General features: G+C 52.6%; 10 protein-coding genes across 13 annotated transcripts; 5 read left to right on the top strand and 5 right to left on the bottom strand.

Moving 5' to 3' along the window:
- Positions 1-24,035: 24,035 nt before the first annotated feature.
- IRAK1 (interleukin 1 receptor associated kinase 1) lies at positions 24,036-32,539 on the bottom strand. 2 transcript variants are annotated; one of them, XM_060292746.1, is made up of 14 exons: positions 32,404-32,539; positions 32,153-32,320; positions 31,880-32,011; positions 31,657-31,760; positions 31,320-31,505; positions 31,105-31,169; positions 30,786-30,900; positions 29,989-30,107; positions 29,305-29,512; positions 28,919-28,984; positions 27,543-27,779; positions 26,592-27,027; positions 25,953-26,096; positions 24,036-25,564 (listed from the first exon to the last, which is right to left on the bottom strand). In XM_060292746.1, exons 1-14 carry the CDS (start codon positions 32,537-32,539, stop codon positions 25,503-25,505), a joined length of 2,178 nt encoding a protein of 725 aa, XP_060148729.1. In that variant the 3' UTR covers positions 24,036-25,502. The 2 variants fall into 2 exon arrangements, with proteins under 2 accessions (XP_060148729.1, XP_060148727.1); XM_060292744.1 differs by having other exon boundaries at positions 31,105-31,505.
- A 2,460-nt stretch (positions 32,540-34,999) lies between these two features.
- MECP2 (methyl-CpG binding protein 2) lies at positions 35,000-96,952 on the bottom strand. 2 transcript variants are annotated; one of them, XM_030850401.2, is made up of 3 exons: positions 96,825-96,952; positions 46,246-46,596; positions 35,000-44,968 (listed from the first exon to the last, which is right to left on the bottom strand). In XM_030850401.2, the coding sequence occupies exons 1-3, from the start codon at positions 96,884-96,886 to the stop codon at positions 43,885-43,887; spliced, it is 1,497 nt and encodes a 498-aa protein (XP_030706261.1). In that variant the 5' UTR covers positions 96,887-96,952; the 3' UTR covers positions 35,000-43,884. The 2 variants fall into 2 exon arrangements, with proteins under 2 accessions (XP_030706261.1, XP_060147915.1); XM_060291932.1 differs by lacking the exon at positions 96,825-96,952 and having other exon boundaries at positions 35,000-44,804; positions 44,914-44,968; positions 46,246-46,329.
- A 31,826-nt stretch (positions 96,953-128,778) lies between these two features.
- On the top strand, positions 128,779-139,208 carry LOC115849319 (long-wave-sensitive opsin 1). Its single transcript, XM_060292311.1, has 6 exons — positions 128,779-128,890; positions 131,716-132,012; positions 133,889-134,057; positions 135,194-135,359; positions 136,663-136,902; positions 139,098-139,208. Exons 1-6 carry the CDS (start codon positions 128,779-128,781, stop codon positions 139,206-139,208), a joined length of 1,095 nt encoding a protein of 364 aa, XP_060148294.1.
- A 184-nt stretch (positions 139,209-139,392) lies between these two features.
- Positions 139,393-184,988, bottom strand: TEX28 (testis expressed 28). The gene is given in 7 exon segments (XM_060292310.1): positions 139,393-139,718; positions 139,721-139,863; positions 139,866-139,980; positions 140,255-140,390; positions 178,942-179,230; positions 179,233-179,674; positions 184,977-184,988. Coding segments are annotated over 7 exon segments (1,233 nt in total). The 3' UTR covers positions 139,393-139,622.
- Positions 153,346-156,123, top strand: LOC132594426 (paraneoplastic antigen Ma6E-like). The gene is made up of 4 exons (XM_060291822.1): positions 153,346-153,859; positions 153,950-154,147; positions 154,436-154,597; positions 154,724-156,123. The coding sequence occupies exons 1-4, from the start codon at positions 153,346-153,348 to the stop codon at positions 156,121-156,123; spliced, it is 2,274 nt and encodes a 757-aa protein (XP_060147805.1).
- On the bottom strand, positions 166,037-166,810 carry LOC132594497 (melanoma-associated antigen 8-like). Its single transcript, XM_060292208.1, has one exon. The coding sequence runs from the start codon at positions 166,808-166,810 to the stop codon at positions 166,037-166,039; it is 774 nt and encodes a 257-aa protein (XP_060148191.1).
- LOC115849298 (paraneoplastic antigen Ma6E-like) lies at positions 173,288-176,029 on the top strand. The gene is made up of 4 exons (XM_060291821.1): positions 173,288-173,819; positions 173,892-174,071; positions 174,360-174,485; positions 174,594-176,029. Exons 1-4 carry the CDS (start codon positions 173,288-173,290, stop codon positions 176,027-176,029), a joined length of 2,274 nt encoding a protein of 757 aa, XP_060147804.1.
- A 3,618-nt stretch (positions 184,989-188,606) lies between the features above and the next one.
- On the top strand, positions 188,607-215,480 carry TKTL1 (transketolase like 1). Its single transcript, XM_030851898.2, has 13 exons — positions 188,607-188,740; positions 193,408-193,525; positions 197,069-197,166; positions 198,784-198,975; positions 199,057-199,184; positions 200,404-200,597; positions 203,698-203,859; positions 207,826-207,982; positions 209,503-209,633; positions 211,341-211,424; positions 213,679-213,778; positions 213,908-214,027; positions 215,308-215,480. The coding sequence occupies exons 1-13, from the start codon at positions 188,607-188,609 to the stop codon at positions 215,478-215,480; spliced, it is 1,791 nt and encodes a 596-aa protein (XP_030707758.1).
- Positions 215,481-230,140: 14,660 nt separating this feature from the next.
- On the bottom strand, positions 230,141-255,343 carry FLNA (filamin A). 2 transcript variants are annotated; one of them, XM_030851887.3, is made up of 48 exons: positions 255,248-255,343; positions 251,739-252,226; positions 248,418-248,666; positions 248,217-248,314; positions 247,950-248,097; positions 247,446-247,564; positions 247,275-247,352; positions 247,021-247,183; positions 246,720-246,920; positions 246,057-246,194; positions 245,844-245,967; positions 245,592-245,728; positions 245,298-245,491; positions 245,049-245,162; positions 244,815-244,958; positions 244,100-244,223; positions 243,853-244,013; positions 243,676-243,766; positions 243,419-243,588; positions 243,049-243,166; positions 242,688-242,950; positions 241,865-242,462; positions 241,602-241,775; positions 241,354-241,516; positions 241,116-241,276; positions 240,852-241,022; positions 240,329-240,452; positions 240,083-240,239; positions 239,245-239,434; positions 239,067-239,090; positions 236,545-236,792; positions 236,366-236,461; positions 236,094-236,196; positions 235,866-236,006; positions 235,629-235,757; positions 235,260-235,433; positions 235,002-235,163; positions 234,705-234,908; positions 234,476-234,628; positions 234,239-234,361; positions 233,854-234,120; positions 233,580-233,717; positions 233,266-233,381; positions 232,607-232,739; positions 231,656-231,832; positions 231,275-231,493; positions 230,987-231,190; positions 230,141-230,620 (listed from the first exon to the last, which is right to left on the bottom strand). In XM_030851887.3, exons 2-48 carry the CDS (start codon positions 252,109-252,111, stop codon positions 230,433-230,435), a joined length of 7,944 nt encoding a protein of 2,647 aa, XP_030707747.1. In that variant the 5' UTR covers positions 252,112-252,226; positions 255,248-255,343; the 3' UTR covers positions 230,141-230,432. The 2 variants fall into 2 exon arrangements, with proteins under 2 accessions (XP_030707747.1, XP_030707749.1); XM_030851889.3 differs by lacking the exon at positions 239,067-239,090.
- A 4,898-nt stretch (positions 255,344-260,241) lies between these two features.
- Positions 260,242-262,592, top strand: EMD (emerin). Its single transcript, XM_030851886.3, has 6 exons — positions 260,242-260,462; positions 260,586-260,693; positions 260,851-260,928; positions 261,128-261,261; positions 261,732-261,778; positions 261,861-262,592. The coding sequence occupies exons 1-6, from the start codon at positions 260,381-260,383 to the stop codon at positions 262,159-262,161; spliced, it is 750 nt and encodes a 249-aa protein (XP_030707746.1). The 5' UTR covers positions 260,242-260,380; the 3' UTR covers positions 262,162-262,592.
- Positions 262,593-263,520: the final 928 nt, after the last annotated feature.

Below are 263,520 nucleotides of genomic sequence, written 5' to 3'. Positions count from 1 at the left end.
AGCTGACAGCAGGTCAAATGGGAGTCACATCACCTCAGATCCTCTGTGGAGCAACACCCGCAAATGTCAAGAGGTGAGTCCTCAACAGAGTGTTGCTTGCCGGGTCTTCCCTCAGAGCCAGGGTATAGCTTAGGTGCCCTCAGCAGCTAGGGTTACTGCAGTGTCAAGTGTCTGTCACCCACGGAGAAACCTGGGTCCTTCGGAACCATGATCCCCTGATGGCATCCCAGCGTAGGGCCATGGAGTTGGCATCTTTCAACCCCAAAGCGTGCTTCTCATGCAGATGATGATGTTTGAACAAGAGAGCCCCCCTGGGTGGGGGAACACTGAGGCCCAAGAGACGCTGAGGAGTCTGCCTTTGGGATGCCTGCTTGTTAACGTGTTCTTTAGACACCTGTTTCATGCCCCGTCACGGGAAAGGCATCTGGTCTTTGAAGACAAAGGCAAGGGCAGAAGGGAGAGGATGTCCTGTCCCTGCCGAATGGCGTCTCAGGACGGGCAGCCCACAGGCATCTGTTCAGTGTCCCCTGAGGCCCCTCTCCCTGGAGCCTCGAGGGTTGGCATGTGGACCGTTGCCATGACTACCAAGGTGCTTTTGAAACTGGGTACCTGGGCAGGATGTTCTGTTCTGGGCACATCTCCAGTGGGTGGCGGGTCTCAACCAGGCTGTTGCCTGAAGAATCCTGTCGGTGATCATTGCCTCTGCCCCTCCCCTGAGGACTGGGGCCCGCGGCGGGGCCTGCCGGCTTTGAAGAGCACGGCCAGCATTTGCTTCGGGAAGCAGCTTTGTTCCACTACAGTTATCTCGAAGGCTTTGTGTGTCCTAGAAGAGGAAAAAGGCTATGGGCATCTCCTCGAAGAGGCCAGAGGGAGGGAGGGGAAAGGCATGATTTCTCGGGTGGCTCAGTTAGAGACGGAGGCGGCAGTGTGGAGGAATGGGGGAGGACCAGGGTCTGATGTGGGGTGGGCTCTGATTCCCCCCTGCTTGGCAGAGTGGATCCCCTGAGAATTGGGGCTTTGCATAGCCTCGTTCATTCCATACCTTTGAGCCGCAAGCCCTCATAACTTATTTTGTTGTTTTTATTTTATTTTATTTTTACCAATACCTATTAAATAAATAACCCTGGGAACCTTCTGGGTTTCATTCCACTCGTGTGTCAGGCTGGGTCCCCACAGGAAACAGATGTCACGCCGAGATCAGGGTGATTCAGGACTGTTTCATGAAGAACTACGAACACCACTGTGCCACGGGGAGGGAGGAAAGGGGGGAACCGCAGGGGGTCTTTTCCACTCTGGGGCCTGGGGAGAGACTCGTGTGGAAGGGACACCTCGGATGGGGCGGAAACCTCCAGAAGCCCAAGGTGGTCAGATGAAATGCAGGACATCAAATAATGTTTTAGTACCAGTGCGTCCCCAATGTCTCATGAGATGTGCTTATACTAAAAAAGTGTTCATTGTTTATCTGAAATTCAGGTTTCACTGCGTGTTCTGTCGTTATTTGCTAAATCAGACGACCCTATATTGAACCCATCCAACCAAAGCCAGAGGCCTGGAACCTTCTCTCTCTGCCCCCTGTTTTTGATCAGCGTTTCTCAAAGTGTGGCCAGCCTTAGCCACGCAGCTTCCTGCGTCCCCTGCAGCCCTGGTGAGTCCTGGCTTCCGGGGCCGGGGCCTCAGCCAGCCTCAGCCCTGCCCCAGGCTGCGAGGGCGCCCGCGATGTCTGAGGTGCCAGAGGACGGAGGCTGGCGGCCGGGCCCCCTCTGGGCTCTGCTCTTTCCTCTGCAACTTGCCCCCGGAAAGCAGAGAAGCCAATGGTTACCAGATGGGCCCTCCCCCTGCGTCTGGCCTAACGGCTTAGAGGCTCCGAAGCTGGGAGGGATCTCAGAAACCATGTGCGCGGCGCCCTCATTTCGCAGAAACTGAAACTATACATGTGCAACTTTGCTGAAGGTTTCAACACTGAGCATCCGAAAGGCAGGCGGCGGCCTCCAGGCCCTTCTGCTGTGATGCCCCACCTCTCCCGGGAAGCAGTGACAGTGGCGGCACCACCTGGCCTCTTCCTCACTTCCCCACACGTGGCCTGGGGATCTGCTCCCCCTGAAAGTGGTGGCATTGGTTTTGCTCTGATCGTGCAGGTATACAGGCTCACGGTGGGGACGACGAGCCGCCTGAGAGCGCCATCAGGGTTGCGGTGGCCCCAGCATGGGACACACCCCCCTGCACCTGTCTTTCCCGCTCACGGTGCTAGGCCCAGATGCCGCCCCTGGCCCCGCGCTGCTGCAGTGGCGTCTATACCGGCCACCCTCACCCCGACATCCTGTGCCTGCCCCTTCGCCCCAGAGCTCGCCTTCCTCTGGGTCAGGATCAGGGGCACCCGGGTTGCCTTTCCCACTGACATTATGGTTCAGTTTCTAACGGCGATGAGAGAGGCTGGGCAAGGCGTCAGGGGGCTTTTCCATTTTGTGCCAATCTGATGGGGGCAAAGCAAGACCTCGTTGTGACTTTAACTCGTGCCCCTCCACACACACGTATGCACACTTGTGCACAACTGGTGCTTGTGCACCTGTCTGTTGGAAGCTAGGATTTATTCTTCTGTAGGTTGTTGATTTCCATCCTTTCCTCATTATTGGATTTTTCTTCCAAAAGTTTGCAGGAACTTGTTTTACATTATAAACGTTAACCATTCATCTGTCATACAGATGATACGTACGTTTTGTTAATCTCATTTGTCTTTTGCCTTTGTGGGCATCTTAAAGGAACGTGGTTGAAGGTTTCCCCAGTCATGGATGTCTAAACGTCTGTCTTTTTCTTTGTAGCCTTTGGGTTTCTTGTCTATACATCAGGTAGCTTTGTCGAATCTTAACATCTCCTATAGCTGCTTCAGGTAGTTTTCATTATAAAAAGTTAATTGTAAAATTGAGACTAATACTCACAAAATAGTTGCAAGTTACATTCAGAAACAAAGCAGTGCAGCTGTCATCACTGTTAACAGGACAGTTCAGCAAACTGTACTTGCCGGAGCCCTTCACAATCGTGTTCCATGGCGGAGAGGAAATGCCCAGACCCCGAGGATCATGTTTCATCGCAGCCTGGGGGACAAAGGAGATTTTGTTTCTCGGCACTTAAAACTGGGCACGTCCCACAGGTAAACATTTCCCTCTCACCTCCGAAAGCCTCCAGGAGTAGAAATCTTTGGGTAAATATAAACTAGGCAATTTCTGTTCCCGAGCGAGCCCCCAAATAGCTATGAAATTCGAGAGCGCCTCTTCCCCTTCTACGCGGGTCTTGCTTTCCCGGTGCTTTCAGCTGCCAGGTGCCCCTCTGCTAAGCGCTGAATTCTGGGGCCTGGCGCCCGCAGGCCGGGAAAGCTCCTTACAGCCCGCGCCCTGCTAGCCCAGCAGGCCCTTCTAACCGTTTTCATGTGTTTCTAGTCTTTTCTTCCGTTTCCTGCTTTTCACTTGGATCTTCAGAACCGCTGACTTGTGGTTTTACTTCTGCCTCTCCTTTCTCATGCAGCCTAACAGATCACACAGGGGCCTGACCCTACTCTCCTGCCCCAGAGGAAACCACCGTCCGGAGTTGGGTGGAGTCCACTCCCCAACACGTTCCGAGACCTTTCCCACAGGGGAGCGGGGGGAGATGACCAGCGGTGTGCACTGCCGTCTCGCACGTGCTGTAACCTTCCCTAGGTGCACCACGTGGCCCTGATCCGTCTCCCACCGGCTTCGGGACCGGATCTGTGGGTGTTTTTCCCCAGGTCTCCTGGCTGCCCATCAGGGTACTTCCTCCTTTGGTGCTGCTGTCTGGGCCTCTCTGCCTACGTGTGAGCACGTCGCCAGGGGATCTGCCTGTGCACAGCACATCTGCACTTCAGCTGAACTACAAGTTGCCAAATCCCTCGCCACGGTGCTTGCTGAAATGACTGCCCAGCAGAGTTCCCGTTGCTCCGTGGCCTCACCAGCACGTAGTACTGGGAGAGGAGTTACTGTCTGCTGCTCTGATGGCAGTGAACTAGAATTTCATTTCCTTATGGTTTGCCTTTCCCGGCTTAAAATTGAGGTTGCCTGGAAAAATCAAACATAGGATCCAGCAATTCCACTTCTGGGTATCTCCCCAACAGAAGAGAAAGCAGAAAACCAGAAATATAGATCAATGGAACAGGAGAGAAAGCCCAGAGATAAACCCACGCACCTATGCTCAACGAATCTATGACAAAGGAGGCAAGGGTATACAATGGAGAAAAGACAGTCTCTCCAGTAAGTGGTGCTGGGAAAACTGGACAGCTCCATGTAAAAGAATGAAATTAGAACACTCCCTAACACCATACACAACAACAAACTCCAAATGGATTAAAGACCTAAATGTAAGACCGGACACTATCAAACTCTTAGAGGAAAACACGGGCAGAACACTCTATGACATAAATCACAGCAAGATCCTTTTTGACCCACCTCCTAGAGAAATGGAAATAAAAACAAAAATAAACAAATGGGACCTAATGAAATTTAAAAGCTTTTGCAAAGCAAAGGAAACTACAAACAAGATGAAAAGACAACCCTCAGAATGGGAGAAAATATTTGCAAACGAATCAACGGACAAAGGATTAATCTCCAAAATATAAAAACAGCTCACGCAGCTCCATATTAAAAAAACAAACAACCGAATCCAAACATGGGCAGAAGACGTAAATAGACATTTCTCCAAAGAAGACATACAGATGGCCAGGAAGCACATGAAAAGCTGCTCAACATCACTAATCATTAGAGAAATGCAAATCAAAACTACAATGAGGTATCGCCTCACACCAGTTAGAATGGGCATCATCAGAAAATCTACAAACAACAAATGCTGGAGAGGGTGTGGAGAAAAGGGAACCCTCTTGCACTCTTGGTGGGAATGTGAATTGATACAGCCACTATGGAGAACAGTATGGAGTTTCCTCAAAAAGCTAAAAATAGAACTACCATATGACCCAGCAATCCCACTACTGGGCATATACCCAGAGAAAACCATAATTCCAAAAGACACATGCACCCCAGTGTTCATTGCAGCACTGTTTACAATAGCCAGGTCATGGAAGCAACCTAAATGCCCATCGACAGACAAATGGATAAAGAAGATGTGGTACATAGATACAATGGAATATTACTCAGCCGTACAAAGGAACGAAATTGGGTCATTTGTAGAGACGTGGATGAATCTAGAGACTGTCATACAGAGTGAAGTAAGTCAGAAAGAGGAAAACAAATATCGTATATTAACGCATATATGTGGAACCTAGAAAAATGGTACAGATGAACCGGTTTGCAGGGCAGAAATCCAGACACAGATGTAGAGCACAAACGTATGGACACCAAGGGGGGAAAGCAGTGGGGGGGGGGGGTGCGGGGGGGGTGTGATGAATTGGGCGATTGGGATTGACATACGTACACTAATATGTATAAAATGGATAACTAATAAGAACCTGCTGTATAAAAAACATAAAATAAAATTCAAAAAAAAAGAAAAAGGAAGGGAAAGCAGGGTCTTGAAGAAATACTTGTACACCTGTGTTCACAGCAGCATTATTCACAATAACTAAAACATGAAAGCAACCCAAGTGTCCATCAATGGATGAATGGACAAACAAGATGTGGTCCATCCAATCAGTGGAATGTTGTTCAGCCTTAAAAAGGAAGGTCGCTCTGACACCTGCTACAACATGGCTGGACCTACAAGGCATCATGGTCAGGGAAATCAGCCAGACACAAAGGACGGATACTGTATGACTCCACTTGTATGAGCTGCTTAGAGCCGTCAGATTCCTAGGGACAGAAAGTAGGATGGGGGCGGGGCACGGGCTGGGGGAGGGGGAGGGGGGCTAGTGTCTAATGGGGACAGGGTTTCCCTTGGGGAAGATGAACGGTTCTAGAGATGGATGGTGGGGATGGCTGCACACCAACCTGAATGTACTTAATGCCGCCCAGCTGGGCGCTGAAAAATGGTTAACGTGGTAAACTTGATGTTATCTGCATTCAACTACACTTTAAAAATCGACATTGATCTCTGCAGTTCACTAGCTGAGACACCTTGAATACGTTTTGTCAGCCCTCTGTGCCTCAGTTTCCCCTCTCATACGGCATGGCTGGTTGTGAGTACTGGTCGAGGTGACCCGTAAAAGCAGTTCAGGACAAAGTGTCTGCTCAGAACCAGCTGTGGGTCCTGGCCGCTCTCCCCAGCCCGGGGCTGCGTCTCTTGGGCTGCACTGTAGACGAGGAAACACGAATCATACTGGGAGTAGCTAATGGTTACTGAGGGCTTACTGTCGAGGAAAGTAAGTTTAGAGAAGTTGAATAGCCTTCAAGTTTGTGGAGGTAGGAAGTGGCCAAGGTGGGGTTGGCCCTGGGGCTTCAGAATACCCTCCCTGCTCTCGGCTGCTACGTTGTTATTTGTAAATAGAGTCCTTGCCACCATGGCTTGGGAGCCAAATTTCATTTTGAAAATACGTTTAAAGATTGAGGGACTTCCCTGGTGGCGCAGTGAGTAAGACTCTGCGCTCCCAATGCAGGGAGCCTGGGTTCGATCCCTGGTCGGGGAACTAGATCCCGCATGCATGCTGCAACTAAACGATCTCGCATGCCGCAGCTAAGACTCGGTGCAGGCTAAATAAATAAATAAATAATTGAGATAGGAATCACATACCACACAATTCACGTTTCTAAAGTGTACGTTCGGGCTTCCCTGGTGGCGCAGCGGTTGAGAGTCTGCCTGCCGATGCAGGGGACGCGGGTTCGTGCCCCGGTCCGGGAAGATCCCACATGCTGCGGAGCGGCTGGGCCCGTGAGCCGTGGCCGCTGGGCCTGCGCGTCCGGAGCCTGTGCTCCGCAACAGGAGAGGCCACAGCAGTGAGAGGCCCGCGTACCGCAAAATAAATAAATAAATAGAAAAGTAAAGTGTACGTTCCAGTGTTGTTTAGTATATTCTGTGCGACCATCACCGTGAATTCCAGAACACTGTTGTCAGCCCAGAAGAAACCGCAGGCCTGCTAGCAGTCTTCCCACGCTGCCTCCCAGTCCCTGGCAGCCGCTCAGCTGCTTTCCGCCGCTCTGGCTTTGCCTCTTCCGGGCCTTTCGTATAAACGGACTGATACACCATGTGGCCTTTTGTGTCTGGCTGCTTTCACCCAGCATCACGTTTCCGAGCTTCATCCATGTTGCAGCATCTATCAGTACTGCATTCCCTTCGACGGCCGTATAGTCCTCCACGGTGTGGTTAGACCACCTTTTGCTTATCCAGTCATCAGGTGGACATTCGGGTTGTTTGTACCTTTGGCTCTTATGAGTAATGCTGCTCTGCACACTTGTGCCTAAGTTTCTGTGCGGACAGGGTGTTTTCCTTTCTCTTGGGTCGGTAGCTGGGAGTGGCCATGCTGGGACGGGGGCTGATTCCATGCGGTCCGGGAGCGGCCGGACCGTTCCCACCGCAGCACACAAAGCTTGTTACTGATTTTTGATTATAAGCATCCTCGTGGGCGTGACGTGGGATCTCATTATGCTTTGAAAATATATTCTTAATTTTCAAAACCCTCTCATCGGCACTGCACGGGCACACGCACCTGGCTGTGTCATGGGGCATCTCAGCTTCCCCAGAGAGTGCCCTGCCCTTGCCGGGCAGCCATTCGGAAACGTGTTCCATTTGAAACTATTTGTCCTTGCCACTCAGATGGGCTTTCTTTCCAGACTGTTCTTTATAGTGTACAACCCAAACAGGTGGTGGAGCTGAGCCTGTGACACCCACAAGGAGCTGAGCCAGCCCCACTAGCGGGGCTTCTGGGGTGGCTGACACAATAAACAACAGATGCCACCTCTGAGAGGACTTCAGATCGGGGAACTGTCAGAGATTACAGAGATTGTCACGCTGCATCAAAACCACAACCTCCAGGCATATGCTGTTTACTAGACACTCACCTAAAACATATGTCTGCGGAAAGATCACACGTGAAAGAAGGAGAAAAAAGATATACTCGGCACCTCCTAACCAAGAGGGAGCTGGCGTGGTTATATTAATATCAGACAAAACAAGAACATGTTAGGAATAATGTTAAAATAGCTTCAAAATATATAAAGCGAAAATTGACAGAACTCCAGGGAGAAATAGACAAATCCAGCACCGTAGAGGGAGGTTTCCATGGGCTTTCCTCGAAGGTATTTAGGTCAAGCAGACAACAGTTCTGCGAAGATTCAGAAAACGTGAAGGAGCGAGTGACTAAGGGCACCCTGACTGCCCCCGTGGCCGCAAGTGGTGTCTGAAGACGATGGCAAGTTGGAAGCTTGGTGTCAGACCACTGTATTTGAAGACAGTGTGATTAGGTTGGAAGTCGGTGCACGCATGTGCACACACACAGACAGACACACAATTGCCACACATTGTGAAGTTAAAAAAAAAAGGTAACGAGAATTTTAAAATACTTAGAACTACAGTAATAAAAAGAACGAAATAATAGAAGTGGTGGGTGATACTGAAAATGTTATTTAAAGTAAAATTTACAGCTTTAGGGGCTCACGTATCTGCATTATTTTTACTGACCCCAAACATATTAAGTGTAATCACTTGGACTTTCCATACACACAGCGGAGGCGCCATCACACCAAGCCCCAAACTAAACGTTACTGTGACCTCTAGCACTCCCGATTGGTTGTGCACGTTCTAGAAGTTCATATAAACGGAAGCTTACAGCGTGGGACAGTCATACACGTATCAGCACATTGATTCCTTTTTATTACTGAGTAGTGTGCGCGATATGGATATCCGACAGCTCTGTTGATCTGTTAGCCTGTTGATTGGCATCTAGCTGGGGGCTCATATAAAGAAAGCTGCTGTGGACATGCAGGTACAAGTCTTTGTATGGACGTGCTCATTCATTTCTTTTTGGTACACACCTAGAGCGGAATGGCTTCCTGGGGGTAGGTGAAGTTCAAGTTCATAAGAAACCGGCCAGCTGGCCCACTTTGCACCGCGGCTGGCTCCACTCCCTTGACGACACTTGGTATGACCAGTCTTTTTAGTGTTAGTCATCCTGGTGTGTGTGCACAGCCCTGTCACTGCGGTTTTCTCTTGCGTTTCCCCGCGACTGACGACTGACGAGGCTGTGCAGGAGGCGGGGGCGGGGCTGTTGGAGGAGGGGGGAGGGCGGGGGAGTGGGCAGGGCGCCGCAGGGGGGAGCTGGGGCCTCCGCAGGGCCAGCTCCTCATTCCTGAACCGCTAGACCCCGAGGCCAGCTGCCTTCTGGTTCCGAGCTGTGGCCTCGCCTCGCCCAGCTTCTCTGCGGCTTGGCAGCTGGGAGGCGGGGAAACCGACGTCGCCGACCTTGACCCCAGAAAGTAAAGACAAGCTTCCAAGTGTGTTTAATGAAACCGAAGGAACCTTCTCCCAGAAGCGCAAGAGCAGCACACAGGCAGACTCCCTGTGGCTCCCTGTCCGGGCTCCATTCCGGAGGTCCAGGCTGGTGTCTGGTGCCCAGTGGGCGCTTCTGGTCTGAGTAACTGTATGATCTGGTTTCCAGACTTGACAAAGATAACACACACACACACACACACACACACACACACACACAGAGCACAAAGGAAACTGCAGATCCTTTTCACTGAAATGTCGATGCACATTTCAAAAATTAAAAATTAGCTCAGACAGTCCGAAAGCAGATTAAGAAATGAATACACCATAACCAAGTGGAGTTCATTCCAAGAGTGCAGAGATGATCCAATTAGGAATGATGTTACTATGATTAGGAATATTAATACGTCCAAGGAGGAAAACGTGACATCAATAGTTGTCAAAAGGTATTTAAAGCAACCCCACTTGTGGGTATCCACCCAAAAGAATTGAAAGCAGGCATTGGGACAGATATTTGTACACCATTGTTCACAGCAGCATTACAATAGCCAAAAGGTGGAAGCAACCCAACTGTCCATCAACTGATGAATGGACAAAGCGTGGTAGAGACACACAGTGGAATGTCATTCAGCCTTAAAAAGGAAGGAAGTTCTGATGCATGTTTCAACATATGGACAAACCTTGAAAACATTGTGCTGAGTGAAATAAAACAAGACACAATTGGACAGAGCGTATGATTCCATTCTATCGGGTGCCTAGAGTAGCCCAGCTCGTAGAGACAGAAAGTAGGATGCTGGGTGTCAGGGCCTGAGGGATGGGAGGGGGAATTGTTGTTTAACGGGGAAGATGAAGAGTTCTGCGGATGGATGGTGGTGACGGCTGCACGCCAGTGTGAAGCATCTGAACTTAAGTGCCACTGAACTCACAGTTAAAAGTGGTCAAAATGGTAAATTTTAGACATATTTTTACCACAATAAAAAATGAAGGGAGGGCTTCCCTGGCGGCGCAGTGGTTGGGGGTCCGCCTGCCAATGCAGGGGACACGGGTTCGTGCCCCGGTCCGGGAGGATCCCACGTGCCGCGGAGCGGCTGGGCCCGTGAGCCATGGCCACTGAGCCTGCGCGTCCGGAGCCTTGTGCTCCGCAACGGGAGAGGCGGCGGCGGTGAGGGGCCCGCATACCGCAAGAAAGAAAAAGAAAAAAAAGGGAAAAAGGTATTTGGTAAAATTCAATTCACTTAATAAGAGAGGAATTGGAATAGATGACATTCCAGTTCACTACGGCTGCACAAGAAACTACCCCAAAACGGTGGCTTAAGGCACTTCTCTGGCGGTCCAGTGGTTAAGACTCCGTGCTTCCAATGCAGGGGGCGCGGGTTCGATCCCTGGTTGGGGAACTAGGATCCCACATGCCACGCGGTGCGGCCCAAAAATAAAAAAGCAAAACAAAACAAAAAAACGGTGGCTTGAAACAACGCCAAGTGCCCATTTTGCTGGTGGGTCTGCAGCGTGGGCAGGGCTCATCTCTGCTCTATGTGGTGTCGGCCGGGGCCAGCCCACCAAGAGCAAGTGGGTGCTGGATGGCAGCTGGGCGCTCAGCTGGGGTGACAGAGGCACTGATTCCTTTGCACACATGACCTCCGCGTCACCTTCCTCACCGCTCGACACCTGGTTCCAAGGGTGGTGAGCCTCTCGAGAGACGGACCTAGCCTTGGATGTCACGAGTCCCTTCTGCCAGACTCCATGGTCAAGGGGACTCTACTTCTTGATGGGGGAGTGGAAACGTTCTGGAAGAACAAGTGGGATGGGAAGTATTACTCCACCCAACTTTGGACAGTGAAGTCCGTAAACAGATGCTAGTAGCTTCAGAAGCTGATGTGTATGTCTCTCAAGCCAAAAGGCCACGCTATGCTTTGCGGTGAAAGACGACATCCCACGATCGATCAGCATTATTATTTCACATTGGAAAAGATACAAGGAATATGTGTTGGAAACGACAAAGTTCTCATTATTTGTAAATAAGATGATTGTACAACTGAAAGGTCCAAGATAATCAACTGAAAAAAGAATTCTAAAACATAAGGAAACGCAGTCAGTTGGCTGGTTAGAAAATTAACACCGCACCAAAAAAGGGGCGGGTTTCTACGAAAACAGAAGTTAGGAAACGTTGCGGGGTATCCCGTTCCACACCAAGAACGGGAAAACTTGACAGTCTCGAGTCTCCTTTGCTGGGGGGTCACTGCTCCTTTCGGCAACTGGGCCCCGCGTCACTCAGGGAGGTGTGTTTCTGATCCGGGCTAATGAGACGGCACGTGAGGCGGGCCTCGCCAGCCCGGATTCTGGCGTTCTGTGCTGGGTCTGATCTGAGACCGGGCATGGTTTTCTCTTTGGGCTTGTCTGGCTTTAGGATCGGGCTTCATGCCTTTAATCAGCCTTCACAGGTGGTCTCAACCCCTTGGAAGCATATGCATGAAAATGGTTTTATTTTGGCCAGTAATTGCCCCCTCCATTGGGCTGTAGGAAATCCCCCTTAAGAAATGGGAGGCCGAGTCCGTCACTTTTCATTGTAGTCAGTCTCATTCTGGGGCTTAAATCCAACGGTGCTCGTTTCCAAACGTCCCCCTTGTACCCGATTCACATCTCTCCCCTGCCCAGGAGTCCGTCCGCCTCGGGCTCGCCTTCTCCCTCGCCTCTCAACCCTGCCCACCCCACGGCTCTTGCTGCTGGGGGGTCCCTCAGCAGGACATCCTTGTGGGTGGAAGTCAGCGAGACAGCCCACTTGAAACGCACCATCTCCTCACTATGCCAGACGGTGGCGGGGCAGGCCGCCCGCGGCCGGGCCCCCCAGCACCAGGAGCTCCGCCACTTCCAGATGAGATGGGGATGACTCGAGCACCTCTGGTCTCCAGGGTTGGTTCTCTGGGGGCACCCCTCCCTGGGCTTTGCAGAGGGCAAGCCGCCCATGCGTTCCCCTCCAATACTACAGCACCGCCACCGGTGGCCCTCGTTGCCTGGTCGTGGGAGGGCCGGTTGTGCTGGAAGGTGCCTCTCAGCCAGCCCCAGGGAGAGGTGGCTTCCCCCACCACCAGGGCAGCTTCTGACCTGCTCGGGTGAGAACTGAAACCACGATCGCCCAGCCCTTAGCTCCTGGTGCCTGTACTGTGCCCGGAAATTCTTGTCTAGGACATGGAAGTTGCAAATAACTCTATTGTTGATTTCAGGAGCTTCCTCAAAATCCATTTATCCAAACATTAGATTATTCAACCGGCCCTCATCAGGGTAACAGCCTCCAGCCAAGAACCACAGCAGGCTCAGCGGGGCTTTTCAGAGGGCCCTTTATTCTTCCAGTTACCTTCAAAGCCTTCGCTTGGCAGGATCCGCCAGTCCTGAGCTGGGTTTGCTCCATCCCGATCAGACCCCCTGGTTGAAAGACCTGCCTTACACCAGACTGGAAAAACCTAATGAAAAACACCTCATCCTTGACCTCGCCCCTCCAAGAAGCCTCTAAGGCTCTGTCAAGGTCGTGGTCTCTCTTACTGCAGCTGCAATGATCTTGGCCTTTTTTGACCAACAAGTCATCTTGGTGGCCTCCCAGGGGAGCGAGTGGGGGCCGACAGTGGCCGAGGGGGTCTTACTTGTGAAATCTGACACCAGTACCCTCTCCTAGTGCTGTGTTAAGCTGCACTGGGAACAAACAGGCCACCCTGTCCCCACGACGAACAATTCTGGGACTGGGCATCCTTTCCCATTGCCTTGTCAAACTGGGAACGGAGCAGAGGACACTAGCGTTTGGCTTCGGGACGGACTTGCCCTAGGAAGGTAAGACTGTAACCCAACCCTGGGTGGAGCCCCGCCCCTAGGCTGTGTCCGCCAATCCAAAGCCCTGTCCCCAGGTTCCCACCTGGAAACCACTGCACGGCTCTAAGGCTCTGCGCCTTTTTTCTAGGTTCCTCTGTCGAGGCGGGTGTTCTTCCTCATTGCCTTGGCAGTGAGTCCAGTAAACTCAGCTTTGCCAGGTCAACAGGTTTTTCTGGTGGTCATTTTGGGGACTCTGCCCCCTTGGTCACCTCTAGTGGCTCTGGTGGCTGCACACAGGTAGCAAGGGACCACGCACACATCCTCAGCATAGGCGGTGTTAGGTTCCCAGGTTAATTAGCCAAAGATGCAGAATGGTCCGAAGCCAGACGGCCACACGGGGTATGGGGAAGGGGTGCAGACGCGGCCTCAGCCCCCAACAGGCCTCAGCTGGGGAGGGTCCCCGAGTCTCATTTCTGCTTACACTCGGGGATCCCTGGGCTTGTCCCACCGTGGGAATGCCTCTGTGAAAGGTGAGAACAATTTGCTGAACACGGGCCCTTTTCATATGATTCCATATCATATGTGATTTTTGTTGTACTCAGTTTTTCTACTTTTTGAGACAATTTTGGAGATTTTTATTTTTCAAAGAAAATCATTCATTTAATCTAGAATTTCAAATGTACCGCCAGCATAGGGACTTCCCTGGTGGTCCAGTGGGTAAGACTCTGCACTCCCAATGCAGGGGGCCCAGGTTCGATCCTTGCTTGGGGAACTGGATTCAACAAGCCGCAACTAAGAGTCCTCATGCTGTAGCTAAAGATCCCATATGCCGCAACGAAGAGCCCGTGTGCCGCAACGAAGACCCAGTGCAGCCAAAATAAATAAATGTTAAAAAAATAAGCTATTATTCCCAATGTACTGGCATAAGGTTACATTTGGTATTTAGTATTTTAAAAGATTTAAATTTCCTCCTTAACCCATGAGTAGTATTCCGCTGTATACATATACCGCATCTTTTTTTATCCATTCATCTGTTGGACACTTAGGTAGCTTCCTTATCTTGCCCATTGCAAATGATGCTGCTACGAACATTGGGCTGTATGAAACTTTTCAAATTAGTGTTTTCGTTTTCTTTGGATACGTACCCAGGAATGGAATTGCTGGATCACATGGTAGCTCTATTTTTAGTTTTTAGAGAAACCTCCATACTGTTTTCCGTAGTGGCTGCACGAATTTACATTCCCACCAACAGTGCACGAGGGTTCCCCTTTCTCCACACCCTTGCCAACATTTGTTATTTGTGGTCTTTTTGATGATGGCCGTTCTGACAGGTGAAGATTAGTACATTTTTGAATGGAAAGTACCAGGAACAAAGTTAAAGACACATCACAAATGAGGATAGAATACTTGTAACACGTATGATCTCGATTATGGAAAGAACTCTCCGTACCAATAAGAAAAAGACCCACAGCCCAGTGGAATCTAACCACGAATACGACTAGATAGCTCACGTGAAAAGAAATTCCAAAGGCCAATGCAGGCAAACCAGTGAAGAACGTCCAACCTCACTTATACTGAAACGAAAATAAAAAGCAAGATATGCCTTCTCACCGATTAGATTTGCAAAGGTGGGGAGTTCCCTGGGGGTCCAGTGGGTAAGACTCCACACTCCCGGTGCAGGGGGCCCAGGTTCGATCCCTGGTTGGGGAACTAGATCCCACACACATGCCGCAACTAAGAAGCCCACATACTGCAACTAAGGGTCCGCATACAGCAACGAAGATCCCGCACGCGGCAGGGAAGATCCCACGTGCCGCAACTAAGACCCGGCACTGGCTAAATAAATAAATAAACATTAAAAAACCCAAAAAGCTTGCAAAGGTGAAACCTTTGCCAATACCTGGTGCTTTGGAGGCCAGGTGGGCTACACGTACCAAAATGACCTAGCGATCCAGCTCCTGAGGGCCTCGCCTAAGTGTGTAAAAATACACCTGCGAGGCTGCAGGATTGTTTATGGTGGCAAAAGCACAAACAGAAGAAAGAACTAGAAACAACCCGACTCTCCGCAGAGGACCACTTACGTCACTTGATAGTATATCCAGACAGCGTGCGCACCAGGGCACAGCCTTTGGGGGCCCAGCTGGGTGCAGGGGGGCGAGCGTGGTCTGGGTCTCAGGATGTGGACCACTGAGGCTTGCGCGGCTGCCCTCTGCTCTCGGGGAGGAGATGCAGGCGGGGAAAGTGAGAAGGGGTTTGTCTTCCTTTGTACACTACACTCATGTACCGTTTGGGATTCCTCATAAAAAGCAGGTATTTTTAAAAGGCAGTGTTCTGGCTAGGAAAACATGACCGCATGGTGGCCAGGAATGGGACTCCTGATCCCAGGCTGGCTTTGCTCCCAGCCTGCTCACTGGTTGCCTTAGAAACCGGCTAAGAGAGGGGGAGCCAGTTATCTTGGGGAGCCATTAAGGCAGTGACTCAGCAGAAAACCCAACCCAGGAGGGAGGTCTCCATTCACTGTTTGTGCCTGCTGACTTTCTCTTCTAGAAAAACAACAGCGAGGGAGTATTTCTGATGTCACATTTGCAACCTGGTGAGATGATAAAAAATGAAGGTGATAGGACAAGTCGACCGTCTCTTCTAATTTGTCACTAGCTGAGCGGTGTCTCTCTGCTCTCCTGTCCCTAGGAGACCACGGGTCCCCTGCCCTCTGCCAGCTTGGACCCTCCCGCTGACGGTGCAAAGAAAGCTTCCTTTCGCAAGTGTTTACTCCAGGTTGCCACAGCAACTGATGGCCCGTAGAGCACAAGCAAACCAAAAAAACCACCCAGCATTAGCGGTGGAACTTAGTACAGTTCGTACCTTCAACAGAGAGAAAAGTGAAGGGACATAGGTTTGCTTGGACTTTGCTCTGGCTTGCCTGGGCACAGACCTGTCTTGACTGACAGCACAGTTTAACCTCTGAGTTTTGTGAAGAGACCCGACTGGTAGGAGAGAAGGCTGGAGGGCCAGGCAGGGGCAGGGTCCCCGCAGCAGGGGACAGCTGCAGCCAGCCGTGACAGAGCTGACGGCGGTTTGGTCAAGGCGGGGCTATGGAGATGGAACGAGGCAGAAGGGAGAAATCGACAGTGTGCAAGGAGATAAGACGTGCTGGCGACTTCTTCTGATTCTGGCCACGACTGATAGAGTATATCAGACTGTCACTGCAAACAGCTAGAGAAGCTGGACAAAATGTATATTTTTAAAGAACCATTTGAAGGCACCAGAGAACAAGCAGGCAGCAGAGGCCTGACTTGAGGGGCTACAATCCTTGAGATGAGGGTGCACTGGCTGGTTCTCAAGCAGCAGAGGAAAGAGGACAGAAGCAATGTATTTGAAGAGATGGTGGCCGGGGATTTTCCAAAAGTGACAGAAAGACACCAAACCCCAGGTTCAAGGAGGTTACAAACATTAAGCAACACAGACACCAAGAAAATCACAGCTAGGCACGAAGCACGTCACAAAGTCAGACCGTTGAACATCCAAGACAGAGAAGAAGTACTGAAAGCACCTAGAGGGAAACAACACATCGACTGCGGAGGCACTGTAAGAAGACTGATGATGGCTTTTCAACGGAAATAATGAAAGGTGATGGGATAATATAGTTAAAAGTGCTGAAAGAGAAAAACTGCCAACCTGGAGTTCTATACCGAGCAAAATAGCCTTTAAAGGTGAAGGCAAAATAAATACATTTCGGGCAAACGTTGGGGCAACTCAACGCCAGCCTACCTGTCCTGTAAGAAATATTGCAGGTAGTTCTTCAGGCTGAAGGAAAACGATCCTGCCCGTGAAAGGACGTTAAACGTCGTTAGTCACTAAGGAAGTAGAAACCCAAGCTTCAATACACTTCACACTTACTAGGGCGGCTATCACTGAAAGGACAGACGATCACGTGGCGCTGCTGACGACGTGGACCACAGGTTGCCGGTGTGGCTGTAAAATGGTGCAGCAACTCCACTCCCAGAGAAATGAAACACAGCCACAGGAAAACTTATACACAAACGTTCATAGCAGCCCCAAAGTGGGAACAACCCACATTTCCATCTATGGAAGAATGGATAAACAAAGTGTGGTCTCGGGACTTTGCTGGTGGCGCAGCGGTTAAGAATCCGCCTGCCAGTGCCGGGGACACGGGTTCGAGCCCTGGTCCGGGAAGATCCCACAGGCCGCGGAGCCACTAAGCCCGCGCGCCACAACTACTGAGCCTGCGCTCTAGAGCCCGCGAGCCACAACTACTGAAGCCCGTGCGCCTAGAGCCCGTGCTCCGCAACAAGAGAAGCCACCACAACGAGAAGCCCGCGCACCGCAATGAAGAGTAGCCCCCGCTCGCTGTAACTAGAGAAAGCCCGCGCGCTGCAACAATGACCCAATGCGGCCAAAAATAAATAAAAGAAATACATTTATAAAAAAATTTTAAAAATGAAGTGTTATTCCAAAAGTACTGACGTCTAGGCCATGGGATCCATAGAGGGGTTTTGGTGGTTTGCAGTAGTCGAGGTCAGAAAACATCTGAGGATGGGTCATGCTCGTTAATGCCTCCTATGGTGATGTTATCCTCCGGTTATTTTCTTGACCTTATTTTCGGTCAAGAAATGAAATCATCTGAGAAAGAAAGCAAGGGAGGGAAGGAGGGATCCAGGGTGGAAGACCAGAGCTGCGGGAAGGCATGCAGAGCGTTAGAAGGGGACTCTACGAGGTAAACACAGCATAAGTCAAACCACGCCGATGTGAAGACAGCAGCACCAAGGCAAGGGGGACCCAAGAAGGATGACACAAGTGACACTGAAAGAAGGTGAGAAAGGAAAAAGGAAGGAACAAAGAGCAGATGGGACAACACGGCCATCTCAGGAGGGAGAATGGGGCGTCACTGGTTAGTGGGCACAGGGTTTATGTTGGAGATGATGAAAAAGTTTGGGGGTTTCGCTAGTGGTGATGGTTACGCAACACTGTGAATGTATCCAGCGCAACTGAATCGGATCCAAATGGTTCACACGATAAATACTATGTCATGTGTATTTTACCACAACAAATACACACACAACCATATGGACAATTACATCAAAATGCCAATGACTAAACAATGATTGCCAGGCTGGATTAAATGGAAAACCACCCCCCCCCCGACAATATGTTGCTTAAAAGAGTCACGTTGTATTTTGAAAAAACAGCTATACTGAGGTAAAATTGACATAAAATCAACGGCACGTAGTTTAAAGCCTAGTCCTGGAAAGTTCTACCTGTGAAACCGTCACCGCAATTGAGAATGGCCATATCCATGACCTCCGAAAGTTTCCTCTCGCTCCTGGTGACCCTTCCCTGCCGCCCAGCCCTAGGCAGCCACCTATCAGCCTCTGTCAGGAGACAGAAGTTTGCATTTCCTAGAATTGTACATAAATGGATTCATCCAGTGTGTATGATCCTGTCACTCTGCAGTTATTCCGAGTCCAATAGTTTGTTCCTTTTTATTGCTAAGTTTTCTGCTGTTGTGTGAACACACAATTCGTTTATCCCGTCACCTGATGGCCGTTTGGATTGTTTCCACTGTCTGGCTGTTGTGACTAGAGCAGCTGTGAGCATTCGTGAACAAGTTTTTGTGTGGACATAGATCGATGTCTCTCAGATCGATGTTGGCGGGGGAAGAGCTGTATCATGGTATACGTGGATGATGACGTTTTAAGACACTGCCACACCATTTTCCAAAGTGGCTGACCCATTTTACATTCCCACCAGCAGTGGAGGAGCGTTCCAACTGCTCTACAATTTATATGGAAGTGCAAAGGGCCCAGAAAAACTACGACAGTCTGGAAGAACAAACCCGAGGGCTCACCACTCACAGCAACTGACACTTCCTCTAAGGCTGCAGCGATGAAGCCGGGGTGGTGCTGGCAGAGGGACACCAGAGAGCCTGGTGTCATGGAACAGAGGCCACATCTGGCTAGCAGACTGATGACAAAGTCCCCACTTTGATTCGGTGGGGAAGGATGGTCTTTTTACTAACTGGTGTGGGACACACTGGATGTCCATGTGGGAAAAAAGGACAGCCTGAGGCAGAAACAAAAATCAATTTGAGATACAGCAGGGACCTAAATAGGAGACGTAAAGCAATGCAGTGTCTAGAAGTCTAAGGAGAATATCCCCACGACCCTGAACAGAGCACAGAAAGCAGTAACCCAAGCAGAAAAGATCAACATGTTGAACTTCACTAAAATTAAGAACTGTTAATCAAAGACGTCATTAAGAGAGTGAACAGGTAAACTCCAGAGTGGCAGAAGATACTATGGGACATATATCATCCAAGACCAATCCTCTGAATGGACACAGGGCCTCGTCACACAATGTGCCTTTCCCAGGAGAGGACCTCCAGATGGCCAATAAGCCAACGAACTCACGTTCATCATTAGTCATCGGGGAAATGAGAACTCGAACCACGAGTCTGACCCCTGTCGGAATGATTACAGTGAAAACGTGCTGAGAACACCAAGTGCTGGGGAAGGGGGTAAACTGGAACAGCCACTCGGGAAAACGTCTGTTAGAAACCTGCTAAAACCGACCGCGCGCATCCCGCGTGACCCAGAAGTCCTGCCCCGAGTACGATGCTTGGGCTACTCTGCTCCCGCGTCACTCTGGCTGAACCAAAACAACGTTTCCAGAGTCCCGCTCGCCGTGTGGTCCCAGGTCAGCGTTGGCCACAGGAGAAATCTGCATGGGATCTGGCAGCTGTGCGCGTGACTTTGTGCTGTGGGGTGCCCGCTTGTCTGTAGGCCACCTGCATCGCCAGCACTTGGATACAGCGAGCAAGACGCAGGCTCCATTTGGGTTTGCTCTCCCACGAACGGCTGTCTCTCCCTTCCAGAGGCCAGGGCTGCTGACCTGAGGCCCAACACCAGAGGCAGAAGCCACAGCCTCATGGAGATTTGCAGGGTCTAACCGTATCTGTAACAATTCTTCTCTTACCAATAGTCGCTCTGCCTCTCGGCCTAAACCCTAACGGATGTAACATCCAAGAGGAAGGGGGGCATCCGTAACCAAGACATGCATGAGAATGTCCAGGGAAGCTTTATTTATACCAGCACCAAACTGAAAACAACCCAGACGTCCGTGAAGGGGAGAAGAAGGGACGAAACGCGGTCTGTTTCTACAACAGAACACCCCTCGGGCGTGAAAGCCCGTCAGCTACTGCTGCTCGCAATAGCACGGCTGCATCTCAAAACTACGGGCCGAGTGAAAGGAGCTGGGCACGAAAGGGCCCGTGCTACACGGTTCCACTTATGCGAGGTTCAAGAACACAACAGACTCGTCTACGTGTCTGAAGCCAGCCTAGCGCTCCTCTCGCATGAGGGACCTTTGCAGGGTGACGGAAATGCCCTTGCGCTGCTTTTCAACCCGTCCCTGAATCTTGACGCTCCTCCCATCAAAAGGTGGACTGTAATTCCTTTCCCCTCAAGGGAGCAGCAGAAAGCAGACCATGAAAGGTGACACAGCCTCCAGCAGGCTGTCTCAAGAGGTTCGCGCTTAGAAGCCAGCCCCGCACTGGAAAGAGGCCACACGGCCGCAAGGAAGAGGTATGTGTAGATGTCCTAGTCCCAGCAGGGCCCCTGGCTAACCACCAGACACGCGCGGGAGCCTCTGGACGGTCCCAGCAACCAGCCTTCTGGTCACTCCAGCTGACACTGAGTTGTCCCATCGGAGCCCCGCCCAGGTTGCAAGTTCACAGGCAAAGTTACTGTCATCGTTTCAGCCCCTCAACTTCGAGGTGGTTTGGAACAACAGATAACTGGTACCGGCTTGGATCTCAGCAGTGGCTGGCACCTGGCTGTTTACAGCTACACAGAGTCACTGAGCTGATGAAGGTAGATCCAGGAGGGAGGAGGAAATGGATCGTGCAGGAGAAAGAGGGGGTGATCTCAGGATTGAAGAATTCCGCAGAAAAGAGGGGAAAGTTCTGATTCTGGCCAGAATAGCCCTCTCGGTGTGAACAACTAGGAAACCAGTCAAAGTATCTGAAACAACTATTTTCAGATAGTGGCCAACGGGCAGTGCACGACTGTGATCAGAAGGAAGACAGATGTGGAGATGGCTCCGAGCAGCCTGCATCTCTGCCTGGAGGTACTTTCCAGAATATGGTGCAGGAAGAGGGGGCTCCTGAGCAGAACCAGTGGCCTCAGTTAACAGAGCTAACAAACCAACCGCAGAGAAAAAATAGAACGCCAGAAATATTTGATTAATCCAAAGAAACCAGGGATAGAGGAGAAAAGGAACAAAGAACAGATGGGACAAATAGAAAATAAATAGCAAGATGATAGACTTAAACCTAACCATCACACGTAAATGGATTAAACAGACCAATTAAAAGGCAGAGATTATGAGAGTGGTTAAAAAAGTAAGACTGAGGGACTTCCCTGGTGGCGCAGTGGTTAAGAATCTGCTTGCCTATGCAGGGGACACGGGTTCAAGCCCTGGTGCGGGAAGATCTCACATGCTGTGGAGCAACTAAGTCCGTGTGCCACAACTACTGAGCCTGTGCTCTGGAGCCCACGAGCCACAACTACTGAGCCTGCGTGCTACAACTACTGAAGCCCGTGCGCCTAGAGTCGGTGCTCTGCAACAAGAGAAGCCACCGCAAGGAGAAGCCCACGCACCGCAAAGAAGAGTAGCCCCCGCTCGCCACAACTAGAGAAAGCCTGCAGCAACGAAGACCCAACACAACCCAAAACAAACAAATAAATAAAATTGATTCTAAAAAAAAAAAAAAGTAAGACTGAAAAAGAAACAAACAGACAAAAAACAAAACAAAACAAAAAGTAACACCAAACCATATGCATCTATAACTGCACTTTAAATACAAAGACACAGGTAGGTTAAAAGAACAGAACCGAAAAAGTTATACCACGGAACAAATTAGGCATAAGGAAGTTGGGAGTAGCCACTCACATTCATACCAGATAAAGCAGGCGTCAAAAGAAAGAACATTATCAGAGATAAACAGGGGCATTAAATGATAATAAAAGGGCCAATTTATCAAGAACACAACAATCCGACGGAACTGAAAGGAGAAAGGCAAATTCAGTTACAGCTGGAGACTGCAGTCCCCTTCTCTCAGTCCGCCAGACACTTGAACACTATCAACCGCCTTGACCTAACTGACATTTACAGAACGCTCCACCCAACTGCGGAATATATACTCTTTTCAAATACACATGGAACATTCACCGAGCTAAACCATAGGTTAAGCCACAAAACGAGTCTCGATAATCGTAAAAGAAATGCAGCTATACGGAGTAAATTTTCTGACCACAACAGAATTAAAAACACATAACGAAAAGATATCTGCAAAATTCTCAAATATTTGGAAATTAAATACACTTCTAAGTAAGATATTGGTTAAATAAATAATCACAAGGAAAATTAGAAAACATTATGAACTGAATGATAATGAAAACAGAACTTATCCAAATGAGTAGAACGCAGCTAAAGGTGTTCTCAAAGGGAATTTATAGCTTTAAATGCTTATGTTAGAAAAAGCGAGGTTTAAAATCAGTGATTTAAGGTTATGGTTTAAGAAGCTGAAAAAAGATGAGCAAAATAAGATTTATTACTCCAAAACAAGTAAAAGAAAGGAAACGATAGAGTGGAAAATCAATAAAACAGAAAATGGGCAAACAATGGAGAAAAACCAGTGAAACCAAACTTGCTTCTTTGAAATGATCAATACAATTGATAAGCCTCTATTGAAGCTGATCAAAAAGAAGGAAAGACAAAAATTACCAATATTGGGGATGAAAGAGGGGCTATTGCTATAGATCCTACAGACATACAAGGGTAAGGGGGGATTATTAAGTTTATACCAACTGAGATGAAATGGGCAAATTCCTTGAAAGACACAAGTTATGAAAACTGACCCACGAAGAAACAAAACCTGAAGGGCTTCATATCTAATGAAAGAAATTGAACTTATAATGAAAAACCTTCCCACAAAGAAAACTCCAGGTGCAGATGACTTCACTGGCGAATCCATCAAACATTTAAAGAAGTAACACTGGGGACTTCCCTGGTGGCGCGGTGGCTAAGACTGAACTCCTAATGCAGGGCGCCCGGATTCGATCTCTGGTCAGGGAACTAGATCCCACATGCATTCCACAACTAAGGAGCCTGCCTGCGGCAACTAAGACTTGGAGCAACCAAATAAATAAATATTGAAAAAAAAAAAAGAAGTAACACGAAGGATACACAAGCCCTTTAAGAACGCAGGAGGAGAAGGAGACACTTTCCAACTTATTTTATGAGGCCCTGACACCAAAACCAGATAAAGATATTACCAGACAACTACAGATCAATACCCCTCATGAACACAGATGCAAAAATTCTCAAGAGATATTAGCAAATGGAATTCAGCAATATATAAAAGGATAACACATCATGACCGAGTGCTGTTTTTATCTAAGGAATACAAAGTTGGTTTAATATTGGAAAATCAATTTATGGGGTTTACATTGACAAAGTACATCTATGACAATCCTATAGGTAGCATCATACTTAATGGTGAAAAGCCAACACTTTGCCCCCTAACGTTGACAACAAGGCAAGGATGTCCACTTGCACCTCTCTATTCAACGTTTAACCAGAGGCCCTAGCAAGTGTTAACAAGGCAAGAAAAATAAATGAGGGAATTCCCTGGCAGCCCAGTGGTTAGGACTCCGCGCTTCCACTGCCATGGGCCCAGGTTCGATCCCTGGTCAGGGAACCACGATCCCGCAAGCTGCGCGGTGCAGCCACATTAATTAATTAACTAATTAATTAGAAAAGAAAAAGAACTGAAAGGCACACAGACGGAAAGGAAGGGGTGAGACTGTCTTTATTTGCAGATGAAATGATTGTGTGCATAAACTGTCCCAAGGTATCCACCAAAAAACTAGAGCTAAGGTGTGAGTGAGAGCCAAGGCCACAGAATGCAAAGCCAATATACAAAACTCAGTTGTGTTTCTATACACTGTCAATGATCAACTAGAAAACGAAATAAAAATACCATTTACAATAGCGTCAAAATCCATAAACCAGGGAAAACTTAACAACCTGTGAAAGTACTGCTGGGTAGTAGTGTTGTGGATCTGCCGCCAGCATGGTGGCTTGATGGGAATGGAAACAAGAACCTCCAGAGGACCTGCGGGTGGGAGGCTAGGGTCTGGGTTTGGACAGTCAAGAACACCGAGATGAGAAGCACTGGAAAAGCTCAAGGCTTTCAGTGCCACAAAGCCTACAAGTACAGCCAGCGATCAAAGTGTACGTATTTATTACTCCAGGACGACTTGGACTTCACCAGTGCCTAGCTTCGCGGGGCATGTAGTGTGACTCGTGATCGCAGACACAAGATCGTCCGCAGCCTGTGCTACAGCCCTGGGCTACCCTCAGAGACACTCAGTTGCACCAACGCCGACTTGCTTCCACAAACGTGAGTCCCATTTTCATTTTCCTTCCTCTCTGTCTTGCTGCCAACTTCCTGCTGTCTTGGGGCTTCTCACTGTCTGGGTAACACAAGGTTTGGGCCTAGCCAAACCTGGGGTAGTGGCCCCTCTGTCACGAGCAGTGCCCGGGCCTGAGGCTGAGCCTGTGGCCTCTGGAGCCCGACCTGGCTCGGTGGCCTGTTAGGCTGGCTCCCGGCTCCCTGGGGAAGCCTGCGGACGCTGGCCTGCCGGGAGGCGCTGCTGCACTCACTGGGGCCTCTCCGAACTCCCGCTTCTAGCTAGTGGACTGAACCACGGGACGGCCACAGCTCACTTTCCCCTTCCCAATTACAAGCAGCTGGGAGGGCCCCTGGCCTCATCGGTTCCCGTCATCAGAGTGGCTGCTTTTCCCCAGGGCTTCAGCAAGGTCGGAAAAGAAGGGCTAAGGGCTGCTGCTGTAGGCCTGGGCTGCAGAAGCCCCGCCCAGCTCTCGGGGAGCTGGCGCCCCGCTAGTCCCACTGGACCACTCACCTCTCCTCCTTGGCCTGTGTGGCCAGCAGCCTTCAGACCTGCCCTCCTCCCCGCCACCGGCCCCTCCAACGACATCGGCTTTCCTCTCCCGCGAATGCTGGCCTCAAGGCAGGCTGTTGAGATGTCCTGCCCTACTGACAGCCAGCCGCAGCCGGCCTGGGGGGCCCTGAGCCCTGCCCGTGCCCACGCCCCAAGAGCAGCAGGGCCACCACCTGCCCTCCTCCGTGAGGACGGAGCCCCCAAGGCTGCCGAGGGTTCGCGAGCTGTGAGAACTTCCAACCGTGAGAACTTCGACTTCTGGGTTTAGGGATCTGACCAGGCGGCAGTTCAGCTCTGAAACTCATCACTCTCTTCGGGCCCCTGCCTGTTCCCGTGCTCCAGGCCCAAGTCTGCAGAGGGGGGAAGAAATGCCAGTCGGTTAGCAAACAGGGGGAGGCACTCGAGGGCTGGGCTGCGCTTCCCCCTTGCTCCCGGGGCGCTCTCTGGAATGGAACGTAGCTGTGGGGGCTGCCTGTGTTCTGGGAGCACGGGGGCTGCTGCCACCCCCAGGCTAAGGGAAGGTGCGTGTCGTCAGGAGGAGGAGAGCGAGCCGGGACAGGGCTGTACCCAGAATACACGATGTCCCAAAGGAGGCGTGGGGGCCGGCCGGGCTCCCGGCCGCCGTTCGAGGGGGTGACGGGCTCGGGGAGCGGGGGCCCTATCTGGGCCCCAGCAGAACGAAGGCTCCGAGTGGCCCAGAGGCCAGCCGCCCGGCCGCAGAGCACAGTCCTGGGGTACCTGGGAGGGAGCTAGATGACAGCAGCTGCAGGCTGTCTAGGACCCCATCCTCGTACAAGGCCAGCTTCTGCAGCATCTTCTGTCGCGCCGGGTTGATGACAATCTGGGGGGGTAGCGGCGACGTGGAGCCGCCCAGGAGCGGTCCTGGGGTGGAGAGAGGGCCCACTGAGCCACAGGGGCCGATGGCCCTGGAACGCCCTGCTGACACTTCTGGCCCCATGAGCCTTCCCGGTCCCCAGCCCAGCTCCCTGCCCTTCGGAAGGACAGAGGCCCTCAGCGCTCTGAGAGCGGGGCCTGGAAGGGGCCGTGCTAGGGCCCTGGCTAGCTGCTGGGCCTGGAGCCCGGTCCTGGACTGGGCCTTCCTTGCCCCCAGCTTTTGGGGAGCAAGGTCCTGGCCTCTCCTCAGCCAGCTGAGGCCGCGGTCTGGGGAGATGAGACGGCACGGGACCGTCCTCTGTGGGCCTTTCCAAGGCCGGGTGGGGGGCCTCCCCGAGACAGTGGCCTGGAACTTGCTAAGGACACAGGGAGCTTAACGGTAGGCCCCAGTTCTCTCCTCCCAGAAGGCCGGGGGTGGGGAAGATGGGGACTGCCACCAAAGGAGGCCGCTGGTCCCTCTTCTGGGCACGTGTCCCCAGGTACCTTCCACAGCTGTGGGCTGGAGCCCCGGGCTGCTCCCCCAGCTCGACTGTCTGGTGGCATCCCCTTGAGTACAGCCAGCCTGTCCGAGGGGTGCTGGCGCCCACACGGCGGCCCCTGGGCCAGGGCTGCCTGGCCGGGCTGGGCCCGGGGGGCAGCTCGGGGTCAGGTGCCAGGAATGCAGGGCAGCAGATAGGCCGGACATGCTCTCGTCGCTCTCCACGGGCTGGTTGGCGCCTTTCTGCAGCCGCTCTGGAGCCTGGGCCAGGGCTCCCGAGGGCGCCGCCAGGGGCTGCCATGGGCTGGCACCGCTCAGGGTACTGCCAGTGGTGGACACGTAGGAGTTCTCCTGAGGGGAAGGGGGGCTGCGGCTGGTGGCCTCTGGCTCCAGAGACGGCCCTGCCACTGCCGCCTGCAGCGTCTCCAGCTTCTGGTAGGCCTGCGAGGAGGGAGAGGGGCTCTCAGGGCGAGTGGTCCTCACAGAAGGTGGTCAAACTGCACAGCGGCTCCGGGTCAGGGATGAAGAAGAGAGTTGTAGCCAGCAAAGCTAAGGACTTAGAATGGCTTCTCTCTGTCTTCTAGGAAGCGAACCTCGCTGCCCTGGTGCCCTCGAATGGGGCTTCTTCCTCTTCTCAGAGACAGAGAGGTGGGTGATGGGGAGGGGACTCAAAAAGTTAGGTGCAGTGGCACAGCACAGCCAGAAGGGGGCGCAGTAAAAAGCCTCTCGCCTCCCTCTGTGTACCAGGCGGGGTTCAGTGGAGCTCCGGCCACTCCTAGCAGAAGCACAGGCAGGCAAGGCACATTTGGAGACTTCCTCCAGAAAGAGGTCTGCGAGGGGCTGTGTCTGGCTCCCTACACGGCAGTGCCAGGAATGTGGCATTTCCAGCAGGCCACGGTCTCCCACGGGTGGCTGGCATCTCAGCTGCTTCCCTTCCCCCTGCCTCACAGGCCTACCTGGGTCATGGCGGGTCTCCTCTTGGCCCGGCGGTGCAGGCAGCAGCAAGCCAGCTGGCCCAGGGCCAGGCCCAGCTCTGGTGGGCACGGCCCAGGCCTGGGGTCCAGGTGCTTCTTGGAGATCTGGGTGGCGATCGGGGCGGCCCAGGCATCTGCAGCCAGACCTGCTTGGAGTGTGGTCTGGGTGCTTTTCAGGGCCAAACCAGCCTCCTCGGCTTCCTCTTCAACCAGGTCTTTCTGCGGGACACGTAACGTGAGTGTGGTCACCGGGGGCCGTGCCTTCTGCTGCGACCCCCAGACCCTCGTCGCTGGTGGCCCAGGCCCCAGGGATCCAGCTACACACACAGCACCCGGGCCCGCTTTCACAGAGTTGACTTCCTGGGAGGGGAGAGACGCCGACATGCCTCTTAACCAATGGAAACTGCGGTAGGGAGGCCCACGGGGCTTTCAACTGGGGCCCAAGCAAGTGACACTTCAGCGGGGATCTAAAGGGATGAACTAGCCGGGGAGGGCGGAGCCGAGAGGGGTGGGAACAGGACCAGAGGCCACCTTGAGTTCTGAGAGGGGAGGGACTGGCAGGAAAGACTGGGGTTGGGTGGGGGGTTGGCCTTTCAGGCAGAGGGAAAGGCTCTTACAAAGGCCCTGGGGCAGGCATCGGGGAGTCGGCCCGAGTCTGGGGGGCAGGTGAGGGGGCTTCCACAGCCTCCTCACGGTTACGGAAACTCGCTTTGGCTGTGGCACAGAGAACCAGCGGTCAGGCCCGAGGGGTGTGGTGCGCTGCTCCGGGCGGGCGGAGCGGCCCACGTGGAGGAGGTCTCCTGTTTGGCTGCCCGGCTCTGGCACAGACCCACCAAGACCCGGCAACGGACAGAAATAGCCCCAAGCCCGGGGCGGAAGGCCAGGAAACACAGCAGCTTGTAAAGCGTGAAGCACACGCGCCAACCGAGCAGACGGGCCTGGCGAGGAGCTGGGCTCCTGGCTCCAGGTCAGGCCCCGGGCAGCTTGGACCCGCTCCACAGCACTCGGGAGGGCTTCTCAGAGGCGGCCGCATTCTCTGCCACAGCCTCTCCCGTCCCCACGCGCCCACCCGGTTCTGTTTTCCACTGTGGCTGGCACCCTCCTCGCCCGCCCCCAGCCCAGGCGGGGTCTGGAAGGGCCCACGGCATCCAAGAGGACAGACAGGTTTCTCCTCGGCAAGGTAAATGAAGCCGTCTGGGGCCCTGCCTATTTTCAACGATGAGTCAGCAACGGCAGAGGCTGGCTCCCGTGGGGCACTGCGTTCCAGATCATTCCGCCCTCCAGGTCTACGCCTGTCTGTAGCCCAGAGCAGCACCTCCCGGCCCACCTTCCTCCCTGCCCTGCCTCAGGAGGCTCACCAGATACTTGGTCTGGGCACCGTGCATCCTCACAGCCCGCTGGCCGGTCAGGGTCTCCAGCACCACCTGGAGAGAGGACAGGCTGGAGGGCGAGGCAGGCAGGCCCACTGCGGGGGGGAGCGGTGCACAGTGGATGGGGACGCCCAGCTGGGCGTGGACCGGGGCTGACAGGGGCACATCCCTCAGACAGGCACACGAGGACCGACTCTCAGCAAGGACAGAGCCGCAGCCGTGGGACTAAAGCTCTGGCGGTTTGGAGGGCCCACTTGAAACAAAAGAATTCAAAACTACAAACGTGAAACGAGGTGCGGGACCGAGGAAGTGGCCTGCGCCGGGGAGGGCAGGGCCCTGGAGCTGAAGCTTCATCACAGGGCCCAGTGGCTCACCACGCCGAAACTGAAGGTGTCGGTCTCCACAGCCAGCCTCCCCGTCTTGATGTACTCCTCGGGCAGGTACGCCAGGGTGCCACGCACAGTCCGAGTCTGGGCCACAGTGCTGCTCCGGCTGGGGTTGGCGCCTGCAAACCGGCTGAGACGGGCCAGGCCAAAGTCTCCCAGTTTGGGCATCAGTCTCTCATCCAGAAGGACGTTGGAACTTGGGGAGGGAAGAGAGTGGTGTGGGCCCAGCCTTGGCCCTGGCCCACTCCGTGACCCCCCCCCCCACCTGCCTGGTCCTGACAAAATCAGACTGCAGACAGTGGCCGGTGCGCCTGAGCGTTCCAGCCACCTGGGGCTCCGAGCACGTGGCCCCCAGAGCACCCTCACACGGTTCAGCCCCCGTTCATCGGTGGGGCCCGTCGTTGGCCTCTGCTTCCACACCTGTCCCACACCGGGTACTCAGTGACCCAGAGCCCCCAGCCCTGACATCCCCAACCTGAGTCTCGAGCGGGAGAGGGTAGGCCCACTCTCATGGGGGGCGCTCAGGGCAAGGCTTCTTGGGCCCAGTGGGCCGTGGCGAGCAGGCACCACGGCTCCCTGCCGGCGGAAGGTTTGGGAGCGTGACCCCTTGCCGTAGACTATGTTCCTGCCGCTCTGAGAGGCCCCAGGGGCCTGGCTGTGTCCCCTCCTCACCTCTTGACATCTCCGTGGATGAGGCTGGGGCTGTCTTGATGTAAAAACTGAATTGCCCGGGCCGTGCCCAGAAGGATGTCCAGTCGCTGAGGCCAGGAGAGAGGAGGCCAGGTCTGGGTCTGGAAGGGCAGAAGGAGCAAAGGGGCAGAGGGGAGGCTGCGGGCCACTGTTCTTTGACCCCCATCCTTCCCTCCACCTGTCACCAAGGGGTCTGGACGAGCAGTTGACTCTCTGGGCCTCAGTTTCCCCTTCTGGAAAACGAGGAGCAAAGTCTCCATGAGCTACTTCAGAAGAGGGTGGCGACTAAGCTCCTGCGATGCTCTCTCTGCACAGCGCACGGGGCTGGGATCATGCCCTGGGGACCCCCCACAGGCTCTGGCAGTCCTGGCTCTGGGGTGATCAGGATGTCGTCGGAGGCTCTTTCCCCGCCTCCCCGCACACAGCACGCTTATCCTGAGCCCTTCAGCGTGAGGTTAGAGGTGCTCCTGCCCTGTATTCGGTTAGCCCTTGCGTCTTGTGGGTGCCTCCCTAGATGGGGCCCCGGTGCTGTCTATCGCCTCCTTCCCTCAGGGCAATGCTGACGCGACCCTTCCGCTACCCTGCTTGCAAAGGGGAGAAGCCCAAGTCAAGCTACTCCGAGTCCAGAACCCCCTTTCAGAGGCACCACGAGCCAGGCTTCTGGGCATGCGGGAGCAGCAGGGAGGGGCCCCGCTCGCAGAGGCCGAGAGCCCAGGCCCCGTGTCCCGCTCTGCCCGGGTGCCAAGTGTGATGCAACGTGCCAGCCTAGGTACGGCTACCTGGACATGGAGGCGGTCTTCCAGGGAGCCGTTGGGCAGGAAGCCATAGACAAGGCAGTAGAAGCCACTCTGAGCACAGTAGCCAGCAAAGTCCACGATGTTCGGGTGACGAAACCTGCTTGGAAAAGTGGGGTCTGAGCACTTTGGCCCCCAGCATCCACCACGCCTTCCATCTGACCATCGTGGGGACAGTCCCTGCCGTTTCCTCAGCTAGCCTGAGCCTGGCAGGCTTTGGGAGACCAAGGGAGCCAGGTGCGTGACACACGGTCCTGGCGGGCCTCTCCCGCTGCCCGCACCAGGAGGGACACCACAGGCTCACCGTGACAGCTGCTCCACTTCGGTCCGAAAGCTCTGCTTCACCGTGGTCCACTCCAGGTCTGCCTCCTGTTTTGGGCCCAGAACAAGCAAGGGGCGGGGGCCTTGGACTGGGAAATCAGAGGGCTGAAGGAGCCGTGTGGGGTAGTGGGGGGAGGACCAGAAAAGTGAGGGTCGGCTAACAGCCTTCCAGAGCCTTTGCCTGGACGCTACACACACCTCCTTTAGCCTCTTCACAGCATATACCGTGTTCCTCATCACAGCCCGGTACACACACCCAAAGCCGCCCTCCCCGATCTTCAGCTCCTCTGAGAAGTCGTGGGTGCCCTGGCAAATCTCATGGAGGGGCCAGCAGAAAGAGGAGTGGGCCCCCTGCAGGATGGACGCTGGGCTCTCTGGGCTCCGCTGTGGGAAGAAACCCCAGATCAGGCGAGGTCCCGCCTCCTCCCCTCTGCCTAGCCCACCCCTGCTGGTCTGGCTGGGGCTCCCCAGGGTACCAAAGGCTGCCTTCTCATCGCTTGTCTCAAACCTCTGGGTGGAGGCAGGACCCACCTACCTTGATACAGGAAGGGGCTGCCGATGGCAGTGGTGGCTGGAGGGCAGCAGGGCTTGGGACAGGGCCGAGCTCAGGGTCAGAATGAGTCTGGGAGCCTGGAAGAGCTTCATAAAGACACCAGTGAGAGGCAGACAGAGACCAGTGGCCGGATCTACAGCCGTGGCCAGTGTCAAGGGGCTCCTTTCCTCCGGTTCATCAGGCCAACCCCCGGGAGCAGCCTTACCTGGGGAGAGGAGGGTGGAGGCCGACGAGTGCAACTTCTGGGGGCTGGGGGCCGCGGCCTCAGAAGGTGCAGAGATGCTGTTAGGCCTCGGGGCGGTGGCGCTGGGGGGCAGAAGCGGGGCGGGAGGGTGCCCTGGGAAGCAGAGGAAGGAAAGGGCTGTTAGGCCCAGGCGAAGGGGGGGGGGGAGGAGCTCCAGGGGAGGCCCTGGGCGGCCCCTCTCCCGAGGTCCTGGGGGTTCTGGGGGTCCCAGGGGCTCCGGGGCCGCGCGCTCACATGCCGTGATGATGTCCCGCGCGCGGAGCAGCTGCAGGTGCGTGAGGATGCGCACGAGGTCGGCCACGCGGGCGTTGCGGTTGATCCAGGGCCACAGGACGCTGGCCGTGCGCTGCCCGGAGCGCTCGCATAGCCGCAGCTCGGTCTGGTCGCGTACGATCAGGGCGGCTGCGGGGCGGGGGTGCGTCAGGCCGGGGCGTCCGGCCTCCGCGCGCCCCCCGCCCCGCCCCCGCCGGCCCGCCACCACCCACCGAACTGGCACCAGTCGGCGGGCTCCAGGGCGTCCATCACTTTGTAGAAGCGGCACATGACCCAGGGCGGCACCTCGTACAGGAAGTGCTGGGCGCCGGGGACCGCGGGGTCTCCCGGGCCCGGCCCCCCGGCCATGGCCGCCGCCGCCGCCGCCGCCGCCGCCGCCGGGCCGGGGCCTGTCGGGGCCGCGGCGGGCGCGAGCCTCGGCCGGCCGAGTCCGCGGACACTGACTCACTTCCCCTTTAAGCCGGCCTCGTGCGTCGCCCGGCGGGGCGGAAGGGGCGGTGCCCGGGCCCTCCGCCAGGTCGCCCGCCGCCGCCGCCGTCACGAGCCCCGGCCACACGGGGGCGCCGCGCGCGGTCACTCCCAGCGGAGGCAGCGCCCCTGGGCCCGGCGAGGAGGGCGGGGCGGGGCGGGGCGGGGCGGGCTGCCGGGAGGAGGAGCCGTCTGAGCAGGGCCCCGAGGGCTGGAGGAGAGCGGTTCTCGGCCCGGGGACGACGGGCACAGCGCAGGCGTTCCAGAAAGGCTAGAAGCGGGCCTTGTGAGAGACGCTGGGAGGTCCTCTTCGGAAGTTGCGGTTTCATGCGGGAGGCTGTGGAGAGTGGTCAAGAGATCCAGGTGGGACAGGGTCAGATGGTGTCACACGAAGGCTCCCCGGCTGACCTCCCCTCAGCTGGCCGTGAGGCTGGGTGCAGGAAGAACGGTCTGGAAGCTCAGAGCATCTCCACCCACCTCCTGGGCCCTGGATCCCATCTTTTCCGCTCCTTCAGGAACCTGCTCCAGCGATTGTTAGGTCTTTGCAGTACCTGCCATCTTTCCTTCTTCGCTGGCTCCTTCCCACTAGCACATAAAACGTGTTTACATGTCTTAGAAACAGGCTTTCAGCTCTGGCTGTCCCTCCTCTCCTGTCACACGTGAGGACGGCAGGCTCCGGCTGCTCCCACTCTCTTTTCTGAAGCAGGCACCAAGCTCCGTTCCCGGCCTGACGTCTCCCCACCTTCGTCCCACCAGGCTCTGCAGCCGCTGACGTCTCTGGACTCTCTGTTCCCTACCCTGCTGCTGCAGCCACCATTTTCCTGTCACCCCCCTGAACTTCTCTGGAGTCCGTCTCTTCCCCGCAGGCCCACTGCCCCCTACTACCTCCTGCCTAGATGAACCTAGATCAACTGGCTTCCCAGAGGCTTCCCTGCCTCATCTCTGCCTGAGGGGCCTTCCTTAGGGACAAATCACTCCACACCGACTTCCTGCTTAAGACCGTCCCTCGGTTCCCGAAGCCCTCCGATGGGATCCCGGCTTTTCCGCACGGCCTCCACCGTTGTCACGATGTGGCCCCTTCCTGCCCACCTCTGTCTGGCTCTTTGCACACATCAGCAGCCTTAAGCCATCCAGAACTCCTTGGGGTTCCAAGAATGCGCCGCGGCTCCCGCACCCACGAGTTTGCACCTATAGCTCCGTGGCCCTCACGCGAAGGTGGAGCTCAAGCAGCTCCTCAGGTAGGAGCTGGGTTGAGAGCCCCCGGGCCCCTCGGGCGGAGCTGCCCTCAGCCCCTGCTATGCCTGGTATCCCTGGTGCGTCCTTCTTCAGCCTCGGCACTCACCTGCCTCCCCCACCAGATGGGGGAAGACCCCCCCCAGAGCAGTAAGGGTGGCTTCCTCTTTTGTCTCTCCAACTGGATGCACGCTTGAAAGGCAGCAGGTTTTCCCTGGCCACCCCCCTTGCCCTCTGGATCCTGACCCCAGAGGGCTACTACCCCCCTCCCCGCCCCCAGGCTGTCCATCCACAGACTTATTTAAGGCTCTTTCCAGAAAACAGGTCCGCCCAAGATGGGCCTCCGTTGCAGCCTCTTCCTAGAAGCTGCAGCCAACGCCGGCCACTCCCAAAGAGGAGGCTAGCCACACCCTGAGCCCCAGTGGCTTCCCACGGGGACAGCCCTTACCGAGAGTACCAAGCCGAGGATGGGAAATTATTGGGCACGCACACACTGAGGGAACAGGCACTTGCTCGGTCCTACTTGCTCACTGCTGGACTGCAGCTCCTGGGACAGCCCTGGCACCCGAGGGATGCTCAGTATGCACACGGGGCGAATTTCAACCCTTCGTTTTAATGTTCCAGGCCAAGACTGTCTAGTGCTCCTCCTAGTAGGTGTGTCCACATGTGCCTGTGATTCTGGACTCTGAGCACCTGTCATCCGCTCCAGGCCATCGACAGCCTGATGGAGGACGGCTGTGGGGATGCCGCCAGCTCCTGAGCGCCCACAGCCTCACGGGAAGCCAGGGAACACGGGCAGCCGGAGCCAGGTCAGCAGAGGCCATGGGAGGGTCTCAGGCAGGAGGCGCCAGAGGAGTCGGAGCTGGGGGTGAGGGGATGGGGGGTTTCCAAAAGCACCTTGGCACATCCAGGACGAGGGGATGGCCCTGCCCTGGCCCTCGGGGAGCCCCGAGAGGGGCCGGTGCGGGGCGCAGGCTGCCTTTTCCTCCCGTGGCCGCCCCCGAAAGCGGCTGGCTTCTGCGTGTTCGGGGACAGCCAGAGTGGATCAGGAAATGCACCACCGTGCTGTCCTAGGAGCTGTCTGATAATGAAAGCCCAGACCTGGAGTCACTTTCACAGAGAGATTTATCGAGAATGCTAACAGCACAGGATACAGTACTTCCCAACAAAAGGTGCGAACGCGTCACTTAGAAAGGCATGCTGAGTATTCTTGGCTTTCACACGTATTAAAAAACTTACAAAAATAAAATAAAACTGCGTGCTGCCCATCTTTTCAAATAGTAAAAGAACCTTATGAAAAAATCACTTGATTTTACAACAAAAGACACAAACGGACATTTTTATGTAAATTTATAAGGCAAACTCTTTATATAATAAATAGGTTACAGGGATTCAGTGGGGGGGGTGTTTTTGAAACGTATACAGGTACATTCAGACAGGTTTACTGAAATGGTACAAATTTCCTTAATAAATTGCCTTTTGTTTTTAAATATATCAGTGCTTTCAGTCATTTGGCTATACACAAAGAACCTTTTTTTGAACACTACAAAAAAGCAATCAATATTTTTTGTTTTTAAAACGACCTACTTATTTTTCTAAAGTAATTGTCCCAAAACACAAAAACTGAAGGTGAATGCGATAGAGGGCTTCTGGAGACATCTCCAGCCAAGTCTGTCCTGGGCGGCTCCCCACGCCCCACGCACACCTCTCCCGCCCTTGGTCAGGCTTCTGGGCTTCGGGGCTGGAGCCAGCTCCCTCTGCACAGGGCGACCTGTGTCCCTGCGACTCAGGAGGGGGCAGCAACCCTGCCTGGTTCTTCCCGCTCCTAAGCCCCATGCACAAATGGTCACTAGGGTCAGCACTGTCCTTGCCTTTCAGAGGAGGGGCCCCCCGGGCGCTAAGGGAGCACGCGTCTGTCCCTGTTCCATCAGCCCTAAACAATGGGAGGTAAACGGCTTCTTTGAGGAGGATCGGGTTTTGCCATGAAACAAGAAGGGGGTTTCTCATGTCCAAATTTTGCTGGGGATCGGATGACAGTAAAGGGAGTGCGCCCCCCTCCACCATCATCTTCTCGTCCAGGAAAGCAGGGGAATCGAGAGGTCACGTTAGTGTCGTGCACTGCGGGATGGGGTGGGATGTGATGATGGTGCCCTGAACAGTAATGCCCACCCTGAACAGTAATGCCCTGTCAACATACACCTGACCTGTGGCCACGGTGGAGGTCTCCAGGGAGATGGCCATCCTCTAGCTGAGCCCCGCCCCTCAGGCCCACCCCAGCCTTCTCCCACTGAGGCGAGGTTGGCTCTGCTCACACCCCTCCTGGCTCCCCTTGCAAGAACATCAACCTTGTCTGTCCTTAAAAAAAAATAATGATGCTAATAACCTGGCGTGGGGGCGGTGCGCAAAAGAATTCACTGAGTGGAACAAAACCTGGTTTTGCTCTGACTTTGCAAATGGCAGCACGTCAGCTATTCGGTCCGTTGGCTTTAGGCTTAACTTCTTTGGGTGGCTTCTGGCTGATCTGGGCAGGGGTTCTGTCTTTGGATCTCCCCTCCTGGGGAGAAAGGACAGACCCTCTCCTCTCAGTTACCATCCCCTCCCTCCGAATTCTTTTGTTTGTAAAGAAAAGGTGTCTAGAAGCATTTGTCTCTGGAACAATTACTTTAAACATGGTTACAATACAGACTTCAGTTCAAACACAGAAGAGATTTACTTCGCAAAGTTCCTTTCACCCACCAAAAATTACACAAATATAAGCCTCAACACCACAGTTAAGAGGACCAGTAGAGAGAACCTCATGTTTGGAACACAAAAGGAGAAATAAAAACCAAACCAAACCCAAACAGAAAAACCCCAGAGAGACGAGGGGAGCGTGGAGGAGGAGGGGGAGGAGCGCAAACACAGCACACGTTACAGTGTCCGGGTACACGGAGCCCAGCGCGAGGAGAGGGCTCGGCACACACTGAGTAACAGTCCTGGTGATATTTGGTCATGTATTCATCAACTACTGACTCTGGAGCGGCTGTTATTGATTGAAGCAGTGACAACTCAAACGGAAAAGGAGGCCTTGGTAGCAAGGGAAGGAGCAGGCTTCGAGTTCTGCAAGCCTTTTGCACTCCACCGTCCAGCTCCCCAGAAACACTGAACTGGGTGGGCCCTGCTGCGTCGGGCGGGCAGGGCGAGAGGTCACCGGGTGAGGCTAACTCGGCGCTGATTTCAGATCTCGGGCAGAAAGCATATGCGCGCAGATAACGCGGACACCCACCTGCGAGGCCGGACAGCAGCGGCGGCAGCCTCCTCTGCCCCCGGCCCCGGGCTGGGTGGGAGAGCAGGCAGGGACCCACCGCTAATACTGAACGAAGGCGGGGGCGAGCCCCCAGGCCGGGCCCGGAAGCTGCCCCTGCCCAGGTCCTCCGAGGGGCCCGAGGGGAGCCTGGCCACCCAAAGGGCCTACGAGTGTTTCTCTTTTGGATTCAGGCCTCAGAAGTAAGTAATGATGCGGGGAGGGAAGCTTTTGGCCCTGGTGATTATAATGCTCTCTGCTTTGGAAGAACAAGTTTCTGGATTTATTTTTTTTTGGTGTTTTTAATTACTTAAAAAAAATGATCAAAAAGAACTGTTACGGCTAAACTCTCTAGCAGATATTGCTCATTAAGAATTACAAAAGCAAATGCAATTACTCATAGGTTGGAGGAGAAGAGGAAGGGACATTTCTGGAGTCTTCGCTACCTCCTGGAGGGGACCCACTGAACCTCACGTGTGGTTCTGGGGTCCCTGGTGTTCTACCTGGTACGGCTCACACTTTCAGAGACAAGACACGGCCTTCTGCCTCCCCTCCAGCCCCCAGACTCGGCAGAGCGGGGGCCCTGCCGGTGGGGAGGCCTGCTGAGCCGGCTCTCCACATACCATCACTCGGACTGGGTCGCTGGAAGGCGTGGGGGGACCAGGCCACCCCCATGGACTCCAGCTGCCCCACCCAGAGATCGAAGGGGACCAGGCAGTGCCATTCCGGGCTTTGCCAGAGCCAGGGAGCACTCTTGCACCCACCCACTGAAATGAGCCGTCCCGCAGTGGCACCCTGGAGCCTCTCTCACAAGCTCGGGAGAAACAGTGCAAACCCCGGTGCTGCCCGGAGCCTCCTTCACTCGGCACTGGGAAGCCCTTGAAAGAAGCGAGGAAAGACCACAGATCTGCTTGGACCGAAGTGACCAGCAGACGGATTTGTCGGTTTTTTTTTGTTTTTTGTTTTTGGTTTTTTTTTTTGTTTGTTTTTGTTTTTGTTTTTTGTGTTTTTTTTGTTTTTGTTTTTAAAATTTTCCCTTGTCCTATGCTATGGTTATCAGAAATATTGTAATTAAGCAACAGGTATAATTTTAACAGGTCTTCTTTTGTGTGTGGAGCCACAAGCAAAATGAGTTTATAACTGTGCAATATACAGATATATATATATAAAACTTCAACTGCTTTGTGTGTCTAGTCGGTGCATTAAATAAAAGGGACAGAAGAACTTAAAGCAAAACTAAAAGGCAAAACAAAAGCCCAGGATAGAAGAGACCAAGCAGGTCTATGCGTATAGTCTATAAGATACTGGATATAATCAGGGTCACCAGGAAGAACAGCTTTGTCACTTGACACACAAACACTGTGGGGAGAGGAACTACCAGTGGGCAGGGGCCAAAGCTTGTGGCCTTTTGATTTCATTTTCTCTCACTGCTGAGCAGGACCTGAGGAAAGGGAAGATAGAGGGGGACCCAGCACAGCAAAGGTAACTTGCAAGTTTCCCAAACGTTCTGAAACTCAAAGCTGGATTTCCCTCCGTGAGGGTCCTCGCCCCCGCCCTCCCTCTGCCCCGGGGGCGCTTGCGGGTGAGGGGCGAGGGGGCACACCCCTTCACCCAGGCCCCAAGAAGAGCAGAGCCGGGGGCCGTCCTTGGGGGCAGGCTGCACCGCAGGCAGAGGCTGGGGAAGAGACATCACCCTAGTTAGAACTTCTTTTTCCTGACAAATCAGCACTTGGGGTAGGCTCTGCGGAAATCAGAAAGGAGCAAGGAACAGGTGGTGCCGGGTAGCGAGAAGGTCACGGGCCTTCGGATTCACTGGTGAGCACTCTCCTTCCTTCCCACACCCAGAGCTGGGCTCCTGCAGCTTTGCAACAGGCAGGCCTTCTCCCAGGACCGGGTGGCAGCTGAGCCCTCAGGGACTGCTACCCACGGAGAGACGGGCTCTCCAGTGACACGAGGGCCCTAAGGCTCAGATCCAGCAGTTTCAGGCCGGATTCCCCTTCACCCGCAGCACTTGCCACACATTAGGCCAGGCTCCAAGTACTGTTAGATCAGCGTTTTTGCAAAAGCTTGCTCTTATTCATTCAGACATCGAAATGTAGTTTCCTGCTAAATGTTTTTTAGGTCTTCCTTCTGAATTGTCGACAAGGGGTTTCAGTGTTCACTTTTTTTCCCCTTTAACATGGAACTTTAGACCCTGGGGGAGGCAGTATCCTAGAGAATTGTTAACCATTACACTATGTTTTCTGAAGATTGATAGAGTTTCTAAAAGAGAAAGAAGCAAAAACCGAGACTCAACAAACCCCTCGAGTGGACGGGTTCACGGATGAAGAGAAGTGAGATGGGGCCCTTGCAGAGAGCAGCTAAGAGCCAGAACACGACGTGGCGGGGCCATCGGGCAAGAGAGCAGGGGCTCTACTACTAGGCCTGGTAACGTGGCCGTGCTCCCCCCCACCCCGGGGCCACTGGCCGGGACTCAGGGGACTGGCTAGGCCAATGCACACAGGGCTCTAGAGAGAGCTTACTTCCCGAGGTCTGGATGGCCTGGGCCACCCGTGTGGGAAACTCGCATCAGGAAACAATTTGGGGCCACAACCCTGCTAGGGATGGCTGGACAAAGCTAGAGCTGGTATCTGTGACCTCCCCTGGCCCCGTCACCCTAGAGAGCCTGGCAGGAACGCTCCGGAAAGGGGGCACAGAGCTCAGCTGCCAGGCTCCACTTGGGTTCCAGGAGATCCAGGTGGCCACACCTGGTGGATTCACTTCACACCCTCTGTTCCCTCCTGGGCTTGAGCTGCTTATTAAAAGTTACTTAAAATCCAGAGGTCCCGTCAGCTAAGGAAACTCCTTTCCCACTGGTTTGTTTGTTTCTGGCTAGTACCCTCCTTCACGATGGCCATCACGACGATGACAAGCTAGGCAGAGGGGCAAGCGACCACGTGGGGCTGTTCCAGGTCCCACCGCCACCATTTGTGGCCTCTAGCCTGGAATGCCACTGCTGGACAAGACTGGTGCCGGCACCGGCATGGGGTCTCAGGAGTAGAAGTCAGGTGCTGGCTGTGGCCGTTCCGGCGTCCCCGGGCCACCACCACGGCTTCCACTTTCTGGGGAGCTGAGGGAATGGGGCCCTTGGCTAGTTTGGCACTGACGGACTAGGGGCCGTGGCATTTCTGAGTGTCTCCTGTGCCTTTCGATACGGGAGTACAGCAGCAGCGGAAGGAGCTGAACTGGATGGAGCCTGGCTGTGGCCCAGTGTCCCCAGCTCACTGCAGTGTCAAGGCCAGCAACTACACTGGTTAGGACAAGCCCACCAATGGGCGGGGCGGGGCTGGGCCGGGCACGGTGGGAGGAGCTTGAGGACACACAGAATTCCATCAGGTGAGGAGGTAGTCACTAATAACCAGAATGAGGGCCGGGGAGACCGAATGTGACTCTGACCTAGCCCACGGGTGTCTGAAAGCTGTCGGTCAATTCCTGCCTTCTTTACACAGTCCCTAAGAGATGGCCCCCGATCTTCATGGTCTTCAAGTACACACAAAATCGAGGTCACACCCCCAAATTGGGCCAGACACAGCTGGTGAGAATTCCGTGGCTTAGGCCTTCCCTCCAACCTCCTGTCAACCTGACTCCAGGACAGAGGTGGTATGGGAGCTTCGGGGCCCCTGCCCAAAGGTGACTCACTAGTAATGCCTTTATTTGGGGAAGAGGGAATGTGGAAGAAAGGGGGGCGGGGAGAGAAAACCCTAAGGTGCCTCAGGCGCCACCTGCAGCCTTGAAACTCTAAGGGAAGAAGCCGGGAGTGAGGAAGGCTGCAGGTCGGGCCAGGCCCAAAGAAAATGACACTTGAAACTTTGTGTTCTCGACCACCAATGCCAGTCAGCCCCAGAATGAACTGTTAAGGGTGAAAGGGGGGCAATGGCAGGCCCAGCTCTCTTTTGCCCAGGACCAGATGGTACCAAGCTGATGGGGAGGCCAGCTCTTGATACTGGTCCCAGGAGCCACATTTTACTGGACGAAAAGTGTAATTAATGCCTAAAAACCTGACCGAGCAAAAGAGATGGTGCCCCACGACAAACGGGCTGGACACCGTGCTCACGTGAATAAGAGTCCTCTGGGGGTTACCAGGAGTGCGAGGCCACTGCAGGGTCAGGAGCCTTTTGTCCTTGGAGGAAGAGGGATCCCGAAGGACTCTCCCCCTACTCCGACGCCCAGCCCTTCCTGGGGAGGAGTCATAAGTGAAGCCCGGAGGGTCGACAGCAGAGCAGGTTTGGTTGTGAGACTTGCTTCTGCAGCATCAAGAAATGGATACAAAAATGCTAGAAAGGCCAGCTACGACTCCACAAACAGAACGGGGCAAACTCCCTTGCTTCTAACCACTCTGGGAGAGACAGACGTGTTTTTTTCTTAAGCTACTGATTGGAACTGTCAACTATGGGTCCTGATCACTAAGGACTGGCAAGGAAGTGCTAGACGGTTTCTAAGATGTTTCACTCCTTCATGGTTACACCGCAGTGAGGAAGCCAGGGGACAGTAACTGAAATACACGAGACAACACGCACTTGACAGTTCATGGCAGCAGCTCACATGGGACGTGCTTGTGGGTGTTTCTGGAAGCATAAGACTGCTGTCTCGTTTGCTACTTTGATAAGGTACTTCTCAGTTGGACAGATTTAGATAAGAGACATCTCTGTAAACACAGAAAAGGATATACCAATATGATGAAGATATGCAGTTAGATAAGGACTTCCTGAACAGAGGGTGAAAGCACGGGATCCTGAATTGAAACTGGTCAATGAACACCCCAAAACAAGCCCAAGCCTCTACGCGCCCGCGCCACAGCCCTGGTGCACACGTGGAGATGCGTGAGGTACGAGCGCACCCCGTCTCCCGCAAGCAGAGGCCACACAGGGCCCGCAGAAAAGAACCTGTGCTCTGAGGAGCAGCAGTGGGGCGTCTGCACTTGCTCTGCCTGCCGCCCCGCCCGACCACCCCGCCCCTAGCCGGGTCCGGCAGAGGCCAAGGTCAGGGCTGGGCCACTCAATGACACTGGCAGGCCACAGTGGGTCTCTGTGCTGCCCTTGGCTTCGAAATCCATATCCGGCCCAACTTCTCCCTCCCCCACTTCTGCTGAGTGGGAAGGTTGAGAAGGCCTGGGATCCGGGGTCTGACCAGGGAAGGGGACTCCTAGGAGAGCAAGACCTTGCCACTCCCTTGCCCCTCGGAGGCCGAGGCACACTAGGGCCAGGTGGATTTAGCAGAGCCTGGGGCTTCCTCAGGACTCAGAATGGGTGGGAGGGGGGCTGGGGCTGACGGCAGGAAGGCCAAGGGGGGTGAGTTCTGGGGCCCTGAGCTGACAGCGTCGGCTCAGGGTACAGTTGGGCACTGCGGCTGCCTGGAACAGAAGGGATGAGGGTGGGGGGAGGGGAAGAAATGAAAGGATGAAATGGAAGAAGGCAGAAATTGAAGGAGAGAAGAGAAACCAATCAGGAAGTCCTTATAAATTGCAGCAAACACTTAGAGTTTCGGAGCTTCGTGGGAACCCTATGTGCTGAGCCCACTTTAAAACAAGCGCAGGTATATACAGATCCAGGTAGTTGTCAACACCGTCACGTCTGGTGGCTTGAGGGACAAAGTGTCACCAATTCAAGCCAGTTTGCTCTCAGAGCGTGTTTGTTTTGAAGTGGGAACATGAAGACTCAATAGTGCAAATAGTTCTAAGCTGTCCCTAGAGGAGTTAGAATTGGAAAGTTTTGGAAGAACATTTCCCCCTCCTTCCCCCTGGCCCCTGCCCCATCTACTAAGGCTCTAACTACCAGTCACAACTGCTCTGAGCGACTAGGAATCCCTTCCGCCTGGCCTGCTGCGCTCGGCGGTCTGGAGCCTGGGCCTGCCTGCCTGGGCCTTGTCCTGCGGCCTTGGCGGCCTCTCTCTAGCGCCACCCGCGGGAGGCCAGCCCTGGGCCATCGTCTCCTCTGGCTAAGGCCAGTCTACACCCAGCGGCTCAAAGGATGACTCCTTCCTAGCCAGGCCAGAGCCAGAACTGGGGCGAACAGGTGCTACTTCCCCGTCCTGTGAAATGTCCTTGTCGATTTTGGATTGGGGCCGGCGTGGGGCCAGGTTTGTGCCACCACAGGTGGGATCACACGGGCTATAGCCACTGGCCATCCGCATCTTCTCTAAAGGATCCACCTGCCTCTCTTGCCTCACACCTCCTTGTCCCGACGTGGGTGGGAGTGGGCGAGGCGGGGGAGCTGGAGGCAGGGCAGGGTGGGGGGAGGAGAGCTGAGACTGGGGCGCCAACGGCACCAAAACCAGGAGTGTCCTCTCAAGTGCTCTCTGCCCCTAACGACCACGTGGGGGGGCTGGGTGGGAGGGAGGTGCAGGCGCACCCTAAGAAGCCTGGGCAACAGCTTGTCTGGTCAGTAGTATCTGCAGCAAGCCTTGTTGAAGGAGCCTAGTTTAGAAAAGTGCAAAGCTACTTCTGGCCCTGGTTAGGTCTTCAACCTGACTGTGCTTGTCGGTAAGAAAAACATCCCCAATGCTCCAACTACTCCCACCCTGAAGCCACGAAACTCTAAGTTTACTGAAAGAAAAAAAAATATTTTTTATTTCAGTTAATCGGGAAGCTTTGTCAGAGCCCTACCCATAAGGAGAAGAGACAACAGCTGCCTTTATTCTTGTTGGTTTGCTTTGCAATCCGCTCTGTGTAAAGTCAGCTAACTCTCTCGGTCACGGGCGTCCGGCTGTCCACAGGCTCCTCTCTGTTTGGCCTTGGCATGGAGGATGAGACAATGTCTTTGCGCTCTCCCTCCCCTCGGTGTTTGTACTTTTCTGTGGCCGCGGCGGCGGTCGTGAGCGCGGGCTGAGTCTTAGCTGGCTCCTTGGGGCAGCCGTCGCTCTCCAGCGAGCCTGCTCTCGGCATCTTCTCCTCTTTGCAGACGCTGCTGCTCAAGTCCTGGGGCTCGGGGGGGCTGGCGGGGGCCTCGGAGCTCTGGGGCTCCGGTGGGGGCGGGGGCGGGGGCGGGAGCAGCGGCGCGGGTGCCTTCGGGGGCTCCACGTGGTGGTGGTGGTGGTGGTGCTCCTTCTTGGGGGGCGAGGAGGCGCTGCCGCTGCGCCCCTTGGGGCTGCTCTCCTTGCTTTTCCGCCCGGGGCTCTTGCAGGTCTTCAGTCCCTTCCCGCTCTTCTCGCCAAGGGTGGACACCAGCAGGGGCTTCACCACCTCCTTCACCTCGATGCTCACCGTCTCCCGGGTCTTGCGCTTCTTGATGGGCAGCACGGTCTCCTGCACAGACCGGATGGAAGACTCCTTCACGGCTTTCTTCTTGGCCTCGGCGGCGGCAGCCGCCACCACACTGCCCGGCTTTCGGCCCCGTTTCTTGGGAATGGCCTGGGGGTCAGCCTCAGCTTTTCGCTTCCGGCCGGGGCGTTTGATAACCATGACTTGGGCCGACGTGGTGGCCCCACCCCCTTCGGCCTTGCTGCCCGGTGAAGCTTGGAAAGGCATCTTGACGAGCAGCTTCCCGGGACTTTTCTCCAGGACCCTTTTCACCTGCACGCCCTCTGATGCTGCTGCCTTGGGTCTCGTGGTGCCGCTCCCTTTGGGGCGTCCCCGGCCTCTGCCAGTTCCTGGAGCTTTGGGAGATTTGGGCTTCTTAGGTGGTTTCTGCTCTCGCCGGGAGGGGCTCCCTCTCCCAGTTACCGTGAAGTCAAAATCATTAGGGTCCAGGGAGGTGTCGCCTACCTTTTCGAAGTATGCAATCAGCTCCACTTTAGAGCGAAAGGCTTTTCCCTGGGGACTGTGGGAACAAACGGAGAGACACAAAGAATAATCAGAAGCTTCCACAGCCATGTCAGAGATGGGGCAGAGGAGAAGGTGGTGGCAAACCCTCTGACAGGAGACATTCTGCAACTGGCATGCCCGACGATACAGCTGAACAAGAGTCACATTTAAGAAAAGCTGAGATGAGCTAAAACTAGGGAGCTGCGGCCTCGGTTACACAGGAAGCAATCGGGTTGCCCAACGGCCGTGGGCGCCCGCGAGGCCTGCTCTGGTGCCAGAACGGCTTGGTGCTGACTGGATGCCCACGAGCAGCTGCCTGCCACCAAGCTCCTCTGGCCCCCAAAGGGGTCTGGCCTGGGGACCCTGTCTAGCTGTCAGGCTAACTCGGGTACGCTGCTTAGCCTCTTTTGGAATCAGTTTCCTCATCCGTCAGTAGGATAACGCTTTGCTCACCTTTTTCTGAGTTGCTGGAATTAAATGAGGCTGTCTGAAAGCAGCCTTTGAAAACTGCTAACCTTTCTGGAACCATCTGAGGGGAAGAACTGAAATGCACGCATTCACACTTGTCCTCTGAAGCTCTGGCTTCGAAGTTACTCTGTTTCAACAGGTAACACCCGACGACCAGCCCACAGCTGGACAAAGGCCCAAGGGACAGTGGGAAAGGCACACGGAGCCCATCTGGGTCTCTCCCCAGAGGCCCTATCAGAGAGCCCATCTGTCCCAACATGATTCACAGAGCAGACTGAGCCCTATGAACTCCTGTTTCTTTGGGTTCATGACGCAATGTCAGAGAAGTACTGTCCCAGAAAGAAGAGGTTAACAGGTTCTGAGGAGGGCCCCTCAGCTGGGAGATGGCAGCGAGCCCAGGGAGCTCCCTTGCATCCCCAGCCCAGGCCAGTGTGCACGGCAGGACCTTGCGTCCTCACTGCTTCCCAGGCGGCCTCTCCTGGTGCCCTCACTGAGGCCCTGGGTAGGCCCTACTGCTATTCCAGCTCCAGATGAGGCCTTGACGGCAGGTGCGGAAAGCCACACTCTGCTACCCCGGGCACATCTCATTCAGGGCAGTGACCTACGTACGCGGTCATTCCACGCATACCTGGTCGCGCCCGCAAGCAGTGGTCACTACTGAAGCCCCTGACCCGAGGTGGGGTTATGCACACACATTTTCCTGATCAAGGAGCAGCAAAGAGCTACCACTCCAAGGGGTCCCCATCAGTTTTTCAGCACCGGTCCCTGACCCCCCGCCCACCCGGCCCTCCCCGCTCTGTAGAAACAGGAGTCACCCTTACTTACTTGATCAAATACACATCATACTTCCCAGCGGAGCGGCCAGATTTCCTTTGCTTAAGCTTTCGGGTCCAACCTTCAGGCAGAGTGGGGTCGTCGTACATGGGTCCCCGGTCGCGAATGATGGAGCGCCGCTGTTTGGGGGAGGCCGAAGCTTCCGGCACGGCTGGGGCCGAGCCCGACCCTTCCGAGGTCTCTGCTTTACCTGCCTCTGCCGGCTCAGCAGAGCGGTGGGCCGCTGGCTGCAGGGGCTCATGCTTGCCCTCTTTGTCTTCTTTCTTATCCTTCTTCACCTTTTTAAACTTCAAAGGTTTATCCTTCAGGCCCTGGAGATCCTGTTCTTCTGACTTTTCTTCCCTGAAGTATTAAACGAGTATGTAAGTATCACGGAGAACACACTGGTTTGCAGAAACAGTGAGCAACAGCAGGCCCCGGGCGCCCCAGCGTGGGCAGGGCCCTGAGAGAGGGGCTGCCCTGCCAGTGCTCGCCCAGATCCAGATGCCCTTCCCCTGCACACATCATTTTAGAGCCCCTGGGCTGCTGACGGCGATGGCACACCGCACCCTACCTGCGCCGTGGCCTGAGTCCCACTCCTAGCATGCCTGCACTGAGAAGGTGACTTCTCAGTGTTACGAGCTGTGCCCGAGGGCCTCCGTGTATGACGGATGACAAGAGGCCCTCCTCGACTGCCGGAGAGGGACCTACCCACCAAAATGGAGGGGGGCTCCTCGTCACGAAGGACTGGCTTGGCTGTTACTACAGCTTCTGTGTTTTGGGTTTTCTCAAACGTGTGCTCAGTAAAAACAGCACAGTACAACTTGCTGACGGGAACAGTCCAACAGTGCCCCTTGGGCGGTGGCGCAGAGCACAGCGCTGTGGAAAAACACGCAGATTCGGAGCCAGCCAACCTGAGCTCAAATGCTGACTTTGCCATTTTCAAACGCGACCTGAGCAAGTGAGCTCAGCATCCCGTGCCTCGGTCTCCTCATCTCAACAATGGGTCAACACCCCAGAGGGAGAAGAGTCACAAAGGCGTTGTATAAACACTGGCGGACGTGGGTAACCAGACACTGATGCCCAGGGTTCTGGCATGAGAAGAGGAGCAATCCCAGGTCGGGGAGCCTTTATCACCAGACGCTCCTGACGACACAGGGCCTTGGCCTTGGCCGATGGGATGGAAGGGCAGAGAGAACGGAAAGGTGCAGAAGAACACGCTCCTCATTCCAGGGCGGGCACCTCCTCATTCCTTCATGCCAACAGAACAGCTCCTTCCCTATGCTTCCGTCCCACCCGGTAGGGTCCCCTCCTCGTGTACTTCGGCAATGGTCACTGTGAGGCCCCGGGATCAGGGTCTGGCCATGATGCGCTCATGGCCAGGCCAAGAGGGCAAGAACACTACCCGGGCCAGGGAGGCTTGGAAGAAGAATCGTGGGCTCGGAATCAGGCACCTGAGAAGCCCGCAGTTAGCAGCTCATCTCATCCGGGAAAAGAACCAGACTCCTCTGTCCTTCAGATCTCAGTCCCAGAGCTGCCTGGGCCCACGCGGCTCACGTCGGCCCACCCCAAGTGACTGCCCTTCTTGGCCAAACCGCGGAGACCGCAACAAAGGCACCACGGCGTGCCCTGGCAACCAGACTCCAATGACGTGGCTAAGTCACCAGTGGTGAGTTCGCACCAGGAACACTCAGGTCAGGCATATGGGGAGACAGGGTGTGGGGAGGGCGCGCCCCGACCTCCTCCCTATCCTGGCTCCGCCTCCAGAAGTTTAGGGCCCCGAGTGTGAGCTCTAGCACACAGCTGACTTTCTAATTCTCCAGGCTTAGCTCCTTGATGGGAGATGAGGAAGAGCCATGGGCAGCTCCATGCAGCCCGCAGCCCACTGTCACCACGGGAACCTGGGCAGTCCCGAGCCCGAGAAAAACACTGCACCGATGGCAAAGGCTGGCTTCTTGAGAGCCCTCATCTGCACTCCCCTGATAATTTAACTACGGTGAAGTCAAGCACAAACCACACGCCCCAGGAATGCCTCTTAGGTACAAGCAAGGGTGCCGATGCCATCTAGGGCCAGCCCTTCTAGAAACCTACCCTGAAGAGACACCCACAGAAATGCAAAACAACAGATGCCCGATGTTACTGGCGACAACATTCTTTTCATCAGCTCAAGACTGTGGCCAAGCCAGACGGCCGCCGCCAGAGACCTGCTGGGCAGACGCCGACGTGCGCACCACGGAGAGCCGGGCGGCCCGAACCATGAGTGAGGGACCCCCAGGACCTCCTGTGAGGGGAACACCGTACACTGTAGGCAGCCCTCTGGGGGAGAAAAGAAGGGGACTTTAGGAAGCAGATGGCAAAAACGAAGGGAATCAGTCCTGGCACAGGGTAGGCAGGACCAAGGTGAGGACAGGAGTGAGGCAAGACCTCGCCGGGTGTGTCAAACCAGAATTTCAATTTCTGAATCATGTAAAAGTTTACATAACCAAAACCAAAATGAAAACAAAAGGGAACAGAAGGGAACATGCCTAGCATCCACGGAGGGGAACCAGGCTAGCCTGGGGAAAAGTGGGGGCTCCAGTTCTGGGGTGGCCTGTGGGGTGGAAAGGCAGGGCAGTGCACAGGGGTGGCAGAAGGGTCAAAAGGACGTGGGTTGAAAGGGCTCCTCTGTTGGGCTACGCAGTGACCAGGTGACTGTCCAAAAGAATGAACTGATTAGAATATAGTTAAGAAAAAACCCACTTGGTGATGTTGGGGGAAGTAGAGAAAGACATAAAGGAAATGAGGGTCCAATGGGCTTATGGGGGAAGAAGGTTCCAGGCAGCAGAGAGGCCTCGAGGGGGCACGTGGGGCTGTGTCGGGTTTTATTCTGAGTGTGATGGGATCCCTTTGGCTACTATGTGGAGAATGGCCTGCCAGGGACCTAAGTGGGCAGCAGGGAGCCTGTGGGAGGCCTCTTGGGGCGCTCTGGGCATGTGATCCAGGGCGAGGAGGGCAAGGACTGGGGACGTGACCAGGAGGTGGAGCAACAGAGCTGGCCGGTGTGGGGACGAGGGCCGGGGATGAGCTAAGGGCCATGGCCAAAGCCTGCGAGGATGGTGATGCCACCAACCGAGGATGACGAAGCCTGGGCCAGCAGCAGGGGGGAGCTACAGCCACACCCGCGTCGAGAAGCTGAAGGAGCAGCTAACACAGCACCGTAACCAGCTACACTTCAACATAAACAAACCAAAAGAAGCTCAAAGAGGGGAGAACATAGTTCTTTGGCTACAAAGTGGGGAGGCCCCTGTGCCCGGACTCTGACTTAGCCTAAATGAACTGTTTGGATTTTTAGAATTTTTTATTGTGATAAAACAGACATAACATAAAATTTACCTTTTCAACTGTTTCTAAGTATACAATAAATGAAGTTTCAATAGCACCAAACATGGGAATAAAAAGGCCTTTAACTCTGTGATTATTCTAGCTCTTTTAGATTGAAATTACTTGGGACTTCCCTGGTGGCGCAGTGGTTAAGAATCCGCCTGCCAATGCAGGGGACACGGGTTCGAGCCCTGGTCCGGGAAGATCCCACATACCGCAGAGCTACTGAGCCCGTGCGCCACAACTACTGAGCCTGCGCTCTAGAGCCTGCATGCCACAACTACTGAGCCTGCGTGCACAGAGCCTGTGCTCCGCAACAAGAGAAGCCCCCACTCGCCGCAACTAGAGAAAGCCCACACCCAGCAACGAAAACCCAATGCAGACAAAAGAAAAAAAAAATTGAAATTACTTGAAGCAACTGTGAGAATATGGTGATTTTCAATTCTGTGCATTGAGGAGCACAGAGGTGTTTGGTACTTTATTTTCTGACTGCTACTTCTCCGCTTAAAAACAAATAAAAGCCCACGAAGAAGTCTGGAAGCCATTCTGCTGGGTGTGGAGTGGAGGCAAAAATGATGGAAAACAGGTAATCCAAATGAGTTTACCCTCGGCCCAGCCACCTGCTCAGTGCCAGGGTAACCTGAGGAAGGGGGCCAGGCTGGGGTACTAGGCGAGTACTCAAGGCCCCCCACCAGGAGGATTATAGGGTTTGCTGAAACACACTTTTTCAAAGAAACCAAACAGGGACTTCCCTGGTGGTCCAGTGGCTAAGACTCTGCGCTCCCAATGCATGGGACTAGGGTTCGATCCCTGGTCAGCGAACTAAAATCCCACATGCAAGCCGCAACTAAAAGATCCTGCATGCCGCAACTAAAGATCCCGCATGCTGCAACTAAAAAGATCCCACACACCACAACTAAAAAGCCTGCGTGACACAGTGAAGATCCCATGTGCTGCAACTAAGACCTGGCTCAGCCAAATAAATAAATAAATATTAAAAAACAAAGAAGAAACCAAACAGCCCTCCAGACCGTGTATCTCTGCATGCATGTGCGCACACACACACACCTGCTGAGAGGACCGTGAGAACTGAGCACCTAGTTCTTAAGTTCACACATTTTAGAGTTGGGGGTATTCACCTGTTCAACTCTTCAGTGTTATAGGTGAAAAGAAAAGCAAGTACAACCAGACAAGGGAACCTGCCTGAGGTCATGCCTGAGCTGACGTGTGTTCATCGACTGCCCTTGCCCTGAGCCAGCCTCTGCTAAGGGCTGGGAGGCCAGGGTAGAACCAGCATCATTCTCTGGTCTTCTAGAGCTCCCAATTTCGGGGGCGGGGGTGAGGGGAGGCAACAAAGAAAGAGCATCCTCTCCTCTGTTCCAGGCACGGAGGAAGCCCAGACACAGCTGGGTGTTTAGGGCTGAGGAGGAGTGCTTATCCCAGTCCCAGGCCAACAAGGAGTGCTCGGGGCAGGCTAGACCAGGTGGGCCCGGGCCGGCACTATCAATAGCCCTATCCTGTCACCACTGTGACGCCCCTCCCTGGAGGAAGAAGCGAGTCAGGATAAGCATTCTGTGTATGCATTCTGTGTATGCATTCTGGGCCAGCCCTCGCTCTCGTCTTCCGATAGGCCTTCCCTGCTCCACGCACAGTGCATTTTGAATACGCCACCCCGCCGCTCAACCCCCCAGACAGCGCGCATCTTCCTTCCTGTCGTCTCCCTGCTCGGTGCACAGGAGCAGCGCTTAATTCTGCCAAGGGATGATCACAACGCACATGTTATGCTACCTCCGCTTCCTCTGACGGCCCCATTCCCCTGCCCATCAGCTTCAAGTAGCACGGGCCTGTTTAGCACGCAAAGCAGTAGGCCTGAGTCAGTGAGTACATGATGACTTTGGACGCCTGGGCCCCGGTGGGTCGGGGTTGGCAGGAGATGACGCCGGAGTGGTCACCGCGGGCCCAGAAAGGCAGATGGTGACGTCTACAGTGATGGAGAGGGAGGGGTCACGGAGGACAGTCATGCTGGGACGACAGGTCCCACCCAGGCTTCCACAGATCAGCTCCCAGCAACGAGGCGGACGGGTCTGCAGAGACTCCTCTTGCTGAAACTACTAAAACTGCCGGACCGAACATCTTCTAGAAGATATTACAGAGGACAGTGTTTAAAACGTCTTACCTGTACTCACAAGCTGGCCAGAAAGTAAGGAATATGCAGGCTAAAGAGGCAGGGAAGGAAGGGAGGGGTCCTGTTGACGGAGGAGGCCGGCAGAAGAGCCAGGGAGAAGGAAGAGGCCACGAGGAAACGCCTGGGAGAGTCCAAAGAGAGGGGCATCCTACACGTTGGCGGGCCTGGACTCTTCAAAATGGGCTGCGGTGTGAGGAGCAAAAGGAGACTGAAGAGACAGGACAACGAGGAGCGACTGGCTCCCTGGTCTGAAGGCGCTACAACGGCAGCAGCGGGGGGTTTGGGCAACGTGAATATGGTCGCACGTGAGCTTGATGCTGAAGCCCCCGAGTGCACGAACTGCCCCGGATGAATGCTCTGAGGAGAGCCATCCTTCAGGGCTCAGGAGCGCGATGGAGCGACTGCCAGCGGCGGCAGGGGCAACGTGTCCACAAAGGGGCAGACGACAGCAACATAACCGGAAACTGCTGCTGGACAGGAATACTTAAGAGCCGTTTCGGTCAAGCTTCCTAACAATTAAAGAGAACGCCTTCACGTTACATGAATACATTAAGAGAAAAGGCTGAAAACCTCGCAGAAGTGCCTTCTTGTAGTGGCTCAAAGAACTGCAATGTTTTCAACAGCGTTATGCTCTGTATGGTGAAGCCGTGAGTGTGAATGAAGGTGTTGAGGTACTTCCTCGTGTTAAAAAAAAAAAAAAAAATCACTGCCAAAGGCAGCCTTGCCTAGGACCTGACTTCTAATACCGATGGAACAGCTAATCTGCACACTGTGGGGGATGCAGGCATCACATTGAAGCAGAGCCTTCACAAACCTTAAATATCCACGAAGACTGAGAGAAGGCTCTTGTGTGAAAAAAACATCATTTGGTAATTTTGCTGCTAAAACGAAAACATGAGATCAAACCCTTCCTTTGATCTAGCAAAGGAAAATGAGAGTTGCCGGAATCTTGATTTCAGGCCAAATCATTGCATCCCGAGGGGTCTGATAGCACTCTTTTGACCCGAGGCTCCTGTGCATTCCAGCGGCGCAATCAGCCAACAGCTGACATGTGCAGCTGACCAGACAACTGCAGCTGAGGTGTCACTACTCAATCTCCAAGGCTTCCATATTGAAAAAGAAAAGAAAGGCCACAAAGCCAGGTGAAAGCCACAGCTAAAAGGTGTTCTTCACTTGAATCTGAGTCCTGCCCCCTCCAGAGCGAGCTCTAGGAAACCTCCAGAGCACCAGCAATATCCTGACCTTTCCCAATTTCAGTCATGTTTGCATCAGGCCAATCTCAGGAGATGGAGTGTCTCAGCACCTTTCATTCCCAGTCATCCACCCCATGGAGCTACGTAAGGAGCCCAAGTACCACAACAAAGCCACGAACCGGAAGGACAGGGTGGCGGCCACTTCCCCAGGTCAATGGTCAGGAACCAGAGGAGAGACATGGCCTCCTGGCAGTGGCTGCTTCCATCCTCCAGTATGAGCTGCAGAATCGCAGAATCAAGGGGGCTTCTCTGCACGAATCAATAAACGTAGCAGCGCTTTGAGACGCCAGCTTTGGCCCCTTTAAAGATCTGAGAGGAATCAAACTGGCACTGGAAGAGGGTCTCAGTGGTCTCTGGGGAGCAAAAAAGGGGATGGGGTTCAGCTCAAAGGCTTCAATGGTGGAACCTGAAGTTTAGCGGACCCGCTCTGAATTCAGTGTATTTTTTAACACCCCAGTTTTTAGAAGATGCAAGAAACTGTCTATGTTTTGAAAAGCTAAATAAAACACAGTTCTTGCCACCCAAAGGTAGAACCCTCCCCGAATGAAGGCAATGAGCACCACACGGTAAGCCTCACCTTGAAAGCGTGAGTCTACCACACACGGGAGAGAAGGAAGTTTGAAAAAACACTGCCACCGTGGAGAACAGTCAGGCAGTTCCTCAAAAAGTTAAACGTGGAGCTCCCATGTGACCCAGCGATTCCCCTCCTAGGTATGGACCCCAGAGAGTTGAAAACAGGGACTCGAACAGATACTTGGACGCTGATGTTCATAACAGCACAGTTCACAGTAGCCAAAAGGTAGAACCAACCAACCCAAGTGTCCAGGTACACATAAATGCAGAAACAAAATGTGGTCTGGGGCTTCCCTGGTGGAGCAGTGGTTAAGAATCCGCCTGCAAATGCAGGGGACACAGGTTCAAGCCCTGGTCCGGGATGATCCCACATGCCGCGGAGCAACTAAGCCCTTGCACCACAACTACTGAGCCTGTGCTCTACAGCCTGTGAGCCGCAACTACTGAGCCCACGCGCCTCGAGCCTGTGCTCCGCAACAAGAGAAGCCACTGCAATGAGAAGCCCACGCACCGCAACAAAGAGTAGCCCCCGCTCGCCACAGCTAGAGAAAGCCTGCACTCAGCAACAAAGATCCAACGCAGCCAAAAATAAATAAAAATAAATTTATTTAAAAAATGTGGTTCATTCATATAATGGAATGTTATTCAGCTTTAAAAAAGAAGGAAACTGGGGAATTCCCTGGCGGTCCAGTGGTTAGGACTCCATGTTCTCACTGCCAAGGGCCCAGGTTCGATCCCTGGGCCTCGGGGAACTTAAGAGCCCACAAGTCCCGTGGTGGGGCCAAAAAAAGAAAGAAGGAAACTCTGACACCTGCTATAGCATGGATGGACCTTGAATTGAAGACGTTATGCTAAGCGAAGTTAAGCCACACACAGAAAGACAAACACTGTATGACTCCATTTATATGAAATGTCCAGAACAGGCAAATCCAGAGATTGAAAGTAGATTATTCATTGCCAGGGTCCGGGGGTAGTGGGTAATAGGGAACGACTCCTAATGGGTACAGGATTTTTGGGGGGGGGGCGGGGGGTGTAATGAAAATGTTCTGGAACTAGATAGAGGTGATGGTTGCACAACATTATGAGTGTACTAAATGCCAGTGTACACTTTAATGGGTGAATTTCACAGTATGTGAATTATATCTCAATTTTTATAAGAACCCACTAAAATGACAGCTGACTTCACCCATTACCCTAAATCATAAAGGCAGGTTTTACAACGCTCAGGCAGGTAGCTCTGCTGTCCATGTGAGAGAAATTGGCGAATGTGGGGACCTACGGTGACACATGCTAGACTGGACCACGCTGACCTGAATGCCATCTCTGAAACCCAGGACACGGTAACCACGACGGTCAGAAAGGAATCTAGTCCAAGAAGTTTAATGACTAGGCATTTAGCCAAGTTGAAGGTTGTTGGCTAAATATTCTGAGGGTGTTTGATCTTTCTTTTTATTGTGGTAAAATGCATGACATAAAATTTACCATTAGCAGTACTTAGTACATTCACAATGTTGTACAGCCATCACCACTATCTAGTTCCAGAACATTTTGTCACCCCCCCGGAGGAAATCTTATACCCACTAAGCAGGTACTTCCCCAGCCCCCCTTACTCCCAAGCCCCTGGCAACCACTAATCTCTTTTCTGTCTCTATGGATCTGCCTGTTTGGACCTCTCATATAAATGGAATCATATAACATATGGCTTTTTGTGATAGGCTCCTTTCACTCAGCATAATGTTTTCAAGGTTCTTCCACATTGTAGCATGTATCAGAACTTCTTCCCTTTCTATGGCTGAATAACATTCCACTGTATAGACACACCACACTTTTTGTTTATCCATTCATCTGTTGATGGACATCTGGGTTGCTTCTACTTTTTAGCTGCTGTGAATATTTGAGTACAAGTTTTTTGCACGGGTGTATGTTTTCAATTCTCTTGGGTCTATACCTAGAGTGGAATCACTGGGTCACACGGGTACTCCATGCTTGACTTTTTGAGGAAGCTCCAGACTGTTTTCCACGTGGCTTCCTTTGGGGGTGATGAAAATGTTCTGGAACTAGACAGGAGTAAAGTAAGGTGGCAGAAACTGCTTCCACTCTGGAATGCCTAGCAAGGAGGGGCAAGCTTTGAACAGAAGTCATCATGACAAGGACACGGGGAGCGGGGTGGAGGTGTTTCATGTCACCTACTCAGTCATTCGGTAGCTGACAATCTAGGTAGTGGGCCCGAGCTGTGCTGGGGCCAAGGCTGCTCCGGTAACAAGACACACTTTCTACCTGCATCCGTTTCTTCTCTTTCTCCTGGTACAAACCGTCTTCTAAAGCATACAGTCAATAATGAAATCATAGCGATTTTGCTGAGTGCTGTGAAAGGGGAGAGAGTGGGAGCCGGGGGAGCGCTCCGGAAGGCGATGCGGGGCCGCTGTGGGTGGGGGAAGGATCGAGCCCGGCGTGAGAAGCTGGTACAGTCGTGGAGCATGACTAAAGCCAAGCTGGGTGGCTTCACCACCAACTGTCCCCATGCAGGCCACTGCAGAGGGGGCTGGCCAAATGAGTTAAGAATGGGAGAAAACCAAGAAGCCAGTCGTTATGACTGACATTTTTGTGATTTCACCTCTTCCCCTGGACAGCCTGTGTCGTGAGCATTTGCTCCCCGGCCTCCACATCTAGCTACGTCTCTTCCATCGTGTCTCCTCCACGCCGCAGGGTGCTCACGGCAACCCTCCTCACAAACGGGGCAAAGCTGGCCTCCGGTGCCCTCACGACAAATATCCAGCTTTCAGGTCCCCACAGCCAGTCTGCACAGGCGCTCAGGCCACGCCTGCCTCTTTGGTCCCCAGCAATAGATTCCCACAGCTCCTTCCTGCTGCAGTTTTCTGTCATTACTGTTTTCCTCTCACTTGAGGTGATGCCCTTGTTTTCATTGCTGTGCCTCTCACTAGTGTACGTCACCCCGCAGCTGCATGCCTGACAGACTTGCTTCCCGATGATGACATAGGAGCCACTGGAATGACCAACAATAGAAAAAAGGGGAAATGTGTCTGTCAGAGCTGGCAAACAAGAGGGTGCCACCAGTGGCTGAGGCACCGTGAGAGATGCCAAGGAGGGACCTGCCGGGGGGGTCGGTGGTGACAGGATGCCCCCCCACCAACAGAGGCCGAGGAAATCTTCAAGGTCACAACGGTGGGACCCAGAAGCCAGGCTGGCTGAAGTGCGGTTTGCCGGTGGCAGACGGAAGGGCCTAGAGGCCGACACGGCAAGGCCAGCAACAGGCTGAGGGGTTTCCCTGGGCACTGCTGGGAGCAGGCAGGGCCAGAGAAGGGCAGTGGGCAGCAGTGGGCAAGCAGTAGGGACTAATCTCTATCCCGTAAACAACTCTGGGGACCGGCTAAAAAGTAACTAACATGGGGCTTCCCTGGTGGCGCAGTGATTGAGAGTCCGCCTGCCGATGCAGGGGACACGGGTTCGTGCCCCGGTCCGGGAGGATCCCGCATGCCGCGGAGCGGCTGGGCCCGTGAGCCATGGCCACTGAGCCTGCGCGTCCGGAGCCTGTGCTCCGCAACGGGAGAGGCCACAGCAGTGAGAGGCCCGCGTACCGCAAAAAAAAAAAAAAAAAAGTAACTAACATGCCTGGTGACAAGACAAATATCAACCAGTCAGCGGCTTCCCTGTGTACAAATACTAACGGGGTAGAAAATACAATGGGAACATGACTACCAGCTCTCCAGCGGAGACTGACCTAGAATCAGTGCCTGTGAACAACCAGAGAAAAACACGGAGGGGTGGCAAGGCCGTGACGTGCTTCTTGTGACCACTGCATCCTCCCGCCACACAACAGCATCAATTCCACACGGATTAGACGGTTAGGTTCAAACGGCGGGTTACAACGTCCCACAGAACTCCTCTCTCCCAATGCCTAATAAAAGGAGAAACACACAGACGTGGGGAGGAGGAGTGTGAAGGACAGAATTCAGCAAACGAAGGAAAGGGACATAAAATCGAACGCAGTACATTTCGAAACCTGGCAGCCGAAGAAAGGATTCCAGAGAACAAAGCAGCAGCAAGACTGAGCTCCTGCCCCACCCCTGGAAACCGTGCTGGGGAGCCCACAACACCCCGAAACCTCTCCTCACTGAGCTGGAAAGAAGCAACTGGGTAGGAGTCTGTAACTTTTTCCTTTTAGGCCCAGGAACTACAGAAGCTGCAACCGGGAGGTGCAGGAGAAACAGGTAAAGCACCCAGCGAGCCAGGCCAGGGGACCACTGGGAACCTGGGGTGGCCCCTTCCCATATCCCTTATAGGAATGGCATACGTGTCCTTCAAGCGGCTAGACTGAACCCTGGCGTAAGACAATTAACACAATTCCTAGGCTAGAGAGAAGACTCCAGATGCTGCCGAAGAGTCCCCCTGACTGCAGCTCCCCCACGTGTACAGCTTGTCTCTGCCCACAAGAGAACGAGCTCATGACAGCCCAGAGGGGAAAGCAGTGAGAGAGGATGCCAGAAGACGGGGAAGAGAGAGCCAGAACCCCCCTGCTGCACCAAAGCAAACAGAACGACTGGATGGAGCCGTCTAAGCCTGAGCCAAGTTGACAAGAAACAACATGGTAACTCTAGAAACATGGCCAAAAGCGACAAAATAAAAGTGAGGCGGATGGCTCAGGAAAGGCAAAATCCCACCAAGAAGAGAATACACAAAAGGAAGAGAAGGAAATTCCTCACAACTTTATAAGAACATGTTCTCAATAACAGTTCAAAGATGAGAAGATAAAACACAGTAAGATGAAAGGGCAAATTCCCAACCTAGGGAAATAAACTGCAGACCAAAACACATCATTACGGAACTAATAAATACATTTAAAAACAGCCAGAAACAGAATATACGTAGCTGAAAATCAAACTAGACAAACAGTGTATGCAGATGAAAAAGATAAAAGCTAAAGCAATTAGAGTGTAGCTAATAGCACTGGAAGAGAGACAAAGACAACCCAACATAAGGATAATTCGTGTCCCTGTAGCAGGGAACCCAAAATGGCACATAGATGCCATCAAAGATATATTATAAGAGGACTAATCTGAAACGAAGTGAGCTGCATCTGCAGCCTGAAAGAACACACCATGTTCCCAGGAAAATGTGATAAACAAACAAACAAACACCACTCACCAGCGAGAGGGACTGTGGTTAACCTCCTCAATTTCAAGGATAAAGAATTCTTCAAGCGCCCCAAGGGATCATGTAAAGAGGGGCCCAGGCGTTAAGGACTAAGGACCAGCAAGAGCCAAGGACCCGACCCCAGGAACAGTCTGGCACGTTCCAGGAAAAGCAAGAATGGCGGGCTGGAGCCAGGTGAGCAAGGCGCAGAAAATGAGCTCAAAATGAGGCAGGCCTGGCTACATAATATGCAGGGCCCAGTATAAAATGAAATTGCAGGGCCTCTTACTCAAAAATGGAGAATTGTGACATGGCCGCAGTAGAACAGTAAACCAAGTGTGGCTCTTCTAAGCCCTGGGCATTATACAGGCTGCATGTCCAGGAAGCCGGCCCTGCTTCCAGGAAATAGACTTTCGATTTTATTTTGTGAGGGATGAGAGGCCCTCAGAGGGTTTTTCTCAGGGGAGTGACAAGATCAGATGAAGAGTCTGAAAAAGTTCACTCTTAATGGAAAATACAGTGTGAGGCGGGGACGAGGAGGCAGGCAGACGCAAGGTGCTACGGGGTGGGCTCACAGTTTGGGGTACTGAACATTTATTAGGGATTGACACTCGTGAACGGAAGGGAGAGGAAGCAGATCTGGGCAGGGGATGAAGCTGAATTGCAATGCAGGCTCAAGAAAGCTCCAGGCCACCTTGGGCAGTGATGGCAGGGCAGTGGTTTTATACCCCCTGCCTCATCCAGCCACCTGGGCACTGCCCTGGAATTGGTGTGACCGAGTGAGGAAGTGCTCACAGCTGAGGCCAAGGCCAAGCCCAAAGGAGCCAGCAGCTGGAGGCTGCCTGCGGACGGCACTTCTGGCTGGGGATCCACACAGTGGCCTCCTTGCCTGCTGTGTGGGGCTACTGCAGAGTCTAAGCAGACGACGCGGTGGCTGCTCTAGGTGCCATCAGTGGAGGGCATGTGTGTGCTGGGGGCAGGGGGAGCGCAGGAGATCAAGGACTCTGACTTCCGTATTTTACGTTTTCGATGTTGAGGCATTTCGCCTTCTACAGGTCTAGGCTGGAGACAGAGATCTGGTAGTCACTGGTGCAGAGGTCTGAAGAGCCAGGTGAACAAGTGAGGGCACCTCAGATGTTTGTGTGTGGACAACTTTCCTCCTGTTATCTGGAGTTGTGACAAGGAGAAAGAGTCAGCAAAGGAGACAGACAAAGAGGAGTGAGGTATTAGAAAGACGATCAGGTGTATCTGTCCAGATTATTGGTGGCAAGCAACAGAGACCAACTCTAGCTGATTTACACAGACAAGGACTTGATTAAACAGCTACTGGAAGATGGAAGGTGGTGGTGATGTCTGCACAGTATAAATATACTTCATACCATGGAACTGTACACTTAAAAACGGTTGAAATGGTAAATTTTTTCATGTGTATTTTACCCCAATAACAAAAACTGGGGGGAATAAAAGGCTATTAGGTGGCCAGAGGGTTGGAGAAACAGGTTTGAATCTCGTTAGCCAAGAACAATATTCCAAACCCTGCTGCCAGCACTGCCTCTGCCACCCTGCAGGGGGCAGCAGTGGCCGCCAACACAGCAGCCACTGCGGGAGCTGGCCCTGCTCCCTTGGAGAGGGTGGGTCTGATGTGAGAGCCCGAGGCGCAGGGCCATACCCCCTTGGAGGGCTGAGGCCATTTTCTTCCGTAAAGGGCCAGATAGTAAGCGTTTTTTCCTGCTCTGTAGGCCTCACCGTCTCTGTCACACTCACTCAACTTGCCAGTGAAGCGGGAAGGTAGCTTCAGGCAATGCATAAAGGAAGGAGTGGGGTTGGACTGCAATAAAACTTTATTTACAAAAACAGGCAGTGGGCCAGACTTGGCCTTGGCATGTAGTTTACCATCCACTGTACCAGCTGAAAGGGAAATTATGAAAAGAAGCGTATGGCATTTTCAGCGACTACAGTCAGAGGTCACCTGGTCTCTCAGCAAACTCATAGGATGGGGTAAGAGTTCCCTCAAACAAAGAAGGGGGCTCAGATGTGAAAGTGGCCAAAGAAAATAAAACCGACTAAGCCAGTGATGCTGCGCCAGGAGAGGCTGCTGGTGGGGGTCCCCGAAGAGACACAGCAAGGGGATTCCAGGAGGGAACAAGCCTGTCAAGAGGAGGAATCACCACTGGCCTGGGTAACACAAACATCCATTAGGGCCGGAGCAAAGTGGGAGGTGAGGAGGGGGAATACTGAGTAGCCAAGTCTTGAAAAGCCTGGCCAAAGAGGGAACAGAGAACTGGGCAGGAGCTGAGGAGGGAGCGCTTGGTAAAGATGGGAAATTCGAAAACACGTTTGTATAGTGATGGGTGTGATTCACGAGAGGAGGGAAAATTGACAGATTCCTGGGGAGCTAGGAAAACAGGAAGTCTCTGTCACCAGTGGAGCTGTCTGTTAAGAGCTCCGGGGTGGAGCAGTTTCCAGTGATGACAAAGTCCAGGCTGTGACCTTGGCAGTAGGTGGCTGAGGTCACTGGAACAGAGGTGATCAAAAGTTGGGGGCCAAGCACTAGGAGGGCCCTCTATGTGCATGCTTAAGCCACCTGTGGGATGGAATGGTCAGGAACAGAGAGACAAAGACTGTGGGCCTGGCACCAAGTCCCCAGTGGAGGGGGGCTGTCCAGGGTGGCAAGCAAGCTCATGACGGGGAGTTGAGGGGCCTGCGCATCACAGCGTGCTTTTAATCAGAGCGTATATCATGAACACGGAGGACGCGCTCCTGCTCGGGGTGTGTGGGCTGGGACAGTCAACAGGCCGCCCTCTGGTTGTGAGGTACCTGCAGGGAGCCAGAGCTCAAGAGGAGAGGTCTGACCCAGATGGGGCCTGGGGGCCTAGGAAGGACTCTCTGCAGGAAGGGATACCCGAGGCGAGTCAAGAACCAGGAGGAGGGGGAAATGCAGCATGGGGACCCGGACAAAGGCCAGGAGTATGAGCTCAGTCCTACGTGGCTGAGGGGCACAAGGATGAGAAAAGGAGTGGTAGCGGAAGAGTCGAGAGTCGTGTGAGGGGCCTTGATGCCACTGGAGGACAGGGGCCCCACTCTCACGTTTAAAGCAGGAGAGTGAGATCTGACACTAGGGACTGCGTGGCAGGGAGAAACGTGGAGGAGAGCTGGAAGGCTTGGATCAGGCCGGTGGCGGGAGGAGGGCAAGAGACCGGCAGGGCTGGTGACACTCGGGTTCCCAGCCTGCGGGACCGGTGCTGCTATCTACCATGACAGAAACCAGAGGACATGGGCTTTGGCTGTTTAGCCTTCTGACCTATCCACCTTCTTTGGGGGGGGGGCGGTCTGGAGGGTGGTAGGGCAGGCAGTGGGTTGAGGAGAATGGGAGGAAGAAAAAGGGCAAAGCCTTTTACGTGCCTTGCATGGTAAAACCTGACTAGTGCGAGCCTTTCTCTCACAGAAGTGAAAACAAGTTCTAGTTCCTTCATACTCCTTTTCAGTGCTCTCTGTCGCCACCTAATGGGATGTCAGCTGAAACCCCAAGATTCACCTGTGGGGGACGGGACAGCACCCGGGTGGAGAAGAACCTACTTGGCTAACTTTAGATCTCTGAAAACACCTCTAGGGTCCACGAGACCCCCTTCTGGAAAATTAGAGCTTCCTGGAGCTAACAGAGACAGGTGTGTGTTGGTAACACCTAATTCAACTTCAGATCATTTTCCACAGACGAGCTTTGACTTGGCTTCTGTGCACTCCCAGGATGCACGATCAAGTCGAGGTGGCTGAGAGAACCACAGCCCTGAAACAAACGGTCCCTCGATGGGACAAAAATTCCAGGGCACTTGAACCTAGCTGAGCTGTTTCTGGTTCTAGTGTTTCACGTGCCACCTGTAGGTTGAGGCGGACTTACTTTGTAAATCTGAGAATGCATTAAAGTCTTCTACTGAAATGTCTTAGCTTGGGGGGTAATTTACAAAGAGCCACACCCCTCGCTGCTAACTGCCTTCCTCCCAGACCTCTGACGGACCTACAAATGTCACTCACCGAACAAGAAGAGTAACGAGTGCCACACCAGACATGCCAAGGGGAGGCTGTGGTGGGCAAGCAGAGGCAGTCACCGCCCTCAGTGGCTTCACCCTAGCAGGGGGCACATGCGGCAACAGACAACTTCATCATCATGTGGGAATACTGGGAGAGAAGGCCGCAAAGCCCAGTGTAGCGGGAGGGGATGAAGAGACAAGGGCCAAAGGACATGACCTGGTTTAACTCCCCTTTCTGTCAGTGAAGAGCTGCAAGAAGGAAATCAATATTTTCAGATGCCACGGAGAGGCTACTAAGATAAATGCTGAGTCTGGTAAGTTCTCACCTGCAGAGCATGGGTAAGGACCAGCCTGCCTTGTGTGGGCTGCTGCGGATTCCATGAGTGGATCCTGATCAGGCAGGCAGACAGCAGCTGGTCCGGAAGCACCGCACGAGTGAGTGAGTGAGTGAGTGAGTGTGTGGGGGGCGGTGGGGGGAGCGGAAGGACTGAGTGGAGAGGTGATCCCAGGAGCTGATCAACGGCGATGTGAGATCACAAACATAAACTCCTCTTTTGGAGAGCTTGGCACAGAGAAGATACGAAGCATCCAGAGGTAAGGGGTAGGGAGTCAACAGAAGGCCAAGACAGAAGATACACTAAATTTGTGATGGAATCTAAGTTAGCTTTAAAAGGCTGTTCACTGTTTTTCTTAACATGGGTGTCTTAGCTCGGGCTGCCATAACGAAATAGAACAGACTGAGTAGCTTAAACAACAGAAATTTATTGCTCACAGTTCTGGACGCAGGAAGTCCAAGGTCAAGGTGCCGGCAGATTCCTTGGTGAGGGCCCTCTTCCTGGCTTGCAGACGGCTGCTTTCTCACTGTGTCCTCATATGGCACATGGCAGGGAGTGAGATCTTTGGTGTCTCTTCTTATAAAGACACTGATCCCATTGGGCTCCAGCCTCAAGACCTCATCTAATCCTAATTACCTCCCAAAGGCCCCATCTCCAAACATCCTCACATTTGGGGTTAGGGCATCAACATATGAATTTGCGGGGGGCGGGTGGGGAGACAAACAAACACTTTAGTCCGTAACAATGGGGATGCTTATGTTCTACTGTGAAATGGTAAATGAAAAAGCAGGGTATGGTACTACATATACTGCATGACAACAATTAAAACTCATTCCAAGAGATGGTAGTACAACAGTTTGAATGTATTTAGGGCCACTGAAGTGTACACTTAAAAATGGTTAAGATGGTAAATTTTATGTTATGTGTATCTTACCATGATTAAAAAAACAACTCAATCCAGGAGAAGGCAAGAAAGGAGAAAAAAATAAAGAACAGAAAATGTGGAAAAAATAGAATGCACAAAATAAAATGGTACAGACAAATCTAAATGCATCAGCAATTAAATAGATGTTAACAGATATGACAGAATGGATTTTTTTAAATCCAGCTATTTGCCATTTTCAAGAGCTACATCTAACCCATAAAGACACAGAACGGAGGAAAATTAAAAGTGGCAGCGTGGACCAAAAACACAGGTGCTGCAGCACCATCACTATCAGATGAAGCAACATTCAAGGCAAAAGCACGACTAATTACAAAGAGGATCACTTCCTGATGCTAAAGGGTTCGATCCACCAGGAAGACAAAACGGCTTCTAAAACTGAAAACCTGGCCTCAAAATAAATAATAAAGCCAAAATTAACAAAGCCCCTGGAGAAACTGGAGTTTGTGACACATGCTCCCCAGCAGCGAGGAACTCAAGTCGAGAGAACAACAGTAGGAAGAGAGGACGCTTTCATAATCCCAGGGATGAGATGAAGGAGACGAGCTTCTTCTGGCTCCTGCGCCCCACCGACAGCCCATGCTCATCTGGGTGGTCCCGCACTGCTCCACAAGCTGTGAAGCGGATGCCCCACAGACCACAGTCTTGGAGCATGGTGCCATTTAGCTAGGATCTTATTATTTATTTATTTATTATTATTATTTTTTCGCGGTACGCGGGCCTCTCACTGTTGTGGCCTCTCCCGTTGCGGAGCACAGGCTCCGGACACGCAGGCTCAGTGGCCACGGCTCACGGGCCCAGCCGCTCCGCGGCATGTGGGATCCTCCCGGACCGGGGCACGAACCCGCGTCCCCTGCATCGGCAGGCGGACTCTCAACCACTGCGCCACCAGGGAAACCCTAGCTAGGGCCTTATTTTTAAAAATAGTAACTAGGAAAAAAAACCCCACAAAGCCATGTACTTGGAAATTTAAAAAACACATTTCTAAATAATTTGTGGGTCAAAGAGGAATCACAGAGGAAATTAAAAAAAAACCCTTTGAGCTGACTTTAAGTGGAGATGCGACACATTGAAACTTGCTCGATGAGCAGAAATCGTTTGAGGATCAGCTTTAAATGCTTATGTTTGAAAAGAAGGTTGAAAACCAATGAGCTAAGTTTAGAATGTAAGAAGTGAGAAAAAGAAAACCAGAGAATGTACTCCAAGAAAGTAGAAGATATAATAATAAAGATAAAATTTTACATAACTTAATGAACTGGAAAGCAGACATACAGTAATACAGGACAATAATGCCCACAAGTTCACTCTCTGAAAGACTAATAAAACCCAAACAATTTTTACCAAGACAGGGAAAAAAGGGAGAAGGAAAAAGTAACAGCACTAGAATGAAAAAGGAGATAAATACGGACGTTGCAAAGGTTTATAAAAAGGTAAGCATGGCTTCTTGCTAGTAAACTTAGTAACACAGATGAAATGGACAAAAATATACCTTAGCCACACTGACCTGAGCAGGTGTAGGGAAATAAAAATAGGTTTCGAAGTGCGTGTATGTGCACAGAACACCTCAAAGACACATACAAGCCCCTGGAGGCATCTGTTCCCTGCAGAGGGGCCCGGGTGGCAGCAAGGACACTGAGAGACCAAGCATCACTCTAGAGCTCACACTTCCTGAGTTGTGAACCATGTGCATGGGCCACCTGCTCAATAGCGGATCCAAATGCACCCAGAGACGAGGAAAGGCCTCACCTGACGGTGCGTGTAGGCCAGCCCAGAACATGGGGCTCGAACTACGCCGCAGGAGCCAATCTCAACATTCGCTGGCACTAGGTCTTTTCTTTCTATTTGTCCTTTTAATCTTTACAAATTTGGTAGGTCAAAATGCCATATTCTTTGTTTCCATGTGTGTCTCTTTGATTATCACTGAGGCAGAACTCTTTCCCTATCTTCATTGGCCACCTGTATCTCTTCTTTATGAATTTCCTGTTCATATTCTTTGTTCATTAGTGGTGACTGGTAGTAAGTTAGCAGTAAGAACTGCTGCATTCAAGTCTAGAATAAAAAGGAAATTTAAAAATCTGCCCCAGTGCACTCACAACAATCACTGTTCCCACTGCCCAGTGGCAGGCATTAACCCTAGGATGATTCGCTGGGTGGTGATCTGCAGCTTAACTATTTTCTCCAAACACTTCAGACTCGCCCAGATCCCAAGAAATTGCACCGCAGCATTCCTCCTTTCAGCAAACAACCTCTGGTTGTCAAGCACCACTGTGCTCTGCTGGAGGCCAGGGCCTGCCGAGAGCGCTGCTCAGAGTGGGCCCCAGGAGCGCTCCCTGTCCCTTCTCATCCCCTGCCCAGCGGGGCCCTTTGAGCTGCTAACAGTACTCCTAGGTTGCTAACCCACTGCCCAGGTGATATACCGTCCACCAAAAACCTCAGGCTAGGATATGTTCCCAATACTTTCACTATCATCGCTTTACATACAATCTCACTGAATGCTCAGCAACACACAAAAGCAACATTTAAATGAAGGCAACACTGAGGCTCAAGGAGGAAAAAGTGACCTGAAAGCTAGTAGGTGAACAAGCCGGGATTTAATCCTAAAGGAACCTGGCTCAAAAAGCCTATGTTCATCCACTCTACTCAAGATAAAACTGCGAAAGCAAGGTCCTGGCTGCAAGCAACAGAAAACAACTCTAGCTGACCCCAGTCACAAAGGAGTTCCGCAGCAGCATGTGTAAATGAAGAGAAGACTAGAAAACTAAGCCCAGAAAAGCAGCTGCATGACTGAAAACGCAGCCAAGGTTGCACTGAAGGGGCCGTGTGCTTAGGACACCCACCCTGGGCAGCACCACCAGCAACTTCAGACATGAGCCACTGACACTGCCTTCCTGCTGCATGTGCCACTACCATGACTTATCTCTCACTGTCTTTCAAGAGCCAAAGTCGGGGAATTCCCTGGCGGTCCAGTGGTTAGGACTACAGGCTTTCATTGCCGAGGGCCCGAGTTCAATTCCCGGTCATGGAACTAAGATCCCAAAAAAAAAAAAAAAAAAAAAAAAGGAGTCAAAGTCCCTGAAGGGAGAATGGGTTTGGCCAAGCCTGGGTCTCATGGCCGCCCCCTAGCTTCTGGAGACCAAGGGGCAGGAACATCGGTCCCCCATGGCAGGCACTACCAGCTGCCCCCCAACACCCAGGTCCTCTGTCTGCCTTCCTAACAGAACCTTGCGCTCAGCACACCTCCCGCCCACTGGCTCTGCACGTGCTCACACATCTGGCTTCACTGATGGGACCGAGGAGGAAGAGACTTTAAAAGGCCTCTGTGGGTCTGCTCACTCCTCTTGGGCTCCTGACATCTGCCTAAGAAGAGACCATCTCTGACAGTTGCTTCTCCCTCCTGGGTCCTGGAACGACAGGCTTGAGAACAGATCTGAATCCCACCTTGCAGCTGACCCAGACCCATGAGTAAGAAATAAATGATCGCTATTGTAGCTGCTGTTTGTTCCTCAGAAAAAAAAAAATGATGGACACGGAGACGGAAATGGAAATTACTGAATGGGACTGGAGGGTGTGCCAACAAGTGCCCTTTTCCCCTTCCCCCGTGCCCTCCTTCTCTCTCCCTGGAAAGCAAGATGCAACAGCTAGAGCTGCAACTGCCATCTTGGGACCACACGCAGCCTTGAGGATGGAAGTCACCTGCTCAGGGTGATGGGGGAAAAAGACTGAGGGGCCCTGGATCCCAGATACTTACAGCCATGGACAGCCTGCCCCCAGACGTCAGGGCACACAAGAGGACACCACAAGCCTCCAACCCCATCTTTAGGCTTTCTTAAGTAGGAGCTAGGATCCACCTGCTTCAAACCCAAGATCCACAGAGTAGGGGATTCTTTTAACACGAAAAGGTATCAAGGTACTTAGAAGTCAAAAAAAAATATTCATGATAAACCATATGTGAAGTTTACCTGATACACAGCTTTTTTCACCAAGTTATCACAATCACTATAACTGAAGCTACTGAAAAACGACATAAATTCTGAGCTTCTTTCTTTCTATTTCTGTTGGCTAAAAATGCAGCCTTTGAATTGTGTATAAGTGAATTCAAGAGACAAAAATAAATCCAGATAATTCAGAATGTACTGAGGACCACACATATGCCTTCTATGTGATAAACTCTCAGAATTATTTATTCAAAGAAAACTCATTGCAAAAATATAAAAAGCTTACAGATAAAACAATTAATGACACAACATACTACCTCCTACAACACCAGATTCCTTTTCTTTCCTTCATAGTAGTGGGTGTCATAACCCAACCAGAACAAAAACAAAACAGCGTTTGATTGAATTGCTGAGACTGAGAAAGTTCAATTAGCCAGAGCCACCAGGCAGGGAAAGGAGTGGCCCAAGCCCGCGGAGTGCGCCGGGAAACCAGGTCCAGGTAGCGGGCACATGCACACACGTGTGCCCAGAGGCTGCATGGTGAGCCAGAAACGCTGCCCCTTATGGCTTCCAGGAGACCCGGAGGGACACCATCGGTTGCTCATGCCAGGCGCTGTACTATGCAGGGGAAGGCCCCAAGGACTCATGTGGGGTCTCTGCTCCAGAAGCTCATGACCCACTGGGGAAAAGCAACATGCCAGAAACGGTTGTCCCTCCTGGCTACAGGGCCTGCACCAGATGTCTGTAGGGGTCGCTAAGGGCCCAAGGGAGTAGTGGTCAGGCCCCCAGGCCCAGGAGCTGGGGTGGGCAGTAAACACCTCTTCAAAGGCCATTCTCATGAGTACTTTAAGCTGCACGTCTGTTGGCAAAACACAAATACTGTTACACAAATACAAAGCCACAGATGGCAAAGGCACCTGACAGCCTTTAAAATTCATTTCTCCTGTTCCGCAAAGCTGCATTGGGAAATCGTGCTGTTAAATTATACACTCATAAAGGATGTACAGACATACCTCATAGATACTGTGAGTTCAGTTCTATACCACCACAAAAAAGCAAATATCACAATAAAGCGAGTCACACAAGTTTTTCTGGTTTCCCAGTGCATATAAAAGTTATGTTTACACTAGACTGTAGTCCATTAAGTGTACAATAGCACTATGTCTAAAGAAGTGTACAGACCTTAATTAAAAATACTTTACTGCTAAAAAATGCTAACCATCATCTGAGCCTTCAGCGAGTTGTAACCTTTTTGCAATAGTAACATCAAAGATCACTGATCACAGATCGCCCCAACAGATATAATAATAATGAAAAAGCATGAAATATTGCGAGAATTACCAAAATATAACAGAGAGACACAAAGTGAGCAAATGCTGTTGGAAAAACAGCACCAACAGGCTTGCACAACGCATGGTTGCGCAAACCTTCAATTTATAAAAAATGCACTATCTGTGAAGCACAATAAAGTGAAGCACAATAAAACAAGTTATGCCTTTATATTTAAAAAGTGGTGGGCTTCCCTGGTGGCGCAGTGGTTGAGAGTCCGCCTGCCGATGCAGGGGACACGGGTTCGTGCCCCGGTCCGGGAAGATCCCACATGCCGCGGAGCGGCTGGGCCTGTGAGCCATGGCCGCTGAGCCTGCACGTCCGGAGCCTGTGCTCCGCAGCGGGAGAGGCCACAACAGTGAGAGGCCCGCGTACCGCAAAAAAAAAAAAAAACGGGGGGGGGGGTGCTGGGAATTCCCTGGCAGTCCAGTGGTTAGGACTCGGCGCTTTCACTGCCATGGGCCTGGGTTCAATCTCTGGTTGGGGAACTAAGATCCTGCAAGCCACACGGTGTGACCAAAAAAGAAAAAGGTGGGGGGGGGACTAGGGTAGGTGCTATTTAGGCTTTCATCAATTTATGCCATGTTTTTGGATAACTGCAAATCCCCCCAAAGTACCTCAAACTCGAAGTCCACACATCCGCCCTTTGCGGGTACCTTCTGCTCCAGACTGCAGATTTGATTAAACCATAAAGAATATCGCTCCTCTTCGCCACAGAGAAGCTAACGAGTCAACAGCAGAGCAGGCTGCATTCTATTCTGCCCCTCTTAGTATAAGACAAAAGCTTAGGGCAAGGTCCCACTGCAGAATTCATCCATCTGTCCACCCAATAAGTATGCATGATTCCAGGCACTGGAGATACAGCAGGGGAGAGGCAAAAACAACCCCTCTGCCCTCCAGGGGCTTAGATTCTAGTGGGAGGAAGAGGGAGAGCGGAGGGGGCGGTAGAGAGCACGTGCGAGCACAAGTAAAACCACCAAGCAAAACAGCATATATCAGGTGATGACAAGGGCTAGGCGAGGCAGGGGAAAGTGGGAGGGTGGCATCAATCTTCAGGGAAGGCGACACTGGGAAGGTGACACTTGAGCTGACTTGAAGGAGATCGAAAAGGGAGCCGGGCGATTCCTGGGGGAAGAATGTTCCCAACAGAGGGAAGAGCGGGGGGTCGAGGCCTGAGGCAGGGGTGTACCTGGAGGGCCCAGGGGGGCCACAGTGGATGAGGGGCAGGAGAGGGGCAGGAGAGGGGATCCCAGATTGGGCCTTGCAGGCCACTGTAAGGACTTTGGCTTTGACTCTGAGTGAGAGGAGAGTCCACATGTTGCCGGACTGAACAGAGACAAGGCCGAGGTCAAGGGCAGAGGGAGGCGGGAGGTCAGAGCAGGATGGAAGAACGGAGCTGAGGAGACCTGCCAGCGGGAACAAGCGGCGCTCGTGCGGGAGGTGGTATGAGAGAGAGCAGCACGGGGCACTAGCACCGGCTTTCTGAGCTGAGGTGCAGGAAGATGGAGCTGCTGTTTACTGGGAAGGGAAGGCCAGGGAAAGGCCAGGCGCGAGGGATTGGGAGCTCAGGCTTGAACAGGTACAGTTGGAGAAGCCTGTTGGAAGCTGAGCAGGGAGGTCAAGTCGGTGCTGGGTGCGCGGGTCTGGGCTTCAGGGGGCCCAGTCACCCTGAAGACATGAAGCTGGTAGCCAGCGGCTCACAGGTGGAAGAGAGAGCCTTGACGCCGAGAAAGATCCCCTCGGGAGCGAGGGTAGAGAGAAGTCTGAGCCCAAGGCCCCCCGACAGCGCATGGGGCGCAGAGGCAGACCTGGCACACGCTCAGCCAGGACCTCTCAGGACTCAGGGACACCAGACACCATTCCAGGTGTCCAAGCCACCTCCGTGAACACGGCGAACAACCCCACCCCATAGAGTTCTGCCCCAGCAGGGACGACAGACAGTTAAGATAAACACAGTCAATCACCATTTCTATTAGAAAGGGACCAAAGCTAAGGTTTGGAAAAAACAGGGCAGTCAGGGTAGGCCCAGCTGAGCAGGTGCACAGCCTCAAGGCAGGGGAAGAGGAAAAGTGACAAGTGGCCCCTAGATTTTAAAACATAAAGGTCATCATCCATGTCAGCAAAGGACCAGTTGGAAAGGGCCCAAGAGAGCACATGGAGACACAAAAGAAGAGTCCTGCCAATAACGAGAAGCAGAGCAGCTGGAAGGGTGCCGGGATGGAGGCAGCTCCCTTCCAGGTGGGAGAGGCGGCGGCTGGCTGAGGGGATGGGGAGGGGGGCCCAGGAGAGGAGCGGGGAGCAAGGGCACAGGCTGCCGAGGGGATGCTGGGCCTGGGGACGTCCTCCTCGGATTGCTTCCCTGCTCTCCAGGAACCAGGAAATGAGGTATCAGCTTCGAGATGGTGTCACAGCTGGTGAGGAGGGTGGCAGAAGCCAGGAGAGACCAGGGAATTGCAGTATGACAGGCAGCATGAAATGCTCCTGAAGTGAGTGGACGTGAACTCAAAAAATGGGAGCAACCAGGGGGCCACATTCAGCTGCGGGGTAGGGCGGCAGAGCAGGTGGGAAGCCGGCGGATGGCTGCATTTTACCAGGGTTGGGGCCCTATCAACTGAGTATGACAAGGCCACAAAGTGGTGAAGCTGCGGGGTTGGTGCGTCACTGGGAAGGAGATGAGAGAAGACACAGGGGAGGCAAGGGCCGGAGAAAAGATGGGAACATCAAAGGTGCCTGAGTGCCCGTGAGGGGAACGCATTATTGGAGTTGGTTACAGGGGCGGCGAGCTGAAGGTATGAGGAAAAAGATTAGGGCCAAATTGGCACCAGCACCAGCCAGTGTAAAAGCCTGACTTTGAGAAAGAATAAAGAGATGTGGCTACCCTTCGGAGCATGTGCATCTTTAAAAAGGTGTCTCCAAGAACACAATTTTAAGTACTTCCACTTTTTAATGTTTCATTTCTATGTCTTGTCATAGAACAAGGTACAGAAGTACGAGCACGGACTTGAGGGAACACTTGATTTCAACTACACAAACTTGCCAGTGAATAAAGAGGGCTGTCCTGTTAGAGCTGCCAAACTGTGGCAACCAGACAGCCAGGAGTCATATGGGTGCTATGTGAACGCTACTTAGGACAAAATGACCTGACCATCGCATTAAATCTACCATGAACCCCTTTAGTTAAAACTGTGGTTACCCTACGCGGAATAGGACCAAATTGCCTCTGCCCATCTTCTTACAGCCTGGATTCCACCAAAAACAACTGTTCTGTGGGGACTCCTGGCCTTCCCTGGGCCCTTCTATCCTGGAGATGGACAGGTTTCTATAGCGGGTTCAATGGTAACCCCCAAAAGGTACTGCACGTCTTAACCCCTGGACCCTGCAAACGTGACCTTATTTAGAAAACGGGTCTTTGCAGATACAACCAAGTGAAGGATCTCAAGGTGAGATCATTCTGCATTTAGGGTGACAAGACACACACACAAGGGAAGGCCAAGTGAAGATGCGAGCAGAGATTGGAGTGATGTGACCAGAAGCCAAGGAACGTCTAGGATTTCCAGGCAGCCACTAGCCGCTAGAAGAGGCAAGAGAGAATCCTCTGCTAGAGTCTCTGGAGAGAGTGGGACCATGTGGCACCTTGATTTCGGACCTCTGGCCTCCAGCACTGTGCGAGAATGCGTTGCTGTGGGTGGAAGCCGCCTGCTCTGGGGTCCTTCACTGCAGCTGTCCCATAAATTCACCAGCTTCTGCTTGAGCTCTAATTCTCACCAGACTCCTGGGCTTTTACTCAGGACCCATGCGCCTTCTACCCTCCCCGCATTTTTCAAGGAGGAAGTGCCTACCCAGGGCCTGCCCTCCCGTGGCCTCTCTCCAAGCAGACTGCTCATCCAGGACCCCAGGTCCTCCGGCTCCTTGTGCAAACGTGCTCTCAAGAGCCCCCCTGAAGCAGACTCTCTGCAACCCCCCCACCACCCCTGACCCCACCCAGCCCATTTCTCTGGTCCTCATCACAACAAAACTTCTCAAAAAGGACTGTCTACACCCAGTCTCCACTCCATCTGACCTCTGTTCCTCACCACCTCTGATGAAGGTCACGTTACAGCTAGTTCCTTGATTAAAATCCTTCACTAGAGGATGACCAACTGTATACATGCATTTGCTACCTGGCCCTTCAAACCTCAAAGAAACGAAGTACAGATGCATAAAGAGGAAGAAACCTCCAACAGAGACGACAGAAACGGTAACAGGAGGGGACTTCTGAACAGATGAAATACGTTTCACAAATTTCTAAATGCTGGAAAGAGGAGTGTGTTGACTAATGGAACAGAGTGAATGCACTACAAGGGAGCTACAAAGGAGATGGGAGCCCCTGTGCCTGTCAGAACCCCCAGAAAGGCTCTCAGATCAGAGCAGACCAGACCAGGGGCAAGCAGTGCCCCTCAAACTCTCACGGACACACAAGTCACCTGGGGGGCTGTTGACTATCAGATTCTGATCCAGAAGGTTTGGGGGCAGACAGTACTGGGGTTGGTTAGTGGAGCACATGTGGAGTGGCAAGGTGTCACTTCCTTCCACAGGCAAGAAACCAAAGGGTCTTTTCTAAATCAGAGGCTGGAACCTTCCTTTCCTTCCCACAAGGTTCCTGGTGTGGCTGGCAGCAGCCCAGGTGAAGCCCACCTCCGTCTGGCCTCCAAGGGTCCATGGTGTGAGGGAGGACCCCTGTCTGCTTCCCACCAAAGCCAAGTCTGCAGGTCAGCCTGTCCTGCTCTGCCCTAGCCCCCGTAGAACTCCTACTCCAACCCTCCCTAGGGGGAGGGACCCCACAGGAAATGGGTGACTCCACCAGAGCAGGGGTAGGGTGCCAGCTACCGAGGCCTCTTGTCACCAACCCGAACAGCTCTCCAGGGTCAGGGGAAGAGACCCAGCAATATGGAAGAGAGATCAATTTTGTCCCTAGAGAAAACAGATAATATTCTCATATTTTAGAAGATAATTCAGCCATAAAACCAGAACAGAAACATCCACAAACAAAAAAGAAACAGAGGACAGGAGTTCAAAGATTAAAAATGGGTTAGTTACAAATACGAAACAACACTGTGTCATTGTTTACAACAGGAAAAGACTGAAAAGTACCCAAATGTCCATCCACAGGGAGCTGCTTGACTGAAGCATGCTTCATCTATACAACGGAGTCTGTGCAGCAGGAACAAAAAGAATGAGGAAGGGAGAGCTCTACGCCGCCATAAACAAGGAGGGTATCGACGCTGATAGGGAGCAATCTCCAGGATAGAGGAAGTGAAAACAAACTAAAAACGAGATGCAACAAAAAAACAAAACAAACAAACAAAAAAAACGAGATGCAGAACAGCATGTCAAGTATGCTTTCTGTGTAAGAAGGATAAATAAGAATACATATATTTACTGGTTTATCTTTTTGCAAGAGGAAACACTAGAAGGATAAGCAAGAAACTAATAACTTCTGAGTATTCTATAGGCTTAGCTTCTTAAAAATAAGAAAAAAATTTTGGCCTTATTTAAAATTATGTAAGTTTCAGGTGTACAGCATTTGACTTCTGTATACATTACAAAGTGATCACCACCACAAGTCTAGTTACCATCTGAGGCTTGGCTTTTTTGCTTTTGTTTTTGTTTTTTTGCGGTACGCGGGCCTCTCACTGTTGTGGCCTCTCCCGTTGCGGAGCACAGGCTCCGGACGCGCAGGCTCAGCGGCCACGGCTCACGGGCCCAACCGCTCCGCGGCATATGGGATCTTCCCGGACCGGGGCACGAACCCGTGTCCCCTGCATCGGCAGGCGGACTCTCAACCACTGCGCCACCAGGGAAGCCCTTGGCTTTTTTTTTTTCTTTTAAATTCAAGCCTGTTATACTAGATTCAACAGATACCAAATTTCATTTCAATAAATGTAATCAGAATAAATATAACAAGAGAATTACAAAACCCATACATGTTGTTTACGTGTACATAAAGTGTGCATATAGGATATTAATATAAAGAATGATTATGACAATTGTAACTTTTTGTGATTCCACAATCGTAACTAAAGAAAGTTTGGTAAAGTAGCAATTCCCCAATCAGATTAGGCTTGACTTCTGAACCATCAAATACTTTATATATTCCAAAAATAAAGAGAAAAAAGCAAACCACAAAACTGAACACAAATAAACCTAACTATATCAAATCAGTAACATAACCACACAGAAAAGAATTATTCCAAGTGACATTTTTTCCAACACATTATAAAGAAAAATTTGAAACATACAGAAAAATTGAACAAATTGTACAAAGAACACCCACATACTCATCACCCAGATTCTACCATTGTTGACATGATTCATCTACCCATCAATCCATCTTATTTGTGATGCATTTCAAAGTTCAGCAGTACACTTCATCCCCAAACACTTCAGCATGCATATCATTAACAAGAGATGAAAATTCAGTTTCATTTTTTTAGGTAAAATTTACATCCAGTGAAATGACAAATCTTAAAGGTATCATTTGATGAGCTCTGTCAAGTGCATGCACCTGTATAAGCCAAACCCCTATCAAGATAGACGATGTTACCATGGCCACAAAAGTTCCCTGGCACCACTTTCCAGGCAGCCCCATCCCACATCCTCAGCAACATTTGGTGTTGTCAGTTTTCAGTTTTGGCCATTCCAGTGGGTGTGTAGTGGTACTTCACTGTGGCTTTAATTTGCATTTCTCTGATGACTAATGTTAGCACTTTTTCGTGGGAATACTGGTCATCATTCAGATGCCTTCCTTTATGAAGTACTTCTAAAATCTTTTCCTGTTTTAAAAATAGATTCTTTTTATTATTGAGTTGTAAGAGTTCTTTATATATTCTGGATATGTCCTTTGTCAGATATATGACTTTCTATTTGCGACTTGTCTCAACTATTTTCTCAGTGACTTGTCTTTTCATTTTCTTAATAGTATCTTTTGAAGAGCAAAAGTTTTGTATTTTAATGAAGTCCAATGTACCCATTTTTTCCTTTAATAATTATTGCTTTCTGTATCCTAAGAAACCTTTATCTTCAGATTGTGAAGATATTCTGTTTTTTCCTAATAGCTTTATATTTAGATCCATAATCCATCTGGAATTAATTTTCATGTTTGGTGTGAGGTAGTGTTACAGGTTAAAGTGTGTCCTCCTCAAAAAAGATATGTTGAAGTCTTAACCCCCAGTACCTAAGAATGTGATCAGCACCTGAGCATGTGATCTTATTTGGAAATAGGGTCATTGCAGATGTAATTAGTTAAGATGAGGTCATCCTGGAGTAGGGTGGGTACCTAATCCAATATGACTGGTGTCCTTATAAGAAGATAACCATGTGAAGATACAGACACAACACAGAGAACACCACATGATGAGGAAGGCAGATGCTGGAGTTACGCAGCTGTAAGTCAAGGAACACCAAAGATTGCCAGCAAATCACCAGAAGCTAGGAAGAGGCAAGGAAGGATTTCCCTACAGGTTTCAGAGGGAGCATGGGCCTGAGGACACCTTGAGTTTTAAGCCATCCAGTTTGTGGTATTTTGTTATAGCAGCCTTAGGCAACTAATATGGGTAGGGTCAAGGTTCCTTTTTGTCTGGTATGAACAGAACCATTTGCTGAAGAGGCTTTCCTTTCTCACACTGAATTGCTCTGGCGCCTCTGTTAAAAATCAATCATAGAAGTTTGGTCAATTTCTGGGCTTTCTAGTCTCTTCCACTGAACTATGTGTTTATCCTTATACAAGTACCAGGCAGTCTTGATTATTGTAGCTTTACAGTGAGTCAAAGTCAGGTAGTATAAGTGTTCCAATTTTGCTCTTTTTCAAGATTGCTTTGGATATTCTAGGTACTTTGCATTTCCATATACATTTTAGAATTGTTGTAAAGATTAGTCTTTCGATCCATGGACATGGTATATCTTTCTATTTATTTAGGTCTTTAATTTCTTTCAGCAATGTTTCCAGCTTCAGTGTACAGACCTTGTACATTTTTCATTAAATTATTCCTAATGGGACTGCATTGTAAATTTCATTTCCAGTTAATTTTTGTAAAATTGACCTTGTATCCTGAGACCTTGCTGAATTCACTTTTTAGTTCTAGTACATCTTTCTCTCTTATAGATTCTTTCAAATTTCTACATTACCTCCCAAAACAAACAGTTTCACTTCCTTTAATATTAATGCTTTTTACCTTTTTTCTTGCCTTACACTGGTTAGAACTTTTCCCTGATTTAAGGGTAACATGTTCAATATTTCATCATTAAATACAATTTATATGTATCTCTTTCTTAAGGCACTTTATCAGATGAGGAAGTTCCCTCTTATTCTTAATCTGCTGAGTTTCTATTACAAATGAGCACTGAATTTTGTCAAATACTTTTTCTATATTTATTGAGTTTATCATATGGTTTTTCTCCTTTATCCTCTTAATGTGGTGAATTACAGACTGGTTTTTAAATGTTACCCCACATTTGCATTCCTGTGATAAGCCTGAGTTGGTTGATATATTATCTTTTTAATATACTGTTAGATTTCATTTGCTAATATTTTATTAAGACTTCGACATTTATGCTCATGAGGGATAATGATCTGTAATTTTCTTTTTATGTAATGTCTTTTGTAAGATTTAGTATCAGGGTTATGTTAGACTCATAAAACAAACTACAAAGTATTTCTTCTTCCTCCTCTATTTTCTAAAAGCTTATGTTTATGTAAGATTGGTGTTATTTCTTAAATGGTTGATGAAATTCAGCTGTGAATCCAGATGGGCCTAGAGTTTTCTTTGTGGAAAATTTTTTTGATAATGAATTGAATCTTTTTACTAAATGAAGGGCTTTTTTCTATTTCATATTATGTCGATTTTTATATGTCCTTTTTTTCAAGGAATTTGTCCATTTCACCCAAGTTGTCAATTTAACTTGTTCATAACATTCCCTTATAATCCTTTTAATGTCTGAAGAGGCTTTGGTAATATCCCCTTTTATGCCTGATACTGGCAACTTACGTGCTTTTCTTTTTATCTTCATTAGTCTGGCCAGGGGATTATCAACTTTGTTGATATATTTTGGTTTTGTTAATTTTTTCTACTCTTTGTCTTCTATCTCATAAATTTCTGCTCTTACCTTTGTCACCTCCTTCCTTCCCACTACTTACTTTGGGTTTACTTTGCTCTACTTTGCCTAGCTTAAGATGGAATCTTAGATCACTGATTTTATACCTTTTTGCTTTTCTAATAAATGCATTTAAAGCTATAAATTTCCCTCTAAGTATTCCTTTAGCTGCGCCCTATAACACTAAATATGTTGTATTTTCATTATAATTCATTATTACTTGAAATCTTCTCTAGTTTTTCTTGTGATTTCTTCTTTGACCCATGGGTTATTCAAAAATGTGTGGTTTAATTTTCAAATATTTGGGTTTTTTCCCCTAATCTTTTGTTATGGTTTCTAATTTAATCCCATTCTGATCAAAGAACATAATCTGTAGGATCTTAAGCTTCTGAAGTTTATGGAGACTTGTTTTATGGTCCAGCAAATAGTACATTGTTGAACTGTATCATGTACACTTGAAAAGAATGTGTGTTCTGCAGTTGTTGAGCATGTTATTGCATAAATGTGGCTGGTAATACTCAGATCTTCTACATCCTCACTGATTTTTTGGTCTAGTTCTACCAATTATTGAGAGAGGGGTACTAGAACTGTCAAGTACAATTACGGATTTGTCTATTTCTCTCTGTAATTCTGCTAATTTTTCTTCATGTATTTTGCAGCTCTGTAATTAGGCACATACACATTTATGACAGTTAATTTCTTCCTGATGAACTGACCCTTTTATCATTATGAAATGTGTCTTTTAATCTCTGGTAATATCCTTTGTTTTGAAGTCTGCTTTTTTTGACATTAGTATTGCCACTCCAGTTTTCCTACGCTTACTGTTTGCATGGTATATCTTTTTCCATCCTTCTGTTTTTAAGCTAGCTGAGTCTTTATATTAAAACTGTTTATCCTAAAGACAACATATGCTGGGTCTTGCTTTTTAATTCAGCTTACAATCTCTGCCATTTCACTGAAACATTTAGTCCATTTACATTTAATGTGTTATTGATAAGACTGGCTTTTAGGACCACTAATTTGTTCTTTCATTATGAGCATATTTTCTTTTATGTTCTTGAGCACAGTTATAACAGCTTAAAATAGTTACTATGTACAGAAAAAAACTTGCTTATCCCTGCTCTTGAGTAAGGGTCACATTTTTCCTATTTCTTCAAACGTCTAGATATTTTGAGTGATACACTGTCAGACTTTGGATTCTATTATGTTCCAATGAACAGTACCGATGTTTTATTTTAGCAGGCAGTTAATTTGACAGGACTCAGACTCCAAACTGTCTTCCCTATGGTGGGCAGCAGTTGAAATCAGTTTATTCCTTTGGCCTTAGCTAGAGTTTATATGGAGAATTTGCTGCCCCCCGCCCCCCGCCCCCCACCCTAACTGCCCGTGGCTATCTGCTTTCCAGGATTTGTGCCTTCAGTCCTCTGAGTCCTTAACCCTTGAGATTATAGGTCTCTATCCAAGTCTCTGTCTCCCTGAAGCAGCACTGACTAGGACTGCCCTTGGGTAAAAAGCCGTTATAAACAGGAAATTCATCTAATGCAGTTCCTTTCTTCCAAGTATCAACTTCCCTCCAGTTTCTGCCTGCTTTAATCACTCTCTAGTGCCTTTAAATAGTTGTTTTTTATTTTTGTCTTTGCGTTTTTAGCTGTTATCTGCAAGGGAGTGGGGGATACTCCAAGATGAGCTACCTCACTACTACTAGAAGCAAATTCCCCAAGTGACTTTTGAGCACAATAATCTTGATTTTACATCCTTGGTGAGATACATCCTAATGACAAAAAGAAACAAACTTCGTTCAGGATTTTTATTGTTAGTAGCAATACTGGTATTACAATTTTATAATTATTTTATGTATATTACAAGATAAAGCAAATAAGTAACTGTTAATGTTAATTAGGAATGAACACTTTTTGTGTAAGAAAAAGATATACAAGGATAAAATAAAAGTTAAAGACAAACGTTGTAATGTTAAATTTCCATTGTAGATATCATTATGTATTTATGAGTTAAGAAATTTTTTCAAAGTTTTCTAGCTTTGCCCACTGCAAGAGCCTAGATACAATATCACCCCAGTAAGAGTGTGCATATCTAACACCCAAATCTTGGATTCTAAATACCATTTCCCACTAAAAGGATCCAGAGCTCTTGGAACCAGTTCCAGGGTAGGAAAAGCACACATTGGGATGGAATGTCTTGTGCCAGAAAGCAAAACATCACTCAAAGACTAATTAATAAGGATATGCCAAGATGACACCAGCATAAAGGGAATCTCATTGACCAAATTTGGAATAATTTGATCAAAAACGAATAGTGACTTTGGCTGAACTGTAAAACATTTAATAAATAAAACTCCATGAGTCCATACTGACATGAGACAACAGAAAATACAACAGCAAATATTTTGCCACCATTTGAGATGATTACTACACCAACTCCTTACTCTGGGATTTAGTAATCAAAGGCAAAGATTCAGCATTTATACTGATGCAGGGTCATTATATCCCCTTATATAGTGGGGAAGTGCCATATGGACTAAAGGTGACAGAACAGGAACCACTGTTTACAGTTACAGAGAAAACGTGAATATGAATCTCAACAAGGGAGGTGATATAAGCTAAGTTGTCTTCTTTCATTTCAGGGAGTTAACATAACTCCCCAACGTTGTCAAATCAAAAAAGATGTATAAGCATACAATTTAGTTTTGACGGTAACCATCAAAGAAACTAAAAGTAGAAACCGTTAAAAGCTGGCATCTCTAGGTCATGGAACAGGAAGGAGGAGGGGTAGACTGCTGTTTTCACCATAACCTCCTTTGAGAGAGGTTATGTTGTTATCAAGTGGCTGTAATATTTTGATTAAAAAAAAATCAAAATCCAAGCAACCTAACCCTTCAATAGTTTCCTACTGCTCTGACATTAACATCAAAAATCCTGCACCCAAGGCTTCCCTGGTGGCACAGTGGTTAAGAATCCGCCTGCCAATGCAGGAGACACGGGTTTAAGCCCTGGTCCGGGAAGATCCCACATGCCATGGAGCAACTAAGCCCGTGCGCCACAACTACTGAGCCTGTGCTCTAGAGCCCACAAGCCACACCTACTGAGCCCGCGCGCCTAGAGCCCATGCTCCGCAACAAGAGAAGCCACAGCAGTAAGCCCGTGCACCACAAGGAAGGGTAGCCCCCACTTGCTGCAACTAGAGAAGAGCCCGCGTGCAGCAACAAAGACCCAATGCAGCCAAAAATAAATAAATAAATAAATTTTAAAATCCTGCACCCAGTTCGTCAACCTCTCACCCTGCATCTCTGTCATCCCCCCACCCCTGCTCTGCTCCAGCCACACAGGGCTGCTTAAGTATCTCTCTCTGATGGTTAAGCTCCTGCCAGCCTCAGGGCTTTCACACATGCTCTTCTCCATCGGGAAAGCCCTCCTCCACTCTGTGCTTTGCCCACGTCTGTTCACCCCTTGGTTCCCCGTTTCAGCACTGCCTCCTTAGGGCAGGCCTCCTTACCCCTCCCAAGGCTCAGCTGTTCCTCCATTACATATGATCACAGTGAACACTCCCCCCAACTTGTCCTTTAGAGCACTTAACCCATTGTAATTACATAATTACTTGTGCATTATTTAAAGTCTGTCTCTCCAGCCAAACTTAAGCTCCATGAGCAGAGATACCAATCTGTCTCAGTCACCCTACAGCCTGCCTACCACAGTGCCCCAGGTACTGTAGACACCTGACTCCATCATGGAATGAATGAATGGATGACAGCCTGATGAACTGCATATCCTTCAGCACAGAGCAGCAAGGAACTCAGTACTTAAACTGAACTGTATTGGTCAGATGAAAAAGTTATGAAATGTGGAACAATTCCATCATTTAGAATTAAGTGCCATTGTAACAAATAGGCCTATGAAACATGTAGTGTTTCCTAATGTTGGTGAGAAAGCTGTTTAATATGTCACTCAAAGTCCCACTGCATCCATCAGTGAAGTGACCTGTGGCGAGGACTAAGGTCTTAGTGGAGATGGTGGGAAGTTGTTGGTTCTGGGGTACATTTTGAATGTAGAGGCCCACAGGACTTGCTGGTGAATTAGAGGAAGGTGAGGAAAAGAAGGGAATCAAGGACAACTCCTGGGATTTTAGATCGGTAACTGGGTGGATGCTGATGTTATTTAATGAGATAGAAACTAGGAAGAGAAGCATATTTGAAGGGGGGGGAAAAAAAAGCAAGAGTTCTGTTTGGGACTTGTTACATTTGAGATGTCTATGAGCAACTCCAGGGGAAACACTGAAGAGGCCATCCAATGTGGGGCTCAAGTGAGAGGTTAGAGAAGCAAGCTGGAGACACAGGCACAGAGTAGAATGGTCAGCACACAGCCATACCCATCATCTGGAGCAATAAAAGCACAGAAACAATGGAAACAACCCTAATTAAATCAAGGTATAGCCATCAATAAAATGTCAGATGGTCATTAAAAATGATGTAAAAACATTATTCAGGGACTTCCCTGGTGGTCCAGTGGTTTAGACTCCGTGCTCCCAATGCAGGGGGCCCAGGTTCAGTCCCTGGTCAGGGAACTAGATCCTGCATGCCTCAACTAAAGATCCCATGTGCCACAACTAAAGATCCCACATGTCGCAACTAAGACCCGGTGCAGCCAAATAAATAAATATTATTTTTTAAAAAAGAGTCCTTCTGTAAAAAACAAATATTATCCAGACGTTATCTATCTGTAGACGGCAGATTTATGGGCAATTCTTACTTTTCCTCTCTCTATATTTTCTAAAAAACATTTTTTTTCATGAAACAGATATTACTTTTATAATTAGAAAATACAATTAAGTTATTTTCATTTTAGGGAAAAGTGATGATATTATGTTTTTAGTGACATGGAAAGATATCTACAACATTATCATTGAGGGAAGAAGGCAAGTTACAACAGCACATACTATATGATCCCATTTATCTAAAACAACATATATGCATGCACACAGGTGCATAAGGAAGACTCTAGAAGAATGTTTAAAATACCAACAGCAAAGGTAACTTTTAGGCTATTATTTGCCAGTTGTAGTTGCATTACACTTTGCACAGTATCTGGAAAACACTAAATGTGTTCATAAAAAATATTTGATATAATAATTTGAACTAAGTTTTAATGTCATTCTGTCTCTCTTTATTGCACCTGTGCTTTAGGGCTTTCCTTGATCTCTTTCCCCAACACAGTGACCACTCAAGTGCTGGCTGTTCTTGTATTTGTAGTTGCACAGTATAATGGACACAACCGGCATTCTTAATCTTTTTATGCCATGGGCCCCACTCTTCAGAAGAATGTTTTGAAGTGCATAAAATAAAATGCATAGAAATTGATTAACAACTTACTTCGAGAATTGGTGCTAGAGTAATGTGCTTCTTTAGTAAGCCACTAAACAGCCAAATCTACAGGTGGGTCTGATAACTAAGTCTGAATTGTGATGAACACAAGTGATATTTCAAAATCTCTGTAATTGTAATATGATATGAAAGCATCTTTGATCTCTATTGGTGACAAAATCACAGGTACTCCTAATACTACCATGGTCTGCTGCCTATATTTGTCATAAAATTTTCAGTGAGAGGTTAGTGAAAATAAAGATGGAGTGTTTTTTCCATCCAAGGTTACAGAACCCCTGACTTCTCAACCCTGAGTCAGAACTCTCAGTCTAGAAAGATATACACCGAACAGTAACAGCAGTTTCCTCTGCATGGTGGAATTTCCAGAGTGATTTCCATACGCATTTTCTAAATTTTCTACAATGATGCTTTACTTATGTAATTAAAAAATAAAGAGCGTAATGAATAGTTTTTGTTTGGTTGTTCATTTTGTTTTGTCTTAAACAACCTGGAAGAGTGGTTAAGAAATTTTATACAGTTGCTTACAAGCTGTATTAACAGTTTCTTACAGTGATACCACTTAAAAAAGACTTTCAACCTTCCCTAACTACTTATTATGATGAATTGAATCATTCCCGTGTTCTTACAAACCTAGAAAAAAATTCACTAGAATTATTTATTCTGGAGTTAAAAGGAACAAAAAGACAAACTGTCACAACTGCAGACATCTGTCTATTTTTTTGCCAAGTGTAATTCCAAAAACAGCTGAAAATATTAGAGCGAATTAGTACTTAATATGGACTAATAGCTTCTGCTGTTTACAAAAACACAAACCCCACAAACACACAGAAATTTATATTTTAAAAATAAGTTACTAAAAATGTATATACAAATTTAAAATACAACTTTTCAAGGAAATGTCAAAACTAAAGTACCACTAGAAACCCCAGAAAAATGAAAATGCTTTAATTTTTCAAAAATAATTTACATGTAGAAAGTCAGCTCATGCTGAAAAGTGCTCAAGTTGGTGTCTTAGCAGCAACGTGAAATGTTGCAAAGGAGATGGGAATGAAGGGAAATGTGCATATCTCAGAAGCCTTCTTTGATTTCTTTCAAATCTAAAAATAAAACCTTCGGACTGCTCTATTAATAAGTCTGGAAAATGGATGCCTTTTTTTGTGGAAAGCTTTCACAAACACAGAAATAAAAATATCTTCTTCTCGGTTAATAGACCCAAAGGATGTAAACATAAACCAGATGTCAATCCTTGTTTCTCCACAATTCCATTCTCCCTCAGGGCTCTGGTGGGACTTTGGTTGTAAAGATGTTTCCACAGCACAAGGAGACATGTTAAATGAATGAAGGTCTGCACAGAGCAACATGGACCAGGCTCAAAAGGCCAAGTATAGCGTGAAAAGAGCGAGCTGCAGAATGTCACATACAGTAGGATACCATCCTGTAAATTTGCAAAACACTTTTGAATGTTATATACTGGCACGTGGAACACAGCATAGAGCACGCATGGGGAGTATGCCCATCACCTTCGGGGGACAGAGCGGCAAGTGCAACCATAGGCTAGGGTGTCACTGGAGCTGTCCCATTCGAGTTCCGTAAGAGGAGGCTGACGTGAACTGGGCAAACTGCTAACATTTCCGGAGTATGAAGAGAAAGTACCCGAGTCTACCCCCGAGTAGAGTGCAGAGGACAGGGAGTAAGAGGGCCAGGAGGCCTGTGGGAAGGCAGGACCTGAGAAGCAGCAGGGTTGGGATGGCCTGCAGGAGCACGAGCGCGGAGCAGCAGGCGCCAAGGAGCCCACCGCCCGAGCCCGGGCTCGCGGGGATGACGGCGGCGCCGTCCACAGGGGCTCATCAGGGTGGACCTGGTCCTTGACAAGACAGGAGTGAGCTTGTTCATGCACTGCTTCCTTCACCACGAAAGTCTTGGCAAAAAAATAATAAATAAAAATCAGAACTAAGCAGTGCGTTTGGTCCCATAGTTGACTCACACGCCAGGCAAGCTGTCTCCCTCCTCGCAGTATCGAGTGTCAGAGTGAAGCCCTGGGGCAGAAGTGGAGGGAAGGAAGGTTCCAGGAAGGGGTCTGGAGCAGGAGCCCCAGGGGCCTGATGGGTAGGCGACCAGCCGACTCAGGGCAGATGGCCTGGAGAGCAGGGGCGGGGTGGGGGGAACAGGCCGGGTGGCCAGAGCGCCTGGCACGGCCTCCGGGGGCTCCGGTGGCTCTCAGAGTGCGGCGGCTCGAAAGGGAAGCTGAGCCTATTTGGCACAGCCGGCGCAGCTGTGTCTGATCTCCCACCAGCACACTCTGCCAGCGCAGCTGCTCCGAGACCCCTGCCTGTCTCATCCCCGCACCCTGAGCCCTCGCGGCCAGCCTGACAGTTCTCTCTTATCCGAGCCTGCAGACGGGCTGCTCTCTCCTCCACACATACTTTCTCCTGGACTAGCTAATGTTGCCTTATCGTTCAGGTCTTGGGGGGGGGGTCACTTTTCAAAGAAGTCTCTTCCCTGACCCTACCCTACAGTCTACGTGGGATCCCTCTAATATTTATGTGCACCCTCAGTGGCCACTGTAGCATTTAGCCCCTTGTAAAGTAATGGCCTATTTGCCTGTCTGTCTTCCTTTAGACCACAAGACCACTGAGGCTAGGAACAGTCCCTAGCATCTAGGACAGGAACTGACAAATAATAGATGCTCAATTAGTACAGGGTAAATGAATAAAGGATTGCAATATAAGAGTACCATGGTCAAAGACAAGTGAAGCAACTGCAATATGGTCCTGGATATTCCTTACGCATATTACAATACGAAAAAGACAGAACGTCCAGCAGCTGCGGCACTCTTCAACCCTGAGTCCCAAGGAGCCACTGCAACTTAGAACAGTACCAAAATAAAAATGCTCCATTTTCTTCAAGATTTCACAAACAAGAACAGGCTGAAGTTCCCCTTGCCAAGTAAAGGGTCCTGTCTCAGCCTCCGCTCACATGAGGTCATGAAATGGAAGCTTCTGAAATTTTGCTTTCTCGTGCTAACTGCTGAAAGCAATTTCTTCCTAGCCTAATAAACAGCTCTCTAATCTCTACAAATTGCAGTGCAGTCATACATTTTTGTGCTTATCTACTCATGTGTAGTTTTTTCTCTAAAACTGTGCAATTAAAAGGCCATCCTTGATTTAGCAATATCTATCAAAGTTTAAAATGCATATATCCTTTGACCCAGCAAGTTCCATCTTTAGGAATTTCTTCCTACAGATAAACTTGGCTGTGAGCAAAATGGTATTATGTAAAAAACTATTCACTACTGCGTTAATGAAATAAAAAACACTGGAAACATAAATATCCAGCAAGAGAAAACCACTTAAAGAAATTACGGTGCATCCATAATGGACTACTACCCCAACCCTAAAAAGAGTGACGTGGCTCTACAGAAACTGATACCGAACTATCACCAAGATATATTAACTAAAGAGAGCAAACTCTGCAAATACGCACAGTATGTTACTGTTTGGTAAAAAAACACACACCTTTGTGTGTGTAGACACATACATAAAATATATACATAAACACATATATAAAAACATATAATAATATTAGGTATCTAGAAGAGTCAATTTCACAGGAGACAGGAAGTAGAAGAGTGATTGCCAGGGGCTGGGGGAGGAAGGAAGAATGGGGAGTTATGGTTTAAAGGGGACCATTTCAGTTTTGCAAGATAAAAAGGGTTCTGGAGATACACAGTGGTGATGGTTGCACAACAATGAGAATGTACTTAATGTCACTCAACTGTACACTTAATAATGGCTAAAACAGTAAATTTTACATTATGACTATTTTACCACAATTTAAAAATTACACACACACACAGATTAATAAGAAACTGGTAATGATGACTGCCTTCAGGGAGAGAAATGGATGTCTGGGGGCAGGGTGGCAAGGAGACCTTACACCATGTAACCTTTTGTACCGCCTTTTTCATTCCGTACTATACACCTAACTATTCTAAAACATCATTAAAAAACCCCTCAGCCTTATACAAGAAGCCTTTTCCTTAATCACAAATCATTTATATCATTTCTTTAAGTAAAAAAAAAAAATCAGGATTCCACTTCAGTTTTGAGGGTATTTATTAGATTTAAATGATACAAGTTGCAAAAAATTACACTTGTTCCCCTAAGATTATAGTCACCAAAATCCTGTCTTTATTTTTAATCAGCTATTACAGAAAGCTTCAAAATCATCATAGAAGAAAATTACCATTTTTATCAGTACGCAACTTTTATTCCATCACAACCAAGCCAGCTGAATATAGAACTATTTTAACAGCAAAAAGCCCTCATCATAAATCAAGACACAAATCAGCCTTCAATTACATGAGTTAGAAAACAAACTATGCTTATGTTGCAGTCTACCCTAAAGCTTTAACTTCTATGTCAGAATTTAAAACACACACATGCACACACACACCCTCTGGATTCCTCCTAGTTTATCTAAAACCTACTTTTGTGAAGATCCACTATTTTCTTGAGTCTTCCGGAATGAGCACTGTAGCCATGCAGTTGGCATCATGACTTCTGTAGCCTACCCCGCCACCCCTTGCCTGGTCAAGAAGGTAGTACTTGCAGGGCCCAGCACCGTCCCTGGCTCGAAGCAGGGGCTAAAATATTTGTTGGGTGAATGAATAAATGATTATCTGCTGACAGGCTTGCCACCAAGCCTCACAAAGAAAAAATTCAGAAAGAAAAGAGTAAGAGATGCTTTGTTCACCTGAACTCAGCATATGATACACCAGATGAAGCATATGAAGACCGGATGACTGGTTCACCAAATGGCTATGATACAACTGGCTAGGTGGGCTCTAGACCTCATCCCACCGCAAAGTTAAATACAAAAACAAGTATTTTAAATACCATACAAAAAACACAGGACAACTTACCTATAAGATTCTTTCGCATGTATCAAATATGTATATATGGATATAGCACATCATCAAGTTTTTTAGGAAGAAAGGAAATACAGATGCACATTGTCATGTTTTTAGAGTAGGAAAGGACTTTCTAAGTATAAAAGCAAAAGAAGAAACCATAACAGAAATTTTATATATCAAAAAGACAAGCAGGATCAAAAGATACATGACATGGGCTTCCCTGGTGGCGCAGTGGTTAAGAATCCGCCTGCTAATGCAGGGGACACGGGTTCGAGCCCTGGTCCGGGAAGATCCCACATGCTGCAGAGCAACTAAGCCCGTGCACCACAACTACTGAGCCTGCGCTCTAGAGCCCGCGAGTCACAACTACTGAAGCCCGTGCGCCTAGAGCCGGTGCTGCGCAACAAGAGAAGCCACCGCAATGAGAAGCCCACGCACCGCAACGAAGAGCAGCCCCCGCTCGCCGAAACTAGAGAAAGCCCACGCACAGCAACAAAGTAGGAAAAATATCTGCATGATGACAAAGAATTAATTTCCTTAATACATTAAGAGTCCTTATAAATTGACTTAAAAAGAAATATCCCGAGGGAAGGATAAATGCAGAATATGAACAGGCAATTCACAAAGACCAAATACAAATGGCCAATGACTACTGACATTCAACCCCAGTAATAACCCAAGGAGCACAAATTTAAAAGATGGATATCCAATTCTGGGAGGGTATGGGAACTGGCACTTTCTAAGACTGTCGTGGGAAATGGGATAGACATTTTGGAAGGTGATGTGGTAGTACCCACCAGTAACTCCAAGTCTAGGTAGCCATTCTTCAAAAAGACTGGCACATGAGGAAGTTCAATCCAACAGCATCTTAAAAAGTGAACCATTGGGAAAACCAATAGGGGGACAACACATGACAGTAAATTGGCACCAAACCACGCTGCTATTAAACAGAAATGAGGCAGAGAAACGCATCACATGGACAGATGCAGAATACGTACAATACCATTCTTGTTTTGTCAAAAATACAAAAGGTGCATGTTGGTGTAGCCTGAGAAGATGATTCAGAAGGATCTACGTTAAGCTATTAACAGCAGTTACTCTGGGTAGTGGGTACGGAGAGTAATGGGGAGCTTTCGCTTTTTTACTTGATATACTTTAAAATGGTTTGAACTTTCTATAAAAAGCATGTATTATTTTTATAATTTCTTAAAAAGGAAGAGAAAAATAGCAAGATATCAAGCACTTATCTATTAAAAACAGGTTCTGTCCTTTGAGAATTACCTTCTAAGTTCCTTGAAGCTCAAATGGCCGTGCCTTTCCCATTCATAAGTAATAAGAGATAATTTTAAAAACATCTCTTCCTTTCTACATTTCTTAGACGAAACTGTACAGAGTCACCACTGTCTTCTAAAATCCATTCGTAATCTGAGAAAAAGACTATTAAAACATAAATCACCCCCTTAGGCCTAATATCTATCAGAAGAAACCCATTCACTGCCTATGTTACATTTAGTCCACACAATTTCTGAGACAATGCACAAAGCGCCAGCCACAGAACTCCCACCAGCATCAACGCGTGGCGTACAAAGAACGCCCTGTCGGCAGGGCCCAGAGCACAGCCCGCAGCGGTAAACGGGAATGACAATTTGAGTCACAGGATCAGGAGTGAAACCCAACTTGGGACTTGGAGGCAGTGTGATGCTCTTCACTTCCTTCTACACCTTTTATTCTCTGCCACCCAAACTCTGCCCCTCGCACAGCCCCGAAATGGGCGATCTGTTACGGATGTCCACACGGCTTTACACTGAGGCAGCAGAAACCACTAGAGAGATACAGCACAGTGCTACTTGAGGGTCTCAGCTGGAATCACAATGGCAGCGTATGTGTAAACTCACATTTTTTCTTAGGAAAAGAAATGGAAAAATCAAATTAGAACGTTCTGTCTTACCACATGGAATGTTTGAAATCCGGATGTCAAAACATCAAGTGTGGAGTGACCCCTACTCTAAAAAAGCTTAAGATATTGAGCCAGACAGTTGAGAAATTAGGGAACCACTCATTTTTACGAAATTAAGTCCACGCAGTGGCGCCAAAGTAGCCCAAAGCGCAGCTGATAGAGCCTCTGAGTGTCAGACTCAAATGACTTAGCTTCCCAGCTTTTCAAAAGGCATTCATTCTGCTCTAGAGTCTCAAGAGCCAGAAGTGTATCTGGGTGTTCTCTGCAGTCCCCGTGGGAGGAGTGCGGCAAGCACACACCATTAGCCATGGGCTCCGCTGTCTGGCAACAGCTTTCAGGATGTCATCCTTCTAGGGGACCACACACCAGTTCCCACGTCTGAAAATGCATTACCGCCACTCACTAATGTTGACCAGGAAGTCATTTACCCAATACCAAAGCAAACAAAGCACAGTGCTGAAGGCCGCTAGGCGACAGCAGTAGCGGCAAGTGAAGAGCTCAGTCAAAGCGCTCTCAGCTCAGCTGACCTGCTTGAAGGTGAACTGAAGGTGCAGGTCACCAGTTCCGGCTCTAATCTGACACCCGCCCCCAGATCACACTGTGGTTACCAAGTAGCCCTACCCAAACTGACCTTTCAGGGCTCAGGGAAGTGACTTTTTTTTATTATATGGCACAGTTTGGCACAGTTATGTCTTTAGTCTTTGGGGTACTTTTATACTGTCCAAGAGTAGTATAACTTGTTTTATTCCTTTTTTTTTTTTTTAAAAACAGATGGCCAAACCAGGACATATACTAAAAAAAAAAAAAGGAAGGTTACTTACCTGAGCCCTAACATTCCAGCTACCATGGAATCTTGTTGGAGCTGGTCTACAGAAGCAAGATGTATTCTGGGGAGTCACATGTCACATCAAAGCAGGAACTGGTGAGTCTGTATTTTTATGGAGCCTAAAACAAAGAAAATCGTAAGTTGAAAGCCCCCATTGTGCTCCACGACCTTTTTCCCAGGGCTATTTGGGACATTTTGAAGATAAACATACAGACAAAGTACTATGCTATCTCCCGGCTTACCTAGCTAGGAACAAAGAATAAACTGCAATTTACTGACATATAACACACGGTACTAAAATAAAGGAAAGACTCATGCATGTTAGAACCGACACTATCACAGGTCTTGTCACCTCTGAGGGAAATTTTGACACTATAAAACATACCGTTAGTAGCGATCTCTGGTTAGTACTTCTTGCAACATGTCATACAGAAATACTCAGGGAGAGAAGACATGTTCAAGAGAACATGCAACATCAAAATGTCATCCCAAGAAGAACACATGAAATCCAGAGGCAAAGTCTCCCTTCATTTTAAAGCAGCTGAAGTTGCAACACGCTGCTGTAACATTACATAAAGGGGCTTTAACCGTGAGAGAAAAAAGGCAGCACCAACAGAAACCAAGTGCCCTGGGAGATCCAAAGCTATCCTCAAAAACACACAAGTCTGTTTTAGAGCAATCACTTTTAAGCCTCTCAGATCAGGAAATCGAAATGTTCAACAAACTGGGTTAATAGCTTGATAGTTTCTATTTTGCTTTTGAACACATGTTCAAAAAAGGTCTTTTGTCACTCTATTTTTTATCAAGATAACCATCATTTCCTTGTTAAACCTAAACTGCCCCATATTAGCTAATCTCTGATACCTTGCTGGCCCGAGAGTGGCACTTTTATCTTTAGACTAAAAAAAGCCTAGAGTGTATAACTTAGAGACTCTTCACACAAACAATTACTCATGTAATCAAACCCAGAGGAAGGGCAACACCAACCAAGTCTTTTACTGCTGGTCTGTAACTACCAGGATGGTACCTGGAATTATCTGTTGAGGTGCAGTGAGGCCTTATAATTCCCTTAAACATTCGAGCCATAGAACACTTTGAAATCCCAGAAGTCAAGGTTACAGTATTACTCAGTTAGCCATATAATAAAAATCAAACTGGCACCCTGGCTGGGAGGCCCTGGAAAAGCCACAACTTCTCACAGCTGCATTTTTTTTTGGTAAATTGCATTTTTATTTGTAAACTGAGGGAGCTAGACTAAGGTTTCTTCTAGCTCTGAAACTTTAACATCTCTGATAACTCAAGATTCCGTGGAGAAAAAAAAAGAGCCAGCAAATGAGAGCACTTAGGTGAAGATCCAATAAAGCAATGATTTGCAGGTCCATATACATAGTGCCCCCAGCTCTTAGGCACAGAAGCCAACTGAACCCTTCCTAAGGACTGCTCCCAAGAGTCCAGACCTCTGCAGTACTGTAAAACAGCTATGCTAAAGACACATTCATACACCAGCAGAACCAACGCAAGTGTGCCTTGAAGCAGTGAAAAAGGCCAAGGCTTTATTCTGTAATGGAATGGTCACAACTCCCCTTAAACACGGGAGTGGGCATGCCCTGCCAGCCCCCCAATTCCCATTCCCACTCAGTTCCCCCACACACCATACCTACCATCAAAGGGGTGGGACCAGGTATTTAAGCAATGGCATGCAAATCAAGCTTTCAGTAAGAAGAGCTTCCTTGCCAGAAGCAGGCAGAAGAGACCAGGTAAAGGCAGAAGAGCACGACTTTTGTGTCAGTGAGTCCCAGGAAGAGGAACTCATTTACATCCGTCCTACCCGAAATGAGGTAAAGGCACAGCGGTGACAATGGCAGTTTGACTGGAGAGGGCTGGTACAGAAGCATTGAGGACAAGGTCCTTCCATTGGAGTGGCAGTAATGCTCTACCCAAGAAAAAAGGTTGCGTCTGCCGGCCACACGAGGCTGGTCTGCATGCATGTCACCAGAGCAGAGGGTGGTGAGAACAAGCAGGTGTCCTGCCACACTCCCTGGAACCACCAGTCTAGGACCAATGCTTTACTACTTCTGCACTTAAAACACTAGTTACTACAAATGCCAAACATTTTCTGTGCTCCTCTTCTTCTCATACATAACTTGGGCAGGCTGGCCACAGACTGCTCTTAGCCAATTAAAAGCTTTTCACTGATATTCACCTTTATAAAAGATTACAGGGCTTCCCTGGTGGCACAGTGGTTAAGAATCCGCCTGCCAATGCAGGGGACACGGGTTTGAGCCCTGGTCCGGGAAGATCCCACATGCCGCGGTGCAACTGGGCCCGTGCGCCACAGCTACTGAGCCTGTGCTCTAGAGCCCACGAGCCACAAGTACTGAGCCCGCGCGCCTAGAGCCTGTGCTCCGCAACAAGAGAAGCCACTGCAATGAGAAGCCCTCGTACTGCAACCAAGAGTAGCCCCCGCTCGCCGCACCTAGAGAAAGCCCGCGCGCAGCAATGAACACCCAACACAGTCAAAAATAAATAAATAAATAAAATAGATGTTTAAAAAAAATAAAGAAAAGATTACAGGTTCCAGGAGACATCATTTATAATGTAAATAGTCTGGGCAGGTGTATTAGTGGTGGAAACCGCCCTCGAGTAAGGAACTGACACTTTTCCGTCTGCTCTTCTTTATTCTAGGTTCAAGAAGCGAGCTTCTCATGCCATCTCCACATGGGGGAAGGGGTATTCGGGTGGGGTAAAATCATATTGGACTCATCTAGCCACTTCTTCTGTCAAATTCCACAGCTTGCCTCCCCACCCCACTAAATTCAGCCACACAGAGGCAGGGCAGGCAGGGAAACAATGGCTGTGGCTGGAAATTGCAAATAGAATGCAAAATTGTATTCTAACCCTCCTGAAACATAAGCAGCGCAGCGCAAAAGTTGGAGTACGGTTGGACTGCATCATGCTCTATCAAGTGAAACAAAGACCCGGGACTCTAGGTTTAAAGCATTCCAGGCAAATCTGTAACAACAAAAAAAAGAGCATGGTGTGATAGGCCAGTACTGGCAAGAAAGCCACAGAAGGTTTCTTCAAGCTGTTAGGACATGATGACTTCAGATGCCACCAATCACTTTGCAGAGAAACTATATTCTGGAAGCTGTCTGTGCAGTTTAAAGGGATAGGGATATGATGGAACAACTAACTGGAGGGGCACCCAAGGAGGCTAATGCACTGCCCATGACGCAAAACAAAGCAGAGCCCTTGTCCTGTCACGTCTCAGGCTTAGACGTACAAACCTTGGAATCTTCGTCAAGTGAGCTCGTGTTATCTGTGTGTGCAGACGGGAACGCACCTCAGTGATCGGCCGGCCACCTGGCTGACATGTCATGAATGGGTATTCTGTGGCAACTTATTCAATCAACTGGACTTCTACTAGATTGATTGTGCCCTTTAAGGTTCTGATATGTCTGGGTAACAAAATAAAAGCAAATGTTTCCTAGGCTCCGTGACTAGGATTTTAAGTAGAAGTCCTAAAAAACCCATAAATAAGCCTATTTCCGTAAATCCCTCGTGGAAATTCCCAAAAGACCAAAAAAAATCCAGATTTTTTTAAAAAAAATAAAGATCCAGCATATTTCAAAGGACCCAAGAGGAGAGGTTAATCTCATTGTTAGCTGAAATCACTCAGATGCAGATGAAAATTCCGGCCATGAAACCCAAACTTCTCCTGTATAGTAACTGCCTATTAACAATAAATTTTACTACCAAGGCCCAAATATGCTTCATTTCTGTAATATAACAAAATGCCTAAAACTTGCCAGAGTCCTACAAAGTGTAAGCCATTCAGCCTCCAGGCCAGTAGGTTCGGTTCCACAATCACCAACCACCCCCTGAATTTGATCCTACCATCTTCCAATTTGGGGCACTGATCCCGCACAGCAGAGACACAACGTGTGAATGGCTCTGCAGAGCCTGTTCCTGTTCCTGGAAAAACCAGAAGCACACATCTGCCTGACCATGAGTCAGGAATATGAATTTTGTGGTGGAGCCCATTTCTGCTGTGACCGATCCACACCGAACACACTCACAACAGAAGCGACGGCCACAGAGGTGTATTCCAGAGACAGCTTTTCCCCCTTGGATCCACACTCAGCAATGCCATGAACGGTCTCCTCTGTAAGAGCAATCTTTAGACTCTTCACAATGACCTTAAGTCTTCAGTGCAAAACCACAAAAACATTGCCACGCCACGAATAAGTCACCTGAGTTTCAGTTTGCGTGACTCAGAACCAAACTAAAAAGAAAATAAACTTTCAGGGACCAACTGATAGGAGCCACAGCGATGCGGTGAACTTGCCCCATCTGGTACTGGTGATCTTGAGCAGGGCACGCTCCAGGACTATGGAAGCCCGTCACATACTATGTCCCACTCCACTTATGTAACTGAAGATCGCCGGCGAAGGGGGGGAGGATGGGAGGGCGCTCGTATTCTGAGGCCACGGCACCCCCAAAGGCCCTGGGGGCGCGCTCCCACCGAAGAGCCTCAGGTGCTGCCGGACACAGTCCCCTACCCACGGCTCCTGATGGCAACTATAACCGCCTCTTTCTGATGAGCTGTGGGGTCAGGAACACAATGTCTAGTGCCTTTTGTGGGTGGACAATAATTCCCACCTACTTGTTCCTGGTAGATGCGAAAGAAACTCGCTCGCAGTGGGGGCAGAAAGTCATGGAATGGGCGAGAAGGAGGGGGAGGCAAAGCCTGGAGATGGGGGTGAAAGCGCAGGAGCCCTTGTGGCGCACTCTCCCGACGGGAGGCGGACTGCGCACGCGCGCCCGTGGGGGGGGCCGAGTAACGGGAGAGGGGGCGCGCGAGGGAGGGAGACGGGAAAGCGCGATCCAGGGAGAGGCCGGGGCCGCGGGCGCGCGACGGCGCCTCGGGCCCGAAGCCCCGCGAAGGGCACGACGCGCGCGCGCAGCCCCGACAGGCGAAACCCCGGCGACAGGGGTGCCCGCGGGGCCGGGGGCCGGGATGCGCGCCGAAGGCGGGAGGGCGGGGGGAACCAGGCGAAGGCAGCCCTGGGAGGCCGCGCCGAGGACGGTCACCCGCAAGTGCGGGTAACGGGCCGGGGGGGGGGGGGCGCCGTCACCAGCGGGAGGGGGAGGGTAGAGAGGAGGGACGCCATCCGCCAGCCGTGTCGCCCGACCCCGCGGGCCCCTCCCGCGCCACGTCCCGCCCCTACCCCCCGCCCCCCAGCAAGGGTCCCCACCCGCGGCCGCGGCGGTCCCACTCACAGTCTCTCCTCCTCGCCTCCTCCTCCTCCTCCGCTCGGCGCGGCAGCGGCGGCGGCGGCCATTTTCCGGACGGCTTTTACCACAGCCCTCTCTCCGAGAGGAGGGAGCGCGCGCGCCGCCGACGCCGAGACCCCGCACGGCCGACGTCGCGCCCCGCCCTCCCGGTCGGCCTGTGCGCTGCTGCACCTGCGCGCCCGCGCCCCGCCCCCGGCGCCGCTGCCAGCCGGCCCGCCATTGGGTGCGACGGCAGGGGCGGGGCGGAGCCTCGGCGGCGACGCCTCCAATTGGCGGGAGTTCGTGTCCGTTCCGGCAAAGGAAAAAGGGGCGGACGCCCCTTCTAGCTGCCGATTGGCTGCCGACGGCCGTCATTTGGGGAAAAGAGGTGGCTTGGGTGCCGAGGGGCTGGTTTAGTGGGCGGAATTTGAATATTAAGGATTAATGGGATGCTGGGGCAAGTGAAGGCCTAGGCTCGGGACGCCTGTTTGTGCGGCCATCCCGGGCCCTTGACCCGCTGTCCACAAACACACGAAGTATGTTACCATAAGCCTTTCACAGCACCCACGTTTTCTCAACATCACCACCTTCAGTACAAGCAGCAAAGTTGCCTGACATTGTTCCAGCCGAGGGACCTTGCTTTAAGAGGCCTACCCAATGCATTCTTTCATCTGAGCCTGCCTTGTGCCACACTCTCAGAGGGGCAGGGAATAAACTGAACAACAAATCACAGCCTTGGCTTTCTTGAAACTCTGGTGGGGGGGAGAGGGTGCATGCCAAGGCTGCATGAGACCTGTCATTGTTGGATGAGACGGTTTGGTGTGGGTGGGCAGAAGGGGTAGTGGGAGCACAAAGGAAGCAGCACTTAGGTCTGCCTGGAAGACATGATTTGGGACCTAAGATCCAGCAACGCTGGTATGGAAAAATATTTAAGAGTATGAGAAAAGTTTTAGCTAATGGAGTGTTCAGGATAGGACTGTTTGTCAAGGCGACCTTACTCTGATTCCAGCTGTCATCCAATTCATCCAATGCTCTTTGTGCTAGTTCCATGCTTGACAAGGAACCCTCTGACTCTGATGTCACTCCCCAGCCCCCATTCATTTATTAGATCCCTCTTATGTGCCAGGCACTGTTCCAGGCTCTGGATGCACAGTACTGAACAAGACAGCAATCTAACGTTCTCGTGGGGGAAGACTCATAGTAAACATACAAATAAGTATATAATATAATGTCACATAATGATAAGAACTTTGAGGTAGATAAAGCAAGGGTGAAGGGGGTGCTATTTAGATATCCACAGGCTTTTGCTCTCATTTTATTCCCCCATATAGTTATCTGAGGAGAGAAGAAGATTCCACACAAGTTCAAAGGCTCTGAGGAGAGACTATGCCTGGTACATTGGGGAGTAACAAGGAAGTTTATGTGGCTACAGGGTGGTAAGGTATGCGGTTGGAGAACTGGGAGCTTATTCTGAGATGAGAAGCCTTTGGAAGATTTTGAACGGGAGCTGACATCATCAGATGTATGTTGCAGGTGCAGTGTGCAGATCTGTGGTGAGACAAAAGGAGCAAGAGCCCAGTCAGGAGGCCCTGACAACAGTCTAGCAGAGGTGAGAGTGGTTTTTAACTAGGGTGGTAGCAGTGGAGGTTCTGAGAAGTTGTGAAATTCAAGCTATATTTTCAAAATTGAGCAGAAAGGATTGGATGTAGCGTACAGAGAAAGAGAAAAAACAAAGAGGGGTCCTGAGTTTTTGGCCTGAGCAACTGAGTGAATGGGTGATTTCACCATGATGGGGAAAACTGTAGGAAAAGCACATTTTGGGAGGTACAGATCAAGAATTTTGTTTTGGCCATGTTAAGCTTGGGGTGCCTATTAGACCTGCAATGTTGAGACGAGATGTTGAGTAGGTGGTTGAGTCAACAAGTCAACAAGCTCAACATCTAACTCAAGAAACTATAAAAGGAACAGCAAAGTAAACCTGGAGGAAACAGAAGGAAGAAAAATAAGGATAAGCAGAATTTGATTAAACAGAAACAACCGATTGAGAAGACTGAGAACATCAAAAGCTGATGGTTTGAAAAGCTGGAAACAAAAGCCAGCCCTCTTAGATAGAGAAAGAGAAGACACAAGTAAATTATATTAGAAATGAAAAGGAAACATAACCATAGATACAATAGATTATACAATAGATAATAGATAAAACAGGTAAATTTTCTAAAAGGTATTATAAACTACTGTATATCATAATTGGAAAACATAAGCAAAATGAATAAGTTACTAGAAAAGCACAGCTTACCAGAACTGATTCTAGAAACAGAAAGTCTAGATAGACCCTCTATGACCACAAAGCAATTGACTATGTTTTTTAAAAAATCTACCCCTCCCGCCAAAAAAGCTCAGAGAACTTTACAGATGACATCTACAAAACTTTTAATGATTGGGTAATTCCAATCATAAAAAAGAAAGAAATCTCCCCAAACTTGTTTTGTGAGACTAATATAATTACTATAACAAACCAATGAAAGGAAGACACAGGATATGGAAATAGATGTAAAAATTCTAGACAAATGTACTGAACCCAGCAGTATATATTGATATATCCTAACCAAGCTGAGTTTTATTCTAAGAATGCAAAGATGGTTTAAAATTAGAAAATCAAACTTAACAGATTTAAGGGGAACAAATTATGTGATCATGTCAATAGATGCAGGAAAAGCCTTTGATAAAATTCAACACCTGCTTATGATAAAAATAAAAACCAGCAGCAACTCAGAGAACTATGAATAGAAGGGAATTTCCTTAATCTGATCAAAGGTACCTCTTAAAAAACTTAAAGGAAAGGTCACATTTAATGGTGTTAAGGGGGAACAAAGCAAGAAATAGAACAAGATCTATGGTGCAACATCATTCATGTAAAATAAAACACACAACCTTCACCTCCCATTCTCTTTTAAACCTTATCCTTGGAGTTTCATCGTGAAGAGAAAGACCCATTAATCCCAAATGGATTCCCTTGCTGTTAGGACGCAGGCATACAGATCCAGCCAGTAACAACAAGCTGGAAAAGTAACGGGAAAAAAAAGATTCAACTCACTCCACAAAAATTATAAAACAACTGGGAATAAACTTAATAAAAAACGCCAAAATACTATATTAAAAAACTGTAAAACTTTACTGAAAAACATAAAAGAAGACCTGAAAAAAAAGAGAAACTACCACAATCCTGGAAAGGAAGAGTTGACATAATAAAGATGTCAATTCTTCATAAATTAATCTGGAAATTCTTTGCCTGAGTCAAAATCTAGGCGAGAAGAGTAGGTGTACAAGACTAGATGTCAAGACATTTTTGAAAGAGAAAACCAATGACGAGGGTCTTGCCAAATTCTTTAGTTTGAATAAACGGAACTTAAGTGATACAATTTCACTCTGCCATTGAAAAGTAGAAAAATATAGTAGAGTTTAAAGTATTTACTAGTAGAATTTAAAATGGGACATTTTTTAAAATGGGACTACTATAACAATTTTAAAATGCATCCCCTTGAAAATGGGTCTATAGAAGATAAAAAGAAGAAAAATATAGTATAGATAGCAATTGACAGAAAAGCCCCAACCTGAGGGATTTTATCTATATGGCAGACAGAGCCCAAACTTCTGCTCCGTCTAAATCCCTTGAACTGACAGAAAATATATATATATATATTTAGAGCAAATCCAAAATGACAACAGAAAATGAGAAGGGTAAAGCAGTTCAAAATTTTAGAACTAACATCCCAGATGATACCACAAAACATAAAACACACAAATATGTTTCAAACTCTATGGAACATTTCCTCAAGTTGCTTATGAATTAGACCTCTCAAAAAAAAATCTCAGTAAATTCCAAAACGTAGAAATCATGCATTTCAGTCTCTGGCAACAATACAATAAAATTAAAACTTAAGAACAAAAGAATGGGCAAAAGTAAAACAAAGCAAAAAGTTTTAAAACAGGCTTCAAAATAATTCTTTGGTTAAAGGGGAAACATAAACTGAAATTATAAACTCTTCAGATATGACCGACAATGAGAGCCGTACATATTAAAACCTATGCTGTGTGGCCCAAGTGGTCATATAGAAAAATTAATAACCATAACTACATTTATTAGAAAAGAAGAAAATATGGGAGAGGGAACAATTGGGAGTTTGGGGTTAGCAGATGCAAACTAGTATATATGTATAGTATGGATAAACAACAAGGTCCTACTGTATAGCACAGGGAACTATATTCAATATCCTGTGATAAACCAACATAGAAAAGTTTATGAAAAAGCATGTAAATAAATAAATAAATATATATATATATATGTATAACCGAGTCACTTTGCCATACAGCAGAAATTAACACAACATTGTAAATCAACTATACTTCAATTTAATAAATAACTTATTTAATAAATAAATAATTGTAAATAAAGAAAGAAATATTTGACTGACTAAAAAGAGGAAAATAGATAAGAAATGGATTGATTCTTGCACATCATGCCCACATTTATGCGTGCACACCCACACATACACACACAGGGAATTTTCTTTCTTTACCCTTAGATGCTCACTACAAGAAAAGTATCTAGGAACAGAAAGGAATAGACTCGTCAGAGTGAAGAGAATGTGGTGAGGATGGGAGGTTATCCTCAGTTGACACATTTCAACAATTTTTTGGAAAGCAGATGGGAATTAGTTGAATAATAAAGTAAGAAGGAAAAATCCAGCCTAGAATATTTGACAAAGGAACTACAGAGGAGGTGGAGCCAGATATAACACCAGAGAGTAGGCTCAGAATCAGCAGGCACGTGGTGGAAGCAACAGAATTAAATGGGTCTGAACACATGGGGATTAATTGAAGGCCCCAATACAGAATGACTGCATCATTTGAGACTTCCTCTCCTCCACCAGACAGCTGAGCTAGCAGCTGGTGCAGGCCTGCAGGGAAAATACCTGACAGTTCTCTAAAGAAATTAAATGAAATGTCTGTAGAGAACTAGGGCTTCCAGCAGGGATGCGGGCAACTCTGTTCCTCAGCTCCCTGTTTTACACAGAGGAGTCATAGCAGGAGAATTGACCCATTGCCCTAAAGCCGATTAAATCTGCAAAAGCTATCCAGCCCTTCTAAACCACAAAGCATCATCAGAAATTTGAAGAAAGACTTCAACATGAAAAATAGTCAAGTATAAACTATAGGGGAAAAATGAGCTTGGAAGAATCCCAGAAAATGCAGAGGAAAATATAGGAAATTTTAAAAATTTAATTAGCATATTCAGAGAACCAAGAAAAGACTGTATCCACAGAACAAGAACAGAATATTATGTAAAAGGAGTAGAGGACAAGAAATAATTCTTGGAAATTAAATGTGATTACTGAAGTTAAAATTCCAATAGAAATATTTTTTAAAATATTTAATTAATTTATTTATTTATTTAGGCTGCTCTGGCCAGGTCTTAGTTGCAGCATTCAGGATCTTCACTGCGGCATGTGGACTTCTTAGTTGTGGCATGCAGACTTAGCTGCGGCATGCATGTGGGATCTAGTTCCCCGACCAAGGATTGAACCTGGGCCCCCTGCATTGGGAGCTCTGAGTCTTACCCACTGGACCACCAGGGAAGTCCCTCCAATAGAAATATTGAAAGATAAAACTGAAGAAGTCTCCTAGAAAATAGAACAAAGCAACACAGACAAAAAAATAGAGAAGATATAAGGACTTTGCAAGAGATCTAGGAAGTTCAGCAAGCAATTAACAATAGTTTTCACAAGATAAAACCAAGAAAAAGGAATAGGAATCGGACCTCATAATAACACTGGATGATAAAAGATAATAGGGCAACATGGACATATATACACTACCAAACGTAAGGTAGATAGCTAGTGGGAAGCAGCCATATAGCGCAGGGAGATCAGCTCCGTGCTTTGTGACCGCCTGGACGGGTGGGATAGGGAGGGTGGGAGGGAAGGAGACGCAAGAGGGAAGAGATATGGGAACATATGTATATGTATAACTGATTCACTTTGTTATGAAGCAGAAACTAACACACCACTGTAAAGCAATTATACTCCAATAAAGATGTAAAAAAAAGAAAAAAAAAGAAAAGATAATAGGGCAACAATTAAAAAGTGATAATAGGGAAATGCTTTCAAACTTCCAAGAGAAAATGATTTTCAGTTTAGAATTCTACACCAGCCAAGCTATCCATCAAGTGTGAAATGAAATAAAAACATTTAAAAATATGCAATACCTAAGAAAATTTACCTCTCAAATATATTTTCTTAGGAAGCTACTTAAGGATGTTCTCCAGCAAAACAAGGGTGTAAGCCAAGAAAAAGGAAGATGTGGGATCCACAAGACAGTGGATCTAATCTAGGAGAGCAGTGACAGGAAATACCAGGGATGCCAACTGGGCAGAAGGCCTGACTGGCAATCTGTCCAGATTGGAATATGAGAATGGCAGGCACTGGGAGAGAGGAAAAGTTATTTTATTTTTATTTTTTTTAAAGTGTATGTATGTGAACTCAACATATTAGATAGTGTGATTGGGAGTTTGAAGAAAATTAAATATGATGACGGTAATTAGTTCAAGAAAATAAGGAAACCAATTAGAAACAGCAGGGAAAAAAGAACTGTATCAGGAAGTTATGATCAGAATAAGAAGGAAAGTAAAATATAAATCTACCAGTTGATGATGTTTAAGAAAAGAGAATCCACTGGCCCTTGTTGCTAAGAAACTTCTCTTTTCAAACGGGGGTCATCAAATTAGATTTGATGTAATCCTAGTTATACGTCTTCTTGATCTGGCATTTTAAAATATTTACAGAAACATCATAATGTGAATTTTTGCCTTCGGCTTTTCAACTTTTAGAGTCAACCTGTGCACGAAACATGGAGGCAGGTTTTGTTACAGGTGGGACACAGCCCTCTTCCCCTCAGGTGTAGTGAAGGGTTAACTCGGCAGGCCTGGGTGTTCCTGAGTGTGATCTTGGGGACTCCTGACACACCGTATTTGATATTCACACTGTTATCTTTAGTTCCTTGTAAGCTTGAATAATACACTCAGATCTCTTGTTCCCTTAACTTTCAATAGCCATGTATCTTTGACCACTTGGTATCAGCTACACTTTACTTGTATACTGTCAGAGTTAACATTTACATACCAGCCTGATAAAGATGAAAAGATAATCACTAAGGGGGAGGTAGGAGACTGGAGGAAGTTCGGGAAACAAAAGCATATTGGGGTTTGAAGGTGCCCAAGAAATGATACCCACTTTTTCCTACCTGAGTGTCATAGAACGTGACAATATGATTCTAAGGTTCATCAGAGTAAATGCACAAGATGGGTAAAGAAAATGTTGACTCGGGGGAAGACTTGCCTTACCAGCTATCCAAACACACGGGGAAATGACATTGAGGGAAATAGTGCAGCTTTCATGCTGAAAGAGACAAATGATCAACGGGACTGAGCAGAGCCCTTTCTGCCTCGTTGGTAGAGCTCTGCTTAGATTCTGCATTGGCAGCCGGAGTCTTAACCACTGGACCCCTGGAGAAATCCCTCTGCTTAGATTCTGAATCCCACTCTTTTCTTGTGTAAATCAGGAAGAAATCCTGCTGCAAGGAACTGTGGTGGCCCGTGACCTAGTTCCGGCCAATGAGAAGTTCAGGCAAACCCTTCAGGGGCTTCTGCGAGGCCTCGGCCCCTCTGCTCCGCTTGGACTGGGTTGAGCCTGAAGGTGACAACTGAAATGGTGGCGGTAGCTCAGTCAGGCCTCAGAGGTCTCTTTACGAGAACTTTTTCTGTAGTTAAGGGTTCCCCTGCCATAACTACTTTTTCTGTTGCCTTGATCACAAGGTGCTTGTGGCCCTAGGGTGGATTATAGCCACTTCTGTGGGGTTTTGGGAGATTAAAGACTCCATCAGTATGTGTTGTTATTTCCTAGTTTGGGTTTTTTAACTTTGCTTTGTTTTTTGACCTTGCTTAGGTTGGCTACTGTTTTATCTTTTTGTCTTGTTCTTGCGTTCTCAGAAAACCAGTTTTGGGATTGATTTATTAGTTCTCTGATTTCTCTGTGTTCCAACTCAGTACTTTCTGTTCTCATAATTCCTGTTTTTTAGATATTCTGCAATTTTTTTTGGCTTTTTTTTTTTTAAGCAAAGATGTTTTTTAAGGGTGTTCTAAATTCTATAGGTAGGTTTTTGTTCTCTTTTCTTTTCCGCTTTTGTTGTTAACGTTCTATGCCAAGAATGTGTTCTGGTTACTTTCTTTTCTATTTTGGAAATTTCTTCAGGATCCTTTCTGGCTTAATATTTGGTCACTGGTTTGTCTGTCATTCCCCTCTGCCGTAGTACCCAGCAGAGGCATGGATGTGAGGCCATTAGGAAATTAACACACGCATCTTCCTTGCCACCTCCCTCCCTCCCTGCCCTCTGCTCCTCCAAACTTTCCGTTTACATTATTACTTTTAGATTTTCTCGTGGTTTCACTTATACCTTTAAATAATATAGTCAAACCTTCACTCCTTGATTGAACAACACTGAGCAATCGCTGTTATCAAAAATTAAGGAAGTCAGCCCACTGGGACTTTGTCCTACCTCTTCTCCCTCCAGCCCTGATTGCATTCTCTGAACTATTATTTCTGTAAACTCACGCTTCCAGACGTGTATGTTGTGTTTGGGGACAGCAGCTCCACAGTTCCCAATCTTCATGGATTTCATGCTCACCGTCATTCTTCAGAATGTTTCCTTTCAGATAATCACTCATTTCCAAAATGGGATGATTACCCCTGAACCAGTTACCAGAGATGCCCCCCAGCCTCCCTCCACCCTGTGGACCCAGCACTCCAAGCCAAGGCATGCTGGTTTGTCCCTTAGATGTGCCTCCTTCGTAAATTAACGGGAAAAGCAATATTAGTGTCTGACAAAGGAGAATTCAAAGTGATACTTTTATGTCAATAAGGAGAGCACTTCACCATAAAGAAGCCACTGTAATGAATCTTTACGAGCAGCATTTCACGGAAGCACAGAAAGCACGATTTGCTGGAAATACGCGAAGAAGAAATGGGCAAAAATATAACAGTCTTATACTTGGGGCGAAACAAAGAGAAGGCTCTGAGTGGCGTTTCGTATTCTCTTAAAGGGCGATCCATCTGGTGCGACCGCAAGAGGAGACAGAAGAGAGTCTCAGGAAGACAAAGTGCCTTCCCTTCCCGGGTCCTAGAGACAGGATGCTTCCCCTGCAGAGCCACATGGGGAAGCCCCGGGATGGTCAGGAGTCAGAGAACAGGACTGAGGGGAAGCTTTAGGCTAAGGCCTTTATTGGGGTTTCCGAGGGAAAGGCCAGGTGGGACAGGGTGAACACTCTCGCAGGCTTTGGGCTATAGGGGTGTCTCTAGTCGCCTGGCACCTGGCCTTTGGACGATGAAGGTGGAGGAGTATTGCCTCCCAGGCTGTCAGGGAAGATGGAGGAGGCCTGGCACTGGATTGCTCTTCACATCCAAGACATACTCCCGGCTGGGCCCTTTGCTATCTCGAAGAATTGGCTAGCCCTGGGAAGGGCAGTCTCTCCGGAGCCAGAATGTCAAAACGTCATAATATACAGAGACATTTTAAATGTTTACAGTACAGTACAGTTGGCCAAAACTATAACCCATGACATTGGTTTTCTACGTATCAAGCTGTGTATACTACAGGAATACATGTTTTCTGGTTCCAATGAGAAATTTACAAAAAGTGGTCACAGGATATGCTTCAAAGGAAATCGGAAGCAATTGCTCAAGTGTCCCGGCTCCGAGAAGCCCTCTGCACCACAACACGTGAAATCGCAGCTGCACACCTTGTTCTCCACCCGTCCTTGGCACTCAAATGTCAGTTGACCTAACAGAGACATTCTCAAGACACACCTGCATCTCTGTCGCCTTTATTATCAGTGTCAAGAGGAACTAGAATCTTTGTCTGATCATCACTGCAGGGTCCAGGCTCCCCAGAGACGGGAGGCTGCACAGAGTTTCCGGGTTGTGGTCTGGCCTCTGCTTCTCAGGGAGCTCCCTTCTGGAGATGCCAGCGGGCAAGGTCATGAGTGACCGCTGGGAGACAGGGCTCCCTGGTCGGGCGTGTGGCAGGGCCGGGATGGAGACCGGGGACCACCTGCGTCTGTCTTTTGCATAACGTTTTTTCCAATCCAGGCTGGCTCCTCCTGGATGGAACTCCTCCCCGTCTCTCTCCTCTGTTGGAGCTTGTTTCCCTGTGGCTCTTGCTTTCCTCTGTTGTGCTTACCTTCAGTTCCCTGAGAAAAGTGAGCAGGAGAGACACTTGTGGGAACCCAGTGATAATTTGGCTACTCACAGAATGCTGGGCTGGAAACGATTCTCCTCCAGCGTCTAGAAGAAATTGGTGCATTAGCTCTGGTTTCAGGGGTTGCCCTTCTGAATCCTGACTCTTTCTCCTAAATTCTGGCCCCTCTCTCTGGAAACTTGTTGACTCTTCCCTTCGTCCTCAGTGCTCTAAAGAAAGCATCAGGCTCTGTTTTCCTCCAAGCACTGGGCCTTCTCTCAATCTGGCAGCTCCTGTCCTGCAATCCTGGGCGAGTGACTGGAAGCTCAGTCCCACCTGGACTCCCCAGAGAAGACACTTGTAACACCCTGCCTGGAGGCCCCCATCTGGGTGCAGAGGGAAGGGCTCTCTGCCCTGTCCAGGTAGAATTTCACGGCCCATTGACTCCTTGTTTTGTCCTCTGACTTTCTGGTCGGCTAAGTCAGTTTCCACACACCTACCTGTTTTCTCAGCTCCCAAAACATTGTTGCTGTGGTCTCAGCCTCTGCCCTCCCCTTTCAGAGATTTATGTTGTTTTTTCTCTCGAAAGTCTCTCGACTGTAGCTTTACTGAAGGGCAGAATTAGATACAGATGTTCAATCTTAAACTCTCTGCATCTTTATGTTCAGAGCGGCTTTATTTGTAATAGTTCCAACTGGAAACAACTCAAATGCCCTTCAGAGTATGAATGGGGACCAGTCTGTGGTCCACCCACGCAAGGGAATACTGCTCAACAACAAAAAAGAAGGAAATATCGAAACATGCAGCCACCTGGATAAACCTCGAAGTAATCGTGCTGAGAGAAAGAAGCTGACAGAACAAGTGTATATACTGTGAGTCCATTGATATAAGACTCTAGAAAATGCAAGCTAACATATAGTGATAGAAAGTAGATCGGAGTTGCCCAGGGATTGGTCTATGAGGAGAGCTGCGGGGAGAGGATTTACAGGGGGTGCAAGGAACTTTCTGGAGTGATGGCTATGCTCATCATTTTGATTGTGGTGGTTTTTCAGGTGTATATATGTGTCAAAACGTGCCACATTGTACACTTTAAACAATATACTTTGTCGTATGTAAGTTATACCTCAATAAATCTGTTTGAAATAAAGCTCATGAAATATACTGTACAGTTTAGAGAACAATTCCGAAGCGAACACCTGTGTCACCACTTCTCAGCCACAGTCCTCTTCCCACAGCCAGCTGGCACTCCTGTCTTCACTTTTGCAATAATCACGTCCTCATTTTTCTTTAGAGCGTTGCCCCCTAAAGGAGCTTCCCCAAACAGGAGTTTCCTTTGGCCTATTTTGGGACTTTATGTGAATGGAGTAACGCAGTATAGGTTAGTTGGTGCCTGTCTTCTTTCGCTCACTATTATGAGATTTACGTGTGTTATTCGATACAGCTACACTTAACTGTCACTCCTGTATGATCTTCCGATGTGTGGCTACAGCACAGTTTATTTCTCTGATGGGCATTTATGTGGTTACCGGTTTTTGCTCGTGACAAAGAGTCAAACATTCTGCTATGAAAGTTCGTCTTGGAGCCCGTGCGTAGCATGCCTCTCTGCTGGGCACAGATACACACCTGGGAGTGACTGCTTGGGGCCAAGGGCATGTGCCTGGTCATGCTGAGCAGGCTTTCTCCCAGCACGTGCGCCAGGTTGCGGTCCCAGCCGCAACGTCCGAGGGCTCCTGAGACTTCGTGTCCCTTGCCGACTTGGTGCTGTCAGAGTTGGGACTGTTAATTCTTGCCAATCTGGTGCACGTGTCATGGTGTTTTATTGTCGGCTTTCTGTCTTTCTTCCCCTCTGAAGAAGCAGAGGAATCCCAGGAACAGACCCACGTGGCAGGACGGCAGGAGAAGTTGTGGGAAAGTTCCAGGAAATGTGGGCGCTCCACTCCACCTGCCAATTCGCACCCAGGAGCTCCTGACCCTATCGACCCCGCACCCAACGAGGACCCCCAGTTGGGGCCCAGTTGCAGTGGGGGGGACTCCTTGACAGTCTCCAGCATACCAGTGAGTTCAAGAAGATGCTTCTGCTGGGCGACAGCGAGGCCTTTTCCTCCGTATGCGTATCAGTGGGAGGAGTTTCCTTGGAAAGCTACTTTTGCCCACTTCCGGAAGAAATGAACAAGCAAAGATACTGAGGTTCTCAAAGCCCAGAGAACTCCTGTTCTCATTGGTCTCAAAGACTCCCAGGAGGAAAACCTTTGGAAGTGTTAAGCCCGCACCTCTGATGCTGTAAAAGTCCTGGTCCCTCAAGGTGAGGACACAGAAGAAACCACAGGCTGGCTTGGAACGCCGGCAGGGTCTGGGCCATGCTCACACCCACAGCTCAGCTCAGCCCCAAGGGCTGGGCCTCTGAGCAAAAAACCTCAGAGGAAGCTCTGAGGTTGCTTTCCTGACAAGGACCAGCGAAACGGAAACAGACTCTTCTAAACCATCCACAGTAAGCCGTTTCCATCAGGCAGGCTGGGAGGAAGACAGCTTTACTTACTGTGCTATTCCCTTAAAAGAAAATCCTGTTTCACAATCATTGTCCTATAAAGATGTGATCAGAGCATACAGGCAAAACGAAGGGAGAAAAAGATAATACAGTCAGCTGAAGTTGAAATTATAATACAATAGTAGAATTTTGCTTGTCTTTTCTTTTCCTAAATAAATATACACTTTTGGAACTAAACGTGTGTCTTTTTCTTAAAGAAGGATCCAGATTGTTTAAACTTCAGAACCCACACAATGTGGACCTGCCCTCCGGTCAGTATACCTATTCAGATATTTAAATAAATTAAAGAAATTGATCTTGTGGGGACAATATCACATCACGGGTTTCTTTCTGTGCACAAAGGTCATTTCTAAATGCTCAAAAAGGAAAAGAGAAAAATTAATCAATAAAATCATAGAACTTGAGGTTATTATACTCTAATAAGTTTTTAAAAATGTATAAATAACCATATAAAACCAACTAGGCTATTATAGTAAAAGTCTAAGCAGTAGCCCTCTTTCCTCAATACATTCTTTCACTCTCTAAAAAAAGTTTTTGGAGGAGAGAAAATGGAAAACTGGATTTTTTTTTCTGTAATTGTCGCAATATCCTGGTTGCTAAGTTACAGAATAAGGGGAAGGAAACATATATTGCTATCAGGCCAAACGTTGGCAGTTATAAAGCTTTATTAAACACTCTCACCAATACGTCAAGGGCCTTAACAACGTAAGAGAGATAAATGGGGCAGTGGCCTGCAAGCCCGACGGGAACGCAAAAGCCAAGAGGAAGGCCCTGAGCCTTGAAGTTTGTCTGCCCCACACACCTCCAGGACCGAGGCATGGGTGCCAACACTTGGGCGGCTTCTCAAGTCCCCACCAGTCACCGGATTCCGGGGCCACTTAAGCTGGAAACTGGGGGGCCTTGGGTTGCAAAGGCCCTGGTCACTGCATTCGTCTCCAAATGACACAACCCTTCATTTTTTGTGATTAAAATTTTTGAACCCCACTCATCAAGTCGTGACCTTAGTTGTACTCCATTTGATGAAATAAAGCCAAGGTAGTAATCTAAAACTCCAAGTTCCTTCAATATTTCTATGCAAGGTAAACCCTTCAATAAATCATTTTGTTAATTTTCATTTAAAAGATAGCTCTGTCTTCTCCCCAGTTTTATCACAATGTAAAATATCATGCAAACACTATATTTGGGTTTTTGCAAGATTTGAGATGTATTTATTATTAATTTTTTACAAGAAACTTCATTGAATGTAACTTCCTAAACTCATGATAGTTATAGATCAGATATGTTATCACTTCTTACATTAAATATCTATGGTTATGTAAATGTAAACACGTGAGTTGAACTAAATTGAGTTAAAATAATGCATTTTCTTAAATTAATTAATTAATTAATTTTTGGCTGCGTTGGGTCTTCGTTGCTGCACGTGGGCTTTCTCTAGTTGCGGCGAGCGGGGGCTACTCTTCGTTGCGGTGTGTGGGCTTCTCATTGCGGCGGCTTCTCTTGTTGTGGAGCACGGGCCCTAGGCACGCAGGCTTCAGTAGTTGTAGCACATGGGCTTCAGTAGTTGTGGTGCACAGGCTTAGTTGCTCCATGACATGTGGGATCTTCCTGACCAGGGTTCGAACCTGTGTCCCCTGCATTGGCAGGTGGGTTCTTAACCACTGCACCACCAGGGAAGTCCCATAATTAATGTTTTTGTTTTAAAAATTGATCCTTTTAAATTTCCAACAATAGCAGTAATTATGTAGCTCTACAAAGCTACTCCACTTTGTAAAGTGAGTAATTCTCATTCATCAACTGTGATTGTACTTTTCTTCTATCTCGACCCACTATAATTTCTAAGATTCCCTAATCCATTGACTTTGAGACCTTGGGTGAATAATAAATTGAGGTAATTAGCAAATAATCTTTACCTGGACAATCTCCAAAAGAATTAAAATTCATAGAGACAGAGAATACGGAAGTACATGATCACATTTTTTTTTGGCTGTGCAGGGTCTTAGCTGCGGCATGCGGGATCTTCGTTGCCGCGTGTGGGATCTTTTCTTTGTGCCATGTGGGATCTAGTTCCCTGATTAAGGATCGAACCTGGGCCCCCTGAATTGGGAGTGTAGAGTCTTAACCACTGGACCACCAGGGAAGTCCCCAGAAGTACATGATCAGTTTTTGCTGATACATTCTTGTCTGTGAAAAAACAAAATTGCTTCTCATAACACTCAAATTCAGAAAATTACTGTAGCATAAGCATTGCTTTGTGCGCTGCCTGGTGGTTTTGGTTGTGTTTGAAAACTTAAAATCTTAACGCTTTAAATAACATTGCCACCTGGACATCTTTCACTGTCACTGTATGTAAGTGTAAATTTGCATAATATACGTAAAGGTGTATTAAGTCAATAAATGTTTAAAAAACTTATGTATAATACAGTAGAGAGGCCTGGGCGCTCAGAAGAAAGGGGTCTTTAAGTAATCAGTATCTTTTCAGCACAGGTATTCGGCCCAGAGGGCAGAGGTTTTTTTCTCACCCTAGTAGGAACTGACAGCTCAAAATTCCGTTAACACAGGTGCTTCCCTGCTGCCCCTTGGTACGGTTATTTCACAACTGAGGCCAATTGTAGGAAAATAAACAAGCAAACAAAACAAGTAGCAAAGGACCTTCCTTAACGGAGGAGCTAAAATTCTTACTGATTATTGTGTTACTTTCTCCTGTGGGTTGTTATCAAATATTGTGACTCTTGTTACACTGTCAAGGCCACAGGCATTTCTTGTTCTAGGGCATCTCTGCTCTTATCAAGCCGTTGACAACTCTCCTTTCACAATGCTCTTTGGTACTGGTCTTCTCCAAGGTCAGTCCTCAAATGAATAACAGTGCTGACGAGGGTCTTCTCCACGCCACCATCCTTGGTAGATGGCTGCCTAATAACAGCAAGGTTTGCCCCTTTGTCTGGCTTGGGTGACCCACTGTACAGTGCATGTGAACAAGGGGGGGTCAGGAATAACGAGGCATGATCAGAACGCACCATGTGTATGTTCCCATTGCCATTTTGTTAATTGTTTTGGATTTCTTTTTGTAGGTCTCTCTTCCCTCTTCTTTTGTTCTCTTGTCTTGTGATTTGATGACTATCTTTAGTGTTATGTTTGGATTCCTTTTTCTTTTTTGTGTGTATATCTATTATAGATTTTTTTTTGCTGCTACTGTGAGGTTTTTGTATAGCACTCTCTCTATATATGTGATTGTTTTAAGTTGCTGATCTCTTAATTTCAAATGTATTTGTACTCTCCTCCCCTCATGATGACTGTTTTTTTAAAAATTAATTAATTAATTTATTTATTTTCAGCTGCAGTGGGTCTCTGTTGCTGCACGCAGGCTTTCTCTAGTTGCCGTGAGCAGGGGTTACTCTTGGTTGTGGTGTGTGGGCTTCTCATTGCAGCGGCTTCTCTTGTTGCAGAGCATGGGCTCTAGGCACACAGGCTTCAGTGGTTGTGGCACATGGGCTCATTAGTTGTGGCTCATGGGCTCTAGAGCGCGGACTCAGTAGTTGTGGCTCACGGGCTCCAGAGCGCAGGCTCAGTAGTTGTGGCGCACAGCCTTAGCTGCTCCGCGGCATGTGGGGTCTTTCTGGACCAGGGCTTGAACCCATGGCCCCTGCATTGGCAGGAGGATTCTTAACCACTGCCCCACCAGGGGAGTCCCCATGATGATTGTTTTTGATATCACATTGCACATCTAGTTGTTTTGTGTATCGCTTAACTGCGTGTTGGGGATACAGATCATTTTACTACTTTTGTCTTCTAATCTCCCAGCTAGCTTTGTGTGTGGATGACTTCCTACCTTTACTGTATGTTTGACTTTACCAGTGAGCTTTTCCATTTCATAATTTTCTTGTTTCTGGTTGTGGTCTTTTCTTTTTCACCTAGAGAAGTTCCTTTAACATCTGCCATAAAGCTGGTTTGGTGGTGCTGAATTCTTTTAGCTTTTGCTTGTCTGTAAAGCTTTTGATTTCTCCATCAAATCTGAACAAGAGCCTGGCAGGGTACAGTATTCTTGGTTGTAGGTTTTTCCCATTCTTCACTTTAACTATATCATTTCACTCCCTTCTGGCCTGCAGAGTTTCTGCTGAAAAATCAGCTGATAGCCTTTTAGGAGTTCCCTTGTACGTTATTGGTTTCTTTTCCCTTGCTGCTTTTTTAAAAAATATTTATTTATTTGGTTGCACCGGGTCTTGGTTGTGGCACGTGGGCTCCTTAGTTGCAGAACATGGGCTCCTAAGTTGTGGCATGTGAGCTCTTAGTTGTGGCATGCATGTGAGATCCAGTTCCTTGATCAGGGATCGAACTCAGGCCCTCTGCATTGGGAGCACAGAGTCTCAACCACTGCGCCACCAGGGAAGTCCCTCCCTTGCTGCTTTTTTTTTTTTTTTTTTTCCTGTACGCCGGCCTCTCATCGTTGTGGCCCCTCCCATTGCGGAGCACAGGCTCCGGACACGCAGGCTCAGCGGCCATGGCTCACGGGCCCAGCCACTCCACGGCATGTGGGATCTTCCCAGACCGGGGCACGAACCTGTGTTCCCTGCATTGGCAGGTGGACTCTCAACCACTGCGCCACCAGGAAAGCCCCCCTTGCTGCTTTTAATATTCTCTCTTTATCTTTAATTTTCATCATTTTGATTACAATGTGTTTTGGTGTGTTCCTTTTTGGGTTAATCCTGTATAGGACTCTCTGTACTTCCTGAACTTGGGTGACTACTTCCTTTCCCAGTTTAGGGAATTTTTCAACTATAATGTCTTCAAATATTTTCTCAGGCCCTTTTCCTCTCTCTTCTTCTTCTGGGACCCCATAATGTGAATATTAGTGTACTTGATGTTCTGCCAGAGGTCTCTTAAACTGTCCTCATTTCTTTTCATTCTCTTTTCTGTTTGGCGGCAGTGATTTCCACTACATTACCTTAAATGTAAATGGACTAAATGCTCCAACCAAAACACATAGACTGGCTGAATGGATACAAAAACAGGACCCATATATATGCTGCCTACAAGAGACTCACTTCAAATCTAGAAACACATACAGACTGAAAGTGAGGGAATGGAAGAAGGTATTCTATGCAAATGGAAATCAAAAGAAAGCCAGAGTAGCAATACTTATATCAGACAAAATAGACTTTAAAATAAAGACGGTCACAAGAGACAAAGAAGGACACTACATAATGATTAAGGGATCAATCCAAGAAGAAGATATAACAACTGTAAATATATATGTACTGAACATAGGAGCACCTCAATATATAAGTCAAATGTTAACAGACATAAAAGGAGAAATCATCAGTAACACAATAATAGTGGGGGATTTTCGGGCTTCCCTGGTGGCGCAGTGGTTGAGAGTCCGCCTGCCGATGCAGGGGACGCGGGTTCGTGCCCCGGTCCGGGAAGATCCCACATGCCGCGGAGCGGCTGGGCCCATGAGCCATGGCCGCTGAGCCTGCGCATCCAGAGCCTGTGCTCCGCAACGGGAGAGGCCACAGCAGTGAGAGGCCCGCGTACCGAAAAAAAAAAAGAAACAAAAAAACAGAGCTGCTTTTAATGTGACTGGGCCACTTAGTAGCTATGTGAACTTGGGCATTATTTCAAGAAGGAGAGAGTGCCTAACTTGTGTCAAATGCTGCTGAGAGGGATTCCCTGGTGGCGCAGTGGTTGAGGGTCCGCCTGCCAATGCAGGGGACACGGGTTCGTGCCCCGGTCCGGGAAGATACCACGTGCCGCAGAGCGGCTGGGCCCGTGAGCCATGGCCACTGAGCCTGCACATCCGGAGCCTGTGCTCCGCAACGGGAGAGGCTACAACAGTGAGAGGCTCGCGTACCGCAAAAAATAAAAAAATTTAAAAAAATAAAATAGTGGGAGACTTTAACACCCCACTTTCATCAATGGACAGATCATCCAGACAGAAAATCAATAAGGAAACACAGGCCTTTGATGACACATTAGATCAGATGGACTTAATTGATATCTATAGGACATTCCATCTGAAAGCAGCAGAATACACATTCTTTTCAAGTGCACATGGAACGTTCTCCAGCATAGATCACATGCTGGGCCACAAAGCAAGCCTCTGTAAATTTAAGAAAACTGAAATCATATCAAGCATCTTTTCTGGCCACAACACCATGAAGCTAGAAATCAACTAAAAGAAAAAAACTGCAAAAAACACAAACACGTGGAGGCTAAATAATATGCTACTAAACAACCAATGGATCACTGAAGAAATCAAAGAGGAAATCAAAAAATACCTAGAAACAAATGACAACAAAAACATGACAATCCAAAACCTGTGGGACACAGCAAAAGCAGTTCTAAGAGGAGTTTATAGTGATACCAGTTTACCTCAGGAAACAAGAGAAGTCTCAAATAAACGACCTAACCTTATGTGTAAAGCACCTAGAGAAAGAAGAGCAAACAAAACCCAAAGTTAGTAGTAGGAAATAAATCATACAGATCAGAGCAGAAAATAAATGAAATAGAGACTAAGAAAAACAGTAGAAAAGATCAATGAAACTAAAAGCTGGTTATTCTACTCAATATTCTGTAACAACCTGTATGGGTAAAGAATCTGAAAAAGAATGGATACATGTATATGTATAACTGAATCACTTTGCTGTGTACCTGAAACTAACACAACATTGCAAATAAACTGTACTCCAATAAAATTTTTTAAAAAACCCTAAAAACTGGTTCAACAAACATGGTTACCAAAGGCAATAGCGACGGGGGGGGGGATAAATTAGGAGTTTGGGATTAACAGATACACACTACTTTATATAAAATAGATAAACAACAGAGTCCTACTCTACAGCCCAGGGAACTATATTCAATGACTTATAATAACCAATAATGGAAAAGAATCTGAAAAGGAATATATGTATATGTATATATATATATATATATATAGGTGAATCACTTTGCTGTACACCTGAAGCGAACACAACATTGTAAATTAACCATACTTCAACAAAAAAGGGTTAGTTTGGACTTCCCTGGTGGCACAGTGGTTAAGAATCTGCCTGCCAATGCAGGGGACATGAGTTCGATCCCTGGTCCAAGAAGACCCCACATGCCTCAGAGCAACTAAGCCTGTGTGCCACAACTACTGAGCCTGTGCTCTAGAGTCTGTGAGCCACAACTACTGAAGCCCGTGTGCCACAACTACTGAAGCCCGCACACCTAGAGCCCGTGCTCTGCAACAAGAGAAGCCACCGCAATGAGAAGCCTGCTCGCCGCACCTAGAGAAAGCCCGCGCACAGCAACGAAGACCCAACGGAACCATAAATAAATAAATAAATAAGTAAATTTATCTAAAAAAAGGGTTCATTTAAAAACGAATGCAACACAGTTATTAAAAATCACTCAGTGGGATTATAAAAGCTACCCTGTACATTTATTTAGATGTTATTAATTTAAATATGTTTTGATAAAATGGAATAAAGTACTGATCCATGCTATATTTTGGATGAATCTCAAAAACACGATGCTCCATGAAAGAAGCTAGACACAAAAGGCTACATATTGCATTACTCCAGTTATATGAAACGTCCAGAACAGGCAAATCCACAGGGACGGAAAGCAGATTGGGGGGTTGCCAAGGCTGGGGGAGCAGGGAATGGCGAGCGACTGCTAATGGGCGCAGGGTTTCTGTTTGGGATGATGAAAGTGTTCTGGAATTAGACAGCAGTGATAGTTGTACAACATTGTGACGGTACTAAATGCCACTGAATTGTACATTTTAAGATGGTTAATTTTATGTTATACGAATTTCACTTCAATAAAAACAGTTAAAATATGTTTTGGCACAATGACTTTTATACCTACTGCAAGATCATATTGCAAGGTTTAAAATCCCCTTGTTTATTAATAGCTTTAGGGACACACAAAATGGACAGATTGTCAGGCCCAAGGTGGCTGGAAACACATGGCCCCGCAGGACAGTATCATGGTGGGCAGCCTGGCACCGATACTTAGGAAGGGGCAGTGCTGCTGTCGCCTACCCACATGTTCCCCTATCAGAGACCTCGGTGCCAACTTTTTTTTTTTTTTTTTTTTTTGGTACGCGGGCCTCTCACTGCTGTGGCCTCTCCCGTTGCGGAGCACAGGCTCCGGACGCGCAGGCTCAGCGGCCATGGCTCACGGGCCCAGCCGCTCCGCGGCATGTGGGATCCTCCCGGACCGGGCACGAACCCGTGTCCCCTGCATTGGCAGGCGGACTCTCAACCGCTGCGCTACCGGGGAAGCCTCAGTGCCAACTTTTAACAACGTCTTCCTGTCTCTTGGGTTTTCTCTCAGATGTGGGGGCTGGCAGCACTTCTCACCGATGGGCGGACTGTTTCCACAGATGGCCACTGCAGTGGCTCCCATTCTGCACGTCCTTCTGCAATATGCCTGGGCCACCCCTCCTCCCAACAAGAGGTGGAGTCTATTTCCCCTTCTCTCGACCAGGTCTGGCCCTGCAACTTGCTTTGACTAATCAACTGTGGCAGAAGTGACACTGGGTGACTTCCAGGTCTAAGCAGAAGAGGCTTTGCAGTTTCTGTACTTGCCCTCTTGGAATCCAGTCCCACGGAAAAAAAGTTTGAGCTGTTTTGCTTGAGAGGCCCTGCAGGGAGAAAGACCCTGGAGGATGAGATGCCATGTGGAAGAGAATAATAGAACCTAGCCAACAGCCAGCACCAACTGCGAGACACGGGATTGAGGCCGTCTAGAACGTTCCAGCCTCCTCAGCTATGCGCCCAGTTGAATGAAGTCACAAGAGGGACCGCAACCAATACCAGGTGGAGCAAAGACCCCCCCAGAGCTTAGCCAACACATCAACTCATAAGAAGTAACAAACCACTGTGCTTTTAGGGTGGCTGGCTAAAAGCAGCACTGGATAACAGATACGGAGATCCAGACCAAATCGCAGAATGTATGTAACTCCTGAGAACAGCCTGATCTACCTGAAGAACCCACGTCAACCTGTACCGGACGAAGGCTCAAGATTCCTAGGATCAACCCTGACCAGAAGCAGGTGACTTCCTGGGGTGGGCTGCTGGCCAAAGACCAGTGAGCAAGGCGTAATTACCAGAAACGTTCAGGGAACAAGTGAAATGGTTGAGGGAGAGCCAGCTATCATGATCTGTCCTGGCATTTTGCGGGCATTGTCCTTCGTGTCCCATTTTCTAATAGTCACACAATGAAACCTTTTCTTCAGGGGCTTCCCTGGTGGCGCAGTGGTTAAGAATCCACCTGCCAATGCAGGGGACACGGGTTCGATCCCTGGTCCGGGAAGATCCCACATGCCGCGGAGTGGCTAGGCCCATGCAGCACAACTACTGAAGCCCACATGCCACAACTACTGAAGCCCGTGCGCCTAGAGCCCATGCTCCGCAACAAGAGAAGCCACTGCAATGAGAAGCCCGTGCACTGCAACAAAGAGTAGCCCTCGCTCGTCGCAACTAGAGAAAGCCCACGCGCAGCAACAAAGGCCCAATGCAACCAAAAGTAAATAAATTAATTTAAAAAAAGAAACCTTTTCTTCTTGCTCTTTCGCTAGCTCTCCATTTAACAGGTTACACCTGTGCAGACTGTACTACGCAGCCCACTGACACCAGGGTCACGTTAGATTTTCCTGTTGCCACCATGCAAATGGGAAGCACTGCAATGCAGAAAATGCTCCAGAAAACCCGAGGACGATGAGTACAGAGCGAGATGCAGATCCGCTGTATCGCAAATGGATTCGAAAGCCCACAGCTGTCTTTTGATGGAGGAATTTGGGTTGCCAGGACATTAACCTTGACTTTTATTCATTCACATTTGTCTTAGCCTTCTGCCCCTGGACCCCCCCCCCAACAAAGTGACGTCCTTCTCACATGCAAAATACATTCATTCCATCCCAACAGCCCTCAAAGTCTTAAGCTGTCCCAGCATTGACTCAAAAGTCTAGAGTCCAAAGTCTCATCTAAATATCATCTCAATCAGATACGGGTCAGACTTGACGTCCAATCCATCCTGAGGCAAAGTCCTCTCCAGCTGTAAACCTGTAAATCAAACAAGTGCTGTGCTTCCAATATACAACAGCGGGACAGGCAGAGGGTGAATGCTCCCATTTCAAAAGGGAGAAATCAGAAAGAAAGTCCCAAGCAAGTGCGAAACATCAAACACAAAGGCTTGAGTATCAGCTTCTTTAGCCCGATGCTCTGCCCACCAGACCCAGGGGAACAGGAGTCCTGCCTTCCAGACAACTGGGGCGTCCCTGTCCCCAGGGCTTTGCTGGGCACCGCCCACGCAGCAGGTCTCACGGACTGGAGTTGGGCGCCCGCAGCCCACCCAGGCTCCAGTCACATGCCCGTGGTTTGACCAGTCTTGGGCTCCGGGGGCAGTGCCAGCCCCACGGCTCCGCTGGGTGTTGCCCAAGCCGAGGCTGTCTGCCTGGGTCTCACGCCTGCAGCACCAGGTGCCCTCCATCCTTCAAAACCCAGGTGGAGGGATGAAACCCAGACCTCTTTTTGAAAAAGAGAAGGCGGCGCTGATGATCTCTGAAGCGCCCCCCTTCACTCCTTCCCGTCTCCGTCCCCTTCGGTTCCAGTTGGCAGCTCTCCGCTGAGGTGGCTGGTGAAATCCTCAGCTCGCAGCCGCGCTCATCAAAGGCTCCTCGGCCACACCCTTAGTGTTTTCTTCCGAACGCGCCTTCTCATTGTTTGCAAGACGGACAGGCTGAGAATTTTCCAAACTTTTAAGCTCTGCTTCCCTTCTGATTAATCGTTCCATCTTTAAGTCATTTCTCTGTTCTTGAATTTTCCTGTGAACATTCAAGAGAAGCCTTGACCACCTTACTTAGGTATTTCCTCAACCAAATAGCCAATTTCAGTGCTCACAAATTCTACCTTCTACAAAACACTAGAAGAACATGAACACAATTTAGACAAGTTCTTTGTTTGCCATTTTACAGCAAAGATGGCCTTTCTTCCTCATTTCCATCTGCAACCTCATCAGAATGGCCTTTACCGTCCACACTTCTACCAACATTCTGCTCGCGACCACTTAGGCTTTCTCTGAGAAGACTGAGGCTCTCCTCTTTACCTTCTGGGTCCACATCAAACTTGCTTCTAAACTCTTTCAGCCTCTACTCATGACGGGCTTCCAAAGCTGCTTCCACATTTTTCCGTACTCGTTACAGCAACACTCCCGCTATTCGGTACCAAGTTCCTGTCTTGGTCGGTTCGGGCCACTGTGACAAAATACCAGAGACTGGAGCAGCTTGTAAACCACAAACAGTGATTTTGCACAGGGCTGGGAGCTGGAAGTTGGAGATGAGAGTGTGAGCATGGTCAGATGGGGGCCCTCTTCGGGGTCTCAGACTTCTCGTTGTATCCTCACGTGGCAGAAGCGGAGGGAGTCTCTCTCAGGCCTCTTTTACGAGGACACACATTCACAAGGGTTCCGCCCTTGTGATTTTATCACCGTTCAGAGGCCTCACCTCCTAATACCAGCACATTGGCCATTTGGATTTCCATATATAAATTTGGGGAGGACACAGACATTCAGGTCATAGCAAGATCATAGTACATTGATAAGTAACCTCAGGTGAAGTTTATAACAAGTCAATGGAGACCTTGACCGAAGGCAGTTGGCGCATCCCTGAGCACTGTGCGGCCACGCTGGGCTTCAGAGCAAAGCAGTCATTTGCATCGGTCCACCCGCGTCGGGCTTGTGGGTAAATTGAATTTCTAATCACAACCTCACCAGAAATGTCACTTATAAAGGTAAAGCGCATCTTATCGGATTCAGACACCCAGCCTTAGAGAAGAAAGCCCGAGTCGACCTTGCAGAAAACGGCCTGGGGAGTCCCCTAACGACGTGGAGGGTCACAGCTTTACAGAGAAGCAAGCAGGTCACTCCCCTAGAGAAAGAGGGGCGCCCTGCAATTGGACCCGGTGCGGATGAGCCTCTGTCCTTGGCTCCCTGAATCAAGACAGTAAAAAAACCTTTCTCGAACAATGGAAACAAAGCAGCATATCTCTTGTTGAACTGTGTATAAAAGGCAGGACAGACAAAAGGAACACACACAGTAACAGATAATGTGAATACACACAATAAAAACACGGAGCCCTGAGCTACAGCAAATACTACTGTTAAAACACGGATTCTCCCTAGGCTTCTGTTTGGAATTTCTTTCCTAACCATGGTGGACAATTAAAGGGAGTCATAGTGTATATGCACATCTTGTTGGTAATTTAATTGCGTATACATTGGGTAAGTTTTGTCTGATTTCCACTGTTTGTGATAGTGAAAATTTTAAAAATAATAATTAACTGGACCACAAACTGAATTAATGATCTTAATACAAGACTTTCCCGGTGGCACAGTGGTTAAGAATCCGACTGCCAATGCAGGGCACACGGGTTCGAGCCCTGGTCCGGGAAGATCCCACATGCCGCGGAGCAACAGCCCTTGCGCCACAACTACTGAGCCTGTCTGCTGCAACTACTGAAGCCCGTGCGCCTAGAGCCGGTGCTCTGCAACAAGAGAAGCCACCGCAATGAGAAGCTCCTGCTCTCCACAACTAGAGAAAGCCCACGCGCAGCGACGAAGACCCAACGCAGCCAAAAATAAAATTTAAAAAATTTTTAAATGATCTTAATACAAAAATGACAATGAAGACAGTGCTAATGTACTAATGCCACTGAATTGTACACTTAGAAACGGTTACGATGGTTAATTTTGTTATGGGTGTTTTACCACAATTTAAAACCTAATTTTTTAAAAAGGATAATGAAGGGATTTCTGGGTTCAGGTAGGAGTAGGGAGCAGCAAAAAATCCGAACTCCCCCACTTCTAAAAGCACAGAAACATAAAAACGCATGAAACTCCCTCCACCCCCAATTCACGTGTTTCGGGGAACCAGAAAGCACAGACAACTGGCAACCAGAAGAATCTGTACGACCAGAAGCCACTAGGGTGTGGCGGGGCAGCAGGGCGGCAGGAAGGGTCCCAGGCGTCCCCAGGACGCACCGGCTGGGATCCAGCCCATCGGGACACGGCCCACTGCCGCGCGGGGACAGCGGTGGGCAGATCTGAGGGGGCTCACGACCGAGGCGGTGCGGGTGGAGGGATGGAGGAGGCTCAGAGAGCGGCACGGCCGCGCGGCGAGGTCTAGCTGGGCGCGCGGCACGACGAAGCCAGGAGAGGGCGCCCGAGAGCCGGCGCGCGGGCCCAGCGGAGACCCTTCCCTCCCCCGCCCGCTCAGGGTCCCCGCGCCGAGAGCTGGCGGTTAGGAAAACCCGAGTCGTTTCACTCGCAGCGAAACATTTTGCGCGCCAGCATGGACTCAGAGGCTTGCACACACTCCACTGCTCTCAGAAATTCTGTTCGATGCTCAATGTGTCGCGAGTATGGCCGGGGGCAGCCCCTCAAGCTGGCTCCCGCGTCCTCTAGCCGGTCCCCTCCCAGCGGAGCCTAGCCCGGCTCAGCGCCCCATCGCCCACGTGCTGCAGTGTGGATCCCCCTCCCACGGGAGGTTCCTACAGACCAGATGGTGCCTCAGGTGTGCAGGGGCAGCTCCCAGAAACCCCAGGCGCTTAAGAAGTGACTGGCCCTGGCCCAATGCAGCTTCAAGCTCAAAGCCAAACGCGTGGTTGGCCTGTTTGGAGTGGACACCAATACCTGCAAAGGGACAACACCGCTGTCGCAGACCCACACGTTCCCCTATCAGAGACTTCAGTGCCAACCGTTTAACAACTTCGTGTACTTTTAGTCGCAGGGGCCGATGGGGTACACTGTTGCCAAAGGTGACTTTTGCCATTTTAATTTTGTCCTGCAGGAACATACATTCACCATGGATGTGATGTCGCTGACAGTGTCATGGGAAATATAAATATATTTTTTAATTGTATTTGCATCACACACTTCAATCATTTCTAGATGTACAGTTCAGTAGTGTTACACTCTGTGCAGCCAGGCTCCAGAAAGTTTCCATGAGGCAAAACCGAAACTCGGTCTCCATGAAACATTGACTCTACATCTCCCTTCCCCCAGCCCCTGGCCCCTACCCCGCTACTTTCTCTGTCCTTTCGTAACTGGCTTTGGAGAATATCTCTCTTTGAAGGCTCTTTCTATTCCAAAACAGATAGTTTAATTACAGTGGAAATTCTGTGCAAGTAAAAAGAAGAAAAATAAAATTTAAAACGCAAGGAAGAAGAAACAAAGAAAGAAAAAGCAACAAAAGCCCAACAGGTTTTTCTAGAGTAAAATTTCATAATATTGCAAACGAACAAAACTGTGTTTCTTCTCAGTGGTGATCATATGGGGGGGTGGAGGCGTGACAACTTTTAGTCCATTCAAATTTCGGATATTTGCAGCAAACGTTTTAAGCTATCACTTGTTAATTCTGATGTTGGGGCAGGACATAAAGACTTCTGGGGATGAGCTGCAAAGATGTGGGAATTACTGATGAAGATGATACAAAAAAGTCACAGTCTGGCCCAAAATTATCTGAAGCTTTGTGGGGAGGAGAAACAGAACAGAGGCAGTCCTTGTGGGCAGCTTTGAAGCTAGGGCTTCAATGTCTTCATAGATACAGAGCCCTTCAGATTTTCTATTTCTTCTCGGGCTCACTTGGTTACTTTGTGTCTCTCTAGGAGCTTGTCCATTTCATCCAAATGTTCACATTGATTTGAATCAAGTGATCAGCACATCCTCTTTGGAATAACTTGGGTTGAGGTGCCGGCCCCTTCTCATTCCTCACACTGGACATCTATGCTTGGATTCCTGACAGTCACACCTTCCCTCCACCAGCCGCACCCCCATTGCCCTGACTTCTGGGCTGCAGACAACTCCATCCCTCTAGTTGCTCAGCTCCCAAGCTATCCCCCAATCCACACCATTGCCAGGCCTGGGGCCCCTCCCTGCTGGGAGCCTTTACCCTCTTTCACCTGGATGCCCAAAGGGCCTGCCACCCGATACAATACCGCTGCTTCCTGCCTGGCCCCCACCACTCTCAGAACAGCAACCAGAGGGACTTTGTTAGCATCTAAATCACACCGTGTCACTTTGCACTCCAAATCGTAAAATGTTCTCCATTTCATTCACAGTGAAAGGTAATGCTGAAAACAGGCTCCGGACACACAGTCTCTGGCCCTCATCCCCTCTCTGACCTTCCCTTTCTTAGTCTCCACTGGCTCACTCTGCTTCGGCTTCCCTGGTCTCCTTACTGCTCCCCTAACACGCCAGGCACGCTCCTGCCCCAGGGCCTTTGCACTTGCTGGGCCCTCTCCTGGGATGCCCTCCTCAGTTCTCCGCATGGCTCCCTCCCTCCTTTGAGTCTTTGCTCACATGTCCCTGTCTCGGAGAGGCCCAACAGGCTGCCCTATGAAAACGGGCATCCATTCCCTCCCCGACCTCCACAACCCGTTCTCTTTCTCTCATTCTCCATCCTACTTATCACAGCTTATTTATTATGTCTAGTGTTCGTGTTGTATTCTCCCCGCCCCCAACTAGAATGGCAGCTGCAAGAAGGCAGGGATCTCCATCTGTTTGTTCACCTGGAGCCTAGAACATGGCCTGGCCACCATAGGTGCTTGCTGGGTCGCTGTGGAATGAATCGCTAGAACTTTTCAAGGATGACCTCATTCAAGCTTTCCAGCAAGTAAATGTTACCCCCATCTTCCCGACGAGGACACACCCCCCAGAGATGGTGGCTGATGTGCTCAAGGTCACAGAGCGCGGCAGGGGCAGCACTTCGGGAGGCCCGCAGCAGATGGACGGGGTGAAAGTGTGGGCCTGAGGTGAGTGTCTGCAGACTAGACTGAGGAGGACCTCTCGGCCAGTTTGGGGGATCAGCCACCTGGACGGGTGAGGGAAATCTGATGCATGTCGGTTCTGAGGTGAGCGATCGGGGACTTGGTGGGACCACCACAGAAACGGGGAAACAGCCCACCCCTTGTCTTTGGACTTCATATCTGTGGTGCCTGTTTGCAGATCTCTGAGGAGCTTAAGCTGGGAGAACTTTCCCAACAGAAACCAAAAGGGAAATGGAGTCATATTTGACCACATAAAAATGAAAATTCAGTGTATATAAATCTTTTCCAAACACAAAGGCAATGCATGATCCTTGAAACTACTGTGCTAAGTGAGATCAGCCAGACACAAAGGACGGACACTGTGTGACTCCACTGTATGAGCTGCTAGAGCCGGCAGGTTCCTAGGGACAGAAAGTAGGATGGGGGCGGGGCACGGGCTGGGGGAGGGGGAGGGGGGCTAGTGTCTAATGGGGACAGGGTTTCCCTTGGGGAAGGTGAACGGTTCTAGAGATGGATGGTGGGGATGGCTGCACACCAACCTGAATGTACTTAATGCCGCCCAGCTGGGCGCTGAAAAATGGTTAACGTGGTAAACTTGACGTTATGTATATTTTGTTACATTAAAAAAAAAAGGTCAGGGCTTCCCTGGTGGCACAGTGGTTGAGAGTCTGCTTGCCGATGCAGGGGACACGGGTTCGTGCCCCGGTCCGGGAAGATCCCACATGCCGCGGAGCGGCTGAGCCCGTGAGCCATGGCCGCTGAGCCTGCGCGTCCGGAGCCTGTGCTCCGCAACGGGAGAGGCCACAAGCTCCGCATCAAAAAAAAAAAAAGGTCAAAGGCAAATGGCCAAAGGATTCCTTGCCCTGTAGCTGTAGCAGCCACCGGCTATTAAAGACAAAGCCCCTGGTCTGCTGGCCACAGCCAAGAGTTGAAGGAAGGTGACAGCCAGCTCCCAGGGCCCCTAATCAGCACCTCCATGTCGAGTAACTTCGCAGTAGTTGGATTAGAGACAAGGCTGACATCTCATCTTCCAGCCTGGGCGGGGCGCCCCAGCTGGAGCGAGGGCGGGTGACCCAGGGCCGAGTGGAGGGCCTGGCCTCTGCCCAGGGGGCCGCTGCCTGAAGCACGCTAGCCTCCGGGCTGGGCCCTTTCTCCCCCGCCCCCCTCCTATCTCTCCTCACTCACATTTTGGCCCCACTCACTTTTCTTCATCTCCCTCTCGAGAGCCCCTCCCTTTTTCTCCACGCTTTGCCGGAGTGCAGGACCCAGTGAGCTTTCGCTGGGCCTCGGCAAGCACACGTGTGCGCCCAGGTGCCAGGGGACTTTCCAGGGCAGTAATCTGCTTTTGGCTAAAACTGGACCTGATCTTCTGTTAGCCCTAATCATCAATTAGCACCCGACTCTGCAGACGGTCCAGGGGAGGGTCCAGGACTCACTGCCATCGCCACCTCCTCCCTTTGCCCTGTCCCCTCGTTCCCCAGGGTCTTGGGGCAGCCCTGCCGCTGAGCTCAGTCATTGGTGCCATGCTGGACAGGGGCAGGCTGGGCAAGCGGTGGGCCAGCTCCGGCTGGAGGCTTCACAGAGGGCTTCCACAGGGCCCACGGCAGCCCCGTGAGGGAGGGGGGTAGGCAGGGGCAGGCAGGATGGGTCCTCTCCTTTTAGACAGAAGGTGAACCTGGCCTGAGAGGGAGGGGTCACCCCACTCAAGGCCACCTGGCCAGTCCATGGCAGTGCTGGGAAGCCAGTGCTCAGAAGGGACCAGGTTGAGCAGGTGATCTCAGAGGGGGCCCACCTCCGGCTCTCACATTCTCAGATGCGCTGATTCTTTGACTCTGGTGGCGGGGGGACAGGCAGAGCCCCCGGGGATCCAGGAAGAGGGAAAAGCATGGCCTTGGAAGTCAGAAGAACCTGGGGTTGAGCTCTAGGCATCTGACCTTGTACCATCAAACATGCCATGTTCGCATCGTAAGCCCCTCAAAACCCCTTTCAGTTCTTTTGGTTACGTACCCAGAAGGAGAATTGCTGAATCACGTGGTAATTCTATTTTTCAATCTTTGGAATTGCCAAACTGTTTTCCACAGTGGCTGCACCATCACCATCTAATTTTAGAATAGTTTCATCACCACCAAAGGCATCCCCATCCCCGTTAGCAGTCACTTTCCATCACCCCCAGCCCAGCCCCTGGCACCACCAGGCTGCTTTCTGTCTCTGTGGATTTATCTATTCTGGACATTTCATATACACAGAATCATACAGTGTGAGGTCTTCTGTGTCTGGCTCCTTGCACCTAGCATCACGTTTCCAAGGTTCACTCATGTTGGAACATGTGTCAGAATTCCACTCCTTATTATGGCTGAATAATATTCCATTGCATGGATAGAGGGCACTTTGTTTATCCATTCAGCTGTCGACTCCCTTTTGACCTTTTGTGAATAATGCTGCTCTGAGCATTCCTATGCGCCGCCTTGTGTGGAAACACGCAAGGCTGCGGAGTTGGGCAATTGGCAGGTAAGCGATGCCAGCAGCCAGGCTGCAGTGGGACCGTGAAGGCAGCCTGCCTGCAACGCTCTGTTGAGAGCTTTGCTTTTGAAGGCAAGTCTAGAGCGAGGCTGTAGTCACGGGCAGGCCAAGGAAAGGTTGTCAACTCAGGGGAGGGAGAGTTGAGGTGGGGTCTGAGGGCTTCTGGGCACCCTCAGCTGCTTCGGGAGGGCTGTTGGGAGGGCCTGGCTGGGCTCCCTGGTGACGGAACGAGCTGCAGCCCACGGGGAGCAAGGCGGTGGGGTGAGGGAGGAGCAAGGTGTGCGGCGGAGTCTCTCCCGCCCCAGGGAAGGGGCCCCACTGGCACGACGTGCATCCATCTGGGCCCCCGAGATGGTCTGACCCACAGGGAGGTTCCAGTTCCAGGCCTCAGCCCCGCGACGTCACTCGGGGGGCAGCCGCTGGGAAAGGTGGGTCTGGGCTTCGGGCTGAAAAGCCCGACACTCGTGCCTGCCCGGCCTAGGAGCAGACGCTGGACGGTAGAAGGGAAGAGAGGACAGGGAAACAGCAGCGAGGGCCCCCGGCAGCCTCCACAGCCACCCTGGCTCTGAGCCCGGCTCCCAGCAAATCCCTCTGAGCCGCCCTCGTGGGCTCGCCTGAGGAGCCAGGAGGCCCAGGGGTGGGGAAGCAGGAGGTCTAAGTCCCAGGCCCAATTAAGAGATCAGATGGCGAAAGGTTTGGGAGCGTTTAAGGTGAGGAGAGCTGGGCTGGTATAAAGCACCGTGACCGCCGGGCAGCGCCAGGTCCGCAGGCATCGGGGACGGGGTTCTCCAGAGCCATGGCCCAGCAGTGGGGCCCTCAGAGGTTTGCAGGTGGGCAGCCGCAGACCAGCTTCGAGGACAGCACGCAGGGGAGCGTCTTCACCTACACCAACAGCAACTCCACCAGAGGTGAGCGAGTAGGGGCCAAGGCTGGGTCACGCTGGCTACAGCGGCCCTCCTGGGACACAGGCCCGAGCGGCCGTCTCTCTTAGCCTTCATGATAACATGAATGGGGGGGTCCTCTCTGAACGTGAAAGGACACCGTAATATCGAATACTCATTTTCAAACCACATGGGCTTCCCAGACCCTCTGAGAATTCCTGTCCCAGGAAAGTTCATGAACTCTTCCCGTGTGGCCCCAGACTGCTAGTGGGCGCTCAGTACACTCATCCCTGAGCTTCCAGGGAGGGAACTGGGCCTGACTCGTCTTTGCATCTCCCAAAGCCAAATGGAGGCCACCAGCAGGAGTGACAGGCTGGGTTGGCCCGCAGGAGGGTGAGTGACTTCGAGAGCCTAAGGGGAGAAGAGACCGTGGTGGTGGTGGCCATCTTGTCCCAGTTCACGCCCAGAGCCCTCGGCCTCTGGCGGTACATGCTAGGGAAGAGGCTAGCTCGGCTCCCGGGACAGCTGTTCTGCTCCGAGCTGTCCCAGTAGAGAGGGCTTTGGCCCAAAAGAAAGCCGAAAAGTCCATCGAGGCAGCCCGAGTTCTGCCCTGGGCATGCCAGCCCACCTGAGGGCTGTAATGACCCTCAGCCCTGGCCCCCCTCCCCGGGTCCCTTCTTCAAACCAAAGACCTTCCGTTCCTTTAAGAATGTCTCATGTGCTGCAGTTTCCAGAAGCCACACCAGCTCCTTGACAGCCGTGAAGTTCACCTTGACCTGACTGCACCCCAGAATGTCCTCGATGTAGACACAGCAATGCTCTCCCCGGAGGCCCATGGGGCTTCATCGATGCACAAGATTCCTTATTGTAAAATGTTTTCAAAAGTTCAAGTGTCTACCAAAGTAGAGGGGAGAGTATAGTGGCCCCCGGGTATCCATCACTTGTCTTATTTCATCTCTAACCCCCTCCGCTAACCACTCCTGCCGATTTCTGCAAGCACATCCAAGACATCACATCATTTCCTCTGTAAATCTTCGGGTACCTGTAAGAAGAGAGGACTCTTTAAAAACACTACCACAAGGTCATACTTTTAGAGGTTCCCCCTCAACCTCCTTGCAATTTATTTGTTGAAGAAAGCGAGTCTGTTGTCCCCAGACTCACCCACTTCAGACTTTGCTGAAGGTTCCCCCCACCCTTCTGCCACGCCTGTTTCCGTCAGCGAGCTGTCGAGCTGAAGGTCTGCCGGGCAGCCAGGCGGATGTGTCCGATGTTGGGGCGAGCCCGCTCCATTAGGAGGGGGTCCCTTTTTCCACAGTGCTGGCAGCTGCTCACACTCAATGCCAGGACCCATTAAACCACTGGGGATTTCGAAATGGTGACATTGGGATTCTTGTGACCCCGTCTTCATTTATTAGCTTCACTACTTTGATAAAGAGAAACAGGCTCTCACGTGCCATCGGGTTGCCCAGGGATACGGTGTGCGTGGGAAAGGCAGAAGAGATGCTTGAGTCTCCTTCTATTTCGCCCAGTTCCAAATAGTGACTTGGTTCCCCAATGGAGCCAGTTGGGTTTGACCTCTGCGTCTCCTTTCTCTCCCACTAAGAATCGTGTTCTTAAGGGCTGTGGGTAGAGTTGGAATTAGAATATCATTTCGTTACTCATTTGCTTTATCTCAAACACACTCAAAATGGTCTCAGAATGACGACGCCAACACTATCGCCAACAACATCACTACCCAAAGCTTAACCTTTGGACGGGTCTTTTCATCCTTTGGGAACGTGCCACCAGGCTCGAATAGGCAGACTAGCGTCTTTTGGAGTCCCTCCGAGTAGCCCCTCTCTATGTGACCATGCCACCGAGAGCATATGCGGTCAGGTCCATTTGTTTTATTTTTGATTTTTCAGGGATTGCTTTTTAAAATTTAATGTTGTTTTCTAATCATGGAATAAAATATTTACAAGCTGGCTTCCTGCCAGCCCCCATATCCAATTCCCTCCCACCCTGTACTTCTCAGGAGACCCTTACCTGGGAGTTGACCTGAGTTGAACTAGAGTTGAAACTTCCAGGAGAAGGGGGCAGGCCGGTGCGCCTGCTTTTGCTGCACTGCCGGAGGCCCCCTCATTTTGCTTCCCACGTTCGGAGCGCTCCTGTCCCTTCTGTGCCACACACGGCCCTCATCCCTGCCTGATCCAGACTCCATGGGTGGTCCAGGAAGGACGGTTGGGCTGCCTTGTTTCGAAACCGTCCCAGCCCCTCTCACTTGCCTGCACGCCGGAGCGTTCCACACGCCTCCTAGTTCCAGATGCTTTGGGGGTTGCTGTTCTCGGGGCCAGCAGCAGCCCCAGTGCTTTCCCTCTGCTCCCTTTTGCACAGAAACGGGCACTACACAGGTGTTACGTAGTCAAAGGCCTGTTCCTTGGGAGCCTGTGGTATCTAGCGTGGTTGCAGATATTGTCGGCAGGTTTCTGGGAGCTCCCTGCGGTAGGGGCGAATGAGGCCCAGGCACAGAAGGGTTCGGGGGAGAGGACCAAGCCAGCCAACCACACTCCAGGAGGCCGACGTGGCATATGGCGGGGCGCAGATCAGACGGGGGCGCGGCACCCGGCAGCGATGATGAAGGGTGCTGCCTTGTTAAGTTCAAGGATGCCCGTGCAGGCATCTAGCAGGCCGTGGCCTCGAGCTTGAGAGACGGGATGGAGGGAAGGTTGTCTGCAGGCGGGCAAAGCTAGAGGGGAAGACCAGTCGCAAAGGTGAGTGTGGCGGGCGGAAGGCAGGAGGGCTGAGGGGAGATTCTGATGGGGTGAGGGGGGCGGCACAGATGTAGCTGTGCCCTCTGTGTCTCCTGCCTCCAGACCCCTTCGACGGCCCCAATTACCACATCGCCCCCAGATGGGTGTACCACCTGACCAGCGTCTGGATGGTCTTCGTGCTCATCGCCTCCATCTTCACGAACGGGCCCGTGCTGGCAGCCACCATGAAGTTCAAGAAGCTGCGCCACCCTCTGAACTGGATGCTGGTGAACTTGGCCGTCGCTGACCTGGCGGAGACGGTCATTGCCAGCACCATCAGCGTTGTGAACCAGATGTACGGCTACTTTGTGCTGGGCCACCCCTTGTGCATTGTGGAGGGCTTCACTGTCTCCTTGTGTGGTAAGCCAGCCGGGGCCTGGGCACAGCCTCCCGTGCGTAAAGGAAACACTCATGCGGCAAAATCCGCAGGTGTGCCTCTGGGGCGTGTTCGAGGCACATCTCTGAACGGGGACAGACAGATCCACATAATCTCAGAACAGTGTGGGAGGGGAGGCCTCCGAGATATTGAAACTAGATCCTGCCAGCCCCATTGCTAATATCTCCGGGGGTTGTGACCCTGTTCCCGTCAACTTTGCCCATAAGCACCTGCGCTCCCGGCTCCGTGCAGGGACAGAACCAAGGGCTGTGGGGTTGCAGCTTGGCGTCGACCTGAGATGACAGGGAGCCCAAGGGCCACAGCACTCACCACGTGCAGCCTGTCTCCAGGCCCCCGGCCATCAAAGCAGTGAAGGCTTGCAGCTGCCTTCCCATTTTTCAAGTTTCCCAGGGCCACCTGGTCACAATGCCTGGGTCCTTAGCTTCCACATCTAACTTGGGTTTGTCTTGTTACCGCCTGAAGTGATCTCCAATTCAGATTCTGAGGAGACGAATGACAGAAAGACACTAGGACTAGAGGGACAGGGGAGCGGGGACCTGGTCAATGACTTGAATTACTAGTGGTGTCAGCTCCACCAAGTTACTTTACCAGGGAAGGTTAGGCAGAGAAAGTCCATCCCAAGTTCCAACACTCCATGCACCTCGGTAGCTGGTGCCTGGAGCCCCTGGGTGGCTCCTCGCTTACGCCTGTCTTGCCTTTGTAACTGCTCGAGGTCTGCTCTCGGGTCGCCAGTTTTGGGGCCCTCTGGGGAAGCCCGTGGACCCCTTCTTAGAAGAACGCTGGCAAATGTGCACAGTGAGATCCATAGCATTACAAAGGAAGCCAATGATACTGAAATACAGCTATCAAAGTGTTAAACACTAGTGACAGACTCCTTCATTAAAAGCATTAGCATTGGGCTGCCCTGGTGGTGCAGTGGTTGAGAGTCCGCCTGCCGGTGCAGGGGACGCGGGTTCGTGCCCCGGTCCGGGAAGATCCCACATGCCACGGAGCGGCTGGGCCCGTGCGCCATGGCCGCTGAGCCTGCGCGTCTGGAGCCTGTGCTCCACAACGGGAGAGGCCACAGCAGTGAGAGGCCCGCATACCACACACACACAAAAAGTATTAGTATTAACAGTATTTTTAGAAGTATTCGTGACGCCATTCTTTATTAAGGTATCAAATAACTGTATCTGGCCAGACAGTCACTGAAATGTCAAAGTAGTAATGAATGTAGTCATATTGGGAAACGCCTGCCACCCCTGTAAAGTGACCAAGTCACGGGCACTGCTAATGCTACCACACTCGCAATGGAAGTAAAGAAGGCCAAGCGTCCAGTAGAGCTTAGTGGAAACAAAGACATCATTTTCCCCACCCCAGCTCATGGAGCCCCGGATTCCATCCACAGGCCGCTGCATGGTGGGCGGTGCTGAGAGGCCCGGGCTGAGGGGAGGCCTGCCCACCAGCAGGGGGGCACGGCTTTCTGCACACGTCCTGTTTCCTTGCTCTGGGCTGGGATTGCAGTACCTCAGTGTGGCCTCACGTGTGTACATGGCCGTCAGGAGTTGCACTGACAGCATCACAAGAAAGGCTGGTGGCTGAGTAAAAGAGAGATGGGAAGCGAGGTGGGCCATGAGGCCAAATCAGAGAAGGCAAGGGGAGGCGGGTGCAGGCCCAGTGGGGAAGGAGCCGGGAAAGCAGGGGTTAGAGAAAGAAACTGACCAAGAGACCCGCTGCTCCCCGGACCGGACCGGAAAACACTTTTTGGAGAATTAGCTTTTGCAGGTAGCTGGGGGGTGTCCTCTTGATCTTGAAAAGCGTTGCCTCAAAGCCCTCCTCTGTCTGCTTCTACCCCTGCAGGGATCACCGGTCTCTGGTCCTTGGCCATCATTTCCTGGGAGAGGTGGATGGTGGTCTGCAAGCCCTTCGGCAACGTGAGATTTGATGCCAAGCTGGCCATTGTGGGCATTGCCTTCTCCTGGATCTGGGCTGCTGTGTGGACAGCTCCACCCATCTTTGGCTGGAGCAGGTAAGGGTGCCAGGGTGCCAGGAAGGCAATTCGTTTAGAGCAGAGCAGGGAGGGTCAAACTCGTGATTCCCTTTGTGACCTTGGGGCAAATCATTTCCAGTCCCTGGGCCTTTGTGCCTCCACGAGTAAACTGAGGACGGACCTGACTCTCGCTGAGACCCCTTGGAGCACGCACTGTCTGTGGAAATGGGCCCTGTGGTCCCCAAGCCTCTGGAAAAGTCTGTTTCTCCCAAACAGGAGCAGCTCATGAGAACACATAGAGAAACGCTGCCGGCTGAGGCCACAGGCACGTTTGGATTCCAGAGCCCTCTTGCCTACTCTGCCCCAGGCCTCTTTCTTGCACCTGCTGAGGGGCCCCCTTTCCGAGGCTCCTTGGGTCGTAGGTACACCTGGGCTGTCGGTTACAGTGTCCCCTCCAGGTGGCTCCTTTGGGGGAAGTCCCGCATTTCCAAGGAAACGGCTCAGGTGTTTGAGGGGGCTGGACGGGACGAGGCCGTTGCATTTGTATCTTGCACTGCAGGCTGGTGAACAAGTTCTTGTGGTGTCTGGAGAGGGTGTGGTCTTTCTTTGGGAAGCTGCCATCAGTGCGAGGAACCAGGCCCTGTCTGTCCCCTCCTCATGCTCCCGTGCCCACAGTGGCTGTGACTGTTGGACACGTCCTCATTGAATCCTGAGGGGTTCACAGGTGTTAAGACGAGGGTGCCTCGCCTTCCCTTCGTAAAGAGGGCATGTGATTGGGGCTATGAAGATGTTGTGGAACCAGATAGCGGTGACGGATGCACAACACTGTGAATGTACCAAACCTCATCATTATGTTATGTGTATCTTACCTCAGTAAAAAAAAGAAGGGAACGTGAGACCAGAGACGGACAAGGATTTCCTAAGGTCCTTCTGAAGGGCTTCCTTTGGGGGTGATGAAAACGTTCCGGAGCTACAGACGGAGGTGGCGGTTGCACAACATTGCGAACGCACTAAATGCCTCCGAACTGTTCACTTCAAAAATGGTTAATTCGTGTAACGTGAATTTCACCTCACTAAAAAGCCCAGCAACCCTACCCGAGTCAGTGGTGCGCTGGGGCGGGCAGGGGCTCGGGTCCCTGCCCACCTCAGGACGGGCTGCCGGCCCTTCTCCCCAGGTACTGGCCCCACGGCCTGAAGACGTCGTGCGGCCCGGATGTGTTCAGCGGCAGCTCTTACCCCGGGGTGCAGTCTTACATGATCACGCTCATGATCACCTGCTGCTTCATCCCGCTCAGCGTTATCGTGCTCTGCTACCTGCAAGTGTGGCTGGCCATCCGAGCGGTGAGCCCCACATCCCCCCCAGCTTCACCCCTGCAGGCAGGCTCATGAACGCCAGGGAGGTCTAGGCTGGCACAGAGGACCGCCCAGTCCACTCTCCAGCCCCAAAGCCAGATACCTGGAATTGCCAGGATCTACCAATGCCTTCGAGGTGGCAGGTGCAGCCCTGGCTCCCTCGGCCTCGCCCCTACAGGGTGGGAAGGGACTGCCCGCCTCCTCGTGGAGGGACCCCATAAGGGACCACAGCTGCATTTCCTCCTGATCCCGGGGGTGGTAAGCCAGCCTCTGCCACGGAGTGGAGCACAGCCGGCCAGATCCAGAGGCTACACTTGCCGGTCAAGGGGTGTTTTGCAAAGGCTGCTACCGGAGCGCTCGCGTCCCGTTCACGCGCCATCTGCCCCCCAGACCTGTACTCCCCCCTCCCCCTGGAAGGGGATCCCCTGGTGTGGGAAATCAGAGCGAAGCAGGAGAATGAGATCGGGGTCCTGAGCACCGTGGGTACGTTGTTCCTTTGTCAATCAGCTTACCTACAACCAGCCATCTGTCCCTGTTGGGCTCCTGCCTGGCACAGGGAATAAGAGGCCTCTGGGGCGGCACCTTTCCTCTACGAAGCGGCTTGTGCCCACAATCGGATCAGCATGTGCTTATGAGCTCTTTGTGGAGCGGAGGCCACGGGCTGGAGCTAAGCTCCCCCGACCTCACTGCCTTCAGTGTGTGACCTGTTCCCTCCTCGCTCCCCTCACCGCGCTGGCGGTCAGGGATCGGAAGCTGCTTAGCCGACTCCCACAGGTATCCGCACACAGCTGGGTCCGAGTGAGCTCTGGGCTGCGCAGCCCAGGCTCCAGAACGCGCTCCAGCCCTCAGTCACCCCTCGTCCCCATTCAGCTGTCTGCCGCCAGTCCCTGCCCGCAGCAGGTGGCGGCCGCCCCTGTGTCTTCTCCTGCCCGGCCCCTCAGACCTGACCATGGGAGGGGACACTGGTAAGGGACCAGGTGAGGCTAGGCACAGCCTCCTTACCTCCTTCACAGACTCCTAACAGCAAGCCAGCTAAGCCAAGAACTCAGCGAGCGCAGTGCGGGGCTGTCTTAGCCGAGCCCGGCTGTACCACCTCCAAGCCTGGAAGAGCTCCCGCAAGGCTGGCCCCACTCGGGTGGCCCGGGTACTGCACAGCTGGGCCCGTCTGCTTCTCCCCGCTACCCTCCCTGACCAGCTACCCAAGCAGCAGCAACATGGAGTCCCCTGGGGTACGGAGCCCTGAGGGGTCCTCCCACTCAATGTCCCCAGGGCCACTCTCTGTCCCCCCCAGGTGGCGAAGCAGCAGAAAGAATCCGAATCCACCCGGAAGGCGGAGAAGGAGGTAACCCGCATGGTGATGGTGATGATCTTTGCGTACTGCCTCTGCTGGGGGCCCTACACGTTCTTTGCGTGCTTCGCCGCTGCCCACCCTGGCTACGCCTTCCACCCTCTGGTGGCCGCCCTGCCATCCTACTTCGCCAAAAGTGCCACCATCTACAACCCCATTATCTATGTCTTTATGAACCGGCAGGTGAGTCACGCGGTGCACACAGCAAACCGGAAATGGACCCCGGAAGAGCCCAGGGATGGCCCCCACCTGGAAGCGTGTCTGTGGGAGGACTGACAATGACCCCCAGGACAATAACCGGGGAAGGCCGAGCATGCGACCCAGCCCCAGCCAGCCCTCCCTCTGGATCCCTTTATGATCTGGGGCTGAGGGTGGGCATTTCCTCCAGTGCACTGTGTGCTGCGTGCCCCTCCCCTCTGCTGGCCTTTGGGCGAGCCCGGAGCTCAGACAGCCTAGGATTGCCAGATCGTGTCTATATGTCCCCTAGGCATGCCCTTCTTGATTTCATAGACACAACTCTTCTCTTGAACTTAATCTTTCCATCTTCAAACGCTAACAGTGACCAGGACACAAAGAGGCCCTTCTTGCCTGGGCTGATCTTTGGCTGCTGTGACTTTATGGGTTAGTTCAGGCAGGACATGCTGTGGTCTTGCTAGATGGCAGCCCACAAGTCCTAGGCCTCTTAGTAGGTTACGGGTGATCCAGGCTCATCATCTTCCAAGTGCAATTTGCCTTATTCGTCCTTGAATCCATCGTATCCACTTCACTAAGGTGCAGCTGTGATGGGACTTGATGATGACCAGCAAGGTCTGTGGGTCAGAAATACCACCCCCTCAGGGGCGTCCCATCTCACCATGGTAACGTCTAAGTATCAAGTAGGACCGGCACCACAAAGGAGTCCCCGGGACTCCACTGTTGGCACCTCAACACCCAGAGCACAGCTCTGCACCTGACCACTGTTTCCTGTCTTTCACATGGGTCTCTTTTTAGGTCTGGCTTTTGGTTGTGGAATCCTAGGCCATCTTGCCAAGTATTGTCTTTACTTGAGCCTTTCCATTCTCTCCTTCTGGAACTCCGCCTCCTCTACAATCATCTGCACTTCCAGACTCTCCAGACTTTCGAACTTTGCTTTCACCCTTTCCACACTGTTATCCCTTCCTGTTGCATTCAAGAGAGAATGTTCTGGAATTGAGCTCCACAAAGACGTGGAATTTTGCTCTTTTTGGTTTGCTGCTGATGCCCCGAGGACACAGTCTAGTACAGAGTGGGTGCCCGGTATGTAGATTATATCTCCTATCATCACTGAGTTAAGAACAATGCTTTGAGAATTCAAAGCAGAGGCATTTGCTGTATATTTCGGGCCTCTTCTCGACTACGTCCAGCTACTCCAACATCAAAACTCTTAAAAAAACCCATAATTGCTGAAATCAATAACAAGAATGGGGCTGGACAGCAGAACTGACTCAGCTGAAGAGCTGAACTCCTCAGCCTCATCTGCCAGCTCTTCAGCTGAGTCAGTTCTGCTGTCCAGCCCAATGTTATGGATTTCAGCAATTATGGGGTTTTTTTTTTTAAAGAGTTTTGATGTTGGAGTAGCTGGATGTAGTCGAGAAGAGGCCCAAAATATACAGCAATGCTTTGTATCCTCAAAGCATTGTTCTTAACTCAGTGACGACAGGAGATACCATCTGAGAAGTGAATAGAGCCCACATGCCTTTAGGGGTGGAGCAGCAAAGAGCAGAGCGCTCCTGACACCAGAAGACTCTCTTTGCCGAAGAGATGATCGTTCTGGTGGCAAGAGATCTGAGATCAAGGTGTGGGCAGTGTTGGCGGTTTCTTAGAAAGAGTCTGTTCCAGGCCCCTCTCCTAGGTCCTGACAGGTACCCATAACCTCTGGTGTTCCCTGGCTTGTAGACGAGTCTCCCCAGTCTCTGCCTTTACCTTCCCTCTGGGTCTGATTCCAAATTCCCTTGTTTTCATGAGGACACCAGTCATTGGATTAGCGCCCACCCTACTCCAGCATGACCTCATGATAATATGCATCTTAATCACATCTGCAGAGACTATTTCCAAATAAGGTCACAGTCACAGGCTCCAGGGGTCAGGACTTGAACATATCTCTGGGGGGCACAATTGGGCCCACAGTAGTCACCGTCAACTGCTAAACTAGATGACTTAGATAATCGAATACTCAGGAATAGACCATCGCCATGTGCAAGGAGTAACTGGAGGCTGCCCCCATTCTCCCTGTAGATTGTGAGTGTGTAAGCCATCAAGGTGACACTGAGTGAACGCTCTCCTCGGAGTGCCCCAGCATTACATTTAGCCTAGCATGTTGGCCCTGCCTGCTCTGCTCAGTAACACTTTCTGTCCTGCAGTTTCGAAACTGCATCTTGCAGCTTTTTGGGAAGAAGGTGGATGACAGCTCTGAACTCTCCAGCGTTTCCAAAACAGAGGCCTCATCTGTCTCTTCGGTGTCACCTGCCTGAGTCGCCTGTCTCCCACTGGAAAACGTAACCGGTCCCACCCTCCGGGGCTTTGGCCACCCCGCCCCTGCCCCTTTTCTCCATCCCTGTGAAATAAATGTAGTTTCTCTTTGCCAAAAGCAACCGAGTCATAGAGGCTGCCACTGCAGTTTTGGGGCACTCGAGCCTCTGAGCGCTGGGTCACTGGGTCGTGAGAGAGCACGTGGGGGAGAGAGGGGCACAGCACCGTACTCTGGAGTTGCTCACCTTTTCTAAGCCTCGTGTCTACAGACGGGATAGAAAGATCGCAAGAAAGGCGAGCGCGAGGCGGGCGGGTGTCCACGTACCTCTCATTGGGCTGCTGGTGATGGAACAAGAAAGGGAGAGCCGAGAAGCAGCTGTCTGGGGAGGCGGGAGGAGCTAGCGAAGCCAGGCCCTTTAAGGCCCCTCTGGAAGAGGCTTGGAATCCCCGGAACACAGTCTCCATCTGGAGGGGACCCGGGCCTGCCAGTCTGCGGCGGGGACGGCACGCTGCTTCTCCGCCAGGCCAGGGCACCCAGCCCGACGAGCAGGAGCGCGGTGCCCGTGCGCAGGCGCGAGCTCAGCAGCGGCACTGGGCAGGCGCACGCGCTGGAGACCAGGACCCGGAGGACGGTGGCCAGCGTGAGCAGCGGCGCGCCCAGCGGCACAGGCAGCCCCGGGGCCGGCTACGCACGCTCTCCGTCACCTCCAGTTGGGTCACCTGCTGCAGAGCCTCCAACTTGGCTACACGGCTCTTGAACGTGTCCATAACCTCCTGCAGGAGGAAGAGAGTGACGCTGTCACGCCGACCTCCCGCCCGCCGGGGGCACCGGAGCCTCAGCGTGCGAGTTCCCAGATCGGCTAAGCCGGAGCCGGAGCCGGGGAAAGGGCGGCATGAGCGGGAACACGGGATGCTGTGGGGCACAGCTTGAGGACCTGCCTCTTCCCTCGGTTCAGGGGTGTCAGAGCGGATTCACTCATCTGCTTCTCTCGTCCCCACGGCCTTCTCACTGGCCGCTTCTCACAAGGTCCCCCTGTGAGGTTCTCACCCGTATCTCCTTGGCTCTCTCGTAGGACAGATAGGCCATTCTCTCCTCGGTGCAGGCCAGATTCTGTTTGAGGTGGTAAATGTTGTCCAGGTGCCCCTGTAGGTGCTCATTCACCTGTCCTTCCAGCTGCACTTGTCTTGGGAGCAAAAGAGAAAGTAACACTCCCTGAGCGCCCGGCCCCAAGCTTGTTCTGGGGCTGAGCGGTCCTCCCTCAGGACTAGACTTGGGTTCAGAATCCACCTTCCTCCTCCTCCTCCAGGGCTGCCTCAGAACACCCCAGGTGCACGTCAGCCACACACCCACACCGATATTCATGTATCTTTTATATATAGTCACTCTTTTGTAACGGCTTTACAAAAATAGCAATAAACTAGAAGTTGCACAAATCGAGATCTAAACTGTCCGTGAGTGCTGTTAAATTCCATACAGAGTCCCACACCAGTGTTTGGTTTGCAGTAGTTCTTCCATAAAAGTCTGTGGATTATAGTGATGGAGCAGTCACAAAAGACCACATGTTGTATGATTCCTTTTAGAAGAAATGCCCCGAATAGGCCAGTCCACAAAGACAGAAATAAAGCTGTGATCTCCGGGGGCTGGACGGGGTAGGAGGTGGGGACTGACTGCTAGTGGGGATGGAATTTCTTTTGGAAGCGACGACAATGTTCTGGACTGAGACTGCTCTGTGAATATTTTGCTAAAAACCCTGAACTTTACACTTAAGTGGCTGAATTGTATGGGATGTGAATTGTAGCTCAATAAAGCTGTTTAAAACAAAAACCAAAATCGGACTGTGGTAACGACTGCACGACTCAGTAAATTTACTAAAGATCATTGAAACAGTTAAAATGGTGCGTTTTATGGCAAGTAAATTATATCTCAGTAGACCTGTTAAAAAAAACACAAATAAAACATCACGACCTGTTGTTTATGGCCACGTATGTAAGTAGCAAAAGTCTAAAAACATGCCTGGAAAAGCGCCTAGTGAGGATAGCGAGGTGGGCAGAAAGGGCGACGGGGAATGTGAGAGTTTCAGGCGAATCATCTTTTAAACTTTTATTTCTTAAAAAAAAATTTGAAGCAAATATATTAAGACTTGAGAAAGCTGGGGGCGGTCATATAACCTTCATCATGTTCTTCTCTGTTTTTCCCTGGGTTTGGAATATTTCCAAACAGCAGCTCCTAGGTCTTTAGGGAAGAGCCAAGGAAGGCCTGACCTGAGCCAGGGGTGGTGAGGCTGGAGAACGGCTGGGGCCTGGGGCCCTGCAGAGAAGCACAGGCACCGACAGGGAATGGGAGGTGAGCGGGTCAACTAGGTCCTACTTCAGGGACTTGAATGGCACCACGTGGAGATGGCCCCCAGGCAGCTGAGAAGCTGAACACGCATTTGCTGAAGCCAATTAATTAAGAGCCAGTTCGTGATGGTATTTCAAGGACTATTCCATCAGTCTCTGCCTTGTTCCCTGTTGAGAAGAGATTGGTCTGACAATGTGGCTGAGGCTACCACCCACAAAGACAGGGAGATGGTGGGGTGTCCACCCCGAAAGCAGATTCCCCATTTACATGAAGGATGGAGCTGCAAGGACATTTAAGATACTAACCACGTCCAAGTGTAAATTCATGAATATGTTCTTCACAAGTACGAAGTCAACACGTAGATTCTTCATTAATATATATTTATAAGAATGTTTGACTATACTCTTTTTAAAAATTTTATGATTTTTTAAAAATTTATTTATTATTTATTTCGCTGTGTCGGGGCTTAGTTGTGGCACGCGGGATCTTTGTTGTGGCACGCGGGCTACTCTCTAGTTGTGGCGCGTGGGCTCCAGGGCTCCAGAGCACGTGGGCTCTGTAGTTTGCAGCACACAGTCTCTCTAGTTGAGGCGCACAAGCTCAGTAGTTGCAGCCCATGGGCTTAGTTGCTACGCGTCGTGTGGGATCTGTTTCCCGACCAGAGCTCAAACCCACGTCCCCTGCATTGAAAGGCAGATTCTCAACCACTGGACCACCAGGGAAGTCCCATGACTATACTCTTTTTTTTTTTTTTTTTTTTTGCAGTATGCAGGCCTCTCACTGTTGTGGCCTCTCCCGTTGCGGAGCGCAGGCTCCGGACACGCAGGCTCAGCGGCCATGGCTCACAGGCCCACCCGCTCCGTGGCATGTGGGATCTTCCTGGACCGGGGCACAAACACTTGTCCCCTGCATCGGCAGGCGGACTCTCAACCACTGCGCCACCAGGGAAGCCCCCATGACTATACTCTTAAACACATTCTTGAAGGGATTCCTAAATAAGAAGATGTTAATTTATAAGGCTATTCCCTCCATCTCCCCTTCTCTCCAGCACCCAGCCTCCTCGCCCTCTGCAAGGCAGCAGCACCGTCCTGGCTTGTGACACGGCTGACTCTCCTCTCTTGTCCCTCCCTTGGTCAAGGACTCCTCTCTGTCCATCTCCTACAGCCGTGGAGGCAAATGCACCACTGTGGAAAATGCTCTTACAAAGACAAAATCATGGTCAGTCAACCAAAATGCCCCCCAAATCTTCCAAAGCTGTTAAGGCCACCCTCTCCAATACAAGCGGTCTCAGACATTATTGTTGTTGCAGAAGAGTATATTCTTGTTCACATCTGAGCATGGGCTTTGACAAACTGAGCTAGAACCTAACAGCCTGAAACTTGGAGGAGAAGTCTGAGGTGGAGAAAGAGGTACGAGGGGTGAGGCAGCACGGGTCAGATGGGGTAACATGGCAGGGACAGAGCAGCTCCTCCTGAGCACGTGTGCTATCACACGCATCCTCAGAAGACGGAACAGGCACGTGAAGACCGAGCAGAGGGAGAGGGGAAGATGCTGCCCTTGAAGACTGGCGTGACAAGGCCACAGGCTAAGGAAGCCAGCAGCCCCTAGAAGCTGCAAGAGGCCAGGAACAGATTGTCCCCTAGAGCTTCCACAGGGATACAGCCCTGCTGACACGCTTTGCCCAAGGAAAACTGATTTCAGACTGCTCAACTCCAGAACCATGAGAGAATAAATTTCTGTTGTTTACAGCCACCAAGTTTGGCATACCTTGTTAGGACAGCCAGACGAAATCCCTCCGGGGTGCTACTGGCATCTAGTGTGTAGAGACCAGGGACACTGCTAAATATCCTGCAATGCACAGGACGGCCTCCTACAACAGACAATCATCTGGTCAAAAATGTCAGTGGTGTTCAGGTTGAGAAAATCTGGGCTATGCTGACACAATCTGGAGCTTAGGGTCACCAAGTGACACCTGAATTTAAGGGGCTAAAGTTGCAAAGACTGACCATACCAAGTGTTGGCAAGAACGTGGAGCAACCAGAACTCTCACACACTCCTGGTGGGAACATAAAATGGTACAACAATGTTGGAAAACAGCTTCTTTAAAAGTTGACCAGGGCTTCCCTGGTGGCACAGTGGTTGAAAGTTCGCCTGCTGATGCAGGGCACATGGGTTCGTGCCCCAGTCCGGGAGGATCCCACGTGCTGAGGAGCAACTAAGCCCGCGCGCCACAACTACTGAGCCTGCGCTCTAGAGCCTGCGAGCCACAACTACTGAGTCTGTGTGCCGGAACTACTGAAGCCCGTGTGCCTAGATCCTGTGCTCTGCAATAAGAGAAGCCACCACAGTGAGAAGCCCATGCACCACAATGAAGAGTAGCCCCTGCTTGCCACAACTAGAGAAAGCCCACGTGTAGCAAATGAAGACCCAACACAGCCAAAAATAAATAAATAAAATTTTAAAAATTTAAAAAAAGTTGACTATACGTCTACCCTATTATCCAACAATTCCACATATGAAAGCATATGTTCACAAAAAGATGTGTAGAACAATGTTCATAGCAGCTCTATTCATAACAGCCCCAACTGGCAGCAGATGAATGGGTATCGCACTGCATTCACAGCACAGAGCACTGCTGAGCAAGAAGGAATGAATTGTTTCTGTGTGCAACGTGGATGAATCTCAAAATCATTACACTGGGTTGAAGAAGTAAGACACAAAGGCCTATATAAGATATGCTTCCATTTACATGAAATGTCCCAGTATAGACAAATCCAGAGAGACAGAAAACAGATTGCTGGTTACCAGGGGCTGAGGGAAGGTGAATGGGGAGTGGCGGGGTCTCCTTCTAGAGTGATGAAAATGTTCTAGAACTAGATAGGGTGGTGGTTGCACAGCACTGTGAATGCACTAAATTCCACTGTAGACTTTAAAATGAATAATTTTATGTTTTGTGAATTTTGTCTCAATTGAAAAATTCAAAAGCCCTCTTGAAAGCAAACAGATATAACGTGTAAGAAGTGTCATAGAACTTTTCATTTTGAAACCTCAGTTTGTGACGCACCAGAGAAGACATGACAATTGCAGGGGCCTGGGTAGTGACCACACATTTGTGGACACTGGGTGACACTTCATTGAGCTGAAACTCTGTTTCCCTGTCTGTAAAGTGGGCGTTGAACGCTACAGGTGATCAATGCTACACGCTCCCTGTTGTCACTGTTACTACATTAAGTCTTCTTCAGCCCATTCTCCATTTCTCCTGGTAAATCCGAATCGTGCAGACCTGCTCTTTTGTTTCTAATGTATATTAATCAGCGTAGGCTAACTGCTGTAGCCAACGACCAGAAAATGTCTGTGGCTAAAGACGATGAAAGCTTATTTCACACTCCCACCACAGTCCAATGCTGCTGGTGGTGGTGATGTGTGAGGAGGGTGGTGGCTTAGAAGTGCACGCTTGCAGAATTCATGCAGAGTCTTGCAGGGAGGTAGGTCTCTCTGCTCCCCTGCATGGCTGGCAGCTTCTGATTTGCTACGGGTTAAAAACTTACTAGAGCACAACAGTCCCATTGGCCTAGGCAGTATAGAAACGTATGAGGATATTCGTAACAGCCATCGAGCTCTGGTCTTGCTTTATATAAATCTGACCTTGGAAATCTTATTTGGGCAAAGGGGTTTTTAGGAATCCCAAGATTTCCAATTTGGTTGTAGTGTCCTATGAAAATCACCTCCACAGATCCTGAAGAGATTGGAAAGGAAGGGCAGGGGCTGCAGAAGAGGCCACACATGAGGAGGAATTTCACAGTGAATGGACTGCTCCAGCTCCCGAGGTTACTGCTCCTCAATCTGAGGCCACGGATGCTGATAAAAGGTGCTCAGGAGCCCCCAGTGCCCATCCTGACACTCCCTGCTGAGGACCAACTGGGCCTCAGGCCTCTGCTGGAGTCAGGGCTGCAGCTCCCACTGCTCAGGGCTCTGAATGAATTCACATGTTGACCAGAGGGCAGACAGCAGAAGCAAGAACTACTACAGTCCTGCAGCTTGTGGGACAAAAACCACATTCACAGAAAGACAGACAAGATGAAAAGGCAGAGGGCTATGTACCAGATGAAGGAACAAGATAAAACCCCAGAAAAACAACTAAATGAAGTGGAGATAGGCAACCTTCCAGAAAAAGAATTCAGAATAATGATAGTGAAGATGATCCAGGACCTCGGGAAAAGAATGGAGGCAAAGATCGAGAAGATGCAAGAAATGTTTAACAAAGACCTAGAAGAATTAAAGAACAAATACCTAGAAGAATTAGAGAAGTAACAAACAGATGTGAACAATACAATAACTGAAATGAAAAATACACTAGAAGGATTCAATAGCAGAATAACTGAAGCAGAAGAACGGATAAGTGACCTAGAAGACAGAATGGTGGAATTCACTGCTGTGGAACAGAATAAAGAAAAAAGAATGAAAAGAAATGAAGACAGCCTTAGAGACCTCTGGGACAACATTAAACGCAACAACATTCGCATTATAGGGGTCCCAGAAGGAGAAGAGAGAGAGAAAGGCCCCGAGAAAACACTTGAAGAGATTATAGTCGAAAACTTCCCTAACATGGGAAGGGAAACAGCCACACAAGTCCAGGAAGTGCAGAGAGTCCCATGCAGGATAAACCCAAGGAGAAACACGCCGAGACACACAGTAATCAAATTGGCAAAAATTAAAGACAAAGAAAGTTTATTACTGAAAGCAGCAAGGGAAAAACGAAAAATAACATACAAGAGAACTCCCATATGGTTAACAGCTGATTTCTCAGCAGAAACACTACAAGCCAGAAGGGAGTGGCATAGCATATTTAAAGTGATGAAAGGGAAGAACCTACAACCAAGATTACTCTACCCGGCAAGGATCTCATTCAGATTCGAAGGAGAAATCAAAAGCTTTTCAGACAAGCAAAAGCTAAGAGAATTCAGCACTACCAAACCAGCTCTACAACAAATGCTAAAGGAACTTCTCTAAGTGGGAAACACAAGAGAAGAAAAGGACCTACAAAAACAAACCCAAAACAATTAAGAAAATGGTAATAGGAACGTACATATCGATAATTACCTTAAACGTGAATGGATTAAATGCTCCAACCAAAAGACACAGGCTCGCTGAATGGATACAAAAACAAGACCCATATATATGCTGTCCACAAGAGACCCACTTCACACCTAGGGACACATACAGACTGAAAGTGACGGGATGGAAAAAGATATTCCATGCAAATGGAAATCAAAAGAAAGCTGGACTAGCAATAGTGGGGGACTTTAATACCTCACTTACACCAATGGACAGATCATCTAAACAGGAAATTAATACGGAAACACAAGCTTTAAATGACACAATAGACCAGATAGATTTAATTGATACTTATAGGACATTCCATCCAAAAACCGCAGATTACACTTTCTTCTCAAGTGCGCACGGAACATTCTCCAGGATAGATCACAGCTTGGGTCACAAATCAAGCCTCAGTAAATTTAAGAAAATTGAAATCATATCAAGCATCTTTTCTGACCACAACACTATGAGATTAGAAATCAATTACAGAGAAAAAAAAGTAAAAAACACAAACACATGGAGGCTAAACAATATGTTACTAAATAACCAAGAGATCACTAAAGAAGTCAAAGAGGAAATCAAAAGATACCTAGAGAAAAATGACAACAAAAACATGACAATCCAAAACCTACGGGACACAGCAAAAGCAGTTCTAAGAGGGAAATTTACAGCAATACAATCTTACCTCAGGAAACAAGAAAAATCTCAAATAAACAACCTAACCTTACACCTAAAGCAACTAGAGAAAAAAAAAACCCAAAGTTTGTAGAAGGAAAGAAATCAGAAAGATCAGAGCAGAAATAAATGGAATAGAGACTAAAATAAAATAAAAAGATCAATGAAACTAAAAGCTGGTTCTTTGAAAAGATAAAATTGATAAACCTTTAGCCAGACTCATCAAGAAAAAGAGGGAGAGGACTCAAATCAATAAAATTAGAAATGAAAAAGGAGAAGTTACAAGAGACACTGCAGAAATACAAAGCATCCTAAGAGACTACTACAAGCAACTCTATGCCAATAAAATGGACAACCTGGCAGAAATGGACAAATTCTTAGAAAGGTATAACCTTCCAAGACTGAACCAGGAAGAAACAGAAAATATGAACAGACCAATCACAAGTAATGAAATTGAAACTGTGATTAAAAATCTTCCAACAAGCAAAAGTCCAGGACCAGATGGCTTCACAGGTGAATTCTATCAAACATTTAGAGAAGAGCTAACACCCATCCTTCTCAAACTCTTCCAAAAAATTGCAGAGAAAGGAACACTCCCAAACTCATTCTATGAGGCCACCATCACCCTGATACCAAAACCAGACAAAGATACTACAAAAAAAGAAAAGTACAGACCAATATCACTCATGAATATAGTTGTAAAAATCGTCAACAAAATACTAGCAAACAGAATCCAACAACATATTAAAAGCGTCATACACCATGATCAAGTGGGATTTATCCCAGGGATGCAAGGATTCTTCAATATATGCAAAACAATCGATGTGATACACCATATTAACAAATTGAAGAAAAACAACATATGACCATCTCAATAGAGGCAGGAAAAGCTTTTGACAAAATTCAACACCCATTTATGATTAAAAAAAATCTCCAGAAAGTGGGCATAGAGGGAACCTACCTCAACATAATAAAGGCCATATACGACAAACCCACAGCAAACATCATTCTAAATGGAGAAAAACTGAAAGCATTTCCTCTAAGATCAGGAGCAAGACAAGGAAGTCCACTCTCACCACTGTTATTCAACATAGTTTTGGAAGTCCTAGCCACGGCAATCAGAGAAGAAAAAGAAATAAAAGGAATCCAAATTGGAAAAGAAGAAGTAAAATTGTCACTGTTTGTAGCTGACATGATACTATACATAGAGAATCCTAAAGATGCCACCAGAAAACTACTAGAACTAATCAATTAACTTGGTAAAGTAGCAGGACACAAAATTAATGCACAGAAATCTCTGGCAATCCTATACACTAATGATGAAAAATCTGAATGAGAAATGAAGGAAACACTCCCATTTACCATTGCAACAAAAAGAATAAAAAGTCTAGGAATAAACCTACCTAGGGAGACAAAAGACTTGTATGCAGAAAAGTATAAGACACTGATGAAAGAAATTAAAGATGATACAAACAGATGGAGAGATATGCCATGTTCCTGGATTGGAAGAATCAATTTTGTGAAAATGACTCTACTACCCAAAGCAATCTACAGATTCAAAGCAATCCCTATCAAATTACCAATGGCATTTTTTTACAGAACTAGAACAAAAAATCTTAAAATTTGTACAGAGAAACAGAAAACCCTGAATAGCCAAAGCAGTCTTGAGGGAAAAAAATGGAGCTGGAGGAATCAGACTCCCTGACTTCACACTATACTGCAAAGCTACAGTTATCAAGACAATACGGTACTGGCAAAAAACCAGAAATATAGATCAATGGAACAGGATAGAAAGCCCAGAGATAAACCCATGACCTATGGTCAACTAATCTATGACAAAGGAGGCAAGAATATACAATGGAGAAAAGACAGCCTCTTCAATAAGTGGTGCTGGGAAAACTGGACAGCTACATGTAAAAGAATGAAATTAGAACACTCCCTAACACCATACACAAAAATAAACTCAAAATGGATTAAAAACCTAAAAGTAAGACCGGACACTATAAAACTCTCAGAGGAAAACATAGGAAGAACACACTTTGACATAAATCACAGCAGATCTTTTTGATCCACCTCTTAGAGTAATGGAAATAAAAACAAAAATAAACAAATGGGACCTAAGGTAATTTAAAAGCATTTGCAAAGCAAAGGAAACTACAAACAAGACAAAAAGACAACCCTCAGAATGGGAGAAAATATTTGCAAATGAATCAACGGACATATGATTTATCTCCAAAATATATAAACAGCCCATGCAGCTCAATATTAAAAAAAAAACACCCCAATCCAAAAATAGGCAGAAGACCTAAATAGACATTTCTCCAAAGAAGATATACAGATTGCCAGCAAACACTTGAAAGAATGCTCAACGTCATTAATCATTAGAGAATTGCAAAACAAAACTGGAATGAGGTATCACCTCACACCAGTCAGAATGGCCATCATCAAAAAATCTAGAAACAATAAATGCTGGAGAGGGTGTGGAGAAAAGGGAACCCTCTTGCACTGTTGGTGGGAATGTAAATTGATACAACCAGTATGGAGAACAGTATGAGGTTTCCTTAAAAAACTAAAAATAGAGCTAGCACACAACCCAGCAATCCCACGACTGGGCATATACACTGAAAAGACCATAATTCAAAAAGACACACATACCCCAGTGTTCATTGCAGCACTATTTACAAGGGCCAGGACATGGAAGAAACCTAAGTGTCCATTGACAGACAAATGGATAAAGAAGACGTGGTACATATATACAATGAAATATAACTCAGCCATAAAAAGGACCGAAATTGGGTCATTTGTAGAGACGTGGGTGGATCTAGAAACCGTCACACAGAGTGAAGGAAGTCAAAAAGAGAAAAACAAATATCGTATATTAATGCATATATGTGGAACTTAGAAAAATGGAACAGATGAACTGGTTTGCAGGGCAGAAATAGAGACACAGATGTAGAGAACAAACGTATGGAAACCGACGTGGGAAAGTGTTGGGGGCAGGGGTGTGGTGGTGTGATGAATTGGGAGATTGGGATTGACATATGTACGCTAATAGGTATAAAATGGGTAACTCATAAGAACCTGCTGTATAAAAAAATACATAAAATAAAATTCAAAAATTAAAACAAACCAAAGAAATAAGAATAGGTTTATGACATTATCAATCACAGTAGAAAACCACCTGTGAAGACAAATGGACGTACTTGCCACAACGGGCTCTGCATCGCCAAGTTCGCTCCCCCAACTCCGCAGCCTCGCAGGAGGCCTTCCTATTGGTGGAAGGCCAATGGGCGTGTCTTTTGCTTCCGGAGGCGCCAAGCCTTGGGACCTCAGGCCCTCAGTGCGCATGGCTACTGCTGCTTCCGTAGCAGAGCGCCTCCTCACGTGCTCTTCTGATCCAACCAGTTTCTCGGTAAAGAGACGTCTAGAACTTTCTCCCTCATCTTCCTGGGGCTTCCGGGAGCACCCGGAAGCCCACGTGGCGTTCGCACAGAGTGCCTGGGACAGTCGGCGGCACAGTTCCTGGCTGCTCTGCTGAGACGAGCTCTTCAGCCCCTCGTGAGCGGGACTCCGGAGCCATCCACAGAGTCAGAGCGAGTCAGGAGACAGGCGGGGGCTTTGCCGGGGGCTGGACTCCGCAGGTGCCGGGGGCCCCGGGAAGGAGTGGAGGTCGGGGGAGGGCTACGGGCTGCTCGGTTGGGAGTGGGGGAGCGGCGGCGGAGGGTAGCGGGCTGAAGGGGGGCTGAGGGAAGGGTCCCCCAGTGAGCGGGTCAGAGGGGAGGACCGCTGGCTTCCGGGGTGGCTGGTGGGGGGCGTTCTGGAGTCGGGGTGCAGAGGGTGGGGCTAATGGCTAAGCGTGGTGGGGGGCCTGAGCGGAGGGCTTCCTACTGGTCGGGTGGGGCCGGCTTTGGGGGCCAGAGGAGAGGACGACTGGCTGCGGGGGTGGGGAGGACGGGGCGGGACGGGCGGGACGGGCGGGACGGGCGGGCCCCACCCCCGGGGCCGAGACGGGAGGGGAGGGCTAACGGCTGCTGCGTGTGGCGGGAGGAAGGCTGAGGCGGGGGTCGATGGGGAGGACTCCCGGGCGCGGGTGCGGTAGGCGTTAGGGGAGCTCCCGGCGGGGCGGGGCGTGGGGTGGGGGGGGAGGACGCTCGTGGCAGTTAGGGGGCTCCGGCTCCCGGGTGGGCGGGGGCAAGACGGGTGGGCTCTGCGTCTGGGGTACGAGAAGCGAGAGCCCCTGGCGCTGAGTGTGCTCGGGGGAGGACTCCCCGGTGTGGGGAGGTGAGAGAGGCAGTCTGACCTCTACGCATGGCGGGGCGCCCGGCTTCCAGGGCCCAGAGCGGAGCGCCACCAGCTGGTGGGTGGGGGAGGGTATATGGAGGGGATGTAGTGCGAGGGGTCGGGGAGGAGCCGCCTGGCCACGGGGGGGCGTAAGTGAAGCTGAGAGGGGGAGGCGCTGGGGCTGCTGTGATCTGGTGGAGGCTGTTGGCCATGGCAGATGGATTTGTGGGGGTCCAGGGAGGGGCTCTGGCCCACTGCATGAGGCATCGAGAGCTTCAGGTCGCCTCTGTCCGGGTGGCACAGGAATTGCAGAGGTGGGTGGGCAGGGCAAGGCCCTGGCCTCCACACACAGTACACAGATTCTTTACGAGGGTGCTTTGCACATTCACCCGGACACGCCATACCAGAGTTGTAAAACAGTCTCCATAAATTTAGCAGTATTGCAAGTTTCCATGATAAGTTTTCTCATCACGGGGGAATTTTATTTGATGGTACTAATGATAATATATCTTCAAATATTGGGAAACCCATGGATCAAAGAGAAAAATCACAGGGGGACTTAGAAAATATTTCCAAGTGAATACTAAAAAAGCACAACTTACCAAAATTAGTGGGAGGCAGCAAAAAGCGACAGGAGGAAACTGTATTCCTCTAAATGCTTCTGTTAGAAAAGAGTCAGGACATAAAATCAGTGAGCCAACAGTCCATTGAGAGATGCTAGAAGAAGAAGAGCAAAGGAAACATAAAATGAAGTAATAAGAGAGCTAAGAGAGGAAATCAGTGATAGAAAGCAAATTATGGACACGGTGAACGAAGCCACGCGCTTCTTTCAAAAGAGCAAGGAAACCGAGAAAGTCCTACAACGATGAATCACGGAAACATAGAAAGAACGCTGATCCCCAATATGAGGAATGAAAGAGGGCCAACGTTACGGATCAGATGTACATTAACAAAGAGGATATAGGGGAATATTATGGGACATTATGGAAATGTTTATGCTAACAAATTGGAAGACTTGAAAAATTCCTTGGGAAAAAGGCAGCTTCCTAAAACTGAGGCCAGAATGTAGAAAAGGTGACGAGCCTTCTATCTGTCTTTTTTTAAAAAATTATTTTATTTTACTTTATTATTGTTTCTTGAGTCGTACGCAACAAGTGCTCTTTTGTTATTTTTTTTAAATTGTATTTTTACTTTTGGCTGCGTTGGGTCTTTGTTGCTGCGCGCGGGCTTTCTCTAGGTGCAGCGAGCGGGGGCTACTCTTCGTTGCGGTGCGCAGGCCTCTCATTACGGTGGCTTCTCTTGTTGCAGAGCACGGGCTCCAGGCATGTGGGCTTCAGTAGTTGTGTCACGTGGACTCAGTAGTTGTGGCTCGTGGGCTCTAGAGCGCTGGGTCAGTGGTTGCGGAGCATGGGGTTAGTTGCTCCGCGGCTTGTGGGATCTTCCCGGACCAGGGATCGAACCTGTGTCCCCTGCACTGGCAGGTGGATTCTTAACCACTGCGCCACCAGGGAAGTCCCTAGCCTTCTATCTTGTAAATAAATGTAATTTATAAAAAAAGTTTCCTAAAGTCAAACAAACCAAACAGGGCAGGGAGGTGCTCCAGGCTGCTGCTGTGAGGGGCACTAGGGTGGGCTGTGTGGCACAAACATGATTCTCTCCTCTTTGCACCCACAGGCCGATTCCCACACTTCAACAGCCTGTGCACACCTGTTTGATCGCTTCCCCCCACCCTCAGGTCCTCAAAGATGGCGATGGCTCTGGCGGTATTGCGGGACTGGTGCAGGTCGATGGGCGTGAACGCTCAGCGATCTCTGCTCATCCTGGGAATCCCAGATGACTGCAAAGACCAGGAATTCCAGGAGGCTGTCCAGGCTGCCCTGCATTCCCTGGGCAGATACCGAGTGCTGGGCAAGGTCTACAGAAAGGAGCTGGGGTCGAGTGTTGCCCTGGTCGAGTTTGCTGAGTGTTTAAATCGAAGCTTGCTCCCCCGCCAAATACCAGGCAAGGGAGGGCCCTGGACTGTGGTCTGCCTGCCCCAGGCCCCTGATGCTGATTCACAGGATAGACCCAATTTCCCTGCGCAGCCCCAGGGACAAGCAGTGGTTGGCAGGGCGGGTGAGGCAGGAACTGCAGGGGAGGAGGAAGCTGCAGGGGAGGCGGGAGTCGCAGGTATGGAGGGAGACACAGGTGAGGAGGAAGCCTTAGGTGAGGAGGGAGCTGAAGGTGAGAAGGGAGCTGCAGGTGAGGAGGGAGCTGAAGGTGAGAAGGGAGGTGCAGGTGAGGAGGGAGCTGAAGGTGAGGAAGGAGCTGCAGGTCCGGAAGGAGCTGAGGGTCAAGCAGGAGCTGAAGGTGAGGAGGGAGGTGCAGGTGAGGAGGGAGCTGAAGGTGAGGAGGGAGCTGCAGGTGAGGAGGGAGCTGAAGGTGAGGAGGGAGCTGAAGGTGAGGAGGGAGCTGAAGGTGAGGCGGGAGCTTCAGGTGAGGAGGGAGCTGAAGGTGAGGAGGGAGGTGCAGGTGAGAAGGGGGCTGAAGGTGAGGCAGGAACTGCAGGTCACTCAGGAACTGCAGGGGAGGAGGAAGCTGCAGGGGAGGCGGGAGTCGCAGGTATGGAGGGAGACACAGGTGAGAAGGGAGCTGAAGGTGAGGAGGGAGCTGAAGGTGAGGAGGGAGCTGCAGGTGAGGAGGGAGCTGAAGGTGAGAAGGGAGGTGCAGGTGAGGAGGGAGCTGAAGGTGAGGAAGAAGGTGCAGGTGAGAAGGGAGCTGCAGGTGAGGAGGGAGCTGAAGGTGAGAAGGGAGGTGCAGGTGAGGAGGGAGCTGAAGGTGAGGAAGAAGGTGCAGGTGAGAAGGGAGCTGAAGGTGAGGAGGGAGCTGAAGGTGAGGAGGGAGATGCAGGTGAGGAGGGAGCTGAAGGTGAGGAGGGAGCTGAAGGTGAGGAGGGAGGTGCAGGTGAGGAGGGAGCTGCAGGTGAGGAGGGGGCTGAAGGTGAGGCAGGAACTGCAGGTCACTCAGGAACTGCAGGGGAGGAGGAAGCTGCAGGGGAGGCGGGAGTCGCAGGTATGGAGGGAGACACAGGTGAGGAGGAAGCCTTAGGTGAGGAGGGAGCTGCAGGTGAGGAGGGAGCTGCAGGTGAGGAAGGAGCTGCAGGTGAAGCAGGAGCTGAGTCAGATGAGGAAGGAGCTGCAGGTTACAGAAATGTTGCAGGCGTGGCAGGACTTCTGAGTGTGGCAGGACTTCTGAGTATGGCAGAACCCACGGGCGGGGCAATGGCTGCGCCTGAGGAAGCAGTTGTGACAGCGGCAGGCGCCATGGGTGAGGCAGGGCCCGGGACCCAGCAGTGGAGGCAGGCCTCACAGCCCGTGCTGGACAGCATGGGCTACCAGGAGCTGGGAACCTTCTCTGGGATGGAAGAGCCGGGCCACGGGGAAGGGTCCTCTGAGAGCTGGCTGGAGCAGGCCAGCCACACGCTGCACCTGTGGCGCCACGTGTCTGAGAGGGAGAGGAGGAGGAGGCTGGTGGAGAGCTTGCGCGGCCCCGCGCTGGACCTCCTGCGCGGCCTCCTGGCGGAAGATCCCGAGCTGGCTGCCCAGGACTGCCTGGCCGCGCTGGTGCAGGTGTTTGGGAACAAGGACCCCCGGGGGAGTGCTCGGCTGAAGTTCGTGACCTGTGCCCAGCGGCCCCAGGAGACTCTCTCTGCGTACGTGATGCGCCTGGAAGGCCTGCTGCAGTCGGCCCTGGAGAAGGGGGCCATCCACCCGGCCATGGCGGACCAGGCGCGCGCCCGGCAGGTGCTGATGCGGGCCCGGCTGAACGACACGCTCCGGGACACGCTGAGGAGGAGGCGGCTGATGAGGAGGCCTCCCGGCTTTGCGGAGATGCTGCGGCTCATCCAGAAGACCGAGGCCTGGGACGCCGACCCGGCTAGCAGGGAGCACTTCCCAGGGCAGGAAGAGGCCCGTGTGGACGTTGGAGTCCTGGCAGCAGCCGCCCAGGCCGCCCCGGCCCATGAGGCCATCACCGCAGGCACCACTGCACATGGCACCAAGGCCTCCCCGGCCGGTGAAGATAGCACCGCCCAGGCCGCCCGTTCCAAGGAAGGGCGCGCCGAGGACCACCCGGCACGTGAGGAGGCCAGTGCGGCAGTTGCCGGCACTGCCCAGGCTGGCGAGGCGGCCCCTGAAGACCATGGTGCCACCAGGGCAGCCCCTGAAGACCATGGTGCCACCAGGGCAGCCCCTGGCCCTGGGGAGACCAGCAAGGCGTCCACGGCCACTCAGGAAGATGGAAGTGCTGCCGCCCCTGCGGGCCTAGGTCAGGCAGGACCCTCAGATGCCCCCGGGGTCCCCATGCCTGGCCGGATGGGCAGTGCTTCCCCGGTGGCCCCAGGAGGTCCTGGCTGGGAGCCAGAGGGCCTCGCCCAGGCAGGAGGCCAGGAGGCCGAGGAGGGGCTCAAGCCCATCCCAGAAGAGCCGGGAAATGAGGACGGGGCTGCAGAGATGAGCCCCCCGGGGTCCACCTCGGGCCAGTAGGCTCAGCAGGCCCCAGGGCCCCCACGCTTGGAGGCAGGGGGAGGCCAGGCCTGGCAGCCTACTGGCCCCATATTAGGGGCCACTCCAGGTGCCTGGGCCTCCCTCCTGAGAGGGGACCCCTATTCATCATCCCCTGGGGCAGGTTGCTCCCTGTACTGGCAAGCCCAAATGTGTCCCTGTAGGCCCCAGAGGGACCCAGGTGTCAAGGAACCCCCCAGCCCCCGCTCCCCTTCCCCCAACACACACACCCTAGCCATCGTGCCCCCGCAGAGCCCTGAGGTGCGCCACGTGCCAGCCAAGGCTCTGGTCTCTGTGGGCCAGTGTCGTGAGCTCAACGTGTGCTTTCTGGGCATAGATTCAGGCCCAGCGCTGCCTGTTGTTGTGGAAATGTGCATGTGTTCTCCTCTGAGCAGTTCCCCCAAGCCCTGCGCGGCGTGGAGACCCCGAGCCCAGTCCCAGGAGCCGGCGGGAAGGACGGGATGGACGAGGTCACAGCCAGCGCCCACCCCAGGACCTGGGAGCCCACCTGCGACCTTCGAAGGAAGACCTTGACCGGGGCTGCAGGAGGTCTGCGGGAGGCCCCCCAGGGCTTGTGTTCTGCTGGGCCACCCCGTTGTTCCTCGGGACTCACGTCCCCGGCTCGGTGGCGTGCGCCCTGCTGTGGGACTGTCCTGTGCCCGCCGTAGGGCAGGGCCAGGCCCCGGGCATGTGGGCCAGAAATGGAGGGTCTGCCCTGGGGGGAGCGGGCATGGCCGGCGCCCATCTTCCTGGCGAGAGGCCACCCGCGGGGCCCTCAGGAAGGGAGACTGTGGGGAGATGGAGGGCCGCCGGGTGGGGTGTAGCGGAGGCACCTTTTTGAGGACCCTGGGTGGGGCCGGGACCCGTGAGCTCCGGTGGCCGTTAGAAGTTCCTCTGTGTGTTGTTATGCCCTGTGTTCAATGGTTTCAGTCAATGTTTCTGTTTAATAAATTTCCCTGAACGTTTCATCTGAGTCTGGCCTCTGCTGTGGGCAATGGAGGGAAAGGGCTGCTGCGGGTGAGGGCGGGGGTCCAGAGTCCGATTCCTGCTCAGCACCCATGGGACACCTCTCCGGGGGGAGGGTAAGGTAGGCACTTTGCAGACCCAGACATCGTGAGGGTTTCTCTTCCAGTTCATAGGTGAATCGTAAAGTTTTAGCGACCTTGACCGTGGGCCGCGTCTCGGGCGATGCTCGTGCTTGAAATCATGGGTGCTGTGCACGGCCCGGAAGGCCAGGGGACACACAGGAGGACTTCTGACCTCGTGGGTCACACGTGGGTCCGTGCACGTCTGCCTGGCCCGGGGGCTCCGGGACCAGAAGGCCGTGGCCGGTTTGCACGAGCGCTCGGCCTGTGGCTCTGCACCCGTGCACGAGTGTCTTCGTGCCCCCTGCGATGACGGGCGTGAAGCAGGAGGCTGACATGCTGACGGGCCTGCCCTTTATGATGTCACTTCCTGGCTGGGCTGTGCTGTCACCCCCGAGCAACCGGAGCACTTCTGTGAGGGGCTGAGCGGGAGTGTGAGCCCAGGGTGCTGCCGGCCGCGCTGCACTGTCCCGTTTACGTGGCGGAGGGGCACGCCGCGCTCCGCATGGCTGCGGACGAGAAGGGCCCCGCCGCGGGCAGGGCGCCCGGCTTCGGCGAGGCGCCTCTTCCTCCCGACACAGCGGCTCCGGCCCTCGGCTCAGGGAGCTGCACCCCCCAGTCCCTCGCCCTGGACCAGCCCGTGCCCGCGGGGCACCCAGACCTCGGGCTGCTGCCTGGAGAAGCCGCTTTCCAGGATTTGACGGAAGAGCCTTTGTTGAAAAGGCCTCGCACCGCCTGCGAGGCCGTGTGGGAAGGCAGCCTGCTCTTCCACCCCTTTCCCAGGAAGCTGTGGACGATCGTCCACAGCAGTCGCTTTGCATCCATTGGGTGGAATGAAGACGGGACTTGCATAGGCGTCAACAGGCCGCTGTTTCAAAAGGAGGTTTTGGACAGGGACGGCCTAGACAAGGTGTTCAAGACAGAACGTGTGGAGAGCTTCATCCGCCAGCTTAACCGCTATGGATTCAGCAAAGTGTGCCAGGACATGCACACGTCCCTCTGCGTGACCAACGTGTCCACGAAGGAGCGGCCCGCCCACGTCCTGAGCGAGGTAAGGAGGGCGGGGGACGGCGGGGGAGGAGCCCTCTCCAGGGGCTGAGCCGCTGGGCCCGGGGGTGGGGGGCGGGTGCCAACCCCGGGGCCGCCTGGGACGGCTGCAGGCGTGTCGGGAGAGCTTCCTTTAAAGGTGGTACTTGGGCACCGGCGTGACGGCCGGAGCTGGCAGTGCCACGAGCTGTGTTGGGACGTTGTTATGGGGGGGACCCGAAGCGTTCTCAGCACAAGGACGTCACTTCTCTCCCTCCTCCTTTTCCCTTTGCTGTGTCTGTGTGAGGTGATGCGTGTGAACTGGACCCCCTGTGGTGATCATTTCACAGCACACGCGGGCAAGGCGTCATCCTGTACTCCTGACACGTGGGCAGTGCCGCTCGTACCTGACACGCAGTCACAGCGGGGGACAAGAGGACACTGCTGCAACGCTGGCCCTTCCCGTCCTCCTGCTCGGGGACAGTGGCCCGCCGGGGGGAGGGGGGAGGTCTGTGTGCCCCCTTGACTCCCATAGCTCCAGAGCATCACTTGAGTGGGGGCGCAGGTCCTTTCCTGGGAAGCAGTCAGCGTCTCCGGTCTGGCCCCTGGAGGTGCTGGCCAGGGGGCGATTCGGACACTTCCTTAGAAAGCTACCGAACCTTGTTGCAGTCTCGTACCTGCAAACGCCAAGTCCCCTTTCGTGGGCCTTGTACTCGTCCTAGGGGCCATTTTCAGTCATTTTCCAAGGGCGAAAGGTGATGGTGAGTGAGCGAGTCTCGGGGATGTCAAAGCTGGGGCACAGCGTCCTGCTGGGACCGGGTCCCGCTTTCTCCAAAGAGGCCCTGGGTCGGCTGGGGGAGGGCGCCCAGGGGCCCAGCCAGGCGGCTGCTGCTTGCGAGCAACTCTTTTGTGACTCGGGGTTTCCTTTTCTCTCTCAACCGCGACCTCAGTTACACTTCTACCACAGTCCCCTGTTTCAGAGAGACTGCCCGCACCTCCTGGTGAGGATGAAGCCGAGAGTACACACTAAACCAGCATCCGGGCAGGTGGACGGTGAGCCGGCAGCCCCGGGGCACCTCCCGGCGCCCAGCGCCGCGGAGCCGCAGGACGGCCTCCCACCGTATCCTGAGCACATCCAGGGGACCCCGAGCTACCCGCAACTCGACCATGCCTCCGCCCTGGCCAGGACTGACTCTGTCGCTCCGGCCCCTCCTTGGACAGCAGCCGAGCCCCCCACGCCGGATCCCAACGCGCAGGTTCTGGTCCCTCTAGTCCCTGTCCTGGCAGAGGTGGCCCAGCCAGCCGAGGTCCCCTGGCTCTGCTGCGCCTGGCCTCCCGCCCAGATGAGTCCTCCCTGGCCCGTGCCGGGCCTGGCCGCCGCACCCCCCCAAGTCCTCAGCCTTCCCCCCCACCGCGCAGCTCCCGGGGGCCGCGCTGCTGCCTCTTGCGCACCCTGGATGCCTGAGGTGGCCGCCAGGCCTGCCGCCTCCCTGATCTTGATCCGTCGGCCCCTGAGCCCCTTTGCTGCTGCTGCGTGGGCTCCCGCTCTTTCCTGGAATACCCGACCCCTCCAGGCAGGCCCACAGAGGACCCTGACCAGGCAGACCCTGCAGACACACGGAGGTGGTAACGCGGCCAGAACCTTGCAGGGCAGTAAAGAGCACGGGGACATGAGAGCGATGTTCCACCCAACACGTGTTTGGCGCCTCCGTCCTGGGCGTGGCTGAGCAGTTGAGTCCCCTCAGCAGGAAACGATGACAGGTGACAGCCCACCCCCGGCACAGTGCGGGCACCTAGCAGACACCTGGAGAAGCCCCTCAGACGCCCTGTGCCCACCCACTAGAAAGACCCTTCAAGGGCTGGACAAGCACAAGGAAAGCCCTGGCACCCGCGGGTTCACAGTTGCGGGGGCATCGTGTCCAGCAGGGTCTCGATTTGACAGATGAGAAGAGCTCAGGCCTCCCCTGGTCAGAGGCCTGAAAAGAGCCCTTACTGTCCTGAGACGCACAGGTGTGGAGGTGACGGTCCCTGGCAGGGGCCTGCGGGTGTTCAGTTTGGGGGTGCTCTGGTGTCTGGACAGCAGGATTGAGGTTTGCTTTTCACTGTGGGTCCTGCGTCTGGAGACATTTTCCTGGTTCTCTTTTCCTTGCCTTTCGAGCTAAACACTTCAAGGGCGCCATGCTCCACCACCCTCTGGGCGCTGGGGTGTCGCGCTTATACCGCGAGTCCTTGTGGTCAGCGCCCAGTGGTGTGTACAGAGCACTGAAGGCCAGGGCGCACCCCCAGCTCACAGTTGCTGCCTCCACGTGTGGGGGATGGGCCGGTGGACCTGGCCAGGACTCTGTGGCTGTCACAGCGATAGGGCGACATCCCCTCCCAAACATTGCTAAGGAGGGGGCGGGGAGCGGGAATTGCCTGGAGTTCCAGGGGTTAGGACTCTATGCTTTCACTGCGGTGGCCCGGGTTCAATCCCTGGTCGGGGATCTAAGATCCCCCAAGCCTTGTGGGGTGGCCAGAAACACAGAAAAGAAAAAATAGGTGGGTTGGGGGAGGAGGGGAAGTAGACCCAAGGTACCAGGAATGATCCAAGCAGCAGCAGCCAGAGGAGCCCCGGGTCTGCCCGGGTGAGGGGTGGTCCCATCTGCCGCTCCCGTCTGTCACAATGCAACAGCTAGTGCACGTCAGGGGGGTCTCTTGAGCAGCCCAACAGCAGTGCCCCAAATGAACGATGCAAAAATGGACAGAAGGGACGGAAGAAACCGGTCTACAGTAGAAGTGGGAGACTTCGGTCCCCCCTGTGATGGATTCAAATGGATCCCCCAGCTCCCACCCCAACCATTAAGTCCACCTGTTGCAGTGCTAATCCCAAGGTGCATGTATTTGGAGATAGCACCCTTGGGGAAGTCAGTAAGGTTAAATGAGGTCACAAGGGTGGGACCCCAGTCCGACAAGAGTGGTGTCCTTTGGAAAAGAGGAAGAGACACCGAAGATCTCCCTCCCTCCCTCCCTCAGCCTCTCTTCCACCCTCCCAACTTCCCTCCCTCTCTCTCCCTCCATTTCTCTCCCCCCCCCACTCTCTCTCCCTGCCTCCCTTCTCCCCCACAACCTGTTCAGAGAAGCAGCCAAGTGAGGGACCAAGAGAAAACCAGCTGTCTGCGAGCCAGGAACAGACGCCTTCCCTCACCTGAAACTGCACTTTCCAGCAAGTTGAGGTTGGACTTCTAGCCACCAGGACTGGGACCCAGTACATTTCTGTAGTTTTAGCCACCTCCTCTGTGGGACTTTGCTATGGCAGCTCTGAGCAGACTAACATAGCCTGCTTTCATTATGGGTACAGCGACCAGACAGCACCGCAGTACGGGAATCACAGATTTGAACAGCACTGTACAAAGACTAGGTCTCATGACATGTGTAGACTATTAGCCCCAAGAACAGAGTAGACACGTGCTCGTCAAGCGTACCTAGAACGTTCTCCAGGGTACTCCACGCGTCAGGCCACACAGCATCCCTCAGTAAACTTAAGGGGATACAAACAAAAGGGCTGAAATCATACAAAGTATGTCCTCTGGCCAAAATAGAGTGAAATTAGACCTCAATAACAGAAGGAAATGTGGGAAATCTGCAAAGAGAGGGAAATTGAGCCGTGCGTCCCCAAATAACCGCATTAGTCTGGGACGATGCCAAATCCCACAGCACAGGATGAGGGGCTGAAACAGCAGACACAGATTCTCACGGTGGTTCCGACCAGGAGGCCGAGAGGAAGGGTCCAGCAGGGGTGGCTTGTACTGCGGCCGGTCTCCTTGGTTGCAGGTGGCCGTGCTCTTACCGCCCCTCACGTGGTCACCCTCTGTGCACGCACCCCCAGCCCCTGCCTTCTCTCCTTGCATGTGCTGATCCGCTCTTCCCTCAAGGGCACCAGCCATCTTGGATTAGACCTCATCCTAATGGCCTCATTTCAACCTAAGAACCACTAACTCCAGTCACAGTGACATTCTGAGGTTCTAGGGGATTGGGGCTTCAACATGCAAATTTTGGGGGGACGCAGTTCAGTCCATAACAATAGCCCAGGGAACGTACAAGACATCACAAGGGAAACTAGAAAATACTTTGAAATGAAGAAAACACATACCAAAGGCCCCAGGACTTACGGCACGCGGCCAAAGAGGCACTTGGGACCTAAAGCTGCAAACACCCGTGTTCCAATGGAGGCGACACCTCAGATCAACCGCCTCATCTTGAACGGGGACAAGCGAGAAGACGAGGAAGGCGAGCCCAAGCATTCTGACAACAAATGTTCACGAGAAAAGAAAAACTGCGCTAATCCACGTACGCGGGGATCCCAAGACGTGCACTGGTCGGGAATCCTCACAACATGGGGGAGGGCGCATCCTTCTTACACACTCAGTAACAAGAGCTACAGCCACCGACCACTTCATTTGCACAGGCTTTTTACAAGCAGGTCACATCATGGGGAAACCCACACCAATGCTTTTGCCTGGTACTATTAGGAGGCCCATTTTACAGATGGAGAAATCGAGGCGTAGGGAGTCTCCATGATTTGATCAGCTTGTCACTAGGAGGACTCTTATTCAAGCTAAGCATCATATGCGTGCAAAGACCCATCCCCGCACTGGCCTGACCTGTCTCCCCAACAGTCAAGGGGGATTCAGCTGTCCTCCACGGGGTCCTACTACCTGACGCCTCAGGCCACATAATGGAGAAAACACAGGGAAGCCAGGCATTAGTGCCCATGAGAGCCTGACACTGGATTCTGCCCACGTGGCCTCCCCAGCCCCATCAGGTCACCATCTCTCGCGAAATGGACACGAGGGCCAGGGAGGAGGGTGAGGGTCTAGGACTGAGGGCGTGAGGATGGAGAAGGGTCCCGGACGTGGGGGTCCGAGGCACGGCCCTCTGAAGGCGGCTCCTATGCTCAGGCTTGGGCCCTGCTCTCTCCTTCCACTGCCCACTCTGCTCCCTTCTGTCCCAGCGGCGTGGTGGCCCCACGTTCTCCTGCAGGCTCACTTCCCCGGGCACACTGGCTGTCAGGCAGGCGGCAAGCCTGCATGCAAAGCACGGGGACCGCCGGGCTGGAGGACTCTCCGCATCCCCACGGGGCGTGAGTGTCTGTGCCCTTCAGGGCCCTGCGGATGCCCCTCCTCCTGGATGCTTGCTCACACGTGGCTTTACACCCTGCTGCTGTCTTGTGAATGTCACTTGGCTTCACACCCTGCATCCCGCCACCAACCCAGCCCTATCCCTGTGCCCAGCCCCAGCTCAGGGACCACGGACAGGCACAGGCCCGGGCCCCGCACTTGCTCACAAAGGCCCCTAAAGCAGCAGCCGGCGATATTTGCCACAGAGGAGGGTAGGCGAGAGCCAGGCAGGAGGTCAGCCCTTTGCCAAGGAGGCTGGAACTCAGAGCAGACGTTAGCTGGGGCTGGGGAATGGGGGCTTCTCGGGAAACAGGGCCACGGCTGAGACAACTCACACCAGCCCCTCAGGGGGCAGGCTCAGCGCACGTAGAGAACGTCAGAGCTTCCCGCTGATGGGCAGCAGCTCCCGTGTGCCCTGCCCCGCCCTGGTCAGGACTGGCTGTGTGCCGGGGTGGTGTGTGCTCGTCCAGAGTCTACTGGGGAGGGTGCTGCTGCCCCCCTGAAAAGTGTCTTCCTGAATGTCCCTGGGGCGCTCTTGGCGTGTCCCGGCCGCTGCTGCGCTGCCTGCCACGGCCGTCCCTGGGCTAGCACTGTCCCCCATCAGTCAGTTCACTGCACGAACGGGCACTAGGAATCCCTGCTTTCCCCCGGGAGTGCTTACCATTTGTGATGACAAAATCCCCTTCTTTTCCGGCAGGAGTGTCTGAGCAGGTTCCATTGGCCCTGAAATTCTCCACCTTTTCCAAGTGCCCACCTGCTATATGGCAGGTGCTTCAAATCCAGAATCCCACGTAATGTTCACGTTGTCGTACGGCGCTCAGCAGGGAGGGCTGCCTCTTTAGCCCCCGGCGCCGTCTGCACCTCCCACTGCAGTGACCTCCCAATCCCATTAGGCCCAGAAGTTGCCCCTTCCTTTCGATGCCAGGTCACAGCCCAAACCTGTGGGTCTCTGATGCCGCCGTATTTCTGCACCTGCCTGAACGCGGGGACACTGGCGGACGTTGCTTCTTAGTGGCTAGGACTTATTTCTAGTATTATTCTGATCCCAGACTCTGTCCTTCTCCCCTCTGGAAATTGCTTTCTTTTCATGACATCTCAGAGAATTTGCAGCTCCATAGGAAACGGAATAGAAAACCAGTCAAAATTGCTGTTCTGTGTGTTTTACTCCTGGAGGATATATTATTCAATTTGGATGTGTGTGTGTGTGTCTGTCGGCATGGAGGGAAGGGTGGTGATTTCCCCAGCTGGGTGCAGCTCACGCAAAGCTCCCAGGATTCCAGTCGCACGGCGACTCCTTTCCACTTCGGCAGCCTCTCTTCTTTCAAACCCCCTATTTTCATTCATTGCATCCCACTGAAATCTAGACCTTGCTCACAAGTGGCCAAAGTAAACTCCAGGTGACTAAAATGGTCGTTTCCATACAGTTGGTAATTGGCTCTCCCAGGGCAGGGAGAGGAGGGCCAGCCCCGGGAATACCGAGCAGGGCTTCAAAGAGCAAGACCCTCATTTCTCTGGAAATCCTTGCAGATGGCGGGTATGAAACACCTACCTCTTCACTGTGGCCCACTGCAATGCAACCAGAGCCAGCACCCCTTCCTTCCTGCCCCAGGGCGAGATTTCTCTCGGCTTTATCCACGACCCAGAAGGACATCTCACAGCAATGTCCCATTTCAGACTTTCCCCTGCAACCCAAGACACACCCTCTGCATGTCTGGCTGCTGCCACCACCCAGCTTCATCACCATCACCTCCCACAGAAGGAACCCCCACTTCCCAAAGGCCCGAAGTGCCCTGGCTCGGGGCACTTAACACTCCAGGGCTCGCTCCTGGAGCCCCACCGCCTCGTCCCATGTTGTCTTATTCTGTGGGACTTAGGGGACGTCTCACCACCTTCCTCATGTGACAGTGGCTCCTAGACCATCACTCTAGGTGTGGGTGTGTCCTGCTTTTCCTAGCGTTCCCGCTACTAACACAGGCCCTTCCGGAGAGCAGAGGCTCCGTGGAGGTCTGCGGAATAAACAAGCCGGTGGGCAGGGGGCTTATTGACGCAGATGAACCTTCTCCTACTTTCTTAAAATACCCGTGCAAATCCAACTCAACAGAGATAGTTCGTTTTATTTACAGAATGACAGACAAGACAGGGAAGCAAGAATTGGAACAACAATGACTTTTATTTTTCTATTTCTTCCCCCATCTATATCACTGCTAAGGACTTCCACATTTCCAGAGCAGTTCTGATTCCAATTCCCTGTTATCTTGTACACGGTCACAAAACGAACTGGGAGATTTCCCAACCTCTCTTACAAAACAGCAAAACTCTTGTTCTTGAACTGAATTAGTGCAAATACCTGTGGGATTAACGTCATACACAAAGTTAGACACTGAAGCTTGTTTAGTCTTCTATTCAAAGAACCAACATTTGAAAAATTCCTAAAGAAAACGACATGGAAGTCCATGTCAACATACACAACAGGAACCCAAAATGCTGCACACCGGCTTCCCCCAACTCGCCCGGCTCTCACTGCTTAGAAGGCTGACCGCTCCCTCTTCAAACTCAGAGTGAAGGATCAGCCCCCCTTCCTGCCCCACGGGAGAAGCTGCTGGACGTGGGACTGGCTGCTGCACTGGCTCAGGCTCCCTCTTCCTCATCGCTCACACTCCCTGCAGACACGGATGGGAAGAACCTGGGATCCATGCTATTGATCCTGAGCAGATACTGCAGGACCTGCCACTTGCTGGCCTCCGCGTAGGCCCGGGGACCCCACAGGAACTCGTAGCGGGCAGGGTCGCTGTGGGGCACCTGCCGGTACTTCAGGTAGCCCGTCTGCACCCACACTTCGGTGAGCAGCTCCCTCCCGCCACAAAACCCCAGGGTGCCTAGCTTTCCCCACACCTCCTCCTCAGGGACGCGGTCACCGAACAGGGTGACCATGGTCAGGACCAGCAAAGGGAGGCTGGCCTCGGGCGTGCGCTGCCAGTCGCTCAGCACTGCATCCCAGGTGAGGCCCAGGGTGGGGACCAGGACGTAGGTGCGCTCGCGGGGGTCCACCACCTTCACGTCCACGCCAAACAGCAGCTGCAGGCACTCGCAGACGAGGCGGAAGACCACGGGGAAGTGGTCCCGATGCTCCCGGACGACCGTACTCAGCATCTCCGCCTCGGAGGTCGGCTCCCCGGTACGAAACTTGACGAGCAGGAACCCCACCAGGTCAGCCATCAGCGCAACAAGTGCCTCGCGGGACAAGGGCTCGGCATAGGCGGAGAAGGAGGGGGCGCCAGGGGAGGCGGAGGACGAGGGGGATGCGGCCTCCTCCCCCGCAGCCCCCAGCAGCGGCGCCTCCACCGGACCCTGGGCCGGGACTGGGGCCTCAAGGTCGGCCTCAGGCTGGCGGAGCTCACTCATCTCGACCGGGGGCCTGATCACTGGGGTCGGGCCGCCCACGGGAGTGTGGGCACGGGTGACAGGCGTGAACCTCATACCTGGGGAAGAGAGGGGGTGTGAGCGGCCTCGGCGGAGAAAGGCACCCTGGGCAGCCCTGACAAAGGCCACTTATAGGTCTCGTCTCAAGGGCTGCCCTCGGGCCTCACGGGGGCGCTCCTCCCGGGTGGCCTGTCCCCTGCCAACCTGAAGAAGGAAGTGAGGGGGCTCCTCAGGGTGCAGCCAGCACGGCCCCAGGTTCTGGGGCTGACAGGGCGGTGGGGTGACTTGGGTGTTGTGGGGTCCCCTCTGTTCTGGGAGGGGGAGCCCCTGGGTACACACTCAGGGCACGCACCTCCCCTTGGCTCCTGGCGCTGCCTGGGCCTCCTCTGCTCTGTGCCCTGAGGACACGGTCCTCAGACCTGGGCCTTCGCCTCCCGGGTCCTGGAGGCCCTGTAAGAGGAATGGAGGGCGCACCTCTTGTGTACACTGTGGCACAGCTCTGGGCCTCGGTGCTGGTAGGAGGATTGGGCCGGACTCTGTGAGGTCCCCCCAGTTCTGAGTTCTGGGGTGGGTGGTCCCCTCGGGGTCGCTCGTCGTGCTCACTGTTCCCCTTAAGGGCCTGGACCCTCCCCTTTGCAGGCCGGAGGGGAAACTCAGAACAGGACCCCGAATCTGAACAGAAAGCAGTGAGGGGGCCCCACAGGTGGCCGCACCTGCCCAGGGCCTCCCGAGGGTCCTAGGATGGGGAGATGCTGGGTCCTCACCTCCTCCTCACATCCTGCCTGGCCTCCCAGCGCTGACCACAGGGGCAGGTTTCTGTTGAGGCCCCTGTTCCAGGGCTGGGGGTCTGCTCAGTCCTCCCTCGGGGTCCCGGGAGTCCACCCTCTGGACCTGAAGGCTCACCCCTCACACCAAACACCTGACCTCCTGAGGACCCCGACCCAGAGGTCAGGAAACATCTCATCTGCTGACCGCGCTCTGGCGCCTCCAAGGCCCCCGCGGAAGGGCAAAGGATCCCTCCCTGTGTCGGGGTCTAACGTCCTCAGTCCTTCCTTCCTCGCGTGCAGGCTGGACTCTGGGCAGGACCTGGGATTGTCCCGTCTGCCAGTGTGAGTCCCTGCTCCTTATACCAGGTCTCCAGTCTCTCCGAGACCCTGACGTCAGGACGTCAGGACAGGCCTACCGTGCTCATCCCGCCCCGGGGCCTCCCACGGCCACCTGCAAGGGCGGTGATCTGGTGGGTCCCTTTTGTCCTCCCTCAGGGTCCCCTCAGTCCTGCCTAAGGGCCCTAACCTTAGTCCACCAGGGACCTGACATTTTACCCTCTGCCCTCATGAGACCCCACCCCTTATCCCAGGTCCCCAGCTTCTCTGAGACCCGGATGTCAGGAAGTGCTGCACGTGGCGGCCTCCCAGGGCCAACTCAGTTCTGGGTTGCAGGCTGCCCTCAGTGCTCCCTCAGGGCCCTCACCTTGACTCCACACAGAACCTGGGATTCTCCGCAGTGCCCACCAGACACCCCGCCCCTTATACCCCCTCTGCAGCCTCTCTGATACCCCGCCCCGTGCTCCCCCTCTCCAGGGTGTCTGAGACCCGGATGTTAGGAAGTGCTGCACCTGTTCATCCCGCCCTATGGCTTGAAGGGCCAACTCGGTCCTGGGATCCAGGTTCCCCTCAGTCCACACTCAGTGCTCTCACCCTGACTCTACATAAGACCTGGGATTCTCTCCTGTGCCCGCCTAGGATCCCGCCCCTTATACCCCCTTCCCAGCCTCTCTGAGACTCCGCCCCGTACTCCCCCTCCCCAGCGTCTCTGAGACCCGGATGTCAGGAAGTGCTGCACGTGCTCATCCCGCCCTCTGGCCTCCCATGTCCAACTCTGTTCTGGGGTCCAGGCTCCCCTCAGTCCTCCCGCAGGCCCGTCTCCTTGACTCCACGGAGGACCTGGGATTCTCTCCCGTGCCCACCGGACAGCCCGCCCCTTATACCCCCTCCCCAGCCTCTCTGATACCCCGCCCCGTGCTCCCCCTACGCAGCGTCTCTGAGACCCGGATGTCAGGAAGTGTTGCACGTGCTCATCCCGCCCTATGGCCTCCCAGGGCCAACTCTGTTCTGGGGTCCAGGCTCCCCTCAGTCCTCCCTCAGGGCACTCACCTTGACTCAACGAAGGACCTGGGATTCTCTCCCGTGCCCACGAGACACCCCGACCCTTATACTGCCTCCCCAGCCTCTCTGAGACCCCACCCCGTGCTCCCCCTACGCAGCGTCTCTGAGACCCGGATGTCAGGAAGTGCTGCACGTGCTCATCCCGCCCTTTGGCCTCCCAGGGCCAACTCTGTTCTGGGATCCAGGCTCCCCTCAGACCTCCCTCAGGGCCCTCACCTTGACTCCACGAAGGACCTGGGATTCTCTCCCGTGCCCACCAGACTCCCCGGCCCTTATACCCCCTCCCTAGCCTCTCTGAGACCCCGCCCCGTGCTCCCCCTCCCCAGCGTCTCTGAGACCCGGATGTCAGGAAGTGCTGCACGTGCTCATCCCGCCCTATGGCCTCCCAGGTCCAACTCTGTTCTGGGGTCCAGGCTCCCCTCAGTCCTCCCTCAGGGCCCTCACCTTGACTCCACAGAGGACCTGGGATTCTCTCTCGTGCTCACCAGACACCCCGACCCTTATACCCCCTCCCTAGCCTCTCTGAGACCCCTCCCCGTACTCCCCTCCCCAGCGTCTCTGAGACCCGGATGTCAGGAAGTGCTGCACGTGCTCATCCCGCCCTATGGCCTCCCAGGTCCAACTCTGTTCTGGGGTTCAGGCTCCCCTCAGTCCTCCCTCAGGGCCCTCACCTTGACTCCACGGAGGACCTGGGATTCTCTCTCGTGCCTACCAGACACCCCGACCCTTATACCCCCTCCCTAGCCTCTCTGAGACCCCGCCCCGTACTCCCCTCCGCAGCGTCTCTGAGACCCGGATGTCAGGAAGTGCTGCACGTGCTCATCCCGCCCTTTGGCCTCCCAGGTCCAACTCTGTTTTGGGGTCCAGGCTCCCCTCACTCCTCCCTCAGGCCCTGGGAAGTGATTGGCCCATGAGGGGGGAGCCCTCATGAATGAGATTACCTCCCTTATAAAAGAGGCCCCAGACGGCTGCCTCATCCTCTTGTGCCATGTGAGAAGATGGCTAGTTGATACAGCTAGACAAGAAACCAGTCCATATAAAGAAGAGCTTTATTACTATTATTTATTACTCAGCCGTACAAAGGAACGAAATTGGGTCATTTGTAGAGATGTGGATGGATCTAGAGACTGTCATACACAGTGAAGGAAGTCAGAAAGAGAGAAACAAATATCGTGTATTAATGCACATATGTGGAACCTAGATAAATGGTACAGATGAACCGGTTTGCAGGGCAGAAATAGTGACACAGACGTAGAGCACAAACATATGGGCACTAAGGTGAGAAAATGGTGGGGGCGGGCGGGGGGTGTGATGAATTGGGAGATTGGGATTGACATATGTACGCTAATAGGTATAAAATGGGTAACTCATAAGAACCTGCTGTATAAAAAAATACATAAAATGAAATTCAAAAATTAAAACAAACCAAAGAAATAAGAATAGGTTTATGACATTATCAATCACAGTAGAAAACCACCTGTAAAGACAAATGGACGTACTTGCCACAACGGGCTCTGCATCGCCAAGTTCGCTCCCCCAACTCCGCAGCCTCGCAGGAGGCCTTCCTATTGGTGGAAGGCCAATGGGCGTGTCTTTTGCTTCCAGAGGCGCCAAGCCTTGGGACCTCAGGCCCTCAGTGCGCATGGCTACTGCTGCTTCCGTAGCAGAGCGCCTCCTCACGTGCTCTTCTGATCCAACCAGTTTCTCGGTAAAGAGACGTCTAGAACTTTCTCCCTCATCTTCCTGGGGCTTCCGGGAGCACCCGGAAGCCCACGTGGCGTTCGCACAGAGTGCCTGGGACAGTCGGCGGCACAGTTCCTGGCTGCTCTGCTGAGACGAGCTCTTCAGCCCCTCGTGAGCGGGACTCCGGAGCCATCCACAGAGTCAGAGCGAGTCAGGAGACAGGCGGGGGCTTTGCCGGGGGCTGGACTCCGCAGGTGCCGGGGGCCCCGGGAAGGAGTGGAGGTCGGGGGAGGGCTACGGGCTGCTCGGTTGGGAGTGGGGGAGCGGCGGCGGAGGGTAGCGGGCTGAAGGGGGGCTGAGGGAAGGGTCCCCCAGTGAGCGGGTCAGAGGGGAGGACCGCTGGCTTCCGGGGTGGCTGGTGGGGGGCGTTCTGGAGTCGGGGTGCAGAGGGTGGGGCTAATGGCTAAGCGTGGGGGGGGGCCTGAGCGGAGGGCTTCCTACTGGTCGGGTGGGGCCGGCTTTGGGGGCCAGAGGAGAGGACGACTGGCTGCGGGGGTGGGGAGGACGGGGCGGGACGGGCGGGACGGGCGGGCCCCACCCCCGGGGCCGAGACGGGAGGGGAGGGCTAACGGCTGCTGCGTGTGGCGGGAGGAAGGCTGAGGCGGGGGTCGATGGGGAGGACTCCCGGGCGCGGGTGCGGTAGGCGTTAGGGGAGCTCCCGGCGGGGCGGGGCGTGGGGTGGGGGGGGAGGACGCTCGTGGCAGTTAGGGGGCTCCGGCTCCCGGGTGGGCGGGGGCAAGACGGGTGGGCTCTGCGTCTGGGGTACGAGAAGCGAGAGCCCCTGGCGCTGAGTGTGCTCGGGGGAGGACTCCCCGGTGTGGGGAGGTGAGAGAGGCAGTCTGACCTCTACGCATGGCGGGGCGCCCGGCTTCCAGGGCCCAGAGCGGAGCGCCACCAGCTGGTGGGTGGGGGAGGGTGTATGGAGGGGATGCAGTGCGAGGGGTCGGGGAGGAGCCGCCTGGCCACGGTGGGGGGGGGGCGCTGGGGCTGCTGTGATCTGGTGGAGGCTGTTGGCCATGGCAGATGGATTTGTGGGGGTCCAGGGAGGGGCTCTGGCCCACTGCATGAGGCATCGAGAGCTTCAGGTCGCCTCTGTCCGGGTGGCACAGGAATTGCAGAGGTGGGTGGGCAGGGCAAGGCCCTGGCCTCCACACACAGTACACAGATTCTTTACGAGGGTGCTTTGCACATTCACCCGGACACGCCATACCAGAGTTGTAAAACAGTCTCCATAAATTTAGCAGTATTGCAAGTTTCCATGATAAGTTTTCTCATCACGGGGGAATTTTATTTGATGGTACTAATGATAATATATCTTCAAATATTGGGAAACCCATGGATCAAAGAGAAAAATCACAGGGGGACTTAGAAAATATTTCCAAGTGAATACTAAAAAAGCACAACTTACCAAAATTAGTGGGAGGCAGCAAAAAGCGACAGGAGGAAACTGTATTCCTCTAAATGCTTCTGTTAGAAAAGAGTCAGGACATAAAATCAGTGAGCCAACAGTCCATTGAGAGATGCTAGAAGAAGAAGAGCAAAGGAAACATAAAATGAAGTAATAAGAGAGCTAAGAGAGGAAATCAGTGATAGAAAGCAAATTATGGACACGGTGAACGAAGCCACGCGCTTCTTTCAAAAGAGCAAGGAAACCGAGAAAGTCCTACAACGATGAATCACGGAAACATAGAAAGAACGCTGATCCCCAATATGAGGAATGAAAGAGGGCCAACGTTACGGATCAGATGTACATTAACAAAGAGGATATAGGGGAATATTATGGGACATTATGGAAATGTTTATGCTAACAAATTGGAAGACTTGAAAAATTCCTTGGGAAAAAGGCAGCTTCCTAAAACTGAGGCCAGAATGTAGAAAAGGTGACGAGCCTTCTATCTGTCTTTTTTTAAAAAATTATTTTATTTTACTTTATTATTGTTTCTTGAGTCGTACGCAACAAGTGCTCTTTTGTTATTTTTTTTAAATTGTATTTTTACTTTTGGCTGCGTTGGGTCTTTGTTGCTGCGCGCGGGCTTTCTCTAGGTGCAGCGAGCGGGGGCTACTCTTCGTTGCGGTGCGCAGGCCTCTCATTACGGTGGCTTCTCTTGTTGCAGAGCACGGGCTCCAGGCATGTGGGCTTCAGTAGTTGTGTCACGTGGACTCAGTAGTTGTGGCTCGTGGGCTCTAGAGCGCTGGGTCAGTGGTTGCGGAGCATGGGGTTAGTTGCTCCGCGGCTTGTGGGATCTTCCCGGACCAGGGATCGAACCTGTGTCCCCTGCACTGGCAGGTGGATTCTTAACCACTGCGCCACCAGGGAAGTCCCTAGCCTTCTATCTTGTAAATAAATGTAATTTATAAAAAAAGTTTCCTAAAGTCAAACAAACCAAACAGGGCAGGGAGGTGCTCCAGGCTGCTGCTGTGAGGGGCACTAGGGTGGGCTGTGTGGCACAAACATGATTCTCTCCTCTTTGCACCCACAGGCCGATTCCCACACTTCAACAGCCTGTGCACACCTGTTTGATCGCTTCCCCCCACCCTCAGGTCCTCAAAGATGGCGATGGCTCTGGCGGTATTGCGGGACTGGTGCAGGTCGATGGGCGTGAACGCTCAGCGATCTCTGCTCATCCTGGGAATCCCAGATGACTGCAAAGACCAGGAATTCCAGGAGGCTGTCCAGGCTGCCCTGCATTCCCTGGGCAGATACCGAGTGCTGGGCAAGGTCTACAGAAAGGAGCTGGGGTCGAGTGTTGCCCTGGTCGAGTTTGCTGAGTGTTTAAATCGAAGCTTGCTCCCCCGCCAAATACCAGGCAAGGGAGGGCCCTGGACTGTGGTCTGCCTGCCCCAGGCCCCTGATGCTGATTCACAGGATAGACCCAATTTCCCTGCGCAGCCCCAGGGACAAGCAGTGGTTGGCAGGGCGGGTGAGGCAGGAACTGCAGGGGAGGAGGAAGCTGCAGGGGAGGCGGGAGTCGCAGGTATGGAGGGAGACACAGGTGAGGAGGAAGCCTTAGGTGAGGAGGGAGCTGAAGGTGAGAAGGGAGCTGCAGGTGAGGAGGGAGCTGAAGGTGAGAAGGGAGGTGCAGGTGAGGAGGGAGCTGAAGGTGAGGAAGGAGCTGCAGGTCCGGAAGGAGCTGAGGGTCAAGCAGGAGCTGAAGGTGAGGAGGGAGGTGCAGGTGAGGAGGGAGCTGAAGGTGAGGAGGGAGCTGCAGGTGAGGAGGGAGCTGAAGGTGAGGAGGGAGCTGAAGGTGAGGCGGGAGCTTCAGGTGAGGAGGGAGCTGAAGGTGAGGAGGGAGGTGCAGGTGAGAAGGGGGCTGAAGGTGAGGCAGGAACTGCAGGTCACTCAGGAACTGCAGGGGAGGAGGAAGCTGCAGGGGAGGCGGGAGTCGCAGGTATGGAGGGAGACACAGGTGAGAAGGGAGCTGAAGGTGAGGAGGGAGCTGAAGGTGAGGAGGGAGCTGCAGGTGAGGAGGGAGCTGAAGGTGAGAAGGGAGGTGCAGGTGAGGAGGGAGCTGAAGGTGAGGAAGAAGGTGCAGGTGAGAAGGGAGCTGCAGGTGAGGAGGGAGCTGAAGGTGAGAAGGGAGGTGCAGGTGAGGAGGGAGCTGAAGGTGAGGAAGAAGGTGCAGGTGAGAAGGGAGCTGAAGGTGAGGAGGGAGCTGAAGGTGAGGAGGGAGATGCAGGTGAGGAGGGAGCTGAAGGTGAGGAGGGAGGTGCAGGTGAGGAGGGAGCTGCAGGTGAGGAGGGGGCTGAAGGTGAGGCAGGAACTGCAGGTCACTCAGGAACTGCAGGGGAGGAGGAAGCTGCAGGGGAGGCGGGAGTCGCAGGTATGGAGGGAGACACAGGTGAGGAGGAAGCCTTAGGTGAGGAGGGAGCTGCAGGTGAGGAGGGAGCTGCAGGTGAGGAAGGAGCTGCAGGTGAAGCAGGAGCTGAGTCAGATGAGGAAGGAGCTGCAGGTTACAGAAATGTTGCAGGCGTGGCAGGACTTCTGAGTGTGGCAGGACTTCTGAGTATGGCAGAACCCACGGGCGGGGCAATGGCTGCGCCTGAGGAAGCAGTTGTGACAGCGGCAGGCGCCATGGGTGAGGCAGGGCCCGGGACCCAGCAGTGGAGGCAGGCCTCACAGCCCGTGCTGGACAGCATGGGCTACCAGGAGCTGGGAACCTTCTCTGGGATGGAAGAGCCGGGCCACGGGGAAGGGTCCTCTGAGAGCTGGCTGGAGCAGGCCAGCCACACGCTGCACCTGTGGCGCCACGTGTCTGAGAGGGAGAGGAGGAGGAGGCTGGTGGAGAGCTTGCGCGGCCCCGCGCTGGACCTCCTGCGCGGCCTCCTGGCGGAAGATCCCGAGCTGGCTGCCCAGGACTGCCTGGCCGCGCTGGTGCAGGTGTTTGGGAACAAGGACCCCCGGGGGAGTGCTCGGCTGAAGTTCGTGACCTGTGCCCAGCGGCCCCAGGAGACTCTCTCTGCGTACGTGATGCGCCTGGAAGGCCTGCTGCAGTCGGCCCTGGAGAAGGGGGCCATCCACCCGGCCATGGCGGACCAGGCGCGCGCCCGGCAGGTGCTGATGCGGGCCCGGCTGAACGACACGCTCCGGGACACGCTGAGGAGGAGGCGGCTGATGAGGAGGCCTCCCGGCTTTGCGGAGATGCTGCGGCTCATCCAGAAGACCGAGGCCTGGGACGCCGACCCGGCTAGCAGGGAGCACTTCCCAGGGCAGGAAGAGGCCCGTGTGGACGTTGGAGTCCTGGCAGCAGCCGCCCAGGCCGCCCCGGCCCATGAGGCCATCACCGCAGGCACCACTGCACATGGCACCAAGGCCTCCCCGGCCGGTGAAGATAGCACCGCCCAGGCCGCCCGTTCCAAGGAAGGGCGCGCCGAGGACCACCCGGCACGTGAGGAGGCCAGTGCGGCAGTTGCCGGCACTGCCCAGGCTGGCGAGGCGGCCCCTGAAGACCATGGTGCCACCAGGGCAGCCCCTGAAGACCATGGTGCCACCAGGGCAGCCCCTGGCCCTGGGGAGACCAGCAAGGCGTCCACGGCCACTCAGGAAGATGGAAGTGCTGCCGCCCCTGCGGGCCTAGGTCAGGCAGGACCCTCAGATGCCCCCGGGGTCCCCATGCCTGGCCGGATGGGCAGTGCTTCCCCGGTGGCCCCAGGAGGTCCTGGCTGGGAGCCAGAGGGCCTCGCCCAGGCAGGAGGCCAGGAGGCCGAGGAGGGGCTCAAGCCCATCCCAGAAGAGCCGGGAAATGAGGACGGGGCTGCAGAGATGAGCCCCCCGGGGTCCACCTCGGGCCAGTAGGCTCAGCAGGCCCCAGGGCCCCCACGCTTGGAGGCAGGGGGAGGCCAGGCCTGGCAGCCTACTGGCCCCATATTAGGGGCCACTCCAGGTGCCTGGGCCTCCCTCCTGAGAGGGGACCCCTATTCATCATCCCCTGGGGCAGGTTGCTCCCTGTACTGGCAAGCCCAAATGTGTCCCTGTAGGCCCCAGAGGGACCCAGGTGTCAAGGAACCCCCCAGCCCCCGCTCCCCTCCCACCAACACACACACCCTAGCCATCGTGCCCCCGCAGAGCCCTGAGGTGCGCCACGTGCCAGCCAAGGCTCTGGTCTCTGTGGGCCAGTGTCGTGAGCTCAACGTGTGCTTTCTGGGCATAGATTCAGGCCCAGCGCTGCCTGTTGTTGTGGAAATGTGCATGTGTTATCCTCTGAGCAGTTCCCCCAACCCCTGCGCGGCGTGGAGACCCCGAGCCCAGTCCCAGGAGCCGGCGGGAAGGACGGGATGGACGAGGTCACAGCCAGCGCCCACCCCAGGACCTGGGAGCCCACCTGCGACCTTCGGAAGGAAGACCTTGACCGGGGCTGCAGGAGGTCTGCGGGAGGCCCCCCAGGGCTTGTGTTCTGCTGGGCCACCCCGTTGTTCCTCGGGACTCACGTCCCCGGCTCGGTGGCGTGCGCCCTGCTGTGGGACTGTCCTGTGCCCGCCGTAGGGCAGGGCCAGGCCCCGGGCATGTGGGCCAGAAATGGAGGGTCTGCCCTGGGGGGAGCGGGCATGGCCGGCGCCCATCTTCCTGGCGAGAGGCCACCCGCGGGGCCCTCAGGAAGGGAGACTGTGGGGAGATGGAGGGCCGCCGGGTGGGGTGTAGCGGAGGCACCTTTTTGAGGACCCTGGGTGGGGCCGGGACCCGTGAGCTCCGGTGGCCGTTAGAAGTTCCTCTGTGTGTTGTTATGCCCTGTGTTCAATGGTTTCAGTCAATGTTTCTGTTTAATAAATTTCCCTGAACGTTTCATCTGAGTCTGGCCTCTGCTGTGGGCAATGGAGGGAAAGGGCTGCTGTGGGTGAGGGCGGGGGTCCAGAGTCCGATTCCTGCTCAGCACCCATGGGACACCTCTCCGGGGGGAGGGTAAGGTAGGCACTTTGCAGACCCAGACATCGTGAGGGTTTTTCTTCCATTTCATAGGTGAATTGTAAAGTTTTAGCGAAAACTGATAATTGCCTAAAAAGGCAGTAGAGAAGTTAAAATGTAAATGAAAACCTTGATTATCTCAGCAGGAAAAAGGGAACATAGGAGCAACAATAGTTGGACAGACACTGCTATGGACTGAATATTTGTAAACCTCTCCCCCTCATTCACCTGTTAGATTCTAACCCCCAAAGGGATGGCGTTTGGAGGTGGGGCCCTGGGAAGTGATTAGCCCATGAGGGGGGAGCCCTCATGAATGAGATTACCTCCCTTATAAAAGAGGCCCCAGACGGCTGCCTCATCCTCTTGTGCCATGTGAGAAGATGGCTAGTTGATACAGCTAGACAAGAAACCAGTCCATGTGAAGAAGAGCTTTATTACTATTATTTATTACTCAGCCGTACAAAGGAACGAAATTGGGTCATTTGTAGAGATGTGGATGGATCTAGAGACTGTCATACAGAGTGAAGGAAGTCAGAAAGAGAGAAACAAATATCGTGTATTAATGCACATATGTGGAACCTAGATAAATGGTACAGATGAACCGCTTTGCAGGGCAGAAATAGAGACACAGACGTAGAGCACAAACATATGGGCACCAAGGTGAGAAAATGGTGGGGGCGGGCGGGGGGTGGTGTGATGAATTGGGAGATTGGGATTGACATATGTACACTAATATGCGTAAATGGATAACTCATAATAACCTGTTGTATAAAAAATAAAATAAAATTCAAAATTTCAAAAAGAAAATCACCTCCAAAAGAAATCTGAATTCTCACTGGCTACCTTATTTGACCATGGGTTGAACCTTCGTACTCCTTAACTGCTCTTGAGGGATTTGTCAGGTGGCGTCAATGTGGGTAGGATTTCTCTGTGAAAACAAGACGATTGATTCCCATCACCACTTCCCCACAAACACACAGATGCTAAAGGGATTGCAGAGTTCTTCCGTGAAAGTGCTGGGAATGTGGGCTCATCTCAGCGAATCCCTCCCTGCCTGGTGAAGCTGCTGTAAGGATTATTTAATGCAGAGGAGGGTGTACGGCACCTCTGAGGGCGGCTGGGACCCCAGGAAGTGTCCAGATAGAAATGGAGGGCTTCCCTGGTGGCGCAGTGGTTGAGAGTCCGCCTGCCGATGCAGGGGACGCGGGTTCGTGCCCCGGTCCGGGAAGATCCCACATGCTGCGGAGCGGCTGGGCCCGTGGGCCATGGCCGCTGAGCCTGCACGTCCGGAGCCTGTGCTCCGCAACGGGAGAGGCCACAGCAGTGAGAGGCCCGCGTACTGCAAAAAAAAAAAAGAAATGGGGGGGTCCTTTGAGAGACTGAGTTCACCTTTTTTTCTGTTGGTGGGCCCTAGTCTGACCTTAGATGAAAATAATATCAACCCACCACACAGGGGCAGGGGGGCGGGGGGAAGCACTCTGCAGAAGGCAGTCATTGTTGGAACAAATAACCCACACAGGACCTTGTGCCCCAACTTAGCCATGAGCCCAGGTGAAGGAACCAGGGCTGGCAAGGCGATTCCAGTCATGCATCATACACCTCTCCGGCACATGGGGACCAGCGGACACCTGCCTGGCTGACGATAGGCATCTGCTGGCCCCCCCGCCACCGCAGGCCGGTGTGAGCCCAGTCAGAGCCCCATTGGCCGGGAGAGGGCCAGGCAGGCGTGCACGGTGGGCAGGGGATGAGAGGAACACAGACACCCCCCACCCACCCCAGAGCTCAGGCGGCCAAGGGGTCTGCCTCACCTGCACTTCTCCTCCCAGAGGGACTCCAGCGATGCCTGCAGATTGGTCACATACCGCTCCTTGAGGCTCTGATAGGACACCTGCAAGCTGAGGTGGAAGGTCTTGACTTTGATCCGCTCTTCCTTCACCTTCTGCCACAGCAGGGCTCACAGCTGGGCCCCATGCTTGGTCTCCGAGGACCTCCCCTGCTGCAAGGCTGCGGAGTGACTCTCTGGAGAGAGGTGTCTAATTACATCAAACAGGTCGGTGGATGGGCAGTGTTCCGCACCTGGCTTGGGGGACTCTGAAACAGAGCCTTCTCGCTGGGCTGCTCACGGTTGTACCCCAGGCTGCTTTCTGCCCTCAGCACTAAGCCCTTGGGCCTGCAGCCCTCCTCCAGCTCCTGCAGCTGCTGGTGACACCGGTGGAGCCTTCGCTCAATCTGGGCAACGGTGGCAGAGGCACGCTGGTTCACCTTCTCTAAGGCCTGCCAGATGTGGGGGGCCTGCTGCCGGCCAGCTGTGGACACCAGCTTGAGGAAGCCCACAGTGTTCCTGTCCAGGCTGGCCTTTTCCACTCTCAGCTGCTCTGAGAGGTACAGGATGCGGTGCTTGACGCTGTCCCGTAAGTTCCGGGCCAGCTCCCCATCTGAGAGGCTGGAGGGGCCACTGGGGCCAGCCTTACTGGATGACAGGGATCTGCAGGACAGAACATTGGAGGGGAAGTTTGCAGTTGGGCTCTTAGTGTATTCCGCCTGCATTGGGAAATGAGAATCACAAAACAGGTACTTCTGTGAGATGCAAATGGTGGGAGAATTAGACACAAATTGCTCCACTCTATAACAGTACTTATGCATATGTGCAAGTACTTCATTTGCAAGATTTGTGCATCTGAGGTGGGCCCGACACAGACTGGACATTCTCCCCTCCTCTTCAGCACCTGGCTCCTTGCTCTATGGGTGTACCTCACTATGACCTCCAGGTGGCTAGCAACCCCCTCCACACCTGCCCTGTCTGTTCTTGGACTTCTCTTCCAAGAATTACCAACAGTGGGTCTCGTTTTATAGAGAACTGTTCTTGTAGAGCATGGAATAAACTCATTTCCATTAATCCATACAGCTTGCTGTATTGCTACTGCCAGATGGATAGAAGAGATAGGCAGGGAGATTTGCATCCTAACAGGTTCATTCCTTCATCTAATCATTCATTCAACACATATTTCCTGAGCGCCTACCATGTGGTACAGAAGCCAGACATATTCCTTGGTCTCACAGAGCTGACAGCCTAGGGTGGACAGTTCTGCTGTAACACAAACAAATGAGTCTGTTGCATGGTGAAGGATAATAGTAAGAGCCTTGGAGATAGAGCCCAGTTCAAATCCCGACTCTACCACTCTTGAGACCTTGAGTAAGTTAATAAACCGCTCAGAGGGTCGGTTTTCTCATCTCTAAAATAAAGATGGACATAGCAGCCTAACTGGAACACAGGAGACCATGGTACAGTGGACAAGGATGAGGTAGGAGAGGTAGGTGAGGCCAAGACAGGTGGAGCCTCTGTTCTGTTTCTACTTTTTAACTAAAAGCACCTTCATGACTGTTTTTTTAAATTAATTAATTTACTTGTTTATTTATTTTTGGCTGCGTTGGGTCTTCGTTGCTGTGCGCGGGCTTTCTCTAGTTGCGGCGAACGGGGGCTACTCTTCATTGCGGTGCGCGGGCTTCTCATTGTCATGGCTTCTCTCGTGGAGCACGGGCTCTTGGTGCACGGGCTTCAGTAGTTGTGGCACGTGGGCTCAGTAGTTGTGGCTCACGGGCTCTATAGTGCAGGCTCAGTAGTTGTGGTACACAGGCCTAGGTGCTCTGCGGCACATGGGATCTTCCCGGACCAGGGCTCGCACCCGTGTCCCTTGCATTGGCAGGCGGATTCTTAACCACTGCACCACCAGGGAAGCCCTTCATTACTGTTTTCAATCTGAAAATGCTCTCCCAGTGGGAAGCAAGGAGTGATTATAGTGTAATAGATATTTTGGTTCTGTGTATTTTATTCTATGCAAATTATTCCTTGATATTTTAAAAAACATGTGATACCACTATGCACCTAGCAGATTGGCAAAACTTAAACTATAATAAATCTCAGAAAGGACATGGAGCAACAGGAACCCTCAATCACTCCTGGTGGGAGAGTAATTGGTACAAATATTTTGGGAAAGCATTTGGTAATATCATAAAGTTGAAGACATCCATACTGAATGGCCCAGCAGTTGCATTCCTAGATATATCCTTGAAAGGCAGGTACAATAATACTCCCAATAACCAGCTGCTAGAAACAACCCACCTGGCCTATCATCATAGAATGTGTAAGTGAACTGTAATATATTCAACAGTTTACTGCTATACAACAATAAAAATAAACTACAGCCTTGAAAACATGAATGAACAAGCATAATGTTGAACAAAAGAAGCCAAACACAGAAGAATCCATACTATATATGGTTCTGCTGATATAAAGTTCAAAAGCAGGCAAAATGAAATGATGTTGTTTAGGGATGCATACACAGGAAGGAAGTAAAGCTGTAAAGAAAAGCATGGGGACTTCCCTGGTGGCACAGTGGTTAAGAATCTGCCTGCCCGTGCTCTGCAACAAGAGAAGCCACCACAATGAGAAGCCTGTGCACTGCAACGAAAAGGAAACTAGAGAAAGCCCACAAGCAGCGATGAAGACCCAATGCAGCCAAAAATAAATTAATTAATTAATTTTTAAAAAGAAAGAAAAGCATGGGCTTCAGTAGCATAAACATCGATAGTGGTTCCCACTAGAGTGGGAGAAGGGGATGGTGATTGGAGAGACATGAGGAGGCCAGTGTACTTGATCCGAATAGCAATTAAATGTGTGTTTACTTCCTAAACGAAATGTTGATGTTTTCTGCACCTTTATATGCATACGCCGGATTTCACAATTTTTTTAACATCTTTATTGGAGTCTAATTGCTTTACAATGGTGTGTTAGTTTCTGCTTTATAACAAAGTGAATCAGTTATACATATACCTATGTTCCCATATCTCTTCCCTCTTGCGTCTCCCTCCCTCCCACCCTCCCTATCCCACCCCTCTAGGTGGTCACAAAGCACCGAGCTGAGCTCCCTGTGCCATGCGGCTGCTTCCCACTAGCTATCTATTTTCCGTTTGGTAGTGTATATATGTCCATGCCACTCTCTCACTTCGTCCCAGCTTACCCTTCCCCCCCCCCATATCCTCAAGTCCGTTCTCTAGTAGGTCTGTGTCTTTATTCCTGTCTTACCCCTAGGTTCTTCATGACATTTTTTTTCTTAGATTCCATATATATGTCTTAGCATACGGTATTTGTTTTTCTCTTTCTGACTTACTTCACTCTATATGACAGACTCTAGGTCCATCCACCTCACTACAAATAACTCAATTTCCTTTCTTTTTATGGCTGAGTAATATTCCATTGTATATATGTGCCACATCTTCTTTATCCATTCATCTGTTGATGGACACTTAGGTTGCTTCCATGTCCCGGGTATGGTAAATAGAGCTGCAATGAACATTTTGGTACATGACTCTTTCTGAATTATGGTTTTCTCAGGGTATATGCCCAGTAGTGGGATTGCTGGGTCGTATGGTAGTTCTATTTTTAGTTTTTTAGGGAACCTCCATACTGTTCTCCATAGTGGCTGTATCAATTTACATTCCCACCAACAGTGCAAGAGGGTTCCCTTTTCTCCACACCCTCTCCAGCATTTATTGTTTGTAGATTTTTTAATGATGGCCATTCTGACCGGTGTGAGATGATATCTCATAGTTTTGATTTGCATTTCTCTAAAGATTAATGATGATGAGCATTCTTTCATGTGTTTGTTGGCAATCTGTGTATCTTCTTTGGAGAAATGTCTATTTAGGTCTTCTGCCCATTTTTGGATTGGGTTGTTTGTTTTTTGGATATTGAGCTGCATGAGCTGCTTGTAAATTTTTGAGATTAGTCCTTTGTCAGTTGCTTCATTTGCAAATATTTTCTCCCATTCTGAGGGTTGTCTTTTGGTCTTGTTTATGGTTTCCTTTGCTGTGCAAAAGCTTTGAAGTTTCATTAGGTCCCATTTGTTTATTTTTGTTTTTATCTCCATTTCTCTAGGAGGTGGGTCAAAAAGGATCTTGCTGTGCTTTATGTCATAGAGTGTTCTGCCTATGTTTTCCTCTAAGAGTTTGATAGTGTCTGGCCTTACATTTAGGTCTTTAATCCATTTTGAGTTTATTTTTGTGTATGGTGTTAGGGAGTGTTCTAATTTCATACTATTACATGTACCTGTCCAGTTTTCCCAGCACCACTTATTGAAGAGGCTGTCTTTTCTCCACTGTATATTCTTGCCTCCTTTATCAAAGATAAGGTGACCATATGTACGTGGGTTTATCTCTGGGCTTTCTATCCTGCTCCACTGACCTATATTCCTGTTTTTGTGCCAGTACCATACTGTCTTGATTACTGTAGCTTTGTAATATAGTCTGAAGTCAGGGAGCCTGATTCCTCCAGCTCCATTTTTCGTTCTCAAGATTGCTTTGGCTATTCGGGGTCTTTTGTGTTTCCATACAAATTGTGAAATTTTTTGTTCTAGTTCTGTGAAAAATGCCAGTGGTAGTTTGATAGGGATTGCATTGAATCTGTAGATTGCTTTGGGTAGTAGAGTCATTTTCACAATGTTGATTCTTCCAATCCAAGAACACGGTATATCTCTCCATCTCTTTGTATCATCCTTAATTTCTTTCATCAGTGTCTTATAATTTTCTGCATACAGGTCTTTTGTCTCCTTAGGCAGGTTTATTCCTAGATATTTTATTCTTTTTGTTGCAGTGGTAAATGGGAGTGTTTTCTTAATTTCACTTTCAGATTTTTCATCATTAGTGTATAGGAATGCCAGAGATTTCTGTGCATTAATTTTGTATCCTGCTGCTTTACCAAATTCATTGATTAGCTCTAGTAGTTTTCTGGTAGCATCTTTAGGATTCTCTATGTATAGTATCATGTCATCTGCAAACAGTGACAGCTTTACTTCTTCTTTTCCAATTTGGATTCCTTTTATTTCTTTTTCTTCTCTGATTGCTGTGGCTAAAATTTCCAAAACTATGTTGAATAAGAGTGGTGAGAGTGGGCAACCTTGTCTTGTTCCTGATCTTAGTGGAAATGGTTTCAGTTTTTCACCATTGAGGACGATGTTGGCTGTGGGTTTGTCATATATGGCCTTTATTATGTTGAGGAAAGTTCCCTCTATGCCTACTTTCTGCAGGTTTTTTTATCATAAATGGGTGTTGAATTTTGTTGAAAGCTTTCTCTGCATGGATTTCACAAATTTTTTAAGTTTTTAAATGTTCAAGAGATGGTTTAATCACAGATAAGAAATGGCTGGAGAATTAGTAAATTGTAAAACAGAACTAAAGAAAGCATCCAGAATGCAGCACAGAGGCACAGAGAAATATAAAATTTGAATAAAATTGAAAAATAGGAGACACAGAAGATAGAATGAGAAAATCTAACAAAAAATCTAACTGCCATGCCTCAGGAAGACAGACTAAGGTAACAGCAAGGTTTTAAGAGATAGTCACTAAGAATTTTCCAGGACTGATGACAGACATAAATCCACAAATTCAAGAAGCCCAAGGGACTCCCCTGGTGGTGCAGTGGTTAAGAATCCTCCTGCCAATGCATGGAACGTGGGTTCAATCCCTGGTCCGGGAAGATCCCAGATGCTGCGGAGCAAATAAGCCCGTGAGCCACAACTACTGAGGCCTGCATGCCTAGAGCCCGTGCTCCACAACAAGGGAAACCACCGCAATGAGAAGCCCGCATACTGCAACAAAGAGTAGTCCCTGCTTGCCGCAACTAGAGAAAGCCCATGCACAGTAACGAAGTCCCAACACAGCCAAAAATAAATTAATTAATTAATTTTTTAAAAAAAGAAGCTCAAGAGATCCCAAACAGGATAAAACGGAAATAGATCCACACTTAGACACAGATCTTAGAAGCAGCCAGATTGTAAAAGTTGATTACCTTTAAAACCATGACTTTTAGACTGAAAGCTGCCTTCTCTAAGGCATCAATGAAATCCTGAAGAGTTGAATAATATCTTCAATATGCCGAGAGAATAACTGTCAGAGAGAAAAAAAAAAGGTCACATTCAAAGAATCAGAAGACAGAATGTCTTCAGCCTTTTCAGTGAAGCACTAAGAATTAGAAAACAATGAAGTAATGCCTTCCAAATTTGGGGGAAAAACGATTTTCTCACCTAGAATTCTATAACCAAACTGTCAATTTTTAGGTTAAAGGCGTTTTCTAACATAAAAGAACTCAAATAGTTTACTTCCTCTGCATTCTTTTTCTGGAAGCTACTAGAGAAGACGTGCCACCAAAACCAGACAGGAACCTACGACAGAGGTAGAGATGGGATTTATGAAACTGGGGCCCCAAGCTAAAAGAAAGGCAAGTGCAATCTCCAGGATGATGGTAGCTGGGCAGTGGGCCTGGAGGGCAAGTCAAAAGGCTCCAGGAGAGAGTGCTCCAAGTGAATGAAATATGCAGGACATCTTTCAGCAGCTGGAGAGGAGATATAGCCAGTTTGGGGAAGTGCTGACCTATAATAAGTAGTAGAGAACAAGCAACACGGGGTAGGGAGAGACAAGTGTTAACTCTAAGGAAAACAAAACATCAGGAGAGAAAGGAAAAGTCATCAGAGTTGCTGTAGACTTGATAACGTGAACATCAAAGAATAATCTAATGCAGATGATTGTATACTGTACTGGAAGGATGGGGGTGGTGAAAGAGCTACATCATCATCTTTAACTGTGAGAAGTCAATCAATAATTCCCAAAATCTAAAAAATAAAGAAACAGCACTATAAACAACTTATTTACAGAACTAGAGGTAAATGCCAAAAGAAACAGCTAAAAGGGTTGAATGTAGTTGATTCTGGGGAATGGATGGACCACTGTGGGTGGAAGCAAGAGATTGCTATTTTTTAAAAATATATATTTATTTGGCTGTGCCAGGTTTTAGTTACAGCATGCAGGATCTTTAGTTGTAGCATGCAGGATCTTTAGTTGCAGCATACGATCTCTTAGTTGCAGCATGTGGGATCTAGTTCCCTGACCAAGGATCGAACCCGGGCCCCCTGCATTGGGAGTGAGGAGCCCTGGCCACTGGACCACCAGGGAAGTCCTGTAGAGATCGCTATTTTTTGTAATAAACCTTGTAGAACCATTTAACTCTTTGAACCAGGGGTTGGCAAACTACGGACTGGTTTTGTACAGGTGTGAGCTAAGAATGGTTTCTACGTGTTTAAATGGTTGAAAAAAATCAGAAGAAGGAGGATATTTTGTGGCATGTGAAAATTATATGAGATTCAAATTTCAGTGTCCACAAAGTGTGACTGGCACACAGCCACAATGATTAATTTACATATAGTGTATGGCTACCTTTGTGCCACAACAAAGGTCTAGTTGAGCAGCTACAACAGAGAACATGTGGCATCAAATATTTACTATACGGCCCTTTACGGAAACAGTGCGCTGACCCCTGCTTTAAACAATGTTCATATGTAGCACTGATAAATGAAAGAACTAAGTATTTTTAAAGAAAGTAGCTAATAGGGAAAGTTAAAATTTGCTAATGACTTGTTCTATTGAGGAATTTTATAGATATCATATAAAACTAAAAACTGACAGAAGAATATGTTGGTGAAAAAAAATTCAAGGCAACCAGTAGAAAAAAGCCAGGTAAATAACATCCAAATAATCAAGGGCAGAAAAAAAGGAACTTGATTAATCCAAAAAAGGGAAGGAAAGGAGGAACAAAAAGAAATGAGATATCAGGTTAAGTAGAAAATACAAAATAGGATGGCAATAAGATGTGATTATCAATGGCTGTATACCATGTCCTTGAGAAGACTCAATACTGTAAATATGTCAGCCCTCTACATATTAACTTATAAATTCAATGAAATAACAGTTAAAAACCCAATGGGAATGTCTTATGAATGTTAGATTAGCTAATTCCAAAACGCAAAAGAATAGCTAAGAAATTTTGGGAACGAAAAATAAATATGGTCTTGGGATACTTGGCTATCTGAATAAAACTAAATTAGAGCGCTACTTCACATCACATACAATAATAAAGTCGAGACAGAATAGAGAACTAAATATAAATATGAAACTCTAAAGGTATCAGAAGGACACAATAGGAAATGTTTTTATAATCTCTCTGTGGAGAACACCTTTTTGAACAAGTCTCAAACTAAAATGCCATAAAGGAAAAGATTTACATATTGTACTACAGTTTAAAAAAATCTTTAAACCTTCTTATGGTGAAGGAAGCATAAAGTTAAGAAGCAACATTTCGGTTTCGGTTCAAACACTTGCTTCTTCTTAAAAATAAAGTATCTCGGGGCTTCCCTGGTGGCGCAGTGGTTGAGCGTCCGCCTGCTGATGCAGGGGACACGGGTTCGTGCCCCGGTCCGGGAGGATCCCACGTGCCGCGGAGCGGCTGGGCCCGTGAGCCATGGCCTGGGCCTGTGCGTCCGGAGCCTGTGCTCCGCAATGGAAGAGGCCACAACAGTGAGAAGCCCGCATACCATCAAAAAAAAAAAAAAAAAAAAAAAAAAAAATAAAGTATCTCCATGAACATTTTTAAAGAGCAACAGATTAAGAAAAAAAGATTTGCAATTATCTCTAAGAGATAAAAGGCTAATCAACATATAAAGAACTCCTACAAATTAGGAAGCTAAAAACAAATCATCAAACATAAAAACAGCAAAGGGTAGTCATAGACAATTCAGAAAGGATGAACTATGAATACCAGTAAACATATGAAAAATGTGCAACTGCAAGGAAATCAGGCAGACATAAATCAAATGATTAAAAAAGATGTTCTCGGGCTTCCCTGATGGTGCAGTGGTTGAGAGTCCGCCTGCCGATGCAGGGGACGCGGGTTCGTGCCCCGGTCCAGGAGGATCCCACATGCTGCGGAGCGGCTGGGCCCGTGAGCCGGCTGGCCGTCCAGAAAGTTCTAGAAAGAGAAAGAAGGTCCGCGCAGAGACGCCACACTGCCTCAGAACGCTCAGGCCGCCTCACTTGCTGTGAAGACCTCCCAACCCCCACTGCCGGGGGCTGGGCTGCTAAGGGGCTGGAGGGAGGCGGCTGCAAAGGGGAAGATTCCAGCGTGGCTTTTTTTATAGTGTGAGGAAGTGCGCAAAACAAACTGCACTATTGTATCAATAACTCTTTTAAAGCCTGTGAATGCATCGGCCCTCCTTTACTACAGTCACCACATCGCGCAACTATCACACCATCTACTTCCAGAATTTTTTTATCACCCCAAAAGTAGACCTGGTCCTGCGTGTAGGCAGCCCTCTTTGAATTGATAGGACGAGGGCAGATATAAAAGAATTAAATTATTTCGAATAATGTGCAACATATGAATAACAATTGTTCAAAATCCATGGAGTTGGAGGGCGCGCGTAGGGAGCGGCACGCCTGCGGCCAGCTGAGGAGGCTCCGCGCCATTTGCTCCTCAGACGCGGAGGGAGCGGCGCGCGGAGGGAGCGGCGCGCGGAGGGAGCGGCGCGCGTGCGGCTAGCTGAGGAGGCTTCGCGCCGTTTGCTCCTCACACGTGGGCGAGATCTCAGCTATGGCTGAACAGGAGGCGAGCGGAACGATGGCGGAAGAAGCCAAGATTGACGAGGACATCTTGCAGGTGCTGCGAGACATGGCCAATCGCCTGCGCCTCCACGCCATCAGGACCCTCTGCGCCTCAGGCTTTCGGTACGGCGCCCTGGTCGAAGCTCCGGTCGTTGCGCGGCCGGCCCTGCGGCGACGGCCGGGGAGAGAGTTGAACGGAGCCGTCGGGGGCGGGGTGCGCTTCGTTATTTAGTGGCCCCATTTCAGGCCCTCAGGGCTTGGCAGCCACCCGCACACTCGTGGCCGCCGCTGGCCACGTACTCAGGTACCGCGCCTCGCTGGCCCGCGGCCGGCCGACGGTGGCGGCCCAGGGCCTCCGGCCTCTCCTGCTCGCGGAGAGAAGCCGGGACGCGGGCCGGCGGGCGGAGCGCCTGCGTCCGCCCGGCTAGAGTGGGAGCGGGAGCGGCCCGGCGTTTTCCGTGTGAGTGGTTGTCCTCGACGCCAGGGTCCCGACCCAGGACGTGGAGTTAAGGAAATAAAGCCTAGAAGAAAGTAATAGGCGAGTAGGAATCGGAGCGAAAGGGGACTGTTGGTTCTGCTGGTGTTTTGTCGAGGATGTTTGCGTCAGTATTCGTGAGAGATGTCAGCCGTCAGTTTTCCCCGAAGGTATTTGTCTGCCTTTAGTGTGGAGGCAGTTCTGGCCCCAGAGTGAGTTTCAGTGTGTTCCCTTCAGTTTTTGGGGAAAGTTGGAGGAGGATTGAGGATTCACCAGCGAGGCCATCACGTTCAAAGTGTTTTTTTTGTCACGGAGCTTTTCGACTACTGATTCAATCTCCTTATTGTAGGTTTATTCAGATTTTCTATTTCTAAAAATTTCTTCTAGGTTAACTGATTTATTGGCGTACAATTGTTCACAGTCCTTTATAGTCCTTTTTATGTCTGTAGAATCGGTGGTTATATCCTTACTTTCATTCCTGAAATGTAATTAGTAATTTCAAATCGGATTTAGTAAATTCAGTAATTTTCTGTTTTTTCCTTACTTTAGCTAAAGGCTTTTGTTTTTGTTTTTGTTTTGGCTGCGTTGGGTCTTCGTTGCCGCGCGTGCGGGCTTGGGGGGGGCGGCTATTCTTCGTTGTGGTGCGCAGGGCTCTCGTTGTGGAGCACGGGCTCTAGGCGCACGGGCCTCAGTACTTGTGGCTCGCGGGCTCTAGAGTGCAGGCTCAGTAGTTGTGGCGCATGGGCTTAGCTGCTCCGCGGCATGTGGGATCTTCCCAGACCAGGGCTCGAACCCTGGTGGGTTAAGGCGGATTCTTAACCACTGCGCCACCAGGGAAGCCCAAGGCTTATTAATTTTGTTGATCTTTTCAAAGAACCAGCTTTTGTTTTGGTTCATTTTCTACATTGCTTTCCTAGTCTTTTATTTCTGCAATAATATTTATTACGTTTTCCATTCTGATACCTTTGGGTTTAGTTCTGCTTTTCCTAGTTACTAAGTTGTGAAGTTAGGTTTTCTTCTTTGAGATCGTTCTTTTTTTTTAAGTTTTATTTACTTATTCATTTATTTATTTTGACCGCGCTGTGCAGATTGCGGGATCTTAGGTCCCCGACCAAGGATCGAACCTGTGTCCACTGCAGTGAAAACGCTGAGTCCGAACCACTGGACCACCAGGGAATTCCCAGAGATCGTTCTTTTTTAATGCAAACATTTACAGCTATAAACTTATCTCTTGTCACTGCTTTTGCCACATCCCATAAATTTTGGTGTCTTATGTTTTCTTCTTCATTTGTCTCAATACTTTCCAACTCTCTTGAAGTTTCTTTGACCCATTGTTCGTTTAAGTGCGTTGTGGGGGAAGGTTGTTTTCTTTTTTAATCGAAGTATAGTCGACTCTTACATTAGTGTCGCGTGTACAGTATAGTGATTTAATGCTTTTATGTATAATACCCCATTTAAAGTTATTATAAGAGTGTGTTGTTTAATTCCCACAAATGTGTGAATTTTACCATTTTCTTTCTATTACTGACTTCTAACTTCACCCTGTCCTGGTCAGATAAAATAGTTTGTGTGATATCTTTTTTAAGTTTTGTTCTCCAGCCTGTGCTATAACTTTAAAAAGGCAATGTCAGTGAGTTTAAGACCTGCATGGTTTTGGATTTTTTTTTTTTTTACATTTTCATTTTGCTCCCTTCACCTTCAAAATTAATAACAGTTTGCATTTTCTCAAGAGATCCGTAACAGCTTTTAAATCCAAATTATCCACTTGGGATACTTGCAAAGGCAAGAGGTTTAACTCTCCATTTTCTGTATTGTGAAACTTGAAAGGGGAGATTATTAATACACATGAGCTGGGCTTAAAATGTTACGCTTCTGACTTTTGGGGCGTGGCAGGGCTCTAGGGAGTTGGTTTTGTCCTCTGCCCTGCCACCTCCTCCCCTTATTAATTAATGGCAGACTGTCTGGACTCCCATGCAGGCTGCTTTCTAAGAGCAGCAGTTTCTTCATTCTATAAGGGCCTCAAGTTACACCACAACGAGAAACTTCTCGGTCTGACCATTCACTTCCTAAAAGAAATTCATTTTAGGAAGTAGAATGCGTTTTCTTTGTTGGATTTTTTTAAAATTTTCTTTCCCAGTTTTATTGAGATGTAATTGAGCACACAGCACTATCTAAGGTATACAGCATAATGATTTGACTTACATATATTGTAAAATGATAAATACAGTAAGTTTATTTATTACCCATCATCTCATAGATACCAAAAAATGGAAAAATGTTTTTTCCCTGTAATGAGAATTCTTAGGATCTACTGTTAACAACTTTCAAATATGTCATACAGCAGTGTTAATTATAGTCATTTTGTTATATATTACATCCCAAGTATTTATTTATTTATTTTTAAAATTTATTTACTTATTTGTGGAGTTTTGTGGGTTTGTCTGTTTGTTTTGGCTGTGTTGGGTCTTCGTTGCTGCACGCTGGCTTTCTCTAGTTGTGGTGAGCAGGGGCCTTATTGCAGTGTGCAGGCTTCTCATTGTTGTGGCTTCTCTTGTTGCAGAGCACAGGCTCTAGAGCACAGGCTCAGTAGTTGTGGCTCATGGGCTTAGTTGCTCTGCGGCATGTGGAATCTTCCTGGACCAGGGCTCGAATCCGTGTCCCCTGCATTGGCAAGCAGATTCTTAACCACTGCGCCACCAGGGAAGCCCTGTATTTAATTATTTTATATCTGGAAGTTTGTAACTTTCGACACCTTCATCCAGTTCCTCCTCCCCTCAACCCCCACCTTTGGTAACCACAAATCTGGTGATCTCTTTTTCTATGAGTTTGGGTTTGGGGTTTTTTTTAGATTCCACAGTGTAATAATACAGTATTTCTTTTTCTGTGAGTTACTTCATCTAGCATAATGTTCTCAAGGCCCATCCATGTTGTCATAAATGGCAGAATTTCCTTTTTGTGCCTGAATTATGTTCCATTATATATCTGTACCACATCTCCTTTGTCCATTCATCTGTCAGACACTTCAGTTGTTTCCATAGCTTGGCTATTGTAAATAGTGCTGCTGTGAACGTAGGGGTGCAGATATCTCTTCCACATAGTGTTTTCATTTTCTTCAGATATACTCCCAGTAGTGGAATTGCTGGATCATATGGTGGTTTGTTTGTTGGTTTTTTTTTTAAGATCCTCCATATTGTTTTCCATAGTGGCTCCTCTAATTTACATTCCCACCAACAGTGCACAAGGGTTCTCTTTCCTCCACATCTTTGCCAGATTTGTTAACTCATCTTTTTGATGACAGCCGTTCTGATAGGTGTGAGGGGATATCTCATTGTGGTTTTGACTTGCAATTTCCCTGATGATCAGTGATGTTGAGCACCTTTTCATGTGCCTGTTGTATGTGTTCTTTGGGGAAATGCCTATTCAGATCCTTTGACCATTTTTAAGAGGACTTTTTGTTGTTTTGTTATGGAATTGTGTGACTTCTTTATATATTTTCCATATAAACACATTATCAGATATGTGATTTGCAAATACTTTCTCCTATTCAGTAGGTTGCTTTTACATTTTTTTGATGGTTTCCTTTGCCATGAAGAGTTTTGTTCAGTCCCACTTGGTTTTTGTTTGTTGTTTTTGTTGCTTTTGCTTTTGCTTTTAGTGTCTGATTCAAAGAATCCTCATGAAGACTCAGGTCAAGTAGTGTAGTGCCTATGTTTTTCTTCTAGGAGTTTTATGGTTTTTGGTCTTACGTTTAAGTTTTAATCCATTTCAAGTTAATTTCTGTGAGTGGTATAAGATAGGTGTCCAGTTTCATTTTTTTACATGTGAATATCCAATTTTTCCTGTATCAGTTGTTGAAGAGACTGTTTTTTCTGCCTTGAGTATTCTTGGCTCCCTCATCAAAAATTAGTTGACCACATACGTGTGGGTCTATTTCTGCTTTGTGAAATTTCTGATTAATGATATCACAGATGAATTCATACAAGTGAAATGACACTCAAATGCTTACAGAGTCACCAGGCGAACTTCCCCAAGTATGCCGGTGCTCCACTGATAGAAGGGGGCTGGTCTGTGTGGTCTTGCTCCCTACAGGGAGAGGAGTTGTGAGGTTCCAGGGCCTCAAAGCATCCTTAAAAGCTGTGAACTTGGTGGGCAGTGGCCCAGCATCCCTTTCCCTTGGCTGGATTCTTTCAGGCTGGGAGAAATGACTGCTGCTTCCAGTTTGAGGAGACCATGTGCTGAAAGCCCTCCTCATGCACTGTGTGTGTCCCTGGTGAGTCACTTGCCTGTGAGAAACGACCTGTGCCCTGTCTTTCAGCCACCCCATATTGTGCAGCAGTGCATCTGAGATCATGTCCGTGCTGTTGTTCTACATCATGAGGTATAAACTCACGGACCCGGAGAACCCGAACAATGACAGATTCGTCCTCTCCAAGGTAAGCTGGCATAAGAACCCATGCTCAGACACTTGGTTCCTGAACTCATTTTAAAAGCCACCATGTGGCAACAAGACCTGAAATGGCCTCTGTTTATCCTTTTGGTGCTTCTCTCTTTGCCTCATGGCTTCATCTGTTCAGGCTGCTATAATAAAACACCAGAGACTGGGTGGCTTATGAACAGTAGAAATTTATTTCTCACAGTTCTGGAGGTTAGAAGTCTAAGATCAAGGCGCCAGCATGGTCATGCTCTGGTGAGGGCCCTGTTCCTGGTGGCAGACTTCTCACTGTATCCTCGTGTGATGTAAGGAGAAATGGTCTCTTTTATAAGGGCATTAACCCCACTCTTCAGGGTTCTGCCCTCATGACCTAATCACTAACCAAAGACTGCTACCTCCTAATACTATCACCTTGGGCATTAGGTTTTCAACGTAATGGATTCTGGGGAGGGGGCACAAACATTCAGACCATGGCACCTCATAAAGATCTAAAAGGTGTTCTAGTGAGGGCTGCGTGGTGGGAAGGAGGACTTGTGGCAGCTGGCAGTCCTTCTTTTCCTTTGATGGTTGCCTCACTTTACCCCACTAAAGCCCCCCTTGTCAGGGTTGTGCTGCTCCGATCCTCTGCCACCTGGGTAGAGGAGGGCCACATGAGTGAATCCAACTTGTTGAACTCGAGGAACGTTGAGCTTGATTTGGAGGGATGTCCCACCTGTCCATCAGCTTTCTCTTCCATTTCTCTGCATATCTGACCTGATACCAATAAGGAGTTTCTCATTAGGCTATAGTACGAGATACCTCATGACATTGGGGGACAGGAATGAAAAGAAATATTAAAAGCAAGGTCGATCTAGAAGAACAAGCAGCTCTTTTGATGCTGTCTGAAAGTTTGCTGTGTTCTGAGCAAAGCATTTAAAGCTCAACTGGTAGAACGACATGTGCAAATAGAAACCCCAGATCTGGGCAGCGGGAAGTAAAGACAGAGGCAGAGTATAGGCATACCTGGAGCCGTAGTTGTGATCCTTGTCTTGGTGTCTAAAACATAATCTCAAATGAGGTTTGGCAAAGGATAAATAAAACGTGTGTGTAGAGGAAGAGAGATGAAGCAAACGAAGTCCATTAGTAATAGTCGACGAATTTAGGTAAAGAGTATATGGAACTTCATTGTACTATTTGTACAACTTTTCTGTAAGCTTGAATTTCCTTCATCATAAAAACTGAATAACTATAGGTGTACAAACAAAGTATGGGTGTTTAGAGCTTTACTTTAAAAAAAGGGAAAGATGTGGGAATTCCCTGGTGGCCTCTCACTGCTGTGGCCTCTCCCGTTGCGGAGCACAGGCTCTGGACGCACAGGCTCACCATCCATGGCTCACGGGCCCAGCCGCTCCGCGGCATGTGGGATCTTCCCGGACCGGGGCACGAACCCGCGTCCCCTGCATCGGCAGGCGGACTCCCAACCACTCCACCACCAGGGAAGCCCATAAATTTAGTTTTTTAAAAAAAGAAAACACTCAGGAGCATAGTCCATCTTGGCTCTGGTTGGGAATGGAGTAAATGGATTTGCTAGAGGCCGAGAAGCCAGGGTCTCCATAATCTGTGCTCCCGGGGCAGGAGTGTCTATGTAGACAGCTGCATGAGGAGGCCGCTGGCTAAGGCCTGGCCATGGCACTGACTGAGGTGCTCATGATCTCTCCGTCCACCACCCAGGCCTTAGTTTTTGTTTTATCAGCTCTTTTGTTTTCTTTAGCCAAGGAGGCCTGGGAAGTAACCAAAAAGCCTTCTTGTAAATTTGTTCTTGAAGCATACTTTGTGTCAGGACAAAGATGAGAAGTACCACCAGGAAGAGAAAGCTTTCTTTCCTGGGTGCCTTCAGCAGCTTGTGTGCATCTTTATTATTGGCCCCCAGTTGTGAGTGTCCCCCCCACAGCGAAATGATTCTTGGGAAAGGAAAGGGAACCCATGTTGGCATGCTTCCACCATACCAGACATCATGTTGATGCCCCATCAATCTTCTCAATTAATCCTACAGCCTCTTGCTTCCTGAACGGGGCTTTCCTCACCATCATACCCAGAGAGCAAAGCCTTATGGAAGTGGGCTTACTTGTCCCCCGCGTTAAAGCTGGGGGGAAGTGGAGTTGGTCTGAGTGTAGAGCGCAGGCTCGCTCCAAGGGCACATAAGGCACCTGGGAGCCAGAGCTTGTTACAGGAGTAAAATAGGAGCTGTAAGGAGAAAGACTAAGCTAGCGACGTTGTCAAGAGAGACTTCAGTGGGACAGTTCTTGGGGCTAGAGATGCAAAACAGGAATCTGTGAGGGCACAAAGCACGTAGAGAAAGTTAAGGAAGGTCAGGAGCCCCAGGAAGAGCAGAACAGTAGGGTGGAGCAAAACAGGAGAGGAATCTGAGACGAACAAGTACCATCCACTCATCGTGGTAGTGAGAACACAAACCAGTCTCTGAATGGAGTTGACATCTGAATGGAGGAAGGGGGCAGACAAGAAACAAATCCAGAAATAGCATGTCAGATGGGGCTGAGTATCCAAGGGAAGTGGAGGGCAGGTACTAGGTGAAAGAGATGGTCCAGGAAAGCCTTGGTGTTGACATGTGAGCAGAGACTTGGAGGGCATGAGGGCACAAGCACTGAGCACTCAGCAGAGAGGGAGCCACACCTGCTAAAACCCTGAGGCAGGCATGTGCGTGGCGTGTTCAAAGGACAGCCAGGAGGCCAGGCACCCGGAGCAGTGGGAGGTGATGGGGGTCTGGAGTGAACAGGCCACTGCAAGAACTTGAGCCCTACTTGACGTTAGATGACAAGACCTTGGACAGTTCTCCGCAGCAGTTGAGGGGCGGACTTCGGTTTTATCGTGCTCCGCCTGGTGGCTGTGTTGAGAACGACTGTGGAGGGAAGCAGGGAGGCCACTGCTCTGACAGAGGCAAGAGATGTTTGTGGCCAGGCCAAGATGGTGGCAGCGGAAGTGTTGAATAAGTTTGATATCTCTTCAGAAGCTTGGGAGTGAGTGAGGCCTTAGTGCAGCAGACCTTTGGCATTGGCACCACCTTGTGGCCCTCATAGGGCCACATTCTCTCCATGGGACAGTGATAGCCTGTGCGTACAAGCAGGTCAGTGGGGATAAATGGAGCGGTGGTAGAAAGTGATTTATTTCTAGCATAACCTCCTACATCACCACTTCTCAAATCTCAGTTGACTTGAGTTTTACAAACCAGGGAAATTGAAATCTTCTTCAGTGTTTCTAGTTTCTATTTAAGAGTCCATATTCTCCAAAAACATTGAATATCTGGTCTGTATACAACTAGATAAAAGGTCTTGTGGAAATGGCAAGACTCGTGCTTATATTTTTTTTCTGCTTTGCTCTTGGGCTCTGTTTAGGCTGCTGTGTGCAGAAGCTTCCCACTTCTATGTTGTCAGAGCTCCAGTTGCCCTCACCAGCTGGATTACGTGTGACTCTGTTGTCTTTGTGACGTTGATCTGACACTTTGGGGTGCATGAGGGTGTGTAGATTCATTTGGTCCCTTCTCTTACAGAGACTGTCGTTTGTTAATGTGGCAACTGGATGGCTGGGGCAAGGACTGGGGATCGCGTGTGGGATGGCATATACTGGCAGGTACTTTGACAAGGCCAGGTAAGGCGCTTACCCAGAAACCACTTAACTGTTCCCACCCCCCGACCCCCTCCCCCAGCACTTTGGCTTTATTTATCGCTTATTAGTTTGGGAAGACAGTGATTGTGTTAAAAGTTCAGGTTACCAAGTATTCAAGGAGTAAAAAGAAATCATATTTCATGATGCTGTTCTAGCATCTCCTTTTGGGTCCTAAGTGCTGCCTGCAGTATAGAAATCAGTTCATTAGGGACTTCCCTAATGCTCTGCCTGTTCGATCCCTGTTCAGAGAACTAGATCCCACATGCATGCCGCAAGTAAGAATCCCGCATGCTGCAACTATGAGCCCACATGCCACAACTGTAGGATCCCACATGCTGCAACTAAGACCCAGCACAGCCAAAATAAATAAATAAATATTTTTAAAAAGAAAGAAAACAGTTTATTAGGATTCAAGTCTAAGTTTTTTTTAAACATTTATTTATTGCTTGTTTGTTTATTTAGCTAGCTGCGCTGGGTCTTAGTTGCGGCATGCGAGATCTTTAGTTGCGGTATGCAAGGTCTTAGCTGCAGCACTGTGGGATCTAGTTCCCTGACCAGGGATCAAACCCGAGCCCCCTGCATTGGGAGCATGGAGTCTTAGCCATTGGAGCACCAGGGAAGTCCTAGGATTCAAGTTTTTACTAAGAGATACATCTTCCTGTTTCCCATATCTCAGTGAGGTTCACTATAGAGTGAACAGATGGTGTATTTGCCTTTCCATTGGGGACCCCTACATGTTAATCAAAGGTCTCTTTTTCTGGAATGGTCCACCTTCCTGAAGACAGGCAGATCCATGCCTTTCTTGCAGGGGTGTGTGCCCAGGTGCTGCTGATGTAGGAGCAGCAAGATGGAGGATCCTGGGGGGCTCAGGGTTGGCCATGATGGTGTGCATGTTCTACTCCCATGGTTCACCCAGCGTGCCTGAGTCTGCAGCCCCTCAGTCCCAGGTTCCAGCCCAGGTGGCCCCTCTGGAGGCACTTTGTTGTGCTTCCTCCACAGTTGACCTTTTGCATCTCTCACTGTTGCCTCTGTTAGTCCCTATCCTGTGGTTAATCACTATTTTTATACTTCATTTATAGCATTTTTGGGGGGTCTGGGTTGTGTTTTAGTGGTTTAAACATTTCATGTTTCTGCTGCGGAGGAGTTTAATATTTATAACAGAACAAACGCTCCTGAGGTCGGATGTTTTGATTGTTATTATTTTATATAAATTTGTAAGATCAGAAATAGAAGGTAGCAGTGCTTAACATGGAGCTTATCAAGAAACCATATATGTAAACGTTTGGGCATTTAAGGGAGCTGCCTTCTCCCCATCTTCTCTTATTCGTTGGGCCCAGAGGAGTGGCAGAAGAATGTAGAAATTACTTTTACAGCTAGAATGAGAAGACTAGCCAAAGGTGCAGCCCGTGTCGTGAGGCCCAAGCTTTTAAAGCTGCATTTCCTCAGCTGTGGCATTTGGGCAGCGTTGACAAGGAAAATTGTCTTAGGTCTGAAGCAGCTGCTTCAGTCTCCTCCTTTGTTTCTCTCCATGAAATATATTTGCTTGAGCCGCCCAGAGGAGCCCCAGGCAGGGTCCTAACATCTCTTGGCTTGCCCCAGCTACCGGGTGTTCTGCCTCATTGGAGATGGCGAGTCCTCGGAAGGCTCCGTCTGGGAGGCCATGGCCTTTGCTTCCCACTACAGTCTGGACAATCTCGTGGCCATCTTTGACGTGAATCACCTGTGCCACAGCGGCACCCAGCCCCTCGAGCACTGTGTAGACCTCTTTCAGAAGCGCTGTGAAGCCTTTGGGTAACTGTCCTGTTTTGTGGCACCTTCTTTCTGCCCCATCCCCCCTTCGCCTTCTAACCTGGCCCACTTCTCGGTTGACAGATGGAGTACTTTCGTGGTGGATGGCCGCGATGTGGAGGCACTGTGCCATGTGTTCCAGCAGGCGGCTCAAGTGAAGAGCAAGCCCACTGCTGTAGTTGCCAAGACCTTCAGGGGCCACGGCATGCCACGTAAGGAAGTGTTGCTTTCCTGCTTGTGGTTATCAAAAACCTGCCTAGCGTATGAGGTGGAGAGAGGCTTAGTCTAGCTGGGCAGACAGCTGACTTCATGCACGGTGATTATGCCTGTGACGTGCGCCCAGCGCTTTTGCTCTTTTTCATGCTTGTAGATAGCAGATCTGGTCAGGGCAAGGGGGAGGAAGCCCAGACCCCCAGCAAGCGAGCGCGAGGGAGTGGCTGAGAGGATAGTCCGTCAGTTAGACGACCAGCAGGGAGCCATCTCCACGGGAGTGCAGAGCCAGAGGGGGGCTGAGCGTGAGCAAATACGTAAACATGAGTGTATGTGCCTGCGAGCACCCTAGCCTGTTCCCATGCTACCTGGGAGGACACACAGGCCACTAGTAAAGCAGCGCCTCTGGGAAAGGTAACTGTGGAACTGAGGGTCGGGGAAGGGAGGGGGTTTTGAAAGTCTTCTTGCAGATTTCAAAGTGGACATCTGAAGTTGTTCATCTCAAGTATAAATAGTTGCAGTAGGTGTGATTCCTGGTGTGTTTTTAGTGTTGACATTTTAGAATAAAACTCTTCTATGACTCCTTCTCAAAATACAGTCTTATTCTGGTACCCCCGTTCAGTAAATGATGACTGGACCAGTTTGCTCCTGGAAGAAACCTGGGTATTGTCCTTGCCTCCACCTCTCCCTTATGTGCCCCCTACACACATACCCAGTCTGTCATCGATTCTGATTGATTCTGCTCCTGACATACGTCTCAAGTCTGTTTGCTCCTCTCCATCTCTCTTGCCCAGGCCCAGTCATCTCTCCCTAACTGCAGTCTCCCCAAGCCAGCCCCCACATGACTGCTGTGGTGACCCTTCTACAACATGGATCTGATCAGTCACCATCCCCCTTCCAAACCCGTCAGTGGTTTCCCATCTTGCTTTGGACAGAACTCAAACTCCTTATACCCATAAGATCCTCCATGCTCTGCTCTGCCTGTCCAGCCTCATCTCCCTCTCTCCCCTCCATTCACCAGCACATGGGCCAGTGGCCCCCTCAGGAGCCTCTCGGCCTTTGTCAAGGCTGTCTGCTGCGACTGTAGTACTATTTCAGGCCCCCTGTGCCAGGTTTTTACTCTGTGGCTGACATCTTCTCCATCTGGATGTCTTTCAGATGACCAAATAGGAGCTCATTAGGTACTTAGGGAATGAATGTGTTTTATCCATTGGGTTGCAGATGTTGAGGATGCAGAAAATTGCCATGAAAGGTCAATGCCAAAAGAAAGAGTGGAAACAATTATCAAACTAATTGAGAGCCAGATACAGACCAAGAAGAAGCTTAACCCAAAACCCCCTGTTGAAGACTCACCTCAAATCAACATCACAGATATAGAAATGACCTCTCCACCTGCTTACAATGTCGGTGACATGGTAGGCAAACTGCTTTTTTCTCTGCTTTTCCTAAATACAGAGGACTCTGTTTACTCTGATCTCCAGGAATGAATAAATTGTTAGGTGATGTGATATTTAACTAAAGATTATAAGCAACAAATATGGATTTACCTTCTCCTTTACTGTTTCTGATATTTATTCTTTGATTTCAAACTTAACTCAGGTCTGAATTTTCTTACCAGTCAGTCGCTGCTTATTTGTGTCCATTGCTATGCAACTTTTGCTTGCTTCTGTGTCTTCTCAAAGGATGGGGGCCTGGCTGGATTGATCTGTTGGGCTTATTCCCTGGATTACACAAGGAAACACGTCAATTCATCAAAGACCAGTTCTTCAAAAAGGAAACAAATTAGGCACGAAACCCTGAACATAAAGCCTTTCTGCTTTTAGTTACCACTTTTGTATTCAAAGTATGCAGGGTCTTCACAACCTAAGGAAATAAGGTGGCGAGCCTGGGAGGAAGGAAATATTTATTTATTTGGGGACATTTTGAGTGTTACCTACGTTTTCTTAGCCTGGTAATATGGGTGTAAAATAAATGAATTGACTATTTGAGAAATTAGAAAACAAATTTAAAAGCAGAAGAATGCTATTAATAAGGGAAAAGTACATATAAACAGAGGGTACTTTGGTAATACGCGCTAACACTTTAGCTGTTCATACCCTTCAAACTAGCAGTGCAACTCACAGGAATTTATCCTACAGAAACACCTGTGCAGGTGTGCAGAATAGAATGAATGTCAATTGCAGCATTGATTATGATGAGGTGTTTATGTCTGTAAGGTAGGTGGGATTATGGAAGCTTTTCATTTTTTGGAAGCTTTTCATATTTTACTAATAGGAAAAATTAAGGAAACAGGCCAGTTCGTAAAAAGTTAATGAATTAAAGAACAAGAAGTCACATTAATACACAAATCAAAGAGTTGGCTCTTTGAATTACTAATACAGTAGACAAACTATTATCTAGCCTACTTAAAGAGATGAAAATCATAAATGAATAAAATTAGTCGCTAGAGGAGACAACCACAGATGCAGAAAACAGAATTTTGAGAAAACTATGCTAATTGGTATGAAAACCTGTAAAAAAAAAAATGGACCTCTTTTAGGAATACATAAAATACCAAAATTGACTAAAAAGACACAAAACACTTAAGTAGATCAACAGCCATAGAAAAATTTGAGAAAACTGTCCAAGAGTTATATACCTCCAAAGTGCCAGGCTCACTAAGTTGCAAGAGTGACTTAATTTTAACCTTCAAGGAATAGGTGAATTCCTAGGCTATTTCAAACCTTCTTGAATATGGAAAAAGACATTTATGAAGCCAAAATGTTATAGTGCTATCCCAAAGGAAAAAACTACAGGCCAACCTCACTTATGAATATTGATGTAAAAATTCTAAATAAAATGTTCGCCGGTCTCAACTCAGTACCTTAAAGAAGTATATGAATCAGTGAAGTTCAAATTAGTAATGCATATCATTCACCAGTATTAGGAGGGGAGAAATTATGATCATTAACAATAAAAGACTCAGTCCTGACAATGAAAAGGCAAACCTTTTTGCAGGTGGTAGAGTTGTATGTCTGGAAAGCCCAAGAGAATCGACAGAAAATGGTTAGAAATAAGAGGAGTCCAGAAAGAGAGCTTGTAGCAAAACTAATATGCAAAGATTGATTCTTATATTAATAAAATGGAGAGGTTATCCCTTTTACAGTGGCAGTAAAAACTAAAATAACTAAAAATAAACTTAAGTATATAAGGTCTATGTTAAGATACTTATAAAACTATAGTCCTAAAAGAAGCTCACATGCCTTGTGTGCATGAGATGCTCACCAAGTATTTGTGAGTAGACCATTGCCAAAAGGATGCTACACAAACCTGTCATTTCCCTTCCCTCTGGGGAGAGGAGCTGGGAGAGTGGGAGGAAGATGGCCTTTTCACTCGATATTCTTTCATAACTTGACTTTTGTACTCATCTACATGAATTGCCTGTTTTAAAAAATATTTTTAAGAGTGTTTAGATGAATGAACAAAGACAAATAAATGAGGAGGCAAACCTTGTTTTTTAAATAACAGCTTTATTGAGATAATAAAGATATATAAAGCTATAGATTTCTATATAATCTACCCATTTGAAATGTACAATTCAGTAGTTTCTAGCATACTGACAGAGTTGTGCAACCATCACCACACTCGATCTTACAACATTTCCGTCATCCCGAAGAGAAACCCTATACCCATTAGCAGTTACTCTCCATTCCCACCCAGCCCCTAGTAACTGCTAATCTACTTTCTGTGTCTGTGGATTTGCCTATTCCAGACATTTCATGTAAATGGGATCATATAATATGCGAAGTTTTGAGTCTGGCTTATTTCACTTAGCACTGTGTTCTCGAGGTTCATCCATGGGGTGGCGGTACTCCGTTTTATGGGTATATCATATGTTTTATTTATCCATTCATCTGTTGCTGGACATTTGGGTTGTTTCTACCTTTTGGCTATTGTGAATAATGCTGCAATGAACATTTGTGTACAACCTTTCGTGTAGATGTGTTTTTCTCTTGGGTATATACCTAGAAGTAGAATTGCTGGGTCGTAGTAATTCTGTTTAACTCTTTGAGGAAATGCCAAACCTTGTTTTTTTTAATAGAAAAACTCAATATTGTAAGGATGTCAGTTCTCCCCTAAATTAATCCATAGGTTGAGTCCAATCTCAAACAATATCCTAATGGAATTGTTTATTATTTGTATTATGTTTCTAAAGTTCTACATTTTAATATTTACAGTGAGTGTCATCAGTTTTATAGTTAAACACTCACAGAGGCATTTGCATTTTGGGAAATTTAAATTTTTAAATCAACTATAGGAATGGGACAGAAGAATAAATTTATTTGGGGGAAATTGATACCCAGTGAGCCAAGTATGGATTTAAGATTGGCTAGCAGTCCTTTTTTATTACCCTAAAGGAGATTATTGGTGAATCACAAATTTTCTTTCTTCATTAAGGTAGATGACAATTTATAATTCTACCAATTCACCTTCCTTCTAAACCCATTCTAAGAAACTCTGCTGTTTAACTTCCAGATAGCTACTCGGAAAGCATGTGGTCTGGCCCTGGCTAAGCTGGGCCGTGCAAATGACAGAGTCGTTGTGCTGGACGGTGACAGCAAGAACTCCACCTTCTCTGACATATTCAAGAAGGAACACCCTGAGCACTTCGTTGAGTGTTCTTCTGAGCAAAGCATGGTATGTATGCTGGGAACATCCATCTGGAGCCTTCTCATTGACAAACAGTGGCCCACCAGACATAGGAGGCCTGTGCTGGGTTACAGTTTTTCTTTCCACTTATAAAAGCAAAGGAAATGGAGGAAAAAAGTGTCGGGAGAAACAAGTACAGAGCAGCCCGGCAGAGTCTGAGGGGTGACTTCCAGGACTGCAGGGAGGGGCTCCAGCCATCTGCCCTCAGGCCTCCAGGCCTAAAGCATGCACAGCTCCCTGGTAGCTCTAGGTGACCCCACTCTTCCTGCCCTGCCCATCCCACAACCAGGCAATCCTACAACATCCCAGAGGCCAATAGAGTGAAAGCTACAAGGGACTGTGGTTTTTCTTTCCACCTTGTTGCATGGGGCCTAATATATCCTAGATATTCAAATGTTGCCCTAATTGCAGCCTCAAGAATGTCAGTAGTGCTGTGGCCTTAGGTAGAGCTGTTCTGCTTATCTGTGCTTCAGTCTCTTCCCAGGATGACGTTAATGCAGGAGTCTCTTATGCATGCACATATCTGCACACACTCCCCTCAAGAGAGAGAAAGGAGTTTGTGCAAGTAAACGCCTTGACTTGTAAAGCTCTGTGCCAGTGCAGAGGTCAGCGCACATGTACCTTCACATCGTAGAGGCCAAAAACAGCACTGGCCAGAAATCTGTGGGCCAGCAGGCCTTACGTGACCACCAGAGATATTGTATTTGGAACAAGTAGTATTTACAAATATTTTAAATTAGTTGCCAGCTTTTTTTTTTTTGCCTGTACCATGTGGCATGTGGGGTCTTAGTTCCCCGGCCAGGGATCAAACCCGCGCCCCCTGCGTTGGAAACACAGAGTCTTAACCACTGGACCGCCGGGGAAGTCCCAGCTGCCAGCTTTTAAAAGTCAGGAAATTTTATATGGAATCCAAATTTCTGGATTCTCTTGAAGATTGGGAAGATCTGGCAACATTGGAACGACATTCCTTCCTGCCTGCCACCAGTTAGCTGGAGCCAAGCAGGGGCCCCATTTAGATGGGGGTCCACAGCCAGCTCACCATGTCCCTGCATCCTGCTGGCCCGCTCATTTGTTCACGGTGCTTCCCTGGCCCTGTCAGTGTTGGAATTTAAGCCCCCCCTGTTCAGTAAAGTAGGTCATTGCAATTGTAAGAATATGTACATTTTTCTGTGGGTCTCATTAAGGTAAGCTGTTTCCATTTTGAATGGAAAAAAATACAATTCATAATTTTCTGAATTAAGCCGCCTATCAAAAAGCTTGCTTCCTAACTCATTGATTCTTTCAATCAGCAACTGAAAAAAATGAATAAAGAAGCAGCCAGCAAGTGGGTAGTATCCAGTGCTACTGGGTGAAACTGGTGACTACAGTGGTAGCATGACTAGGGCCAGTCAGGAGCAAGGTCTCAGAGGACGTGACATTTAAGCTGAGACTTAAGTGACAAGGAGTCAGTCATGCATAGATCTTGGGGGGACGGTATTCCCAGCAGAGGGCCCAGCTAGCTCTGTGGCATGCCCAAATCTGAGCTGTTTAGGGAGCAGAAAGAAAGGCCGGTGTGGAGAATAGCTTGTTGGGGGAAGTGGGGGAGGTGACAGGAGATAGCGACTTGGACCAGGACAGTAGCTGTGGGGTTGGAGAGAAGCAGACTCATCCAGAATCAGCTTTGACAGGAGAGTCGGCAGGATGCCATGGGGTAGGCGTCAGGGCAGGAACCAAGGCTGGCACTAGGGCTTAGGCCAGAGCACTTGGGAACAGAGGAGTGTCGCTTCCTGAGATGGACAAGACTGGGGGAGGAATGGGTTTTGGGAACACAGCTCTCTTTGGGCCCTGGGGTGGGGGGGTCAGGGTACCTGTTAGAATGGGGATGGGGGTGCCAGGTAGGTTAGAGGATAGATCATTTATCTCCAAATGTGTTTGCTTTCCAAACTGCTGAATGTGTTTTTCTAAACTAGATATTTTTCTGCCTAGCTTTAAGTTAGCATCTAAATTTTTCATCACAGATTTAAGTAGATGCAAAGGATATAATTTCCCGTATATTGAAATTTGTGACACTTTAATACTCAAATCATCCAATTACATGAAGGCTCTCTTTGTCAGAAATTAAATCCGTTTTTCTACTTGAATTCTTATTTCCGTTCTGCTTCCCCAAATATATTTATGCAGGAAAGCCTTTTATTGACAGCTCTTTTCTGCAATAAAAATATGCATATACGCTGATAGTTTTTAAAAATTTTCCTATGTCCATAGGCCTTGGAGCATTACAATTTTTTTTCTTCTGGATTGAGCTACAGTTATAATTATTAGCTTGTGTAGCATTGGTTAAGTACACTTAAAGCTAGAATGAGGCGAGTTTCAGAACAAAATCTATTCGTATTTTAATGATGTAAGTGCAAAGAGATGTTGTTTACATAAATAAGGTGATGGGAAGGGAAAGAGTTTTGTTGTGGCAACATCATTCAATTCATTTGAATTCCTTCCCAGTTATAAGCCAAAAATCACACAGTGATCTTTCATGTACAGTTGTCGGTGCAAAATTATTTATAAAGGGTTGACAGTTGCATTAGGTTCTCTTTCAGTTTTGTTAAAAGAATTGGAAAACCCCTGACTTAAAAAAGAATTTGTTATCCAACCTTTTGAGTTCTGTAGTTTCTCAAGGCTGCTATGATTATTTCGAATTGTCCTTTCTGTTTTGATCCGGAGCTCTTACACTCCAGGATGTTGCCCGACTGAAGGACCCGATGTGGGTGAGAGAGCGCCTTTTGGCAGTCAGTGACTGGGAGGCGATTATCAGGGAGACAGCGGGAAGTAGGCCCTGGGCCCTTTTGCTGGCAGACAGACGTGGGAGTCAAGGATCTTGATGTTGAGACCAGCCACGGCCATGTTGCCCTTGGACGGTCTTTGTTTACCCCCAAGATGTTCATCTTCCAGTTTGAAACCTGCCAGGGTATGTGAGCCTGGCGTTCCAGGGGAGGTGAAGAATAGAGAGAGGGAGGGGTGGTTAGCATCAAGCACATCAGAGTGACACAATGGGACCATATGCTGGTTCCCGGGGAGGGCACAGATGAGGAGGAGTGTGGCCCGAGCCCCAGGACTCAGTCTAGGTGCCCCGCCCAGCAGAACCAGCCTGGGCAGGAGAAGCAGCGTTCAGTGAGACGGGTGGTCTGTAGTGCTGGGGGCTCCCGAGAGGTCAGATATGATGCAGACAGGGTCAGGTGACCTCTGCATTTGGCAGCTTCTGGGTCCCTCACAGGGAATGGCAGCCTAGATGAAGGGGAACGGGCAGACAGTGGGAAATGGGGAAGGGCGCGAAGTTTCCTGTGAAGGAGAACATAGGCGAAGGGCACCACCCGGGGCGGGAGGACAAGGTGGAAGACGCTAGCACACACCGCGGTGATCCGAGAGGGAGAGACTGGGGAGACGCGGGAGGGGAGGGGTAACTGCACGGCCAGAGGTGCCCTTGAGGAAGCAGGAGAAGGATGAGGCTCAGCAGGGTGGGCAAGTGGGGGCCTCAAGTAGGTACTGGTCTGTCCCGTCTCCTAATGACACGGTGGGGACGTGGGGACGGGATAGGAGAGCCTCCGTTGTTCCCCTCTCTGCCCCCGGAAGTGCCCAGGGGAAGCATGCGAAGGGGCAGGGAGAGAGGGGACAGAAGGTAGGGGAAGAGAATAGGAAGGAGACCCACGGGGACTGCAGGGCGGCCTTGAGTGTCCCGAGCTTCCACATCTTGGATTTGAAGGAGCAGGGTTAGCACTGCAGTTCCTCTCTTTTCTGGCAGCATTCAGGGGACACCGTGGATTTGCCAGGTTTGGGTTTTTCCCAGGTAGGTGCCTGGGGGAGGGGTGGCAAGGTGAGAGGGTGCAGAGTAGAGATTTCCCTGAGATCCCCACACTCTGTGCTGGGGAACGGAAGGGGCAGTGGGGTCCGGGAGCGTTCTGATTCACCTTCTTTGTGTTGCAGGTGAGCGTGGCACTGGGATGCGCCACCCGTGGTCGGATGGTTACTTTTCTTTGCACCTTCGCTGCCTTTTTGACCCGAGCATTTGATCAGATCCGGATGGGAGCCATCTCTCGAACCAGCATCAACCTTATTGGGTCCCACTGCGGGGTATCCATAGGTATGAGTCCTCAATGCCGTCATCTTAATCGCCTTCCTCCTTTACAGAGAAAGATTAGCCTGTAAGAGATTGAACTGCCGGCGTACTTAAGGTTCCATAATGTTCGGTTATCGTAACCTCCTTTTTGAAAAAAGCCGTGTCATGTTCTAGAAGTTCCAGACACTCTGGGTAACTTTTGAGCTGACCTCTTGGTATTACTGAAAAGTGCCCATTTTTTCTGTCACCAAGAAATAATTATCTGTCCTGAGTGCCTCTTCTTTGTCAAACCACATACTAGGTAGGGATTGGGTCACCCTGGCATCACCGAATTGTTTACTGCTCTCTGGTTGCCTTAGTCTAAGTGGGGACGAGCAGCATGGGCACAGCAAAGCAAGGAGCACAGCCTGCCAGGGCTCTGCTGGCCCGAGCAGCCTGCTTGGACAGAATGGGAAACCTCGAGGCACCCAACACATGGGCATTAACCGTGGATGGGCTACATGGAAACTGTGGGAAACACGGGAGCCAGGAGGAGGACCGAGGTGTGTGTTAGCAGTGGATAGAAAATCGGGCGAATCTGTGAGAACCTGAAGAAAGATTTCAACATTGCTGACAGAAGGAGGAGTCTCAGACTGCAAGAACAGCAAAACCCCAGTCCCCAGGGGTTTCTTGCCTGGGAAACATCCGGGAGTCGTGTCCGTGGATGACAGAAATGGGGAGTCTAGAAAGATGGGGCACTCGCTGCCACATGCTGGAGGGAAGAGCTGGAAGTGCATGTTTGGGTGTCGTCTTGGGGACTTCCTGGGAGAGCAGGACTGGCTAAGAAGTCTCTGGATGGGCCAGATGCAGGGGAAGAGAGCAAGGAGAGAGGGGGTCTGGGCTCTCTGCCTGGGGCTGGGTGAGGAGTAAGTTTTCAACTCAGCTAAGTGGAGAAGTGGCTCTAGGTCCAGCCCAGAGGAGCTGGGGTTCTGAGGAGAGACAGCAGTCCCAGGCCAGGCAGTGTACACGGTGACACTTCCCTTCCTAGCTGCAAGAGCTAGGCCACCCTAGTGTACATTGGGCTTTCTCTTTCCACAGTTTCTTTCCCCCACACACGAAGGCCCCCTGAGTTCCAGCAGCACCCCGAGGGCACCCCAAAGGTTATGTTCTGTAATGCTCAGCTACTTTGAAGGCCATGAGAAATGAATGAGACCATTTGAGTCTGAAAACTTTAGTCTCTTGATGGAGAAGGTAGAAGAGCAGAGAAGAAATGACAGAGTCTGAGGGGGCCCTCCTAGGGAGAAGAGAACAGGGCCAGAGGCCTGGTGCTCAGGGAGGAGTGTTGGGTCACTTAGGGCAGCAGCACTGTGACTGTGTGCCAGGTGTTGGCGAGGCTTGGGGCCAAGAAGAGGCCCTATGCCATGTTGCTAGCAATGTCAGTGAGGAGCCTCATGCGGAGTGTGGCAGTGGCGTGTGCTGCGATGGTGGCCGCCATGCCAGCACACTTGCTTGACTGACAGAGAGTAGGCTCATCTTTTTGTTGGCCTATGGCTTTGCTTTCTCAGGTGAAGACAGCCCCTCCCAGATGGCCCTGGAGGATCTGGCCATGTTCCGAACGGTTCCGAACTGCACTATTTTCTATCCAAGCGATGCCATCTCAACGGAGCATGCTGTGTTGCTGGCGGCCAATACCAAGGTATTTTTAAGGGGACACTGGTGCAGACAGAAAATGTTTCTGGGCTCTGATGCTAGTTTGGTACTGATGGTTTGATTTTTTTTCCCATTTTTTTCTCAGCATAAAGAAGATAGATATTCGTTATAGGAAATTTGGTTGTAGGATTCCTTTTAAAAGTAGAACCATTGCCCCAAAAAAGGGTGATGAACCACGAAGAACATGAATACATTCGCATTGTAAAAAACAGTGCAGAAGAATTTCGAACCCCTGATGACCTGTATCGGGTGGGACTTGGGTCAAGAAGGAGGAAGTGCTCTGGGGCTCTGAGACAGGGAGCCCTTGGCAGGGCCACGGAAGTGGGCTCCAGCGACAAGCCATCATGTGCTGGCCTTAGACACAACCCGTGCAGCTGCCACCTCGTGATATCAGAAAACTGGACAGTTGCCAGCGGGAGGCCACTGTAGACAAACCCTGGGGTTCCCAGCCCTGTCCCACCCTCAGAAACAGCTGAGACGGGTACAAGTCTGGCTTCTGCCCTGCCTGCCCCTCCTGAAGTCTCACCCAAGGGCATCAGATGGACACAACCTAACTCCTGTCCAGAACCCAGCTGCAGCAGAGGCTACGGGACAGAATCTTTATCTTTCTAACCACTCTAGCTAGCGGTCGCCAGACTCACCTCACCCTGCAGCCCTGCACACACCCATGCCCCTGCACGGGCAACCCTGGGCACAGTTGGGGTGGGTTGTGCAAGTTCCGTTCCAAGCATTTCCAACGTGTTAGAGACATGAGTTTCTTTGACTTTTTTCCTTTAAACCTAAGTGGCCTCACACATAGTTCTGGATTTTTCTACTTGCTATATCATAGACATTGTTTTATGTCCTTGCATGTACAGAGCAATCTTGTGTGCTGCAGGATCTTATTTGTGGGAAGTTCAAAAGAGACAAAGCTGTGGTGACGGAAATCAGAATAGAGGTTGCTTCTTGGGTGGGGAGAGTGACGGGAGAGAGGCATGAGGGAACTTTCTGGGCAGGTGCAAATGCTATCCAGACTCAGGAGATGGTTACACGGTGTATAACTTATCAGAATTCAGGGCATGCTCCACTTAAGTCAATTGTACCTCATAAAAATACACCGAATAGAACTAGTTCATAACATGTAAATGAACAAAAGGAATCAGTGTTCCTAAATTCATATATTGGTTTATCATGTATGATTTAAATATGTATGTAAATTAACAAATACTCTAGACATTTGAGTATTCATTTACATTCCTGTTTATATGTTCAAGGTGATAAAAAACGTATTTACATCTTTTTGTTGGAGAAATAGTCATTTTAGATTCTGGTGTCTAAGGTACTTCTGAGGATGGAGCATTAGAAGCTGTTGGGACAAAAGTTGTTTCCCATGTGTTGTAGGCTTTCTATTCAAGGTGAGTCAGTGCTCCTGCCCCACGTTTATGTTCTGTGGAGACACAACACATCGATTTATATTTGAGAAAGCTTTCCTACATGGGTGAGCCGGCACAGTGTGGAGGGCTCGTCACAGGGCACCCAGCAGGGTCCTTCGTAGTAACCTGACCCCGTGACAGCTGGCCCTCACTCCAAAAGGCACATTTTGTTATTAGTACAAAGAATTGTTAGGTGCTCCCCCACTTCTTTTTGAGGTTTATTAGTTGGAAATTTAGTTTGATTTTCTAAACTGTGGCTCTGGTGTTCATTTACACCGTAGGGGATGTGCTACATTCGGATCAGTCGGCCAGAAACTGCAGTTATTTACACCCCAGATGAAATCTTTGAGATTGGACGGGCCAAGGTAAGGCCTTAAGTTCTCCAGTGTCTTCCAGTATCAGTTCATGAGGAGAGCACTCTTGTTGAAGCCAGTGCTAGAGACATCCACAGTTGACGCTTCATTCTTTCTTTGCACTACTTTAAAAAAAATTCGTGACCTTTGCCTGCTTTTCTTCAGGAAGGAACATTCTGCCAGTATCAGCCTGAACTGAACTTTTCTCCTTTCTGAAAGGAGTCTCTTTGTTGAGCCCTTAAAGATAAGCTGGTAACAACTTGTTGCTTTGCTGTACCTTATCACAGCCTCAAGCTAAACAAAATAATAGAACCCATTTCAGATGAATAGTATATCTGTTAGGTTCTGGTTTTGCAGGTCCAAGGCCAGGAATATAACAAACAAATATGAACCATCTTGCCTCTGGCCATTGTGTGACCCTGAGGTTGTTTTTTCACACGGATTGTGGCCTCGCCCCCAGGCCTGCTGATAAAGGCTGGCATTGCAAGGTGCCTCCTATCTCCTGTATCCTTGAGAAAGCCCTAGAAGCACAGATTGTTAGCAACCAGCCATGTTTTGTAGTTGAGGGCCAGAGAAGGTGTTCAGGAAGACCAGGATTCAAGCCCCCACGGCGACCTGGCGTCTGTGTGCCTGCCTGTCGGAGCTGTGCGTGCAGAAAACCAGCAGCGTCTGTGGAGAAAATAAGTGATTGCCCACCACCTAGAGAGCAGTGCTTACAGACATTTGGGCACATTTTCTTCCTGGCTTTTTCTATATACACGTATATATATATGTGTATATCTTAGTTGAGATCATACTGCATAGGAAAGTTTTCTGTCCTGTCTTTATCTTATAAGCCTTTTAGAACATCATTAATACTCTCCTTAAGTATGTGAAAGACTGATAGCCACTCTTGAAGAGTAATAGGTGACTTCCAACTTGATTGCTAAGGGCTAGGCTGCTCCAGAATTCACAGCGGCTAGTGCTCAGAATGAGTGAATGAGCGCGGGATGGCTTTAGTGCCACAGTAGAGCAGGTGTACCCAGAGCAGTCAGTAGTCCCCCATAGCTCCATTCCGCTGAATGGAAAAGCTGTACTATTCACTGCAATGTGAACTACACGTTCACACTATTGTTCCCTGACTCCCATGTTTAACTCAAAGCCATATGTTTGCCCCCAGGGGCGGTGGGGAGTGTGTCTTGGTGATAGTCATATGGTTTTCAAAGCTTTCTCATATCTCTCTTTTTTCCCCCCCTGATGTTTGTCCTGTCCTGACAAAATGAAGTAACTTCCTGATGTGAGTTAATACGTGTATGATAATATGCCACGGATAATTCAAGGGCTGGGTTTGCAAAGGGGGGCGTAGGTGTGTGTATGTATGTGTGTATATGTATGTATCTATACATGAGTGTGTGTGTGTGTGTGTGTGTGTGTGTGTGTGAAAACGCTAGAACATTCTCGAAGAATGGGGATGGGTGGTTTGAAGCCCTGAATATCTGTAGTCAGCAGTGGTTCTTAAGCTACAGCAAAATCTGTACAGAGGAATGCAATGCAGACTTCCAGATGCCTTTGGTTGGGTGACTTTGGAGGAAACAAAACGATGAAAAAAAGAGCAGAGAACCCTGTCTGCTTACAGAATAGCGAGTGGTTGGGAGCATGGGCTTTGAAGGCAGATGGGCCCGGCTGCTGGTCTCAGCCCTGCCCTGGGCGAGTTCCTCCTGCTCTGAGATTTGCTTTCCACAGCCACAGAAGGGGTCCACTGATGCACAGGCTTCACGGGGCACTTGGGCATGCACCTCAAAAATGCCTCCAAATGGTCCCCATTAGCATGTTCATGATCGGAGTCCATCCTGTGTGAGTGCCCCACAAGATGTTCAAGCAGTCCAGAGGTGGTGCCTTTTCAGACCCCTTGGTGGGTGTGAGTCCATGCTCTGGAGCAGATGGGCTGTACAACTCGCTTCCGGCCTTCAGCCTTTCACATCCCAGTTGGAAATCCACCTGCTTTGCTAAAGGGTCATTTTGCATACATATTGTAAAAGAACTTAGTAATTTGGCATCTTGAATCCTGAGGAAAAGTAGGTGAGTTTGTTAAACAAACACGAAGTGGGGCTTATTAAAAAGAATATGTCCTTGTTGGTCAGTGTGCTGACTCGGCCTTTTTTATAGTGAGCTATTAAGGGGTGAAAGTGGTAGGCTCAGGAGAGCACTGTAGCAGAGGGTCCTCCACTTTGAGACACACTCTGTGTGTAGTAAGCACAGCATTTTTGTTTTGTGGGTGCAACACCAGGTCGTCCGCAACAGTGTCAACGACAGGCTCACAGTTGTTGGAGCTGGAGTGACTTTGCACGAAGCCTTAGCAGCCGCCGATGATCTTTCTAAGCAAGAAGGTCAGTTGGTTGTTGCTGAATGCTGAAGTTCAAGCTGGGAGTGGTAGGACTCGGGCTGCCTGTGTGCCCCAATCTGTCTTTTATTCTGAGTCTGCTTCATACACCAAGCTGGTTATCTCTGTTCTCCAGATATTTCTATCCGCGTCATCGACCTGTTTACTGTTAAACCCCTGGATGCAGCCACCGTCATCTCCAACGCAAAAGCCACAGGTGGCCAGATTATCACAGTGGAGGATCACTCTTCAGAAGGTGTGTGCAGGCCTTGGGGACCACTTTGAAAGTCTGCTTTGGTGCAGCGTGTTTTTGTTTTCCTTGACCAGAGGTGTGCCATGATCGTGGGCAGCACCTCCAGCCAACCACTCACCCAGCAACCTGTATTACTCGCTCTTTGCGACGGTATGGGTATAGGATCTCTTGCCCGCCTACACTGGCTGGCCAAGGGTGGGGCCATGCCCATCCTCGTTTGTGTGTGCTCAGCACAGTGTGCAGTGCCTGGTCCCCGGGTAGCTGGTTCAGTGGCAGTGCAGAGGAGTGTCTAACTTGGCATTGTGAGGGGAGGCGTCATAAGAAGCTTCACAGTTGCTCTTGAGTATTGAATGATTAATAGTTTGCCCCCCACAAAAAAATGGCAATGGTGCCTTGCAAGCAGAGAACACAGCAAACGCAGGAAAAGTGTGGCCAGGGAGAGGGGGCTGGGCAGTGTTTGGCTAGGGAAGGTCAGGTGGGGCAGAGGAGGGAGTGGGGAGCTTCATGTGTTTGCGTGTCAGGGGCCCCAAGAACACCCCGTGACCTGCAGGAAAGCACTCCAGTGCCCTCCCGGCTGAGGTTGATGACAGGGACAGGGCATGCACCAGCACCCCCAAGGACAGAAGACGCGGGTCGGGGGTGGAGAACCCCACACCTTCGGCTTCCCCTCTCCCTCCCATGAGGGGCCAGCCGAGCACTCTCCCTTCTCCGGCAGTGACAGATGCCTCCCTGGAGACCCAGGGAGCCCACTCGAGACTCAGCGCCCCGGGTTTCATTGAGGGCTGGTCGCTGCCCGGCACGTGCCAAACTTCCCGATTCCCAGAGGAAAGCAGGTGCGCCCCCTAAACCACCCTGTGGTGCCAGAGTCCAGGCACAGGGACCACCCTTATCAGTAGGGAAAGTGTCTTGTTGATGCAGGGCACTCGCACCAGCCCACTGCCCGGGCACCACCCCGGGGCCAGCCTTGCAAGCCGGCCCTTCCGAAGCCGGCATCCAGTTCGTAGGTTCCTGACAGCTTTGAGAATCTGAGTTCCACAGACGCCTGCATCCCTGGAGCCCCAGTGGAAAGAGCCCCTGCCGTAAGTGAGGCTGGGAGCAATTTGGAGACCTGCACTTTTGAACGAGAATGCTTCTGGTCAGCCAGGGAATGGTTGTTCATGAATCAACGGCCAGTGAAAGATATTTTTCCCTGGGAACCACAAATTCAAAGGCCTCTATGTGATGGGGATTTAAGGCTGACTAGCTGTTTCCAGAGCAGAGCCTAATGTCCCTTGCTTCTCCAGGTGGCATCGGGGAGGCTGTTTGTGCAGCGGTATCCATGGTGCCTGATATCCTGGTCCATCAGCTGGCAGTGCCAGGAGCACCTCGGAGCGAAAAGCCGAATGAGCCGCTCAGTATGTTTGGAATCAGTGCCAGACAAATCACAGTGGCTGTGAAGTGTATTTTAATGAATTAAAATAGCTGTTGGCTTTGGGCAGGTAAAGACTGGCCTCTTTACCTTTCATTTATGCTGATTGCCAAACCATTACTTAAATCTATATTGTTGCGCTTTATTCTTTTTAAAAGCAAAGCCAGTTAACTACTTTCCTGTTAAGCCATAACTACGTATACAAGAGTAACTGTCACCTTTGAATCATAAATATGGGTTATAAGATAAGGTTTTAAGTGACAGAATAGCTAACAAAACAACCACCTAAAAAATTTTCTGATGAGACTACAGATAACTGGGCTGGGGACCAACATAAGGTAACAGTTTCTTAAATGTGTGTCATGAGTAAAGAAAATGCGAATTGAGTTGTAGCCCGCAGTTGCCCAGGTTTGGCAGCACTGTACGCCACGCTGTGCGCTGCTGTCCCAGTTCAGTTCGCCGGCTGCCATCCTACCTGTGGCCTCCCAGGTACTGTGTGGCTGCAGTTGCCCTAGAATTTCCTCTGGGGTTTGCCTTCATCTCCCCTCTTCCGTGAGGAGGCTGTGGGGCAGCAGGGAAAGCTCCTAGTATGTCCTGTGCTGCTTGCAGTGACGGTTCTGTGAAGAGAGGACACAACCCGTTCTAGTCCCCACACGGCACTCTCCTGGGAGGTCTCAGAAATGTCTCATTTGCCTAGTGACCAAACCAAACTGTCATCTCAGTTGTACTCATCTGCTAAGCATGCTAGTTAATGTTAATAAAGCAATTACAAACCGGCTGCCTGCTTTATTGCATTTGTGCCTTGTATGTGTAATTTGGTTTCTCCTTGATAAAATCCTAAATGAGGAAGGAGCTGTTATCTAAACCAGCAGAGAGCCAAGTCCCCTAACAAGCCCTGGAAATGGTACTGGGCAGGAGATGCACCACTAGAGGACAGTATACAGCCTGAAAAGCCAGCCCAGAGCTGACTCCTTAATTTCGCTCTGAGCATGTAAGCCATGTGCCTGGAATACAAGAAGAAAATACCTGCCAGGTAAATTAAAGATAGGCCCCGCCTCCGCAGCGCCCCGCCGCCCCCCCCCCCCCGCCCGCCATAACCGAAGAGTCCTGAGCCCTCTTGTTTTCGAGCTGTACGCCAAGTCCTCCTTTCCTGGAGACCCGGGGCGGGGCCTGCGTCGGCCCCAGGAGGTCTGTGCCCTCCCGCGAGAAAGGCCAAGAAAAAGCCGCCCCGCAAGATCCAGGGCTCAGGAGAGCCCGTGAGCACCGTTGGGCCCGCCCTGACCCGGCAGAGAAAAGAGACGTTGTGCTCCCCAGGGTGACTTGGAGAAGGGGAAGAGGAAGGTGGCGACCCCACCCAGATGGCAAACGAGCACCGTCACTCCTTGTCCGGCTGGGCCCAGTCCTGGCGTCTGAGAGCTGCCTTGATCTGTACTCCTGGGAGCTTCCACACTCCCGGGGCCCAGAATGTGGCGCCCACCCCCACACACAGTTCTTGCCCCGCCCACTGAGTTCCAGCGCCTCCTGAGTGTGCCTCTGAGATGTTCTAAGGTAAAGCACGGACCCGCCCCCCGCCCGCCCAAGAATACATCCAGAGAAGTGTCCAGAGCTAGTACCCATACCACCAGGGATCTAGGTATCCGCCAGAGGTGCCCACGCTTCTAGAGCTGGGGATAGCAAGAAGGTAACAAAGTCTTCCCCATGTCACTTGACAGGTGTGACACACCTGTTCTTCTCCAGGACGACCTTTCACTTTAGTGAATGGGTCCTTTAGGAAGGCTTGGGAAGATTTGCGCTGTGCACTTCCAGCAATGCTGCAACTAGGTCCTTCCCAGGGAACACAGCCTCCCCTTCCATCAGGGCGCTCTGGGTCTGGAAACTGGGTGAGAAGGTGTGACTCTCCACGGGGGCAACTCAAGTCAGGTTTTTGCTCCCAGAACTAGAGGATTTAGGGTTATACGCATCAAGCAGTCCTGTAGCAGGCTGCCCAACTATTTCCTTCTTAGAGGCTCATTTTCTTTTCTTTCTTTTTTTTTTTTTTTGCGGTACGCGGGCCTCTCACTGCTGTGGCCTCTCCCGTAGCGGAGCACAGGCTCCGGACGCGCAGGCTCAGCGGCCATGGCTCACGGGCCCGGCCGCTCCGCGGCATGTGGGATCTTCCCAGACCGGGGCACGAACCCGTGTCCCCTGCATCGGCAGGCGGACTCTCAACCACTGTGCCACCAGGGAAGCCCTAGAGGCTCATTTTCTGTGCCTTGCTCACCTGGCTCCAGCCCGTCATTCTTGCTTTTCCTGGAACGTGCCAGACTGTTCCTGGGGTCCTTAGTCCTTCCGCTCGTGTTCCTGCGCTAATGGCTCTCTCAGCACCTTGCTGAAAAGAGCTGCTTCTGGACCTATCCCTGGAACACAGTTGGGGGATGGAGTGTTCAGGCTGGATATGATGAATGTACTCTCAAATTCCTCTCTCCCTAAGCCTAGGGATTCTGTCCTGCACCTCCTGTCAGGGCATTTCTGGCATCAAAACCCATGAAATGCAGGTCAGTAGTAGGTCCAAGCCAAGCATGTGAGGTGCTAGACTACACACCAGCTGTATGTCCTAATACTTTTCTCATTTTAAAATTTATTTATTTATTTATTTTTGGCTGCATTGGGTCTTCGTTGCTGCGCGCGGGCTTTCTCTAGTTGCGGCGAGCGGGGGCTACTCTTCGTTGCGGTGGGCGGGCCTCTCATTGCAGTGGCTTCTCGTTGCCCAGCACGGGCTCTAGGCGCGCGGGCTTCAGTAGTTGTGGCTCGTGGGCTCTAGAGCGCAGGCTCAGTAGTTGTGGCGCACGGGCTTCGTTGCTCCACGGCCTGTGGGATCTTCCCGAACCAGGGCTCGAACCCGTGTCCCCTGCATTGGCAGGCGGATTCTTAACCACTGCGCCACCAGGGAAGGGAAGCCCCTGTCCTAATACTCTTAATCTGGAACCTCTAGTAAATACGCTATCAGTTAATCCACCCCATCGAGTGGCCCACCTCACCTACTGAGTCGCACACCCTGAGAACCTACTAGCACAAACGTTCAAATACAGTTCAGTTGGTAGATATCAGTGAAGCCTGGAAAATTAATATCCTTATGGAAAATAGGTATTGACGCATGAGCTCTTTCCTCTAGGGTCAGGCTTTGGTCTGTCCCCCTGGATCATGCTGTGATTAGGCCCCAGTTATGGGTCTAATGGCAACAGGGTGTGGTGGCACAGGTGTGGAGGACAGAGGGTGTCCCCTTGCAAGGCATCTGCGCCAGGTGAGGTGATGACACAGTCCTCAAGGGAGAGAACAGCAGCCTGCCAGAGACGGGAGGGCAGGCTACTTCCACCCGCAAGGGAGGCTGCAGGGGACCGGGGGCTTCCCGACTGTCAGCCTCCACCGAGGGCAACCCGATGTCCCGATTCTAGGCTTCAGGGTCCCACTCCTCCAGCCAGTGCCGTAGCCTTCACACGAGAAACATGGAGAGGCTGGGAATTCAGGTGACCTTGGGATTCTGCAACCCGCACAATGATGCACGTTTCGTTTGTGTTTGTAGTGTTTGATTTCCAGTACCGTCAGCCCTGCAGGTTACAGGAGGAAGAGAATTTTTAGGGCTGCCATGGAAGTGCTCTGGCTGGCATACTGTGCCTTGAGCTGAGAGGCAAGGAATCGGACCTTGTCAGTTTTTCCTCCGTGCACTCCCGGGGACACTGTGGAGTCACCCCACACACAGCCTTGATCCCCAGCGTCCCCTCCACGACAGTTCAGGGCAGCAGCCGCTGCGGCTCGCCCGGGCACTGGCTGCACTGGCCCTTCATCCCAGTCAACCGCAGGGGAGAGCTTGATGAGTGGTGAGGCCCCCGCAGGTCGTGGGCGCCTCGAGCCCCACTAGGTTACCCAGGGATCGGAGGGCTGGAGGAACAGAGATGGTACGGGAAGACGCTGCCCCCCAGCCCCGGAGCCTGGGGAAAAGGGAGGGGGTTGAGGTCATCTGAAGCCTAGAAGGCAGGATAAGGGGCCTTGAAGAACAGAGGCTGGATCTCTGAGGAGGGGCTGCGGCAGTTTCTCAGGGAAGGAGAAAGCAGCAGCATCGCTAAGAGGGGGAACGGGACAGGAGGGGCAGGAGGTGATTTCCGAGGCACCACCGATCTTCCGGGGCACTGCTTCCTTCTTCGGTGGCATCCGATCTGTGGTTCCATTCATCTGTTGAGATTTTTATTTCAATGACTGTGGCTTTGTTTTTAATTCCTAAAGTTCTTTTTCTTCTTCAAATCGGCCTGGGCTTTTAAAATTAGTCTTACCTCTGTGATTCCTTCCTTGGTATCTTTGTTTTGTGTCTCGAGGCTGCTGAAGATTTGGGGAGTGGGAGTAGCCTTCTATCACAGTAATGCAAACGACTGGTAAATACCCATGAGAACTGCTCTGATCTCAGGAGAATCCAAAGGTAATGTCAGTCTGTGTTTCAGAGGCCGCCCCCCCCCCCCCCCGCCCCCGATTAAGCACAAGAGTAGAAGGTGTTTCTCTTTCTCACCCTCCTTCCTTTACGGGCTGGCCCAAGGCCAGGGCGGGGATAGTCACCAGGACTCACCTCTGAGGCCTTCAGGACAAGCTGACGTGCCACACCCACCACGCCCAGGAGCCTCCCTGCGAGGGAGCAATCCAGATGCAGCGCCTCCCCGCAAAAGGACATCAGGCTTAGAGGCCAGTGTCCTTCATCCACACCTCGCCTCGGCCACCTGCTGGCTAGTGATTCAGAACAAGCTCCTCAACCCTTCTGCCACGTTGGCCTCATCTGCTCATCTGGAGAATGGGGATGACATGCTCCCAACTTCCTAGGGCCGCCGCGAGGGTGGAATGGACGAGTCCAGGCACGGAGCCGGCACTCGCAGCCCTCACTGAAAACTATATTATCTGGCCTCTGACAGGGATGCCCTGGGGACAGGACGTTGACAGGGCCAGTCGTCCGTCCGATGCTCCATGAGGGTGGGCGGTGTCTTCAATTTGAGCTGGCAGACCCGTCTTCCGCTGGGCCTCTGGGAGTCCCGAGGGGGAAGCCGGGGGTGAGGTGTCCCCTTCCAGGGAGCGACTGCTCTTCGGGGAGCCCAGCAGTACTACCACGATGGGGGGCGCTGGGCATCGTCTCTCTCAGCCTGCGGTTCTCTGAAGCCCCTCTGTCTGCGGCAGGGAGAGGGGAGGCAGCCCCAGCTTGTGGATGATGGGGGCAGGGGCTCCTCTCCTGCTCACTCAGACCCATGCTGGGATGGACCCACTTCTTCGTACAGCCCTGTCCTTCCTTTTCACTGTGCAGGTGACCGTTCAAGAGCGCTGCTTTCAGGCGGATTTCAGTTCTGCTCTCTCACCTTCTGCGGCCCATTAACTCTGAGCCCCTCGGAAAGCCTGCCCGCAGCTCCTCTCCCAGGCCCAGCCTCGGCCCCAGCCACCCCACTGATTCCATTTGCGGTTTCCCCCATGGATCTCCCTCGCTCCCCTGCGGGCCACCTATGCACTTAAATAATATAGCTAAACTCTTCTCCTTACACATTTCCTTGTCTTCTCCCCAAGTGGACTGGCACCCTGGAGGGCAGGGGCTGGGTGTCTGAGAGGCACTGCCCCCAGTCCCGGTCTACATAACGTGGGGTCATGTGACAAACACCACCTCCCCCAATCTGCCGCCCTGCGCGCACAAGCGCAAGCGCATACACACACACACACACACACACACACACACACACACACACACACACACACACACACACACACACACACACACAGAGTGATCAGCCGGCAGGCCGAATGCCAGCCAGGGTCAATGAGGAATTTGCTGTGGAACTCAGAAATCCCGCCCGCCCCATCCCCCCGCAGTCACAACACTCTCCTCACACGAGGGAGGAGGCCTTTGTGCCCAAGATACATAACCCAGAAATCATCAACTGAGAGTTTAATAAATTTGCTCATATAAAATTGTATAGCTTCTCGGGCTTCCCTGGTGGCGCAGTGGTTGAGAGTCCGCCTGCCGATGCAGGGGACACGGGTTCGTGCCCCGGTCCGGGAAGATCCCACATGCCATGGAGCGGCTGGGCCCGTGAGCCATGGCCGCCGGGCCTGCCCGTCCGGAGCCTGTGCTCCGCAACGGGAGAGGCCACAACAGTGAGAGGCCCGCGTACCGCAAAAAATAAATTGTATAGCTTCTTGACGGCCCAAACCAGCCAGCCTAGTCTTTCAAGACAAGAGACAGACTGAGGGAAAATATTTACAACACATGGAACAAAGGACTAACAGCCCAAGTGTATGACAAGCAGGGTCTTTTGGGGAGGCAATTATGTGCTGTCCATTAAAACTGTAAATGTCCATAGGCTTTGACCTGGCAGGGCCACTTAGAGGTAATTATTCTAGGGTGACATTGACACATGTTCAGAGCAGGTAGCAAAAACAAAGGAAAAGGAGAAGAAGAAGAAGAAGAAGGGAAAAGGTAAAAGTTCATCAGTTGGGGATTTGTTATGTAAATTATAGGGCGTGTACTCTATCAAATACCGCGTGGCCAGAGAAGAAATGAGCTAGATGTTTCTGTACTGACATGGAAGAATTTCGAAGCTATATTATTGCTAGTTAAAAGAAAATCACAATTGTATGTACAGGGTTTGTGATTTTTAAAACTGTGTGAGTATAACTATGTTGGTGATTGCATACAAGAACATACTTAGAAGTGAGAAACAGAACTGTTAACAGTCTTGCTTAAGATAATGTTCTGTAAAAACTTTCAATTATGTGCTTTAAATATATGCGGGTTGCTAACGTGTAAAATGGTCCAGCCACCGTGGAATGCAAATTGGCAGTTTCTTCCAAGGCTAAACTTCCACCTCCTTAGAACGCAGCAGTTGCACTGTTGGGCAGGCATGCCAAAGAAATGGAAACTTCTGACCACAGGAAAACCTGTACACGAATGTTCATAGCAGATTTATTTGTAGAAGCCTAAAGTGGGAATCGGCACCATGTCCCTCAGCGGGTGAAGGCCTGAACAAACTGTGGCTGATCCAACCACGGACGACAGCTGGCAATACAAAGGAAGAACTAACTATTGATACCTGCAACCGTTCCGATGGATGGATCTCAAGAGCAGTGTGTGAGTGAAAAAAAGCCCTGGGTGGCTCGCGGGATCCTAGCTCCGGCCCGGAGCAGGGATGGAACCCCCGCCCTTGGCAGTGAGAGCGGGGACTCCTAACCACTGGACCGCCAGGGAAGTCCTTATGTAATGTCTTCAAATGACAAAATTACAGAGCTGAGAATAGAACCCGGTTGCCATGGGTTGGGAGGAGGAGGGAGGGGGCTGTGGCTACGAAAGGTCCACAGGAGGGGTCCTTGTGAGGGGACGGGCTGGATACTGATGGCAGTGGGGGTCACCTGAGCCCTACACACACACACACACACACACACACACACACACACACGGGGATAAAACCCGGAGCAGCTCTCCGCTGGCACCAATGCCCTTTCCTGGTGTGCGGTCCCACCAGCCGTGCAACAGGCTGACGCTGGGGGAACTGCGGGAGGTGCTCCGGCCTCTTGGACGTTTCTCTGTAACTTCCTGTGAACTTAATTCCTTCCGAATACAAGTTCACACCAAAAGCACACAAGCAGGGCTTAGCGTGTACACATCGGACCACTCGCGCCACTCTGCACGGACAGTCCCTGCTCTCCCGGCAGGGACACCTAGAGGCCCGCAGCCGACCCGGTCGCCGGCTGAAGAAAAACCGCGGGGGGGGGCAGAGCTGAGAGGGGCGCGCGGGGGCAGAGCTGAGAGGGGCGCGGGGGGGTCTGCTTGTTTTGATTGGGCAAAGGAGGTGCCCGTCACACCAGAAGGGCCGGGTTTCCTGGGGGCGGGTCTCGTCACGAGTCGAGCTTGGTCATTGGCGGAGCCAGCTGGAAGGGGTGGGCAGGAAAGCGGTGCTCCGCGGCTTACGGTGGGCGCGCTGAGGGGAAGTGAGGAGACCCGCGTGGGGGCGGTCAGGGCGGGGCTCGACGCGCCGGGACAACGGCCCGGCCTTGTGGTCACCGCCCAGCTTCCCCGGACTCCGCCCCCCACCCCTGTGGGTCCTGGGCCTGGCCAGAGTCCCCGTTCCCCGAGTCACCGGGGGCCTTTGGCTCCGCGATCCTGAGAGCTTGCACCCTCCCGCCACCCCACCCCTTGCCTGGCCCACTGTGTTCCAGCGCCCCTGAGTGTGATTCGGACGGTTCCCTGTGAAGCATGGACCCGCCCCCCTCCACACACACGTGGTATCCAGGGAGAGGTGGGCAGAGCTGCGGCCGTGCCCAGAAACTTGGTGTCGGCCAGGGGGGGTCTGTCCATGCTGCTGGAGGGGGGGACGGCACGAAGTAACAAAGTCTTCCCCATGTCACTGGACACGTGTGGCCTGCTGGGAAGGAATCCTGCCCAAGCACGCCTGTTCTCCAGGACAACCTGTGGGTGCCTGCCTGCCTGCCTCTCACCTGGGAGGTCAAGGTGAGCCCCGCAGAGAGAGAAAGCTCATGGCTTCTCTAGAAGAGGGTGCGATGAGGAACCGTCCATCCCGGTGCTGGTTCTCACGCTGAGAGGCGCGTGGAACACCTGGAGGGCGCGTTCAACCCTGGGTTGCAGGGCCCCACCCCAGAGGCTCTGATCTGGCACACCTGGGGTGGGGCCTGCGAATTTGCTAGTCCAGCAATCCTGGGTGATGCTGCTGCTGGCCAGGGACCCCACTGTGAGAAGCACTGCTCTAGAGGGCTGAGATTCCTAGGTGTGTGCCCCCTGCCCTACCCCAGACTGGCTCCTCTGCAGGGTCCCCACGGGCCTGGGAAGCGCCAGGAGGATGCTGGCTCTCGCGAGATCTGGGGCTTCCCATTGAGCAGCCTTCACCCTTCCCCGCCTGAGGATGTGGTCCACAGCGCACCGCCCCCCCTCGCCCCCCCCCCCGGCACCCCGGCAGGATCAGGTGTCAGGTTTGTACACGTGCTCAGCAGTTCCCCGACTGGGGCTGATAACATCTGGACACTTAGGAGGGAGGGGCGGAGGCCTGGGCGTGGGGATGGGAAGAACTCTCTGATGAGGCAGAGGAAAAAGACCTGACCGCCGAGCTCAGAGGTGGGAAAGGAACACGGGCCCTGAGACCAAGAGTGTGGATTTGGGGGAGCGTGGAGGCCAGAAAGGGGGTTGTCTGCCCGGGAACTGCCCTGACAGTTGTCTGGTCTGTGGGCGTGGCCAGTCCTCTCCAGCCGCCGCCGCCGCCGCCGCCGCCTTTCCTGCCAAACGTTCCTCACCAAGAGGGTCTCCCAGCTCCTGGGTGATGCTGCCCAGACCTGCCCAACGCCCAGCGCCACCACCCACCGTTTTGGCCAGTCTTTGCGGTGGCTGGTCTTTGTTCGGCTCCAGGATCGCCCGCCTTCTAGTTGGAGGCGCAGAGCAAATGCAGTGCCAGTCACTAGGCACCATGTGTGCCCGGAACCAGCAGCTCTGGGACCCCAACGCTCGAGCACGTTCTGGCTGTGGGATCAGATGGGGGGTAGCCTTTGGCTTGCACTTTCCGCGGTCCCCTCCTGCACCCCCTTTTCCTTGGCGTCGTTGAGCTTTCCTTGTTGACTGGTTCAAGCTCTCTATGCGTTAACGATACGAGCCCTGAGTCACGTCTTGCTACTATTTTTTTGCCCCACTTTGTCACTTGTGTCTTGACTTTGTGGTTTGCGGTTTGTGTTGGCCAGGCATACGATTTTAGTGCTTGTGTCATCAGACTTTCCAGGCTTCTCCTGATGGCTTCTGGGGCTTCTCGTCGGTTTGTTTGCTTCAGACTGACTTGGAGTGGTCTTCTCCATTTAAAATGATCGTGTATTACTTACCCATTGCTGCGTAACAGATTACCCCAATCGTAGCACCTTAACACAGCCAACCGTCGTCATCTCCCGCGTGTGTGAAGGACAGGACTCTAGGAGGCTTGGCTGGGGGCTTCCGGCTTGGGGTCCATCACAGGCTGCAGTCGAGGCCTCCGCTGGGGCCACAGCCCCATGGTCTGCCTAGGGTGTGGGGATGGGCGGGGGCAGCTCTGCTTCCAAGATGGCTCGCGTGGCTGTGGCGGGGCCTCGGGCCTCCCCACCGGGCCTCTCCCTAGGGGTGCTCAGGGTGGGGCTTCGCCAGAGCCCACGACCTAGCACAGAGCAGCCCCGAGATCGAGCCTCAGTGTTTCTCTAAGAACTTCACCTCGAAGTGACACCCCCTCACCTCTGCTGTAATTTTATGACTTACACGGGTCAACCCAGGAACAGCGGAGGAGGGGACGGTACCCGCTAGGGCGTAGCTTGTTCGCGTTCATGGCGGATGCGAAGGCTCAGAGGAGTGTCCTCGCTCCAGAATCTGTGTGCGGGACTCCTGGTCCGCACAGGCCCCTTGGGAATGCGTCCTTTGTCTGAGCGGGGGTGGCAGGTTCCAGCCCGGGACCCAGAGAAGCAGGGCCTGTGTTTGCAAGGGCACAGTGGGTTTTCACCTTTAAACGGTTGCAGACAAAACACACAAAAGGCCAGAGAAAGAGGGCCTTCCCTGGTGGTGCAGTGGTTAAGAATCCGCCTGCCCATGCAGGGAACACGGGTTCGAGCCCTGGTCTGGGAAGATCCCACGTGCCGCGCAGCAGCAAAACCCGTGCGCCACAGCTACTGAGCCCGCGAGCCTGAACTACTGAAGCCCGCGTACCTGAGCTCGTGTTCCGCAACGAGAGAAGCCACCGCGGTGAGAAGCCCGCACACCGCAACTAGAGAAAGCCCGCGTGCAGCGACGAAGACCCACCACAGCCAAAAATAAATAAAATTTTAAAAACAGAAGTTAAAAAAAAAAAAAAGCCAGAGGAAAGAAAGAACATGTGACAGGACCCCAGCGTGGCCCACAGAGCCAGCGGTGCGTGCCCTCTGCCCAGGAGTTTGCAGCCCTGATGGGAGTCCTGGCTAGTTGCGCTGCCATGGGCGCGGGGGCCAGAAGCGCTTTCTCACCACAGCAGCCCATCCACTGCCAGGGCCCTGCAAGTGCGCACCCAGGCCTGGGCCCCAGTGCTCCCCGACCTCCAAGGTCCCCGCCCCCTCTCCTTCTCAGTGGGGTGGGGGCGGGGGCAGCTACCTTGCCTGAGGCTGGGGTGGCCTCTCTTGTGCCCATAGGTGCAGGCCCTCCTCTCCCAGCTCCCCTCCCCACCCCGCCAGCCTCCCACCGTGCAGCTGGGAAGTGGGTAGGGGCAGGGAGCAGAGAAGGGTGGGCCCCATTGTGAGGGTGCAGGCTGGCGAGCCCCTGTCCTCAGTGACCATGCCAGGTAGCCCCGGGCTGGGCTGTGACGGCTCAGCAGTGGCAGGCGCCAGCCCGGGGTGGCAGGCGAGTGTCCCTTTGGTCCCAAGAAGGAGCTCCCACTGTGGCCAAGGGAGAGGTGCCCGCCGCATCCTTCTTGCCTGGGAGTCAGACGTGACTCCCGATGACACGCTTGGTGGCTCTGAATTTGTCACGCAGGTTCTGTGGGTGGTGAGTGCCTTTCCTGTTGGCTCTCGCTGCTGGGCAACGCCGGGGCCCTTGGCGACAGCTCTCCGGCCCCGTCCGAGGCCGCCATGCACTTCTTGAACCCCAGGACCGTGGGTGTCGGGAGAGCCGGGCTCTCTGTCTCCGTCCCAGGAGCAGAGGCTGAGGCCGCGGCCGTGCTTGCTGGGCCCGGCCTCGTGGCTGTGGTGGTGGCTGCCGGGGACACCCTCCGGCCGCGATGTGGGGCTGCGGGGTCCTGGGGCTCCGGGAGACGCTCGGGCCCGCTGCAGCCCCACACTCCTGGGCCATCTGACTGTCCCCCTAAGTAGAGCCATCTTCCAGTCCCTCAGCCCTGGGCAGAAGGCACGACAAGGCGGGCCCGGCTTCCCTGCGGTCTTCCCTCTGAGGTGGCCTGCCCACGGGGGCCCAGGGCACTGCGTGGGCGCTGGTCCTCCCTTGCCCGAGGGAGCTCTTCCTAGCGGCCTGCTCTGTGGATGGGCATAATCAGGGCAGCGGCCAGGCCCTGTCCCCACCCGGCCGCCACCCACCTGCAGTGCTCATCCTTGGCCCTCACCCTCTCCGCCCGCCCGAGGACCTGGGTGCCTCCCCCCCCCCCCCCCCCCGCTGAGTACCGGCGTCAGTACCTGGCCCGTCCTCAGTAGGTGCTCTGACCCCAGGGCGGTCCCCCGGCCCCGCCCATCGTTTAGCGCTTTCCTCAGTCCTGCTCCCCTGGCTGCGGCCTCGCTGGGCTTGTGGGGACCTTCCAGACACACACACACACACACACACACACACACACACACACACACACTCCCATCACTGGCTTCATCGGGGTTCCTGGGGGGTGTGGAGGTGGCTGCCCTGGCGCGCCCTGGCCCTGCGCCCTGGTGTTGGGTGAGGCCGCCCGTGCTGGGGGCCTGCACGGGAATCCCAAGGGTCTCCAGACTACTGTCTCCCTTGTTGAAGTGCTGGGGCTCCCTCACTGTCGGGTGGGCGGCAGTCCCATCCTGAGGGGCCGGTGCTCCCCTTTCCTCAGCCGGGTCCCTCCCATCCTCCTGGGGGAGCGGGCAGCACGGAGGGTCGGGCGCAGAGGTGTGGCCAGAGCAGGGGTGGAGGCTGGCCAGCCTCCAGGTGGGGTGTGGGTGGTCAGCTCCACCATCCCCCTGCCCTGCCCTGCCCTGCCCGCAGCTGGACCTGCAGGATGGGGGGCTGCTCCCAACTGGGGTGACCAGCCACCCCGTCCCTAGACTTAGTAGGTGAGATGGGGCCAGCCTGGGGGAAGGCGTGTGGCCGGGACCTCGTCTCTGCTCCTGGCACCGGCTGGTGAGCGGGGCTCGGGCGTGGGCGTGGGGCCTGTTGGAGCTGGGCCACCACCCCTGCTGGCTCTGGGTGGGTGGCCCGGGCTGGACACCCTGCGTGGGAACCTGGCTGAGGCCCAGGCCTCGCACTTCCCCGTCTCCTAGCAGCCGGGGTGTCCTCTGGGGGATTTGCTCAGTGGGGCCAGGTCCCAAGCCATTTCTCCCCAGCAGGATGGGGTCTCGGTGGTCCTTTTCCTGGTGCCATCTGCCTGTTCCCACCCACCAGAAGCCCTGGCAGGGATGGCAGCCCAGTCGCGCTCCCTCCTGACCCCTGCCTGGGCGGGCCTCAGGCTCAGGCCTGGTGTGTCCCGTGGCCTCTGTCCTCAGGGCTGTCGTCAGGGTCCCGTTTCCCCCCTCCAGCGTGGCGTCTTTTCTGCCGCTGACGCCTAGCATGCCTCATGGCTGCCTGGGTGTGATGTGGAATCCGCGGTGGGGACGGAGCCTCCCGGTTAAGCTCAGCCTGGCTCTGGGGCCATTCTCCCATGGGGGCCCGTCCAGCAGGCGGGGTTCGGAAAGGTTGGGAGACAGGACTGTCTCCTCCTGGCGGACTGGTAGAGGGAGCAGGCAGGAGGCTCTGGGCGAGTCGGCGGGAGGGGCGTCTGGTGGGCCGAGGGGAGAAGGCGGTGCCTGGGGGGGGACCATCTCTATCCCCCCAACTGCGGCTGGACTTCTCTGGGCCTGCCTCTGCCCCTTCTCCACCTGAGCAGCTTCTAGAAGTAGAGTGTCCAGGGACTGGCCGTAGGCCAGCCCAGGGGCAGTAACGCTGGGCACCATGCCCCTTTCCTGCAGACCAGTGGCTGCCCCTGCCCTGCCTGCCCCCTGCATGCTGGGGACGAGTGGCTGGAGGCTGGGGGGCCCTGGGTCTGGGTGTTGGGGAGCTGCCACTCGCCCCTGCCTGCTCGTCTTCCTGTCCCTTCCTGAGCTCATGCTGGGAAGCAACTGTGATCTGAATCTGAGCTCATGGTGGCCCAGAAAGTGCTTCCAGAAGGGGGCATGGCCAGCATGTTTTCAGCTGCCCAGTTGGGAGAGGAGGCCTGAAAGCTTGAGTCTTGGCTGGCTCTAAGGCCCTTCCCCGCATCCGGGGGGTGAAGCTGGCTGCCACCCAGGGGAGGAGCAGGGTGGCTGTGCGGCCGCAGGAGGGACTTCAGAGTTGCGTGCAGAGGGCGGAAAAGCATGGAGGGCTCGGGGTGGGGCACTGGGCACAGAGGTGAGGGAGGCCCTGAACAGGGCTGCAGAGGAACGGTGACCTGAGCGGCTGGGACTGCCCTTGCACACCGATGGCAAGAGGGAGGTAGGGCAGGACAGGCGCAGACACCTGCCACTGGAGTGGGGATGGGGCAGACTCTGTGGCCAGTGCCTTGAATGCGTCCACCTGCTGCCACCTGCCCACTGAGGGGCCTGGAGACCCACAGCCTGCCCCCCGGGGCGGGGGGCCTGGTGACAGTCCCTCCTCAGGGGATGGTGGCACGTTTAAGCTGTCTGAGGGATGGCCAGGGCTTGCTGTGATTTCAGGTCCAGCGCTTTACCTCCTGTAGCCTGGCCATGGCCTGGCCCTTCCCCGGGACAGCATCCGCTGCTGGTGGGGTCTGGGATGAGCACACTAGCGTCAGGCCCTGTTCTGGGGGCACGACACACCCCTTGCCCCACATTGGTCTGAACTCAGGGAGGCAGAGGAGGCCAGTGCAGATGGGACCCGAGTCGGGACCCCCTGGGTGCCAGGGCAGTGGGAGGGGGCCGGGCCTGGAGATCCAGCGGCCTGTGGTCTGGGCCCGTGCTTCCATCCAGCCTGTCCCCCGTGTCCGCACCCTTGCCAGAAAGCTCGAGCCACCCTCGGGAGAATGGAAGCAGAACTTTATTCCTCTTGGCTAGAGAAGAGAACTAGCAGGTGGTTGTGCACTAGACCCCCACCCCTCACCCCTCCCAGGAGCAAAGAAGACAGGCAGGCTGCCTCTGCTCGCCCCTCTCCTTTGCCCGAGTGGAGGCAGGGGAGCGCAGCACAGGGCAGGGTCGGCTGCGGTGACAGGGTGGCCAGGGCTGGCCAGGGCTGGGGCGGGTGCTGCTTGGGTGGCGGAGGGCGGGCGCAGGGGCACTTCTCATCCTGGGAGCTGCTGGCTGGCACGGACACAGAACTCAGGGCACCAGGACGCGGTAGGGGCTGCCTGGGATGTGCTCGTCACCCCATTTGACCACCAGCGTGTACTCCCCCTTGTCCTTGAGCAGGTAGGAGACGCTGTAGAGCCTGCTGCCCACGTGCTTCACCAGGATCTCCTCGCAGGGTGTCCGGGGCCCGTGTACCCCTACCAGCAGCATGTTGTTGCCTGGGGGTGGGGGAAGGGGCCTCAGTGCCAGGCCCCAAGTCCCTCCCCTCAGCTGTGACTGCGCTGACTCCCTTCTCCTGTCTTGTAACCTCCCCTTCCCACCTCGTCGCCTGTTTTGGGGTGACAGCCCTTCCTAAAGAGCTGCCAGCAACCCCCCACCCCCCCCCCACCCCGGGCAAGACCAGCAAAGGAAACTCCAGCTCCTCCAGGGCACTTTCCTGAAGGGTAGAGGAGACGGCAGGGAGGCCCAGGTTGGAAGCGGCCCGCTCCCAAAGGCATTCCCACCGCCCTCGTTCCCCTTGCCATGTTCCCAGGCACTGGCTGTCCGCTCTTATGTCTAGCCTCATCTCCTGGAAGGACGCCCACCTGCTCTGCTGCAGTCCACCGTGAAGCTGCTCTTCTGGCCCATGTAGGCCTTGCTCAGCCCCACGCCCTTGGCCAGCACCTTGCTGGCGTCGGTGGGACCTGGGCCTGGGGCCCCGTGCTGGGGGGCGCTGGCAGTCTTGGTCAGGGAGTCCACAAACACTGATGATGTCTCATGGAGGCTGTGGTTGCTGACCAGACGGTGACCTGCAGGGCAGAGCAGGAGGGGCTAAGAGGTGGCCAGAGTGTCGCGCACTGGGTTGGGTAGCCGCAGTCTGGTACAAGGCTCACCTGTAACTCTGGCCTTGAAGGGGCTGCCCCCAATGTGGTAGGGGCCGCCGTACTTGATGGAGATGAGGTAGCTGCCAGGTGCCATGGGGGTGTAGGTGACGCGGTAGCCCTCAGGGCACTCCTGGCAATCCATCTTCACCTTGGAGGGCCCGTCGATTGTGACCGAGAGGGCACCAGCGCCCGCATTGCTTGTGTTCACGATAAACTCAGCTGGGCTCCCTGGGGGCACGGGAGGTTAGGCAGAGCTGGCCTGGCCTGTTTCCCCCCCCCAGCCCTCCAGCGTAGCCTTGTCACCTCCACACGCCTCCTGTTGTCACCGAGAGCTCGGAGGAGGGACCCGAGCAGTTGTTCGCACACTGGAAGCCGCACCCGCTGACCTACCTGTGACGCCGCCTTCCAGGCCAGCCCCGTAAGCGGACACCAGGCCTGGGTCCCCTCCATGCCCAGGCTCCCCAACTCGGATCTTGAACGGGCTTCCAGGGATGTGGGTGCCATTGAACTTGACATCAATCAGGTAGATGCCATTCTCCCGTGGGATAAAGCGCACGGCGTACTTATCTGAGGGGCAGAGGAACATGCCGTGGGCCTGGGGTCTCTCCTCCAAAACTGAGCAACCGGCATCGGCGAGGGGCTTCCCTTGCCTGCCAGCGTTGAGTCCAGCAGGTCTAGGGGGCCACTCAGCTTGTTCTGGAGGCCGTGCTGGGCACCCACACCCCACTGCACAGGCCTCCTGAAGCCTGAGGGGTGAAGCTTCAGATGCCCAAGCTACCCATAGGACTCATTTGGACTGGAATCGTTTGTAGGCAAAATGCCCGCCTCGATGCCTCCTTCTCCAAGGGTTACCATGAGTGCCTTATCCCCCACGTGTTCACTGGGACCCAGAGACAGGCAGGAACTTGCTTGAGGTCACGCGGCTGGGAAGGGGCAGGATGAGGCTGTGAACCAGTGAAATTGGGCTGGGCAGCTCCTCCCACCCCCGGGCTGTCCCCGGGTTCCAGGCCTTGGCCAAAGGCCTGGGCAGCCCCCATCACTGGACTTTGGGTCTCTCCCTCAAGAGACTGCACTATACGGCCTGCAGAAGGTGTTTTCCTTCCTAGCAGCACGGCTGCTGAGCTAGGTACCCCAAGGGCTTGGGTCACATGCTGGGGAAGCGCCGCCCGGCTGGAGGAGCCCAGGCCTCTGGGCCCCGTCTCGGCTGCTTCCGGAGTCTGCGCCTCCCCTTTGTACCCTCAGCCTGTTTCCCAGCCAGTGGGCCAGGCCCGGGGGGAGGTGCACTGCTCCCAGTCGGGCCAGGGCGGACGGCTGGCTGGCCGGGAAGGGCCAGGGCCTCACCTTGGTCGATCTCCGTGACATAGCACTCCTCCAGGGCTCCTGAGGGGCTGTGCACCTTGGCATCGATCGCCCCCTTGGCCCCGTTCAGGCTGACTGCAAAAGAGGCTGGCTGGTTGGCCTTTAGCCCTGACTCCTGGAAGCACAGCAGACGCGGTTAGGGGCTGGGGCGGGGCAAGGGGCGTAAAGGGCTCCAGAAGCAGGAGTCCCACTGGGTTGCACTTACCCATCTGGCGTCCAGCTTGGTTTAAAGAGGGAGAGCCATGGATTCTCGAGAGGCAGCAAGCTACAGGCACACACCCCCGCTCCCAGACCCACGCTCTACAATCACACACCGGGCGGCAGGAAGGGGGCGGCCCCGCCCTGCGGGCAGCACTCAGCCCTGGCAGGCTGTCCCTCTTTAAACCTCAGCCCTGGTGCTCAAGGGGCACAGGCTTCTGTTCAAAGCCTTTAGAGCTGAGACACGAGAAAAACTCCACGCGACGGTCAGGGGTACTTCCTCCGACCCCAAGCGTGGGCTGCACCCGGCCAGAGCAGAAGCCCGGCGCCCCGAGCTGGGCTGGGCGGGTCACTCGACACAGGGCCAAGGCCTGCTCTGTGCGGCGGCTCTGGTCTGGCCGGGCCCAGGAGCCCCAGGCGGGCGGTTTCTCTCGGTGCCTCACCTGAAGACTAGAAACAGTAAGGCGGCGGGCGTCACCAGACGGAGAAGCCACGGGCACCACAAAAGGGCTATCGGGGATGTGCTCCTCGTTGAACTTGACTGAGACCTCGTAGTCACCTGAGCAGGGAGAGAGAACAGAGGGCGTGCCGGGAGGTCCCCACCTGTCGGCATTCGAGCCTGCCACCTCCCGCCAACAGCCTGAGTGGCCCTGGGACCTCAAGGTGGAGGGTGGGAGCCGGGCAGGGCTGTCCGCGTAGACCCAGACCAGCGCCCAAAGCCGAGTCCTGCCTCCCAGCCCCAGCCACGCCTCAGTACCTGGCTCCTGGACCACATAGGCCACGCCACAGGAGCCATCCTTGCGGTCCTCGAAGGAGATCTCGGCCTTGCTGGGGCCCTCGACAGCAATGGCCAGGCCCCCGGCGCCAGCTTCCCTGGTCCAAATGCTGAATTCGGCTGCGGGAAGGTACAGTGTGTCCTCACGGAGGGCTGCTCCCCCGGCGTCGGCCCCCGCCAAGCATGGCTGCTAGCCCCCTCCTGCCCCCCAGCCCCCGCCCAGGAGGGGCAAGAGCCCCGCAGGAAGCAGGCCTACCTGGCACTCCAGCTTCAGCCCTTTCCAGGCCAGGGCCCCCTGCGCGGACCTTGTGGGCTCCCCCTTCCCCCAGGGGCCCTACGGTGAACTGGAAAGGGCTCCCAGGCACGTGCTGGCCCTTGTACTTGACGCTGACGGTGTGCATGCCCATCTCGGCGGGCACGAAGCGGATGCAGTAGGTGTGGTTCTCCCCTTCCACGATCTCGGCCTCATGGCTCTTGCCTGATGGGCTAGTCACCTGGGCTGTCATGTCCTGGATGCTAATTTCTGTAGGTGGGGGACAGCCTGGTGAGCAGGAGACCGAGGGCCCGCCCCTCTGCTTGGGACCACCTCGGGCTGGCACCTAGGGCTCCCTGGGACCCTCCCTGGCTCCTGTAGCTCCTACCAGGGATCTTCAGGCTGAGGTCACAGTGACTGCCAACGTTAGCCACCGATGGCGCCCGTCGCCTGCGTGTGATGCTCTCTTTCACCCGGCCCTCGCCTGTCACCTTCACGGAGAAGGGGCTGCCTGCAGGAGGAAAGCACAACCCACATCCCACACAAGTTACGTTCTGCAGGTGGACCCTGGGTGTGGCAAGAAGGTTGCCCAGCCATGGGGAAGGCGCGTGGGTGCCTCACTCACCGGGCACGTGCTGGTCAGCGAACTTGATGTTGATGATATAGTTTCCAGGCTCCGTGGGGCAGTAGGTGACCCTGCATGTGCCATCCTCCAGGTCCTCTGTGTTGATGTCCACCTTGCTGGGACCCTCGATGGACAGGCTGAGCCCACCATAGCCTGCGGGAGGGACACCCCTGAGCCAGGGGGCCAAGTACAGTGGTCTCACCCCAGCTTCCAGGCCGCCACCGCCTACCTGCATCACGGGTGTCGATGATAAACTCTGCGGGCTCAAAGGTGCGGCCTTCGTGGAGGCCCTGGCCTGAGACGCGCACGCGGCTGGCATCCCCAATCTCCGACTGGCTGATCACCACTGGAATGGGGCTGCTCGCCACATGCTGGCCATTCTTCTTCACGTGCACCAGGTGCTCCCCGGTCTCCTTGGGCACGAATGAGATCCCTGGACACGGGGAGGGGCTGTCAGCTGGGGAGAGGCGTGCCCCCACCCCCAGCCTCCCTCCTTTCCAGAAGGCCCTGCTCCCCAGCCTCTTACCCACGTGGCCATTGCGCAGCCGCTTCAGCAGACAGGGCTCCTCCCGGCCCGAGGGCGGCACCACCGTGGCTGTCAGCAGGCTGAGGTCCGTCTCCGAGATATTGATGGGGATGTCAGCGGCAGAGCCCACCTTCAGGTGGGACATGCGCATCGAGTCGTCACCTGGCAGGGGACGGTCACTGTGTGTCCAGGCACAGAGGGAGACTGCACCCACCCTGCCACCTGCCTCCTTTTGTCACCGCTCTGGGTATCACCTACCTGTGACCCTGGCAGTGAAGGGGCTGCCCGGGATGTGCTGCTCGTTGTACTTGACCAGGATGCTGTAGTCACCAGGCAGCACGGGCAGGTAGGAGACGCTGCACGTCCCGTCGTGGTTGTCGGTGCAGCTGATTTCTGCTTTGGATGGGCCCTCGATGGCCAGGGACAAGCCCCCTGGAGAGAGTTGTGGGTGAGGGTGCGAACTGTGCCCAGGGACACTGCGCCAATGAGGAGAAGCCCCAACGGGCAAGCAGAGGCCGGGGGTGGGGCAGGGAGCCTCATCTGGGGAGCATGTCCAGTGTCCAGCTCCCCACCGGATGACAGTAGCCCGTGACACACAGGCGGGTCAAGACGAGAGCTGCCGCTCACCCTCTCCTGCATCCTTGGTGTTGACGGTGAAGACAGCAGGCTTGTTCACCACCCCGTGCGTGAGGCCAGGCCCGTAGGCTGTGACGTGGCCGCAGTTCACATAATCCACGTAGAACTGTAGGGGGCTTCCTGAGGCAGGAAGAGGGACCACGTGGAATGGGGGCCTCGTGTCGTCCCCAAGCCCCTCCCCCAGCCCCACGCCCCCGTAAGGTGGTGGTGGCATGCTGAGGGGCGCACCTGGGATGTGCATGTTGTCGTAGCGGATGTCCATCTCATGCAGGCCGGCCTCGCTGGGTGCGTAGCGCACGGTCACAGTGCCATCCTTGTTGTCGGTGATGGCCGGCTGCGCCACCTTGCCCGAGGGCATCCGCACCTCCCCTGCAGGGCAGTGGGGCGCGGGTCAGGGCAGCCCGTTGGCACACTCTGGCCTCTGTGGCTCCCTAGCTCCTTCCCGCCCCCGCTCACCAGTGATCTCGCCCTTCTTGATGGTGAAGGGGATGACAAGGTCGAAGGGCCTCAGGCTGGTCACATCCAGCCCGTTGACACCCACCAACGGTCTTTCTGGGGCCTGCAGTGGAGACAGAGGGCCTGAGTGAGGAGCTGCAGGAGGGAAGGGGTCCCGCGTGGGAGGATCCGGGGTCCCTCCTAACAAGCGGCAGAACAGGGCCTCACGGGACGCCCAGCTGGCCGGTCCCCGAGTGTCCCCTAGGGCTGGGAGGAGGTGGGCCAGGCCATACCCAGGTCTGCTGACCGCCCTGGGCGTAGGTGTACGGCGGGGCCAGCTGCTGAGGCCGTAACGGGGGCTGTGCCGTGGGCTGGTCCCCAGCCAGCGCCTGCGGAGCAACGCACAGGAGCTGGAGACTCTGTCGTCACACATGAGCCCCGCCCGGACGCCTCGCCCCCGACCCCTCCTGACCGTCACTTGGAAGGGGCTGTTGGGCACGTGTTCGCCACCGAAGCGCACGCAGATGACATATTTGCCCGGCTGGGGGGCCGTATAGAAGATGTCAAAGGTGCCGTCCTCGTTCTCTACCACGTCCACGTCCACCTCGGAGCCGTCGGGTGTGCACACAGTGCAGGTCACCTTGCCTTTGCCCGCCGCCTTGGTGTCCACGGTGATCACCGTCTCCTCCCCAATCTGGATGGTGGGGCCGATGCCAGCGCCTGGTGGGGTAGGGTGGGTCCCCAAAGGGGGGGCCAGCGCATGAGCTCGGCGCTCGGGCCGCTCCTGTCCACCTGCCGCCCGCCCAGGCCTCTTACTGCCACCACCAAGCACAGCCAGGCCTCCCGCCCCCGCCCTCCCAAAGCTGGGATGGTGAGTGATTTCTCAGAAGGCAGGAAAGGTTCCCCCGAGCCACCTCAAGCCTGGGAGTCCTGTCTCGGGGGAGTCCCCCACATGGGAAAGGCCCAACGGATGGCACCCAGGAGTCTGAGAGGAAGGAAGGGCCGGGAAGCCCACGAGGTCACCGCCGCCATCAGGGCACAAGCATTTGCCGCCACCGCCCCCACCCACTTGGCTTCAGCCTGTGCCGTGGACCACGCTGACCGGCGCCAGCGCGCCGGCTGGGCCCACGGCTGCCTTCGCCCCTGCGGCCTGGCCCCGGCCCCCAGTGCCGTGTGCGGACGCGGTGAGGCGGAGACCTGCTGCAGCGTGGGGAACGTGACACTCGCCCCGCGCCCCCCGGGCCTGAAGGTGAAATTGGAGTTTCCTGACAACTGAGAACGCTCGCTCGACCGGAGGCTTGCAGAGAGGGGCGGCCGGGCGTGGCCCGGCGCAGGCAGGGAGCTGGGAGCAGGGAAGCAGGTAGGCAGCAGGGTTAGCACCCAGGCAGCACAGCGCAGCAGGCAGTGGCAGCACCCAGGGGGAAGGGGGGCAGGAGGCCCAAGCCAGAGCCACGGCTGCGAGGTGGCGAGAGCAGAGCAGCTGAGCAGCCTCCAGGGCCCCAGAGTGCCCGAGGAGAGGGGAGGGACAGTGACGTTATGATCTGGGCTCAGCCGTGGAGGCTCGGGGGGCTGTAGGCTGTGAGGCCTGGCAGCGAGTGCTTTCTGGAGCCCGGCCCCTGCCAGGGAAGCAGCTGGGGGCACCGGACCGACTCGAGGGCTGAGTGCAAGGGGGTCCCCCGGCCAGCCTGCCACCGAACTCTCCTGTCCGCCGAGGGCTCCCGCTTTGCGCAAGGGCTCCATGCTGGCCTTTTGCGGCTCTCCTGAGCGCTACACCTGGCCCCCCGCTGCCCGCCCCTGCCCTGGGAGGCCTCACCTCGCACACAGCCACACCTGGTCTCCCTGGCTCGGAACCTGGACCCACCTAGCTAGTAGCTCGGGCCCCAACCTCACAGTCAGCCCCGACTCCCCGCTTTCCCTGCCCGGCGCCCAGCCCCTCAAGCCCCACCACCAGCAGCCTAGCCCAAGCCACCCCTCCGACTGGTCCAGAGGTGACTTCAGTTCCCCAGCTGGGCGCCCTGTCTCCATTCTGCACGCGGTGGCCAGGTAAACCGAGACCACTCCCTCAGCCCAGCCCTGCCCCTGCCTCTGCTCCCCCCAACCCCGGCCCTACCCCCTGCCCTAGGCACGCAGGGCTGGCGTCTCAGACCCCGAGGCCTGCTGTCCAAAGTCGTCGAGCCCCTGCCGTGGAGCCCCAGCCACCCTCTAACTTTCTCCCTGGCTGCCTCGGCCAAGGTCCCGGCCGACAGCCTTCAGAGGCTCCCGTGTAGTCGTTGCCTCTTCTTGGTGTCCCTGGCTGGGGCTGGCTCTCCCCTCCCATGCCTGAGCAGGAGAACCTCCGTGCCTGGTTGGGGACCATCTGAATAACGTCACTGCTTGGGGAATGGGGGGAGGGAGGGGGGAGGGGGGCCACCGAGTGCACTTTGGGGCTCTGAGGCCGGGCCGGGCCCCGCCATGCTGGCCGCCCAAGCAGTCGACGCTGGTGCTACGGCACTACCAGCCAGCCCCACCCACTCATGCAGCCTGCACCTCCCCCGGCCTGGGACGCAGAGGCCCCCGGGAGGTGGGGATGGGGGTCTGTGGATCCGGCCGGGGCCGGGGACTCCCGCTGCTTGGGGGAGACCCCACGCGAGAGCCCTGGACGCGGAAAGAGGAAGTGAAGAGAAAGGGCCTGCTGCCCGCCCCCGGGACTTCCCCGGGAAGCCAAGATCCCCAGACCCCAGAGCCCCCAGGGGGGCGCCTCTCAGGATGCACCTCACCCCAAAGCTCTCAGCTGCAACCCGACTTCTCAGATGGGGAAATGGAGGCCCAGAGGGGGAGGGCCGGAGCACTCATGCTCAGCTCCGGAGGCCTCCCTGGGCCCTAACCCTCCAGTTCCCCCCTCTGTCCCTGCCAAGAGCTGCAGCTGGAACTGTCCTGGGAATCAGCATGGAAGAGGAAAGGAAGCTGCCCTCCGGGCAGGAGGGGCATTGGGAGTGGCCCCAGCAAGCAGCTTACCTAGCCCGTGACCTCCGATTGACACTGAGGTGAGAGGGCAGAGAGCAAGGAGAAAGGTCAGGTGAGTCACTCAGGGGGCGGCCCCCACTCCCACACGCCGCCCCAAGCAGCGAGCCCGTGCACACAGGCACACCCAAGCCCCGTGCTGAGCGCCGCGGCCGCTGGCGGGCTGGCTCACCTGTGACGGTGCACTTGCTGGCATCCCCAGTGGGCACGGCCCGAACGCGGTACGGGGAGAAGGGGATCTCGTCACCACCATACTTGATGAGGATGGTGTAGCGGCCCGTCACGTCTGGCACGTAGGCCACCGTGTACGTGCCGTCGTGGTTGTCTTGGATGTGCGTCTTCTTGGGCTTGCCCTCAGGGTCCTGCATGGCAGAGCACAGGGGAGGCGGTTGGCCCAAGCCCAGCCAGGCCCGGGGTTCCCTCAGGCCCTCTCAAAGGACCAAGCGTCGAGCGCCACTGCTGCAGGGACAGCCTCTGAGCCGCTCAAGCACCGTGGCCCAAGACGGCTGCCTGCATCCACCACTGTCCTTTACTTCCCCACGGGCAAGGCCCAGAAGGGAAGCGCCAAAATGCCCAGTGACCCCCCCGGCCCCCCGCACCCTGCGTGACAACAGGCAGGGGCAGGGACCTGGCGCCCCTCCTGCTTTACCCCCACGAGGACCTCTCAGCTCCCATCCTCTACCCCAGGGCCTGCCCCAGCACTAGGACGAGCTCCCCCAAAGATCTCAGAGTCCTAGCCTTACACCTGGCCCCAGAGAACGTTACAGGCAGAAAAGCTGAGGCACTAAGGGCTTTGGTGACACCCGAAGTGAGCAAGTGCGTGCGTGGGGCAGCCCGTGTCTGTCACCACCATCCTAGAGGCTGGCACGGCTTCTAAGGGAGACCAGAGAGCCGGGCCGCGGACCCGCGCGGCGCCCCGCTCCAGCCTGGGCCCCTCCCCTCCCTCGCCTTCCCTGTGCCCGGAGCTGCACCGCAGCTGGAGCAGGCGGCCACCCGTGCGGCCGGCTCACCGTGATCTGAACCGCCAGCAGGCCCTCCCCTGCGTCCTTTGCGTCGATGGTGAACTCCACAGGCAGGCTGGCGGGCACGCCAGTGGTGTTGAGCCCGGGGCCGCTGGCCTTCACCTTGCTGGCATCATGCGTAGGCAGCACCTTGACCTTGAAGGGGCTGTTAGGCCAGGACGCTGTGAGCGGTCAGGAAGGCTCTTGGTGCCCAGCCCAGGCCCCTCCCCACACGCAGAGGGCCCAGCCTCTTACCTTCGGGGCACCTCTTCTTCCCCGTACAGCACCGAGATGCTGTAGGGCCCCTCACGGCTGGGCACATAGTTCACGGTCTGGGTACCATCGGCGTTGTCCACCACATCCACTGGCTCCACCAGGCCTGGCCCCAGGCCCACAGACAGAGCCTTAGCCGGTGCCCTGGGCCCCTAGGCCCACCACACTAGAAAGCCGAGTTTGGGCCACGCACCCAGCCCTCACCCCAGGGGGCCTCGACTTGCCCTCACCTGCCCGTCCCCAGAACAGCCCTGAGCCCCTGTGACATCTCAGACCCTTGCCCGCTCTACCTCCCTCCCGCCTGCCACATCTGCTCAGCGGTCTGTTCTGCCTCCTTTAGGTCCCCTGCCCCAGGGCACTGGCTCTGGGGTCACCTGAGGCTCCTCCGTCAACTGCCTGCCCACCGGCCCCGCCCCCCGCCCCCCGCCGTCATTGGGTCCCCTCCCTCAGAGGACCGCACTCTCCTGACCTGACCCCCCACTCCCAGAGGCACAGGAACACTCACCTTTGGGCCCCTGCACTTTGACCTGCAGCGGGGCCACGCCGGCCTTGCTCGTGTCCACCTGGAAGGACTGAGGGAGGTTGGCACGAACCATGCCTGGGCTCAGGCCAGGCCCAGAGCACTTGACCTTGGACGCGTCTGTCACATCATGCACAGGGACCTTGAAAGGACTGCCTGGAGGCGGGCAGAGGGATGGCAGCTGTGTGAGACAAGAGCGGAGGGCGGACAGGTGGTCCCAGCCCGGCCCCAGCTGACCTGCCTCCTCACCTGGCACCTGATGGCCGCCGTAGGTGACGTTAAGGCTGTAGGTGCCGGCCTCATAGGGGACGTACTCGACCGAGCAGCTGCCGTCCTTGTTGTCCATGCAGGACATCTTGGCCTCGGAGGGGCCCTCTACAGCCAGGCCCAGGCCCCCTGTGCCAGCTCCCCTGGTCCAGAGAGACAGCCCGTCATCCCCTGGGTTCCAAGGCCCCCTGCAGCCCCTGCCTCCGGGGCTCTCACTCACCTGGTCTCCACGGTGAACTTGTTGGGCTTGTTGGTGGTGCCGCTTTGGATGCCCGGCCCATGGACGCGCACTCGGGAGGGGTCACAGCCCTCGGTCACGGGCACCTGGAAGGGGCTGCTGGGCACAGGGCTGCCGTCGTAGGTCACATCCACAGAGTGGAGTCCTGCAGGAGGGCAGGCTGAGTCAGAGGGAGCCCAGGTCACCCTGCCCCCACCCCCGGCCCATCCCTCCAGCGCCCTGGCACGCACCCTCCTCGTAAGGCGTGTACTCCACTTTGTACGTGCCGTCGCCACAGTCCTGCACGTAGGTCTCGGTCAGGTTGCCCGAGGGGTTGGCCACGCGAGCCTTGACGTGCGGCCCTCCGGTCTGCGTCAGAGCCCGGGCATCCACACTGAACTCGGTGGTGGCTTCTCGGAAGACGCCTGCAGGGGGGCAGGGAGAGGAAGAAGAATGGGGCTCCCAGGGCCCCGGCTCCCGCTGCTCCCACGCCCTATGGTGGGGGGCCTCTCACCTTGGCCCTCAATCCCGGGCCCATAGCACTGGACGCCTGAGGTGTCCACTGCGGGCTCCACCTGCAGCTTGCTGGGGAAGTTGGGCACGGGCTGGCCGCCGTACTTGATGGTGACAGTGTAGGCCCCGGGGCACAGGGGGATGTAGGTGATGGTGTGCGTGCCGTCGCCGTGGTCCTGGATGTGCACCTCGGCTGGCAGCCCCGCCTCGGAGCGGATCTCAATGGTCAGCTCTGCGCTGCCTGCGCTCGAGCAGTCCACGTGGAACTGGCCCGCCTCACCGGCGGTGGCCCGCTCCAGCCCGGGGCCCGAGCACTTGACCTTGGATGGGTCAAAGCAGGGAACCACGTGGGCCTTGAACGGGGAGCCGGGGATGTGGGTGTCAGCGAAGAGGATGTTGATGTTGTAGTCCCCGGGCTCCGTAGGCACGTAGGACACAGAGCACGTGCCGTCCCCGTTGTCCAGGCACTCCAGCTGGGCCTCACAGGGTCCCTCCACTGTCAGGCCCAGGCCGCCTGTGCCGGCGCCCTTGGTGTCGATGGTGAAGCGGGCAGGGGAGCCTGCACTGCCCCCCTGCAGCCCGGGCCCAAAAGCTTTCACCTGAGGGAGGAGGGGCAGGTCAGGAGCCAGAGCCACGCCACCTCCCCGACCCTTGACCCTCAGACCCCCAGCCTGACTCCGTCTGCCTCCTCTCGTTCTGGCTCCGCTCCCCCACCAGACGGGCACAGGCAGGCCTGAGCAGGGCCACCGCTCAAAAGGACAAAAATGAGAAGGGGTGAGGGCGAGTCTGGAGAAGAGAGGGGGTGGCGCCTACACCCCAGTTACCTTGCTAGGCTTGGTGGGGGGCACAGCTTCGAGAGAAAAGGGGCTTCCGGGCACAGGCACGCCGTCGTAGGTCACCTCGACCTCGTAGGGCCCCTCCTCACGGGGCACAAAACGCACCACGCTGTTGTCAGCCCCTAGGCCTGGCTCCACCTTGCAGGGCACTGCTGTCCCCGAGGGGCCCACAATCTTGGACACCACTTTGCCTTGGCCACCGGCACCCTTCGACTTGACTGTGAACTCCTGGTCTTTGCCAACATCCACCTCTGCTGACGCGATGAAAGGAAGGGGAGAGCTGTGGCATGGGCCCAGGCAGCCCCGGGGCGCGCTCAGCGGCTGGCTGTGACCGGCCCCAACTACTTACTCTCTCCCAGGCCGGACACCTTGATCTTGCTGAGGTCCAGGCTTGGAGACACCGCCACCGAGAAGGGGCTCTTGGGGATCGGATCCCCTCCATAAGTGACACTGACACCCACTGGGCCCTGGGAAGGGTGCAGAAGGGCAGGGTCGTGGGTCATGGCCCTGGTCCCCCTGGCCTGGGGCTTCCCAATTTGGGCATGGGGAGGGGCTTCAGAGACAATGGCTTCTCTCTGCCACTGCACCGCCTGGACTTCCATGCCTTCTCTCTCCCAGGTGGGAAACGAGAGTGGGCGGGAAGCCCCCCGGGGCTGCCCACCCAGCCCACCACGTGAGGGGGGCCCACGGGCGCGGCCACAGGGGGTCAAGGCAGCTACCTGCTGCACAGGAGTGTACTTGACGGCATAGGTATTGTCATGGTGGTCAATGAGGTCCACATCACGCACCGCGTCCCCCTTGGCCAGCCCCGAGAACTGGACATCCAGCTTGCCTTTGCCGGCGGCTTTGGCATTGACCGTGAAGTGGGTGGGTTTGCCAAGCTCAACACCTGAGGAGACACAGCTACCCTGTAGGGGCACCTTGCCCCACGCCCCCTCGGGGCTCCCCAACCCCCCCATGGGGTACTCGTCCTCACCGGTACGACTGAGGCCAGGGCCCTCGGCCTTCACCTTGCTGGCGTCATGGGAGGGGTCCACCTTGACCCGGATGGGGCTGGTGGGCGTGGCCTGCAGGGGGCGGGAGGAGGAGGGCTGAGAGGAGAGCCACACCCCAACACCCAGCAGCATTAGGGGCCGGAAGCACCAGCACCCACCTGGTCCGCGAAGAGGACCATGATGGTGTAGCTGCCAGCCCCGCGGGGTGTGTACTTGACCGTGAAGGTGTCGTTGTCATTGCGGATGATGTCGAAGTCAATGTCGGCCTCGGCGGGGCCCACCACGCCGGGGGCACACTTGATGCCGATGCTGACGTCACCTGCGGGGGAGGAGGGAGTGGAGGCTGGAACCTCACGGGGACGCCTCGCCCACCCGCCCACCCGCGCTCTCGAGGCAGGGCCTCACCCTGGCCGGCCTCCGTGCAGTCCACAGTGAAGTAGGTGGGCTCGTGAGCCTTGAGTCCCGTCTTGGCCACTCCTGGGCCGTACACCTTGACCTTGTTTGGGTGGCTGCCGGCTCCCACATTCACCTGCAGGGCACGGGGGCAAATGCAGGGGCATGACCAGTCTGGAGGAGGGGCAAAATGGCGTGACCACCCTGGGGAGTGCCATGTAAAGCAACCATTTGATGCTGCAGTGCCGCCACCCTTCGCCGTCTATGCAACCAGGGCAGTGAGATCGCTCGTCTGCACTAACGCCTGTACTGGAACGTCCGTGGCAGCACTGCTCACGACAGCCAAAAGGTGAAAAACCCCAAATGCCCGTCAACAAATGACTGGACACCTAACACGTGGTCTATCCGTGCAGGGCCTAGGAGCCCGTCCCCAGGGAATGTCTAGAGAAGGTAAACCGCACAGCCAGAAGCGGGTGCGTGGCTGCGTAGGGCCGGGGGCAGTGGAGGCGCAGAGGAGTTTCTCTAGGGGACGGTGAAAACGTCCCCATCCTCGACTGTGGTGATGGCCGCACAGCTCTCAACTCACTCACAACCACCGAGTTGTTTAATTAAACGGGGTAGGCTGTACGGTATGCGAGTTTCATGGAAGAGGGCCGTACCACAGCAAAGCGGGCACCCAGGGAAGTGGGCTAAAGGCCCGTCTGAGGCCTGCAGAGGGCAGGCTCACCCGAAAGGGGCTGCTGGGGATGCTGACGCCTCCCCAGGACACCATGGCCGTGTGCTTCACCGGCTTCCGGGGCACGTAGGAGCAGCTGTAGGTGCCGTTGCCGTTGTCCTTGACCACTGCCTCCACGGGGCAGCCCTCGTTGTCCTGGAGAGCGGGCGGGAGCAGGCGGCCTCCTGGTCAGTGCCCGGGCCTGGGCACCTGCCCACCCTGCCCCCACCACAGAGGGCACCACACCTGGACTTGGACCCTGAGAGGAGCCTTCCCGCCGTGCTTGGCATCCACCGTGAACTCTGCCGGCTTGTTGACGGCCACACCCGTCTTCTCCAATCCAGGCCCACGTGCCTTCACCTAATGGGAGGCCACCCAGATCTCAGGGGACCAAGTGCTGGCCTCCAAAGACAGAGTGGCAGGAGCACACTGCCGGCGATGCCAGCCCAGGGCCCTAAAGCCCAGAGACCCAGCCCAGCGGCCCGCACCCTTTACCCTGTCTGGATGGAAATCCTGGGGCGCCTCGCGGATGTCGGCCATGAAGGGGCTAAGGCGGATGTCTTCACTGTTGCACAGCACGTGCACGGCATACTCGCCAGCCTCCTGGGGCCAGTAGCGCACATCACAGGAGCCATCGCCCTTGTCATCACATTCGATCTTGGCCTGTGACGGGCCCTCCACAGAGAAGCCTGAGAACAGCCGCCAGCTCCGTCAGTGCCCTGGAACCTCGGGAGGGTGGCCCTTACCAGCCTCTGCCCCCAGGTGCCCACATCGCAGCCTCCAACTTACCCAGGGTGCCCACGTCGTCCCCAATGGCCTCCACCACAAAGTCTGCGGACTTGCCAACGACGCCGCCCTCCAGCCCGGGGCCCCAAGCCCGCACCTTCTGATTGCCACACTCGGTGCCCACCTTCACCTCGAAGGGACTGCAAGGAGAGAGCCACCCAGGGGAGTGCCAAGGGGCCCCGTCTTGGAGGGGGGCCGGCCCAAACCCAGCAGAGGGAGGAGTGCGCCACCTCCGAGCTCAGCCCGGGGTCTCACCTGCGCCCGATGTTCTGGCCACCCCACGTGATGGTGACAGTGTATGTGCCGGGGACCATGGGGTAATACTCGAAGCCATAGACACCATCCCCCAGGTCCTTCTGTTTCACGCGCTCCTCGCCCTCTGCCGGAGACAAGGGAGGGCCTCAGGCCTGCCCAGCAGTGGCCGGGGACTGGCACCGCCCACCCCAGCCCAGCCACAGGCCAACTTACTGGGACCCTTCACGGTGACCTTCAGCTCCCCACTGCCCGCGCCCTTCGTGTACACCTTGAAGTCGGCAGTCTCCTTCACTCGCACACCCTTGGGCTGGAGGCCCCGGCCGACGGCGCGGCAGGCCCCTGGGTTACAAGCTGTGAGCAGAAGGCTGGCTGAGCTGCTGGGAGCCGGCGCTGGGCGACCCCTCCCTTGCTCCCACAAGGCTGGGCCATCGGGCCACACGGGCCGGTGAGGGACGCGTAAGAAAGAAGTGGAAGGGACCGTGACCCTAGGACCTGTGTGGCCCAGGCCAGGACACGGCAGGCCTCCTCCCACCTGCTCCAGCCATGCCAGCCCCCAGCCCCCCGCCTAGCCCCCCCTAGGAAGACAGATCCAAGTACCGTTGACCCTGTGGGCAGAGCAGAGAGCAGCAGGTTTCTAGACAGCTGGAGCGAGCTCTTCCGAAGGTGAAAGCGTGGAGAGACAGAGAGAGATGGAGAGGGCGAGAGGAGGAGAAGGAGGAGGGTCCCAGCCGGGCCAGAAAGAGTGCGCCCGCACAGCGGAAGGACAGAAGCCCGGGGAGCCGGGGCGGGGGCTGGAACGGGACCTGCCCGGCTGCCCCCCTCCGAGACCGCAGGGCTGGAGCCGTGCCCAGCGGGGGGCGGCCGGGACTGGCCTACCTTGGCCAACAGTGACAGTGTAGGGGCTGCGAGGGATGGGCACACCAGCGAAGGTGACATGCACCGTGTGGACGCCCTCCACGGTGGGCTGGTAGCTGCAGCGATACGTGCTGTCACCCCGGGCCTCCAGCTGAGGCTCCACGGTACCCTTCCGTCCTGTGGGGTCCTGGATCACCACTTCCACCTCGCCTGTCCCCGCTCCTGCCAGGAGGCATCGGTTCAGATCCCGGAGCCTCCAGGCCGCTCCCGCGCCCCCTCAGCTCTTCCCCCAGACCTGCCGGCCTCGGCACCCTCCCCTCACCCGCCGTGAAGATCTCAAAGTAGGTGGTCTTGTTGGCGATGTTGCCGCTGGGCTCCAGGCCAGGGCCCTGGGCCGTCACTTTGCTGGCATCTCCCTGGGACTTGTCCACATACACCTCGAAGGGGCTCTTGGCGATGTGCTGGCCGGCAAAGAGCACAGTGACCTGTTCCCAGGAGGGGCGCACCGTGAGGGCAGGGTTGGGGCACCCTCGCCACTGCCCTCGCCACTGGCCTCCCCTTGGGCTGAGGGCTCACCTTATGAGTCCCCGTCACCTCGGGGACATACCAGACAGAGAAGGTACGGTTCTTGTCGTTATTGGCGGTCACCTTTGCCTAGGGTGGGAAGGAGTCCGTGAGCCGTTGCTCAGAGCGGCCCCTCCACGCGGAGGCCCGGCAGCGCCCTGCCCTGCCTGCTGGCCGCCCTACCTCCTCCTGGTGCCCGGCCGGATCCTCCACGTACACCAGCACCTCTCCCTGCCCGGCGCTTCTGGTCTCCACAGTGAACTCTGCCCGCTTCTTCACCATGTTGCCTGTGGGCTCGATGCCTGCCCGGGGATTGGGGGGGAAGCCACAGGCTGGCTGTGAGGGCTGGCGCACCCCCGCCGCAGCCCCATCAGGCTGTTCGGAACGGGGTGAGTCAGTTCGGTGTACACCCCAGCGCGCAGAACCCGGCCTTCGGCCCCAACTGCGCTCCTGCCGTGGGACAGGCCTGGGCCTGTTTTCTAGAACGCTGGCTTGAGTTTGCCTCGGGCTGGTGTGGCGGGGGGAACACAGAGCCAGTGGCCAGTTTTGACCAGCCCTGACCCACTCCTGCCTGACTCACGGGGGGGCATTTGATAACCTGGCAGCCACGTGACTGAAGCCTCCCCGGGAGCTCACGTTCAGGGAGGAGGTCACCTTGCAGGAGGACCCCCCGCCTGGCTCTCTCACCTGGCCCGTAGGCTCGGGCTTTCTTCGGGTTCAGTTTGGGCCGCAGGGGAGCCCCTGGTTTCAGCTTGGCCTTGGGGAACTGGGACAGGTAGGTCATGACGGAGTGCTCATCCACATTGGGGTCCACGATCTCCTCAGGGGTGATCACCTGTCACGCGCGGAAAAAGGAGCCAGTTGGCCTCCAAGCCTTAGGGTCCTGGGACACGCCACCTCTCCGCACTGGGCCCTCAGCCCCCAGACGGCCGCTGTTGGCCCGGCGGAGCGTACCTGAGGGATGCCCAGCCAGTCGTCGGCCTGCTGCATGGCTTCCCTGGCGTTGTTCACGGGCTTGCTGGCATCCCAGGAATCCCAGTCAGGGCACAGGCCTGCGGGGCAAGGAAGGCCATGAGTCTGGGGGGCCAAGAGACCTGGCTGCAGGCCATCCCCTCCGGCCCCCTACCGGCGGCCCCGCCCCCCGCTGCCCCTCACCCGGGGCACAGCTGTCGACAAGGGCGCCCAGGGCCCTGCCACTCTGCCAGTCCCGGCTGAAGTTGGTGATGGGCAGCTGCGGCAGCTTGTTCTGGATCCAGCCCAGGAGCCTCTGCTTGGGCGTCTGCTTCTTGGCCTCCTCGTCCTCCTCCTCGTCCCACATGGGCATGGAGATGGAGTAGTGCAGGATCAGGGTCCAGATGAGGCCCAGGATCAGCTTGAGGTTCCCGTCCACTATGGCCTTGCTGTCTGTAAGGGCAACGAGCAGCAGCGCTGGGCGGGCAGGGCTGACCCGGGGTTTGGGGGTGGCACACATTCGGGGTGTCAGGCCACTCCCAGGCACTGGGGAATGTGGCAGCATAGCAGGCCCCAGGGAGGAGGCACAGGCCCCCGTGGGCAGGGTGGGGTGTGGGTCGGGGCCCCTTTGGGGGTGTGAAGGAGGTTTGGAGGCAAAGCACCTGTAGACACATGACAATACAGCACAACGAGGGGGCATTGCTGGAAGCCCTGGGGGCCGTGGGGACCCAGAGGAAGGACAAGAGACAGACCTAGGCGGCAGACAGGGCCAGGGGAGGCCTGGGGAGGAGCCCCCTTCCGCAAAGGTGGCTCTGGAGTGAGTGGGATGAGTGCTCTGCAGGGGCCCACCGCCCATCCCCAGGGATCTCCAGGAAAGGGCCCCTGACCTGCACTGAGAAAGAGGAAGGCCGGCGGGTGGAGAGGTTGGGAAATGTGGCGGCTGCCCTGGGGTCGCGGGGGCGGGTGGATGGGTGGATGGCATGGGGCTGGGGAAGCGGAAGCGGTGGCGCGCGTTGGGTGTTGGGCAAGGACCCTTTGGGTGGAGGGTGTGAGCCCCGCCCCCCACTGCCTTAGTGCTCCCCCTCCCCCCACAGAGCCAGGCTGGGAGTTGGGCAGCAGCCCTGATGCAGGGGGAGGGGCTGGGAGCCCCAAGGAACCGGTGGTTGGGCTGCATGGCCCTGACTCACTGGGGCCCGGCAGAGATGGCCTGCCAGCCAGGATGCCGGGCAGGACACATTCCAGGGGCCCCCTCACCCAGCCCGAAGGGGAAGGGCGGAGCCAGTGAGCCTGGGTTGGGCGCTCAGGGCCCAGCTTGGGAGTCTGGGTGGCAGAGGTCATGGGTGGGGTCCCCAAGTCCTGCTGCCTCAGCAGAGCCTGCTCAGCTGCTGCCCGCCCTCCTCGCCACCTAACGGGCCACTGGGCTACAGGCTGGTGGCCGCCAAGCTCACCACAGGGGAAGTGGTTAGGGCGGGCACCCTGCACCCCATCCCCATGGCAATGCCTCTGGGCTCTGAGCCCCACCCAAGGCCCTTCTGGGTCTCAGCCTCCTCAAGCGAACGGGGTGGGGGGGCCGGGGGGGGCCTCTGAGAACTCAGGAGGGCAGCTCATCTTTGGAATCCCTGCTGGCGTGTTCCACCTACCCTTCCCCAACAATCAGTAGAAAATACTTGTCTAGTGAGTCAACTTGGGGGTGGGGAGAAGGGGATGGGCGCCACCAGAAGGGCCATCAATGGCAGGTAGCCTGACTCCAGCGGGCAGCAGCTTGCGGACCAGCTCAGTGCCACTCAAAGCACAGCGGCCTTCCTGCTCCTAGGCTGCGGTTGGTCCCGGTCCCTCACCACTGCCTTGCACTGTCCCCAAATGGCAGGTAGGAGGGTGGAGTGGGGGCTTCAGGCTAGGGGTTACTGGAAGGTTCAGAGAAGCCCAAGGACACAGGAGTAGCCAGGCCTTCCCGCCAGGCTCCCAGCCGCAGAATCGCGAGTCTAGCACAAGCCCTCAGCAGGCCCGAGGTCCACTACGACCCACGAGGAGAAACACAAGGCCAAGCTCATCAGCCATCATCGGGCTGGGCCCTCCCCACCCCCGGCCCATAGGAGGCTGGCCTAGGCCCTCCCATCCACCTCACAAAAGAGGGTGGGAAGGACCGGGCTCAGAGTTGAGAGACTGACTGGTTGGACGGCCCCGCCCCATCCCACCCCCTTTCCCCAGCCCCCCGGGCCAGCCTGCCCCCTCCCTCCCCTAATCACTGCTGCTTTCCAACATTTTTTTGCCTTATATGGCAAAGCTCTGGGAACTAGGCCTGCTCCAGCCAGCTCACAAGAGGAGGAGAAGGAGGGAGGGGGGAGGAGGAGACCCCCCCCAGACAACTGGGGTGTGGCCCGCCTCCCCACATCCGGTTGCCCCCCCACCCAAGGCTCAGAGATGACTCAGCTTGGCTAGACTGAGGCTGGGACTGGGGGGTGGGCCTCGGCCTCGACCTGCATTCCAGAGAAAGAGGTGGGGCCCTTGAGACCAGCCCTGAGTGGTTGGGGGCACCTGAGTCTCGGTCCCTCCTTTTCTCAGGCTCCGCATGGACCGGGCCAGGGCTGTAGGGACAACTGGAAGGCCTCTTTCGATTCTGAAGAAAAGAAAGCTCGTGCCCCTTCTCTCCCTGTCGCATCTCCCCGCCCCCCCCAAGTCACCAGTTCTGGTGCCTGTCCCTGTGTGGCTCTCATCTCCGAAGTGCCTGGGATGATGCAGTAGGCCCGACCACTGCCAGCCTCACCAGCCCGGTGACACGAACACTGGGCTGGCAGCGAGCCCAGCACATGCTGGAGTACCTCCCAAACAACTCCTGCATATTCTAGATGCAGGAAAGCAAGTCCTACATGGAGGCAAGAGTTTGGCACAAGCTCGACAGTAACCAGGTATCTAAGAGACTACAAGCCAGCTCCCTTCACTGGCCAGCGCCCAAACCCATCTCAGGTGCTGTTTTGCTAGCTATGGCCCTCTCTGGCCCCCTAGTTCCCGAAAGAAAATCTAAACTTGCGGTATGAGCCATCTTCACTGGGGGGCACTAGACAATGGGACCCACAAGCTCCAACCCCCGTTTAAGGAACCACAGGGGTGCCTGAAGCCCAGAGGGCCCTCTCCAAACTGCTGTAGGGGGTGGAGAGCCCCGGCCTCCCCCTCGTTAGAGATGGGGCACCAGGCGCACGGCCAGAGCTTGGCCAGTGCCCGCCCCCCCAGGCCCTCTCCCACCGCGGGCGCAGCGGCGGGGGCGCGGCCTGTGGAGGATGTGAGCTCAGCCTGGGCGTGGGCCAGCCGGGGACCGGCGGGGGGGGGCGCGTAGCGGTCCGCACGCACCGCCGGCCTGCGAGCCTTTGTTCTCGAGGCCCACACGGAGCTGGGCGGCCCCGGGGACTCCCGGGGCGGCGCCACAGCTTAGGGGGGGTGTCTGCGAGGGGTCGGCCCGGAGAAGATGGGAGGACGCGCGGAGCCCCCCTCCCTCGCCTCCCAGCGCCACCGGGCGGCCCGCGCCCTCACCGATGGACACGAGCTTGATGCTCTCGCGCTCCAGGAACTCGAGCGCCACCGACACATTCTCGAGCTGCATCTGGCGGAAGGTGGGCCTCTGGTTGTGCTTGCGGTGCATCTTCTTCTGGCTGAGCACCTCGAGCAGCGCGATAAGCCGCAGCCCGTCGCTCAGGTCCGTCTGCAGGTTGGCGATACGCTTACTCACGCACTTGAGGTGCTCGTTGCACCAACGCGTGAATGTGTTCTGCTGGATCTTCTTCCACGGCGCATCCTCCGCCAGGTCCTTCTCGGTGGCCGGCATCTCGGCGTCTCGCGTGTCGGCGCCACTGCCCGGAGCCGCGCCCGCAGCGCTCTGGCCCGCCCGGGAGTGGGAGCTACTCATTTTGAGGCGCGAGGAGCCGAGGGGCGGTGCTGCAGCCCAAGCGAGGGGACGGCCCTTTAATTAAAGTCGCAGGCACCTCAGCGAGCGCGGGGCGATGCAGACAGCAGAGGTTGCGCTGCGGAGAGAGCGAGCCCTTTAAATGCGGGCGGGGGCGGGGCTGGGAGGCGGAGTCACATCGGGGCGTGGCCTTGGGTGGGGCTTCGGGGCCGTGCCCGCCCCGCCCCACCCCACCCGTTGGAATGCCCCCCTGAGTCCCCCCGCCCTGGCGATTTCGACCCGACCCCCAGCTCCGGGAAGGGTCGTTGGGCCCCGTAGCGGGCAACGATGCGCTCAAGTCCTGCGATCTCCCTCCTGCGCTGCAGGAAACGCTGCAGCGAGGAAAGGCTGAGCAGCGTCTGGCGCTGGACCTCTTGGCTTCCAGCGGGCACACCATACAAGGGACTTTCCTTCCCCAAGGCCCCTGCGGGGGGTGGGGTGGCTCGCCCTCCCTGAGTCACGTGGACTCCGCTCGGTCCCCGCAGCCCCCCGTCGTCCCCTCTCCCCCGAGCTCCGGCGCTTGGGGTTCCCTGGACGCGCCCCAGCCGGCGGCCCCGGCGGCAGCAGCAGCAGCAGCGGGAAGGGGCCCGATCTGAAGGGCGAGCCCTTGGAGAGCGCAGGTCTGGGCCAGGCGCTGCTGGCAGCGCTTTGCGCGCGTGCGCCAAGCCAAGGAAGCCCGTAGCGCCCGAACCCTAGGCCGCCCCCTTCAGACCCCCTGCCCCAGCCCGCCTTCCCGCTCTGCAGGGTTTGGCCTGCGCACCTGCGCCCCGCCGGTCCCCACCGCCTCCCTCCCTCCCCGCTCCACCCGGGAGGAAATAGGGCACTGGGCCAGGAGGCCACCGGCACTCCTGGAGCCAGCAGCCTTGGAAGGGGCCCGGGCGTGCCGTTGCGCACTGGCACAGGGCGCGGTGTGATGCATGCAGAGACAGCGAGTGCCCGCCTCACCCACCAGCTGTCCACCTGGGGCGGGAGGGGCTTCCTCTCCTGTCGGAATGGCCCCTGAGCCCAGTGTGACCAGCAGCCAGGCAGCGGCGGGGAAGCTGCTCCGGGGTTCCAGTAAGACTTGGTGGGCTCTGAGCACCTGGGTCTCGGTGGGCTTCAGGGCCGTGGTAGTGCAGAGCGGGCCCCCAGGACAGGGGGGCCAGGAGACCGAAAGGGGCAAACCACGGAAGGCTGCCAAGGCCTGCTGGGGAGCCGGGATGGTGTCTCCAGGGCAATGGGGAGCTATTTGCTCAAAATTAATTTTCTGGTAGATAACTGGAGACCGTGGGAGGTCACTGTGGGGAGACATTGACCGGCAAAGGCACAGGGGCAAGAGGCCTGTTGGGACATTCACTGCCACCCTCTTCAGTGAAGAGAAGCCAGCCTACTCATGGCTTTGTCACCAGAGTGGACTCACTTCCCCCAGTCCTGTGTACCTCCCCTCTCCAGGATGTTCCCTTCTTTACATCTTTTTTCCAGAAAGGCATGTCTCTGTCCCTCGTGCTTGATTCTTAGATTGACCCGCAGACTAGCAGTAATTAAGTTATCTGCTAAAGACCAGTGGGAGAGGAGGCCCTGGGTCAGCCAGCACGTCATGCCCAAATAAGGTTGACTCTTGCACAGCCCTGGTGTCGGCATCACCCGCAGTGGGGCTGCAGTCCCCACCGGCATCTCCCTTGCCCTCCAGCATGCTCGCTTGGGGGCTGCCTGTCCCCCCACTGGTTTTTCCTCACCAGTGGTGGTGGCATGGGGTCTAAATGATGTTTTTCAGTCTGAGGCTCACCTCCTGTGCACTGTCCACTCCTGACCACTTTCAGACACATGTGCACAAAACTCCACACTGCGGTGTCTGGGAACTGGGATGGAGGTGGGAGAGAGAGCTGTAGAGGGGGACCCATGTGGACCCCTCCCTACCAGGCCCCATTCAAGAGGAGGTGAGAGTTGTTCTTCTGATTCCCCTGCCCCACTGGAAAGCAAGTTCCCAAGGACAGAATTACACCAAGAATTGATTTTCACTCCATAACTGCCATCCAATTGGGTCATCTGTGTTCATTCCTTAATCTTCAGGGAGCAGGGAAACTGAGTCAGAGTAAGCGACCAGAAGCCAGCTCCAGCAGAAAGGGGGACAGAAGCTGGGTGCCCTGGCTTCCAGCCCTAGGCTTTCCCTATTTGGGGGCAATAAGTGATGGGGATGTAGAGGGTTCTTGTCCCTAGGGGACATAGTATCACCACCAGGTGGCGCCCCATCCCAAAGCCCCCAGATCGGGCAGCCCTTGGAAGCCAAAATCCAGCTCTTTCATATTTTCCCTTATTTGGAGTAGATTCTTGGATGTTAGACACACCCCGCCTCCCACCCCACTCCTGCCCTCAGACCGCAGGCCAGGCCCTCCCACAGGGGTGCTTCGGCTGATGAAGAAAGCCGAAGAGTGGCAGGAGGGGCTGCTCAGGCAAGTCCAGGTGCAGCACGTGACAGCACTCAAGTCCTGAGCTCCCACTTCGACAGAGCGGCCTGGAGCACACACAGGTGGGTCTGTCAGCGGACTTCACCTGCTGCTCCCGGACCAGGTGGCATGGGAATCTGGGGACCCTGCCGCTCACATCCTGGCTGGTGTGAACATCTAGCTCAGAGCCAACCTGGGACAGGGCGCAGCCTGAGAATCTGGCCTGGCCACCCTCCCACCCGGGTCCCCGTGGAGCACAGCAGCCCAGGAGCCAGCCCCTATGTACCCAAGGCAGTTGGTGCCCAGAGGACTGGTGTCACAGGTACCCACTGTCGCCCTCCCAGGGGGCATACTGGCTGCGAAGTGTCCTTCCAGGTGGTCACTCGCGCTCAGCCCACACAATGTCCTGCTTTCAGGGCCTTGCCTTCCTGGACAGTCATGCAGTGACCCGCTCACGGGCACCCACGAGAGCCCATATCCTGCCAAACTCTCAGACACCTTCTCTCTCAGGGACCCCCGTGGCTTTCGGCTCCCACACTCCTGGGCACACACATAGGTTCCCGGGGAAACCCGGGAAGGCGGCTGCGCTCACGCACCCGGCTGCACCTGGCCCTGGGCTCCCGCTCCGCGAGCAGCTCGGTGACCGTTCCACTCGGTGCCCGCCTCGGAGGCCTCACCTGCTGTCCCTGCGGGCGGCCGGCGACCGCGGGGTGGCGCCTGGCCGGTCCTAGAGCCCGCGCCGAGCGCCTCGGGGCTCCGCTGGCGTCCGCTGCGCGCCGCGCGCCTCCACGCGAATGGGCCGCCGCCGCTCGCCTTCTTGTTTGCCGCACCCCCGCCCCGCGCCCGGCCCGGCCCGGCGAGAAAGCCTTAATTGGTAAAATCGCCCAGGAGCGGGGGTGGCGGGGCGCCGCGGGGGCGCGCCGTGAGCTCAGGCGCCCGGGCCGCCGGCGACGCCCCCCCACCCCCGATGAGCTCACCGTCCAGCGAGGGGAGGGGCGCGCCCAAGGGGTCGCAGGGCCTGCGTCTCAGCCCAGCAGCAAAAGCCACCTCCTCCAGGGAGCCGCCCACAGTCACGGCCCCCCGCCTTTGCCCCGAGCCTGGGCTGTCCATACAAGTTTGATTCTGCCTTGGGGGTGGGGGGTGACAGGCCCTTGCAGGTGCTCACTGAGCGCCTACCGCCCGGAAGTCCGCACTGGGGCAGGGACCCGAGCCCCGTGATGAGCCAGCGTCCTGGCTGCCACTGATTTGGCCCCTGATGGGTGCCAGGCCTGGCCTGGGAGCGAGCAGGAGAAATGTTCGGGATTCTCAGGAGCATGATTAGGTGCAGGGCTGAGCTCTGGGCGTGTACGGTGGGGTGCCACCGAGGGGCCAAGTGTCTGTGAACCGGGTGGGCACAGCCATGCCCCGGCTCTGCCAGGCTCCCTCTTCCTCTTCTACGTGCCCATTGCCTGGTAGCTTCATATTCAGCTCAAATGTTACTTCCTTGGTGAAGGCCACATAAAGCAGTGTCTTAATATTTTGCCCACACCCCCCGATAAGAACTACATTTTACATCCTGAGCCAGTACCTGCATGCACACACAGATCGACACAAATAACTGAAACAAACGTTCCACCAAATGAAACCTTCCCTTACTACCTGAAAACACTCTATTTCCTATTCTATTCCACTTCATAAAAAGAGAGAAAGAAAAGAAGGAAGGGGGCTTCCCTGGTGGTGCAGTGGTTAAGAATCCACCTGCCAATGCAGGGGACACGGGTTCGAGCCCTGGTTCGGGAAGATCCCACGTGCCATGGAGCAACTAAGCCCGTGCGCCACAGCTACTGAGCCTGTGCTCTAGAGCCCGTGAGCCACAACTACTGAGCCCATGAGCCACAACTACTGAGCCCGTGAGCCACAACTACTGAGCCTGCGTGCCACAACTACTGAAGCCCGCGTGCCTAGAGCCCGTGCTCTGCAACAGGAGAAGCCACCGCAGTGAGAAGCCCGCGCACCGCAACGAAGAGTAGCCCCCGCTCGCTGCAACTAGAGAAAGCCTGTGCACAGCAACGAAGACCCACCGTGGCCAAAAATAAATAAATAAAAATTTTAAAATACCTTTAAAAACAAAAAGAAAAGAAGGAAGGGGGGAAGGGAAAAAGGGAGAAGAAAGGAAGGGGTAGGAAGGGAGGAAGAAGTTTGGTCACACCTGCTAAAATGCTGGCTCTGCTGGCAATGACCTTTCCACCTTGACCCATGGTGGGATCTCCTTGCAGTACCTCGGCCTTTGTCTCTCCCTGCTCCATCTACTGGGACCCCGTCCCCACAGCACTGGGTTATCCTCACTTGATCGATGAGTGGCCTGAGTTTAGATCCATGAGGTGGCTGTGTTGGAGCTCATGGCCAAGGCTGTCCTTCAAGGAGGGAAACCCACCTACCACAGGCATTGCAGTCGGAGCCAGGGGTACAATAGGTGGGGTAGCAGGAAGGAGACACCTTCATTTTACTGTTCTCTTTACACTACTATCTCCCTCCCCTCCCCCCACACCCCTGAGACACACACATCTCGGGGTCTCTACTTCTTCCAGGTCTGGGGGAACGGTTTGTACAGCACCAGCTCTTCCCTGGTAAAGACCGTAATAAACACTTTTTCTCCTTGTGTTGAAGGTTCCTGAAAAGCACTAGAACCAGCTCCATTCCCACTGCCAAGGCAAGCTGACTCTCCAGCTAGCCGTGCCAACAGTCCCAAGGTGGACAGATGTGTTCTAGGGCTGGAACACAAGGTGTTAATTGAGAGGCTTTTGGTCAGCTAACCATTCCCTGCTGTATATTGGCTGTAACAATCTTCCACATGTTAATTTTCACAATAATCACCATCTTACGACTTTTGTTACTATCTGAGCAATGTTTTAAAGTATTTGATTGCCAGGAAAAACCCATAGGATGTTTCACATCCTTGAAGAGAAAAACTAAGTTTTGTATTGTACCAAAGTATTATGGTTCTGATCTTTTTTAAAAAATATTTATTTGGTAACACTTTATTTATTTGGTTGCACCGGGTCTTAGTTGCAGCAGGCAGGCTCCTTAGTTGTGGCATGCATGTGGGATCTAGATCGAAACCGGGCCCCCTGCATTGGGAGTGCAGAGTCTTAACCACTGCACCACCAGGGAAGTCCCCTTAAGTTTCTTATCTTAAAGAAAACATTAATAGCTCAATAAATAATAATCTCCTTGGACATGACTGTTGAGAAATGTATTCATGTTGATATTACTTTTCCTTATAATTTTTGATGTTGCTGGGATTACAAGTTATATAATATACTGCTTAGAATCCATTCCCCATTCTCAAAGGAGAAACTGTCTTCTTGTTCTTGACTTGGAATCGGTGGCTTCCAAGCCCACTCTTCCCAGCAAGACTCCCCTCAAGGCCCCAGATTTCCCCTAACAGCTCCTCTGCTGACTCAGAAACCCTGCTGGGCCACACTGTCCAGGTTAGGACCTCGAGTGCTAGGTATTGGCTGGGGGAACATCCATGAATGAATTGCACTCGGGGCCCTTGCGCAAGTCTCCTCCTCTGGGTCCCCAATTCCTCCTCTGTGTGACAGGGGTGGTGCCGAGGGCCTCTCAGCTCTGACGGTCAAGGGCTCGCCTGGTTTCTGGTGGTCTGGGATGGGTCTGCCTGCAAATGGGGCTGGACTTGGGCTCCAGGTGGGCTTGTGTGCAGGGGACCATCACAAGTCAGACTCCTGGTGCCATCCACGGTGGGACCACATAGCGGGGCGACTGGGGGAGAGGGAAATGAAAGGCAGAGGGCCAAGGCAGGTGCCGGGGGAGGGGTTGTTCCTAGAGGAGAAGGCACACTTAGAATTCCTTGACCTCATAAGGAAACAGCTTGGGTCTGTATGGGGAGGGGTGGCATGGGGAGGACAGCCTCTGGGACAGGGGCCAGCACTGCAGAAGGCTTGGAGGGGTACTGGGGAATCTGATCTTGCCAAAACTGCAAATTCCAGGAGGCCAACTCTGAGCGGCCCAGAGCCCAAACGCCATCTCCCTCCCTGCTCTGAGATAAGCAGCAAGACCCTGCCCTGCCCTGGGCTCTGCCCCCTTGTACTGCCATGCATGTCTGGGGCCCTCATATTTTGGGAGACAGAGCAGGCCTCATCTTTACTCTAAAACCCAGCCTACAGCAACTTTTCTGAGGGTCTTTGTGTGTGATCAAACCAGGGCCCTATCTTCTCTCCACCCCATGAGCGAACCTCCATGCAGAACTGGTCTGTGACCCTCGCCAGCTGGGCCAGCCTTCCTGCCTGGTCTTCTCCCAGGTACCAGCCGTCATCTATGAGAACCTCCTCCCCAGGCTCCCAGTTCTGGGAGAAGCACTTCAGTTCCCCCACACTCCATCAGCTGCCTTTGTTTAGAACGTGACTGTCATCTCCTTCCCAAATTCCACAGGGCAGCTCTTTACTGACCAAGCCCCTCACCAACTCCTAGTGACAGTCCCCGCTCCCCAGCAGGCCTTGGCAGCCTTCCGTGGTTTGCCCCCTTCGGTCCCCTGGCCCCCCTGTCCTGGGGGCCCGCTCTGCACTACCACGGCCCTGAAGCCCACCGAGACCCAGGTGCTCAGAGCCCACCAAGTCTTACTGGAACCCCGGAGCAGCTTCCCCGCCGCTGCCTGGCTGCTGGTCACACTGGGCTCAGGGGCCATTCCGACAGGAGAGGAAGCCCCTCCCGCCCCAGGTGGACAGCTGGTGGGTGAGGCGGGCACTCGCTGTCTCTGCATGCATCACACCGCGCCCTGTGCCAGTGCGCATCGGCACGCTCGGGTCCCTTCCAAGGCTGCTGGCTCCTGGAGTGCCGATGGCCTCCTGGCCCAGTGCCCCATTTCCTCCCGGGTGGAGCGGGGAGGGAGGGAGGCGGTGGGGACCGGCGGGGCGCAGGTGCGCAGGCCAAACCCTGCAGAGCGGGAAGGCGGGCTGGGGCAGGGGGCCTGGTGGTCTGGGGGGGCGGCCTAGGGTCCGGGCCCAGACCCACGCTCTCCAAGGTCTCGCCCTTCAGATCAGGGCCCTTCCCGCTGCTGCTGTTGTCAGGGCGTCCGGCTGGGGCGCGGCCGGGGAACCCCAAGCGCTGGAGCTCAGCTGAGGGTGGACAGCACGGGGACTGCGGGGACCGGGCTGAATCCACGGGACTCAGGGAGGGCGAGCCCCAACCAGCGCGCGGCCCCGCCCCACTTTCACGTCCTGGCCGGTTTCTGCCGGTTCCATGGCCACAGGCCCCGCCCCTCTTCGCTTCGGGCCGGAACAGGCCAGCGAGTGACGTCTTGGCTCGCCGACCCCGCCCCGCTCCCAGGTCCCGGCGGGTCTAAGCTCGTCCCCCTGGCGCGCAGGCCCCGCCCCTCGTTCCCGTCTTGCCCAAACTCGCCAGCGTGTGACGTCTCTGGGCTCGCAGGCCCCGCCCCCCTCCCGGACGAACAGCCCCACCCTCTCCCACGGCCCGACCGGTCCTCGGCTCTTCGGCTCTAGCGCGCCCTACATCCCTCTTTCGCCTCTAGCCAATCCCGTCAGTCTGTGACGTCGGGGCTCGTCAGCCCCGCCCCGCCCATTCCCAGGGCCCGACCGCTCTGCGCCGGGGGCTCCCCGCGTCCTGGCTCCGCCCCGCACAGCGCGCGCGGCCCGCAGGGGCCGCGGTTGGACGCGATTGTGACGCAGGCGTGACGCGGGCGTAGCCGCTCCCGAGGCGCTCGCGCTGCTCCTGTCGCGCTCTGAGGCGGTCGTAGCTCGGCCCGTATCACCAGGCCCGGGCCACCCCCAGGCCTCTGCCGCCCGCTGCCCGCCATGGACGACTACGCGGTCCTGTCGGACACCGAGCTGGCTGCCGTGCTGCGCCAGTACAACATCCCGCACGGGCCCGTCGTGGGTACGCGGCGGCGGCCGGCCCCTCCCCGCGCTTCGCCCCGCGCCCCTTTCCTTAACCCCTCTCCGCGCCGCCCCCGGTCTCGCGGCCCGCGCCCTGACCGCCCTGTGCCCCTTGTCTGGCCAGGTTCCACTCGCAAGCTCTACGAAAAGAAAATCTTCGAGTATGAGACCCAGAGGCGGAGGCTGTCGCCCCCTAACTCGTCCGCATCCTCTTTCTCCTGTCGGTTCTCGGGTGAGGCCCCCGCCCCACGGCTCCACCTGGCCGCCCTCGGGGACAGGGTTTGGGAGGAAGGGGTCGCGAGGGGGTGGCAGGGGCGCTGGCCGGGAGGGGCACAGGGGAAAGGGGAGGTGAACCTTGGAGGCAAACGGCCCTGGCCCCCCCCGTTCAGACTTAGATTCAGCGTCCGTGGACTCGGATATGTACGATCTGCCCAAGAAAGAGGACGCCTTACTTTACCAGAGCAAGGGTAAGGCAGGGGTGGGGTGGGCACCCAGACACCTTCGTTCCGGTGTCAGGGAGAACCTGAGATCTCAACCCCCACCGTCCTGCAGTAGTCCTGGAGGGGAGAAACCGAGTCACAGGCCCCCAAGTGGGATTCAGATTAGGGCCATCTGGCCAGGTGGGGACACCGTTGCTCCCTCTTCCCCGCTGCCCCCCTTCCCAAGGCTATAATTATGACTACTGTGAGGAGAGTTACTTGACCACCAGGACTTACGGGGAGCCTGAGTCTGTGGGCACATCTAAGGGCTTCCGCCAGCCCTCGGCTTCACTCTCAGATGCTGACACCTTTCACCACCAGGTGAGCTGGCTGTTGGGCACCCTGTACGTGGGTACAACCTGAGGGGGTGATTGTGGGGTTTGGATAAATCAGGGGGGCCACTGGGTGCAAATGGTGGCTCCTGAGAGCCTCCAGGGAGAGGTGGGGTCAGCAGACACCTGCCAGGTCAGGGCCTTTCTGTGGGGGGCTGTCAGAACTGCTTGACTAGAGTGCCCGGTGCGTGCCCTGCACCCTTGCCTGGGACCTAGGTTTGAGCTCTCTCTGAGAATCCTGGGGCAGAAAGTAGGGTGTAGGCAGCTGGCACAGTCACTTAGCAAGTGGCAAGGCCCCACGGGCATAAGGCCGGGAACCAAGAAGGGTGCTGGGGGGTGGCGAGGCCCAGGCCTTGAAGCAGTGTTCAGAGTAGGCTGGCAGGGAAGTTGGGCTGAGGGGCATGACGGGGCCACGCTGCCCCTGCCAGCCAGTATCCTTACCCTGATTCACTTCTATAGGTTCACGATGACAATCTTTTCTCTTCTGAAGAGGAGGGCAAGGATAGGTGAGTAGTAGGGAGGGCCAGGGACTGGGGCTGATTCTGGGCGCAGGCCTTCCCGGCCTATCTGCTCCCCTCTTTGCCTCAGGGAACGCCCCGTGTATGGCCGGGACAGTGCCTACCAGAGCATCGCACACTACCGCCCTGTTTCCAACGTCTCCAGAAGCTCCCTGGGCCTGTCCTATTACCCCACCTCCTCCTCCACCTCTGCCGTGTCCTCGCCTTCATCTCCTCCTTCGTGGCTCGCCCGCCGTGCCATCCGGCCAGAAAAGCGGGCCCCTGGGGCTGCTCTGGGCCAGGACCACCAGGTCCCGCTCTGGGGCCAGATGCTCCTGTTTCTCATCTTTGCTGCCTTCCTGGTTTTTGTTTACCACTGCATGCAGGCCTAGGATAGCAACCCCTTCCGGGCGGAGCCCTAACGCTCTGGCCTTGTGGCTTGGGGCCAGCTGCTCTTGGAAGTCCTGGCTGACTGCCTTAGCAGTGTTTTCTGGGGGAGGGGGGTTGGGGCTTTTCTGCGTGTTCTAGCTTGGGGGTACTGGGACAGGGGCAGTGTTTGCTTCCCCTGCCTTGTCCTGTCGGGGAGGCAGCAGGCCTGGGCCTCTGCAGCATGGTGGGCCTGGACAGGTGTTCCTCTGGAGCCTCCTGGCCCCACTTGCCTCTGACCCTTAGGGCCTAGGAGGGCAAGAGCCTTCTCCTGGAGAGGAGAACATGGGTGTCATCATTGCATGCCTCCTGTTCATTGTCACCTCATTGGGGGGGATTGACCAAAGGACACCCTGACTTTGTTTTCGTGGACAATAAAAAGACCGTTTATTTTTAACGTGTGGGCTCTTCCCTTTAATGTGGGGAGGGGGTGGGCTGCCCCCTGCTAAGGCCCTCCAGGCCTTGGGCCTCCAGAATTGCCATCTGGCGTTGTTGGTTCTTCTTTTCTTCCTTTGCGCTTGGGGTAGGGATCACATGCTACCCATGGACATATTTGTGCTTTGCTTTTGGGGTCCACTCCCTGACTCTTTACCCAAAGCTCTTGTAACTACTCATAAAAATAACCGTCACACGGAGAACCCACTTGGAAATGCAGGCGAGGCTGCTTGCACGATGTCAGTTATGGGTGTTTAACTTTCCAGCAGAGGCCAATCTTGGTGTCCAAGGGTGGGGGGATGAAGAGGAAACGAGGCATCTGCTTGGTGAGCCATTTCTGCTGGAAAGCTGATTGTTTAATGCTACAGGAGAAGGCTCTTAGTACTCTGGAATGCTCCATCACCTTTCGGTAAACCAGTTCCTCACCTGGCTATATTCCTTCTTATTGCCAGGTTTTCTGCTGTGGGTATTTCATAATTTTCAGAGAAGGAAACCTAGGGTAGACTGCCACAAGAGGCCGTGCGTCCTGGCTCTGCACTGCCAGTAGAGGGCAGTAAAGCGTGGAGAGGCTGGCTCCGTGTAAACAGGCGGGAATCAGAGGCACCACAAGGGCTACCTCGTTGTGTGGGGGCCTAGCATCAGTCCCTCTCACCTCTGACCGGCTCCTTGCTACAGGTGGCAGGACTTGGCAGAGCCTGGCCTCTCACCTGCATGTACACCATGGGCTCCTGAGCCTTTCGGGGCCTCTTGGCTGTCTACGGCTGCATGGTGAGCTTTGGTCAGGGCTGGGACTGGAACCATCCTACCGAAGCTCCTGGACATTTCTTTTTGATGCATCCTAGTCTCCCCATTTTTTTTTCTTGGGCGGGTGTTTTCTTAAAAATAACACA

The sequence above is a fragment of the Globicephala melas genome, chromosome X (genome assembly GCF_963455315.2).
Source record: "Globicephala melas chromosome X, mGloMel1.2, whole genome shotgun sequence".
In the NCBI taxonomy this organism is placed as follows: Eukaryota; Metazoa; Chordata; class Mammalia; order Artiodactyla; family Delphinidae; genus Globicephala; species Globicephala melas.
This window is presented reverse-complemented; position numbering and strand designations above follow the sequence as displayed.

Bases quoted from the DNA above. Each gene is read 5' to 3' on its own strand.
- LOC115849319 (XM_060292311.1), top strand. From the start codon at position 128,779: ATGGCCCAGCAGTGGGGCCCTCAGAGGTTTGCAGGTGGGCAGCCGCAG. The intron at 135,360-136,662 runs GTGAGCCCCACA...TGTCCCCCCCAG, and splicing joins TGTGGCTGGCCATCCGAGCG to GTGGCGAAGCAGCAGAAAGA. The intron at 136,903-139,097 runs GTGAGTCACGCG...TCTGTCCTGCAG, and splicing joins ATGTCTTTATGAACCGGCAG to TTTCGAAACTGCATCTTGCA.
- IRAK1 (XM_060292744.1), bottom strand. From the start codon at position 32,539: ATGGCCGGGGGGCCGGGCCCGGGAGACCCCGCGGTCCCCGGCGCCCAG. The intron at 32,321-32,403 runs GTGGGTGGTGGC...CCCGCCCCGCAG, and splicing joins CGCCGACTGGTGCCAGTTCG to CCGCCCTGATCGTACGCGAC. The intron at 27,780-28,918 runs GTGAGCCTCCTG...CGTGTCCCGCAG, and splicing joins GTGCCCAGACCAAGTATCTG to AAAGACCTGGTTGAAGAGGA.
- LOC132594497 (XM_060292208.1), bottom strand. From the start codon at position 166,810: ATGAGTGAGCTCCGCCAGCCTGAGGCCGACCTTGAGGCCCCAGTCCCG.
- EMD (XM_030851886.3), top strand. From the start codon at position 260,381: ATGGACGACTACGCGGTCCTGTCGGACACCGAGCTGGCTGCCGTGCTG. The intron at 260,694-260,850 runs GTGAGGCCCCCG...CCCCCCGTTCAG, and splicing joins TTTCTCCTGTCGGTTCTCGG to ACTTAGATTCAGCGTCCGTG. The intron at 260,929-261,127 runs GTAAGGCAGGGG...CCCCTTCCCAAG, and splicing joins CTTACTTTACCAGAGCAAGG to GCTATAATTATGACTACTGT.
- MECP2 (XM_030850401.2), bottom strand. From the start codon at position 96,886: ATGGCCGCCGCCGCCGCTGCCGCGCCGAGCGGAGGAGGAGGAGGAGGC. The intron at 46,597-96,824 runs GTGAGTGGGACC...TTAATACTTCAG, and splicing joins GGAGGCGAGGAGGAGAGACT to GGAAGAAAAGTCAGAAGAAC. The intron at 44,969-46,245 runs GTAAGTAAGGGT...TTGTTCCCACAG, and splicing joins TATGATGTGTATTTGATCAA to TCCCCAGGGAAAAGCCTTTC.
- LOC132594426 (XM_060291822.1), top strand. From the start codon at position 153,346: ATGGCGATGGCTCTGGCGGTATTGCGGGACTGGTGCAGGTCGATGGGC. The intron at 153,860-153,949 runs GTGAGAAGGGAG...CAGGAGCTGAAG, and splicing joins AGGTGAGGAGGGAGCTGAAG to GTGAGGAGGGAGGTGCAGGT. The intron at 154,148-154,435 runs GTCACTCAGGAA...AAGAAGGTGCAG, and splicing joins AGGTGAGGCAGGAACTGCAG to GTGAGAAGGGAGCTGAAGGT.
- LOC115849298 (XM_060291821.1), top strand. From the start codon at position 173,288: ATGGCGATGGCTCTGGCGGTATTGCGGGACTGGTGCAGGTCGATGGGC. The intron at 174,072-174,359 runs GTCACTCAGGAA...AAGAAGGTGCAG, and splicing joins AGGTGAGGCAGGAACTGCAG to GTGAGAAGGGAGCTGAAGGT. The intron at 174,486-174,593 runs GTGAGGCAGGAA...AGGAAGCCTTAG, and splicing joins AGGTGAGGAGGGGGCTGAAG to GTGAGGAGGGAGCTGCAGGT.
- TKTL1 (XM_030851898.2), top strand. From the start codon at position 188,607: ATGGCTGAACAGGAGGCGAGCGGAACGATGGCGGAAGAAGCCAAGATT. The intron at 203,860-207,825 runs GTATGTATGCTG...TTTGTGTTGCAG, and splicing joins GTTCTTCTGAGCAAAGCATG to GTGAGCGTGGCACTGGGATG. The intron at 211,425-213,678 runs GTAAGGCCTTAA...GTGCAACACCAG, and splicing joins TTGAGATTGGACGGGCCAAG to GTCGTCCGCAACAGTGTCAA.
- FLNA (XM_030851887.3), bottom strand. From the start codon at position 252,111: ATGAGTAGCTCCCACTCCCGGGCGGGCCAGAGCGCTGCGGGCGCGGCT. The intron at 240,453-240,851 runs GTGAGTGTTCCT...GCCTGGGGCCAG, and splicing joins CAAAGTGCAGGGGCCCAAAG to GCCTGGTGGAGCCAGTGGAT. The intron at 233,382-233,579 runs GTACTGAGGCGT...CTCCCTGCTCAG, and splicing joins CTATGTGGTCCAGGAGCCAG to GTGACTACGAGGTCTCAGTC.